General features: G+C 62.5%; 3 protein-coding genes across 3 annotated transcripts; 2 read left to right on the forward strand and 1 right to left on the reverse strand.

Annotated features, from left to right (window-relative positions):
• Positions 1-51465: 51465 nt before the first annotated feature.
• ACKR3 (atypical chemokine receptor 3) lies at positions 51466-59853 on the reverse strand. The gene is made up of 2 exons (XM_028509221.2): positions 59734-59853; positions 51466-53295 (listed from the first exon to the last, which is right to left on the reverse strand). The coding sequence occupies exon 2, from the start codon at positions 53243-53245 to the stop codon at positions 52157-52159; it is 1089 nt and encodes a 362-aa protein (XP_028365022.1). The 5' UTR covers positions 53246-53295; positions 59734-59853; the 3' UTR covers positions 51466-52156.
• Positions 59854-96177: 36324 nt separating this feature from the next.
• IQCA1 (IQ motif containing with AAA domain 1) lies at positions 96178-182144 on the forward strand. Its single transcript, XM_036022671.1, has 19 exons — positions 96178-96486; positions 103730-104054; positions 107674-107793; positions 109218-109409; positions 111724-111795; positions 123669-123874; positions 139626-139710; positions 148078-148200; positions 150700-150775; positions 154452-154558; positions 154733-154834; positions 158641-158705; positions 160391-160473; positions 163858-163965; positions 167489-167688; positions 175735-175821; positions 177869-178046; positions 181220-181458; positions 181802-182144. The coding sequence occupies exons 1-19, from the start codon at positions 96476-96478 to the stop codon at positions 181925-181927; spliced, it is 2505 nt and encodes an 834-aa protein (XP_035878564.1). The 5' UTR covers positions 96178-96475; the 3' UTR covers positions 181928-182144.
• Positions 182145-198316: 16172 nt separating this feature from the next.
• ASB18 (ankyrin repeat and SOCS box containing 18) lies at positions 198317-239441 on the forward strand. The gene is made up of 7 exons (XM_028509005.2): positions 198317-198552; positions 205502-205508; positions 213818-213937; positions 217658-217925; positions 226027-226531; positions 238407-238520; positions 239256-239441. Exons 1-7 carry the CDS (start codon positions 198352-198354, stop codon positions 239439-239441), a joined length of 1401 nt encoding a protein of 466 aa, XP_028364806.1. The 5' UTR covers positions 198317-198351.
• The last annotated feature ends 4352 nt before the right edge of the window (positions 239442-243793 follow it).

Raw genomic sequence — 243793 nt, forward strand, 5'->3', positions numbered from 1 at the left:
AAAAGAAAAGAAAACCTTGGCCCTCTGAATGCGGGAAAGGGACCCTGAGCAGAAAGGCTTCTCTGGCCCCGGAACTCGCGAGACCCAGCGTGTGTGTGAGGAGGGCCACCCAGCCGCACAGGGGCCTGATGAACAAGCGCCCCAGAGTCCCCGGCCCACCCCTGAGCCTTGGCGTGTCCCCGAGCATTATTTCAGGAGTGACCCCATTTTGCCGCCTGAGTCACTCACGATGGAGAAGGGCTCTGCACCCAGCTGTCGTCTGCCCTGGACGAGGCAGGGTGTGTGTGCTGGGGCACGTCAACCGCATGGGTGGCGGGGGCGGGAGAGCCCTGTCGGCGGCACTGGCCACTTTCCAGCCCGTAATTAAATACTTGCCCGTTGGCCAATGTCAAGGTGCCAACGTGACATCATCAAGCAGCCTCGCCTCTGCCCGAGCCTTCGGCACACAGCCGCCACTGCGGCCGGCACGCCCCGGGCCCCCGTCTCCTCCTCCCGCGCCCCGCCACCGCGCTCGCCGCTCCGAAGCACCTTATTTACTCTTGTCTCATAAATGCCGAAGGGCTAAAAACGTTTTTGGCAAGAGAACCAGACAATCTGGCTCTGGAAAAGGCAAAGGGGGAGTTTGGGTAAATTAGAGTTTGCTTTTTTTATCAGAGACGGGGCAGCTACAAAGGCGGGCAGGAGCCTGGAGAGGTCTGGGCGGTGCTCCCCCGGACACACGCTGTGCCCAGCAGCAGACACAGCCAGGCCGGCTGTTCCCAGCAGAGGCCGCGCCGCTGTCTCTCTCCCCCTCCCTGCCCAGCCGGAGAGCGGCCGGCCTCCTAAAAGGAGGTCAATCTTTATTACATGTCAAGAGTGCTGTCACCCACTTATTCTTTATTACGGTTGAATATTGACGGCGTCCCCCCAAACCACTAATTCTGCTTTGCCTCCCTTCACGCTGTGATTCTGTGATTTCAGATTTATCTCTGGTGACAAGAGGAACAAAAACAGAGGGGTTTCATGGCCTGACTTGAAACGTCAGGGTCACCGCTTCCTGATTTAAAAATAAATGGCTCCTTTTGATGACACGAGGGCCCCAGGTGGGGAGGCCCGCCCCACGCGGATCCCCCAGGGCGAGGAGAGAGGCCGGGCGGCTGGGAACCCCAGACCAGCCACCTGGAAGAGACATGGCTTCGCAAACACAAGAGAAACTCAACGGCAACCGAGAAGGGCTGGGCGGTGGCCTCTCATAACCCCCCCCCCCAATAACCGAACGCAGACATCCAAATCATCTGGGGGCCCCCTCCCCACCCACGCTGCTCCTCGCGTCCACTCCGGATGGGAGACCGCTGACAACAGTGAGAAAAGAAGGAGAAAAAAACCACCGCCCACTCAACTTTCGGGATTTCCAAGGAGCCGGCGTGTGTGACGGTTTTATCTGGGTGACCGATCGCACGGGGTTCCTGGGAGCTCCTCCCCCCGAGACGCACCCCAGAGCTCGTGGCCGGGCCCCCTCTGGGGCAGACTCGCAGAGCACTTACAACTTGGAACCGCGCCGGGTCGCCCTGCGATTTGCTGGACGCGTCTGCTATTGTTCCCGCCGGAAGCACGAACGCCGGGCGGGAGCCGACCGGCGGGGCGGTGCCAAGACTCTGTCGCCGCTAATGCGGCGGGAGAGGTCACGGGCCGCGCCGCCGCCAGCCACCCGGCCCGGCGATCACGCGTGTCTGCGGTAACCCGAGGCCTGCCGGGGAAAGCCCGTAAAGCCGTCTAATCTGGCCGTTTAGGAAGGTCAGCCCAAGAGCACCGGTTCCCACCACGGAGCCGACACACGTAATTAGGGCAGAAGGGCTCTCTGAGTGAAACTGAAGACGCAGTCGTACAGAAACAGATGTTTATCCGGCTAATGCAGTTGGGCGGATGCCACGCGGCCGCGGCCGGGACACGCTCGGGTCCGGGACGTCCTTTCGCTCGCTCGCCTGGTCGCAGCTCAGAGGTCCCCGCTCCGTGGAAGACACGGGCTCTGCCCCGGGGCCCGGCCAGGGTGGCAGGAGACCTCGCAGCCGCCCGGCGCCTGGCTCCTCAATCCTCTTTTGCAGCCCCAGACCCGCACGGGGCGGGAGATGGACTGAGGTCTCCCCCGGAAGGGACCTGGCCAGGGTGGCGCTGTCCCGGGGAAAAGAGAGGCGGCAACCTGGCGGTCCCCACGCAGTGCCCACCAAAAGGCCTTGCCCTGCTGGACAGTTAGAGGGGGGTGGGCCTCGGGGGCGGGGCCGTCAGCTGGAGGGACGGGATAAGCCAGAGGAGGCCAAGTTCAAGAGCCTGAGTCCCTGGGCCCCTTATCTTCTCACACCGAGAGGGCAAAGGAAGGGAGGGGCTGGTGACAATCAAGGTAGACCCCAGAGGGCGACAGCTGCCCGCCCCCGCCCCCATGGGCTTTTCCTTCCAGGTCACAGGTGAGAGAATTCCCAGCAGAGCTCTGCAGAGAGAAAGCCCCGTCTCTCACCAAGGGGTCCTGCCGGGAACCGGAGCAACTCGGCCGTGAGCACTGGTCCCTGGCGTGGGGGGTGCCGGGCACCTGTCCCTGGGTCCAGCTCCCTTCCCGGTCTGAGGGAGTGTCTTCCCCTCCCTGCGGTTTCCCCGGTAACAGCAGTCTGCTGTGCTGGGGTGAAGCAGGGGCTCCCCCCACTCCCTCCGGCACTCCCTTCCCTCCTTCCCACCCGGCATCCACGGCCCATCTCCGTGGACCCCCCCACAGCCACAGCAGCACTGGGTCTTGTCCGTGGCCTCCGCTGCCACCCGGCTCCTGAACTTTGCCGGAACCCCCCCCCCCCGCCGGGTCTCACCGCCCAGTCTTGCTCCTCCTGTTCCTGCCCCACCCCACTCCGTTCCACGTGTGACAGCCAGAACACCCTGCTTAAACTCTTCGTCAGTCAAGTCGCTCCCTGCCAAAGCCCTCTGACCGGCTCCTGCCGTCCTTTGGATACAATCCAAGGCCCCTCGCACGCCCCAAAGGCCCTGCGTGATGAACACGATGCAAAGGAGCGTGATCGTGAACAGGGTCCGCCTTGAAGACGCAGAGAAGCGGACGCGGCACCTCCCGACCGGAGCGCGGCATCACACGCCAGTGCGGGACTTCCCTGGAGCCAGCCAACAGTGGCACTTTGCTGTGTGATTGGTTTTTATTTTTATTTCTTTACCCTTACCCAAAGACATGTTTCACTGCTTTCTCGGGGGGGAGAGAGCAACGTCGACCTGAGAGAGGAGCGCCAGTTGCCTCCCTCCCTTGCGCACCCGGAGCCAGAACGCACACGCCTGGGCCACGGCGAACCCACGACCCGGGCATGTGCCCTGACCGGGGATTGAACCTGCAACCTGTCAGTGATGGGACAATGCTGCAACCAACTGAGCCGCACCGACCAGGGTGCGCGACTGTCTTTCAGACAGAGGTTCCCGTGCAGATGCGTCCAGAGAGAGAGCTGCGGGCCCTGCACCCGCGGCCTCGGCTCGGCCCTTGTCCGAGGGAGGAAAGCCCACCCGCCGGACTGGCGTGGGGGTGACCCTCTGTCTGCGAGTCCGGGGCACGCCTTGGACCGCTGTGGGGCTCCCGCAAGGCGCTGTTGCCCGGGAAATGCTTTGTGCACCGTAAAGGGCTCGCGCCGACTGGGCAACCTCACCTGGACGGTGCGTTCATATCCACGCTGTTCTGGTAACTGAATGGAAAGGTTTCTGGGGGGTTGGGGGGGGGCCCGGAACTGGGGTCACGTGGTCGAGGTATTTTGCTTCCTGATGACCGGAACGTGTTCGGCCAGCGTGCGCATTCTGAAAGGAAGCACAGGCGAGATTTCCTCTGTCCGATGGCCTTTCTCCTGAGCAGAGCTCGGGCTGCTGTGGGGCAGCCGGCGGGGGTCCAGCTGCCGGGGGTCCAGCCGTCGGGGGTCCAGCCACCGGGGGGTCCAGCCACCAGTCGAAGGAGCAAGAGTGCAGGTTTCAGACGACAGCTGGGATGAGGGGGCAGCACCATTCCTTGTGACGTTCAAATGGCGCTTTGGAGCTCCCCGGGTCCGGCTCTTCGGGAGGGACCAACACTCATCCTTCCTCGGTTGGGAAGGAGCGCCAGGCGAGGACAGGGCGGCTGGTGGCTGCTCTCGGCATGAACGCAAGGTGAGAGCCGTGTCAGGGGTGAACGGTCACCCACGGGATGGACCCAAGGAAGGGGCCCCGTTTGAACACTGCCGGGAAGCGGGGGGCGCACCCTGCCCCCACAGCAGCAGAGCGGGCTGAACCTGCCTCACTCTTCACCTCCCGACCCTCCCCCACCCCAGCCCCTGGCCACACCCCCTGAGTGCGTCCCTGGAGGGGGCCCAGGAGGGCCGCCCCCCCGTGCCTGCCCAAGGCAGGTGCCCCGTGTTGATGGTGAAGTCGCTGAGGGACGTGGGGGGCCCTGCACAGGGTCCCCCACATCCCTCCCCATGGGGGCGCTGACATCCACGGCGAAGCCGGAACCGGCGACCCGTGGCCGTTGTCCCGTGGCCGTTGTCCCGTGGCCGTTGTCCCCGTTCAGAACTGTTTCATCAGACCGAGGTGTGCTCAGTTCACCTGATAACGAGGTAATTCGCCTTTTCACGGACGAAAGTACACTCTGAGCTCCCAACACGGCCAGCTGTGAGGCAGCTCTCACGACGTCCTCGCCTCGGCAAGGCGCGGCCTGGGCTTCCTCTCCGTGACGACGGAGACGACACCCCGGTGCGTCGGGAGTGGGGACAGGACGCGGGCGGGGAGAGCCACTGCCCAACAAACTGCGGGTAGAAACCCTGTCCCGAGAACACGGTTCTCCCGGCTGCCAGGTGAGCGTTTGCACAATCACTGAACTGTAGCCACAAAGTCAAACAAGAGGAAGTTCAACGGCACTTTACAGGAGGGACAAAGGTGTGCCGGTTCTGGACCGCAGAAGATGCGGGCAAGTGGCAACGACAGAAATACCAGGTGCCACCTAGCAATCAAATAAGATGCAAATGATTTAATAACACGGTCACATTCGCATGGTGTGTGTTTATAGAATGCTGTCCTAAAAGTTGTTCTTTCAGTCTTCATTTGAGATGTTGTGTAATTACTTGAGTAGGAGCAGTAAAAACCAAAACAGAAAAATTTCAGAATTATTCCAGAAGAAAGACAAAATAAAATGTCTGCTGTCTTTTTGCATGATTTTAGTCGACTTGTTAACAATCGAGATACTGTAATTGCACTATCTACAAAAAAAAAAATAGAACGGACTCTGTGAATTTATGAGTCTCATTTAACTAATCTACGATTATAAAACTTTATCTAAGAATAATAAAATCCTATCAAGGTTCCACTGGAGCCAACAAAAACGAACAGCAAGTGAAAGGCAAAACGTCAACCTTATTTCAGCGGAGAGAAATCTGGGCTGCCGCAGCTCTGGGTCCGCAGAGGGGGGCGAGGGCACTCAGAGGTGACGCCCTGCAGCCCGGGCAGTGTGGACCGCCCCCCACCCCGCCACCCCTCCCCCGCCCCAGCTGGGTGTAGACATGCCTCTCTGCACCTTTGGGGGGCGGGGGTGCTGGGCCGTTCCTTCCTCCCGTTCGGGAACCTGGGAAGGGTGGAGCCCTTTCCCACAGCTGTCCCTGTAAATCCCGGAACCTTCCCCCCAGGGGACCAGGGGATGAGGTGAGGATGCAGCTCTGGAGGTCAAAGGGAAAACCGGTCCCTCCCTCCCAGGCTCCGGGAGGGGCTGCCTCCTGGGGCGGAGCTGAGCCGGCTGGAGCTCTTTCCCCCAAACCCTGGGCCCCGAAGCCCCACCCCACACAGCCTGACGCTCCTGCTTCCTCGGGGTCTGGTCATCCCGCGGGCGTCTGCCCAATGCCCCACGTGCCGTGGCAGGGACACAGGATTCTCTGGAAACCTTGGAAGTTCTTCCTCCATCTTTTTGGTCTCCGATAAGCTGTCTGGTTTCTCCAGCTGAGCGGGTGTCTCAGCCAAAAGAGCACTCAGCTCGTTCCTGTGAGCTGCCCTGGATGGCGGCCCGCGCTTCTTTGGAGCTTTTCTGGAAGCGCTCAGCTTGCGTTTTATAGGTGTCCTGAGTGTCAGGCCTCCACGCGTGGGACCCACCCCACCCTGTGCTGCAGGAGAGTCCTCCGGGCGGGGACAGGGCCGGCTCTCTCTGTGGGACTTGTGGGGGCCGCACCCGGTCCCCCTGGTGCAGGTGGGGGGGGGGGAGGGGGAGGGGGGCCACTTCCCCAGCGGCCGGGGCTGAGGCGAAGCCTCCAAGGTCAAGGCTTCCCGTGTGGTCTTCGGGCGACGTCGTCCCGTCTGCTGCAGCTGATCCGTGCACGTTCAGAGTCTTTCCTCATCTGGAGGTTTTTGGTTTTTTTTTAATTCTTCTTAATCCTCACCAGAGGATATGTTTATTGATTTTAGAGAGAGGGAGGGGGAGAGAGAGAGAGAGAAACATAAAAACATCAACGTGAGCGAGGAACGCCGGTCAGTTGCCTCTCGTGGGCACCACGACCAGGGGTCAAACTGGCAGCCTAGGCACGCGCCCTGACTGGGAACAGAACCCGCAGCTCTTTGGTGCCTGGGACAACGCTCCAGCCCACTGAGCCGCCGGCCCGGGGCGTGGCGTCTGCATGCAGGCAAGTGACTCAGCTGCAGCCTCCGCGTCTCTGAGCCCAGGCGAGTCCCCGCCCACATGACCTGTTCCCGTCCAGTCCCGCGTTAACGGCTCGAAGAAGAACCCCCTCCTCGAGCTCCACCGCCTTCCCCCTTCAGGCCCAGAGCGGGTGCTGGGACAGCGTGGGCACCTCGGAAACACTCCTGTGGCCTCTGTCCGGCAAAGCGTCTGCAGACAGGACCGTGTGCGGGCCGTCCGTGGAGGACAAACCAGTGCGGCTGGACACCACCGAACTCCAGAACGTGTGCCCGGCAGCGGACACGCGCAGGCCAGCCACCTGCTGCGAGAGAACACTTTCACAGCGCGTAACCGACAAGGAGCTTAAGGGTCTATAAACAGCTCTCGGAGATCAGCAGAAAACAAAACCCAGTTTTTTTTTAAAAAAAAAGAACAACATGGGAGTGGACTCTTCACCAGAGAAGATCCACAGAGGGCAAAGAAGCACCTGAAAAGACAGATGCTCAGACGTTCCTTCAGGAAACACAGCTCAGACCCGCCGCAAGAGGCACGCGCTTGCTGGAACGGTGTAGCGAGTCTCACCGGCCAGGCCGCGGGCTCGCACGGGGGCTGAGGACCGGGACCCCCCTACACACGCGCTGGCAGGGCTGCAGCAGAGGGCCGCACTCAAAGGCAGTCCGGTTGATTCTGACAGCGAGCACACAACCGGCACCTGTGCTTACCTACACGCCTGTGCACGAGTGTCGAGGGCGACTTTATTTCTGCTTGCTGAAACTGGGAACAATCGCAGCGTCCCTCGGGGGTGGGGGGGAGGTGGGCACGGATTCACAGCCGTGCTGCCCGCACCGCAGGGGCACGGCTCATCGGTGGGGGGAACCGACCGCGGAAACACGGAGCACGGGCGTCTCAGATGCCTTGCGTCAGGGGAAGAGGCGGTGCTCAGAGAGCTGCCTGCGAACTCCTCCGTGCATCTAGCCTCCGGGCCGGGGCCCGCTCCAGGGGCGGAGGACAGAACGGCGTGGCTGCCGGGGACAGCCGGAGGGGGGTCAGCGTGGGCTGCATGCAATGGCAGTCACGTGACTAGGCCTTTGCCAAACTCACAGAACCGTGCAGGGAAAAGAGGACATGTTACGTGTGTAAATGACAGAGTAACCATAAGATGGGGAAAGGGGTCACCTGTGCGGTGACAGGTGGGGGCCAGACTTTGGGGGCGACCCCAATGTGGCCCATATACACAGAGGTTGAATTCCAATATGGCACACCTGAGACGTAGTTAACGTCATGGACCAGTGTTACCCCCACAGACTCATTCCACTCCAGCAACAGCAGCCCGAAAGGGTCCACATCACGTGTGAGCACCCATCCACTCATCTCGGCACTCAGCCGTGTTTGCCGGTGATTCCTTTGTGATCCCAGCGCCCCTGGATCCGGGAAGCTGCAGGTTGGCACACTGCAGCCCGAGGGCCAGTCCAGCCCACCGATTATTCTCATCAATAAAGTTTTATTGGAACTGCCAGGCCCACCCATCTACACGTGACCCACGGCGAGAGTTCAGGGACCACAGAGACGGACGGCCCATGGCACCTAAAACGTATTTACTATCCAGCCCTTCACGGAAAATGTTCGCCAACCCCTGAGGGGCTGGGTGTCTGACTTTATTTTGCCTCAGCATCTTTCTCGGAGCCTGTGGGACTCAAATCCTACCCAGAGAATTTTTCCAGCTGAGCGGGTCGGGAGCAAGCCCAACAGTGTGCAGGGTTCTGGACGGCGCTGAAGCTGGCAGCCGCGGCCCACGCCGGGGAAGCGCTGCTTAAGGAATCCAGCCGTTCGGCAAAGAACTGCAACCAAGCGACTCGTGTTCGCAGGGTTCAACTGCAACTCATGAGTTCAAGGCAAGTTCGACAGCCCGGCCCTTTCAGAAGTCGCCGCAAGCATTTGAAGGTGGCATCCTCTGGGTAAAACAATATTTTGAGAACAGATGTTTCAGAAGAATTATGGGCAAGGGGTTACTGTATCCACCTTATCTCCCATTATAAATACATATAAAACTGCTCAAGAATGTGGTAATAAAACCACACATTATTTTAGCTTTCAGGCCCAGGGCAGCCCAGCCAGGGTTCACGAGTGAGGTCAGTCGCCCTCCCCTGCTGGGAGCGTAATAGCCGTGCCCACGTGCAGCCCTGAGAGTGGGGGGCAGGGGGGCACGTGGGGGGACCTGGGGGCAGTGGGAGGGGGCCTGGCCAGCAAGGCTCGCTTGCAGAGCTACCTCCCAGCGCGAGCCGGGGCTTTGTGCGGCTCCGCCCGAGCTTGCCCTGCTCCCCCCACTCCTTCCGGGCGGGGAGGCCGAGCCCTCCCTGTGCCCCGGTGCCCCCCCCCCCCACGCTTGCAGCGTGAAATGCAGAATGAGATCAGAGCAGAAGCAGGACCACCTTCTGGGAGCAGAGGACGTTGATGTGAGATCATCACTAAAGTTAGCTCAGCATTTCCCGAAAGCTGGAGGGAAAAATCAGAGACACAAATCACTGACTACCCATATTAGCAAAACGCCCTGGCCATGGGCGGGCGGGGGTGAGAGAGAGAACAGGGCGGGGTGGGGGAGGCCCGTGTCCCCCCGCCGTCTGCCCGACGGCCACCGGGCTCTGCCACCCGGGCTGATGTTCACTGCCCTCACAGGCAACCTTGGCCATCAATTGCAGGACTCTGTGGTCAGCCCCAAGCAACCCGGTGGGGCCCTTCGGCTTTAGGGTTCTAAGTATAGCCCGTCTTAGGCATGGGATGGCATAACATCACAGGATGAGAACATAATCGCTTTAATTAGCAATTCCATGACATCACCACCGGGGAGATTTTATTCTGAGAGCGAAGCCGCCCAGATGCGAAGCGGAATTATTTTTGGTCTCTTCCAGCATCCCCCAAAGCTGACGCTGCTGAAACCTCACCGAACAGACGAGCCGCGTCTACCACCTAAACGTAAGCCTAGTTCAAATCCCACTCGGTTTCCGAACGGACGGAGCTGGAACTCGCCACGGGATGCCCCGCCGGCCCCGCTCTGGAGCGAGGAAGGAGTCGCTGCCCGTCTTCTCCCCGTCGTTTCCTTTCCGGTTATTACCTGACAACAGACGTTGGTCCGACAGGTGTGCCGCCCGAGCCGTCCCCTCGGAGCCCCCGGCTGGAGCGCCCACCACGGGGGTGGGGAAGAGGCGAAGGGCGTGGCTCACGGGCCAGGGAATTGGAAGACAGACTTTTGGCTGGAAGCGGGACAATTCCCTCCGCTCCGTGGACGGTGGCGGCAGGGGGGAGCATGGTGAGGCTAACACTGATTTATCGGGCCGAAGACAAACTTCACGCACTGTTACAAAAAGGCCAAAGAGTGGGAACGCCAGGGCCCTCCTCTCCTTGGTGGGTGTGGCAGGGGTCAAGATGAAGACAGGGAAGGGGCGGTCTGGGTCTCCGACCCCGGAGACCCAGACCCAGCCAGAGTAAAGAGAGCATCACGCTGTCCCGGTCAAGAGGAAAATAGTGGCAGAGCGTAGTAGGGCCAGGTCCCCTCCAGACGCCCTGTCTGTGGTCTGGATCACGCCAGGAGCCACAGTGAAGGGCACACGGAACAAAGTTACCATTTTACCCTCAGGAAAATGCTCCTAACCTATCACTAGCAGGATTCATGTGCCGGACACCTCTGTGTGGCGCCAGCCCACGCCGTGAAATAACCAACATCTCACCATCGACACGCTGGAAAGGAGGAAGGGAAAAAAATCGTGAGGACTCTCTTCGTAAAAATCCAGACTGGCTCAGATCACCATAGGATCCGAATGGCAGCAAAAGGAGTCACGGGACGCGTTTCAAGGAGGAGACACTGGGGGTGTCGGTCCTGGCCGCATGCGGGCTGACTGTTGGGGGGTGACGATGGGGAGAGACAGATGGAGGGCCAGACAGATGGACAGCCCAGCAGCTTCCAGGGGTGACGTGCCCTGGAGTGATGAGAGGGCGGCCCACATGCCCATGGTCAGAGGGGTGGACTGCGGGCACAGCCCTGCAGCAGCGGGGTCTGCGGGCACCCTGGGGGCCGGGGCTGAAGGGGGCACCTCTGCGGGGCAGACTCGGGGCCTGGGCGGAAGTGAGGTCCGGGACCGCAGGGAGGTGGGTCCCAGTGTCCACGTGTGGCTGACCGTTCGCTGCCCCCCAGCTGTGCCCCTGCACCCCAGTCAGGAGTCCCGCCTCGTGCCAGCAGCGCCCACTGGGCCCTGTGAGTGTGTGTCTGCCTGTGGGTGTGCATTCATCTCCTGTGGCGGCCATACTGCCAAACCACGAGCGGGGCAGCCTCAGGCAGAAGCCCTTGCAGATCTGGGGGTCGGGAGCCCGAGATCCAGGGGTCGGATCGAGGGGACGGCCCTTCCTGCTCTCCAGCTTGCAGTGGCTCCAGGTGTCCCCTGGCTTGTGGCCACAGCACACCAGTCCCCTCCTCGGGGCCGTGCACGTGGGCTGCAGGGGCACCTGTCGGGGGGCCTGAGTCTCAGAGGGCGAGTGAGGGGAGAGATGGGCCTGAGGCGGGGGTATCGCTCCAGAGACCAGGGGGGCCAGAAATGTGCCTCTCAGGGCCGTGCGGGCTGGCAGTGGCCAGCAGGCCTTGCGGGCATCAGGACACGGGACCCTGGCTGGGCAAGTGGTAAGTCCCCACGGTGGACCCTCAGTGCCCTTACCTGGGTTCCTCAGGGAGGGGCCCCGGAGGGGAAGATGCTCAGGATGCCTGGCCGGGGACTGGCGGGGACTGAGTGAGTGTGCTCTGGGGCAGCGAACTGTTTGCACTACAGAATCTCACAGTGATTAAACTGTAGAGGAAACGGGATCCCAGCTCCAAGGAATTCTCAGGAAAACCAGCCCGAGACCTCCAAGGCAGTCCCCTCTCCCGTTCCGAACGGTACCCGTCCCATGTCTGACAAACGGAGAGCCAGCCGGGCCCGGCGGAGGCACCTTCTTGGAAAGGGCGTGACTCAGGGGAACCCGGAGGCCGCGGGCCAGCGCTGGGGCCGGCAGCCCTGACTCAGCTCCGGAGGCCACGCCGGCCCCGCCCCCGTGAGGAAACAGACCTCTTTGAAATCCGGCCCATTTGTCATCCCACCAGCTGTGTTCCCTTCACTGCCACTCAGGTTCCAACAACCCTTCGGAAGGCCGGGCGCGGCCGGGAACGTGCTGACATTCCTTCCCCCGGGGGCAGGGCGGCTGCCTCCAGGAACTCTCCAGGGGTGGGCGGAGCAGGGCAGCTCTGGCAGGGCTCGGCCTGGCTTGGGGGAAACCGGGCTGGACCCCAGCACTGAGTCAGCCCCTCCAGCGTTGTTCTTCGGAACCTCGGACGTGCCCAGCAGCCACTGACCTGCCCAGAAGCCGCTGACCTGCCCAGCAGCCACTGACCTGCCCGCCCTCTGGAAGCAGCCCCCTGGGACCGCGTTCCGGTCTGCGGGGTCTCCCCCGACACTGGCACGAGCCGGCGGCAAAGACTGTGAACCTGCACAAAAGTGTGTGTGTGCAGGGCCCCCCCAGACCTGCGGAAGAAGGGGCGCCCGGGAGTGGGGCCCGGGGTGCCTCTGGGTGTTTTCATCCTTACTCTGCTCTAACGTCGTAGCACAAGGTTGCTCAGTGGGTGCCACTTGCTGGGAAGCACTGAGTCCCTGCCCTGGGGCCACCGGCCAGGACACGGGGCCCGGGGGAGTCGGGGGCTTCGCCGCAGGTCTCAGGAGGAGCCCGCTGAGCCAGGCCCTCCCGCCCAGGTGGACCCTCTGCGGCTCCTGGCCCAGCCCCACCGAGAGGGCGAAGGAAGGGTGCTGCTCAGTGCGGAAAGATAAAGACGGGGGTGTACCAGCCCCCACGGCTTAGAAAAAGCAGCGGAACCTCCTTCCACAGACTCCAGCGATCCGAGGGCACGAGCCCCGGGCACCGTGGAACAGGGAGGAGGTGTCCCGCCCACAGGGGCCAGGCTGCCCCCAAAGCGGCAGGATGTCAACGGAGGCGCGGCTGGAAAAGGCGGCTGTTTGCAGGCTCCGGCCAGCCTGGACGGGCCCTCCTCACTGGTCAATGGGGCCCCCCAGCCCCATGGCTGAAGGATGGAGCCACAGGACTCGGGCACGGTGGGGCCTCAGCCCCGAAGACGGTCCCCAGGCGACGGCACCCGAGGACAGACGTGAGCGTGAGCCCCCTCCACGCTGCCTCTGCCGCCCCCACTCGGGGTCCTCGCGGGCCTTCTCAGACCCCGCCCTGCTTTTTGCCCCGGAGGGACCCAGTGCGGCTTCTTTCACCGCGTTCCTCTGTTTTCACCGTTTGTTACTTCTCTCCAGTTGAGAGCCGCCCCAGACCCTCCGCCACCCTTGGGTCGGCCCGTGCGGGCTGCGTGGTGTGGGGCAGACGCGGGCTACTCGTCCCTCGCACCGCCTGGCGTCCCGGCTGTCCTCCCGGGGGAGAACGCCAGGAAGGTGAATCTGTGTGCAGCACACCATTACTCTTTCCCACAGCTGAGCCCGGCCTCCCGTGAGCACTCCCACGGGCTCGGGGATGGATGGGACGTGTGGGGTGTGGGCTGTGGCGCCCCTGCGGGCCTCAGGCAAACTGTGCCAGTTCCATCGGTGGGAGATAGCACTTGGACACCAAGTTTGGGTGCCAGATGTGCACCCAGCTGTCACCGGGATGCCTTGGCGTCTTGTCACCCTCGGGGACAGGGAGCGAGCAAACACATGCCGTGCCGAGGTTCCGAGTCAAACCCGCCTGCACGGTTCTTCCTCACGCCCGATGCGTGTGTGTGTGTCTCCCGCAGGGAGAGCCCTGGGCCCCAGCAATGCCATCGACCTGTTTGTTTGATCCCGCCCGGGACGTTTGCAAAGCGATTAAAACGGAATTGCAGCAGCCGGGACCCATCGGGAGCCTCCCCAGCAAGGCTCCAAACGACTTGCATTAGTTCTTTCCTCCTGTGCGGCGAGGGTGACCAGTTTCACATACACCCAAACTCATTTGCTTACATTTTTTTCAATGCCGGAGTTTGATTTTTTTTTACTATTTTGTATTTAAAGCCTCATTTTTTAATGTTAAAATACAGATTTGCAAAAATCACAATCACATTCGAAATTATACTCAAACAACCCTCCATCCCTACCCTGTACCCCATTCTTACCCAGCCCCTAACGGTCCCTGGTTTTGTTAAATTCTTTGTTATCACCCTGGCTGGCGTAGCTCAGTGGATTGAGCGTGGGCTGCGAACCACAGTGTCCCATGTTTGATTCCCAGCCAGGGTACATGCCTGGGTTGCAGGCCATAACCCCCAGCAACCGCACATTGATGCTTCTCTCTCTCTCTCTCCCTCCCTTCCCTCTCTAAAAATAAATAAATAAAATCTAAAAAAATTTAAAAAATTCTTTGTTATCTTTTCGGGGTCCCTTTTTGCCCAAATATGCAAATATAATTACATATTCCTCCCTCCTAATGATCTTCGGGCCCTGAGCAACACATTCCCACTTGACCGATGCATTCTGGGAGTCGCACCAGTCCTTAGAGACCTCCCCCGCTGTTTGTGGTACGAAGCACATCATTTCCTTGAGCATCCCTCTGCCTGGTCAGTCACCCGCCCCCGGAGGAGTCCCCACCCAAACGTGGGCTGGGACGGAAACGCAGAGGTTGACGGGCGTGCAGAGCAGAAGGCAGAGGAAGACGAGAACTGTGACGGATGGGGGCGGGGCCGGTCCGGAGCGGCCACTTGTGCCCGCACGGGACGCAGTGTCCAGGGCAGCGCGTCCCCCCTGGGAGAGGAGCGGCTTCAACAGGACACAGAGGACAAGGGGCCCCTCACGCCCAAGCAGCGGGGTCTCCGCAGGCTCAGAAGCCGTCCCGAGAGCCGGGAGAAGTGGTGGAGGGTCCCCTGGGCCGCGCCGGACACGGCCCCACTCAGCGGGCACGTCTGCCCGTGGGACGCGGCGGGGAGTGGACACATCCAGTCGGTTTGGCCGCTGAGAGTTCTGGAGCACCGGTGCAGGGTCGCACACACACCCGGCCCAGGGACTGGTGAAATGACAGTGGTCAGAGCAGCCCCATCCTCCAGGGAGCCGGGGGGCAGGGAAGGCCGCTCGCTCGGTCCTCAGGCCACCCGGGTGCAGGGCAGGGCACTACGGCTCCTCCTGTGGCCAAGTCACCACCATCAGCCACCCCTGGACACGGGGTCCCCACGTGGCCTTGGAACTAGCCTCTTCTCAGTCCTTGGCCCCGTGTCCTCGATGCCCTCCCGGATGCGGTCCCGCCCGCTGGCTCACTCCCAGGGGCCTCGGCTGTCTGCCGGCCAACCCGACACCCACCGGGGGCCACAGCCCTGCAGTTGTACCCGCTCCCTCTCCTGCACGACCCCTGCCAGACGCCCCGCCCTCTGGACAGGGCATGTTTCTTCTTCCAGACGGAGCTCCTCCCGGAACCCGCACTGAGTCTGCGGGCTCCGTGGCTCCTGGGGTCTGGTCTCAGCACGGAAAGTCCTTAGGGGCCATGAGGGCGCCCTTCGTCCACAGCGCGTCCCGTTAGCAACCAGCCAGTGAGGGCCAAGAGCTACACCGGAGTTCGTTACTTGTTAACGTTTATTCTAAAGGGCTTCTGTGATGTGCTCGCTCCACCCTGCAGAGGAGACATGGGGGCTGCCAGTCGGGGACTGCCCAGCAGGTCCACGGTTCCTCATGAATATTCATGTACTATGCAAATAAGCACCACTCTCACCCAGGTGCCTGATAGGGATACAACTAATGACAAAAGCAAAGCATCCACTCGTTTGAAATTATTGCAGCAGGACTTTGCAGTTCCACTTTCATTTGACTGTGTTTCCTTGAAATCAGTTGTCTTCTGTAGCCTCTCTCTGGAGGCCAGTTAGCAGAATTTTCCAGTACTTAATAAGGACTCAGCCCTTTCTTAAGAACATCCTGGTTTGGGAATCCGGTGCCCCGCCTCCCCCGAGCAGATGGGGTTTTCCACTAGACCATGTTGGGGACAACACGGATCCTGCGTGTCCTGAAACCCGGGCTCCCCACCAGCACGGCTGTGCCGTTCGCTCATTGGCAAACCCGTTGGTGGCACGTCCGGGGTGCCAGGTGTGGCTCTAACCACGGCAAACACGAGCTCGGTGGCAGTGGCGGTGGCGTGTGTCTTCACCAGACGCCTGAGGCCCCAGAAGTGTGGCCCGGCCACAGACAGCCCTGGGAGGCGGTGGCGGTGCGGGGGAGGGGGCGTCGTTTACTACAAGTAAATTTACTAGAAGTAAAAGGGAATGTAAGATGGTGTGCTGACTCCAGCCAGGAGAAAGAGAGACGTGTACAACCCCGAGTGACTGGACGTTAAAGGGGGCTGGGGGGACGCCTGCCGGAGACGGAGGACGTGGGGCCGCAAGAAGGGAGGGCGGGCGAGGGCGGTCGTGGGGAAACGGGCCTCCGGGGGGCGCTGCAGGCGTGACCGCAGAGGGGCCCTTCTGAAATGACCGCCGTGCCGGTGTGGAGACCACGGCGCCTCGTGGGCCCCCAGGAGAAAGGCTGCCACCCTCCTGGAGGAAGCACAGCCTGCACGACCCCCAACGGAGAAGGATGAGGCCCAGCAGACCCCCCCACACACACACACACACCCACACACACACCCCCACACACACACCGGCGTCCAGCACTGAACCCGGGAACCCAGGCCGGGCGGGTCCCAGCACCCCAACACGCTTCCTCCCTCCAACCTGCTCAGCTCCCGAGAACGTCGGCCTGGGCCGGGGGCGCTGCTGCGGCGGGCGGGGAGGAGCCCGGGGGACCGGACGGCCGGGCCAGCAGACCCGTGGCCTGCTGACTGCATTTCAAGGAAACGCAGTCAAATGAAAGTGGAATTGTAAAGTTTTGCTGCAATAATTTCAAACAAGTGGGTGCTTTGCATTTGTCATTAATTGTATTCCTATGGGCGCCTCGGTGAGAGTGGTGCTTATTTACATAGGGCATGAATATTCATGAGGAACTGTGGACCCGCCGGGCAGTCCCCGCGGCTGAGGGTCTGCTCCCAGGGCCTAGGAGAAGCTTCCTGGAGGCCGTTTTTAGTGCAAGGTTTCCTGGGGCTACAACGGGATCTGTGGGGAAAGAATGAGAACTGTGTGGTTACAGGATATGGATCACATAGCCATCACACACACACACACACACACACACACACATACATGCAAGTGCAAACCATCCCCACCCCACCCTCCCAAAAAACACAGTATTTTACAGTGCAATGGTACAATAGTCAAAAACTGGAAACAGTTGTGCCCTCCCTGGCTCGGAGGGTCCGCTGGCTGCCTGGTAGACCTCGCGGAGAGCCTGGGTGGGCAGGACGCCCCAGGACGTGCCGGACAGGGGCCCCCCCGCCCCCGTCTCCTGGGGCTCCTCTCCACAAAGCCCGGGCAGGGGGCAGAGCGCATATTCGGCAGCAGAGGGGAAGGGGCATCAAGGGTAATAACACCAGGACGGCCCAGGTCCCCAGCCGGCCCCGTGGGGACAGGACGGTGTGGCTGCTGTAGCCAACCAAGTGCCATGAACGCTGGGTCCAAGTTTGTGATTTTTTTCCCTCTCACAGTTCCGGAGGCCAGAAGTCCAAAATCGAGGCGTTGGCCAGGTCACGGTCTCCTGAAGATGCCAGAGAGAGTCCTGCATGTGTCTCCCTGGCTTCCGGAAGATGGAAGCGCTCCATGGCGGGTAGCTGTGTCACGCCAGCCCCTGCCTCCTTGCTCTGGCCTTCCCCCCCACCCCCATGTCCCCTCCCCTTTTATAAGGGACACCAGTCATCGGGTTTAGGGCCCACCCTAATCCAAGGTCACCTCTTCTCAAGATCCTTAACTAATGGTGTCTACAAAGACCCAACTTCCCAGTAGGGCCCCACGCTCAGTCCCCGGGGCTGGGGGGTGGGCGTAGTTGTCAGGGTAACTATTCAGACTCCCGTTTTAGAGGTGAGGATACAGGGAGATGGTTCAACAACCGGGACAGACACACAGCGGGCAGACAGAGAGCGCCTAGCTGTGGTGTGTGTGAAAGTGCGAGAGAGAGCGAGAGAGAGAGAGAGAGAGCGAGAGAGAGAGAGAGAGTGCGAGTGTGTATGTGTGTCCTAGAGAGAGGCGGACGCCCCGGAGCAAAGCCAAGCGCCCCGAAATGGCATTGGCTCCAACCCTTCTAGAACCAGAGTCTGGAGTGGAGTCTGCCTCTCCACAGCCCACAGCACCCCCACCCACGGTGTGACCCCAGCAGGAAACCACCCACCCAGCCGGGGTCAGGGACCCACTCGCTGGCTCTCACCCCTGAATAAGCGAGCACAACCTCCCGGGCAGGCGAAGGAAGGCCCGCCGGCGAGGGCCCGGCCCGGAGCTCCCAGGGCTGCCGTCATTCACGAGGACTGATCATCAATCCTCATGGAGCGGGGACCACCGCTCGGCGGGCGGGGAGTACGCCAGCTGCCACCGCGCCCGGGGCTTCCCTCCGCTGCCACCGCTGAGCCGAGCCTGATGCCTGGAGCAGAGGCATGTGGACCGGCCCCTGGAACAATCCCAGAGACCCGGGCGCAGACGCCCGAGGCCTGCAGACCACCGAGCCACAGCTGGGGGGACAGCGGCAGCAGGACATGTGAGGACCGCCGGACAGGTGCATCGCGGGGCACATGCCGCGCGCCCAGAGGAGGGGAGGGGAGGAGATGCAGAGAGTTCATTAACCTGCCAACTGGGCCACCCTTCACCTGCGCTCCGGAGCCGCACAGAGAGTGATGCGGGAGCAAAGCAGCCGTCTCTCCAGCACAGAGGGCCCTGAGCAGCCGGCCCGCCCACCCTGATACGCGTCAGAAGTGTGAGGGGGGACAGGAGGCCGGAGGGATTCGGGGCGGGCGGAGAGTCGCCCTGCCCCCCAGTCCGGGCTGTTGTTGGACGCTGGTGCTGCTGACTCAGCTCACCCAGCTACCCCGAAAACTGGGCTTCCCACTGGGAGAGCCCCCAAGTTCCCTCCTGACTTGAGTCCACACCCGCTGGGGACTCCGCGTCCTCCCCAGCCAGCAGCCGGTCACCGGTGTGTTGGTGCAGACTTAGGGGGTGTCCGGTTAGAGGCCGTGGCTGTGTGATGTCCCACAGACCTGAGGGTTCCATTAAAGGGGTGCAGCTGCTTCTGCCAAGATGCCCCAGTGTGAGAAGGCAAAGAACCCAGAGAACATTGGGGTCTACCTCCCACGTTCGAGTCCTGGTGGTGCAGCCCTGTTTATCCAGAACACCCTCCCCGTGCCGGGCGCCCTCACCTTTGTAGAGCTCATCAGTTCGCCAGCTCTGCCGCCCGTGGTCCCGGCCACTCCCGATGCTCACGCTGCGGGATCTGGTCCCCAGGTCTGTCACCCCCCCCCACCACGTAGGGTTGTGACCCAAGGGTCCCATCCCGCTCCCAGCCCCAGACACACAGGCCCAGCTCCCTCCGTGGCCCAGACCGCAGGCTCCCTCCCGCTCCCTCCCTGGGACCCTGCTCCTTGCCTACAGGTCGTTGTGGGGACGTGGCTTGGACATCTGTCCACCTGGAGGGAGAGCGTCCCCTCAACCCCGTCTCCACCCCCCAGTTGTCTTCTCCTCCTGATCTCCCCGCTCCGCTGCTCCAGGTGCTCCCCACTCCCCTGTGGGGACATCCCCTGGGAGCCCCGAACTGCTCTCCACCCCCCCCTCCACCACCTCCCCCCGCCCCCGCCAGCTTTCCCGTCTAATCCCCTCTCCCGGCGCCCTCCGCCTGACCTGAACTCCTCCCCCAGCCCCATCCCGGGCTTCGTCCCGTCCCAGAGGCACAAAACCGCCCCGGCTCCCCCCCCCACCACCACCACTTGGGGACACAGCATGCACCTCTGACGGGACTCGAGGAGAAGGGCACTGCCGCTGGGCGGGCTCCCCCTGAACCCCGAGGCCCCCGCCTCCCCGTGAGGACAGCGGAAACCCCGGCCGAGGAACAAGCTGCAAACACGCGACCGGGCCCCTGCAGGGCCCTCCAAACGCACAGCGTGTGTGAATGCGTCTCACGGCCACGGCCACGGCCGGAGCTCTGCGCTGCCCGCGGGCCTGCTGAGGACAGACACTCTGGCCCCAGCTGCAGGGGAAGTGCAGTCACCGGCTGCCCTCCCTCGGCCCCGCCATGGTCCTGCTCCCCCCCCATCCCCTCTCCGACACCCAAACCCTGCCACTGCTGCCTGCCCCTCCTCCGCACCCCCCCCCACAGGCCCTGCTCCTTCTGACCAATCGCACCCCCTGCTCAGAGCGGCTGCCTGCCACCTGGGGAAGCAGGGCTCCGTCACAGCCCTGGCCACCTCCCCACAGCCTGCAACCCCACGAGAGTAAGGTCGCACACGCGGTGTGCACTTCCTGTAACCCCACGAGAGCAAGGTCACACGCGCCATGTGCACTTCTGAAGGCCCGGGCCCGCGGCTCACTGGCGTGCACTGAGCCCTGAGCGGAGGAAGGAGCGCCGTGAGCAGACGCGGGAACCAGAGGGAAGAGGCTCCGGAGCAGGACTCGGAGAAAGTGCCAGATGTCCAGGCCAGGGCCCCCCTCCCTGGAAACTGCCGATAGGGGGCCCGGATCAGCAGGCCACGAGATGAACCCCAAGAGCGGGTCTGAAGTGCAGAGCGCGGCGTCTGGCATGGAGCAGGCCCTCCCTACATGCCCCCCGCCCCCCATTTTTTAAAGATACGGCGAAGCCTGAAGTTGACCCTGTAAGCTCCTTAAACCCGCTCCCGGCCCCCCCCAACCCCCTACCGCCCCACTGTCACTCCCGGGCCACACTCCAGGCCAGCCTGCTTTGTCTCTGCCGCGCCCCACGGGACCGACTGCTCCAGAACCTCCCCTTTCCACCTTTCCCACGTGGCTCAAGTTCCACAAAGATCATGATAACGTGTTTGGAAGCAAACATGCCCTCTTCGGGGGTGGAGAGTAGAAGGTGCCTTTTGAAACCGTGCTCGCAGGCGAAGGGCGGGGAATCCAGGGGTGGGGCGGGCGGTGGCCTGTGTGAGCGTCACCCACAGCAGCAAAATGTCCTCGGGTAACAGGGAGCCGAAGGGCGGGAAATCGGGCCGTGGCACCGGGCCCTCCGTCCTGGCCTCGCTGGTCCCCTGCCCCGGTCACATCGTTGGGAAGAGAATAAACCCTTTTCTCGGTGCCGTTCACAGCGCCTGCCCACAAAGGTGCGGAACAGTGGGGAGAATGTGATTGATTGTCGGGAAGATGAATGTCCGTCAGGGAAACAACACCCGGAAAGGGACGGGGACAAAGGCCCCAAACAATGGGGTGTGTCGGGGCTTGAATAGGGCACAGCCGGCCCAGGAGGGGAGGGGAGTCACGTAGCTGTTCACCCCCCAGAAGGACACTGAGCCGAGGGGAGAAGGCGGCCCTGGTGAGGGGAGGGCTGTGTCACAGCTCTCAGTGGGCGTGCTGGGGAGCCCTGACGGATGGATGGCCGCCCTGGCAGGGCCTCTGTGCGCGGGGCAGAAAGACATCTGGTCGACCCCCTGAGCCCCGGGACACACAGCCGGGCTCCTGCCCACCCCGGGCCCGCCGTGCAGAGCCGGCTCGCCGCCCCGACTGGCTGCTGTCCGTGGAAGGCCTGAGCCGTGTTGCCTGAGCGCAGTTGGGGTGCTGACTCAGGGAGCCAAAGACACATTGGGGTGCTGGCTCCTGCCCCTTGGGGCTGCAGGTGAGGCCCGGGGGCACCCAAGCGAGCCTGGAGAACCCCTCGCTGCCTGGCTTCTGAGCTCGCAGGGTCGGAGACTCCCAGCTGGGCCCGGCCCAGTGCCGCCTGCTAGGAAAGTACCTAAGATAGTGGCGGCTCCATGCTGCCGGCCCCAGGCCTGGGCAGGACAGCCTCTCTGGGTCCAGCTCTGAGTCACCAGGAGACACACCACCGCCTGGCTGCGGGCCACTGGGGGACGGGCACTTCAGCAGGCTGGACTCTGGGGCCGCAGGCAGGTCAGCCCTGGGCCTGGGGGCGCAGCCACTCCCCCGGGCGCCTAGAGCAGGCTGTGACCTGGGCAGGCTCCACAGAGCAGAGTGAGGCTCCCAGCCCCAAACGCCCCAACTTCCATGTTAGGCTGTGTTGCGGGGCGACTGGTGGCTCCCCCAAAAGGGAAGCCCACACCCTGGCCCCTATGCATGGGACCTCTCTTGGCAAAAAAAAAGTGTTGGCCGACGCAGTCACGTTCAGCAGACTGCCTTATCTGGGCGGCCCTGCAGGCCACATCCAGTGTCCTCGTCAGAGACAGCGGGAGACACTGTCTCCCAGGAAGGAGGTGACGGCCGTGTGAAGACAGAGGGGGGGACGGGAGGGATGTGGCCGCCAGCGAAGGCGCACCTGCACCCACCAGGCGCTGGAGGTGGCGAGGAGCCGCATGCCCCAGGGCCCGGCAGGGACCCCTGGACTTCGGGCGCAGAGCCCGCAGGCGTGCCAGGGGACACGCGTCGGAGGTTTCCTGCCACCGGGCTCGTGGGGATTATCACGGCAGCCCCAGACACTGACGCTTCCGTTTCCTTAAGTCGAACCAAACTCACAAGTGTATCATTGCTGGGAGCTGAGGCAAGAAACACCCGGCATCCCAGCCCCTCCCACGGCTGGGACCCTCTCCAGTAGCCGAGCGAGCTTGCTCACGGCCCCAGGAGGTCCGGGGGGAGGAAGCAGAGGCAGGTGAGGCAGGCATCCAGGGCCCCCTGTCCCCGCCCGGCCCACCCCAGCCTGTCAGCATCCGCTGCCCCAAACAGAGGGCGGGGAAGGAGGGGGACGCAGGAGGAGGGCCACGGGGGGGGGGGGTCTTATCTGGAAATGGGCCTTTGCAGGTGTCGCTGTTAAATTAAAATGCAGTCGTATCAGGCTACGGTGTGGACAGACACAGAGGGAGAGGCCACGTGACCACGGAGGCAGGGACTGGGGTTATGTGGCCCAAAGCCGGGACCACCTGCGGCCCCAGGCACTAAGGGAGGCGGAAGGACCCTCCCCTAGAGCCTCCGGAGGAAGCGGGGACCTGCCCCCCCCCCCCCCCGCTGATTTCACGTAAGTTTCTGTTGTTTGAAGCCCCCAACTACCTTGTTCCTGCGACCTTAACACCAAGGCGGGTCGTCTGCCCACCCGCCTGGGCGGGGACAGCTTTGCTCGGACACCTCCAGTCTCCAGCTCCCCCAGTGTGCTTTGGGGTGCGCAGCACAGGGACTCTACTGTTCTGCCTCTACTCTTGGGTCTTGGAAAAGTCCCCTGCCCGCCTCAGTTTCCCCCTCTGCCTGCTGACACAGGAACCCCACTCACAGGCACTGTGTCACACTTGGGGCAGCGCAGGGCATACCCATGCCGGACACTCTGTCACTGCACAGACCCGGAGTCCTGGGGAGTCCCCAGGGTGCGAGAGCCACAGCCAGGGTCTGGCCGCCACGTCCCGAGGCCCCTTCTGATGTGGGGGCTGTGGCTGACCTCTGCCTGGGCCGTCCACACCCTGCCCCCGCCCCCGCGCATCCCGGCTCTGGCCCTGAGCTCTGACGGCGACCCTGCCTGCCCCACACAGGTCAGATTCCGGTGCACAGGCAGCCCACGTTCCTGCTGGCAGCGCCTCCCCTCCCGGCCCCCCACCGAGACCCTGGAGCTGGGTCCAGAAGCTTCCCCCTCCAGCAGGGGCCCGCCACCCGCTCTGCCTTAGACGTTGGGTGGGGGGGGCCTCCTGGGACGTAGGACTTCCAGTGCGGAGCCCGCACAGTGGCAGCCCAGCCGGGGTGAGCTCTCCGCCCTGCCCTCTGCCCCCCCCAGAGGCCTGGGGCCCCCAGAGTCAGGAGGAAGCCTGCCCTGAACCTCGGGGTCCCGGGGGAGCTGGCGGACCCTGCCTCACAGTCCACAGAGCCTCCCCCTGTGGGGGCGACCTTTCCCCGTCCCCCTGGGGACCCACCAGGAGCATCACCGAGGGTCTCAGACCCGTTGTAAGCAGCAGGTCACCTTTCTCAGCCCCCCAAAAGCCCACGTCAGATTGCAATGAGCGAAGCTGATCTGGGGCAGCCGGTGGGGGAGGGGCTCTCTGGTGGAGACGGAGGAGGGGAGGCCCTCGCAGCAGCAGCCCCAGCCCCGGAGGCCCACCGTGAAACACGGGGGACCCATGGACCCCAGAGGGAAGTCAGTCTGCTGGCCGGGACGCTGGTCCCGAGGACACCCACATGCTGGCCTAGATGGTACGTCACGCTGCGGCCCCCCACCCCGGCCTGGCACCGTGTGCCCGCCGAGAGCCCCGCCAGGCGGCGCCGGGAAGCTGGCAGGGCCCAAGACCACGACCACGCAGGCCCCGCCTTTGGGAGCCGGCCTGGTTTTCTGAGTGACACGGGGGCCTGCACCCCCGTTTCCGCCCACTCTGAGGTGCTTTCACATGGAGGGGCAGGCGCTGAGGGCCCGGCACCTCTGCCAGGGAGGGGCCCCCTCGAGTGCGCTTCCCTGGGAGCCGGTGACAGAGACAGATGGCCCTGTGTTCTGAAAGGCCCCGCCGCCATCCCCAGCGGACAGCACCCAGGCCACGGCACATTAGTGGGGTCCTGAGAAACGGGGGGCTGTGCGGGCCCGTCTCCTCTGGGCCTTTATTCCCCCATCCACGCTCTGTCCCCAGTGGAGATGGATTCGGTCCAGGGCCAGCGAGAAGGCGGGCTTGGCTGCTGGGCGGGGGGCGGGGGGGGGGGGGGAATGGGGCTCCCCCAGGGCTTGAGAGACGTCTTTCACGCTGTGTGCGCTGTAACCGAGCGTGGGCGGGGCACTGAAGTGAGGGGGTGAGCTGGGGGCACCCCAGAGCTCACAGGTCTGCCCCAGAGCTGCTGCCACCGAGAGGGGTCCCCCATCTCCGAGGCCCCCCAGCAGCTCTGTGCCCGCGTGGGTGTGGTGGCACCTCTAATCCTGGGCCTGGCTTCTCCACTCAGTTGACTGTTACTGCTGCCCCTGTCCTGCCCGGGTCCAGGAGCTCGCTCCAGGGCGGCCGGGCAACGGGATTATTAACAAGCTAGAAACTGTTAACGGGAAACCAGCCTTGGGGAGCTGCTCCCCTTGCCGCCGGCTCCCCGACTACGAACAAGGGGGCAGGGTGCCGCCGGGCCGCCCAGAGTCACAGACACAAGGCGACAGAGGAGAGGAGCACAGGCCTGGCAGCCTCGGGCCCCGCCCGGGGGACACAGGTGTCCCCTTCCCTCTGTGACAACAGCTCCACACTCCCGGCCCCTCGTCTAGACGCCCAGCTCTTGGTGCTGCTCACCCCTGACCCTGGCCGCTGGGACCCTGGGCTCCACGTGGCACAACTTGGGGCCCCCTTCACATCCTGGGGTGAGTGGCCCCCCATGTGGCACCTGCGGTTCCCTGGGTATGCGTTTGCGACCCACCATGCCCCCACCCCTCCCCCCTGGACTCCTGAAGCGTGGGATTGCCTACCTGTGTTGGCACCCGAGGCCTCTAGGCGGGGCTTGTCTGGGACCCCCCCCCCAGCACGGACCTCCACCTCCTTGTGACCGCCTCCACCCCAAGGCGCCTCCCCTGGGGCTCTGCCCACGACAGGAGCCGGGTTGTGGAGTGTCAGGATGGCACCCCGGGGCGTGTCTCCACGCTCCCTCCCGCCTCCTGAGCACAGGAGCTGAAACCAAGGACCAGGAGCTGGAACAGGCCAGACCACTGTTAAAGTGGGCACCTTCCAGAGCCCCAGACCGTCCAGAAGGCTCCGGGGTGCAGCTGGGGGCACGCCCAGGCTCCTCTTTCCAGCAGACTCGCCACCCCGGGTCGGGTTGGGTCGGGAAGGGCTCAGCGTGAGAAACCACCAGTCTCCGAATGCCGCCTCCTCCCCCAGACATCCGGGGGGGCTTCCGAGTCCTGGATGTCCCGTGCGTCCCCCAGAGCCTGCACCCACCTCCCCCGAGCGGAGGAGCAGAGGGCTGTGAAGCCAGATGGTGATCCCGAAAAGTGTGCAGAGCAGGGCCGTGCTCAGAGGCTGGAAGGCCCTCACCAACCACCGAGCGGGCATCTTGGAGTTCTTGGGCTGGTCGGCTGCTTCCCTGGTCAGTTGGTCAGTGGGATGTGGAGCCACTGACGCTCCGCTGGATGCTCAACCCCAGTCTATGTGTAAAGCTCCCCCGCTCTATCTAAGATAAGTGAGTGTATGCCTCCTCTTGGATGCCCCTGTTGACGGGGACCTCATCACCGCTGGTTCACATTAGGTGCTCATGACCTAGGAAATCTCTGCACAGGGCCCACCCCTGGCTCCTCGCCCTGGCCCCCTCCTCTGGGAGCCATGGGACCGGCCTGACCCGCATCCACATGTGCCACCCCCATCCATCCTTCTCTGCCCCCCCCCCCAACGCACCTGTCGGCGGGAACATGCCTGGCCTGTCCCCACAGCCTGGGACCCAGGGCCACGCCACCAATGTGCTCTGACCCGGGCTCAGCTCAGAGGAGCCAGAGCCCCCTCTGGCCGTGACGCAGTGGCAATCCCGGTCTCAGAGCCCAGGCGTCAGGGCAGCATGCCGTCGCCCTGACACCCTCTGCTCTCACAGCCCACAGACTCCCTCGGTCGTTTTCAGACGAACTGTTGCTAAGCCAGCACTTCCCCAGCTGTCCTTCGGGACTTTACTGCAAGACTTTAAAATGACCCCCATCTCCTAACTATAAAGATATCTGAGTATCTTATAATAAGCACTCACACGAAACCCTGCACAAGACGGGCAGGATGGAGAAGCCGCGAGTGTGTCAGAGCTCAGCAGAGCCAGTTCCTCCTCCGAGTCCTGGAGATGTGATGGTGGTTACAGTGGCTTGAGCTATTGCACAGAGCTTCCTGGCAGACAATGCAAAAAGGGAAACAAGACAGGTCTCCCCTGCCAGGTGTCAGGAAGCACAGGAAGCCTGAGTCAAGACCCGTGTTGTCCAGGTGGGAATTCAGAAAGGGGTAGGCGCCAGTGTTTTCTTATGTGAGTGCCGTTAGGTATCACAGCAGGGAAAACTGGCCACCGGTTGGGGGGTTTCTCCGGGGTGTCAGGACCCGGGCGTGGCAAGAAGCCACAGAGGCAGCCCCGTGGCGACCACGCGTCAACACCTTCCATGCACAGCACGATCCAGCCGGCAGAGTACAGGCCACGCGCAGCCCTGGGTCACGGGAAGTGTGACACAGGGTCGTCCAGGTTTGCACCCAGTGACGCTGCGCCAGGGCTGAGCAGACAGGCAGTGGGCGGCGCAGAAGGCATCGGAACAGAAGGTGCGGGCTCTGCGTCCTGCCGGGGCAGGCTCCTGCTGACCAGCTGGTCCACAGCCGAGAATAAAGCCAGCCCAGGGGGAGGCCAAGCCACCAGCAAGAAAGGGGGACCACCAGGGACCAAGAGAGAGACCAAAGGCAGGTGACCCCCCCCACGAAGGGCGCAGGGCAGTGGCTGAGTGGCAGCTGGCTGTGTCCCCCATTCCGGGGCCTGGGCACTAGCGGCCAGCACCCCACCACCCCTGGCCCCGGGCTGAGAGGGCCCGACACCAAGGCCGCCCTGGGTCCCTCTCAGATCCCCGAAGGCTCCCCTGACCCACCCCGACTCCCCGGCTTTCCCTCGGCCTCGATCGTGGCTTTTCTTCTGTCTCATTTGCCTTTTTGTTGTTCTGAGTATGATGTCGAACTCATGTTCATTGTCTCGATTTCTCATTTTGAAATAAGGAGAGCAGGTGCGGGGTGGGGAGGCCCTTGCTAAACACTTCTTTTGTCCGGGGGCGGGGGGGGGCCTGGACACCCCCTCCTCCTGGACACGGAGCCGCTCATCCTCCGTGAAGCTGCCGCCGCCACCCCAGCAGTCTCCCTGTCTTCTGCGCACCCGAGGGTGGTGTGCGGACCCCATCAGTTTCACGGAGCCCGCAGGGGGCTCCGTGCGGGCTCATCACCCAGCACCTCCAGCCCACAGAGCCTGGCCCTTCGCATCTCGGAAGCCCCGATGCCTGTCACGTGGTGGTGGCAGCCGCAGGTCCTGGGCACAGGCGTGAGTGGCCCATCCAGGGAGCGCACCCTCGGCCTGGGGTCTCCTCCACACAAAGTACACGGGGCCTCACAGAAAGCTCACATCACACTGCCTTGCAGGCTCTGAAAAATAAACAACGTGCTCAGGAGTCTAAGAAATCCGATCTCCGAGTGCTTCGCAGGAGGCTGCCGTGGGCATGCGCCCCACTGGGCAGAGGAGGGTGAGGGGCTGGAGCCCCCAGCCTCCGAGGGAGGGTCCATGCGCCCCTCAAAGCCTGCACCCCCTGCGGGGACACAGCATCCTTGTTGTCCCGGCCCCGCCCCAGCCCGGCCCTGTTCTGCAAACAAACACAGTGACGCGTGCAGGGCCGGGCAGCTCCCGGGAATGCACAGCAAGGAAAAGCCGGCCCGTCTGCTGGCTGGGGCGGCAGGAAAGACCGGTAGGAGCGGTCAGTCTCCGGGCTGGCCCTGAGCCCGGGGTCATGGCTGGAGGGCAGGGCTGCGGGCTCCCTCTCGGCTACACCACCAGCGATTGGGGAAAGTTTTCCGAATAATGAGCTTTGCTTGCCGGCCTGGATTCCGTTCCTCGGCGGACAGAAACCACTGCTCAGTGCTTTCCCGGTCTCCCGTCTGCTTGCTCCGTCAGGGAGTGGGGCGCCACCCAGGCCCTCAAACCTCGCTGTGCTCTCTCCCGTCCGCCTGCTGAACCCCGCCAGTGAGCTGGCCCGCCTCCCCCGACCTTTTCTCTGGGTTCCGGGCCTCCCTACACAGAGCTCCCATCTGACCGCGGCCCCAGCCTCTGACACGGGGCAGGGGGCAGGGCCGGCCTGGAGGGGCCCTGCCCAGCCTGTGTCTCGGCTTCCCACGGGGGTTCCCGGAGCCAGGCCTCGGGAGGATGCCGACCCAGGACTCCCAGCTCAGCCCTTTCTCCAGTCGGGAGCCACACCCTCATTCGCTTACTTGTCCATTCGTTCATGCATTCACTCAACAAACCCTAACTGAGCACCCGCCACTTGCCAGGCACAGCTCTAGGCACCGAGGACTCTGCAGGGAAAAAGTCAGGCCACCTCCTTCTCCTTCCAGCCTCCTCCCTCTCCCGGGCTGCTGGTCAGCAGGTGGTCACAGATGCCCCTGAACCCGGTGGCTTCTTTCTTCTCCCTCTTTCTCCACCTCCACCCTCACGGGGCCCTTTCCCAGACTCGGAGGTGCCCCCAGTGGAGTGCGCCACCGGAGCCCTGAGAACGTGTCCTCACCTGGCAGCAGGGACCTTACAGATGGCATTAAGATGCAAAGGCCAGCCCTGGCCAGCATAGCTCAGTGGACTGAGCATGGGCTGCGAACCAAAGCATCGCAGGTTCGATTCCCAGTCAGGGTACATGCCTGGGTTGCAGGCCATGACCCCCAGCAACCGCACATTGATGATTCTCTCTCTTTCTTTCTCCCTCCCTTCCCTCTCTAAAAAATAAATAAATAAAATCTTAAAAAAAAAAAAAAGATGCGGAGGCCGTTCTCAAGATGGAGAGAGTATCCAGGATGCCTGGGGGGGCCCCAAGTGCAATCACAGATATTCTTCGGAGCAGGAGGCAGAGCGGGAGGTGAGCGGAGGAGAGAGGCGGCCGCGTGAGGATGGAGGCGGAGGCGGGAGGAGGCGCCCACAAGCCAGGGGATGTGGCACCTCTAGCGGCTGAAAAGGCCGGGAAACGGTCGATCTCCTACAGCTTCCGGAAGGAACCAGCTCTGCCCACACCTGGACGGCAGCCCAGGGAAACAGTTTCACCCCCAGGACTTGGAGAGAATAAGTGGGCATGGTTTTAATCCCCTAAATTTGTGGGAACTGACACGTGCCTCTGCCCTCAAGCGGGATTCCGTGGCGCTGCAGTGTCTGGGCCGGGTGGGGACGTCCCAGACCGCCTGGTACTGCTCCAGGCGTGTAACGTTGGTCAGTCGGCTAACTGCGGCCCATGTCAGGTCGGGCACGGCGCCCCTGCTGGGAACGGAGAGGACAGGGACGGCCCTGGGGCCTGGCCTCACGGAGCGGCCTCCCTGCGTGAGTCTGCTTGCACACCTCCAGTGACAGGGAGCTCAGTCTCATCCAGGAAGCCCACTCTGTCCCGGGACAGCCCTCTCAGCTAGAAAGTTCTTTCTTTGCACAGAAGACGGTGCCTTGGCAACCGCTTCTTCCCAACAGTCCCGGGGCGGGGCTGCCCGCAGACGAGCACAATGACCAGGTCTGTGTATGAGTCCACACTCTTGCGGGTGCAGCCCGAAGCTGCATGGCTCACCTGACACCCACTGCGTCACCCTCCAGGGCAGCTGGCCTCCCACCGGCACCTTCTTCCCTGTGCCTCCGCGGTGGGTGTTTCTGGGGCCATGCCAATTTTGCTTAGGGAGCTCCACCTCCTAGACATCATCCAGCACACCCTTCCAAACATTTCCTCTGCTGTCTCTTCTGGTTTGTCTTGGGGGTAAAACCTGCAAAGATACCTCTGTGCAGAGCACCGCGCACCCACGTGTGCCGCGGCCCCGCCTGCCCTGCTGCGGGCCACGGGACGCACATTCGAACGCCCGGCAACCGAACGCCTGCCGCCCCCTCATCGCCCGTGTCCTCCAGGCAGCGCCAGCTTCTTGCCCAGCAGCAGCGGCCAGCGCATGCCCTTGCCGGGTCTGTCTGCAGACCCAGACCTCAGCCCTCTGCCATGGACGAGCGATCCAGTACCAGGCAAAGCCCTCCCAGGGTCCACGGGAGATGCATGCGGGCAAACAGCGTGCCACCCAGGCTACCCTGCAGCACAGACCAGTGAGACGCCCCTCGTCGGCCTGGGAACGGCAGCCGCCGCCGTCACCCACCCTGGCCCAGCGCCGGGGAACAGACGTCGGTAATTAGGGGCCCGCCATGTACTAGATATCAAGGACGGGGGACTGGAGAGCCCCGTGTGGCAGGACTGATGGAGGACCCTCAAAACGCAGGCACCGGTCCCAGCAAGCGCCCGGCGAGGCTCGCGCTCCGCTCAGGGGTGTGCAGCACTTTGCTCGCTCCCGGGCCCCGCACGGGGACAGACACGAACCCAGACTCCGTGCGAAAAACCGGGTGAGCTCCCAGCCACCCCCGCCACAATCCCCCGGCCGCTCGGAACAGCCGTCAGTAACAGTTTGTGGTTTGTCCTCCAGCTCTCTGGCTGAGCTGCACGCACGCACAGCTATCGACACCCGGAGGTGCGTCCGACGTCTGCATTTGGGGCGTCCTTCCTCTGCATTTGGGGCGTCCTTCCTCTGCAAACTCGAGCGAACCTGCCGGCTCATGGGCGGGGCCGGGTTTCCCGCCGTCTCCGCACCAGTGAGCTGACCTCCCTCTTTTCCGCGGCAGCGGGCACTTGGCTGCAGAGACGCACCTGTCTGTGCCAGGGGTCCTTCCGTGGTGAGCGCCATCGCTGCCCCCACCCCCGAAGTCCCAGTAAACCAGCCGCCTCTGTCATCACTGGGTGAGGTCGCTCTCCCGCTCCTTTCCCTGACCCAGCTCCCCACGTTCACCCGTGAGCAGCTCGGGGACCCACATTCCGTTCCCTGGGCAGGTGCTGAGGCTCCCCCACCCTGACGCGGCCCACCCGGTGGCCTCGCAGGGCGCCCTCTGCAAGCAGGGCGTCTCAGTCACGCCCCAGGCCCGCCCCATCCCCCACGATGGGTCCAAGGACCCCTCGGAGCACATCTTCCCAGGAGGAGGGCACAGCGCCTGCCCCAGGGGTCCTTCCCAGAGGGTCACCCCCATCCTGAGTCCCAGCCCCTGGCTCGCTGCCGGAACAGAGTGCAAACTCAACAAGCATCTGTTGATTGCAGCAAGAACAGAGGACATTCATGCAAAACATGGCAGGCGTGGAAACCTCCGGCAGTTCACGCCCACCCACAGGACACGCCCAGCTCACTGCTACAGACCTCGGGGGCCCGTGTGTCTGAGTTTCCTGGGTCGTTACCAGCCGCGCTCGGTGCCTCGGTTCTCTGACAGACACCCGTCTCCCCACGTCCGCCCAGCGGAAGCTGTTGGTGGTGCGGGCAGGAAGAAGGGGGGTCCCCGAGACTGCCCTGCTCCCAGCGCGGAGGCGAGCCCCCACGGCATTTTCTCCCTCGCCGCCATCAGAAATCGCCAACGGTCCTGAACTGCCGGCTCCCTGGCCCTTGGCTGAGGGGCGTCCCTCCAACACTCTTGTCCACGTGGAGCCTGCGGCTGTGACCTTACTTGGAAACAGTCTTTGCGGATGTGATCAAGTTCAAGTTCAAGTCCTACTGGACCAGGGTGGCTCCGAGATCCAGTATGACCAGTGTCATGAACTGAACGGCTGTAAATCCGGTGTGGGGCCGCTGGGACGTAACCAGGTCCCGAGGGTGGAGCCCTGGTGAGCGGGGTTGGTGCCCCCGTAAGAGGGGGCCGGAGAGATGAGAGCCCCCCGTCTGCCCCACACGAGGAGGGCACGCTGCAGCCCGAGCGCCGGTGCCCACCTGGCCCTGGCCCCCATCTCAGATCTTTGGGCTCCAGAACTTCCAGGAACCCACGTCCGCTGGGGACAAGCCACCCCCTGCCCACCCACCCACCCACGGCGCTTCGTCTCAGCGGCACCCACGAAGACAGATGCCGTCCTTCCTGGAAGAGACCCAGGGACACGCGGGGGGAAGGCCGCGTCGGCTGTGAGCCCGGCCGGGAACCTCGTGTCCCGTTTCCATCGGGTGCCGGAAAGGGCAACGGGGTGACCCTTCCTCGTGCTGCTGAGGAAGCTGAGGCTCACGGGGGGAAGCCAGGCGAGCCCACCCGGACTCCGGGGCGCTGTCTCTGGGACCCTGCCCTGCCGCCCCACTCGGCCGAAGGAGAAGAGAGAGGCCTGTTGCCAGAAGGTTCGGGGCCTTCTCACAAAGAGAGCGGCAATAAATCCCAGCGCTGCCGAAGCGTGAACGAAAACACGAGAGTCAAAGAGTACGGTGGCGGCGGGGGGGTGAATGTTTTTCCTGGAAACACCGGGCTGAACCAGATGGCCCCCTGCCCCCCGACCCTCGCTCCCCGCTCCCGGCGGCTGCAACAGAGGATAGGGTGACCGCACGGCCCCGGGGCTCCAATAACCGGGGCGAGGGGGGACCCTGGTTCCTGTAGGACAGAGCTGCAGGGAAGAGGTGCTGCTGAGGGTCCGAGGGGTGGGGGGGGGTGCTGCACAGCGTGGCGGGCTTCCAGAATCAGTTTGACAAAACCACGCAGACGCTCAGAACGTGGCCGTGTCACAAAACGCTGTTTTGAGTGAGAACCGCGGGTCTCATCTGCAGGTGACGGGGGTGCAGAGGAAGAGGGGTCCAAGGATCCGGGCCAGGGGCTCACATCTGAAGTCCCGGGGATCTAGGGGGGCTTCGGGGAGGGAGTCGCCACCCCCCCATGTTCCTGGGGGTCACTGGAAAGGACAGCCCCGCCCCCCCGCAGGAGCATGCTGACCAAGGCGGTCGCTGAGGGCCCCCCCCACCCCGATCCTGGAGAGACCCCCTCGCACACCGCCCCCCACACAACGGTCCTCCAGTGAAACCGATGGCTCTGACGCAGTCCAAGGAACATGCTCTTCTTCAGAAGGACGGCGTCTGGGTCCCAGCGGCGATAACAGTGTGTTCCGGCGGCACGGCGTTCCGCCGTGTACCACGTGGCCGTGTGCCACGTGGCCATGTCCAAGGCCGGCCTGGAGAGGCTCCCGGAGAGGGAACAGCTGGGCGGATGGTTCTGGAAGGCGCTCGGGTCTGGCGGTCCGGCCTGGAGCAGCGACGGGCAGCCTTGGCCGGGGACTGGGGACGCGGTGGGTGCCAATGCGGCCTCTCTGCCTGGCGTGAAGTCCAGCTCCCGTGAGCTCCGGGGCGAGTGGGGGAGGCGGCACCTGCAGCCAGGCCTTTGGGCCCCACAGCCCTCAGGGGTCAGGTGGGCGACCATCAAACAAAGGTGAGAAGGGCTCGAACGCCGACAAGCAGCCGGGTCCAGTGTCCTGTGCCCGCCCTGTGCCGGCCGCGGAGCCAAGCAGAGCCCGGCCCTTCAGAGAGCGGACACAGACCACGAGGCAGCGCCGGCTGCCGCCTCCGGGGCAGCAGGAGTGGAGGGTTGGGGTCGGAGCCGGGTGCTGGGAGCTGAGAACGTCCTGTGAGAAGACCAAGGAGGCGGCCCAGGCCCCCAGGCCCCCAGGCCCCCAGGCCCCCTCCCGTGAGCCACAGTGGGGCCCAGCACTGAGCCCCCCTCGGGGGGACGTGGAGGCTCACACGGCCGCAGTGCGGGGCTCTCGCTATCCATGTGACAGACCCCGGAGCCCCGGGGGCCTCAAGGATGCCAACGAGATCTGGATGGTTCCGGAACCCACGCAGAGCTCCGCTCCGACTTTCCCCGAGCCGGGTCAGCCCCGGGCAGGGCGGCAGCTTTGGAAAGGTGGCAGGTGAGCGGTCCCTTAGCGTCTGCACGTAAGGCCACTCCCAGCACGAACCAAGCCTCTTACCCAGACTGTCCCTCCAGAGGCTGGAAACGCTAAACGTCAGTAAATAGACACCAGCCATCTGGTTCTCCATTTTACCTTGTTTTTCTCTTCTGCGTTCTGTGGAGTAGACTGCGCACCACGTCTCTTCTGGGCGACCTGCGCCAGGTGCCTCGCCACGCACGCCCTGGGAGCCCTGCACCATCGTAGGTGCAGCGGGAGGCAGAGGTGCGTGACACAGAGCCCGGCCCTTGGGGGATGTGCGGCCCCCGAAACAGACCAGTGGCCACGGCAGACGGTCGGCGTGGTCAGGAGCAACGGGCTTTAACCCCGTGATTCTGAGACCAGACTCCAACACGCTCTGCCGGCGACGTCCGCCTCTCCTGGTCCCCAGCCCCCACCCACACCCACATCTGACCCCACGCGAGAACCCCGATTTCCAGCCTCAGGTCCCTAGCATTTCTGCTGGGCTCATTCTGTTCCGCCGGCCTGACCCAGCGGAGTGACCCACCTTCTCACCAGCTCCTCCTGCTGCTTTGTGTCGCCCCGTTGCTGTGCAGCCTCTGCCCCGCCCCCACCCCCTGCAGTCTGCGTGGGGGTGGGGCGGGAAGGGGCAGGCCTGCCCCGGGGCACAGCTCGCCTGGGACGGCCAGCAAAGTAAATTTGGACCTCATTAGTTCACTCAGGCCATGCGGCGGAAAGCAAACTAGGAGGTTGGGGCTGACTAATCACGGCGACTGAGGCCAGAGGTAATTAGTTATATAATTGTGAGCACTTGACCTGCAATTCCATGGAGCTTGCATCACACGGCCGAGCATTAGCGTGGATCACTTTCAAAGGGCCCAGAAGTATGACTAAACTTTCCCATGCTCCCCATGGCCTCCGGGCCGAGCCGGGGGCCGCAGGCTCCCTGTGAACTTGACATTGTTTTAATGAGTGTTTGCGGAGCCGAAACACGCGAGGGTTTCTTTACCGACACCCCAACGCCCACTCTGGGTGTGCGGTGAGCCCCGGCCGGTCTGCCCCCCCCCCCCGCCCCAGCGCCCCCTCCCCAGGGAGCTGCTCTGGCCGCAGTGGCCCCTGCCCCTCTCTGCCCGAAGCGTGGTGGCGTCCTCCTCCTCCTCCTCCTCTCGGCACTGTCGCCGCCGACATACCACGGAGCTGTGTTCTCCGAGGGCTCCTGCGGTGGCCGGCGGCCCTCGTCACCGTGACCTGGAGAGGGGCCCTTGACCCGCATCCCTAATCCTACCCACAGGCGGTCAGTGGGTGCCCTGGGCACCCTGGGGTGCGTTTTGTCTGCAGGCATGCCAAACCCGGCCCGGGCACTGGTCTCTAAATAAGCGTGTGCGGGTCAGGTTAAGCCCCAGATCCCTGGGCAGCCCTCGGTGGGCAGCCCTCGCCCCTTCTCTAAACCAGGCCGCGTGGGTGCGTGGGGCCTCATCTCGGGGCGGGAGCGGCTCCTGGGCCTTGCGTGGTGTCACACCTGTCGGTGCACCCAGCGCACAGAAGGGCGCCCAGCACGAGTGAGCGCTCTGCCCGTCCGGGCCTCGGCCGACACCCACGGCCCCTCTGCTCCTGGGACTCCGCCCCAGGCCCCCCCTCACAGGGGAAGCGCTAAAGGAGGGGCCGTGGCGTCCAGCTGACCCACACTCCAGTGCCAGCCGCGGCACCCAGGCTCGGTGGCAGGGGAGGTCAGGGGGATGCGCTCTGGATGGTGACCTCTAGCAGGAGAGGGGCGCGTGACAAGCCCTCCTCACCTTGAGGACCTGGTGAGCCAGGGCTCTTGACGTGGGGACCTGGGGGCATGAAGGAGCAGCCCCTCCCCTCCCCCGCACCTCACAGGTCCAGCCCTGGGGTCCCAGCCCCGGGCCTCGGGGCACAGGTCTTCCCCACCTGCGAGGGGGCTCCTCTCCTGTCCAGTGACACCTCATGAAGGAGCTGACCCCCCAAAAATTCATTTCATTTTGAAAACCTAGCCGTGCACTAGCCAGTGGAGGGAGGGCAACGTTGATGCAGTCCCTTATCATTTTGTCGGTCCACCTGTCTGCACAGTGAATCCAAAGTTCATTACACGTACACACAGTAACCTTCTTTTTTAAATACCAAGGCTGGACATGCAGAGGGAGGGGCTGTTGACCCAGAGACGGCGCTCGGGGCCCACCTATGACAACCTGTCGCAGGTGAATCGTGCCCCTCCCACCAAATGCATAGGTAGGCATCCCGACCCCTGGCGCCTCAGGGTGGACCCATTGGGAGACAGCGTCTTTAAAGAGGTGACTACATTAAAACAAGGCCATCTGGGGGAACCCAGCCTGTGGGTGTGCTGATGAGAAGGGGAGTGTGGCCGCCCAGAGGGACCCCAGGACTGCAGGCACAGAAAAGAGGCCAGGCGAGGATGCAGTGGGTGGTCAAGGCGAGAGGCCTTGGCAGAAGCCAGCCCTGCAGGCACCTTGGTCTTGACCTCGCAGCCTCCAGGCCTGGGGGGAGGTAACGTCTCTTGTTTGAGGCCCCAGTCTGTCGTACACTTTTACAGTGGACCAGGCAGGGTCACACGTGTCACCTGAGGATGGCCCAGGAATTCCGCTGGATAACGGGATGAGGTGGAGTGGACAGGGGTGCTCATCGTGGTGACAGAAGGACAGGAGAGCCCCGGGAGCCGAAGGCCACTGCAGGGACACTGTGTCACAGGGAGGCCGCAGGACAGAGCGGGCTGTGGGCCGGGCGGAGCCAGTGGGAGGTGGCGCGTGGACACAGCGTGAGGAAACAGCCCTCCTGGGCGGGGGTGAGGCAGACACGGGGGGGCAGCCCCCCTGCCTTGCAGAGGGGTTGCATGTCCAGCGAAGAGTTTAAATTCCATCCTGTTTTGTGGAGCAGGGGGTGCAGCACACAGCTGACGTGGGGGACACCCCGCAAGGTCCCCCAGAAGCCATGTGCAGTCAGGGGGCCATGCCGTGGAGGGTGTCCGGTGAGGTCTTTACCGGCCGGGCCGCAGGCGGCCGGCCAGAAGGGAGCTGGAAGGGAGGCTGGGGCTCCCAAGGACAAAATCGTTAACATTCCAGACCAGAGTGGAGGAGAGAACTAGACGGAGATGCCCACATCACGCGGGAACGGGACCCGCGGGAGGGAAGGCGCCCCACAGGGGTCGTGCCAGAGGGGGGCCCCCCCGGCTCTGCCGGAAGGTGGCACTGCGGGTGGGACGGGAAGAAAGGCCTGAGAGCCCCCTCCTGAGCTTGTTGGATTTTCTGTCATTTAAATTGCACTCACCGCAGGCGGCTCTCGGCTGCCGCATTGCATCCGGGGTGCATTAGAAATGGTGAGGGGCCGTAAGGCCCACTGGAGCCCAGGGGTGCGCTTGGGGAGCCGGGACCACAGGCCGGAAGGCAAGCGGGAGACCCCTCTGGGCAGAAGGAACCATCTGGAATCACCAGATTCGCTCTTCATTAAAGTGCAACTGCTCAGGGGGGAAGGGGCCTCGGCCGGAAGTGGGTGGGTAACGACCCGGGCCTTCCGAGAGGCGGAGGTTACGACCCCTGGGAAGCGTGACTGTCCCCGAACACTGCCATTCTTCCCTACGCTGACGGGGGCTGCTGTGCCCTCCCAGCATCTCGTGTTCCTCTCGGGGGCCAGCAGCCTCCCCAAGGTGGCTGTGCCGGAGACCCGTGCCAGAGGGGCTGCAGGCGCGGCACCTCCACGGCGCGATGGCGTCTCGCTGGGCCCTCCCTCCGGCGTTCGAAAGAAACCCCTCCAGGAGGATTCGAGGCCTGCTGACGAATCGAACTCGGGTACCAGCCGTCCGCCCTCCCCCGGGCCTCGTTCGGCCACAGATGCCCCACAGAGGAGCCGCCACAGCAACTGGCGTGTCCAGAGACAAACACTGAGTCACCCTGGCTCCGTCCGCAGAGTCCTCGCTGGCTGTCTCGATGACAGAATGCATCTTTGGACACCTGGCCATTCCCCCCCACACACACCCGTGCTCACTCCCAGTGCATTCCTCAGGTCCTTAGATGGGGTAGCTGCACGCCCCCCCCCCCCCAACACACACACATCACAGAAAACCAAGCTGGGGTGTGGTTTCCAGGAGGACAGGGCCCTCCCCCACAACCAGGACTCTGGACTCTCGGCCCAGTCCTTGTCCATGACGCGGCATTGCCTCCTGGACACCACTGGCCCTCGCAGAGTGAAGGGACCTGAAACCCACCCCTCTCCTCAAAGCTCTGCCACACTGCCCCCACGGCACACGTTTAGATGCAAGGAGGAGAGAGGAGTTTCTTGGAAAGAGCCCTGGAAACAGTTCTAAGTACAGAAGGAAACCAGTGTTGGAAGCTCGTGGAAAGATGCCCGAGTTCAGCCGCTGACCGATGCGAGGTCTCTGTGAGCCCGCGGGAGGCTCGGCCAGGGCCCCGGGCGGCATGGCAAATGCACGCGAGGGCCTGCCTCCCAGATGCCGCGGGCCCAGTGCCATCCCCCCAGAGATAAGGAGGCCGGGGGCGCCCGCCGGGGACCCCCGCAGGCTCAAGTTCAGAGGACTGGTGAAAACCCGCCGCACACAGATGTTTCCTGGACTGATAGAGAACGGTGCTGACCCTTCGGTGCAGCCGGCGGCGGCGGTCCCTGCCGGCGCCAGCTCCGGGCTGCCCTCCCCTGGCCCTCTCCATCTCCAGCCCTGCCCCCTGCCCCCCTCACCCCCCGCCACGGTGGTGCGGGCAGAAAAGGGTCTTTGTGGTGTGTGAACTTTTAATACATAACCCTGAGTGCTCCCCGGGGGTTCCGTTTATGCCAACCTAATTGGGGGAAAAGTCGCTTGCAGGGAGCCCTTATCAAATGCTGTCGTTTCAGAAGTGAGGGTTTCCATTAAGGGAATGGGTACGCCGTGTCACTGGGGGATTTTGAAAAACAACCTTTTTTTCCCCCCCAAAATCTGTGAAGTTGGCCTTCCCTCCCGAAGTGCGGGTGTTGTGTTAGTAAAACGAGTGTCCCCAGGTGACGTTTTTGGGGGGAGAACAGGCTGGCTGTGGAGCCCAGGTGACGGAAACAGCAATATTTCTCTCCAGCCAAACAGCCCGCGCGGCTCCCCTTTCTAAAGCAACACCCCGAGCCCGCCTGCAGCTCCCACTGGCGAAAATCAGGTCTCGCCCCAGCGTGTGGGCCAGGCCCGGTGATTAATGGGCTCGTTCCCGACGGCGTGGTTGGTAGCGCGGCTCGTGCGTTCCTCGGGCGGCAGGGCTGCCGAGATGTCAGCCACTCTGGGCTGCGGGTCCCGCTCCAGCAGGAAGAGAAACCTTTCAAAATGAGGCTTCGTGCTGCCTGTGAGCTCCGTGCCGGGCCGGGAGTGGGGCCCAGGGCAGGGAGGCCAGGCCGAGGCTGGTGTGGAAGCTGCAGCCGGGTCCCCGTGGCTGGAGGCCCCCAGGATGTGGGCAGGCCCGGCCCTGACAACCGGTGTTCACTGGCCGATGGAGTTAGTGACAGGCCTGTCGGGCGCTGGGCCCCCGCCTACCCCCCCCCCCCCCCACCCTCCGCAGCGGCTGCTCCCCTACACACACAGGGCAGGTCATTCCAAAGGGGCCGGCTCCCCGGGCTGTCGCTGGTGAGTCTTGGCTCCATGCCCCTTGTTTGGTTTTCATTAAAGGACCCGCAGATAGCTGTTCTGCAGACCCAGCCTGCCCGGAGGGGCAGTGTGGTGAGTCCCGGCCAGATTTATGAGCCTCGAGCCAGCGCGTCCACCCGCCAGCTGGGTCTGCGCGAGTGAAGTTTCTGTCCCCTCCGAGGGCCCGGGCCTCGCTCATCCCCTGCGCAACCGAGCCGGGAGCGGCGGGTCCCACCGTGCGCTGGGCGCTGGGTGAGGACCCGAAGACCCCAGGATGGGGCGGCCTCCCGGGCAGTGTCTCCACCGCCCTCCTCCTCCTTCTTATGGGTGACAAATGCAGTCTGGCTCGCAGAACTCATGGGTGAAGCCACCCTACCGCCCCCATTCTCTTCTGTGACAGGCGCTCCCAGGTGGGCGTGGCCCCTAATCCTCGCTGCCCCTTCTCCGTGGCGCCCAAGACGGAGAACAGGCCACCGGGCACCGGGTACCTGGCTGCTCGGGGACCGTGTGGGCAGCCGCCCGGATGGAGCTTGGTAAGTAAGTTCTGATTCAGGTCCCCCCAAGAATTCCACCTCCTGCAGGAAGTCCTCATGGGGGGGCTGTAAGGAAACTGGAGCCCCCATCCCTTTGCTGTGGTGATGTTCCACAAATTAACTGACTTTTGGGGGTGCTGCCCCATCATCACTCGCTCAGGCCCTGGCTAAGTCCGAGGGTTATGGAACTGAGTCATCATCATAGGTGGGGCCAAAAATGTGAAGCATTGTTTTTTGTCTGTTTTCCCCAGCATTACCAAGTTTTAGAAATATGTAAATTCCTCAAATATGCATGCAACCACAGGGCCGGGCTTTAGAGACTAATCACAGAGGGCCATTAAAACGGAAAGGAAGTTTGGGCTGGACGTGTAAGAACAAACGACCTCCAGCAAATCTGTATGAAAGGAGGGAGGAGAACTCATTTTTTTTAACAGCGCCACAAAGACTGCAGTGCCATTGGCTGCGTCCAAGTCAAGTTGAATCCGCTGAGCTCACCGGTGGGGACACTGAGTCAATCTGTCGATTCCCCTGAAACCATCCTCAGTGCATCGCCCCCACCCCCGTGGGCGGGGTCCCCTGTGGGCCCGCACCTGCGGTGGCAGGCTTGCTCACACATCCGCTCGAGGACTCTTTCCCGGTGACATCACACAGGGAGCGAGGCTGGAACAGAAGGCAGCCCGGCGAAGGGACAGGAGCCAGCGTGGAGGGGACGGGCGCCGTGTCCCCCTGTGATGTGAGTGTTGCGATGCACGCTCACCACACACCTGGGGATGGGTGCGCGCACCCAGTCCACGTTCTAGAGGAGACGGTCAAGGCTGAGGGGCCGGGTCGCCTGTGCAGAGTGAGAATTTGGACGTGGGTACGTCCGCTGGCTGAGCCCGTCGCCGTGTCTGAAGCGGAAGGTGCCGGAGAAAGGGAGCGGCAGCCCTCGGCAGGCAGAGGGAGCCAGCTTTGGGGGACTGGCAGCACCTGCCTCCAGGGCCGGGCCGTGAGCTTGGGCCCCCCCCTCCCCGCCCCCAGGGAAATTCAGAACAAGAACCTGACTCCCCGAGGCCCTGGCTTCCTGCTGCAAGTCCTGGTGGCGTGCGGCCCGCCCTGCGGCCAAGGACCTTTGGGGTGACACCCCAAGGTGAGTGGGGCACACGGCCTCTGGCCCAAGGCCAGACCGACCCCAGTGGGCTGTTGTGTCTCAGCCTGGGCCGATTTCTTGGAGCTGAACTGAAATAAAAATGGGCCCGCTCTGTGTGACCGAGGGAAGCGTTCCAGAAAGAGCAGCCACCCGCTGGGCTCATTCCTTCGCTTATCGCGCCAGCGGCCCTCCCTCAGGCGGAGGGGGCTGCCAGGCACCGCTGGAGACCCGGGAGCCACGGAGGTGCGGGGGCCTCCCTCCAGGAGTGGGACTGAGTGAGACGCTGACCACAGAGAGGCGGGGAAAACACACGCTCTGTTTGCCCGGCGTCCGCCTCTGTGGGCGTTTTCCGGAGCGAGTCACCGAAGCTGGGCCCTGCCCCTCGGTCGGTGCTCGGCCATCGGAGAAATGGCCGTTGGGCAAGGCGACACCGCGCTTCATAATTAAAATGCTGCAGACAGCTTGGGCCCCTCTCAGTAAAAGCACTTCCCGGCGTGGCGCTGTCTCCGATCGGCCTCCCCTGGAAACGGTACCCAGTGTCAGACACGTCCGGCTTTTCCACTCGGAACAAGCCATGGGGCTGTGGGGGGGCCGGCCTCCCGGGGTGCCCTCGCTCTGCGGCTGGGACCTGGCCTCCGAGAACCGGCTTTCTCCCCCCAACCCCACCCCACCCCCCGCACAGTGACCGGGAGAGCGCCGCCAGGAGGAAGAGTGCGTTGTCAGTTCGACGACCTCCGGTTCACCCTGGAAGGCCACGCACGTGCAGCCGACGGAAAGGAAGGAGGGGAGTGAACCTCGCAGTAGAAGTCAGGGTCCTGTGCTCAGCTTCACCTGCTCTCCCCTTCACATGGGACCCCAGAGGCCCGACTGCCTGTTCCCAGGGGCCACCCCCTGCCCGCCGTCTCACTGGGCCTGCGGTGACCGCCAGCTCCCGTCAGCTCTGCAGAATGAGCCACACTCCATCAGGTGGGTCTGTTCTTGCAACCAGAGACCTGAGGTCTCCTGCTCAAACCCACAGCTCTGAAAAGAGGGCAGAAAGGACAAAAAGGCTTTTCCAAAGGGGGTGTGGAGTTTGGGCGGGGCCTGGTTTGCCCCTCGCAGCCGGGCTGACGGTCCCAGAATGCCCACTGGGCCCCGGCTGGTCTCAGGTTCAAGTTCAGGCCTCGTCCCCTCACACTCCATGGGCCGGTTCTTTCTCACTATTTATTTATTTATTTACTTACTTACTTACTTACTTTTAGAGCGAGGGGAAGGGAGGGGGAAAGAGAGGGAGAAACGCATCCATAGGTGGCCTCTCCTACACCCAACCGACCAGGACCAAACCCACAACCCAGGCAAGTGCCCTGACCGGGAGTCGTACCGGCGGCCTTCTGATTTGCAGGACGCCGCCCAGCCCCCTGAACCACACTGCCAGGTCCCCACATGCAGGCTCTTCTAGGCACGACACAGGACTAAGGAAAACACCCCCTCCCAGGCCTGGGGCAGGACCAAACGGGGCAGCGCTGGTGACCGGCCCAGCCCGGCCCTGAGCACCCAGCTGGCATTCACCTTTTGGGCTCAGACCTCAGACGGCCGTGGGCTGTGCTTGGGCCCCTGGTGGCCGCCCACGCCACGGCCTCTGCGGCCTGTGTGTGTGGCATTCCCCGCTGGAGCAGCCAAAACACCCCAGCTTGAGCAAGCCAGCCAGGACCCCCTGCTCTGCATCCCAAGGACACGGAGTGTCCTCGGTTATATCTGTCCCTTGTGGGGCCGGCCACAACGTTAGAAGTTAAAGCCCATGGGGCTATTTCTCTTTGCTTCACACAGAGGAAAGGGAGTCTTCCCACCGTTTGACATAGAGGGAAGGCCAAGTCCAAGGGCACCTCCTGCCAGATGAGCCCCCGCGGCCCCAGCGCCCGGCCGTGACCGTCCCTGAACGCACCCACAGTCCTTCTAAACGCAACACGGCAGAGTGGGGTGAGCTCGGGCTGAGCGGGGAGGGCTCTAGCCCTTGTCCATTCGCTCATTCAACGGCCTCACGCAGAGCCGGGCCGGTGCTGGGCGCCGAGGGGGCAGAGACGGTGTGTGTGGTCCCGGGTTCGGGCGCTCACCTCCAGCCGGGGAGACAGGAGGGGAACGGAGTCGGGGCAAAGCACTCGAAAGCCCAGAGGGCGTGTGGCAGCCTCTGCTGCCTACGCCCACCCCGTCCAGCGTGCGCCCACCGGTCAGGCACTTCGCCCTGCGGTCTTCGCCCGTTCTCCGGCTCAGTCCTGCAGACAGGCCCACAAGGATGGTGGCAGCAGTGTCCCCGCGGTATGGTCCTGGGAACTGGGAACCGGGGTTCTGAGATGCTGTGTCACTTCCCAGAGGCACGAAGAGCGCGGTGCAGAGGAACACCCAGGTCGGCTACCTGGAACCTGGAGTCTGGGTTTCAGATATTGTTTCCCGTGCTCTGTGTCCCCTGCGACCTCGGGGAGTCACCGCCACAGCCCTGAATACCGGCCGTCTGGTATGCAAACCCCTGGGGCCCCTTGACAGTACAGCGGGCAGGTGAAACTAATTTATGCCTGCAAAGCATTTTTACTAAACCCCGAGTCTTCGGTACGAGGAAGTGCTCGGTGAGCTCAGCAGGATTCCGATGCATGTTAACAGCCCTGAAACTCACTTTGGAGAGGAGATAAGGTCAGCTATGCGACGGGTTCATCTGACTTCCCCATTCTTCTGTGCAGCCACGTGAGGCCACCCGAGGGTGGTGGGAGTCCCAGGAGCCCCGCCCAGGGTTCTTGTTCCGGAACCTTCTCCCAGGAACTCTGGTCCTGCTGGAATGCATGAGAGCAGACGGCCCTGCTTTCTCAGGGTCCCTCTGCCCCGCACTAGGGCCCCCTCACCCATCAGGCCCGCCTTCCAGGAAGCCCCGAGCACGTCTAACAGGCCCCCGGCCACCAAGAGCTACTTTGTGACTGATCCGTGACCCGGGCCTTTCAGACAGGCCGTGCCCGCCCATCTCTGATGTCTGCCTGGACGAGGTCTCTCTGTGCTGGGCGGCCATCCCAGGACGGGTGGGAGAGCCCTCTCGTGTTTGTCTGGACACCCTGTGGGCCAGGAGGGTGGGGGGAATACACATTCATGGGGGGACCTCTCCCCCCCCTCCCTGCCTCCCAGGGCAGGAGGCTGAGTGAGCCGCTGGGGAAGCGTTTCCCCACCTCTTAGAGCCTCAGGGAGAGGCCCCAGGGGGAGCCGCCTCCCTGCCGCCATCTCCCCAGCCCCTGCAAGGGGGCTCCCGAGACACTGGTGCACAGGGAGGGCTCATGTCCGGCTGTCCCCCTCTTCCGTTCATCTCAGGGGGGGCTCAGACACCCAGCAAACGCCGACCAGGGGGCTCTCTGGCCGCTGGGTGCTTTCACGGGCTGGTCAGTCCGAACTCAGACCCAGGTGATAATGAAGATCACCTGGGACGTTTTTAAGAGCGTGCCTCGTGGGGCCCACCTTGGGCTCCGGAACGAAAACGTGCATGGGTGGACCCCGGGAGTGGCCAACAAGCCCCTCCTGGTGGCCAGGCTCCGCAGCCCACCCTGCTCCCCGCTGGCCCTGCAGGCCGAACCAGCTCAGCAGGCTGGACTGGGGCGTCCGGAAGAAAAGGACCCTGAGGACAAGGCGGCTGAAGGGTTTCTTTGCCCCAGAGCTCTTCGTCCCGGTCTTCCGGTGCCGGTCCCAGGACGGAGCTGCGACAGAGCAGTGCTGGGGTGCTCGCCGGGCTGGGCGGGGACAGGCGGCTGGGACACAGCAGGGCGGGCGTCCCTCCACCCTCTGTCCTCGGGGATTGTATCCAGGTCCCTGCGGCCTGCGCCCCCCGGAACTCAGCTCTGCCCGGAGCTCAGCTCTTCAGAGACCCGATTCCCCAAGGGCAGGTCCAGCCCCCTCGCTGACCGCTGGCCGGCCTCGGCCAGGACACTTGTCCTCACTGTGCCTCTTTCTTCCCCGCAGAGCACGCACAGTGCCCGAAGCCCGGAGTCGCACACCTCACGACCCCACCCACAGAGGAACTCCGGACGCTGCAAGAGGACAGCCGGGCTTCCAGGTCTGGTCCTCAAGGAGGGCGAGGGCGAGGATGAGGGGAGTGATTCACCCGACACGGACACGCACCAGGGCAGCAGACGTGCAGGGCCCGCACGGGAAGCTGTGCGCAGCGTCCCCAGTGACGCCTTGCTTGCGTCATCCCCAAGGCGGGTGGCCGGGGGCCACACCTCATTACTCACTGACCACAGCAGCCTGACTCCTCAAGTGCCTCCGCCCGACGTCCCCCGCCCGCCTCAGGCGGCTGGGTGCGTCCCGTCTCCAGTGGGCTGGTCAGAGGGCTGCTCCGGAGAGCGGGGTGCCTTCTGCCTGCCCGGTGCCCTTGGTCACCGTGGAGCAGGACGCTGACCCGGAGAGCTAAGGAAAGGACTCCATGGGTCCCGGGTGCCCGCATGGCGGCACGGGGACTACAGCGGACTTTAACCCACACCAGCGACAGGCCTTGGAATTCACTAAAAAGAAGAAAAGTGGCCTGGCAGGTGTAGCTCAGTGGATTGAGTGCGGGCTGCAAACCAAAGCATCGCAGGTTCGATTCCCAGTCAGGGCACATGCCTGGGTTGCAGGCCATGACCCCTAGCAACCGCACATTGCTGTTTCTCTCTCTCTCTCTCTTTCTCAAATAAAATCTTAAAAAAGAAGAAGAAAAAGAAAAGTGTCAAGTGCAAAGTAGTGAGGGCGACGGGCGAGAGTCGAGAATGTCCCGAGGAGAGCAGAGACTTGGCCAAGTTCAGGGAAAGGGCTCAGAGTCCCGCCGGGATCCAGGAGCCCACGAGCCCACCAGGTGTTAGTTAGAGAGGACATGGCGAGGGGCCTTGGTGAGAGGGGCTAGGCCACCACCTGGGGGCAATGAGGCGGCCCAGGGGTCAGCACCAGGGAGGGCGCGGCCGCCCACACAGCCCACGGGGCTTGGGAGAAGGCAGCTCACCTGGCCCAGGAGGCCAAGGCGCCTTCTAGGAGAGGCTCCGCCAGTGGGGAAGAGGGTCTCGGACCCTGTGGCCCACCCCCATTCCCATCCAGGGGCCACCTTCTTTCGCTGGACAGACGCTGAGTGTGACCCGTGGGGACATGGGACCAGAGGGACACGGGCGCTGGCTGCCTCTGCACCCCCTGCAGGGTCTGGGTTGACTTGACGTGTCGTCCACCGTGAAGGCCCCTGTGTGTGGTTGGGGGTGTGGGGGGACGAAGTGGAGACAGGGGTCTCGGCAGGCTGGCTGGGGCCAGGGGAGCCCAGCCTTTCGAAAGTGCTCACTCCTGCTGCCGAGCAGGACCCACCGTCCACCTGGGGCTGCGGGGCCACACTCCGGACGCCGAGAGCACCGGACACTGAGAGCGGCAGTGGGGAAATGTGGGCCACTGTGTCGTGAAGGCGCCACCCCGGAGAACGGAGGCTGATTCTCCAGAGCCCTAGCTCCCCGGTGGCGTGTGGATGACGGATGCCACAGGGCAGGTCCCAGGGCACTGGGGCTCGGGGCTCAGGGTGGCGCCGGGAGCTGATTGGCCGGAGGTGAGGCCAGGGTGACGAATCACCCCCCAGGTGTTGAGGACAGCTCTGAGGTCTGCCCCCGGGTCCCTCTGTCTGCTCTCATGGGAGAGTAGCCGGGGGGTCGCTCCACCTCAGGGCTCAGGAGCTGAGACTGAACTCAGGTCAAGACGTGCCCTTTAACCCGCAGAGGGCATGACCTGTGACTGTCGGTCAGGCCCCGGCTACTGTCTTCTGCGGCCGCCCGGGTTGGTGACTAGCCAGGTCTCTGAGGGGTGTGTGTGTGTGTGTGTTCTATATCTGTGTCTATACACACATCTAGACAGAGAGAGGGATGACGATGATGATGATGATGATGACGACGATGAGAGAGAACTAGGATTTTAAGGCTAAATTCCATCAGAGTCCTAAGGTCCCTCAGCCTCTCTCCGCTCCTCCGTGACCCACCGCGCACTCCGCCAGGCCAGCCTGCAGGGGCGCCCCACACAGGACAAGGGGAGGCAGTCAGGAGACCTGCCCCGTCCTTTGGGGAGCAGGAGCAGGGGCCCAGCGGACACTCTGCAGGCTGAGAGAGCCGACAGCCTCCCTCTGCCCCCCGACTTCTCGTCCTGAGCCCCATCTCCTTCCTTGGCGGTGGGGAGGGTCACCATCACGACCTCCGAGTCCCACCTAGGAGTCCACTCCGTCTCACAGTGCTCAACGACGCCAGCGTTCATCAGCTTCCGGACGCCTCTCAGCTGCCTTCGTGTTTCCTTACCGCGCTCACTCGGGACAGTGAGGGCCCCCCCGGACGCCGCTGTCCCGGGGTGTCCACCCACACCACGTGCCCTGGCCAGCTGCCCCCGAGTCCCGGCTGTCTGCAGCCCAGGACGGAAGGCCCCTCTCTGTAGGCCTCCCCCGGCCCCCACTCCGAAGGATCACACCACCTCTCTGCTCTGGGCGATTCCGGAAAGAGCCACCGGGATGCTCCCAGCCGTGCGGCCCGGGAAGGATTTCTCTGTGTCCCAATGTCAGGCTGGGGGCCATCTGTGACATTCCAGCGAGGCCAACACGGTGCCCGGCACACGGGGGCGCTGGGTGCAGCCCGTCCAGCCTGTGGCTGAATGAACAGAGGCCCGGATGGGCGCATACATTAACGGGAACCCGTGTGGGGAGCAACCACAGAGGAAGACATTCATGGGCTGCGCCGCAGGGCAGCTGCCGGCTCGGGCTCTGCACGGAACACAGGCGCGCGCTGTGACCAGGACCCTGAGAAACGCCGGGCGCTCCGGTCCAGCGCGGCGGCTCCGCACAAAGGCCCGAGCGCTCGGCCTCCAGCGCCTGCGTGTGAAAGGCTCAGAGGGCCCCGGGCCCTTTCCCACAGACCGCGGCCGCTGACACCAGTGTCTGCCGCGCGCCCCAGGACACGTTGCCGTGACAACCCGCATTCGGGGCCACCCGAGCGGACGTAATGCCCTCGCCACCGTGACTCTGCCTTTGCCTCCAGAACAGGGCGAGGACAGGAGGATCCCGACCTGCCTAGGAAATGATTTTAATCGGTTTAGTTCCAGAAGTAACGGTGCAAATTCAGATTTTTTTCCATTCTGCTGCTTCTGAGCGTTATGCTGGGACAGGCGGCGGAGGAAGCCGCCGCGCCGCCCCCCCTCCCCCGCCGCCCCGCCCCCAGCCGGCCGCGAGAAACGACGTGATTGGCAGCCGCTCGGAATCCCACAAGCGAGGGTCCGAGGGCATAAGCATATGAAAAGCCAACAACAACAAAAAAATGAAGCTTCTGAAAATGGGAAAAACACCAAAATTACCCATCATTCTCTGCACACCACAGAGATAGCCGTGCCTCTTTCACTAGGCCGGTCCCCCCCCCAGGGCCAGGGGCGGGTCTCGGCCCCCGGGAAGCACAACCCGGAGCATCAGGACGGGGACCGTGCACTCGGCGACCCCAGCCAGCAGGGCGCCGGGGAACGCACCCCATTCCCAGGCTGCGGACAGGCCTGGGAGCACGAGGGGGCGGGGGGGCGGGGTGCCGATGCGGCTCGCCCAGGAAGCGCGTTCGCCGAGCTCTGGGCGGCACCAGACGGGACGAGCAAAAACGCTTGGGAAACGCCGAGGGGCCGCTGTGTGGCCCGCGGCCGGCTGCTGAGTACTCACTCAGCCGTGTCTTCGTTCATTCACCGGCCTTATTGGCGAACACGCCCCCCTTGACCTCTGCCAGGGGCCTTCCATGGAGGGGGGGGGTCACCGTCAGGGCGAGCCAGCTGAGGGTCACGGGGAAATGTTGCCGGTGTCGCTGAGCGATTGGGAAGCAGAATTAACTCTGTCACCCCGGGCTTCTGACACAGCCCTGCCAGGACCCACGCTCTTTCTGGGGACGTTTAAAGGATCGCCAGTGTTCCATCGAAGGTCAAAACCGCCCCAGCCCACTTCAGATTGGACTGGTGCCGTGTGTGCACGCGCCTCCTCCGTGAGCACGTCCTCTGCGTAAGCAGCTGGGGACCCAGCTCTGAGTGATTGAGACATTCGGGCGCTCCGAGAACACTGGCGTGGACGTCGTGCCCACACTGGTGGTGCGGCTGGCCCTATGTCTGGCATCTTCATGGCGTGTTTCCCTCCTTCGCATGGGGAGCCCTGGGTGCTGCGAGGACCTTGAACCAAATGGGAGGCCTGTCCCTGTGACTCAGGACGACAGGCCGCCGTTGGAGACCCTGGTGGCGGCCTGCTGTCGCTGGGGCCCCGTCGGAGGGAGGGAGGGAGGGAGAGGGCGGGAGGAGGAGCGCTCCCCTCCCTTCGGTGGGGAGGGGGCAGCAGGTGGGGCCTCGTGGGCGGGTGGCTACTTCCCCACGGACACCAGACGGGTGTTGAGTCTGGACGGGAGCGAGTGTCCAAGCCCCGGGCTGGGCAGAGAAGGGGCTTCCCGAAGGGTCTGAGAGAGCCCGCACCCTGGGGGCCCCACAGAGGTTGGGGACACCGAGTCCAGGGCCCTCGAGGAGACAGGGCGTCTCCCACAAAGCCATCGTGGATGTGGGGGTGGGGGGTCTGGACTGGGTTCCGCATTCACCCCACCCCCTTCCCTTCGCACCCTGACGCAGGAGGAGCCGCTGGGGGTTTCTCTGGGCACGAGCGGTGAGACCGCAGGGGAGGGCCTGGGAGCCCACCGAACCCCACACGGTGCGGAGAGCCTGGATGCAGGGGGATGGGGGGGGGGTGGACACTGCCTGTGCACCGGGCAGGCAGCGGGCATCTCAGCAGCTGCCTTAGCCACAGACAGAGATCAGGGACCACCTCCTGCTCCCACAGAGCACGCCCAGCATTCCAGGGGAACGGGGGGCTGGGAGGGGAGCCCCTCTGAATAGGCTGAGAGGAGACCAGATTCTCTTTTTTTCCCTCGTCTTGCGCAGCCGAGCTGCGGGGGTCGCTCACACCCCCACCTGAGTGTCCTACCGGCGAGTGTGTTTCTGTCTGGGCTCCGACCGCTGGAATGCCCCGAAGAGTGTCCAGCCCTCTCCACTGGCAGGAGGACCTGTCAGGGTCCTTGGTTTCTTCCCTCCTCACTCCGCCACTCTGCTCTGATCTGTCCTTGACCTTGGCACCGTGGCCGGCACTCCTGCCGTCACGCCCCCATGTTCCCTGTCAGTGTCCGACCTAAATCCCAGGTGGGAGCGGGCAAGGTGCGCACGCCCCTGGGAACACCTGCGTGCCGAGCAGGTATTTAGAATGATGTGAGACCCTGGTGTCGATGCCTCAGCCACAAAGCCCTCTGCAGAGGGCCGGGAGGCTTCCCACTGCAGGCCGGGTCCCCGGGTCCCGCCGGGGCCGTCCGCTGTGCGCCCGTGGGTGAGCTCACACGTGTGGGGTGCTTCCTGTGCAGAGCAGCCCCCTGACTGCCAGGTGAGACCAGAGTTCCAGGGCCCCCTCCACCTTCCCGTCGGCAAACACGTCTCCGGGCAGACGGGGTGGTGGAGGCGGCCAGGGCAGCGCCGGGAAGGCAGGCCTCCTCTGGGCTCGGGCCCCTACACACTGGCCAGCCGGCATCTCCGTGGTTCCCGTGGCCCCGTGCAGGCGGCCAGGGCCCCAGTCGGCCCTCTGCCAGCGCTCCTTCAAACTGGCGGAGGTTTATCTGGCCGTCCACCCTCCTCGTGGCCCCAAGGAGAGGGTCCCTGATGGGCTGTTCTTTCAGTGGGGGCTTTCCTGTAAGGAGGGGGTCAGTGGGGCTTCAAATCCCAGAACCTCAGCCATGGAGGGTCCAGGAGCTGTGACCTGTATCCCTGGGGACACGTGAGTCCTGGGCCCTGGACCTTCGGGCCGAGAGCCGGTGGGAAGTTTCAGGTACTGACTGGCCAGCAGCACCTCTTGGACATCCCCCTCCCGCGGACGCATGACGGGAAAACGTTTCTTTAAATAAACGAAACGCTCAATGTGCCTCAGTGATTTCCTTTGAGGTAAGTTCATCCAAGTGAACCCCCTGGGTTTTGCCTTAATAATAGAACTCTACTAAAAATACGTGCGTTGTATGTGGGCCTGTGTACGCTGTGTGTGTTTGCACGTTACTATCACACACACCACCTGGATACCAGACATGCTTTGAAAACTGAGACTCCAATGCCTTTTTAGGAAAAACAAAAACAACCTTTATTTTTAAAAAAATAACTTACAGACGGAGAGAACTCTCGGACCCGTGACGGCATGTGACCGAGGCACGGCGCCGCAGCCCGGGCCAGGCGTGGTCTTGCGTGTCCGTCCCCTCGCTGCGCCCGCAGACACCGTCGCCCTGGGAAATGGGCCACGGGCCAGGGCGAGGCAGACACGCAGCAGTGCCGTGCACGGGACGTGTCCGCCGAGGCCGGGGCGTGTCTACACGTTTATGGGTGCCCATCATCCCCCAGCAGCCAACGGTCCCCATCGCCCTCCGCCCACCCCGACGGCCACCTCGCCTTCACACTACCACACGGAGTACACGTCAGCATTAGCGTTTCCGTACAACAGGTAAAATAGATTTAAACTGTCGAATACATTTGTAACGCCGAAAGTGAGAAAATAAAGTCTGAGCATTTAAATACAAATCGCGGTAGAAAACGTTCAGGAAGACACAGAGAGCGCTATAGTACAGAGGTGCAGGCGAGCCCCGTCGGTGTCACGGCCGCGCGACAGCCGGGCTGGCCTCAAAGACAGATGGAGGAAGCGCAGCGAGACACCGTCCACCTTCATGCCGCTTGGGTCTCCAGCCCCGAAGCCCTTCGCTTCGCTCCCGGGCACGAGGGGGCCGGGAGCCCGGCCGAAAGCAAGCACGCGCGCCCCCGGACCCGGCCTCACTTGGCGCCCTGCTCCAGCGCGGAGTACTCGGCCTCCGACACCCGGGAGGCGTCGATGAGCTTGGTGAGGCCCGTCTTGGCCGAGTACTTGAAGATGAAGGCCTTCATGAGCTCGTACCGGTAGTTGCGGTTGATGAAGCTGTAGAGCACGGGGTTGACGCAGCAGTGCACCAGGGACAGGCACTGCGTGACGTGCAGGGCGGTGAAGAGGAAGCCCTCTAGCTGGCAGGTGAAGGGGATGTAGTGCAGGACGGAGACCACGTCCAGCAGCACGGCCACGTGGTAGGGCAGCCAGCACACCAGGAAGACCACCACGTAGGAGAAGATGATCTTCCGGCTGCTGTGCTTCTCCGGGTCGCCGGACGCCGCGAGGGCACGGGCCAGCAGGAAGTAGAAGACGGCGATGACACAGAACGGGATGATGAAGCCCAGGACCACGGACACCAGCTCCATGCCGACCAGCCACTCCTTGGCGCTGTGCTCGGGGTAGAAGGACCGGCAGTAGGTCTCGTTGTTGGGCGCGGTTGTGACGGTCTTCAGGTAGTAGGTGTCGGGCAGGGACACGCAGAAGGCCAGCAGCCACACCAGGACGCAGACGACGCGGCGGACCGTCTTCTTCCTGTGGCTCGAGGTGTTGGTGAAGTAGGCAATGGACAGGTAGCGGTCCACGCTCATGCACGTGAGGAAGAAGATGCTGCCGAAGAGGTTGATGGAGAAGATGAGGTGGGTGACCTTGCACGTGAGCTCGCCCATGGGCCACTGGTTGTGCTGCACCAGGCTGACCACCCACACCGGGATGGTGACCACCACCCACAGGTCGGCGATGGCCAGGTTCAGGATGTAGCAGTGCGTGTCATAGCCGGTGGTCTTGGCCTGGATGTTCACCCAGACCACCACGGAGTTGGCGATCATGCCGATGACGAAGATGAAGATGTAGATGAAGGACAGCGTGTAGAGCAGGACGCTCTTGTGGGCCAGGCCGGGGCACGTCACCGTGTCGACCACGATGCAGTCGCTGCTGTTGCAGGGCCAGCTGATGTCGGAGAAGTTCCCCGGTTCCGCGTAGTCGAAGACATGCAGATCCATGGTGCCGGGGCCGCGGTCGGGGCGCCTGCGCAGGGAGTCGGACCACAAAGCTGCAAGAGAAAGGCCGCTTCGTTAGGAAACTCGTGCATTTCGGTCAAAAGGCTTTTCCCGTGCCCCGTGTGCCCCATAGCGTCACGTCAGCTCGGCAGAATCTTTGCAGAGCAGACGAAAACCGAATCCAACACGCCCGGAACCTAAGACCACGCGGCGCTCAGAGGAACCTGCACCAGCACCCAGCTCCCCTCCAGCCTCAGCAGGGGGACCCCTCGGCAGGGCACAGAGCTGAGGGTGCTCTGTGCACGCACGTGTGAGCTCCCCTGCAGCAGCTGGTGAGGGCTGGGGACACGCCCTCACCCCCCTGGGGCCCGTCACCTGCTGCTGGAACCAACCAGTCATGCTCGGGCCGGGGCTTAGCGGCGCCTCGGTGGTGCCGGTCAAACCAGCCCTCGGCCAGAGCCCGCAGCCTGCAGGGCGGGCCGCAGACCCTGAGGCTGTCTGTCGCGCCTGCACAAAGGCTCCCTGACCGGAGGGCAGGGGGGCCTCGGAGTAAAGGACTGTCCAGTTTTGTGACCCCACAGTTCCCAGGCCCTTCCTCGCGCAAGAGCTGCGGTTCCCAAGTGCACAGGCAAGGACGCCGGCCGGAGCACAGAGTACGTGCGAGCAAACACCCTGAAGACGAGCACACCCCTCGGTGGACAAGTGGCTGGGCGTCTGCGACGTAACTCAGCTGTGGAAACAGAGAGACCGGCGCTCACGCACGCGACTCGGGGCGCTTTAGCACGGCCCCTCGAAGCGGCGTGCGGAGGCACACGCGCACACAGGCACAGAGCAGTCTCCCCCGTGTCAGAGAGGGCAGGCGCGAGGTGCGTTTTCACCTGGGACTGTGTGTGCGTGTCAAGGCGCAGAGAAAGCTCGCCGCGTGTCTGCGGCTCCGGGCCAGGAGGCTGGGCTGAGGGGACGCAGCAGGGATTGCAGTTCTGACTCTACAAACTTTTGTGCGGTTGGAAAACGACATCCAGGATCATGTAAGTGTTCATTAAGAATATGCACTGGCGGTGACACAGCAGGCCTGGGGACGGGGAGTGCAGCACAGGGAATAGAGTCAATAACACTGCAGCAACCACGTGGGGTGCCAGGTGCTTGCGAGGCTTCTGGGGGATCACTTCGAACGTTACGTGAATGGCTCGCCAGGAGGCTGTGCACCTGGAACTAATATAACATCGCGTGTCAACTGTAATTGAAAAATAAAATAACTACGTAAATTGCAGCACAGACAGGAATGTCCCAGAACCCCGTGCAGGTTCACGGCCTGAGTTCCTGGGCCACAGAGACCTGCGTGAGAGCACAAGGCCGGGAAGCCACCACCCGTCCCCTCTCTGCTGACACTGCCCGGTTCCATCTCACCGGCCGCCTGGAATCTGCAGAGTCTTTGCCTGATGCCTGCCCACAGACGGTGCCACCTGTCCACCACGAGGGGCAGCAGCGGCCTGACCCCGGCCTGTGGGGGAGGACCAGCACCCACCCACCCACCTACCCACCCGCCTGCCGCCCTCCTCCCTGGGGTCTGCAGAGGACCCCGTCCCCTCCCAGGAGTCCCACGTGGCAGAAGGGCCCCACTCTGTCCTCAAGGACTCTCCCGGGCAACATGCCTCCCCTTTATCAGGCTCCTTACTCAGCCACCAAGTAGCCTTGAGGGCGAGAGAGCAGCCGAGAGCCCGCCCCCACCCCCAACCCCGTGTTTAGCCACAACCCAAGGCTCTGCCCGGGGGCAGCAGGCAGGCTGGGGGGCAGGCTGGGGGTGGAGGCCTCCGAGCTCAGCGTCCCCACGGGGCGGCGGGGTGTCTCGCAGGAAACTTCTCTCCCCCTAGACAGACCGCCCAGTGCTCAGGTACCTGGCCAGCGCTCACCCAAACCGCCTTCCAGACGTCGGCCATTCCCCACCACACACCTGGAAGGCCCCTCCCGACAAACCCCTCAGCCCCTCTGGCCCCGAGTAACAGACGTGTGTGTCCGCTGTCTCTCCCTCCTCCTCCTCCCGCCCTACCGGGAATCCGCATGCCGCGCCAAGTCCCGGCCTGGTTTACGCGTCTCCGGCTCCTCGAGCCCCGCCCCCGACGGCTCCTGGGTCTACGTGCAGACACGCACGCCGGCACAGTCCTCCGCTTTGGTGCAGGTGCCCAGCGAGCCCAGAGCCCGTGCATCCTGAGGAGTCAGTGAGGCCGGAGCTGACCAGGCCCCTCTGAGGCCACAGATCTGGGGCCACTGTCCCTGGAGGTGAAGCCCCCGCTGAGTGGAGATGCCGCCATCACGCCTTTCCATGCTCCCCTAAATGTTTGGGGCGGCTGTTCTGTGACAGACTCTGCTCTGGGGTGCAGTGAGCCAGCAGGACCACGGCCCTCCCCCCTCCGTGAGTGCCCCCAGAGCTCTGCGGCTAACTGAGGAGGCCAGGAAGCAGAGGAGGGGGGGGCCCTGGAGCCCATGGGGGCTTTTGAGGAGGAAGCAGGGAGAGCTGAGGTGACCGGGGACATGCTTTAAAGAGGGTCACCGAACCTGGCCAGGGCCAAGCCCCCCCCACAAAGGAGAGCTGGAGGCAAGAGTTGGGGCTGGGCGGGGCTGAGGGCCAGGCTGGGACTGTCCCTGCTGGGGCCACAAGGGTCTTGAGCAAGTGGTGGCTTCGGTGCTGAAAAGGCTCCTGAGGATGGAAGTGACACACACCCAGTAGGTGTGCGGGGGTGCGAGGAGGCAGGGTGCAGAGCCGGCTGGAGGCAGGCCGCTCGGGTTGGAAGGCGCCCCCAGGGCACGCGGGCCAGGCAGGGCCCCCAGGCACCCGCAGGCACAGAGGTGCCTGGACTGCTCAGGACCTCCACCGCCTACAGGGGCCCTTCCTGATGGGCTTTCGGCACTGTCCTCCCCCCCCACCCCCGGCGGAAGCTCCGGGAGCCACTGCGTGCTGTCCCCAGACAAGATGGCCTGCTCGGCTTCTCTCACTGCGGTGCACCTGGGAACGGAGGCCGGCCGGCCCCCCGGGGTTGGCAGCTCCTGTCTGCTCCAGGGACCTCGTCCAGCGGGAACCGCACTCCAGTCTCCTGGGAGAGCCCCACCCCTTCTACCTGGCTGGCCTGCCCTCTGGTTCGAGGGAGAATCCGCAGGCCCTACAGAGGCTTGAGGTAGTTGCACGTGACCGAGGTTTGGTGTTTCTGTGTTTGCCCCGTGAAGGTTTGTTACCGATCCCGCAATAAATCCACAGGCAGCCCAGGGACCCTGGAGCCCCGGCAGGTGCCTGAGGCCAGAGTGGAGAGGACAGCAGGGTGTCTGCCGGTTCCACGGAACCAGAAAGCACGGAACCTGACCTCACGCCCAGGAGTAGCCCCGGGGGATCCTGGTTTACGCAAGTAAAGAATGTTCTGCGTCGACTGAGAACTCAAAAAAATGGAAGGAAGAGGAAGGAAGGAAGGAAGGCAAGGAGGGAGGGAGGAAGGAAAAGGGCAGGCCTTACTCTAATTCAGATCTAGGCCACCTGTCCCCGGGGTCCTCAGACCTAAGTCGTTCGTTAACACTGGGGACCCCGTCTACTGAAGTTTCGGGGGACAGAATGAACCCCACACCGACACCCGATCCAGCCCGTGTGCTCAGCCGTCTGACAGGGAAGCCGCGTGGCACCCAGCAGGGCAGAGAGCCAGAGTCCCACGTCACCCCGGCCGCCGCCTGGGCTGGCCGAGCGTAACCAGAGCTGGAGCTCCCACCCCGCCGAGGACCGGGACCGGCCGTGGGCGGTCAGCCGGGCTGGGAGCCAGCCGCTGCCGCTCTCCCTCGGCGCACACAGTGGGGCTCCCGGAGAACAGAAGGCACTTGGCCTCTGCTGTGCAAACGGAGCGAAGACCCTCGCAGAGGTGTCTGGTGCCAGAAGACACCCAGGGGTGCCAGCTCTCTGGCGGGCAAGCCCTGCCCGAGCTGCCCCTGCTCCCATACCTGCCCCGGGCCAGCCTCGGTCCCGAGCCGCCACCTGAGGCCGTCGCAGCCTCTCTACCCTTGGGGCACTTGGAAGAGAACACGGCTCAGCCTCCAGCTGACTCAGGGCTCAGGAGAATGCTCACTGCAGGATTGCACAATGCCCCCACCACTGTGACAGCGAAGCAATAACGGGGCTCCCCCCAGTCCTAAATGGGCAGGTTCTTATGTAACAAAAACCACCCACTGCCCCTGAGGAGCGCCTCCAGGTAGCCCAGGACAGGGAGCCAGCCCTGTCGCTTTCTCTTTTTTTTTTTTTTGGCTTGCCTTTATTTAATAGCAAATACGTGCCCTGGAGCTATAATTTCCTGGACCTTAAAAACACTTGACCGCTTCTAAATGGGGCCGCTCCCTTGGAAGGCACTCCAGTGCCATTTTTGCTCCCGACAGTAAAAACTAAGTCCCTCACTTGCCTGGGCTTTAAAGCGCAAATATTTCCCAGCCCCCAATTCCACTCACGGCCTGCAAACCCTCTGGGGGGGAAAAAACCGCGCACGTCCTCAGATCTTTAAGGTTGTTTTCTTCCCATCGGTCGCTCTTGGGGTTCACAGACTGACCCTCACCCTCAGGCCCGGGTAACTGCCACCAACTTCCCGCGTGTCCCCTGGAAAACGAGAGTCTGTCTGCCTGGAGCGTCACACAAAAAGCCACTGTTCCTGAGTAAATAGGTTTTTTTGTTTGTTTCTTTGTGTGTGTGTGCGGATTTTTTTTCCATCCAGAAAGCCTATACTTGGCCTGTTCGGGGCCTGACTGGAAACCCTAATACCTTCTCAAGTCTCTGAGGGCTTGCCGGAGCCGAGCCGGGGGGGACCCGCCCCTCCCAGGTCCTGCCTCCCTTTGAAGCTCCGGCAGCGGCTTTCTCTGCGCTTCCCCGAAGTTCCCTTACACTCGGACTGCCATGCACGCCCCTTTTTGAAAAAAAAAAAAAAAATCTGATGGGCAGCAAAAGGCAGGCGCGTTCCCGTTTTCTTTTGCCTTCCCACCTGCACGTCTGTTTTTCTTTTGTTTTTCCACCCCCGCGGCCCCTCCCCCACCCCAGAGGCTGTGGCATCAAGCTCCGCAGTTGTGCACAGTCAAGTGTTTATGGCAGAGCCGGAGAAAAAAGAGCAAATTGTTTCCAAGCTCGAGCCCCCACGTGCAAGCAACGGTGCCTCTGAGAGGGCCCTGCATCGGGGAGGGAGCCGGTGCTGCAGGGAGGCGGCCGGCAGCGCCGCCCTTTAAAATCTATGCAAAGCGGGGCCAGGCCCCCCGGTCCCGGCTCTCTTCCCTGGGCAGGACTATTTGATCTCGGCTTTTTCCTGGCATCAATAAAGGCACACCCAGGCAGCATCTGCGGCTGAGAAGGGAACAAGAAGTTATCGCACGGAGACTTTGCAGAATGAACTTTGAAAGGGCTGTAAACCATTTCAGTGGGGAGGGGGCGGTGGCATTCCACTTCTGGGAAAACGTAATTATTCTGTTGTGGGCTAATGAATTGTGAGGAAGGGAGCGAGTGAGGAAGAAAAAGGAAAGAAAGAAAAGAGACAGCCAGTCTGACTTTTACAACTTCTCATTCTGTCTGGAAATTACAAGTCACGCTCACCCACCCATCTGACCTCACTCCAAAGCCGGCCTCGGAGACACCTCCTGAGTATTGGAGCGTGCTCACAAAGTCGAGCAGAATTTACGTTTTACCTGGAGAGTATATTTAATTTACAAAATCTTAGACTTGCACATTTCCACCCCCCCCCCCCGATGAAGTTGGACTTAACACCTTCTCAGAGAACAAGAAATTAGATGAGAAGGGATGCGCTGCATGGAGACAGAGCCAGCTGTATTTAACCCTCGGCTTTGGAGCTCTCTGGCTTCCAGAACCCGGCGACCCCCCACCCCGCCCCACCCGCCCCGCAAAGCCCTGAATTCAAACACACTCGGCTCCGCAGACGCTCAGCCCGGCTTTCTGCTTCCCCTAACGCAGCGCACATCTTTCTGGAACTGCCTGGGAACAGCGGACTCCATCCCCCAGGGAGGTGCCGGGAGCGAACCCGGTGAGCGGGGTGCCCCGCAGCCCCCCGCCCCCCCATGAAAACTCTCAGGGGCAGAACAAACAGTCCACCTTCTGGCGGAGCCCTGTGCTCCCTGGAGCTTCCATGCCCGTAGCTGCCAATAAACACCGGATTCCCAAATCCAGCAGACGCCCGGAGAGGTCGCTCCAGGAGCGGCAGCAGGAAACTGCCCTCTTCGCGCTCTGCAGGGAAAGGTGCCCCCTCCCCTCCCCGGGGCAGCGGCCGCGCTTCGCCGTGCAGCCAGGCGACCCGCCGCCCGGCTCTCAGGACGCTGACCTGCACCTTCCCTAGCGCGCCCCCCCACCCCGCCCACCGCCCCCGGCGATTTGAAAGAAGCCTCCGACAAAGACCCCTCAGCTTAAGAGCAGGAGCGCCGCTCGCCGGCTCCCGGCCGCCCCCTTCCCACCGGGGCCGCAGACGGAACGGTCCCCTTACCTCCCGGCGGGCTCTGGCTCGTGCGCTCCCCGCCTTAGGGCTGAGCAGTTCCGAGCGACTGAGAGCTCCGGGGCCGCGGACTCGCAATATATACACTGCGGCGAGGCGCCTCTAGGTGGCAGCTCTGCAGCCCTCGTCTCCGCACCGCCCCCCCCCACACAAATGCAGACACGCATGCACGCATGCACGCATGCACGCACACACAGGCACACCCCCCCTTTGTGAACCCCTGTCTGTCTGCCGCTTCCAGCGACGCTCCTCCGCACCCGCGCGCCCTTGGAAAACCCCCAGCTTCCTCCCCTTGCAAAGCCCGATGAAGCCACAAGGTCCCTAGCTCGGCTGGGGGGGGGGGGGGGGGGAACCGCGTCCGCAGAAGTAAAACTGCGAAGGGACCCCAGGGCTTTGCGAAACTGTCAAATATTTATCTGGTCTCCGGTGTATCTTTAACAATCCCATTAGCGCCCCGAGCAACCTCTGAACGCCTCTCGGCGGGGGGTGGGGGGGAGACTTTGCTCCCCAGAGGAAGGCTCTGAACTCCTGAACCTGGGTGTTGGTTTACCCCGCCTGGGTTTTCTTTGTGAATTCCTCCAACACGGGAGTCGCAGTTTGAGTGGGAGAAATCCATCGGTAGCACATTGTAGGACCCCCAGAGCGGGGGAAAGACCCCCTGTAGTACATTGTATTTGGATTCTTTGATGTGCGAAGGACTTCAGGCCACAGCCCGTGAAAGGCTAAACAGCATGGTTTTCTGAAACTGCCTCCCAGTGCCAGGCACACATGAAATGTATCAAAAAATGTCTTTTGACGGTATCTTTCCCCAAGGTGAGTTCAGCCAACATTTTATTACGACTGTTTTTATTTTTTATTTTTTTATTTTTTATTATTAACATCGACATTCTTATCCAGAAGTGGGTGGCCGAAGTTTCATGGGGGGCCGGGGGGGAGCCTTCACCCCCCCTCCCGTACCCTGTTTAGAAAAAACCACAAAGCAACGACCTCAACTTTTCCTTTTCAAACCTCGCCGCCTCCTCCCCCAGAGTCAAGCGCGGTGTGCTTGTGGGTTCGCAGAGGGCAGCCGGCGACGCTCGCCCAGTTTTTCCTTTCTCCCTCCCGAGCTGAACGCTTTTGAGACTCTTTTTATACTTCCACTAAAAATAAGGGCGGGCAGCCAAAGGCAGGGCTGCAGGGCCGGGAGGTCGGCTCTCCTGCGGCGGAGGCCGCAGGGTGGAGAGAGCCCTTTAACAAAAACAACGTTTTGTTTAGATAAATCTTCAGGCGGGGCAGGGGGTGGGGGGCGGCTGGGAGCGCACCTGCTCCGCGGAGGCCCCGGGCGGGGGTCTGCTCGCAGCCGCCCACCCTGGCCCTGCCCGGTCCAGTGCCTGTCCGAGGCTGCCTGGCACCGGGGCGCCACCAGAGCCGCCTCCCAGCCCCCCCCCCGCCCCCAGGAAGCTGCTGTCCAGGAAACTGCAGGCGGCTCCGTCCGCGCACCCCAGGGTGTAGGGTGTAGGGGGGCTGTAAAGAAAGCTCATTCGCCGCTTTTGGGGTCCCGTTTTCTTCTCGCGGGTGCCCCTGCACCGGAGCCGGATGGGAATTCGCGCCCACGCGCTGCCAGGCAGCGGATTTCTCCCTGACACTGACCGCAGGCTCGACCGTCTATGTCTGTGAACTTGGCGAGCCGCGCCTTCGACAACTCTCTCCGGGGCCGCGTTCGGGGGCCCCACCGAAACCCAGGACGGGTCAGAATCCTCTCCAGGCGAAAAGAAAGCGGCACTGAAGAGAAACCTGCGACAGGATGCGGTTGCTAACGTGGAGGAAGGAAAATGCAAAGTAGTTGTAAAAAAAAAAAAAAAACTCCGTGCCGTTCCTCCGCAGCAGGGGCCCTCCCCCCTGGGGCGGGGCCGCGGGGGCGGGGCACCCGACCGGCTGGGCCCCGCGCTCTGGGAGCCGGTCCGCGGCCCTCCCAGGGCGCCACAGCCCCAGTGTCCACACCCCCAGCGCCCCGAACCTGGTCCTGGGGGAACGGAGAGGGGAAGCAAGCAGTGATTTCCAAGGGGGCAAGACTCCATCCCCCCGGGACCTGAAATGTCCTGGGACCCTTAGGAAGTCCACCTTCAGCTGCTAGAAGGATCCCACCGGTGGGGGCCGGGGCCCACTCCTGGTTAGCTCGGGAGGAGTGAGTTTGGTTGCCCCAGTAGGAGACGGAGGAGGAGGGAGGGCCCCTGGCCCAGCTCAGGGCTGGGAGCCTGCTGTGGTTTGGTTTGCTCGGGGGAGTGCCCGCGGCAGGGTGTTCAGCCAGCCTCCGAGTGAGTGCCCGGGTCTGTAACCTGCCCCCGGGACTCCACAGGAGCCGGCCTCGCCCCGCCCCCAGCGCCCCCTCCCCCAATCAGGTTTGCCTGCAGGTGTGGCAGCCGGAATCACCCTCCTGCCTGAAGCCTCGGCCTCACTCTGAAAGCTCTGGAGATTTCAGGACCGGGCAGAGGCAAGCGCAGGCAGGGTCCCCATCTGCGTGAGTAGTCAGAGCAGGGTGCACGCCTGGAGGCTGGGGCCCAAGATGTGACCCAGAGACAGGCGGAGGCCCAGCGGGCCTGGGGACCGAAGACCGACTCTGCCCAGAAGCAACCTCAAGAATATGGCACTCGGCCCTGCGGACCCCGGGGCCTGCCCTGGGCGGGAGCGTCAGCATCCGGGCGCTTGGCCTGGTGGCACCGGCCTTCTCCCCTGAACGACGGGCAGACACGTGCCTTCTTCTACCAGGAAGGACCCGGGAGCTAAGACCGAGCCCTGCCCTCCCCGGGAGCCTGGGCCCTGCCCACACAGCTCCACTTTGGAGCCCTCAGTCCCATGCCCTGTGTCCCGGCAGCTGGGCCCTGCTGAGCACGAGGTTCTTGTCTGTGGAACAATTATAATAGAACCTTCTATTCTGGCCAGGGGCCTCCCGGGATGGAGTGAAGGGTTCCCTGGAGGCACCCCGCAGGTCCCGGAAAGGCCCCACCCCGGCCCCAGCTGAGCCCAGCGACTGCTGCGGACTGCGGAGTGGCTCCCCAGCACCCGGAGGGAGAGGTGGCTCGGGCTGGCAGCGCCCCAGGGGCTCTCCGATGCAGTTTGACCGGGTTCCTCGGGGCAGCTGAACCCCAGCCTCCACTCCGCGCCACTCTCTTTGCTTGTCCCCCATCTATAGCTGAGGAACTAAGGCCCAGAGAGAGTGGGCCCCCTGCCCGAAGGCCGGCAGCGTGGGAGAAGACGGGTGGCATTCCCTCCCCCGGGGCCGCCCCACGTCACAGCGCGGGCTGTTACCTGGTGCCGCAGGGAGACGCGTTCGAAGAAGGAAAAGGAGCGGAAATTGGCAGGTGCAGCCACTGCCAGGCTGCCGGGATGAGGTTCCCTGAGAGCCCACCCTTGGATGAGAATCGGGGGGCAGCCGGTTGACGGGGGAGGGGCTCCCAGAAGAAGCGCACTGCACAGAAAAGTCTTGGCTGCGGCCTGACCCCTCCTGCCCCCCTGGAGCCCAAATGAGCCCTGAGTTTGCCTGGACTCCAGGCACGGGTGTGGGGTCCTTCTGCCACTGGACCAGGGCTGCTGGGAAGATGGGGGAGCGGGGGGAAGGGGGGGTGTTACCCCCAGATGATTCCTGCTCCCAACTGGGGTGGGCGAAGCTGCTCCGGGCTCCTAGCTCGGGCTCACGGAGACTCACTGCAGTCACAGGTCTGGACAGAAAACCCACGTGAAATGGGGGGGGGGGCCACAGAAGTAGGGGGTGTCAGAGGGCCTGGGAGCAGCAAGGCCCCGAGGTGGGCCTCTGTGGCATCTCCTACAGCAGTCTTGACCCAAATAAGAGAACACGTTTTCTCTGATTAACACACACACCAGCTCGCTCCTACCTCAGGACCTTTGCACCTGACGCTTCCTTTTCCGGAATGCTCTTCCCAGTGACGGTCACAGGGCCGCCTCCTTCTCTCGTTCTGCTGCAAGCTCAAACGTCGTTTCTTTAGAAAGACCGGTCTTTACCAGTCTAGCCACAGAGTCCCCCTTCTCCCAGTTATTCTCGGGTCATCTGGTGTTTCTCACAGCCCGGGGTCACCATCCAAAGCCAGCCAGCCGTGTGTCGCTCCCCTCCTCCCCATGGGGGCAGAACCCCCCTGAGGGTGAGAGAATGGCGTTCCCTTGCTCAGCGTGGCACCCCCACTGCAACGTGCAGCGCTCGGCACGCGGTGGAGTCTCGGCAACACCAATCGGATGGATGCGCTCAGACGAGCCTCGTTTCTGAATCGGGTGTTGGCCCCCCTTATATTTCACTCCCCTGCTGCCTCACAGAAGTGGGGGGTGGAGAGGAGTTAGGGAAAGGCCCAGGTTCCACGTTCTAGGAAAACAGGAAACCGCACACCTTAAAAACAGGCAGAAGACTTGCACCAGCTGTCCGCACGAAGGGACGCCCGGACAGCCGAGGAACACGAAACGTGGACGGCTTCCTCAGCCGTCGGGGAAGTGAAACAGGAGTCGCGGGGCCTGACCACCAGACACCCGCCACAGGGGCTGAGAAGACCGCTGGGCGTTGACAAGGACGCTCAGGCACCGCCCCCACCCCCCTCCCCCCCACGGTGCTGCTCTGGCACTCGAGCGGCGCAGGGCCCAGATCCTCGTCCTGAACGCCGGCGCCCTGCAGACCCCGACGGGGCGGGGGGGGGGGTCCCCCGAGCAGGACAAGGGCAGAGCTCCTGCCGGGCGTGCCTCAGCACACGCGAGGGGGACATCGGAGCTGCCTGCACCCTGCCGGACAAGGCTGCGACCCCTGTGCAAGGCCACCGCGGTGTCGCATTTCCACAGAAGTTTCTGCGTGCTCACTCTCACTGTCCGGACTCGCCGCCGCGCTGCAGACGGGGCGCAAGGGGCCCGCAGCCAACGCCCCGAGCGATGCCGCCGTGCCCGGGGGGGGGGGGGGGGGGGGGGGGGGGGGGGGGGGGGGGGGGGGGGGGGGGAGTGAGGACGCCGCACGCTGCTTTGGCCGCATTCGCCGGGGCTGGCCACGCACACGCGCTGTGACCCGGAAATCTCATCACAAGGTGTTTGCCGCACGAAAAGGTGCAGTGTTGGCCACACAAAAAGTGGGCAAGAATGTCTATGACACGACCGTTTGTGAGAACCCCGAACTGGAAGTGACCCAACGTCAGCAGGAAAAAATATCACAGACCAATATCGCTCAGGAGCGTGGACATAAAACCCTTTAAAACAGCAGATCAGATGCAACGCTGCAACCGTGACCAAGTCAGGGCCGCGCCTGAGAGGCGGGGCGGGCTGGACACGCGCATATCGGTACCGTTTACCTTGCTGGTAAAATGGAGCATCAGAAACAATTCAAAATCAATTCAGGGTAACAAAGGTCAACCTAAAAACAGAACGGTTTCTCATTGATTTAATTCCTCAATTTGATGCGGGGCATGTATGAACCCGATACAGGGCATGGATGAATTTGATATAGGACATGTATGGACTGGATACAGGGCATGGATGGACTGGATACAGGACATGTATGAACCCGATACAGGGCACGGATGAGCACGTAGAGGTGACCTCCCACCTACTGGTGAGACTGGAACACTCCCGACACTGAGGACCAGGCGGGGACCCCCGCTCTTACCACGTCCGTCCCACGCGGCACCACAGGCCCCGACGAGGGCCAGGGACGCAGGAGAAAAGAAGTGATGCCGTACGGGCCGGAAAGGAAGACGCAAGGCCACTTGTCTTAGCAGGCGGTGGCTGTTTCACAGCATGCAGAGTCAGCACACAAAAGCCGATTGTATTTCTACCAGCAACAAACAATTGGAAAATAAAACTCCAAACTCCCATTGTAGGAACATCAAAAGCCCTAACATGCATGGGAATACATTCAGCAAACGTCACGGGAGGCCTCTACGGAAACAGCCCGGAGGAAAGTGGGAGAGGGCCAGGATCAATGGGCGGGCACCCCACACTCACGGACCGGGAGACGCAATCTTGTTCGTGCGTCAGTTTTCCCCGAACCGATACATAGATTCAACGTAGTCCTAGTCAAAGTCCCAGGGGGCTCTTGTGTAACGCTGGCAAGTTGATTCTGAAATTTTTATGGCAACTCGAGAGACCTAAAGACAGCAGAAACGACTTTGATATGAAGGGATCCTGGGGGACTCTCCCTGTGGGCCCCCGGGACTGACCGTGCCGCTGGGGCGATCAGGGTAGTGGGGTGTTGGCGGGATAAACGGGTGGGGCGAGGGGGCACGCTCCATCCGAACACAGACTCCCAGGGGCCAGCATGACGGGCACTGAAGGCACCACCGCCATCGGCAACAGTCGAGACCAACCGGTCGCCGAGTCATGGTGGCCGCCAAACCGCCGCTGCCTCTTCAGCGGGGTCGGCCAGGAGGGGGTTCTGGGGCGGGGACGGGGCTCTAGTCTTGACCGCGCTCGTGCCGACCTGGGTGCCTGTGTTTATCCGGCCTCATCACACCGCACGCTGAGGGGTGCGCTTTGACCAAACTTCCCTCAAAGAAGCCGTAGAGGAGATGCACGAAATGGTATCCCGCATTTCAAATCTCGAAGCACCTCGACAGAAGTTCGCACTGCCTGCGGCGAGGCACGAACAGCCCACGTCGATGTCAGGAGGGCTCCCCAGCCGCCTGGAGACGGGTGGGGGGCCCTGGAGACGACAGAGGGGGGCCCACGGAGCGTCTGCACCGTCTCCGGCATGTTTTCATTTCTTCAGGCAAAACGTTCCCCCTTGTTAGGTCTTCCCGGCGGCGCACGGGTGTGCCTTCCACGCTTGCGGTTCTCCGTGTTTGAAATGGTTCGTGTCCGCCTCTACGGTGTCAGAAAGGGAAAAGGAGTCTGAATAGAAAGTTCTGGGTGAAGCGCTGCCTTCCCCACTTTCACTCTATTGCCGAGTCTGACACGGAAAACGGTGTCGTCTGATCTCTGCGGGAGCCCGGAAACTTCTCTCTTGGGGGCACACCAAAGCGCGGCCGCCTGACGGGGTGCCGGGGCAGCAGGTCACAGCCGAGCCCCGGTTCCCTGAAACGCTGGTGACACTCTACAGCATTGTCATCGCAGGCTGCCCCAGCCTCAGCGTGGAGAGCTGGGCCTCAGAGCCTAACGGCGGTTCAGCTCCAAAGTATCTAAACCTGAAGGCAAAGATGAAATACCTGAGCATAGCTTATGAAATCCTTTCAGTGGATGAGGTTTTTACGATGACAAATTTTATATGTGCTGATGCAGTTATATATTTTAATTTCCATTTATGTTTCAAAAGACCTCTAACGAGCTTCAAAATACCATGTTGGTTCAAATTAGTAAGGGGGACGCCTCCTTCCTTCCTTCTTTCTTCTTCCTTCTTCCTTTCTCCCTCCCTCCTTCCTTCCTTCCTCCCTTCTTCCTCCCTCCCTCCTTCCTCCCTTCCTTCCTTCCCTCCTTCCTCCCTCCCTCATTCCTTGCTTCCTTCCTTCCCTCCTTCCTTCCCTTTTTCCTTTCATAAAGAAAAAGGAAAACATGGGACAGATCAGGATCTCACTTTCAAAGGACACTTTTCTTAAAAATCATTAACAAGAAATGCCCAGAATTTCTACTTAAAGTACCATTAGCTCCCACTGAAACCGTGTCCCAAAGAAGCCAGCCATTGGTGTTCTTGCTCTATTTTTTTTTAAGTTGGGAAGGCCACACGGCCAGCGGTCTTTGCTGGTGATTGCCAGAAACCGGACCTGAGCTGGCTGAAGCAGAAAGGAGGGGTTTAATGGCCCCAACAGCCGAACCAGGGCGAAGAGGGCCCGGAGCTGGCCTGGGGGTCGGCGGGACCCAGAGACTCTGGGGGCATCGGGACTTCCTCTCCGTTTCCCCTCTCTGCCTTTCTCTGTCCTGGATGCATTCTCTCAGGCTGGAATCGGGGTGCCAGGCAGCTCCTGGGGTTCGCGTGCCTCCGATTCACCGCCCGGGGCAAAAAGAGACTTCTTTTCCCCCATTTCCGACATGGGTCAGGAGTCACTCCTGACCGCCAGTCACGGTGGCCAACAAGTCAGGGCAGGCGGGGGTGACCAGGCACCGCGCGCACTCGGAACAGGCCTGGGGCAGACGCCGCCGGCTCCGGGAGAGAGCCCCGGACGGGCGGCGGCGCACGCGCAGCAGACTCGGCGGAGGGAAAGGCTCCGTCTGGGTTGCCAGGGAGCCGCGGGGAAGTGCGGTGTGCAAGGGGCGGGAGAGGCGGGGAAGCGGCAAAGCAGACAGGCCCAGTTCAGTAGCTGGACAAGTGTCAGGCGGGCGACGTCGATAATCATCTCCAGAGCCAGAGCCGGTGGCAGCGGCTGCCGCCGTGGGTGGCGGGGCCTTCTCAGGTGTCACTGCAGGCAGTCGGCTACATGTGAACGAGGGGAAGAGAGCCAAGGGAATGAGATGCCCGGTTCAACGGACTGGGGAGCGGGAGCCCGTCGGCCTCACCAGGGCGCTGCAGCTTCGCACCCGGGGGGACCACAGCGCCGCGCGGCCACGGGCAGCGCCTCCCCTCCCCCACCCGGCACCACGCTGTTGGAGGGGGCAGCGCGGGGGGAGGAGCCAAACCACCGAGGCCTGTCGGTCTGACCGGGCAGAATCTATCCAAAGACCCTAGAAGCTTAGGAAGTTGATGGTCCTTTTGAAACAGCACCTGGTCCATCTCAAGCCTCAGCTGATGTAATCGCACGGGAACAAAGCAGCGCGCGCTCTCTCTCTCTCCCTCCCTCCCCCTCTCTCCCTCCCTCTCTCTCTCCCTCTCCACCTCTCACTGGGGAACCCGCACCCGCCCGTCTGTCCGTGCGCTCTCTCACCCAGGAGCACGTGGCCCTGCGAGTCTAGCAGTTGCTGGGGCCCCGGCAGACTGCGTGGGCCCCAAAGGACTAGCATTTCTCAGAAAGCAGAAACTCCGGACTCTGGCTTTTGTCTGGGCCTTGCTGAGGGCACGGTTGGACTTTTTCCATGACAGTGCAGAGGGAGATGACACACTGGAAGCCCAGGGGGCAGCTCCCAGCTCCACCGGGGTGAGTCACCGGGCTGCGCCACGGTTTCCGTGCACGGGTCCCTGGAAGGCTGCCCTCGTGATCCCGAGGAGGGGCCCGAGTCCACCAGCAGCGCAGACAGAAGCCCGTGGCTGCCTTCCCCCGCCGTCTCAGAGCCGGCCACCGCTCACCGGGGCTGCCCAGGCCCTTGGGAGTCCCTCCCAGACCCGACACGCAGTCAGACCCTGCTGTGATGGCCACACACGTGTCGTCTCCCAGCCACCAGCTCGAGCTCTCTGCCTGCTCTGTGAAAATGCACATGAGCCCTGGAAATGGGTTTGCGTTGCCAGCTGGCTCGATCCGAGGCTGTGTCCGCGGAGGGGGTGGAGAGGCAGGGGAGTGCCCGGTCCCCTCAGCTCCGGCACCCGGAGGCAGCCAGGCACATCCCGCGGCACCCCTGGGCGGGATTTCTGTACAGAGCCCGGGTGCCCTCTGTTGGGAGATTTCCCCGTGGACAGCTCTCCCAGGGCCCCAAAGACAGTTTTGCAAGGCTTGATGGTGTGTCACCGTGGCCACATCCCTGCCACCCGGCAGCCCTGGCTGTGCCTGTCTCAGCAAGGCCCCGGCCTCGGCCCCGGGGTCGTGGCTGCCCTGATGGCTGCCAGTCCTGTCTGCTCTCTCTGCTCCTCAGTTGCTGTCCTCCGTCCCCAACTCCCTGTCACTGTTAGCCATTTAGCCCTCCCTGCTCAAGTTCAAGTCACTGTGCAGTTTCTCTCTCCGGTCTGGGCCCTGACCGATTTTCCCCCACCTTGGTCCTCAGGAAGTTCCCGCTCCCTCCCACTGGGAATTCGACACCCCTCATGGGTGCGGAGACGCTGCAGGATCTGGGGCACCAGCCTCCGGGAGGCTCCCTGTTCCTTGTGCAAAACACGGAAGGATCGAGAAGCCCTGGGGGGGGGGGGGGGGCGTGTGTCTGAATCACCTGTGTTCCCGGAATGGAGGAGCGGATAAGGGCAGGTACAGAGTCACCTGGGTGCTTTTTCTGTCTTGAGACTTCCATCTGGAGATTAAGTGCCACATGAGGATTGAGTCTCCCTAGGGCTGCCAGCCGGGGGTCACCGCCGCTCCTTAGGGCACCGCGCCCAGCCCCTCAGGGAGCCTCTGCCCCGCCCCCACCCCGGCAGGGGTACAGACAGAAGGGGGACACAGCCCCAAACAAGACACATTTCCCAAAACGACTGGAATGAGTCGAGGTGACATCATTAAACACCACCAAAGAAAACTCTTTCTTTTGCTGAAGCTTGAGTTATTTTGAGGCACTGCCCTGCCCCGTAGCAGATGCTTGTGAGCCGAACTGCCACATCGTACGAACCCAGCAGCCCGTCCGGTGGAAGCCGCTCTCAACACAGCCTCCTGGGCACCCTGCCCCCACCCCCGCCCACTGTGTCTCCGCCCTGGCCACAGAGGGACTCTGGGCCACATGCAGAGGCGGCCGGCCGGCTTGCCTTCCCCTCTCAGGTGCCCGCCGGACGCCCCGTGGCTGAGCCCGCATCGGCTGCACCTGTGATCCGGCTCCAACGGCAGGTCCTTTCCCGGCCCAGCCCGTCCCCCGGACTGTGACCCTCAGGGATCTGTTTGGCCCTTTGGTCGTTGGCTTCTGTGTGCCGGGGTCCTTGCTGCCTCCCTTAAAGGACCGCAGACCCAAACATGCCCAGCGTCACCAGGGCCATCTTCAGGTGGGGGACGTGCTGGCGCTGAGACCTGTGGTTCTCTCCTTCAGATCCTTGTCCCGCCCCTCCCCCCGTCCTGGAGGCCCAACCCTGGACCAGTCCCCGGGCTCCCGGGCGCTCCGGCTTCCGTGGGAGTGGGCAGCAGGCCGGACAGAAATGTTACCGCCGACCCACCCTCATCGGGTGCCACGCAGAGCCACCAACGCCAGGCAGCTCTGGCTCCTTCTGCACAAAGGTGGGTCCAGGTGTCCTGGGGCGGGGACGGGACCCGGTTAGTTAGGTGGGTCCCCTTGAAGAGGAGAACACGCAGTCACAAAGAGAAAACACCGGTGGCGCGTGAAGGCGCCGGCATGGGGGATGTGCCCGGGGGGACCTGAAGTCTGAACTTCCTCCAACGGCTCCCACGGTGTCACACCCGCCCCACGGCTGCTCGGGGGCTGCGGACCTGTCCGTGTCACCCCCTCTGGGGGCCCCCCCTCGGGCCTGGTGCCATGCCCCCTGGGACAAGCGCCTCTCTATTCCGATGGTGCCGGACACTGTGCGTCTCTGGTTCTTCTGCAATGGCAGCGTCGCCATGTTTTCCAAATAAAACTGCCCCCTCGCCTCCCCAAAAAAGAAGTTGTCTGGGGTCACTGCAGCCTTGCACGGGGGTGGGGGGGGCAGGGTGCCCAGACGGGGAGCACAGGCCGGAGGGGACAGCAGCCCCTGACGGGTGTCTTCCCTGGGGGGCGGGGCTGTGGCCCCTGAAAGTGGGGGTTCTGACGAAGGCTCTCACTTCGCCTCCCTTCCCGTGTGAGCCAGAAACTGGCGGAATGAGCTGTGCCGTCCAAGGTCCGCCCGCCCTCCCCTCGTCTGTCCGCTCCTGTCCCCTCAGTCACCCTGAGGACACCGTTACAAGTCCTGGTCCAGGGCGGCTCACCAGGAAGGTGGCCTCCCTCGTCACACCTCCTCCCGCGGCTTCACAACACACATTTGCATCTTCAAAGATCATCACGGCTGTGCTCCGGAAAGTCCCGTGGGTCTCCCCGGGAAGATGCAAATCACTGGGAGCCTGTGAGTCAGGGCAACGTGGGAAGCAGGGGGGGTGCTCAGGTAAGGAGCAAGGCCAGAGTTCAACCACCGGCACCTGAGTCCAAGGTCGGGTGGGGGAGCGGGGCCTGGGTCCCCACTCAGCTGGGACAGGAGCAGGGGGTGGGTCCCAGCGGCAGGAGCAGAGCGCCACGGCCCCCGATCCAGGCAGATGGAGGGCTGGGAGGGCGGGGCTGAAGGATAAATCAAGCCGCCCGGGACGCTGACCACGGGAGGACTGTTATTTCAGCCAGCCCAGGACACTGCTGTTGTTTGCAAACTCTCCAGCTGCCCTTTCCAAGCCATCACTCCGTGGATTAACGGGGGGCCCCCTGGGGACAGGAGACAGGCCCCACGTGACCTGTTTTAACAGTGGCATCAGCAGACACCTGGATCCCGTTCTCCCGCAGTGACAGTGGACTCTGGGAGGCGGCCAGCAGGACAGTCCCCTGGTGCGGGGCCTGCTGTGCCTCACAGGTTTGGGGCACCTACTTTCTGCACCCCGCCACCCGGGGCCAGGAGTACACTTCCTCCTTGTGGCCGCAGGGCTCAGAGTCACAGGTGTGGTTTCTGGGTGGGTGAGCAAGGACTTCAGCTGGCTGGTGGGAGGGACCTCGGGCTCTGCCGCACCTGGGGGGGCCTGAGAGGGTGAGGGAGAAGTGGGGAGCCAGGCATGCAGCCCCTCCTCAGTGGACCCAGGCCCCTGGGGGCCCAGCCCTGGGGGGGACAGGAGAGGCAGAGGCGGGGGCAGGCACCCTGTGACTGTGTGGGTGCAGGACGGAGAGCTGGTGGGGAGTCGGGGGGCCACCGTGGTCCCTCGGGAAAGCAGGCCTGTCTCCAAAACCAGGAGGTGAGTACGAGGCAGAGGCTCAGCCACCAGATGTCAGGAGCAGGGCCCCAGGGGGTCCAGCCAGCTGGTGAGCAGGCTGTGTCACTGCTGCCGCCCGGGGGGCCGCCAGGTACCGTGTCCATGACAATGACTGCGATGACAAGTAAATAAACACTCACTGAGTGTCTAGTCTTACTTCAGGGGAGACACCGCACGCATCTCTTTGAACCCTGGGAACAGCCCTGCGGAGGGGATTAAAATGTCTATCAATGTCCCTATTTTGCAGGGGGTGGACCTGAGGCTGCGAGAGGTCCCTGGCCCAGCCACGAGGGGACCTGGGTCACAGGGCTTCGGAGAGGCCGCCGCGCCCGGGGCTAGTCTGGGCTGCACCGCGGGGAAACAAGGCAGATCCTTGCCCGGGCTTGAGTTTCCTTGAGAGTTGATGCCATCAGTCAACACGCCCTTGATGGCCGGGTGACAGGAGGAATGTTGACACACCAGCCCTAACTGTGCGGCTGGAACCCGAGACTGCGTCTTTCACCCGGCCCTGCGGGTCGGCACGCCGCGGGCCCAGCAGCTGTGCGGGCGGTGGGGTGTCCGCCCAACCCCCAGTGTCTCCTGCTGGGACATCACCTGGCAAAGCAGCCGGCGCTCTGGCATTCCGGACCCCCTGGAGCCCAGGCGTGGGCCCGAGGAAGGACAGCCCTAACTTCTCCCGGCCGCCCCTCAGACCGCACGGAGTGGCCCGATCAAGGGTGTGGGAGAAGACAGGGCATGACCCAAAAACCCCTCTGTTGGAGGGCTGGCGCCCTGGTGCCCAATCTCAAGGCGCGCGCGTCCGGGGGCCGGTGGGCATGCCTGGTGGCCGGTCCCCACCGGCAGAGTCACAGCACACACAGCCACGTCGGGACTGCCGGAGAGGCGGGGCCTCTCTCGGCTGCACCAGGGAGAGGGACCGTCTGCGGACGCTGCGAACCCCCAGCCCTCTGGGGGCCAGTGGACTGACCCGTGGTCACCGCCGCTCGTCTTCCTCCAAACCCGAGACTTAGGGTGCGTGTCCCCAACGCGCTCTCTGGGTGGCCCCACCCCCGTTGTACCGTGCACCTATCACCTGGGGGTGACAGGTGAAAACTCAGAAGGGCAGGGGGACCCCCTGAGATCCGCCTCGTGGGGCCTGCAGGAGAGACACACGGGAGTGGGGATGCCATCGTCCCTGGGGGAGTGGTCAGAACTTTCCAGAACTGATGAAAGACACAGATCCTCAGATGCACGAAGCGCAGTGACTCTCAAGCAGAACACGCGCATGTACAAAGAGCTCCACACGCAGACACGTTACAAAGAGATTTCAAAGCACTGAGGTCAAGAGCAACGATCTTAAAAGCAGACCGGGAAAAGGCAGGCACCAGGGAGCAGCCACTAGCCGCGACGGCAGAGCCCAGAGCCAGGCATCGCGCCTTTCTCGGGACGAAGGAGAGCGGCCGCCCGCCTGGAGTTGCGGGCCCGGAGGAGTTGCGTATTCAGAGTGAGCACAGAACAGAGCCTTCCCCGACCGCACACCGCGGAGCTCGCCTGCCCACGCGCACGGCTCCGCGGTCCCTGGTGGGCTGCAGGGTTCTGCAACCGGCACCGGAATCCAGTTTCAGAGCACCGTCGTCAGCCCAAGGACACGCTGAACTTTTAAAATTATTATCATTCCCCAATGAGCATTTGGACAGCCAGAAATACATCTTTTAGACTATCAGAAATTGAGTTTTGGGGTTTGTTTTTTAGCAACCAAGCTTCCTTAAAGTAATTTCTTTAAAGGTTCTACTTCAGAAAGAAACTTTTCAAGAAAGAAAAAAGAATGAACGAAGAAAAGAGCAAACTTGCGCACAAGCCTAAACAACCCTGACTGTGTGTCTGCGGGGCTCATCCTCACCGGCCTCCCACGGACCCGCGGGGACACATTGTGTCTCTTCGGGGTTTCCTTTATCTGGGGCCCAAACTTCAGTCACGGTGCTGACACTCCCAGAGTGCAGGATTTGATTTACGCTAGAAAGAAAAAACTGAGTGTCATGTTTTGCACATTCACTGTGTGTGTGGAGAGGCTCTGGACAATTTTTATATTCTCCTTTATGCTTTAGTCTGTCTTCTGCATTTTCTAGAATCCTCATGGCTGAGGTCTGAAATATGAAAAGACACGTCCGCCTTCACTGGGGGGCGGGGGGCGGGGCACGCTGGCAGGCCTGAGCCCCCCTGGCCCCCGCCCCCCACACGCACAAAGCCAACAGGCGTCTCCTCCTTGCATTTTATAACATCTCAGAGGACACTCTTCCTCCCTCAAATCCAATTTCTCACTGTAACCCCCGGAGCCGACAACACGTTTCATTAAATTCTCAGAGAAAAAGTAGCTGCGAATCACACCAGCAGGGAGAGCCGCGCCCTGGCTCGGAGAGGGCCCCGGAGAGGCCGGGAGGAGGCTGCGCTGGCCGGTGAGGCCCCGCGGCTGCGTGGGTGGGCCCGGGGAGGCCAGCCTGCCAGAAGGGGGCCGGGAGGAGGCCAGTTCCCCTTGTGGGCATGCCGGTCACCAAAGTGACCGTGTCACCGCTCACCACATAAGAAGCGATCCTCACATCGGAAACTCGAGACACTCAGCCCAGGCCTCTCGTTTCCCGAGGGACCAGAAAGCATTCACGGGCGACACGCGAACCTGGCTGCCGTTCCGCGCTTCACGGCGCGCAGAGCCGCATGGCGGGTCTCCCCCAGCCACACATGGAACGAATCTCCGAAAAGGAAGCAAAACTCTTGTGGTCAGAATGTGGCTCCCTCCTTTGTAGTCGGGCTGCGCTGGGAGCCAGCTGCTCCCTAATAGCTTCGTTTCCTTTCTCACGTCCTGGAGACTCGAGGTTTCTCGGTTCTCATCGCGCTGCGCGTTTCAGGCATGCGGGGCTCGGGGAGGAGGATGCACGAAACCATGCACATAATTTAATAAATAAACACGGCGTCTCTTTCTAGCAACGGAAGAGTGTCTGGCTCGGAAGAGCCAGTGGACTCCGCCGTCAGAGCTGTAAAGCATTCCCGGGGGTCTTATCTCACCTCCCCCCAAGAGAAGGGGCCGTGTTACATGCCGTGAAATCCCCCGTTTTATAACCCAGTTGTAAAGCGGAGCATTGAAAAGCCGTTGCGTGGGGACTGCGGTCCAGGCCGACCCCCCAACCCCCGACCCCCGACCCCACTCACTGCTGAAGACCAGAGTCTCCGTGGGGGAGGGGAGCAGACCCCCCAGGCCCCACTGAACTTCTGGCCTTTGTTGGCCTGAACTAACTCGAAAGAGAACTGGACTGCGTCGGCTGGCCAGCTTTCTCTCTCCGACGGTCTGTCCACATCCATCCCTCCCCGGCGCCCCGGCACGGCCTCCGTCCTTGCTGCCGCGTCTCGGGCGCCATTCCTGGAACAGTTATCACACCCCACTGGCCCCCTGGCTCCCCGGGGTGCTAAGCAGCCGCGTCTCCTCTTCAAACTCGGCACCGAGGGAGGGGCCCAGGGCCCGGCGGAGGGGTCTCAGGCAGGTGGCGAGAGGAGGGCCCTGAGTACCCAGCAGCCGAGTGGGCGTGCCAGCGCCGTGAGTGACAGCCGCGGCCACCAGTTCCCACTGTCCCGGGACAGAGCCCCCGAAGGCCAGGGCGCCTGTCTCCCATCCTTCAGTCGCTGAGACGGAAGCGTCCTCACCCTCGCTTAGGCTTCTAGAGCAGATGGAGGAATAGCAAGGGCGAAGGGTGCCCCGTGAAACCCAAGGGAAGCCGAGACTGGCACCCCGAGGGACCGTGGCGAGTGGGGAGTGTCAGCCTCCGGGAGGCCAGGTGTCTTGGGGCCGTGTCCCCGCCCCACCCCACCCTGCTCCACTCTGCCTGTCCCCCGCTGACTGTGGACCGGATCTCTCTTCTTCGGGGTGAAGAACAGTGGCCTTGTCCCCCTGTAAAGATATCCAAATGTCTTCAGTTAAAAAAAAAAATTCCAGCCCCGGCCAGTGTGGCGCAGTGGGTGGGGGCGACACCCCGCAGACCGAAAGGTCGCAGGCTCCGCCCCGGCCAGGGCGCAGGCCTGGGGTGCGGGTTCGATCCCCGCGCAGTGTGCTGACAAAGCAGCAACCAACCACCGCTTCCCTCTCTCCAAAAGCAATGAGAAAACGTCCCTGGGTGGAGGGTAAAAATAAACACATATACACGTAAATAAATTCCACACTCCGCCTTCTAGGTTTCTGCCCCGCTGTCTAAGACTCTCAAAGTCACTGCCTGCATTTCCCTCCCCCAAACCCAGCCCAGACCTCTTTCCCGAGCCTCAGGTCTGCCTCTCTCCTTCCTCCAGGCACCTCACCTCCAATTCATCAGCCCTCCACCCTTGCATCGGCTCCCCTCCCCCTCCCCCAGCTCAGACACAGCCTGCGACTCCCGCTGCTCCCTCCGGAGGGAGGAGACCCGTCTTTACTCCTCTGTCTCCCTCAGAGCCAGCGCCTGCACCCTCCCTGCTCCCACCGACCCATCTTCTTCCGGAAATTTCTAGAATGTGCCCTCAGCTCTGCCTTCCCAGTTCCAAGCTCTCACCATGACAGAGCGCCCTCGCTCGTCTCCCTGCCTCCAGACCGGGGGCCACCCCCTCGGCTGGCCACCCCGACACCGGAGGAAGCCCTGGAAACCACCACGCGGCAGTTCAGACCCCCCCCCAAACCCCTCTCTGTGTCCACGCCAAGCTCCGTTCCCTTTTGGGGGGGTGGGGGAGACACGCAGATCTGTAACCACCGCCCGGAGGAAGCGGGATTCACGGATTTGACACGTTAGTTTTACTTTGGGTTCCACTGTCTCTTCGGTTGCTGTGGGAGGCTGGTTCTCCCCCTCCCCTGGGTGTAATGTTCATCTTGTCCCGTCACTGCTCTGGTCGCTTTCGACCGGTGCGCGTGCCCCAGCCAGCCTGCTGTTAAAACGTTAGTGTAAGCCCTGACTGGCGTAGCTCAGTGGATTGAGCGAGGGCTGTGAACCAAAGCATCGCAGGTTCGGTTCCCAGTCAGGGCACATGCCTGGGTTGCAGGCCATGGCCCCCAGCAACCGCACATTGATGTTTCTCTCTCTCTCTCTCTCTCTCTCTCCCTCCCTTCCCTCTCTAATAAAAAAAAAAAAGGGTTAGTGTACGCGTAATGGCTTTATCAGAACACGTGATTCTTGCTCCCCTCGGCAGCTCTGCCTCCGCAGGCTGGGGGCCCACCGGGGAGGGTCGGGGCCACCTCTGTCCCCTCCCCCAGTGTTCACGCAGCCACCCCCCACCCCCGGGGTGGGACTGGGACACACGAGGGTCCACCACCCTTCTCTAGTCATGTGCAGCCCCTCTCTTGTAACCTTGGCCCCCCAACGCGGGGCCGAGGTGAGAGCCATGCAACAGCGCTGTCTTCCCACCTTCGGCTCGGAGGCCTCGAACGCCTCTCTGGACAATGACATCCGTTTCTTGGGGTCTCGGCTGAAACTGAAAAGAAGTGATTCCTCTTGTCCACCCCTTTGCATTCCATTCCCAGGGTCCCCAGAGCACGAGCCCTGACCTTGGAGCCTGCCCCCCTGCTCCCACTCTGCCCCCGTGAGACCCCCCCCCCCAAGGTCCCGAGACTCTTCCCGGGTGCTCTCTCTTCCCTCCATCTCCTATCCGCTAGAGGAGTTCCCACGCATAGTTTTACACTCCAAACAGCACCTCCTCCAGAAGGCCGCCCTGATTTCTCTTTGGGTTGAGTGGCGCATGCATCGCCCTGTACCGACTTGTTTCTTTTCTCTGTTCCCCACAACCCACACGTAGCCCTGCAGGGCAAGGACCGCGTTCTCTGCTGTGTCGGCGTGGAGGGCCTGCAGAGTGGGTGCAGGACAGACAGTCCCTAATGGGTGAGTAGATGGAGCCCGAGGGGACAGAAAGCAGGACGGGGAGCCCTAGTACACTTGGGTGCGCCCCAAGTGTGCGCGAGACGCCTTCAAAACACTGGGGGGATCCCTGGCGGCGTGCACGTGTGGGCAGGGTGTCCCGAGCGACGCTGCGGGTTTACGCTGCGGACCAGAAACGTCACGCGCTTTCTCATTTACACGGAAACCCAGCTCCAGCTGAAACGCGGCTCTCCTGGCAGCACCACCCTGCCGCCCGGAACACGATCTGCATCGCTCCTCCCTAACCCGAAACACATGTAAGTGGGATTATGGGCTTCTTGCTGCCAATTTGCTTTGATGGCATAAAAGACCCCCGAGATAGGCCAAGTGCTCCAGGGTGATTGCTGCGCTACAGCTGGTTGGGAAGGCTTCCAACACTCCCAGGCAGCGTGCCCCGGCGTAAATAGGTGTAGCGATTTTGGAAAGGGGACCTTTGTGTTTGGCGACGGCTGGAGCGAGGGAGCGGCGTGCAGGCAGGCACACGGGGGGATGCACAGCCCCCGAGTGGCCCACCCCTGGCCGTGCCCACTCGCTGGCGGCCTCTCTGGACAAGGGCCCCAAGGCTGTGCGGGGCTCGGTCTGCCGTGGCCTGTCCGGGACCCCTCCACCCTGGGCTAGGGGTGCCAGGTCCACAGGACAAAACTCCAGGACATTTGGTTAAGTTTTAGTTTCAGTAATAAACCACCAGTAATTTTTTCGCATTCCATACAGTATCTGGGGCACACGTGGCCCGTACCTGCGTGGGACCTACTTATGCCAAAAGGCATCCACTGTTCATTTAAAATTCAAATGTAACGAAGCGCCCTGTGTTTCGCCTGGCAGCGCCCCGGCTTCCTGTCCCCTTTCCGAGGGCAGGACGCCTACCGACCAAGAGGCCGACCAGGCCTGGTCCCGAAACCCACAGCCGATCTCCCAGAAGAGAGAAGATGAAGATGGTCCCCCCCAGAGCTGTGTCCCCTCTCTGCCGGGTGGCGGGTCTTCCCTTGATCCCTCAAAGGGGGGAGGGGCACAAGTCTTGCTGCCCCTCTACGTTGGGGAGCGCCCCCCCCCCCAGGGAGAGCTCTCTGGTTCAAATAGACCCTCCTGACCACACTGCCATCATTTCAAACTGGGAAAGTGTGTCACCAGTGAGCGGCTGTCTCATTCTGGCTGGTCTGCTTTCCCGTTGCGGGCCATGGCCGTGCGGAGCACCCTGGGTCCCAGCCGCCGGGTCAGGGACCGCGGCCCCTCCCCTCGGGCTGTGGCGGTTCCGGGACTCAGACTCCAGGTGTGCGGCCCCTGACCGGCAGGGAGGGGGGGCGGGCGGCTCGTGTTGCTTTTCGCACTAGGAACAAAAAGAGCCTTTTAATCAAGACCTGTTAAGAGTTGTTTGGGGAATTATTTTTAAAAGGAGCACTTTTTTTTTTAGAATACCTACTTTGAACATAAACACTTTCTTAATGGGTTTTTCTTTCTAGCCTGACAACTGAAGAGCTATAATTTGCAAGTGCTGATTCCCTAAAAGAAGCACATTCCTTTGCTTGAAAGAGCATGAATATGAGTCAGTGAGAGAAAGAGAGAAAATGCGATAAGGAAATTATACCTTTTGGGGAAAGAGCAAAAAGCAGTGTGGCGCTGGCGGGGGCGAGCGAGCCCGTAAAATTACAATGCATTTCCCACCCAGGCGTTCTCCACAGAAAATCACGCCGTCTGGCTCATGACTACTAGTAGCAGAAAGACAAAAACGTGAAATTAAAAGCAGACTGCACTAAAAAAAAAAAAAAAAAAACCTAAACTGGAGGAATTCAAGCCATTCCGAAGGACGGGTTAGACAGGTCTCACAGTGCGCCGGAGCGCGGGGACCGCACCCCGAGAGGCTGGGGACATCTGGGTCACGGGTCGCTGAGACGCTGAGACGAATTACGAGCCTGCCCCCTGGAAAAGTGCGCACAAGGCTGCAGCCCGTCTGAAGAGGGTCCCACCTGCTCCCCACCTCCACTTCGTTTCACAGAGCCCGGGTTCAGAGCTCTTGTGCGAACCAGAGCCACAGTCTAACAACCTGCTTCCTCGCGGCTGGCCTGCACGCGGCCTCTCGCACCCGGAACTCTCCCGTCTCCCGATGGGCAGGCGGGGATCCCACCTCTGTGCTTCTGGAATCGGACCCCGAGTCCGCTGGCCAGGCGACAGCGGGCTTCACCCAGGCCGCAGTGGGCGTTTGGGGGCAGGGCCGCTGGCATCTGCGCTGACAGCCAGGGGGCGGCAGTGAGGGGTCCCCGCTGCACCACGTCCCTCGGGGCCCGGGGAAGGAAGGGCCCTTGGTCCCTGAGTTGCTGTGTCCTCATCTGTACACGGGGCTGGTGAGAGGTGCCCCCTCGGGGCTGCAGGCAGGGCCACACGACGTCACGCGTACAAAAGCACCCGACCCGCGGCAGGCATCCCCGAGAGCCGTGTCTTCTCGGTCTTGCTCCCACCCCTCAGCACTGCTCTCTGGGTCGCTTCTCAGACACCCTCCTGGCACAGATTCCTTGTCTGGGGACCCACTCCGGGAGCTCAGCCTGGGACGGAGCACCACGACAACGTTTACTGTGGTGGGCAGTTCTCCAAGGGCAGAGGCGGAGCTGGAAGCCTGGCCACGGGGGCTCCGGTGGCTGGAGCCTCGTCCCGTCCACCGAAGGCTCGGGGGGGGGGGGGGAAGACACCCAGGTTTTGGGTTGGGTCCCCAGTCAGGACGCATGCAGGAGGCACCTGATCGGGGTTTCTCTCTCTCTCTTCCTCTCTCTCTAAAAATAAATAAACATGTCCTCGGGAGAGGACTAGAAAAAAAAAAGATGGGAGCGATACAATAAGACACTCCAGTCGGGGACCACCCGGGCGCCAGCAGTGGAAGACGGGCTGGTGGGCTGACGGGGAAAAGACGCCGGGCACTGGCGAGGAACGGCGGGCCGCACACATGGATGGACCCTCGTCCCCCGAGTGCGACCCCTTCCCCGGGAGTCGCCTCACGGCGGGGTCGGCCTCTGTGCAGCCGGATCTGCGGACTTGGGTGTGGCCACCTGCTCGCCCGGAATGCAGCGCCTGGGGCCCTCCCCTGGGCAGGAGCTGGGCCCCGACGGCCAGAGAGAAACCCGTGGCCACGGCCTCGGGACGGGGGGGGGGCTCCAGGGGACCCAGGCGGTGTCTGCCTCGGAGCCTCCTCTCCTTTCATCTTCGGGACCTCAGCTCCTCCTGCGGTCGGACGAACAGAGCGGCAGCTGCCACCGTCCTGTCTCTGGGCCTCTGGACGGGGCCTTGGAGGGTTTAGGGAGGGGAGGGGGAGGTGGGGAGAAGACCTCTCCGACTTCAAAGAAGGGCGACCGTGACGGGACATGTGGGCCTGGTGCGCTCTGGGAGTGCTGATGGGTGACCCCTGACCCCAGCCTGGGCAGCAGCTGGCCCTGTCTCCCGGTTAACCCTCCCCACACAGCCAGCGCTGGGACACAGGTCAGAGAGGCACGTGTCCGATGGGGCGAGGAGGCCTCTCTCCTGGTTCTGTCGGATGAGAAGATGGGCCAGCCTCGGCAGAGACCGCACGTGAGGGGACACAAAGGGTCCAGGTGTGCGCCCGGAAGCCTGCAGGTGTGCGGCCCGGCCTCACCCCGTGTCCACAAGCTGGTCGGGCGCCGACCGCGTGATGGCTGCATCCGGGCCGGCAGCGCGGCTTTCCTGGCTGCTGTCCAAACACGGGGCGTCGCTTCGTGACTGAAAATAATGGGTGGTCAGATTCCCTCCTCTTAAGAAATCCTCAAGGGCGAGTCAACAAATGAGAGCATCCTAGACCACTTCCTGCCGGGGACGGAGGCTCTGGGCGTGTCCCCTGACGGCTCGTGGGAGCGAGCAGGGCTCTGCCTCACTTACGAGTGGCATTCACAGCTCTGCCCGGGTGCTCACCCGCTATCTGTCGGGGGTGTTTCTCGTCCATCCGTGCGGCTGCCGGCGTCTGTGGTGGATACTTGTGCTGTTTGGTGTGTCGTCCTGTCCCTGGCGCTGGCTGTGCTGGCGAGGCCTGCGGGACCTTCGCCTGGAGGCTGCGTGTCCCTGCCATGCACTGCGGGCGAGCGTCCCGGGAAGGCCGGGAGCCGGCTGGATGTGCCGTCTCCAGATCGGGCTCGGATGTCTGTACCCACAGAACGGAGAGAAGTCTGGGGGTGAAGGCTGCCCAAGTTGCCACCTTCCCTCTTCTCAGATGCCCGTTCGGGTGTTTTCTCAGTAACGTTGTTACTCTTCCGCGGCCTACTTGTCATTCCCTACTTACGAGTTCCTTCCAAACCCCGCCCCCATCGGCCCGCCCATTTTTGATGGGCGGGTTAGGTTTAACTGTCGACGCTGAGGATCAGTAACTACTCTGTACAAAACCCCTATCCTGGGCAGAGTCTATTGGAAAAACGAAGGAGCTGAGAATTTTTTGGTAAGACCCATGGCCCCGTGTCTCTGAAATTCAGTGTGAAACGCCGAGTGAAAAGTGCCGTGTTGAAATGTCACCTTGTTAAAAACGATCGGCCGTCGCAACCTGGCGTAAAATAATCTCCCTCCCGTGCAGCCTCGCGCGTGTTCTCCAGCAAATGGTGCGGCAGCACGTGCCCTGGTTTCGTCTGCCGCGCGCTTGCTGTCTGGGGGAAGCAGCGCTGGTGAGGCCGAGTTGGAGGGCTGAAGTCTGACTGGGGGACGCGGGGGGAGGACAGAGCAGGCCTGGGGCAGAGACCGCCGGGCGGGGGTGAGGAGGGCGGCGTGTTCCCGGTGTTTTCCCGGAACTCTGGCTCTCGCGGGGTCTCCCACGCCGGCACTCTAGGTGTGTCCTGGGGTCTGCGGAAGGAATGCGCTTTGGGGTGGATTAGTCGACATGCAGTTCTTCCCCTCTTGCCCCGCAGTGCCAGCGGGAAGTTCCAGTGGCGTTTTCTCAGATTCTCTCTCGTCCTGTGAAAGTCTCGGGGTCAGCCCCGGCTCACCGCTCAGGAGCCACATGACCTTGAGGAAGCCCTATGACCTTCACTTCCAGATGTACACAGTGATACTAATAAAGCTCACCTCATTGGCATGGGGACTGTATGAGGTAGGTAATAGAAATGAGTATCAAGTATAAAATGCTGTATATAACCATTGGATATCATTTTGTCCTGAAAAGGCCCCTGAGCATTTTGTAAGGAAAATAGCCCCCTGGCTGTTTTCCAGGTGAGGACTCGGGGGGCACACAGTGGGGGTGCCAGCCCCAAGCTGGGCCTGCTGCGCGGTGGCAGGGTCGGAGCCACCACCCAGACCGGCCGGGCCCGGGCTATGTACACAGGCCCACGCTGCTGGGGTCGGGGGGCGATGCAGACCGGGAGTGTGGCTGCGGGAGTCTGGGGCTTTCTTTCGGGAGAAAACACAAGTCTAAACAGTCAGTAGCAGGCAGGGCCCCAGAGCCCCCCATCGGACCCTTTTGGGGGACGGCCCAGGGCACTTTGAGGGCTCAGACTGTTTGCACTGGCGCAGTTATCCACACGGGGGCCTGGCCCGCCGTCTTGCTCCTTGCCCACGGCCCCCTCTCCCTCCTCCCTGCGGCCCTTCACCCTCTTCTTGGAGGGGCCGAAGGCCGGGAGCGGGCAGGCCCGCCGTGGGGGTGCAGGAGGCCCGATGAAGACGGGGCGGCTCGAGGGGCGCGCGCACCCTCGGACTGTCCCTTCCCCGGGCGCCCGCGGTGCAGGCTGCGTCACTGTGGTAGAAGGAGTGGCTTCAGTCTCGGGAATTCTGGCTGTCCCTTCCATTTTCCTGGTTGCGTGGAAAGTGTTATTTGGGCACACGCTTTGCACTTATCTCATCAAACTCAATATTCTAGAAATTCGGCAAATGAAGTCTTTCCTCCTTGGAAACCGGAAAGAGCCCGGTGGCCATCGCACAGAGCACGTGCTGTCGGGAACACACCCCACGTATCAGGTTCGGGCGAAGCCGGCGCCAAGGGTTTCAGCGCCGCAGCCCCGGCTGGTGTGTGCGTGCAAGGTGCCTGCACCTTCCGCGGCCTCCGGCACAGCCGGGGGTGTACACAGCCGGGGGGGGGGGGGGGGGGGGGGTGCGGGGCCAGGGCGGGATGAGTCATGGGTGAGGGGGCGGGGCCAACGCTCCTCCCTCCAGGGGTGAGTCAGTTCGACCAGAGATCAGAGCCTTCTCACCAAATGCAACAGCTTAGAAGTGAAGCAGGTCCGTTTGCCATAAGTCCTAAAAGGTAAAAAGTGCTCGTTACCTACCCACCAGCTACTATCACTTTCAGTCATTCATAACAGAAGTCGCCCGTGCGATTCCCAGCGCCTGGACCTTCCGATCACACGTGGGCAAGACCAGCGTGCTCGCAGGCAGACGGCACGGACAAGTGGGGCGGCGACCCAGGGGAGAATGCTGCGGGTCCCGTAACCTGTCCACTCTCCGAGTCTGGCCGGGACACGGCCTCCCCGAGCAGAGCTGGGAGAACACTCTGCCCCGAGCCACCAGGCAGGGGTGACACCGGTCCCAGGGGACGGACGGAGCCCAGAGTGTGCCGACCAGACAGCGAGGCCGACTGAGCTCCGCAGGTACACCGCGTTAACCCCTGGGCTCGCCGCCAGGGTCAGAGGCCAATAAACATCCCCTTTCCTTAAGCCAATTTGGGGTGGCTTCTCGGCCGTTTACAGCCTGAAAAAATAAACAGCAGCCCTGCCGGAGTTTCGATGAGGGGGAGAGGGGTCTGGGGGTGGGGTCAGCTAGGAGAGGCTGGGGGCGGGCGGAGGTGGGCTCCCCCGGTCTCTGGAGGTCACAGAAGGGCGAGCTGCCTGAACACAGGGGCACGCAGCAGAGGACGGAGCTTTCTGGGCTGCAGAACCGGAAGGGGCCGGGCAGGGTCCCGTCGGGAACGGGTCCCTCTGGGAGAGGTCTGGGCCGGGAGAAGCAGAAACGGGGCTCCGTCCCGGCTCTCTGGGAAGGAGGCTTCGAGACGCAGAAGGAAAAGGTGGCGATTCTGGTTTTGTGCCTTGTATGCTTCCCCGGGGCGGGGAGGTAAGAGCCGGCCCCGCTCCGGCAGACAGGCAACCTGCGGTACCACGCACGTGGCACTCTCGGGACTCACGGTGCCCACTGACCCCGGGGCAGGGCCCCGACCTCTCGGGACTCCCCGGCTCAGCCCGGGGGGCTGACGGAGTTGTGGCAGGCAGGCCCCGTGTGCACGCGTCTCCGCACCAGGCGGCCCTCCCTGCGCCCCGAGAGGGGGAACAATGTCAGTAACGCCTCTAACCTTGTTCCGGGCCCAGACCAGGTCTCTGGGTCCCCAATAATTCCCTCGTCTGAACGACTTATGGTGCCCGCCGAGGCTATGGATTTTATCTCAGAGTGATAAGCCTTCTGGCAGCCTTTGCTCTGCTGATGGTGCCCTCAGCCCACGCCCCTCCACGCGGTGGGAAGACCAGGCACCGCTAGGCCTGCCTGCCCCCCAGCCTCGCCCCACCTGGGAAGCCGGCAGCTCCCGGCTAGTGCAGCCGCCCTGGAGGCCACTGGCCGCCACTGCACGCTTGGAAAGTGCGTCTGTGCCCAGCTGTTTCTTCTTCGTGAGGCCGGAGGAGCTCGGAGGGGCGCTCTGAGCGTGGCAGCACCTCACGCACGGCTGTTGGGAGGGTGCCGTGCTAACACGGAAGCAGCTCTAAGAAGGCAGAGACCTCGGAGAGGGGCCCGCGGGGAGACCCATTTCCTGGCCGGCTGCGGGCACTCGGCACGCTCTGGGTGAGGGGTCGGGCGGCATCTGCTCGGGAGGACCCTCCACACTGCGTGGTGGCCACGCTCAGCTCTACACTGCGATGCACTGATGGTGGAATTATTTTCACTTTATTTTTGATGACACGGAAGTGGTCACAAATGCGACTGAGATGCAAATTCTAACTTGAGGGGAAATAGATGCAAAATACGAGAGAAGCTCCGGATCGGGGGTGTGTTAGGTTCCTGAAGGCAGCAAAGGTGCCTGGGGAGCGGGAAAGGGGGGGGCCTCCCCTGTGGAGGGGAAGAGGGCTCAGGTGATGTTAGTGTGTTCCACTGTGCATGTGGGCGTGCAATGCACACACAGACACACGCACCCAGACGCACACAGACTCGGTCTCTCATGTTCTTGTACTGAGGAGCAGGGTTCATTCTGCAGAAGCTGTTCACGTGCATGGTCCCAGCCGGTCTCACAGCCGCCCACGGAGGACAAGGTTTGGTTTGGTTCTCCACCCGAGAGGGACTGGACACGGGGACCTTTCTCCCAGACAATGTCTATCTGTCATTTTCTTTATTAGCCAAAGTGGTTTTTTTTTAACCACCTGATTTTATAGCCTGTGGCAGGAAGATTTCTAAGAAGGCCCCTGAGACTCCCACCCCTAGCGGGGGGCCCCTATCGCCCCCTCCCCTGGAGCGGGGGCAGGCAGCCGGTGCCTGGGGAGGGTCAGTGGTTCCTTTGATCAGGTTACAAAGACCCCCAAGACTGTGTCTCGTGCTCACAAGAGAGAGTCGCTCCAGCTGGCTGTGCAGAAGTGAGCTTGAGCCAGGGCATGCTGTGACAGGGCCACAGGCTGGGACCTCGGGGCAAGTTCCGGGAGCTGAGTCCCGGGGTGCCGCACACTGCAGGACGCCGCATGCTGTCCACAGCCTGCATGGGCCGGCCAGAGATCGCAGGCCCCCCACCGCCACCCGTGTCAGCCTCTCGGGGCCGTGAGCGGGGAGCCCGCAGGAGCCATGCTCGGGCGTCTGACCGCAGAGCTGGAAGATGCGGACCCGGTGGTGCTTGAGCTGCCAAGTGTGTGCTCACTGGGCGCACACGAAAGTGAGCACACAGGGTGTCATCTCCGGTCTTTACCCACGTCCCCGTTTTCTTCACATCTGACCCTTTCTTTTCTCCATTTGCCTCTGCCCCAGTTCCGCACCCACTTCACTGTGTGGCAGTGATACAGCCTCCGAGTTGCACACAGACACAATGGGAGGTGAGCCCGGCCCATGAGCCCCGGCCTTGGGATGTGCAGACGTGGAGGCCAGCTGCTCTGACCTCCGCTTCGGTGGGACGCCCCGCTTTGGCCACCATGGGTCAGGGCTCCGGGCGGGGGTGCGGCCTCTGCGCTGGGCGCCGACTGGGAGGAAGCCGGAGCTTGTTTCGGAGTTTGAAGGCGCCGAGGCAGCGCCCCGGCAGCAGCGGGGGAAGCGCAGCCTCTCGGTTTGTGTCAGCAGCGCGCAGACAGCAGCCACGGATGCCCCAGACTCCTGCTCCGCGAGCCACCTGCAGGCCTCAGGCACTCTCGTTCTCTCTCATCCCCCACCCCCACCCCCACCCTCACCCGAGGAGAGGCGCTGAGCCCTCCTGAACCCCGAGCTTCTGCAGGAGGGGACTGAGCAGGGGCCGGAGTTGCAGGGGACGTCTGGATCGGACGGAGATACTGAGGCGCGTGTTGGTGAACAGCGCAGCAGGGAGCAGAGGCGGCGTGAGGGAGTGCAGTGAAGGAGCCCGAAATCACTTCGATGACACCCATCGCCTGTTTAAATCCCGGAGGATGCCGCCGACTTCAGAGCCGGTGCTGCTGCCCGAGTGACTTCCAAGCTCCACCGGCAGCAGTCCCCAGAAGGCTCTCAGCACTATGGATGGGGAGCTGCGCTTTCTCCTGACGCCGTGTTACAATTCTCGCCTGTGTCGTTGGATCTGCATGTTGCTACGGTGTTAAAGACAGAGGTTACAAGCCCCGACGCAGAAAGCAGAAAGACAGACCATTCGGCAAGGCACCATCGGTCAGCACTGGGAAACGAGGGGCCTGAGAGCTGCGGGCCGCTTATTTAGTAAAATAGAAGTACTTTGAGGCACCCCTGGTGAACTAACTGGTCCCGGGCCTGGCCAGTCTGCTGTGAACAACGGTTCAGGTGGGCACAGCTGTGCGCCCACCAGGGTCGGGCGACAGGAACCCGGGAGAAGAGACAGGCAAGTGTGACGGGTACCCCGTCCTCGATGCAGGGAGGGAAGACCCTGGCTCCGGCCTCGCTCGCCCGCCCCTCCTGCTCGCTCTCTCTGACAGCATCCAGCTCTCGGCTCATTAGCCGCCCAGGGGAAAGGCCCGTGTGGACGGGAGCCGAGGGAGGCCTCTGGCCAGCAGACAGCTCGGAACTGGGTTCCGTGGTCTGGCAGCTCCTGATGCACCAGGTCCTGCCAGCAACCTCCGGAGCGAGCCAGGCGCCAGCTCTCGCTCAGGTGGGCCTTCCGGCGAGACCACAGCTCTGTGGACACCTCGGTGGCAGCCCAGCTGTGAGAAGGCGGGGGAGGCCCCACAGATCTGGCTGAGGTTTCTGAACCACAGAGGCCAGAGAGAGGAAATGTAGGTTGTTACCAGCCACTCCATCTGGATGGTTTTCTGCGCAATAAAATTAATGAAACCAAGGTTTCCTCTCTGAATATATTAATACTAACCAATTAATACTAATCAAGGAAAAAAGAAAAGACACAAGTTGCATGCACAAGGAATGACAGATGGGATACCCCCATGAAACCTAGAGATCTTAAAAGGAGTATTAGAGAAATGTTAGAAACTATGTAATATGATGAATTCACAACTTACACGAAACGGCCAGGCGGACTGAAATGCACAACTCACCAAAACGAGGAAGGAACGGGAAGCCCAAACAGTGTTCCATCTACTCAAGACGGTCGAGTCTTAATTTGAAAAAGACCTCCGTGCAAAGAAAACTTCAGGCTTCTAGCAAATAGGTCCTAGCACACATGTCAGGGAGAAATAGTAGTGATCTTACCTAAAGTCCTAGCAAACCCAGGAAAAAGGCAGACTTCTCACTGTATTTCAGGAGGTCCCACAACTCTGAAAGGAAACCTGCCACAGACGTCCAAGGTAAGTTACAGACGGACATCCTTCGTGGATGGAGATGCAACATCGCTCCAGAGTGTCTCCCACGGAAAAGTCAGAGTGTGTGTGTGTGTGTGTGTGTGTGTGTAGTGAGGATCACCCGTCCAGTGGGGTTGACCCCAGACAAGCGTTCAAAAGTCAATGCCCTCCGCCACGGCTACAGGACACAAGGAGAAAAATTCCATGATCATACCAAAGACGCAGGAAAGCATTCAACCAACTTCGACGGCGCTCAGAGAGAAGTCCCCACCCACGCGGGGACAGGGGACCTGCGAGAGAGGAGCCCCGCGGAGCGGCGGGCCAGGGCGGCCCTTGCACAGCGCCGCTGGTTGATTTCCACCAGCCTATGGCTTTCACCCTGCTTCCCACTCTCTGGAAAACTCACCTCCCGATAGATTCTAGACCTGAATGTGAAAGGGATGCACAGAAAGCACTAATCATAAAGAGATGGATGGATGTGTTCGATCTCATTACAAGTAGGAGATTCTGTTCACGAGAAGACACCATTATGAGGGAGAAAAAGGCAAACCCCGGCGGTGGGGCGGGGGGATATTTTCACTGAACACAGACTTGCCTCTGAACGCAGGCGTATCTGTCACCAGTGAATAGGGACGAGACAGACGGTCTAACAAAAGTTGGTCCAGAGTGCATGAAGACACTTCACACACACACAGGAGGCCATGGAGGCACGTGAAAGGTTCTCAGTGCTGTCATTACTCGTCAGGGAAATAAAAAGTAAAATGCCAAGGACACGATAGTGCCACAACCTCACAGAAAAAGTAAAAGGCAGAAAATACCAAGCGTCAGGAAGCATGTGGGGCTACCCAGTCACTTATTGGTAACATTGAAGAAAATATGGGCAGGGTCACTGCAGGAGACTTTTTGGCGTATCTGCTGGCGGTGAACACCGGTTCCCAGCCTCTGGCGCACCCTCTGGCCCAGCGGGGTGGTGCGTGCGGGCGTACAGGAGCCCGCACGAGAGGGGCCGCAGCAGCGCTGCTCATGAGCACCCCCCAGCCTCGGAGCGGATCCGCTCAACGGTACACAGGGCAAACAAACCGTGGTCCGTTCGCGCAACGGAATCCTGCCCAGCAACGAAAACCAACGTCGTCTGTGTGCAACGGCAGGATGAGTCCCGCCCCCCGCGTCAGCGGGCCCCACCCAGCGCCAAAGGAGCGCACGCCTTGTGGTTCTTTTCACACAAAGCCTACCCAGTCTCGTCATGCTTCCTTTACAACGGGAAAATTACCTTTGGGGTCAGCAGGCGTGCTCGCCGTGGGGAAGGAGACCGGGGTGAGCTTGGACGGGCCCAGGGGAGCCGCTGGGACTCTTCTGTGTCTCTATCCACGCGCCGATCACACGCGTGTCTGCAAACTGGAAAAAGGCCCTGAGCTGGATGCTTGAGAGCCACGCACTTCCTGAACTTATATTTTAATAAAAAGTATTTTAAATGTTATAGCTATCATTGTGTGTGTCTGTATTTTATGTGTTAGGACAACTAAAAAGCGTGACACGATTTTCTCAGCATAAAAGGCCCGAGCAAGCAGCTGCGTGGGGATGCCTTAGGCAGGCGCATGCGCGTGAGGACTCAATACCTAAGCCCTGCGCAGCACCAGCGGAGCGCCTCCCGTGCGCAGCCCCCTGCGGGGCCCCGCGCTTCTCCGAGGCCCTGAGCTGCTAGGCAGAAGGGTAAAGAGGGAAGGAGGCGCAGAAATTCAGCTGGAAGGCGGGGGGAGGAAACACGTGCACATGAAAATCCTGACCAGCCTTCGGCCTGTTTCCTTAAAACCAAGGTGATGTTTCTGTTACGTCTGGCCATGAACTATGGTAAATTAATAGGCTAAGTGGATCTTTCCTCTGCTGTTAAAACTGCATTTCCCTGATCGAATCAGGGCCGTGGACAATCCAAGTCTCCAAGTGGCATTAACGCGCCACTTTTGTCTTACGCACAATGCAGCTGTTATTAGCATTCTGTCCCCGCGCCCGGACGGAGCTATTGTTTTATTGGGAGCGACGTGAAAACAGCCAAAAGGGGAGGGAAGTGGCTTGAGAAAACAAAACAAAACAGAAATTGGGCAGAAGGTGCTAGTTACTCAGACGCATTATCAAAATATTAGGAGACGGTCATTCTTGAGGTGGGGTTAAGACGGACTCCATCAATGGCCGGTGGAAACCGTGTTCATTTTGAAAGACAGCAGGTGTTAAAACAATGAGAAGTGACCTCCTTTGCACCTGGGTTACAAAAGCTGCCTCTGCGTTTGTGGGAAAAAACACAGGATAATCACCAAAATAAAAAACATCCTGCCTGTGGCTGGTTCCTTTTCGTTTTTTTCTCACACTGGGCAGTTTTATTTATAGAGGATAAGGCAGCCTAGCAGAGACACACACACACACACACACACACACACACACTCATTTCCCAGTGGAAGTGATGTTTATCGGATGGAGAACAGCCCTGCTCTTTGTATCATCTGTTCTCTCTGGAATTCCACCCAGCACCCGATGGACGGATGGCTCACACCCCTTTCGAACCACTTCACTAGCATATTTTCAAGAAAACCTGTCAAGTAGGACTCATTTCCCGGACAAAATCTCCTTTGCGGTGTTACCGTCAGGGCCTGGACGGCAGCCAGGCCGCATGGCCACACTCCGAGCAGGAGGCTCGTCGCTCTCAGCTGCCGGCAGCCACCGCTGTCAGGCGGACGGCTGCATTACGAGCCTCAGCTGCACACCCTGGGAGGAGCAGGTCTTTGACAGCTGGGACGCCCCCCGAGGCTCCTCTGGACCCCCAAACTGGGAACGTTGTTCACTGAGATGTGGACTTTGAGCAGACCCCCGGGGTGGCCCCCGCAGCCGAGGGGACCAGCTGCCGCACGGTGGAGTGCAGCCTCTGACTCGTGCCCAGGGCTCTGCGTACCAGGCATCTAGTCCTCGTGACAGTCCCCGGAGGCCAGCGGCACTGTCCCCGTTCCAAGTCACAACGTGTCCTGGACTTTGGGGGGTGGCTACAAGGAGTCGTCAGTGTGGAAGCGTGTCTCCGAACACCAGAGGCCTACCCACTTCCCTTCAATAGTCACGAATGAACAAAACAGGTGTTTTATTTATTCCCAGCTGCGTGGGACAATGCAAGAAGCAGCACCTCATCAAGCTGCTTCTGTGCAGACAGACGTCAAAGCTCCCAGGTGGCCTGTTCCAGCAGGAAGTTCAATGCCGGGCATTTTCAAGCACACCTCTCACGGAGAATGACGCTTCATACTCAGAAGCACAGACAACGCCCCCCTCCCCCGCTCCACCCCGCATCTGAGCTGACAGGAGGCAGCCTTCCGACTCCATTCAAACTTTGCCCATTTGACGGGGCCAGGGCCGCCTTCGCCGGCTGCTGGGCCGCCCGCCGGCCCGGCAGTCTGGAGGAGCCTCACCGGAGCCCATGCCCATCCTTGGCAGTGCACCTTCGAGTCCCCTGACACCGCGCCGGGGCCGCAGCAGTCACTTCTCCGAGTGCAGTCCCCACGGTCGTGGGCGAGCTCCGCCATAGCCTCGTGACGGGGGGGGGGCGGGGGGGAGTGGGAGGAAACCACTGGCAACGCTTGGGCACCCAGTTTTCAGAAAAACATTTCAGGAAGGAATCGCCCTTCTTCTAAGCACCGAGGGTCACACCGCCCGGGGTTCTAGCACGCCCCACACTGGGAGCGAGACAAGGGGGTGTTCTGCACGTGTAGAGATGGCCCCGGGTGCAGGAACGTCACGGGAGTCGCTTCAAGCCACACTGTTCAGAAATGGAAGGGTTGGGACCGGGAGCCTTACAGCTCCAATTGTCCCCAAGCCCATCCGTATCCTAATAAAGCGCCCACTCGTTTTCAGATGAACTATGGGGCTTCTCATCCGCCCCATACATAACCTGTTTTCAAGTGTCAGCCAGTGGAGTCCTCCAGCACCCCACGGGAGACGGCTCCAGAAGACGGAGGGACCACGGGAGACTGATGCTGTCACCGAGCCACGGCCGTAAGTGGCTGTGAGACGGCCTCACCGCCATCCCTGCTCTTCAGGGAGGTTGTCGAACTTCCTGTTCTTTAAGTGCTTGGACACTGGGTTTTCTGTTACTTGCATTTGAAAATGTGCCAATGTGTAGTGACTGCTCCATTTCCTGAGGGCGTTTGCACTTGGAAACATTCACTTCAGTGAGTAGGAATAGCTTGGGTCACATTGTCCCCAAGAACTTTGTAAACACCACTACTTCTTCATCTGACATGGATGGGGACACCCATGCCACTGTGGGGACTGCTTGCTATTTCTCCTGGAAGTTGATCGACATGCCCTGGGCATCATTGTCCCCTGTCAGCGTTTCCCGGACCAGCATGAGAATGTATGATCTGCAGATACAGTTCTTTTATTTCGGAAAGGTGCCCTTACACCTTCGAAAAAATGGACATTACAAGTCTCGCTTTCAGGAATGTCAGCGAACCTTTTTCTCATGGCTGCAACGCCTCGGTCTTGTTCTGCAGGCGGTAGGGTGGGCCAGGCTCTCCCTCTGGGGTCAGCGGCTGAGACGGTGCCCGGCCTCCCTCTCGGCTGTCCTGCTCTGGCTTCCGTGTCATACTACTTCCAATTTTCACCTGGTTTCCATTGTGATAGAGCCTTCTGCCACTCCTCACTGTGTTGTTTTGTGCTCTCTCCTGGCTCTCATTCTATTGTTTTTATTACCTCACCTACACAAAATCACCGACACAAAACACATATATAAAGTTTTCTTCTGCTGGGTCACGTTTTCCCCCGGACCAGGCTCCTCACCCGTCTCAGCCACGCTGCTGGCCTCATTTCCCCCCTTGTACTGAAGTCTCAGGTTTGAATGCTAAATGTGCTGCTATTCACTTAGTAACGTTTAACATGGGTTGGTCTTCGCAAATTTTCTACGTGAGAAATGTAATGTGAGCGAGTTCGCCATGTATCTGAATGGTGTTGCCAGCTGGGTGAGTGCATTTTTATCTGCTTGTTGGCAGCCTTGCCCCCTGTGAGGGTGAGAACGGACCCGCTGGGTCTGTGCCAGGTCCGGGCTCTGCCTTCTCTTCTGGAAGTCCAGTAAACCCGCCAAGGGCAAGTCCACCGTGCCCTTGCCCTCGCTAAGCACGCATCCTGTGCCTCTGACAAAACGCCCTGCAACTTGGACACTTTGCCTCCATTCCCTGCAAGGCCCTAAAAACGATCAGGGCCTGCGGGCGGCAGGACCGGTCCCTGCTGACGATGGTTCTGTCTCCCTGGGTTCGCCCAGGTGGCTTGTTTATTCTACTTCACACTTGCTTACTCCACCCTGTCAGCTCACTTCGTACACTGGGGTCCTCTTCGCAGTAGAACTAGGAGTGAGAATTCTGGTATGCTGCCCGCCTGCTTTCCTTCCCCGCAGGGATTCGCCGGAGGGGGCGGGGTGATACGTGGATACCGCTCTGCGGTGCAGTGCAGAGTGTCCAGGCTCCGGCATGAGGTTGGACTTGGCCTTTCGTTCGGTCGCTCCTTTATCTTTGGCTGGTTTCTACTCTTCTGTTGGTTGCACCACTCACGGTGGGACAGAGGCTCTGCCACCCCAACTGGGCCACTCCTACATGGTGGTCCTTGCTCCTCTGACTGCGTTCCTTCCGACTCTGCTCCTGTAGGAATTGCAGGGTATAACACTGGCAAATAAGTCTCAACAGTTCTACACATGTGTCACAAGCGTATGCATGTTCGTGACACCATCCGTCCTGTCAGGCGGCCCGGCTCGCCGCCCACTGAGCGGCCGGCGCCAAGGAGGAGACCAGAGCCACACACAGTAACTGCCAGGCACTCAGCGTTTATTGAATGCAGGCAGGCTCACTCAGAGTAGACCATCAACGTACATTACTGTCCTACTCACACTCTGCCCATCTGTAAGAGGAATATCACACACCCAGACATATCCGTGGGGGATAAGGAACCCGAGTCCCAGAGTCTTGGTCTGCAGGTCCAGGAGACAGAATGGTGGGAAGGGAGTCATCAGCGTCTTGCAAGGAAGATCGCGGAAGCCAGGTGGGCGGCGCGGCAGGCGAAGTGCTCCGCCCAGCAGGGCATTGGCTCCCTCCGCGGCGGATGTCGGGGGAGACCAGCGTGCCAGCAGCGGCCCTCCGGGGCGTGGAGCTCGGCTGTCTCAGCGGTGCTCCGGAACCTGCCTCAGTTATACCTTGGAAGTGATGTCCTCCACCCTGCGGGGTGTCTTGGTAAGTGTCTTGGCACCCCGCTGCCAAGTGTGGACCTTGCCCAGGCCCCTGTGGGTGGCACAAGGCCGTTCTGCGGGACACCCCGGCTCTGACCACGTGTGCAGGTATCTTAAGTGTCTCCTTGCCAGCGTGTCTGCTCTGACTTAACACATTGGTTCCGTCTTGGACCCAAGTGGCAGGGCGCACCGGCAGCCATTTTAGCTGACATGAATGATTCCACTTTGTTTTACAGGCTTCGTACTATCTTAACCGGACCAATGCCATTTTATTGGTCCTGGCTCCGCAATGCGAAGGGACAAGGACGAAGAGAACAATGGGAGTGACTCGCTCGTTCACAAGGCACTGGCAGCTCCCCTTTCATTCTGCCCCCCCAGAAGGGCATCGCCAGCGCCTGCGTCTGTCCTGCACCCCCAGCCTGAGTCGGCTCCTGGCCCGGAGCCGCGGGCCGGGGACTCTGAACGAAGGAACGACTGTACCTCGCTTTACAGATGGGGAGACCGAGGCCACCGCACTCGAGGCCTCGTCCAGGACTACATTTCGGAAGATGGTGAAAACGGGGCAAACGGGCCCCAGCGGAGGACGGGACCTGGGGCCTCCCGAGCGAGCGCGCCCACGGGGCGGGTCCTGCGGGAGATCGGCCCCTCCCTCCGGCTCCCGGGCGGTTGCGGCTCCAACTGCTAACCGCCAGCTCCGGGAGCGGCTGCCCCGGCTTCCGGCGTCAGGTGCGGTTGCCACGGAAACGGCAGGCAGGGGGCGCAGGCGCGCAGGGAGCAGCGGGGGCAGGGCGCGCAGCCTGCCCGAGGCCGAGAGGAGGGGCACTGCGCAGGCGTAGCGCCTCCGTTGCTAGGTTCCGGCTCGCAGTCCAGTTCCAGAGCCTCGGGGTAGCGCTGAGATCCATCTCATCCCACTCTCTGTGCTTGCGCATCCCTGGCTGGCACCTTTCCTTCCCACAGTGCGAGGACCCCCCAGACACCTGCTGCTCCTTCCGGAAGGACCACTTCCTGAGCGCCTGTGGTGGGGTCCTGAGACCTGCAACCCTGCAGGCCTTTTGGAGGGCGACAGAAGAGGTTCCCGGCAGGCGAGGGAAAGAGGGATAGTAGCCAGCCATGTCGAACATGTAAGTGATGCGCTGCTGGGCCACAGCCTTAGGGTGGTCTTCTCCAAACCAAAAGCTTTGCTTTTTTCTTCTCTTTTCTTCTCCCACCTCCTCCCTTTCTTTCTTTATCCATTGTAACGAATAAAGATACTTCATAGGCTAGAGTATCAGCTTCCTGTGGACAAGGAATGTCAGACACTCAGATCTTCCTCCTTCCTCTCGCACTGCCTCCTCCAGGCCCCCTGCTGGGTCCCCTAAGCCCTGCTCATGTACTTTCAAGGAAGCAGAACCTTCAGAACTTCATAGCACATTGCCTGCTTTTATGTTAGCATTTCACAGTAACATATGCTTGCTTTGTGAAAGCACCCAGGTTCCAGTATTACATCAAGAAAGGTCCTGAAGAAGCCTTATTATACCCCCTGCTTTGCACCAAGTGACGCCAGGCAGGTGGCAGTGAGAAGGGCCTTGACCTCGCCCTGCCCCCCGCCCTTGCACCGCAGCCTTGAAATAGAATGACTTTCAATCTCACGGCACCCCTTCAATGCAGAGCTGCGATATTGTGTCCATTTTACAGATGAGGAAACTTGGGCACCAAGAGGCCAAGCAGCTCGTCGGTGGCAACGCAGGCACGGTAGCTCAGCCCGCACCGTTAACTCACCCCGTTGGCTCGGCAGGAAGTGGGAGTGGGGAGGCCAGGGGCCTGCCGGGGGTGGCAGGCGGGGGAGATGAGGCGTCCAGCGTCGGGGGCGTTGGGTCGGAAGCGCCAGTTGGCCGTCAGACGGAGAGCAGGGAGGCAGCCGAAGGTTCCGGTCTCGAGTTCGAGAGAGAGGGAGGCCCGCGTACGAAATGGAAACTGAGAGCCGTGGGTGTGTGGGTGGGCTTCGTGAGGCACGGAATGAGGGCGGACGGGGGTGCAGAGGTCCAAGGGCTTGGCCTTGGCTCCTCGGACAGTCAGAGGCTGGGGGCAAGGGCAGAAATCAACAAAGAGGTCACAGGCGTGACCGGTGGGGAGGAAGCAACATCGCGGTGTCCTGGAAGCCAGGTTAAAAAAAAACATTTCTCGGAGGAGGGAGCGACAGACTCTGTGAGATGCCGCTGAGGCAAGCCCGAGGGGAACTGGGCACTGACCGTCGGTGTGGCTGTGTGGCGTCCGGCGGTGACCCTGACCCTCAGTGGGGCGATGGAGCGGAAAGACTGAGTCGGACTGTGAGGGCAGGAGAGAGCGGGAGAGAAGCCGCAGACAGGGAGTGCAGCTAACTGTTTGAAGGGGTTTCGCTGTAGTTGGTGGCGGGGAAACGGGACCCGGAGACAGACTTTTTTTTTTTAAAGACAAGGAACAATGGCCCATTTGTTATTTGGGGGGAATGGCCCCTGGTCAAGGAAACGGGATGCTCTGGCCGGAGGGGGGGACGCCGGTGACGTCCGCGCCGGAGAGGGCACGGGGCCCAGCTCCAGGCCTTGGCCGCAGAGAGAGGAGCGGCGGCCGCAGGCCCGCGAGGGCAGAGTGGGGGCCCTGCAGAAGCGTGCGGTTCTGAGCGTGGGTGTGGGGGGCGGGGCGGGAAAGATGGCGTAGACGGTGGACGAAGGCCACATTGAGGGATGCGGGCAGCACCTCCTGGTGCAGTGAGGTTCCCAGCCGGGGAGCGTTGGGGGCAGGGCGGGAGAATGGTCTATCTAGAAGGGGCAACAGGAGCTAGGCGGGCCCTGGACCCCGCCCCCCACCCTTGGGAGAAAGGGAGCCTCCCCGTGAGGACTGCGGTGTCCTCAGGAGACAGCCAGGCCTCCCTCCACACAAACAGGCTGAGGGAGCATTCCAGAAAGAGAGCGAACAACCAGATAATATTGGGAGAATGGAGGGCTCGGCGTGGATAACGTGAGGTGGCGAGAGCCCCCACTTTGCAGCACTCCGGTTTTCCGTGGAAGTCCACGGCGTGTCTGAGCACTGGCGCCCCCCGCCCCCACTGCAGCCTGGGAAAGCAGCCAGGCCGCGCACGTGGGAATCTGGTCTTTCTCAGCTGTCATATTCCATCTCCTCCACCCGCAGTTGTCCTGACTTCAGTCTCTGCAACATTTCTAGGTCATCTGCTCAAGTCTGAAACCAATCAAGTACTTAGAAAATGCTAAGTAGCCTCATGGATAAAACAGCACCTTCTCCTTACGAGGCGCATGTAAAGTCTCCAGAGCACTCCCACATCTGTTATCCCCCGCCGCGGTAATCCGGTGGGTGTCCGGGGCGGGCGCCAGCATCCCGCCGGAGGGAGGCGAGGCACGGGGGTGAGCGAACTGCCCGGGCCCGGCTACCTCAGGAGGCAGGTTCTGACGTTGCGCTAGGAGCGTTTTGCCTTAAAAGACCACCTTGCCACACCCAAGAGAAATAAAAACACATGTCCACACGAAAGCCATACGGAAATGCTTGTGGCAGTGTCATTCACAACACCCAAGAGGCAGGACACCCCACGCGTCTGGGCACGGAGGCACGGGCACCCACAATGCAGCGTCCGCGTGCAGCAGCACGGTAGTCGCCAGCAAAAGGGAGCAAAGCGCAGACGCGAGCTGCCCCACGGGCCAGCCCCGAGCACACGAGGGCGAGGGGTGGGCACAAGGACCACCTGTCGCATGGTTGTGCGTAGGTGCCGTGCCCGGAGCAGACAGAGACAGATCGGCCAGTGGTTGCCTGGGGTTGGGGGTGGGGGGCGTGCCCAGGGGCTCACAGGGCGAGACTGGAGGCGAGGGTGGAGTTTCTTTCTGGGGTGGAGAAAACATTAAAAACCACCAAATGCGCCCACTTTAAAAGGGCACATTAACGATTTGGGGGTTCACTTGCCACATCCCTCATCCCGGGTACCCTGTGCAGGTCTCCAGGATGCTGCGACCTCAGGGCAGCAAGGCGGGGCGGGGCTCCAGCGGGGTGGGGCTTCGAGGGAGGCGGCGGCTCCACAGGCTGGCCTGGCCTGGCCAAGGCCCAGCGTCCAGGCGCCTGGCAGCCCGGGGGATGGAGGGGTGGTGATCAGTGGGCGCACGTGGAAAGCACCAAAGACAAAGTCAGTCCCCAGGGTAAGGGGTATGATGCAGGGGTCAGCGTGCTCAGATAGCCCCTAGTATTAGTATTTTCCCGTCAGCCAACCAGCGTTGCCCGGTCTCTCCAAGGAGGGTCCCCAGAGAGACAGCAGGTGGGGGAGCACCGGCCGCGGCCCGAATGGCAGGGCCTGGAAGACTCAAGCCACCAGAAAGGCCTCTGGCCAGGAGTTCCAGTAGGGGGCCAGCTCTGCCAGGGCCTGAAGGGGCTTCTGCACCCCAGCTCCGAGCGCGGGTGGGAGCTGCGCAGGCCCTGAGCTGGGGTGGCCAGGCCCTGCCTGGGTCTGCTCCAAGCAGAGTCCGGGCAGCCGTGGCTCTGGGTGTGCTCCCCTCCACTCCCCCCTGGCCCTCATCCCCCTGCGGAAGCCTCCTCTCCCCCCAGGCCCCGTGCTGTCAATGGGTCTACAGCTCTGCGGGGTTCAGGTCACCCCGCCAGCGGCTGCACAACCTCGAGGCCGATGAGTGTGTGAGGTGCTGTGATGTCTGATAAGATGCCCTTTATCTGTTAGTGTCGGCTCCACCCCCACGTGGGGAGCTGGGACTGGAATTATTTATAGAGTCTGCACTGCATTAGTGCCGAATTCCTGGTAATATTAAATCTGCACGTCGGTCTCGGGGGCCTGCTCTCTTTGTATCTCGTCTCGGCAGGCAGGAGCGGATATTGCCTTCTGCCTGCGCTGAACTTCTGCCACTAACATTCTGGAATTTTCTCCGGCTTAGCTGTGGGTTTGATCTGCATCTTTCTACTTTGCTGTGCTTGTCAGCTTCTATTTTGTTGCCGATTTCCTTGGGTTTTGCCGTGGAGTCGTTCATTGGCAGTTTTTAAATTTCTTTCGTATCGATCCCTTATCCCTTTCTACTTCCAGTTTTCTTTCTTTTTTTGTGTATTTATTTATTTTTAGGGAAGGGAGGGAGATAGAGAGAGAGAGAGAAACATCAATGTGTGCAGTTGCTGGGGGTCATGGCCTGCAACCCAGGCATGTACCCTGACTGGGAATCGAACCTGCGACGCTTTGGTTCGCAGCCCGAGCTCAATCCACTGAGCTACACCAGCCAGGGAATCTGCTTCCATTTTTCTGGGGGCGTTTCTGGTGTCTCCCTAGTGGAATTATCCTTGGCGTCTGGACTCCAGCGTTCTGAAGCGCCGTCGCCCTCTGTCCTTTGGAGTGTGTAGATAACGCTCTTCATCAGGCGTGTGCCGTAAATTAAAATTTATTGGGCAGCATCTTGGTATCTGCGGAAACAATCTCCAGTTTTGACCGCCCCGTTGCCGTGTGTACTTCGGCGATGGGCTGCCCTCTCCCGGATTCCAGAGACGACCCCCCACCCCGCGGTCGCAGGGAATGGTCCTTTTGATCTGGCGCCGTGTTCTGTTTGCTGAGTGGAATTTCAGAGCCAAGTTTAAACAAAACGAGCCTGTAATTTTCTTCTGTAATGTTGTCCTGACAGGTTTAGTCCCTAAACCCGGTGGAGGCCACAGGGCGAGCGCCGGTTCTTCTGTTTTATGGGAACATTCGTCGAGCCCGTTGGAATGCGAGGCTGGCAGCCCGGCGAGTCAGCAGGCGCCTCGGGCCGCTGCCCCCTCCCCGGCGCTGGACGCCGGGGCCCCTCTGGACCCTACAGGATTTTACGTTCTCCAGGCGGCGTGGGCCAAGCCTCCGGGCCTCCTGCTCCGGAGCGCATCCATCCGGCCCCTGCCCCTCGCTGCTGCCTCCCCTCCTCCCCCGTTTGCGTGTCTGTGTGAGCCGGGACACTCGGAATTGCCGAAATGCCCCCGGTACTTCCACCAGGGGGTGACTTTGTTGCTCTTCTCTGGGGCCGTTCCTGGTAAAGAGCCCTGGTTTCCAGGAGGCGTTAGCGGGTGCCCTGGACTAAACGACAGTCTAGCTTTCTGACAACCACCTTCTCTCTTCTGATGGGCGTGGCTAGCAGAGCGCTGCCGTCTAGCACTCCTGTTAAAAGTGCAGCGAAGTTTGGAGAAACCCGGTTCTTGAACCCAGCAGGCGGGCGGGCGGGGCGCCGGGGGTAGGAGGCAGTACCCAGACTCCTGGGCCGTGGGGGCAGGTAGGGGAGGACAAGGGGGGAATGGGGGGGGGATACAGATCGTTGTGCCTTTTTGGTGTCCGACACACCCAGGCCACGCGGTGCATTTTCTCCCCGTCACCTTGGCAAGAACTTCGGCTGTGTATTTGGTGGTGCCGGGGTTCTTCTAGTTCCGGTACAGGCAGGGGTGGCTCGGTGTCGAATGGTGGCCCGGGCTTAAGTCACACACACCTGGGCTCAAGCGCTGCCCCCCGCCCGCCCACTCAGGTACAAGCCATCTCCTCCCCCCGACGTGGGGGTGGGTGATAGGAGCCCCTTTTCGTGGACCGTCACCAGGATCCCTGTAGGACGAAGGTGACGTGTGGTCAGCGGCTCAGCGAGGCTCACGACTTCTCGCTCCCGGGAAAGGGTGGCACGTGGTGAGGAAGGGCCCCGGGGCTAGAGCAGAGCATGGAGAGGGGATGCCTGGGAATGACCTGGGGGAGGGGAGGGGTGCCCCGTGGCAACAGGTGGATCGAACGAGCATGTCTGCCGCCACCTCCTCCCCAACCCCCTCCCGCAGGCCAGTCAAGGGTTTAAAGGGCTGTAAACACCCGAGGGCCAAGAGGACACTGGGGCACTTGACGAGGGGTGTCACAGAACTGTAGGAGGAGGGCAAGGAGACCCGAGGAGGAGGAGGAGGCAGGTCAGAGACCATGGTGCCGGGGCCGGGGGTGTGGGGGGGCGGGGAAGGGAAGGCACAGCCCTGGGAAGGGAAGAGGGCGGGGAGGTCTGGTCCTTCTGGGCTGGGCTGGCAGGGTGAGGACTGGCTGGACATCTGTAAGGGGGACCCGTCCACCCCAGGATCCTGGCAAGGAGGCGAGCACAGGTGGCCCGGGGACTCCAGGCACAGGGGAGGGGAACAAGGAGAGGCTGCCTGTGACGAGGAAGTGAGAGCCCTCGGCCCTTTGCTGGCAGGAGGTTGGAGCTGCCCACACAGCCCCAAGGACATGCAGCAGATGGGGGCCGACATTCTCGGGTGGCCCCGGTCCCCGGTGGTGGCTGGGGTCCTGCCCACCCCCTCACACCCCGGCGATGCCCACTGGCTGAGAAGCCCCTCCCCAGACACGGTGAACTGCAGTTAGCTTTTTCCCAGTGAGTCTTGGTTCTTACGTAGTGCGAAAGAGCCAAAAATCACCCGGTATCTTTATAAAAAGTCTCCGCCACGTGTGGGAGAGTCCGGACAAGAGAAGAGTGGCACACCCAGTGGTAGGGACTGATGGAGGGACGGAGTGACACAGCTGTGAGCTGAGCGCAAGGGACCCGCCCGGTTTTGGGGGGGGGGGTGTCGGGGTTGGCAAGGCCGGGCCATCGCCAGCCTGAGCCTCTGGTAGAAGGAGGCAGCCAACCGCGTGCCCGTGCACCGGGGGTCGGGGAAAGGGCAGACCCCCACCCCAGCCCAGCGCCCTCTGCTACTTCCCATGGGCCCCTGACTGGAGCACCGAGCGCCGCCGAGGGAGTCCTCGGAGGACAGCTTCTCACCACCCGCCGCACCGGGCTCACCACCCTCCATACCGTCTGTGAGGTCCGTGCTGGGCGCTCAGCGCTGTGGTCCCCCGCGGTCACCGCTGGGCGGCGCCGGCGACCACACCGCACTCTGCTTGCTCCTCCTCCTCCTCCTGCGGAAGGACACCCAGGTCACCGCCAGTCCTCGCTGTCATGACAACGCATTTCTGCGGCTGTTCTCGGTGCAGGTTTACGAGCGTTTCTCTGGGGAAGACCCGCTCCTCGGGAGGGACGCACGCACATGCGCGCACGTGTGCGACCTCACGAGCTCGCCCTGAACCGCTCTCCAGAGTGGCTGACCCAGCGTGGCCGCCCCACCTCTCCCTGTGGACGGATCCGCGGACGAGTCTGCTTGTCAGCCTCCGTGCGGGCTGCGCCGGTACGGCCAGGATCCCCTTTGCACCGTTCAGGCCAAAGGCTTCCTAATCTCTTCCTGCAGTGGCAGCCGCGCACAGAGGTCACACGCCCCGGGACAGCGGGCAGCGTCCTGGGTTCCCCGTTGATGACGAGCAGTCACAGCGGGCCGCCCCGGACCCCAGCCCGCATGCCTCCCGCAGCATGGTCCGTGCTCACCGCGCTGCCCGCACTCCGTCTTTTCCAGAACGTACAACCAGATGTGGCGCCAGACCCAGGAGGCCCTCAATTCCCTGCTGGACAAAGAGTCTCAGAAGAGGGCGGAGCCTCCCAGGAGCGAAGTGTTCATCTTCCAGATGCTGGCCACCTTCTACATCAAGTACGTGCAGATCTTCCGCAACCTGGAGGACGCCTACGACCAGATGGTGCACCCGCAGAAGCGGATCCTGATCCGGAAGGTCCTGGACGGGGTGATGGGGCGCATCCTGGAGCTGAAGAACGAGATGGTGGAGCTGGAGTTGGCCGAGTTCCACTACTTTGACAATATCCTGCAGGACCTGAAGTTGACTCCCGTAAGTACCCGGTTTTCTCGCGAGAGTCTTTTCGTGGTCGGTGAGACGGGCAGTCCCGTGGCCGCTGCTCCGCAGGCGTGTTGACCAGTTGTTTGCCTGTAGAGGTTGAAGCGCGGCCCTCCAGCAGACGGCCCTGCTGGGGACACGGCTCGGGGGGCCCTCATTTTGGGCACAAATGAGTCTTTACAGCCTTTGGGTCTGCTGGACACTGAGGTTACCATGGTTTTGCTGGTCACCGTGGCGTGTGTCCGGGCGGGTTGGAAAGGAGATCCGCTGACCCCTTCCCGAAGATCCGGTGGCACAAACCCTCCCGGTTCCCGTGAGCAGTGCCCCTACTTCTGTTTCCCAAGGAAATCTCTCTGGCCTCTCCCTCCGCCCCCCCCCCCCCACTCCCCTCTGCCTGAGCAGCCTTCGGTGGTTGCTGCTTCCCTGCTCCCAGGCGGATGTGCCTCCTCCATTGTTCACGGTGGGGTCCACGGTGACCCTGAGGGTGTGTGACAGTGGCCTCTGAGCCTCAGACCCCACGACGGCCCCCTCTCCCTCTCCAAGGCCCTGGAGCTCCCCCACCGCCACCTGTGGCCACCGCGCCTTCAGGGGACTTCTGCCCCGCGCTGCCCTCCGACCCCGCCCACCACCCTCCCAGGATCTCCTCCGACGCCCTGTAGCTGCCTGCCTGGCAGGTCTCCCAGGGGCCATGGGCGCCGCACTCGGGGGCACGGTCCCCGGAGCCCAGGCTTCCTTCGGAAGGAGTGTTTCCTCACAGTCAGGTTAGAAGGGGAAAATGTTTGGCTTTCTACATGGGGGTCCATGTTTCTTCCTTTTGAAAATACGTGGGCGTCCTTGAAGGTTACGTTTCCTGCTGGGACAGAGTTTCCCAGCCTAGGCCGTCCCCATATCAGAACGGACCAACAAGAATAACTGGAATGGACGAAGGTGGTGAGGCTCATTGGAAAACTTGTGTGTTTTTCACGTTACAGTTTTTAGTTTGTGCACTTGACTCACCTGCATTGAAGTAGCGTGAACAACTTAGGGTACGTGTGAAAGGAATGGTCATTCAATCAGAGTCCTAAACTTAATTACTTACTTAATATTGAATTGTTTTCGACCCGGCCTGGTGGCTCGTTTGGCCGCATTGTTGTCCTGTGCCCCGGAACGTCATGGGTTCGATTCCCGGTCAGGGCGTGTGTCCAGGGTGTGGGCCCGCCTGCCAGTCAGGGTGTGCACGGGAGACAGCCAGCCAGTCTGTGTTTCTCTCCCAGGTCTCCCTCCCTCCCTCCCTCCCCCCTCCCTCCTTCTCTCCTTTCCTCTCTCTCTGAAATCAGTAAACATGTCCCCAGGTCTAGATTACATTTAGCAGTTTGATTTTAAGAATATTAAATAATATTCCCAAGCCTAAGGCATGAGTTTATGCGGTTTGTGGGGCAGGTGTGTTCGGTTCATCCCCCACGTTTCTTACTGCTCCAGCTGGTCTGTCTGCTTGGAGACCCTGGCGTCGGGAGGGGCCGAGGAGCCGCTGGCTGGGCGCCGGGAGGGACGGAGAATGGGTGACACCCTCCGGGAAGCCTGCGCCGCTGCAGGACGCCCCGGCGGCATTGGAAGTTGCTGGAAGGTGCGGACCGAGCCAGGCGGCGGCTCTGAGGGCCAGCTGGTCCGGGGGTGCCTCCGGCGGCAGCAGTGTGGGCTCCACGGACAGCGTCCCGGCCAGGGAGACACGCCGACTTTGGGAAATGTCCGTGCGGGCCAGGCCCGCGTTTCAGGGTGGAGCCCCGCCCGACCAGCCCGCTCCGTGTCTGGGCTCCAGGAGCCCCATCTCTGGAACAGCCCTCGGCTCCCTGGGGCCGGCACTTGGCTCCTTGTACCACGTGACCAGCACCCCTGACCGCAGCCCACTGGTTCGGGGACAGGCCCCCGGGCAGCTGGGGCACCGGTGCCTCCCTGAAGGTCTGACCCGGGGCGGAGGGAGAGACTAGCTTCTCTCTCGGGTCCGGGTTCTCATCCCCCGGGCCCCCGTCAGCGGGTGGAGACGGTTCGGCAGATTCTTGGGACAACAGAGAAGGCTGCTCCTCAGACAGAAGGAGGGAGAGGAAACAGAGCAGACTCCGGAGGAGCAGACATAAGCATCAGGGCCCTGAAGGCATCTGCGTCCCGGACATGTCCCTGCTGCGGACGGACACTCGGCTGCGTCCCTGCCCTGGTTCCACGAGGTCCCCAGCCCCGCCATCGGGGTTCTCGGTGGCTAAACTAGCCAGAGGACCGCTCCTGGAAGCTGCCGCATCGGGAGCCCTCCCTGCCAGGTCCTCTAACGCGGGAAAGCATGTAGGGGGAAAGTTGCTCCGCCCCCAGAAGTCTCCTCAGGTCCACCCGTGGAGACCGGAACCCCCGGTGTCTGTGGTGGGCGTGACACGGGCTGTGGATGGAGGCCCCCAGGCGAGCCCGGACTGCCCAGTGCCTGTCCTCCCTCCCTCCCGCGCTCAGTCGGCCCGACTGCCCCGGACCCTGCCTGCCTGCAGTGTCATGGGCCCAGTGGACCCGATGGAGCCCCGTCAGAAGCCTCGTCTTCAAGTTCGGGCAGCAATGACCCTGCATGTACACAAGGGGGATCACAGCGCGAACTGCAAGTGCGGCTGTCTGTCCCCCGGCTGCCCTTGGTCCCCGGCCACGCCCACCGTGGAGCCTCGAGCCCAGCCCGCCCCAGCACTCCGTCAGCCTGAGAACGGCTTGGTTTCCAAACTGTCACCACCCCCCAGAAGTCCTGGGGGTACCACCCTGCCAAGTCCCCACAAACACACCCCTCTGTGCTTTTATGTTTATGCAGGGAAATAATTTCCCCTGGAAATTCCTGGTCGGGGAGGAGGGTGTGGGGAGTCACATTGGAGTGGGGAAGAGGACAGCTGACCCTGGACACCGGTCCGCGGGTCTACCGGCAGGCCGCCGGGAGGGCCCGAGAGCACCAGGGCGGCGTGTCCTGGTGGGCTGCCCAGGGGCCGCCTCTGACCCTTCCTAGCCCGTGTGCACTCCCCGTTATTGAACCCGGACTGGCAAGTAGTCATTGGACATCCACGACTTTGAACTGTTCGGTAACATGTACAATGAAGAATAGAAGTTTAGATGCATTGTATAAAAAACAAGTTTCCTAATAAAGCAAACTCATTGTGTAAATAATTTTTGTAATGGGGTAATTCAGGTAAAAACAAACCAGTTATTAGAGAAAATATGAGCACTGTAAACAAAACTGGACGGCGCCAACGCTGAAGGACGAGGTTTAATTCAACAGCAACCCCTGCAGCGCACTCTTCGCTGTCCACGTTGGCGTTGTCATTCTGGGCAGACCGAGGTGATGTTACGTTGCTTGGAAGAAATGCATTGAGTTACCACTGGTTAGCGGAAGCCTAAGTGACGTGAATTATTACAGTGTTGCTGTAGCCATGACAACCGAGGACGTGGCCACAGTTCTCCTTCCGACCCTGTCTGTGTGACGGGTCTCCTCCCCCTGCGGCCCCGCGTGCGCACACGGGGAGTCAGGTCTGCCGCGTGCTCGTTGCGTGCTTTAATCGGGTCTCAGTCCTGGGCTTGTGACAAACGTGCTCTTCACGTGTTTTTTTCTTCTCTCTTTCTCCAGCAACAACTGGATATTCCCATACCCAAGTATTTCTTGAAGGAGAAGGTGGAAGTCATAAAGGAGCGAGAGAAAATCCTGGCCCAGATACTGGCCGACTCCGGCGTAGGCCTGCCCATGGTAGTGTGTATATCCTCTTAGCAGACGCGACGCCCCAGCCCACAGAACCCTCTCCCCTGCCCCCGAACGGGATTCCTTTCGGTGGGAGAGGGTGGCACCTTCCCCCTTGTTACTCGGGACCGAAGCCTTTGGTGACTCACGTCCACGGTTTGTCAAGGGCTCAGCGATCGAGGCCAGACCACGGTTCTCTGCCTCTGCCGGGCGGGCAGCACCTCCAGGGCCGGGTGGGTTGTCGGGTCCTTGCAGTGTCGTGTCCCAGATGCCCCGCGCCCGCCCGAGAAGCAGCCCGGCGCTGCTCCTGTGGGACAGTCGAGGGCGTGCTCAGAGCTGCCCAGATGACGACACTTTCTTAGAAGGCCGGCTGACGTTTCATGACGTCAGTTTGAGTGACACGTGAATCACCCACCTCAAGCGGACTGTCTTGAGTGAGGACAGAGAAGTCCTCAAAGACCCCTCGGGAAAGCAGGGAACGTCCGGCCCTCCGGCCCCGTGTAGCTGCCGGGCGGCCACCGGGGCTCCCGGTCAGCGAGACCCATGTCTTCCAGGAGGCAGCCCCGTGCGTCCGGGTGACTTCTCTGTGCTCTTTGGGGTCTCGCTGCACCGCACTGTCACCCAAGCTGCTTATTTCTTGAACACACGTGCCATGCACAGCCCCGTCTCTGCCCCTACACGGGTGATGCCTGCCTTTTCCTCGGGGGGGCCTGCACCAGCACCTGGAAACCTCCAGGTCCCTCGGAGGGGGCAGGAGGGAGTGCAGGTGTTTCAGAGCGACGGTGCAGAATGGCCAGGAAATACATACAGGGACGGCTCCCGCTCGCTGGCCGCCTGCTCCCTGCCCCAGTGCCCTTGCACACGTCCGCCAACCCGACCCCCAAATGGCATCCATCCTGATGTGCGACGCGTGTCATGGAAATGTGTGCGTGCTGCACACAGGAGGGGCGAAGGCTCCCCAAAAACTCTGACTGTGGCGTCAGCCGTGTCTCCCAGGCCATCCTGTCAGTGGTATGGAAGTCGGCACCGTCCCTCACGTGTGTTTCACGTTCAGATTCTCACGTTAGGGAGGCGCGTTTGATTTCGGCGCTCCTGTTGCATTAATGAAACATGGATAGCCACTTCGAGTGTCACCGCATCCATCCCGTTGGCAGTCCCGTCGTTTGCTGCCCGCCCACAGGGCGGAGCTAGTCAGTGCACAGTTTGGACCGGTAGCAGGCGCTGCAGGGATCCTTAGAGGGGGCACCGCAGCGCAAGCGCGCGCCCTACCGAAACGCGCACGGCTCACGGGGAAACGGCAGGCGCCGAGCAGCCAGCACCCTCTTCATCGGCATCCGGGGACTGCGAGGTTGGGTTGGAGGGAAGCGCGTGACGTTCCTGGGGTCCGCTGGTGGAGGTGAGCGTGCAAACGTTGATTCCTCTCGACTTCCCCACAGAAATCCCCTTCCAGGACCATGCCCCTAGAAGACGCGGTGAAAGCGATCCAGACGGCGGAGCGGGCACGGCAAGGCCGCCTGAGGGCGCTGTTCATGAAGCACATCTTCCTTCAAGAGTTCAAAGCCAGGCACTCCCGGATCATTGGCGAGAGAATAGCGGATGTGGGGTCCGCCGCCCTGCGTATCCAGAAGGTGAGCCGGGCAGGGGGCTCCTGGCTGGCGTGGGGGCCCAGGCGTCTGACGCAGCCGGGGGTGCGTGTCCCAGGGTGTGGTCAGCTCGCAGCTCGGAACCCCGGAGCCCTGCCTCCGGGGGGACAGGACCGATTTTCTCACCCCGGGGAGCCATCCGCTCAGCTCGGCCGCGTCGTCTAACCTTTACTGTAAAGAGGTTTGAAGCAGAAGGTATTTTCTTCACATGTTTTTTAAATCGTTGGTAACTATTGGGAAGAATGCTAGCCCTGGCTGGCGTAGCTCAGTGGATTGAGCGCAAGGCTGCGAACCAAAGTGTCGCAGGTTCGATTCCCAGCCAGGGCACACGCCTGGGTTGCAGGCCATGACCCCCAGCAACTGCACACTGATGTTTCTCTCTCTCTCTTCCTCCCTCCCTTCCCTTTTATTATTTCTAAAAATAAATAAATAAAATCTTTTAAAAAAGAGTGAATGAACAAATTTAGAAGGGTGAATTAAAAAAAAAAAAAAACGCTGCTAACAACTGAGAGAGGCTCTACACCCTCAATGAAATTTTTAAAATCCATTTGCACACGGGCATGCAGTTCCAGGAGGCTTAGCGCCTGCTGGCTCGCCGACGTGTGCACACCCACGCGAAACCCCGCCACCACCGCCACCCCTTTTAAAAGCTTTGCCGTTTCCCGCATCAGAGAGCACCGTTGGTTTGCCCCCCACCTTTCTCACGTAAAAACTACGTCGCTCCCAGCGAAGTGCGGAGCGTGGCGCGTGCTGAACTAGAATTAGGCTGGAGCGGAAGCACAAGGATGTGAAGCGCGGCAGATAGGTCCGGACGCCTGTCCGTCACTGTGGTTGAGTGGCAGCGCGGGGCGGGGGGCGGGGCAGACAGCGGGGGGCGGAGCTGGGCTGGGGGCGGGGCAGACCGGAGAGTGGTCTCTGCGCAGACGCAAGCGCTGGAGGTCCCAGCTGAGCGCTCCAGTCCGATGTGTTCTGTTGCCCCACACGACGGCAGGAATTTTTCCTTTAAAATCGTGAATTGACACCCTGACATCTGCCACCATGCTCCTGGCAGTCTGGAAGTTTCTCTCGAAGAGACCCAGGCGGGGGCATCTCACTGAGAATTAGAGGTCACTCCTTTTTTTCTCCCTCCAGCTTTACTGAGACTTTTTCGGTGAATGACAGCCTGTAAGTTTTGAGGTGTGTCCTGACGTGACACACGAGTACATTGTGAAACAAGTATCGCAGCAAGATAAGCGTCACCCCCATCGCCTTACACGGTTACCATTTCCCTCGTAGATCAACTCGCCTAGCAGTGTTTAAGGACCCGACCCAACGGCGTGAACTGTAGTTGCCCTGTCGCATGTCAGACCCCCAGCACTCCCCCGTCTCGCCCTGGAAGTCGGTCCCCTTGCCCGTCTGCGCCCGCTACCCTCCCCCCCAGCCCCTGGCCGCTGCCCGCCCACGCTGTCTCTGAAGGCCCGGTCTCTGTAGAGCCCACGTCTGGCGGGACCACACTGTCCGTCCGTCTGCCCCGACGCGCTCCCCTGAGCACGGCGCCCCCGGGGTGCGTCCGTGCTGCCTCCATGGTGGGATGTCCCCCCTGTTCACGGCTGAGCGGCAGTTCCTGCTTCCTCCTCTCGTCCGCCCACAGCACTCAGGGTGTCCCCATGTCTGGCTGAGCACTGCGGCGAACGTGGGGGTGCAGCTCTCTCTTTGAGAGACAGATTTTATTTCCTTTCAATAAATACCCAAAAGTCGGATTGCTGGACCCCGTGGTGGTTCTGCTTGTTAAAAAACAAAAGCTTTTAGTGGCCTCCGTGCTGTTTCCCATAGAGGCCGCACCCGTTTCCATGCCCACCGGCAGTGACAAGGGTCCCCTTTCTCTGCGTCCTCGCCAGCCCCTGTCACCTCCTGTCTTTTTGACAACAGCCCTTCTGGCTTGGGTGAGGCCGTCTCGGGGTCAGCGGTGGGGTTCAGGTCAGCAGGTTTGCTCCGGGGTCTCGGGCCAGTGTGGGTCCTGTGTGGTCCCTGGGTGGGGGGGCTGCTTCAGGACTCCCGGTTCACTGGGGGCGGGGGCGCTGGGACAAGGGTCCGCTTCAGCGTCCCAGGTGAGTCCTCAGACGGCGGGGCAGGCTGCTGCTGGGACTCATTCTTGCTGCAGAGATGTTGCCTCTGACCCCAGAAGGAAGACGGCTCCGTCAGCCTCGCCCACACGGGTGGTGCCCCAAGCGGCCCGCACAGCTCAGGTGGCAGGAACACTGCGGTCGTGTTTGCGTCACGGCCTCCTGTGCGAAACCAGTGACCGCTTCTGTGTTCGTAGGTGTGGCGAGGCTTCCACCAGGGCCGGAAAACCAAGCTGGAGAGAGAAGAGGAGATGGTGTTCCTGGGCATGGTGAGTTCCCTGCTGCGCACGGGGCGTCGGCTGCTCTCCCACGGGGGACCCCGGAAGGCCTGAGTCTTCCTCAGACAGGCCCTGAGGGGAGAAGGGGAGAAAAACGCGTGGCCGGTGGCTCAGGGAGACACCAGCTGCACCCCCCGAAGGTGGGGATGGCCGGAGCTGCTCACGCCACGCTGCCCCGTCGCCCGTCAGCGGTGGTCACGGGAACAGGCCGCCCTGGCAGGGCTGCCGTGGGGGGCGGTGACCCATCAGAGTCGGAGGGTGTGCTGGTTTACACGCTGCTGCGGAACAGATCCCTGCTGACTGGGCCGCTGGCACCTGCGACCTCCGTCGCCGAGCTCGGGGGCTGTGCTGGGCTGGGACCTCTGCCCGGCGTCTGACAGACAAGGGTGGGCCGGCGCGGGGTCCCCTCCATGGCCCAGCAGGGGAAGGGCCTGCTCCCAGGCTTGTGTGGTCATTGGCAGGGTTCCGCTCCCAGGGGCTGTCAGACGGAGGCCTCGGGGTTGCCCGTTGTTAGCACGGGGGCCTCTCTGAGTGCGAATTTGCCCCCGCAAGCCAGCCGGGGAGCCATGCTGCCAGGTCCCTCCAGGGCCACAGGAGCGGCGCACCTCACCTCTGCCCTCTTCGGCTGCTTAGACACCGGTCATGGGGTCACCCACACCAGGCAGTGGGGGGCGTGAGCCCCAGGAGGTGGCAGTAACTGGGGGGCTGCCTTAGAGCCTCTGTCTCTGCTGGGGCGTGTCCTCTGTCCCCTCTCCTGCGTCCCTCCTGAGCCGCGGGGAGACCCCTGCTTCCCAGGGCAGCCTACGCCGTACACTGTGGACGCTTCTTCCTGGCATTCAGCCGCAGTCACCTCCCTGCAGTGTCCACAGATGGGCTGGGCTTCCGTCCCCGAGGGAGCTCCCACGGGGTGGGAGTGTCTGGTCCCCCTTTCTCGCGACAGCCCCGCAGGCACTGGAAGGCAGCTCCTGGGTCTTCGCCTCCAGCTCTCCAATGCTCGTTACTGTCGGAGAGGGCAGCCCCCTTGGGGGGCCTGTCGGGAGAGCTGCTGGGCTCTCGTTAAAGGGACACGGCAGTTTAGGAAGGAGAGGAAAGGAAGCCTAGGACCCCGTTACAGCCCCCGCAGAGGTGCATGGGCACGAGCCAGGCCTGCCTCCGTTTTCCAGTTCAGGCCTGCGGGTGAGTGGCCCCTGCCCGTCGTCACGGGTTTTTAGGATTAAATATATGTATATTCAATGGATGGGGTGGAATATTATTCAGTCATGAAAAAGGAGGCAGTCCTGACACAGGCTACGGCATGGGTGAACTTGGAGGATGTTCTACCAGGCAGAATAAGCCAGTCACAAAAAGGTAAAGGCTGTGCGACTCTAAAGGGGTCAAACGCACAGGAACAGAGGGTGGCATGGTGGGTGCCGGGGGCTGGAGGGAGGGACGAGCGGCTGTGGCCCCCAGCACTGTTTCAGTTCTGCGCGGTGGGGAGCACTGCAGCCTGCTGCACAGCGCTGCAGATACACTCAGCACGACGGAGCCGCAGACTTACAAGCGGCTAATAAATTTCATTACGTGTTTTTTAACACAATCTGCATTTTTTAATTCACTGGGACCCTGACCTGTGTACTGAGATGGTCCCTGTACAAATCATGGCTGTTCACGAATGGCCCCAAAATACAAATGAACAATTAAATGAATAATACACTGTTTCGTGGGATCTGAGATGTTGTCAGTTGTGAGGTACAATTGCCTTTCAAGAAAGGCAATATTTGGTCGATTTTTATTTGAGTTTAAAGAAAGAAAATATTTGTTTTTTTATTTGCCTTTAAAGAAAGAAAATATTTGGTTGAAGAAACCGAAACCCATCCTTGATTGTAATAAGCACCCACCCCTAATTTCAAACACATTAAACCAAAGAGGGTGCATCTTAGGACCAGCGGCCAAGGGCGAGCTGCGCCTGTTCCCAGCTGTAACTATGGACAAGCGTGTGATGCACACCCACTCTCGCACACGATGCGTTGGGTGGGTCCGGCCGTTCCGAGCAAGGGTTAGCCAGCTGCCACGTGGCCATTACGGTCTTTGCGGCCGTCGCCCCTGATTCTGTCGTCAGAAATAGAGATCCGCATGATGCACACAGAAGTCTCCTCACGTTCTTTTTAACACTGAAATTGGAAATGAGCAAACCAAGCCCTGGCTGGCGTAGCTCAGTGGATTGAGCGCGGGCTGGGAACCAAAGTGTCCCAGGTTCGATTCCCAGTCAGGGCACATGCCTGGGTTGCAGGCCATGACCCCCAGCAACCGCACATTGATGTTTTTCTCTCTCTCTCTTTCTCCCTCCCTTCCTTCTCTAAAAATAAATAAATAAAATCTTAAAAAAAAAAGAAAGAAAGAAACGAGCAAACCCAGTGTTCAGAGTAGTGACGCAGTGAGCTGACTCACGGTGGGGCCTCCGTCCCCGTGGCAACGTGCAGCCACCAGGAGCACGTGTTTGTGACTCATGTTTGATGGCATGACAACACGCAACGTGCAACTGCAATTTAGAGTCATACGTACAATGTGGTTTCAGCCAAACACACGCAAACCCCCATTCACTTGCAGACAAAGGAAAGGAAACACACCCAGGTCAGCAGTCGTTTTTGAATGTGGGGCCTTGGGAACATTTTTTTCTTGTCCACAGTTGTCTGTATTTTCCAAAGTGTTTGACTTTTGCTGCATTAGCTGGAAAAACAGTACACATTCAAAGATAAAAATAAGTGGCCCTAGGACATGGTGGGTGTCTTCTCCTGAGACCCCCACACGGAGCGGGGTCCCTGCAGAGGCAGCTGGGGAGCCACGCCCCGCTGCTCCTCCTCTGAGCCGCCCTTGCGGGGTGCACAGGTGTGGGATGTGATGATGCAAACAGTGGCCGTCTCCAAGTCTCGGCTTTAAAAACTGAACTCGGAGTCCAAAGGCTCACTTTGAGATGACCTGAGTGGAACGAGGAACCTGGTGTAATCAGCTGCTTTAATTCAACAGCCCCCGTGTCCTTGACCCCCACCCGCATTCCCTGGCTGCCTGCTGTGTTCACACTCCGGGAACCTAGGGGACGGACGGCCACCTGGTATTTTTTTCGTCAGGTCTTAATATCTTCCACTGATACCGCATAGAGATAGAATTACACATTTTTTGTTTTGATTTTTTCTGTTTTGCTTTGTCATTTCTCTCTGCTCGGCTCCAATAAAAAAAAAATGCCTACTCATTTTTCAGCAATGCTGAGTTTGGATAGTATAGAATGACTTGTCTGCTTTCTATTAAATGTGACTTTCTCTCAGCGTTCACGGCCTGTTGAAAGTTTACACCACTGTGAAATGCACAGAGTCAGTTTATAGAGAACAGTGTCTTCTGTCCGCTGGCTGATCACCGTAAAAACCCATGACCCCCGTCCACGCAATGTGATCAGTTGAGTGTCTCGTCCCCTCTGTCACTAATGCGGGGGTATTGTCCGCTCGTTTCGAATGCCGTTCCCCGTGCTCTCCTCTGGTGCGCCGTGCCGTCGGGGAAGCCGTTGACCGGAGCGGTCTCCGAATCTGCATGAGGACCTGGCGCATTTCCGGGGGCAACTGCTTAGTGACTGAAAGCAGAACTGGGGCAAGAGACATTGCATTGGAGCAAGAGTCACATATTTTTTAAAGGTTTTATTTATTTATTTTTTAGAGAGGGAAGGGAGGGAGATAGAGAGAGAGAGAGAGAGAAACATCAATGTGCGGTTGCTGGGGGTCATGGCCTGCAACCCAGGCATGTGCCCTGACTGGGAATCGAACCTGCGACACTTTGGTGTGCAGCCCGTGCTCAATCCACTGAGCTACGCCAGCCAGGGCTACATATTTTTTTTTGATGTGGCCACCTTCAGTGCTGACGGTCTGACACCGGCCGAGGAAAATGCACAGCGCTCTGCAAACCCACGTGCGGCTGCTTTAATGGGCAGCACCGGCGGGGTGGGCCCAGCAGAAGGACCCCTAAGGGACGCGATACATTTCCTCCTGTGGGTCCCCCTGAAGTCAGCTGTCCCGAGGTCCCCACTGCTGCGTATTCCGTGTCACCCTGAAGCCATCGGCGTTGCACTGGAATGGCCACCGGGAACGCTCACTACAGAAAAAGCTGCCCCCCTAGAACGCACCCACGGAACCCTGGAAGCACCGCACCACCCTGCTCACGCCCAGACCCGAGCGGGAAGCAGGCTGCACGCCGGGCTAGTTTTGGTCAATGGATTACACTCTTTCCTTATTGACAAACAGCCCCCCTAGGAGCCTGCGCACCCCGGAGCGCTCCCCCTAGGGCGGCTTCCCGCCTCGGAAAGGGCTGCCAGGGCCAAGGCCGGTGAGGAGCCACAACCGAGCACCTTTGCATGGTCACACTTGAAGGTCCGCCACAGCCGTGCCGTCCAGCCCGGCCACAGGTGTGAGCTGTTACATTCGGCTCCTGATAACGTCATTTGCTGGTTTCCAGAAATAAAGGTATTCTCAGTAAAAGGACTGCCATAATGTGGGGGGTTTTGTTTTGCGTTGTTTTAGATTTGTTTTAGATTTTAAAGGCAAAAGAGCTGCTCCCCAGTTGTCCCAGAGAGAGGCAGTGTCCCAGAAGTGAAGGGTGCATGTGCACCCCCAGCGCTGACGTGTTTGCTCGCCGTGTCCATGAAGAACCAGGATTGAGGGGGCCGGCTGGGGGCGTGTGCCCGGCTCTGCCGCGGGGGCCACTGCGGGGACTGGAGTGACACGCCCTGCCACCCTCCGAGTCTCAGCCCCTCCTGTCACAGGCAGGCCGGTGCTGCCCATTCTGAAGAGCATTACAAGCAGGAGGGGATGCCATGCCTTCAAGGGCCCATCACCTTGGAAGAGTGCAGCATGTTGTCATGACAACTGAGTGATTTCCTACACTGGCAAGCTGCCGAGAAGTGTGCTAACTTTTCTGTGGAACAAAACACGAAATCCTTCACAGCAGGCCACCGGTTTCAAACTAGAAAATATCTTGGCCTTTGTCATTCGGATCCATCAGCAGCGCGGTCGGAGCAGCCTACTGCCTTTGTCGCAGGTGCAGCTGCCGGGGGAGATCCGGCGAGTCCCTGCGGGAGCGGGTGCTGGCCATGGACCTTGAGCACCGTGTGCCGCGGCAGGAACCAGCGCAGACGGTGCCAGGAGGTGGGCCGGCCAGGTGTGCCAGCCTCGGACCGGCCTTGGACAGGGGCCGAGCTCCAGGGAGGACCGAGCCCTCTTTGCAACTCCAGAAGTTCCCCTCAGCAGGTTTTGGGGAAAAAGGAAACATCACAGGATGGTTTTGGTTTTGGTTTTGGGTTTTTTTTTCTGTTACTCGGAATTTTACAATCTGGGGATGTAGAAACTTGTGTTTGATAACTCAAGTTTTAACTTAACTCTCTTTATCATTACTGTTATTTGGCCTCATTCCTGTGCCAGCGTCCAGGTCATCAGAAAGTAAATGATGAGAAGTGTTCCCTCCCTCTTGTCTCCGGATCCCGGGACCCCCAGACCTGCCTCCTCACGCAGGACACCTGCCCCGGTTTATCTCGGATGACGGCCCAGCCCAGAGCCTTTGAACACGGCGTGCAGAGTGGTGGGGGCCGGGAACTGGGGTGGCCCTGCCCCGGCCCCGCCTCAGCTGGGTGAGGTGGGGCGGTGCCTAACCCCACACAGCAAACTGGACGCGGCCCAGCCCCGGCTCACGGGTTTGTGCTGCCTGTGGGAGAAACCTCTGCAGAGCGTTCGGAACCGTCTGGCACACTGCACACAGTAGGCGCTGCATAAGTGCTCACTGGTAGCTTTCTTCCGACGGCTTACAATCACGGGTGCAGATGTTTACACCATCCGTGATGCAAAGAGGCTTGTTTAAAACTTGCCGTGTTTGACCTGCTGAAGTTAACCAAGGTCAGAAAGGTCACCGTCACAGCGCTGGCAAGTCTGGGAAACGGGCCCCAGGGGAACTGTGTTGGGGATGGGGGATGGGGGCCGGGGAGGGACTCGCCAGCCTCTGCGCGCAGCGAACCGGCGACACCTGCTGACGTCGCAGGCGCACGTGTCTAAAGTGCGACCCACGTGCCCGAGGAGTGACATTCCCGACAAAGTGCTTTCAGCTGCGAGGCACCTGTCACTGCGGAGGCCCAGCGGAGGTGAGAGGGCGGGAGCAGAGGCCCTGGAAGCCGACGCCCCCAGGCGCAGCCCTGGCCTGCCGCTTCCTGGGGTGTGGCCCTGGGCCCGGTCCATTCCGTTCCTTGGTCTCTCCGTGCACCAGTGTCTGATGCTGCCTGCGCGGAAGGCTGTTACGAGAACCAAATTCGTTAGTATCCCTGAACCACCTAAAATAGCGCCTTGCAAACTGTCAGCACCAGCAAAGTGTGTCTTTAAGAATGTTTTCAAAGGAAGCAGGACACACAAGTATCGGGTTCAGTCCCTACCACCAATTAATTATAAATTAATTATAAGCTCGACCAGACTCCCTTCCAGCCGAGCTCCTAATGACGTGAATTTTAAAACGACTCAAGATTTTTTTAGAAATTAGGCTTCATGGACTAGAAAATTTTTCGTCTTAAATCGTCTGGCACCCCTGAAAATTGTGGCCTCTTCCAATAAGGAGGTAACCTCACTGTTCCGTGAGCACAGGGCTGAGGAGCCCCGGCCCTGGAGCCCGGAACCCCGAACAGTCCTGTCTCCACGTCCACTGGCGGCGGCGCTGTGGGGAGGCGTGCGGGTGTAAACACGCGTGTGTAAGCACCGAGGCGTTCCAGTGAAATGATGGAACAAAAGCATTGCCGCCGTAAAGGAAGGAACACACGCGAGACGTTGAAACGGACCCACACGTGAGACGTTGAAACGGACCAACCGGAGAGCGGTTTGCTCTGTAGCACACGACGTGCCTTCCTCGGGCAAGGTCAGGGCCGGGAGCCGCGGGCCCTGGGGGCGTCCCAGCGGGCACTGACGCCCGTGGTTCCCGGAGGCGCCTCGCTCGCTCATCTCTGCGTGGACCACAGCGAGAGATTCCACGAGACGGTCGTCCGCCTCACTCGACGCCGCCCTGCCCCTCCCCAGGGTCTGCGCCCCCAGGGACGACACGGCGTCACGAAGGTGCTGGACGATGGGCCTCCCGAGAAAGCCGCCCCCATCAGGTCGCTCGCTGGCGAGTGTGTGTGCGACTGATGGCCCGAGCAGACCTTCACTGGACAAATGCCTGATTTACGCAGCCCCCTCGGACGTGGGAGTGCAAAGACGGGGCCCGTGAAACGTTAGCTGAGCATCTGAAGGCAATGGGCCGTGGAGCCCTATTTCCCCGCGAGCCCAGGAGGCGTCCCCCCCGTGTCCTGCGTTTCGGCAACATCAATTATTGAAATGTATGTTTTTGCTGACGGAGGGCCTTGCCTTCCACATAGGGTGCGCTGTCCCCGGCCCCGGGCCATTAACTGCGGAAAGGCTGGTAAATATGTAACGGTTTATTCCCGTGGGAAGCCTTCATCGAGACGCGTGGTTCCGCGGCTAACGTGCTGCGATACGCCGTAGGTCACCGCGCTCCCGACGTCCCTTTAACATCCGTCATTCACTTCGGAACGAGTTGCTGTTTACGTGACAACGCCTTCCCAAACTCAGACTCCGGGGGATCCAAGTCACCAGGGAGGAAAAGAGGATGTTTTAGCCCCAGGGAAAAGCTGCCCATTAACGCGGGACCCGGGCCGACGATGGCCTTGACATCCAAAAGCAACGAGACAGAGTCTATACGAAGAAACACGCGTGAACACACACACACACAAGCACGTGGACAGCGCAGCGTGAGGCAGCAGGGACTCGGAGCCCAGGGAGTCGGGAAGCTGCCCGCCGGCCCCTTCCTGCAGGCGGAGTGACTCGGGCATCGCTGAGTTACGCCCTCCCTCCGCGGCCTCGTCTGTCCAAGGGGACGGTCGCGGCCTCACTTCTCCCTCCAGGGTGGCGTGGACGAGAGTAAGGGACCCCAGTGAAAGAGCGCGGGGGCCGCGGGGTTGTGACGGGAGTCCGAGGGCAGCCGGGGGCCCCCTGTCGCACACATGGACCTCGGAAGCAGCGGAGAACCAGCGGATCCCTCCACGGAGAGCAACCCGCAGGGCACACGCCCGTCACCGATGTGTCACTTTGGTTTTGGGGATGAACGAGGGGAAGAAAGCCCAGCAGAAACATGCTCTGTGTGTGTGTGCATCTGTGCAAGAAATCTGCTGTGAATCACCATCAGAAATGATGTAATTGTGGGGCGGAAGCAGTTCATGCGATTCCTTGAGAGGGAATCCTAACGAGACTTCAGACCCAGTTTACGCTTTCATCGGAGACGAAGGGATCCGGGTCGTTGGTAGCAGAGGCCCCTTGTAACACATTCACCAAAACCGATGAGTTTTGGACGGTCCTTGGGGAAATCAGGGAGAGATCTCCAGGAGAATTAGAGACGTCCGTTTCACTCGTTCAGGGCACCGACACACGGAATGGGAGACATCCCGGGGGACAGGAGAGCGGGGTGCCTCCGTGGACGGTGCAGTACAGAAATCCCCGTCCCCTCGTGTCCACACAAGACGCACGAGATGATTGTGCAGGCCCTGGGGCCCCTCTGCAGTGAGGCGGTGCGGTTCGGTTAGGATTGTTCCTCAAATGACTGTGTGGCCCCCGCTCCAGGTCCACTTCTGAAGCCGGGGGAGGGCTCCCCCCCCCCCCGCCCCCAGGACGCCACGCCCCCGCAGTGCCCCACCCCGAAACCGTCACTGGCCGGCTTCCCTCACCCTCCTCGGGCGTGTTTTGATAAACGGCCTTACGTGCGCTCTTCTTTTCATCTTCTTAACTCGATTTCGTGTCACCGAGCGGATGCCGCATTCCAGCCGCATCTGGACCGCGGTTTCACGCTGAGAAATTACCCCCGGGGGCTGCCGGTGGTTTCTCGGAGACTGCGTGTGTGTGTGTGTGTGTGTGCTTGCGCACGCTTGTTACGTGTGACTGTGCCGCCCATTTGGAACTGATTTCAGTGTGTGACACGAATCGAGCCTTTGAGATTACCTCGGTTTCCCCGCGTAATTGGTTTACGTGTGTAGTTGTGTCCCTGGGAACGCAGCCTTGACTCGGGCCGTGCGCTCGCCGGTGCTGCAGCCTGGGAAACGGCCGTGGCTGTTTTGCTCTCACCCGGGACTGTATTTACCGGGCAGCTTCCTGGCTTCCCTGGGCTCTGTCCGCGTCGGCGCTGGTGCCGCTGGGCCGTGACAGCTGTCGCCCTGTCCCCACGCCAATGTGTACTGCCCACCCCACCCCGGGCCAGGCCCAGGCCAGGGCTTTCCAGGGAGGCCCCCCCCCCCCCCGCCCTGTTTCCAAGGCCTGGTGCCGCCCCCTCCGACCGAGCAGGAAGCCGAGGCCCTCAGAGAGTCGGGACCTCGTTCGAGGTCACACAGCGGGTGTGGGGCACAGCCAAGACCGACACCCAGGCGTGCTGCCCCGAGAACCCAGAGCCTGGCTCTGGACCGGATGAGCTGCCTCCGCCAGGGGTCAGCTGTGTGCCCTTGGGAAAGTGGCTTAGCCTTTCTGGTGCCGTTTCCTTACCTGGTGGCCACACTGCCTGGTGGGAGCGTGCAGGACAGTGGGAGGAGCTAGGGGATTGTTTCTGTAGGGGGGCGGGCACCGGGGGGGGGGGCAGGCAGGGGTCCCTGCACCGATGTCTTTGATCCCTTTCTCCAACTCTTCCTCCTCCCCTCCCCTGCCCCCTCCTCCTCCTCCTCCTCTTCCTTCTTTTCCTCATCGTCACTCTGGACTTCGCAGGCCACACAGTCTCTGGCACAACTATTCAACTGGGACCATCTAAACAGCAAAATAATAAAGCGCTAGTGGATTATAACCCGAAGTACGAAGGAAACATCCATGAGTCCCCACCAATACGCATAAATCACTGAGTCAGTTCATAAATGTGGGAGAAGGGACACATCTTTGATGAAGGAGAATCCCAGACACTGTCGGGCTCCCCACCCCCACGGAAGCAGGGGGCGCCTGGTGACCTCCTTCCGAAGGGGACAGTGGGAGGTGGGGAGGGCGAGGTTAGAACGGGGAACCCGGTGGACACTCCGTAGGCCAGGTGACAGAGGTCAGCAGGCTGGCCTCTCGCTAGGACGGGGTGAGAGTGACGCCTCCCCCACCACCCACCACCCGTCCCACCATGCTCTCCCTCTCCGTGAGCCAGGCCCCCGTCCAGTCCTCACCAGACAGAGCTGCGTCCGGTCTCCGGGGCCCCAAGACTCAGAGCTGCCGGTGGGAACCAAGGCTGAGGGAGCCGCCGATTCTTCCGCCTGGCCCGGACCACCTCCTGGCCGCGCACCGCCCGCCCGGCTCCCCTGCCAGTCGGGGCCCTGGCTGTCTGCTCCCTGCTCTGGGATGAGAAGGCCCTTGGGTTCCCTCCGATCCAACGGACACCCTCCGGGGCCAGCTTTGCCCTGGCTTCTGCGGGCTCTGGGAAGGGAGGCTCGCAGAAGGTGGGCAGTGGGTAGGATGCAGAGGGCCAAGGAGTGACAGGGGAACCTTCCGGAACAGCGAGGTGCAGCCCTCAGGGTGCCCAGCGCTGTGCTGGCGACGCGCAACCGTGGCTCTCTGGGAAACCGTGTCACTGAGGTGGAGACGGTCAGAACAGGACACGGAGCCCTGGCGTGTGGCGTGGGCTGAGCCCGTGGTGCGGTGGGCACGGTGGGAAGACACGCGTGTCACACAGAGAACACGGGGCCCGGGCGACATGAGGAGCCTAGTTAGCGGTCAGTCCAGTGAAAACGCCCGGGCAGCGATGAGTCGTCACTGCTGATGACTTTCATTTTTCAAATAATCCCACGTTTATGTCATTTCGCATTCAGAAATGGCTGTTTTATTATAAAACAACTGGCTTGGGGAATTCCTGACGACATACCCGCTGGACGGCCGGCAGGAGCCCCGGTGGGCCGGCTCCATCTCGCCCCTGAGTCGGCCCCTCCTTGCTGATGGGCCCGGGCTGAATCTCCGCGCTGCCTGCAGCTCCCGGTCCCCACCTGCGGGGGGCCACTGCCTCCCCGCCCTCGACCTCCAGCTGTGACTCCTGGCACCGCGAGCCCCGAGCCCATTTTCCCTCCCCCGCCCCTTCTCGCCCTGCCCGTCCGCGCCCACGGCGTGGCGCTGTCCTGGAGCACCTGCCGGCCGTGCCCCGCGGCACTCCCCTCCCGCCGGCCGCGTTCCCCGGGGACTCCCAGCCACAGAGCTCCCTCCCAGCGACCCTCTGCGCTCGCCCTCGCTGCAGCCGCCGGGGGCTGGACGCGTGCTGGGGGCTTGGTGGGCGCTCAGCAGCCAGGCGTTGGTGGACTCTCGGATCAGCAGATTCGGGGGGAGCGCGAACAAAGAGATGTAACATCTCCGTGAAGGGCTGCAGTCAGCAGGGAATTCTCGTCTTTGGAGGTCTTAGCAACAGAATAGATGTTTCCACAGCCGACCCGGTTTCGTTTTTCTTGAAATCGGAGCCCCCAGGCCCCTCTCCCGCAGTTCCTGGCTCGCTTCAGACGCTGCCTGTTCTGCAGTCTTGGCCCTCCCGGCGGCCAAGGGCGTTTGGAAAAGGCTCGTTGCGTGCGCCCGAGCACGCCTCTGTCGTGCTGACTGGCACCCCCACTCCCCCGCATTCTGGGACACGGAGTGGAGCGCGCCCCGGGCCCCTCACCCAGGCGGTGACGCGCATCTCCCAGCGTCCCCGCCCGGTCCGGCCTCCGGGTTCCGGGCGTGCTGCTCCGGGCCTGCGCCAGGGCACCCCCCTGAGGGCGTGGACGGGATTGGCGCGTGTCCCGCGCTTCCCGCCGGCCCTGCAGCCGTCGCGGTCTCACACCTCTCCGCTCGCGCTTCCAGAACCCTCCGCGCCTGTTCGGCGACCTCAGCGAGGCGGTGGTGCGCGCCCAGAAGGTGGCCTGCCTGCGGAGCTCCGTGCAGAGCAAGCACGAGGACGACTACCGCGAGGCGCTGGTGGCCATCAAGGCCGACCTGAAGCTGACCGAGGGCCCGGACATCAAGGAGAACCTCCAGGACCAGATCCGGCGCTGGTTCATCGAGTGCAGGTGAGCGGGCGGGAGCAGCGGGCGGGGCCCGGCCCGGCGGTCTCCGCCCGAGGGGCCCGAGGGTGTCTCCGGCGCACAAGCCTGTCGATTTGTATCCCCGGGGTTTCCGGCTTCATTTTATTTTATTTTGTTATTTTTAGATTTTATTTGTTTATTTTTTTAAAGATTTTATTTATTTATTTTTAGAGAGGGAAGGGAGGGAGAGAGAGAGAGAGAGAGAAACATCAATGTGTGGTTGCTGGGGGTTATGGCCTGCAACCCAGGCATGTACCCTGACTGGGAATCGAACCTGGGACACTTTGGTTCCCAGCCCACGCTCAATCCACTGAGCTACGCCAGCCAGGGCTATTTGTTTATTTTTAGACAGAGGGGAAAGGTGGAAGAAAGAGAGGGAGAGAAACATCCATGTGCGGTTGCCTCTCGTGCGCCCCCTACTGGGGACCTGGCCCGAAACCCAGGCGTGTGCCCTGACTGGGAATCAAACAGGCGACCTTTTGGTTCCCAGGCTGGTGCGCAATGCACTGAGCTGCACCGGCCAGGGCTCGGGCTTCACTTTAGCAGAGGGAGACGGCAAGGCTGAGAGTTCGGGAACTAACTCTTGGTTATGAAGTCGCTGGTGCCTTTGTCTCTAACGTGGGCCATGCGATGCTTCTGTGACCCCGTGGGCCGGAGCCCCGCCCCCCCACACCGCCTCCAGGCAGGGCGCACCACGCCAAAGCACACAGACCCGCAGACCGGAGCCGTGGTGCTTCGGGTGAGGTCACTGCGTCACTGCGTGGTCGCATGTGTTTCCGTGGTCAGTTTCCTCCTCTGGGGCGTGAGGACGAGACCGTCCCACATCATGAGGGAGCTGGGGCGTGCAGGGCAGGGAGCCCTCTGTGTGGGGCGGCTGTCACTCTGCTACGGCGTGACAGGTGCTCATTCCTGCGGCCTCCCCGCACCTAAACGACAGGTGCTGGAGGGCGGGCCCAGCGTGTGTGGAGAACACACGTGTGCCGGCAAGCGCGCGGGCCGGGGCGCTGCGGGCCGTCCCTGTCACCCAGGCACACCCAGGCGTGTCCGGAGGAAGTGGGCTCGGGGTGGCCGCATGCCAGCGGGGACACTCGGGTAGAAAGGCGTGTTTCCGGCGGACCGAGTCTTCTCGTTAACTGTCGGGGGGTCAGAATGAAAACCTTCGTGTCACAGTTAGTGGGGACGGCACGCCCCGTGTTCTCGAACTTCCCGTGTCCGGAGCTCTGCTCCCTGCTCCGGGGACTTCAGAGGGTGGGCGTCCACGGGAACATGCTCCAAGTGACGTGAGTCTTTACTTTTATGTGGACGTTTTACAGTCCGATTCGTTTGTAGGTGGTGAAACCAAGTTGAAAGCACCGTGTGCAATTATAGCCCCAGATAAGCTAACATCCATAAAACACACACACACACACACGTGCACACACACACACACGTGCATATGTGTGCATATACACATTTACCTTAGTGATCGCACGTTTGCCGGTGCACGGACACTAGGCACTGTCCACATGGCTACTCCTGGACACGAGAGCAGTGAAGTGACCCTCTGTTTCACATTCTTCTGTGCCTCATAAGTCTTTCCCAGTAAGTATTATTTCTATAATAAAAAGCCTAGTTAAAAACATATTGGAAGAAAGACAAAGCAGTGAATTGGAGATCATCCCAGATAAGCATGTAAAATTTAAAAACACCCTAACGTTTCAAAAGGTTAACGCACTGCAGGCACGACACGGTGGGAAGGCGTCTCCAATCAGAGACCAGGGGGACGGCGTTGTGCCCTCCCCGAGGGTCTGGGGGCGGGGATCGTGGGGGTGCAGTTGCCGCAGATCCTGGTGCAGCGGGGAGCTGGGGGCTCCCTTGGAAGAACCCTGGGGGCCCAGCCCCGCGGGAACGCGCACTGCGGTGTCCCCGAGCCGCCGCTGGAGCCCCGCGGAGGGCCGCGCCCGCCTGCCCGCGGGTGTCTGGGAGCCCTTCACGCAGACGCAGCGACCCCTCTGCTGAGGCGCTGTGCCCCGGGGGCGAGTTTACCCTCCCAGCGGGACTCCGTGTATCCGGCCGACTTTGATCCCACCCTTCTCCTTGCTTTTGTGGGCCCGAGACAAATAAAAAGCAAATATTGTCTTTTGACACATGAAACGAGACCCGCCCTGGGGCCGCACGCCAGCAGGGCGCACGGTGACGGCCCAAGACCTGACCAGAAGGGACGGGTCTCACGCACACACGCCCACACGCCGTCCGTCTGGAAGGCCTGGCCGCGGCTCCTTCAGTTAATGCTCACAGTTGCCAGAAAGGGCTATGCTAAGATTTGCTTTATTTAAGTCAGCGTTCGAACTACTTTAAAGGGGGACTCTTTTCCCAGGGCTACAAGTAACGCACGCACCCTGTGGAGCGTGCACCGGCCGGAGGAGTTCCGAGAAGGAGGTTAAAACATCTCTGAGCGCCCTGTGCGAAGGGGGCCCCGGGGGGTTGCTGGGGAATTTCCTTCATTCAGGTCTTTTTCTCTCCCGAGGGCGTTTTCATGACTATGGAGTCCTTTTCTAGTTGTTGTTTTTTTAAAATTTAATATCGAGTTTCCCTGCGTCCTCAGAATATTTCCCAAGAGAAGTTTTTAATGGTTGGTTAACACCCTGGTGCATGGATCTTAGTGAATGGTCGTCTGTTTCATCTTTGGTTGATTGACAAGAGAAAGTGCCATCTCGGTACAAGTAGTTTGCATTTATTTTGTGAATGGGAGAGGACCAGAGGATCGCTTTGTGTTTGGGGCTTTTTTTCAACAGCGTTTCTTCTTCTGTGAATGTCCCTGTCCTTCACCTGCTTGCTTTTCTGTTAAGTGACCTCTAAAGCGGATCCGGCGTTTGTACCCGACACCAAAGCCTGACTGACACATTGTTGCAGCGACGGCCTCCCAGTCCTCCTCGCCTGTTACTGTGTAACCGGCTGGCAGGGAAGCCGGAAAGAGGGAGAAAGGAACGGAAGGAGGAAGATCGGCGGTCACGAAGATCCCATGGCCCAGTCTCTCCGACCGCCCGCGCCCAGGCCGGCCTGTGCCCCGGGCGTCCCCGCTCTGAGCCACAGCCACAGCCCCCACAGCCATGGCCCCCACGGCCACGTTGATTCGGGGGCTGAAGGAGACGGTGCGGATAGAGACGTTGGCCTGTGAGCTTCCCGGTGAGGCCACGTGGTGTAGGCGTTTCTCCTAGTTTAAGTGAGGTTCTTCTCCAAATACTGTTTTCTATTGTTAATTCTGTGTTTCTACGTAGTTTGCACTGCAGCCTAACCCGGCTCTCGGGTCGGTTCCAGCGGTTTTCCAGTGGATTCCCCGGGACGTGCCTGGAGTCTCAGTCCCGGGGACCTGGGGCCAACATGCTCCCCTGTCCCAGGCAGGGGGCGCACTCTGGAGTCTCCTCCCCGCCCGGCCGTGGAGCGGGGTGGGGGACAGCAGGCGGCCAGGCAGGGTCACCGTCCGCCCCACCCTTTGCTGCGTCTCCCTGGGCTTCGCCCCCGTGCCCCGGGGCCTGGCACCTTGGGGCAGCGTGCGCCCGCTGGGTCTGCTGGCCTGCCACGGGCCCATCCGTTTTCTGGCCTGCCACGGGCCCGTCTGTTTGGAGCAGCCCTTTCCGTCGGCTCCTGGAGACCTGGTTTCAGCCTCGGTGCCTCCGCGCGTCAGGTGGACGCCCGCTTCCTGCCTCTAGCCCTCGGCGCCTCCTCGTCCACCCGCCCGGAGTCCCAGCGCAAATGTGGGGCCCGGCTGCCCATGACCCGCCCCCGGCCTGCCTGGTAACCAACCCACGGCGGCGATGGGGCACGTTGGGTGTGCGCTGATGTGAAGTCACAACAGCCAACGTGTATCGAGCACTTGTCCTGTACCAGGAGTTCTGGGTGCCCGCACACCCCTTGCACCCCTGCATGGATGTGCCGTTGCCGCGGCAACGAAGACCACAGACCTGGCGGCTGGAACCCGGGGAAGCTGACTTCCTCCCCCTCCTGAGGTCGGAAGACTGCAGTGGGGGGGTGTCTGTCAGTGGGACTGGGCGCCCCCCAGAATCCCCAGAGGACAGCACGTTCCTCACCCCTTCCAGCTCCGGGTGGCTGCCCACCTCCTTGGCTCATGCCCACATCCCCCCAGCCTCTGGGGTCACGTGGCCCCCTCCTCCCCGCGTCTCAGTCCCCCTCTGCCCATCTCGCTTGAGGACACTTCCAGGCGCACTCGGGGCCCACCCAGATGACCCAGGACCCCTCTCCCTGGCACACGTTGATTTAACTGCACTGGCAAAGACCCCTCTGCACTGGAGAGAACGGTGCCAGCCTCCAGGGGCTGGGACCCAACGTTCGGGGACAGTCACGCCGCCCACCTCCTCCCCCGACAGGCCCGTGATAGGAGCCCTGCCCCCAATGCCCCTTCTCGGGGGAGTCCGCAGTGAAGGACTGCACACGCACGGGGCTACATCGCCCCAGGCCGGCGCTGCTGGGCGGGGCTCTCTGGAGTCTCACTTCCCCGTGGTGTTGAACTTGAACACTGCAAAGTGCTCAGGGACCCTGAACTGTCCTTGTGGTGTCCCTGTACTTGCACTGAAGTGCAGAGAGCCACGTGTCGTGAGTGGTGACCCCAGTGGGCAGCTCAGTCAGGGGGACACTCGGTTTTCAGAGATGTCTTGTCCTGCTCCTGTTGCGGTTCCTCTTGGCTTGGGACCTGTCATAAACTGCCCTTTAAGTTCCAAGACCCATCCACAAGCTTCGCTTTCAAGCATCCTCACAGACGGCGGAAGGGGGGGAGGCGAGGGGGCGGGGCTGGAGAGCCGGTCCCTGTGGGGGCGGCGGGTCCAGGCGGGGGCCGTGCGTGCCCAGCAGGCCCGGGGGAGTGGTGTGTGTGGATCAAGGGACAGCGTCAGGGTTTCCTGCCGTTCCGGACAGGTGCCAGCCTCCTGTGCACGTGGGGGAGGGGGCTGTGCTGGTCTCTCCTGGACCCCGGGCCTGCCCGGCCCCCGTCGCTGTCTGCTCCTTCAGACACGGCCTGTCTTCTGCCGCCGCGCCCCCCCCCCACTGCTGCCACGGGAGACGCTGTGCCGGGCGCCTCCCACGGGTGCCCTGCTGGGGCGCCGCGGCTTAGAAAGGCTGAGTGAGGTTCCCTCGGGCTCGTGGCTCCCGAGAGGCAGGGCTGGGAAGCAGACTTGGGCCTCGGCTCCCAAAGCTGGGATGCTTGCAGATCGCGCCTCGTTCTGAGCGTGGCGGCCGCAGAAACCCTGTCCCGCGGGCCCCCGGCCCTGGGGTGCAGTGAGTGCGCCCGGCCATCCCGTGGGGACAGGGGGCGGTGGCCGAGGCCACAAGGCTCCTCCCCTGTGACCTGGGAGCCCGGGGCGCTCCGTGTCCCCGACTCCCCCTGTCCTCCGGCGTCCAAGCCCGGCATGCGGAGCTGGGGGACGGTTCCGTGCAGATGAAAGGGAGGGAGAGAGGGGGAGGGTGGGAGTCCAGAGCGGGGCTTTCCCAGTTATTTCACAGGCGGCAGGGTGGACCGAGGGAAGTCAGGTAACTCGGCTACAAACTTGGGCAGTTACCGGCAGAAACAGACCCGCGCGGGGGACCGGAGAGGGTCTGAGACGTGAGCGTCCTGTGCAGCTGGAACCGGGTCTCGGGGGAAGGCTCAGAACTGCTCTCTCGGAGGGCTGCTGAGGACACCAAAAGGAGCCACCGGAAGGCTCACAGCAGACGTCTCTGGGCAGTGGGATCGGGGCTCCGTCTGTTCTTTTCTTTCATGTTCCGAGTTTTCCGCGAGGCTCTCTGTGCGGCGTGCGCCCGACTTGCAGAATGAAGAAAGTTTCGTAGGGCAGAGGGAGGGGGCGGGCACACCTGGGTGGTGCACGAGGGGCTCGTTACTTCGAATCCCTCGGGGCACGGTATTTCCTGCCCGTTCTCAGGAGCCACCGTGGTCTGCGGCGGACACACGAACGCAGGCAGGTCGCTCAGCCGCGGGGGCGAGTGACTTTCTTCTGCCCGTCGCTCTGGTGGGGAGTGAGTGGGGGGCATGAGGCAGGGGGTGAGAACCCAAGGCCCCGGCGTGTCCACCGCAGCCCCGGGGACAGGTGTGCCCCCCCCCCCGTGAAATCGCGTGGTCTGATGTCAGTCGTCACGGTTGATCGCATTAAGAACGGCCAGCAGCTACGGGCTCTGGCGGTTTATCCAGGCGCCAGGTCCTGTTGACGGACAGGCCCAGCGGCCCCTTTGCAGACACGGTGGGCACACACCCCTCCTGTGGGCCGTGAACACTCCCGGCGACTCCGGCCTCTGCCGGCCCCTGCCCCAGGCCCCTGTCCTTCCCCCCTGCAGTGGCCAGCCTGTGGGGGCTGGGCAGGGACTGTCCCTCTGGTCCCCTCCAAACCCCACACTGGGCGGGGCCCCGAGGTGCGGCAGGCGGGGAACAGCCGGAGGGCCCGGCCTTGAGCGCCTCAGCCTGGAGTGCAAACAGGAGCTGCCGCGTACCAGCCCCGGCCCCCCAAGTAGAGTTCAGGGGCCTCGGGGACCTGAGAGGCTGCGTCTGCTTAATCACCGGCTGCTCCCTGTGCAGCTACTGTTCTGTGTGCTGCAGGGCTCGCTCCACGGGGCCGCCGGCTCAGCACTCTTTCCACTCGCACCATGGCGCTCTTGCCCGTGGGCCAGCCCGGTCACTGTGAGTCCGGGGCCCTTAGGTCCCTCACGTGAGGTGTCACATGGGTCACATGGCGTCTGTCCTTCCAGGCCCGGCTGCTTTCTGTCCACATGATGTCCTCCGGGCTCATCCATGTTGTAGCAGAGGCGGCAGCTCCTTCTGTTGGCTGAACGGTATTCCGTCGTGTGTGTGTGTGTGTGTGTGTGTACCACATGCTCCACGTCTGTGTCTCTGTCCGCCGCGGGTGTCAGGGGCTTTCCGAGTCTCGCTGTTGTGACTCCGGTGTCCGTGAACGAGGGGTGTGTCACAGAAGACACTCCCTCTCGCCTGCCGCTCCTTGACCCACACACGCTACTCCCCCGCTCACACATCAGGCCAGTCCGCGACGCCAGCCGGGTGCCCGTATGTCACTGGGGTTCCCAGGCTCCTTGGGGATGGCTTCAGGGCCCCGAGGGTAGGGGCTCGGTCCCAGGAGACGGCCCCCGCTTCAGATGCCGGTCTCGGAGTCTGGCGTCTCCTGCATGCGGATGGGTGGGCCGTCGGTCAGGGTCTCTCCAGCCCCCTTGGGTCTGATAATTTTCTAGAACGGCTCTCAGAACCGGGGAGCCGCGTCCACTGGTCTGTCGTAAAAGGGGGTGGGAGAGGGTGTGGGTGAGCAGGCAGACGGAGGAGACGTGGAGGGCAGGGCCGGGGAGGGGCCGGAGCTGGCACGCCTGCTCGGGCGCGCCCCCCTGCCAGTCACCCCCGAGTGCTCGCCCACCCACAACCTCTCTGCGCCCGTGCTTTGGGGACCTTGTACAGAGGCTTCCTCGTGGAGTCGTGGTCGATGGTTACCTCCGTTTCCCTCCCTCCCCGCCTTTCTGGAGAGCGGAGGGTGAGGAGGCCGGAACTGCCGAGCTTCTAACGCTGGCCGGGCCTCCCTGAGTCCAGCGCCCACGTGGGAGCCCACCAGGACAGACAACCCCCGGGTCACCAGGAAGTTCCGGGGCGTCCAGGGGCCCCGTGCCGGGAGCCAGGGCCAGAGACCACTGGGCGCTCCCTGTGCTCCTGCACTCGGGGGTGGGGGGGTTGGGGGGGCACGCCGGGGCTGCGGGAGCTCCGGCCCCGGAGCAGGCGCAGCGGCCACCGGGAGCTCTTGTCTGTGATTTGCGGTGAGCATGCAACGCTCCACGGCCCCATTGTATCCCCTGTAGGCAGAGGCCCGGCGGGGGGGCGGCTGGACCAGGTAGGAGTAGCTCAGTGTTACTCTTACGAGGCGCCTTCTTCCTCTCTCCATGGTAACCGCGCCCGTCCAAGGCCCCAGCGGCACGGCCCGAGGCCCCTCCCCACACCCGCGAGGCCGGGCCAGCAGCGGGAGACGGTGTCCCGCGGCGGTTCCAGTTCGGTGCGCGAGTCCCTGACGGTGAGTGACGGGGAGCACCGTGGGCCTGCGGGCCACGCGGGCGTCTTCTCCGGAGAAGCGTCCATCCGGTTGCTTTGCCCGAGTTGTCAGTCAGGTCACGACGTGGTTCTGGCCGCCCAGGTGCGGGACCGCCCTCTGTGCCGTGGAGGGGAGCCCCTTGTCCTGCGTCTGGTTTGCAGGCATCTGCTCCCGTCCTGGGGTCGCCTCTGTGTCCCATTGTTTCCCTGGCGACCGAGGAGCTCTCTGGTGGGCCGAGTCCCGCGTGTCCGGGCTGGCTCTCGTTGCCGGCGTGTGCGCCGTGGGCCGTGGGGTCTGAGGAGCTCGGGGCAGGTGCGGGAGCCGGGGCCTGGGATCGTAGCTGGAGCGGCCTCAGGCCGGAGGCCGCCGTCCCGAGCACGCCCCCCAGGGCGCGGCAGGTGCAGGGAGTCACCCTCCGGAGTGGCGGTCGCCGCGGAAGGGTCAACACCCCTGCCGTCCTGCTGACTCGGCCTCGGCCGCCGGACCCGGCGAGTTGGAGACCTTGGCAGCTGTGGCCTCTGCGGCACTGGCTGGGCTGCGACAAGGATGGATGCTTCTTCGTAGGTGACGCCTTTCGGCCTATTTTAGGACACACTTAGTTTCTGTGCCACATGGAGACACGTGTCAACATGCCTGTGTCGCGTCCGACAGAAACCGTGGGGTCTGTGTGTCTCACAGATGTGTGTTTGCCGCTGGGGCAGACGAGGCCGAGGGCCTGCGGGAGTCAGCTCCGTGCCCGGTAACTGCCCTTCGCTGTGCTTCGCCGTGTTGCTGGTTGTACAAGATGGTTTAGTTTTCAAAGGGGCACCTCTCGGAACATGTTGCCGCCTCACGGGTTTCCTCCTCATTCCTAAGCTCCCTGGATTCCTGGGTCCGGAGCGCGGGTGGCCGTGCCCCCTGGACCGGGAAGGCTGGCGGGTGAGCGATCCCTGGAGCTTTGAAATGAGTATTCTTGGAGAAGCAGACGGCAGCCGTTTGGATGGGAAGATCTTCCCGTTCCTCCCCAAAGCGATGCTCTGGCCTGGGTCTTCATGTTCCTATTCGAATGTGGATGTAAGACAGAAAGGCGAAAAACAAGGAAGGCATGCCACTTTCTCAACAGAAGGGCACCCGAAATCAGAACAGTCCACGGTGTCCTCCGTAACCTACTGTCCCTTTTCATCAGACAGAGGCGGGGGGAGGGGGGGAGGGAGGTTCCCGAGGACTCGGGCAGGAGGAGAGACACGCCGTCAGATCAAGGAGGAGGCTTCCGTCCGGAGCGCTAACTGCCCATCAGGCCCCGCCGCCAAGCAGAGACGCCCACGGCTCCGTCAGACTCTGTGACGGGGCCCGAGGAGGCGGCCCCCCGCCGCACGCCCCGGCTCCCGTCTTCTCCGTGGAGCGCGGGCCCTGGTAACGAGGGCCATGTGCAGCCAATTGCCGTCACGGGGTGTCGGTGAATTTATAGGCAGCAAGTGACGCTTCTGGCGGCTTCTGTGCATGGCACGCGCTGCTGGCTGGCTTTAGAACTCGGGGGAGATTTATGGGCCCGCCGACATGAGCGGAGGTGACTGGGTGACTCGGGGGGCACCGGCCGGAAACCCCTCGACCCTGTATTTCTCACACTTGATGAAACGCAGATAAATCTCCGTCCCGCGCGTCTGGAACGGTGGGACCTGCCGAGGCTCCGTGTCAGACCTCGGGGGGGAAATGGATTATGTTGGCAGTTCCGCCTCCTAAATCACGGCAGACCGGGGCTGCTCCCGCTCACGCTCGCGTGAGGGTTTGGGGCAGTGCGCGTCCGTTTTTAACAGGCCTCAGCGTGGTCAAAGGTGCTCTGTCTCCGGTTTGCTCACCCCCAGCTTCCTCCGGGAGAGGGCCGAGAGGCAGGCCGCCGCGCCGCGTGCCCGTGGGTAAGAAGGTGCAGGAACACGCATCGTGGAAGGGATTCGGGGACACGGGCATCGCCGCTCCCCGCCCCAGCCTTTGGCACCTGAAATCCTGGCGTTTGTGGAGCTGAAAGGCACTCTGGGAATGGGTCGACAGGCTCACAATATTTGTGTTTTAGTAACTGGGCGAATCGGCCTCGTTCCCCTGCACCAGGAGGAGGCGGAGGGGGCCCGGCCAGGTCCCCGCTTGCAGGGACGGTTTCCTGAGTCGCACCGCTGGTCAGCGGTGGGAGCCCCGGGCTGCCTCGTCTCCAGCAGAACACGGTTTCCGTTCCCCAGGCGGCCTCCCCAGTGCTCCCATGCCGCACCCACGCCTCATCGGAGCACTTCATTGCCGGACCCCCAGTGGACAGTGTGCTGGCCGGGCCGTGAGCGTGGCCATGCCGAGTCCCGGGTGGGCTGGGCTGCGGGTGGTGGAGCTGGCCTGGAGGCCGCCGGCTGCCCAGAGCTCCGGTCCGCTTGGACGCGTCTCTCCCGCCTCCCAGGCCTCGCCTCGCCGGTCCCTGCCCCTCCTCTGTCGCCATGGTAACCTCACTGGGGCGCACACTGTCTGTGCCATCACACCGTCGACCCCCCAAGGTGAACCCCGGTGCAGACTGCCGGAGCCCCAGCCGTGCAGTCAGTGCCCCTCTCGGGGGCCGGGGCACGTCTCGGGGTCCCGGGTCCGGGACTCAGCTGGCATCTCAGCCCTTCCCACTGCCCACACACACTCCTCCCTCCCCTGGGGACGGTGAGCCCGCCCTCCCGGTCTCGGCCCCACCCCCGGTCCCTGAGAAAATGCCGTTGGCTCTACCTTCAACACACACCCCACGGCCACCCACTGTTCCTGAGGCGTCTTCCCCCGCATCTGGCTCTGAGCCTCCGCAGCCCTGGCCTGGGCCCGGTGGCCACCAACTCCTCGCCCTGCCCACCCTGCTCCCCGAGTCTGCTCTCAGGGTGACAGCAGAGCATTCACTACTCATTGCTGAGTGACAGCATCACCACCGAGACAGTGGCTTCAGACAACACCCCCTGGTGAGCGCAGGGTTTCCGTGGGCAGGAGGGGAGCACCTCTCAGCGGGTCCTCCGCTCAGGGTCCCCTGGCCGCACAGGAGTCGGCCAGGCCTGGGTCTCCTCTGCTCCCACACTCCTGGGCTGGTGGCTGCGTGCAGTCCCTGAGACCTCGGCGCCTTGCTGGCATTGGCCGGAGGTCCCCCGCCCCACCAGGTAGGTCTCCCGCTGTGGCAGCCAGCGTCCTCCAGGCCAGCCGGGGGACCCAGGAGCAGGTGCAAGTCACAGCCGCACAAGACAGCACCAGAGAAGCGGCAGCCCCTTGTCCTGCTGTGTTCTGTGGGTGACAGACAAGTCACGGGTCCTGCCCCACTCCAGGGAGAGGAGGTCCAGGCCGCCGTGGGCACCGGGGGCGGAGAACCAGCTGCCTCCCAGCCCGAACCACGGGGAGCGGGAGCCTCCCTGGAGACGCCTGCGGCGGGTCGGGGGGCGAGTCTGGGCCCGCTGTCCCGTGGCCGCCAGCTGGGCCCTGGGTTCCCGGGTGCCCCGATCGCCGGGACACCTCCCCTGCCAGAGCAGGCTCGGGGCCCCTCACTGGGCGCGTCCTCCACAAGAAGCCCAGCCCTCGGGAGCCCCGCCTCCGGAGCCTCCCTCCCAGAACTATCCCCCCCCCCCAGGGACCTGGGAGAAGGGAGGCCTGGGGCTCGCACTCGCCCTCCGGCTCTGCCCCCGAGACTCGGGGAACGGACACTTCGGAGTGGCGCCACGTGAGGCCTCGGGGTCCATCCCCGGACACACGGACGGTCAGACAACAGGGACAGTCCACGCTGGGTGCCCTCGTCAGAAGCCACGTGACCCTTCGGGTCCATGTAGAAAAACCACGTGACGACATCAGACCCCGCCTCTTACGTGTAAAACTTCGAACCAGAAAGACAAGGTGAATCCGTCGCGCAACGCACCGAAAGCCGAAGAAAGACAGATGTTTACGCCTTCCGTGTCCTGCTTCCCCCAGGCCCCAGCAGTGCCTGCGCTTAGTGGGGCCTCCGTAAGTGCGCTTTAGACGAGTGAGCGCATGAACGAGGGAGGAGACGCCGAGTGTTTCTCAAACCCAGGGAGAGCTGGGCACTCGGCGGGGAACTCCTGCCGCCCCCCCCCCGGCCCCCCGCCCCCCGTGAAGGGGAAGAACCAGGGGAACGGCCTTCGCCCCTCGCAACAGTTCCTGCCACAGCGTGAACCACCGTTCATACGACGACCTCAGAGCCAGGAGCAGGAGTACGTGTTTTTTAAAAGGAGTAAAATCCGTGTTTTCAGCCGGAGACGGGGTGACCGTGGAGGAGAAGGACACGGAGCCGTGCGGCCGCAGCGTTAAAGGGAGGAGATGAGGAAGCGCCGAGAGCACAGGAGAACACGTGTGTGTGTGTGTGTGCGTGTGTGTGTGTCCACGCTCCAGACAAAGAGCGGTCGGGTGACACTCTCACTTCCTGGACATGGACTGTAAAGTGTATCTTTTAAGTGTGCGCCCCACCACGGCCTCTGCACTCTGTAAGGGTGAGGCTGACTCGGTTTCGGGCTAGTGATTGTTTGAACTGTCGTGGCTAAGGAGAACCACGTATCTCCACTTATCTGTGAAAGGTAAATGTATTTACTACCACTTTCGCAAAAAGTACTGTGGCCGGCGTATGTTATTAAATCTTACTATGACGAGTGATGCGGGACATAATCAAGAACTCCACTGCCTAAGTGGAGTGTGTAAACCCTTTTAGTGTGTAGTTTCTATCCACTGCCAACTTTGCTCTGGGTCCTCAGAACCATCCCGGCTTCCTGGCGTTGCTGTGGGGGGCGCCTCGAAGGGAGGGGACGCCCGGGCCTGAGGCAGAGAAAGCCTGGGCCTGGCATCTTCACCCAGGAGCTGGCTGGGCCGGGTTTGCGACAGATGCAACTTTGTGGACAAGCAGCATCTGGGGCCAAGTGTCCGTGTCAGCCGGGTCTCATGCAGCGCGACTGTGGGACGTGAGCTCCCCAAGGGCAAGGTCAGCATCCTTTGATGTCCAGACCACTGCCTCCCGTCACTGCATCCAGGCCCGAGGTGGTACTAAGCAGGGGTTTGTTGATTGACTGTATGAACAAGTGGATGGAGAGATAGATTAATGAAAACCATGAATGGGTGGGTGGATAAATGAATGGATGCATGGATGGATGCGTGTGTAAAGCCACCAAAGTAGCTGTGATGGTGGTAGCTCCGCAGACAGAATGACACACACACACCATGTGTGCTCACCCGCCACCCTCGCCGTTAGCACACTTATCCACACCCCCCACCCAGGCGCACACACCCACGCACTGCACTGTGCTCGGCTCCTCCCAGAGCAGCGCTGGGGGTGAGTCACGTTCCGGAAGAGCGAGCCCACAGGCGAGACCAGAGAGACCGGCACCCTCCCCTCCAGACGGTGACCTAACTGCCTGGAAATGTCTGCAGGGCAGTCACGTGGAGCAGAAGGAACCAGGATCACGTTCCCCCTTGGTCCCCGGGAGGGGAAACGAGAACCCGGGGTCAGGCTGCAGCTGGGCCGGTGCTGGAAAGGACCCCGCGCCAGCAGAGGGTCTGGAAGCAGAGCGACTGCCCGGGGCAGGGCGAGCTGCCTGTCCCAGGGCATCTGAGTGGTGCTTCTCAAAGTGTGTCCGTGACCTTGGGGGTCTCCAAGACCCTTTTGGATCCAAAAGTCAAGCTCTTTCCCTGTGACCACTAAGCCACGATTCGCCATGGTGCCTGCCATTTGCGCCCAGACACCGTGGGGGGTTAGAGGGGGGAGCGGCAGGGAGCAAGGCAGAGCCCCGTTTGGAGTCACTGTGGCCCTCGCCATCACGCCCCCGCCGGAGAAAAGGTTTCATTTAACGAGGCCCTGGGGGGCGCAGTGGGAGACCCTTAGTGCAGAGAGCCTGGCCCCTGGGACGCACAGCCTTTCCGTGTTCTGCGAGGCAGAACCGCGAGAGCCAGAATCTCCTTCCTTCCACGGCACCCCACGCGCGGCTGCCATCTGAGGAAAGGGGCGGGGCTCGGGGGGACTGTCCAGTGTCCAGCGGAACTATCCACCTTGTACGGAACGCCACTTTTATTTGGAAAAAAAAAAAACAAGTGACCACCTCTGGCTGTTCAGAGTTGGGTCTTAGGGAGACACTTTCTCAAACGTGAACCCAGTGAGCCAGAAGGAAAAGAACCCAGAGTGTGTGTTGCCGGCAGTAGAATCCAACCTTTCTGGGGGAAATTAAAATGCTGGGACCCTTGTGGCGCGTCTGTGAGTCTGAGAGCTTCCCACGCCTTCGGGGAGAAGGGGGGCGGAGTTAAGGCGCGTGGTTCTGGCGTGAGGTGACGTGTCCACGTCAGGGACACCCACACAGCTCAGAGAGCCGCACGCCCAGGGCCTGGAGTGACAGAGCCAAGTGCGGTGGACGACCTGCCCCTGGAGCAGGGCGGGCCGGTGGGTTCCCAGCTGCCGCGGAAGGACAGGGTCACGACGTGGTTTCAGATTCCACGCCACGGCCAGCCTTTACCCGCCCCGGCGGAGCTGCGGGTGGAGTCAAAGCAGAAAATATCCTCAGTCACCCAGAAGGCTGTTGAAGGTGCCCTCCCTTCCCCACGCACGCACCTGCGTGAGGCCGGATGTCCTCCCAGCGCTTCCCGCACAGCCGCCCAGGGCCACGGGTCCCGCCCAGGGCCACGGGTCCCTCCCAGAAGAGCGGCCCGCTCACGTCTGCTGAGCCAGACCCTCACGTGACGACTTCCAAGGGGCCACACAGGGACTCCTCACCGGTTGTTTCCGATTGGGGGAACATGTTGTTCATTCAAAGTGATATTTACATTAACATATAGTGGGTTTATTATTGTGGTTTTTAACGAATTAGAAATGCAAATTGTAGAAGTGTCTCAGTGTCACCCTCTGACTCAGTACCTATCCATGGCAACAACACAGAGCTTTCCAACCGCTCTCTGGGGTGGCCGAGCAACTGTTAGGAGTGTAAAGGGCTCCTGACGCCGGAAGTTTGAGAACCGATGTTGCAGGGGAGTCATTTTGAGCACGGCCTCTCCTTGGACCCCGAGGTTCGGGGCATCAGCGCAGCCACCACGGTTCTCACCCTCTCTCCCCGTGGGTGGGGGGGGGCGGGGGTGAGCACCGCCCTTGTGTCAGAGCCAGTTCCTTCCGGAAATAGTGGCTACAGACGCCTTCTGAAACCTAAACACGACACTGTAAAGCCTGCCTTTTAAGATGTGGACATTACACGGTTGTGGGGAAGGCACGTCACTACTCGGGAGTCGCGAGACACAGGCCTCAGCCCTACCAACACCCGGGGCACGTGTGCATGTTGCACGCCCCGTGCTGCGTGTGCAGCCGTGACGCCGCCGCCCTTCTGTTCGGGGTGGAGGGCCCGTGTTTATCCTCGACTTTAAACAGGAAGAGGTGATTTGTGCTTCTCCTGCCTTCATCCTTCACCCGGGGTGTCTCCGTGATTTGGAGAAAAAGAGGGTGAGACGTTCAGTCTGTTTGAGAGGGAGAGAGAAACGGTTCCCACTGGCGTCCAGCCGGCAGTGGGGGGGAGCCCCCCCCCGCCCCGAGGAGCCCCCTGGAGCCCTGCCCAGTAGCGGCCACTCAGGGAGACGGACGGGAGCAGAGCCGGCCGGGGGCGGGGGGGGGGGGGGGGGGACTGTGGCGGCAGAGAGGACCACGATCGATCGTCTCTGTCTAACCCGCCTCTTTTCCCCCTCAGGAACCTGACCGGCAGCTTTCCCGAGTACCCGGCCGTGGAGGATGGGGGCTCCGCCATCATTTTCTCCAACAAGACCCCCCAGCAGGTACGAACGCGGCTGGAAAAGTAAAATGTAAACACGTCAGGGTTGCATTCCCTTGGAGTTGGGAGTTGGTAGGTCACGGCTGTTTTTCCGCAAGCTATTTGCACGAAGACGCTTTTGATGTGCAGCAGTGCGTGGCCTCGCGGATTTGTTTCAGGAGGAACATCGCCCCCCGCCCCCCCCCACCCCCGTCTCGCCTTCGGTCTCCAGGCAGGAACACGTGGTGCCCATCTTCCCGGTGCACGCCCAGCTGCACGCCCAGCCGCTCGCCCCCGGGAGCCCTGGCACTCCCGCCCCTGCTCGTTTCCCGTCCCGCCATCACCCCGGTGACTACCAAAGCCTCTGGGCCTCCTCCCCTCTCCTGCTGCTGCCCCGTTCCCACCCTGGACCAGTCCGTTCCCGGGACCCGCCCCCTTGGTGCTCCCTCTGCTTGGCCCTTGCACCCACCAGGACTCCGCTCTTGGCCGTGTGAGCATCTGGGTGGATGTCCCCGGCATGGGGCGAAGTGGGCCTTGAAAGCCAGTTTTGGGGGTGTCCTAATAAACTGGGAATGGGAAACTCTCCTTGACCTCAGAGAGGTGTGTTTGCCGGAGAAACCGAGAGCAGGCTGGCTCCGTTGTCAGCGGCGACGCGTTAGAGGCGGGCCCTCAGCGGTGGAGCTCCAGACAAAGGAGTTGCCCCCAGGACTACTGGCTAGAATGTTCCTGTGACTTCCTACTCCCTGTCAAATGCGAAAAGAAAAGGAGTTACACACATTTTAAAGTGATCACTTGGTCATTGTTTGTACATTGTGTGATTATCTTCCCCCCAAACCCAGTAAACAACAACAATCACGCTGGCCTGCTGTACAGAATCCTACAGCAGTGCATGGACGAAGCCACACTGCAGAGTGTGAAGGGAGACTTGACCCAACGGACCGACGGGTCATTTCCCTGGAAGGACTCGGCCAAGCGCCCACGCACGTTACCTTGTCATTTCCCCGCACACTCCGCGCACTTCCAGGCGAGTCGGAACAGCTGCGTGGACAACAGCACTCCCCAGTTTACGTGGAGCGACAAGCGCATGAGAATATGCCAGCAGGTGTCGGGAAAGCCTTCTGCTCACGGGGAACCCGCCCCGCTCTCCGTGCACCAAAGCGAAGGGTGGGGCGGTCGGGCGTCCCGGTGCTGGGGGGAGCAGACGGGCGCCCGTGTGACGACGGGCGTCTCCCGCGTGCGGACTTCTCCGGAAGCGACAGGGAGACTCTGGAGAAGAATGACGGACAGCGAACGCACACAGAAGTCTAACCGGAGAAACTGCACAAGCCACGAACGAAGAAATTTAAACGTAGAACCGTGTTACTGTGCCTCTGCTCACGGGCAGGGTTGGTGAAAGTCTGGGCTCGTGACAATGGCCGGAGCCTCTGACCCGTGGGGAGAGCACTCGTACCCACTGCTGCCGGGCGCGTGAGGCCCCGAGACGTCGTTGGGGGGAAACGGTCTGAGTGAAAACCAGAAGCTCCGCCCGCACGCCCTCTGACCCGCACGCGCCGGTGAAGGGACTCACGCCGAGGAAGCGGTAAGACAAGCTGCCGCGGGCTGGGGCCAGCACGTTTTCTGCAGACGGCCCAACAGTCAGCAGCGTGGGAGCCTGGGGAGCACGTGCCCACTGCCCCGACTGCTCAGCGGTGTCGCCGTTGCGGAGTGAAAGCAGCAACAGGTGCTGAGTGAATGCCGGGGCGTGCGTCCAATAAAACTTTATCCGTCACCACGGGCGTCGGGCTGGATGTGGCCCGTGCACGGCCAGCCACCGACCCCTGCTGCAGACGCTGAAAACGCCCCTCGCGCCTGCGTCGTTCGTGCACTGACAGAGCAGAGCAGAGGCTGCCGCATTTTGGGAGGGGACAAGCAGTGCCACCGGAAGGCCCAGGCGACGGCCAGACCTGTGCCGTGCGTCCCCGGCACCCTGGCTGCCCCCAAGCGCTGCTGCAGGGACGCACGGCGTCCAGCACCCCGAGTGCTCCTGTCAACAGTCCTGCCACTGCCTCCCTGTCAGAGCCTTCCCGCTTCCAGAGCCTCCCCTCCACCCCCAGGGGCTCCTGTCTTTCTCCCCGGCACTCGGAGGGCATGTACTATCCACCCCCTTGCGCGGCAGGTCCCCGAGCCCTGGCCGGGTGACCGTCGGGCGGACTCGGTGTCGCTCCACTTCTGAAGTTTCGGTCTTGTCCCTCCAGCCGCAGCATCTGCCACGCGTCCTGGCTCGAACGCCCGTGGCCAGCAGCCAGACATGTTTCATGTTAGCGCAGAAAGGTAACAATTACAGGATTAAGAACGTCAGCGGGATGTCTAAATTCCTGATGAGAAACCACTGCAAGCAGAGCTGACATCTTGTTGAACTAAACAAAAGTGAGGCCAGGGGGTCTGGTTAGTCACAGAAGTGCTGTGAAGGGGCCCCAAGGTGGGTGATGGAGGGGTCCCAGCGCTGGAGGCCTGCAGCCCGGGGCCGGCTGGGCCCCTGCCCCCCTGACTCCGTCCGCACCTGGATGCCCAAGCCACGCCCAGCTCCCGGGTCTCAGGTCCTAACTGGAGAGGACTCGTGCGTGGAAACAGAGCTTCCAGAGAGCTGTAGCAGCGGTTACACGTGTTGGTCGCCGTGGGATGAGGAGGCAGGCCACGCCTCACCGTTATGATGATGCACGTGAAGAGTCAGGTTCATATCCGCAAACAACAAAATTAGTGCAGGTGATTCTTGGATGGGCTGGGCACCGTCGCGTCACACTGACACTGAACGATGGACTACGAGTGGAGCCACGGGCCGGCTTGGCTACGAGGGTTAACGCCGGCCTTGACACGCAGCATCTGCCCGCTGCAAACCCGCGGCGTGTCACCTGAGCAGACGCCGCAGGGAGGCACCGGTCACTCCAGAACGGAGGGGTGTGGCAAGCCCAGGGCATGTGTGAATGCTCCGCACCACACAGAGAGATCCACACGCAAAAACCACACGAGCTCGTCGCCGTGGACGCCGGACGGGCGTCTGACAAACTCAGCACCCATTCTTGGTATTAAAAAACAGAACAATTGGGATCAGTGGATACTTCTCTAAGGTGACAGCATAGCTCCACCTTAGATCAAAGGCCAGTGTGACGCTTAATGACGTTCACCAGGGACATTGTCACTGGTGCCAGGAGACACACAGGGGCGGCCGTCGTCACCCTTGTCCTGCCTGCCTGCAGAGGACCGTCGGAAGGACGGACGTAGCGAGGTAGCGACAGGAGGGGAGGAGGCACCAGGGTCACTGTGTGAGCGTGACGTGCCGGAGGGTTCTGTACTTGGACAAGCAAAGACGATACACTGAGTAGCCCCTTCGAACCCCGGAGAAGCAGCTGCGGGGGTTGGCGAGTTCATTCACAGGGAGCGAGGGCAGCAGCGGGCGCACACGGCAGGGAGACGGACAGCACGGCGGAAGGGCCCGTCCACAGCGGCGCGGCGGCAAGGGTGAAATCCCCGGGGACAGACCCAGGAACGCGTGCGTGTTTGGGGGAGGGAACCTCTACAGCCGTCCGAGGGGTGCAAACAGGAAGACGAAAACCCGCGTGGTGCCCTCATGCAGGAGTGCGCAGCATCACAAACGCCTCGCTCTCCCCACCCAGCCTCCTCGACAGAGGTCCCGGGGCCCGGCGAACATGCCGACAGCGTTGTGTCGGAGCATGGCGGGGGGCGGGCCCAGGAAGGGGGGCCGACCCAGTCCTGGACGTCAGTTACAAACTACGCAACCAAGAATAACCAGTAGGATTCTGGAAACAACATGTGACGAAGCGTGATTAGGCCTGCCGGGCGTGAAAACCCGTCATCGGGGCCCATCGGTACAAACGAACGACTAGAAAGACCCATTAGCGGGGAAGAATGGGAAACCAAGAATCTGCCCAAATACGTATAGAAGTGTAGGACGTCCTGCCGTGTTCTGCTGTGTATAATGTGCACTTTTTGCCCCACTTTTTGAGGAAAAAATGAGGATGCGCATTGTACGTGGGTATGATGAATACACACAAGTGTAATAATGGGTCTAATACACCCGTGTATAACATGCACAAAAACGGGTGTGCGTTACACGTGGCAAAATACGGTAAATGTGGCATCTCACGTGTCTTGTGTAAGAAGGGAAAAAAGGCTACTATTTACTATACGGTGCTAGAATAGCCAGGTTGTCACCTGAAAAGAAAGTTGCATCTCTGCCTCTTCGTGCCAGAACGGTCTCAGCTGGACCAACGATCTCAGCGCCCGACAAAACACAGGCAGGAGGACCCAGAGACGCCGGGGAAGGAATAAGTCACGACCTCATGGTGGGCGAGGCCTCCTCCCTCTGCGGCACCCCCCAGGGTCCCACCAGAACAAACGATAAATTAAGCTGCGCACGAAAAATATTTTTAACCTGCACGGCAAAACCAGCCCCCCGGAAAGTCAGATGTCAGGGGACACGCGGGGAGAATCATCTGGAGCGAGCGTTGCACGTGAGAGACCATTTCTCTAATGATACAAAGAGCTAGCTCCTACCGCTCTAGGAGAGAAAGATCAATAACCCAATATATATATAAAAAAACAGGCAAGGGGCATGAACAGACAGTTCCCGGCAAAGAAAACCGGAAGGCGTGTGGAACATCACAGAAGATGCTGAACGTGCGAGGAGACGACCAGGCTCCCACGTGCAGGGAGACGCAGAGCAGAGCGGCAGCTGCGGACGAAGCTGATAAACCGAGGCTCATCAGCATTCAGAGCTGCTGCACTTCAAAGACATTGAGAACATGCAAAGGCAGGAGCGAGAACAGGCGAGGGGGAGACGTTTCACAACACACACCTGGTGAAGGGCTCGCGTCCCGAAGAGACAAAGAACGCCGGCATCTCAATGACGGGATGAATGAGCCGATCAGGAATTTGGCAAAAGGCTTGAATAGACAATGCACCCCAAAAAAAGACACATGAATAGCTAATAAACATGTGAAAATGTGCTCAGCATCCTTCGTCATTAGGGAAATGGGAATTCAAACCGCAGAGAGAAACCATTCTGTACCCGCGGGGATGGCTGTTATGAGAAAAATTCTCGCAGGCTGGAGCCGTTGCCGCCCCTGGCAAATGCTGGGGAGGCGGAGAAAAGGAGGCCCCCCCTCCCCGCCGCACACGGCCGGCGGGAATGTGGGATGCCGCAGAAAGTCTGTCACCTTCTTAACCGTTACCCAGAGATGCACCACAGGGCCCGCCAGACCCGCCCCTATGACTCTGTGCAACAGAAATGAAAACACATGTCCACACGGGAAAAAAATTGTGCTCGAGTATTCACAGTGGCGTTGCTCATAATGCCAGCAGTCTGAGACCACCTAAGTGCCCCCCACCCCAGTGGATGGAGAGGGGAGGCCACCCAGCGGAGAGTTCTTCAGCAGAAACGATGGCACCAGCCTCTGGCACAGGCTGCAACACGGTGAACCTCGGGGTGCTGCGTGGGGGCAGCTAGACACGGAAGACCGTGACTCTGCCTATGTGAACTCTCCGGGAAAAGTCGATCCTCAGAGGCAGAAGGTGGATTGGCCCTCACCCGGGAAGGAGGGGAGGGGAGGGAGGGGGATGAACGACTCACACGCATGAGGGGGGTCTTCATGCACCGTGGCAATGTTCCAGAGTCCGTTTCTGGTGGTGGCGGCACCACTTGGTAAATTCGCTAAAAACTGAATGGCACGCGGGAACGGTAAATGTGTGGCATGTAAAACAGGCCTCAGTGAAATTAAATCTATTTCTAAAAAGCACACAAAACAGGTGGCAGGCCAGATCTGGCCGTCAGGCCCCATAATTTACCAAAAATTACAATGGCTGGTATAATAGGCAATGAAGCGCCCTTCTCACTTTGGGAGGTTTTGCTATATTTGAAGAGAAGAAGCAAAAATGTCAGTATAGCATGAAACACACACACACACACACACACACACACACACCCAGGACAACCACAGTGCCATGCTGTTTTCCAGCCACAGCGGCACGAGTGGGGGCAGACAAGCAGGCCCGCCCCCCGCCCGGAGGAAGCCCATTTGACGACGGTGGGCGTGCACGTGAGCCAGAGCGTCTCCTGTTAGGAATCGACCCTCAGACGGGCTCGGGCACCTGCACAGCGAAGTCTCCCCGGCTGTGTGCCGCCGACAGCAGGAGCCCGGAAGCAGCCTGCCTTCGCGCCCGCCGGCGGGAACACTGGCTGACGCACAAGTTCCGCTGCCTCCGTCTTCAGTGGGCGAGGGGGCCGTTTCTGTGCCGCCGAGGAGGCGTGGCCGGGGCGTATTGTCAGGAGAAAAACGCGGAGCAAGAACAGGGTGTACAAGGGGCCCCCATTCTACAAGACAGCAGAGGGGCTTATAAAACCCACGCGTGTGCACGCGCGTGCACAGAAGTGAGCGCTCGGGAGGACGTTGCTGTGTGGACGAAGAGCAGGGGAGAGAAGTGCAGGGGGTTGGTTGAGAGAACGGCCAGCCACAGTCTCGGGCCGTTGTCCACAGACGTGATGGGCGAATGACGTCCGTGTGCTGTGTGTGTGCAGCTGTGTGCACGCGCACACGCACTTGGGCACGCATCCACATCCACTGGCTCTGGGGGCGTGTCCGGGGAGCCTGCGCTGGCGTCGGAGCGGGGTTGCCCGTGGCCGGCTCACAGCCCGGGCGGGAGGTGTTTCCGTGCACGCTCTTCCGTCGTCCCTGAACGGTGCACCGTGTGACTCTGTGAGCCGCTCAGAAAACTGAATTAATAGAGAGGGGAATGAACGACATGATCGGTGAGGTTCTAAAAGATACGCTGGATTGTGTGCTCCCCAAATGACGGTTGCATCCGTTTTTCAACTGCTCGTTGTTACGTATGTTTTTAAATGTGTTGGCATTTCTGCCCTGGCAGGTGTGGCTCAGTGGGTAGAGTGCCAGCTGGTGAACCACAGGGTCGCCGGTTCAATTCCCAGTCAGGGCACGTGCCTGGGTTGTGGGCCATGTCCCCAGTAGGGGGTGTGTGAGAGGCAACCACACATTGATGTTTCTCTTTCTCCCTCACTTTCTCTCTCTCTAAAAATAAATAAAAGGTTTTTTAAAGGTTTTTTTGTAAAAACTCTTGGTATTTCTGAAAGTTTCTAAACCTTTGAGAACCAGAAAACACCCGTGCCTCCTAAGGACTCTGGGACGTGACACCCCTGGGCAGCCGCGATTGGCTTCCAGGGGCCAAGGTGACCTGGTCCCTGAAGAAACATCGCTCATGTGGCTCGTGTGACTGCCAATCCCGCCCAAAGACGCCGCTTTATGACCGAAACCCGTGCACAGCACACACGGCCGTGTCTCACCTGACCCCCCGCTCCCCCGCCGTCAAACTCGCCCTGCAGCGGAGCCCGGCTTTGGAGGGCAGCTCGGCCACTCCCAGCCGAGCGTCCTCGGCCGGGTCCCGGGGTCCTCGGCCCCCTGGTCAGTAAAGCAGCCGAGGAGGGTGGCTCCGCCCTCGGGCTGAGTGTGGGAGTGAAGGGCTTAGTCTCTGGGAGGCTTGGAGCCACGCAGCGCTGTGGACGGACGGATGGACAAACAGACAGACGTGGGGACTTCGTTTTAGACCCAAGGACACCGAGCCTCGGGTCGGTTATGTCACTCGTCTCCTCGGCCCCACGGCTGGCGATGAGCAGGGAGCCCGAGGCCAGACGAGGTGTGTGCCCGTCCCCGGCACCTCCGCGCCCCCAGAGCTCTCCGTCACGGCGCGTGAGACGCCCGTCGTGCTGACCTGGACTGCGGGACTTGCCACAGACCTGTCCTGACTCCTCGGCGGTGCTGGTCCCGTGTGGACCGAGTGCCCCTTAACAAACACCTTAAACTTGGGAGGAGTGAGTGCGTTTGGGCCACTGTGTGCGGTGGGAAACCTGCCTGAGATCACCGGGGAAAGAAACAACTCCGAGAAGAGACGCGTGGTCCTCCACGGGAGGGCGAGGTGGCGACAGGAGCGCCTGTCCCCCCCGGAGTCCAGTGGGAGACCAAGGCCTCCCCAGCTGGGATTTGGGGAGGACATGCAGACAGGACAGTACAGAGGGGCCTCGGGCCCCCTCCTGTCCATGGGGCCCCTGGGGGTCCAGGCAGCCCTGCCTCAGCGAGGAGCTGGGCCTGAAGTGCCACCCCACCCCATCTGTCCCCAGGGACCCGCCCGCTGCCTCCCACAATGAACCCGCCCGGGGGCAGGGGCAGGCGGGGGCAGGTGGGCGACCCCGGCAGGGGTCAGCGTCCGGGGCCCAGAGGCAGGCAGAGATGGGGCCCAACCGGCACCAGTCCGCCCCTCAGACCAGGAACAGCCCCCGCCTCCAGGGGACTCCACCGAAAGGCTGTCGACGTTTTGGTTTTTTCAACAGGTTATTGAAGATATCATTGCGAGCCAAGAAGAGGAAGAAAAAAACAAAAAGAAGAAAAAGAAGGCACAGGAAAAGAAAGCCAAAAAAAAGGAGGAAAAGAAAGGAAAGAAAGAAAAAGATAAGGTAAGGAACTTGGAATTTTAGGAATTTGAGGCGTCTTGCTCCCCGGCCGTGGACCAGGGGGAGAACGTGGGATCTGCTGGGACGGTGGGCCCGCGTTGCCTGGGAAACCGCGCCGCCGACCACCAAACCAGGTCCAGGTGGTTTTGTGTCGACCCCCAGTCAGTTGCCATCTTTCCCCCCATCCGTAAATACCTATTAGGATGACAAGTGGTTTCAACAGCTCAGACGCCTTCCGTGCGGAGCCGCAGGTGGGACCGCTTTGCGCTCTCATTCCTGGGAACGAACGGTCCCCCGCGGCTCCCCTCGGGGTGCAGATAAGGAAAACCGTTCAGTAGACCATGTGACCGCCGCGAGGTCAAATAACTGTGTCTGTTTCGACCGAAGCGAGGGCCCTCGCGTTCATCACGGAACACGGACGGGCCGGGCGTGTTTCCACGGAAGTCTTTGCTTCTCGCCGTCCAGGGCGAGTCAGGGCTCAGACGGCGGCTTTGGGCCGGGTCTGGCCTTGTGTGGGGCGGGGGGAGGAGGGTGGAGGGGAGACAGGACTCCTCACTGCTCATGTGGGGCACCCCCCGCGGCAGTGGGGTGCCCAGGTGGGCACCCCGGCGCCCAGTCCCCGACCACCCAGAAGGGTGGTCTGACCTCCGGGTCCTAGAGCGCTGACCCCGTGAGGTTGCCCCACACCCCCGGGGCAGCTGCCCCCGAGGAGGTGTTAGGAGACAGAGGCTCGGCCCCTCACGGGGGGCTCCCCCAGCTCCTGGGCTCCCCCGTGACTGTGACAGTCAGCTGCTCCCTCCCCCCACCCGTGGGTGCTGCGCCCAGTACGGCCGCTCAGCGTCCCCAGGGCAGCCGGCCCGGGAGGCCACCTGCTGCCCCGCTAACCTGCCCACGCCCCAGCCATTCTGAGTTGTCCCCTCGCCCTCCCTACAAAGACAGCTCTCCGGATCAAGTGGATTTCTGTGACCCTCCCCTCACAGGGCGAGATGGCTTTTGAGCAGCGCCCCTGAATAAGGATTTCTGTTTCATTCCAAGCCTCGCTTCCTTTGCAGAGGCACAAGGGTGTTTACACTTGCAAAGTAAAAACTCACTGTGGGCGAGGCTTGTCCCTCGAACCCAGGAAAGGCTGGCCGCGCAGTCCGGGCTGTGTCGAGAGAAGGCACTGTGCCCCCCGGCCGTGCAGGGGCGCCCCGAGGACGATGAGCGGTTTGGGGGAAACGCAGAGCCTGAGCGGGCCCGAGTCTCTGAGGCCGCTGCCGGGCGGGTGAGATCCCGAGACCTGCCTGGAGACGGTGGGCGGTTCCCGAGGAGCTCGGGGCTGCCGAGGGCGGGGCGGCGTGGCCACTGGACGCATAAATGGTGCCCAGTGGTGGGTGTTGGCGTATTTAAGTTACAGGGGTACGCTGCTTCGAGACCACGCTGTCTTTTCCATCCAGCCCAGAGGAGTCTAGAAGCATCCCTGAGATGGGCCGGCCAAGCCCGCATGTGGGAACGGGTGTTTCAGGACAGCAGGCACCCGTGACTCCCCCTGGGTGCCGGGTCGGGCCGGGAGAGGGGGTCTGGCAGGGTCCGAGGTGGTGCAGGCGCCACCTCGCCTGGTCGGTCCTGATCCCAGGTGGCGGAGCGGCAACCGCTCTGCGGGTGTTTGTGACCCAATTGCTGATCAAGCACCCGCCCCGCACGGAGGGTCGGGGAACTGAGGACAGACCTCGTGTTTGAAAATAGCAGCAGGGCTATCGGAACCTTCCCCCGCGCTCCGTGCCCCGCAGGTGTGTGGTGTGCGGGCACTCGGACCGGGCAGGGTGCACGGGGAGCCGGGTGGGGTGGCTGTGAGCGGAGGGAGTCAGAGGCGGGCGAGGGGTGCCCTGGGGGTGGGGGGTGCGGGGCAGCCTCCCAGCCAGAGCAGCGAGGACCCCTCGGAGAGGGAGGCTGTGTGGTGGGGGGCCCGGGCGAGGGGCGGGGCTATGGGGTTCGGGCGGGGCCTGGGGCGTCCAGAGAGAAGTGTCGCCTCTGGGCGGTGGCCTGAGCCGATCTGCCATCGTGGGCAGTGGCCTTAGCTCTGTGCTGGGCAGCAGGTTACGGGACGGGTGGCAGGGTGCGGGGGGCAGACATTGAGACCAGGGGCAGGGGCAGGGTGGGGTGTGGTCCGACCCAGGGACAAGTGCGGGCCGGGGCCTGCCACTCAGGACTCTGCTCCTGTACAATGCACAAGACAGAGAGGCGGCACCGGGGCCCCTCAGGGGCCAGCAGACAGAGCTGCGTCTGCAGAGCCGGGCGCGCCTGGGGTCGGACTGGCCCTCGGGCGCTGTCAGGGCGGGGCGGGGGGGGGGGCGGGAGGAGGGCACAGGGGCAGGCAGGTCCGGCAACGCTCCCCGCCCAGGGAAGGGCCCCCGAGCTTGGCCCTTGGCCGCAGTGACAGCAGCCACAGCGGAGGCACCTGCCGCTGTCCAGCCCTGACAGACCCCCATGCCCGAGACTCCCAGAGCCCTTCTGCTCCGACAGGAAGAAGACGAGGAGTGGAAGATGTCCCCGAGCCTGTTCCTCCCGGCGATCGAGGAAGGGAACAGCATATACAAAGGTCAGTCCGGGGGAATGAGAGCCACAGGGGCGGGGTCCCTCCGTCGGGAAACTCGGTGCCCGGGCGGGGGAGGGGAGGCTGCGGACAGGCCCCCCGGGGCCCAGGCCTCGGCCCGCCTCTCTGTTAAAATCCCCCCGGGGGCCTTCCGGGCGCCGCAGGGCTGAGAGAGCAACACACCAGTGAGGGGAGAACGTAATAATCTAAACCTCGGTTCAGTTTTGAACCCTCCCGCTCCACACCCCCCTGCTGGGGGGCGGGGGGGGGGCCACGCCCTGGAAGACGAGGCGGGGCCCAGAGACACGCCTGGACGCCCTGGGTCACACCTGCACCTGAGGGGGGACGCCGTCCTTTGTCTCTCTCTGGGCCCAGCCCCGTCCAGCGGGGGGTGGCCCGTGAGTGAACCGGCCTTTCGGATATTTCAGTGACAACCTATAAGAACAACTACCCGGTTCCTCCGGGTCCGCTCCACCCTCGGGACAAACCCCAGCACAGAGGGGCCTGCGTTCTGGCTGGGGATTCCGGAAACGCGGCAGGACGCGAGGCCCAGCATCCGGGGCTCGGGAGGGCCCACACCTCCCCCCAACCCCCACCGACTGGTCCTGCCCCCCTCCCCCCCCGCCCCCGCACACACTCTCGTTTCTGTGACAGCGAGCTTTCCGTCGGCTCCCAGTTGTACCTGACACACCGAGTCTCAGCCACGACCTCAGTGCCCTCTCGGGGTCCACGGGCCGTTTCTCAAAGGAAGGGCGTCTGCCCCTGGGACCCCGACCCTCAGGAGAAGCTCGGAGGAGAGGACACCGTGGGCCGTGGGCGGTCGTGCAGCAGCCTGCACGGGGAGGAAGGCGGGGGGAGGGGCGGGTCCCTGCTCACTCGGTGCCTGCGACAGGCAAAGCCTTGTTCCCCACGCCCGTCCAGTCCGTCACAGCCACCAGCACAGGCACGTGTCACTGTCCCCTGGCTGGCGGGCACTGACGGGAGGCCTGCCGTGGTTCAGGTGGGAGGGTCCGTCCACTCTTTATCCGACGCCGGGCCAGCTGTCACTGCCGACGACACTCGTTCCCTCGAGGTGCATTCACTCAGCCACCACCGGCTGTCTCCGGTGTGCCGGGGCCACACCAATGTAGACACTGGAGACACAGGGATGGCACGTGCCCTGTGCACGCCCATGGGTGTGGTGGGGGTGCCGTGGCTCAAGAGGTGGCTTTCGCAAGCTGGGCCTGGGGCAGCAACGCCCTGCGGGCACAGCTGGGGATTGCACCTGTGGGGGACCGGGCTGGGCGGGGAGGGGTGGGGGATGTGTGTCCGCCCAGACAGTGTTTTTGAGGTGACCTCTCTACGCGACGCTCTCTTCCTCCCGCCCTTCACACAGCCCTCGCTTGTCCCGCCTTCTGTCCGACCTCCGAGCGCTCTCCCCATCACGCTGCAGACGCCTCTGCACCTCGCCTTCCCGGCGGCCCTCCCTCTCAGTGCCCAGGCCTTCCTGTGCCTGCCCGCCTGTCACCCCCTGTCTACTTGTCACCCCGAGTTGTCGTGGAGCCTGTCCTCCGGGACGTCCTGGGCCGGGGAGCGCGGGCGCCGTGTCCATCTAGACACTGCCCTGCACTCTCACTCGGCAACCGGCTCCCGGGGTGGGGAAGGCCTGGCTCCCCCCTCCTCTGATGGGCCCCCCCCCGTTGGAGAAAACCAGGGAGATAGACAGAGAGTGGTCGGGAGCCAGGTCCTCGTGCACCGACCGTCCTGGGAGGTGGGGGCTCAGGGCTGAAATTGCTGGGACAGCAGGGGGCAGTGCAGGCACACACTGAGACCCAGGAGAGGACCGGAGAAACACCTGGAGCTCGCATGAGAGCACAGCACAGCACCTGCGCCAGGGGTACGACTCCTCCTCCCACGGGCCAGCCTCGTTACCACCTCCAGGCACCCTCCCCTTCTGTTCCCCTTGCCCGGACTGCTTGTCCCTGCAGCCTGTGCCCCACCCTGACCCACCTGGACTTGCCTCCCTCTGACCCGGGTGTGCATGTCCACTGTCCTCCTGCAGGGGGACCCTGGGTCCCCAGGGGCAGGGCGTGCTGCTCTCGGCCCCTCCCAGAGCGGCGCCCGGCTGGCCGGTGGGCTCCGAGACGTCACGAATGCAGCTGCTTGTGAGTTGCTCGTGACTTAGATAAGACATGACCGCGTCGGGTTCATGGCTGCACCGGAGCGTCCAGGGCACCTTCTGAGGAGCGAGGGCCAAGGGGACGGGCGCCCCCAGGCGGAGCTGGACCACTGTCCATCAGGAGATTGCTTTAACGCCCCCTCGCGTCGTGGGATGCCGCGTGCACGCAGCGATCTGACAGAAGCAGATGCCAATTTGGGGAAGCCTCCTGTTTCCGGGGGAAGCCACGTCCTTTAACTGCACCGGCCCGTCCGGGAGAGCTCTGGAGACCGTGCACGCCTCTTGTGGAAGATCTGTTTCCATGGAGGCAACAAACTTAAACCAAAACCCCCCACTCGGCCTCCTTCGGAGCCGACAGCAGTACCGCCCCGGCAGGACGCTGGGGCACCACGTGGGTGACCTGCCGGGTCGTCGGCGCCGTAGAGAAACGAAGTGTCTTCTCAGACCTCTTTCCTGAGAAATCAAAGGTTTCCCTTCTCAAATAAACACGAGCCTCTTCATCGCTGCGTGCTCACGGGGGAGACTGAGGCAGGGAACCCCCCCGTCCCATTCACTCACCTGCCGTCGAGGCCGCAGGGCCCTGGGCCTCCCAAGCTGCAGCCGTTGTCAGAAGTGGGGAAACCTCTGCCGGCCCCCAGGGCCTCTGTTGCCCCCCAAGTTGGGAGGAACCGCTGCCTAACAATGAATTCGGGGGGGGGGGTGGCCACGCTGGCTGGCAGTTGCAGGTTTGGGTTCTGCACATCCCAAATTCAGGATATGAATTTCCGTCATACTCTGAGCACAGATGGCAGGGGGGAGATCTTTCCCCAAACTGGCCCTCTTGTCCCCCGGGGGGACCCCCCAGTCCCGCCGCCCTGCACTTCACACATCTCCTGAGGCATGAACTTGGTTCCCCCTGACTTGGTGGTACGAAGTTCCCCCCGTTTTCTGCGGGGTCCCCTTCCTCCCCCGCCCTCCTGGTGCCGGGGCGGGGCGGGAAGGCTGTGCACGCTGCGTGTGACTTCGTGCGGCTGCCGAACCGGGGCGGGGGCGGGGGTGCCCACCTGCTCGGTGGTGCCTTCCAGTGGGGGGCCGGGGACACGTGCCGGTGGGTTGAACCGGCAGCAGGCTCCTCCCTGTTTCAGTGAATCATTCGAATGATGAAAGTGATACCACACGTTTCACAAAAAGTCGCCCCACAATTGTGTCAGCCCAGGACGCGCACGTTTCTGCGTGGCTGCGATTGTGCAGGAAAGAGCCCTCGTGCCCCTCTCTCTGGTCGCCGTCTCCACACCCGCCGTTCGCACCCGCCGTTCGCACCCTCCTCAGGCGTTACACACACGCGTGTCTCCTGTGTGGGCGGTGGGGGGCGGGGGGGAGAGGGTGTGAGTCCCGTCACCTCCTGGTGGCTCCGTCGGTGTCCGACGCGGGTGCCGTCCCCGCAGCGGGAGGCGGACACGTCACCGGGGGACAACTGCTCCCGTTGGTCCTCGGGTGCAAGGAAGGTCGTTCTCCTTGTTCTTGTCCTGTCCTGCCGCCACACAGACTTCTGGAAGAACAAGGACGAGTCGTGGAATTTCGCCCAGGACTACGACCCGGAGCTGATCAAAGAGGAGAAGCGGAAGGAGCTGGAGTCGGAGATCCGGGTGCAGGTAGGGCTGCACCAGGGCGCCAGCACCCCACCCCCCGCTCTGGGCCATCGCTGCGCCTCCTGTGTGTCCCCCCCTCCATGACCGACCCAGAGGTGAGGCCGTGTTCGCACCTCGCATGGAACACGCACAAGGCACGCCGGCACTGAAACACGGGTGTGTTCTGTGCCCCCCTAGGTGGATGAGCTCATGAGGCAGGAACTGAAAAACCTAAAGCTGGCTGTGAACAGAGAGAAGGAGCTCCCGGCCAGAGGGAAGAAGAAGAAAGGAGGTAAAAATGTGAGTAGCAAGTGAGCGACGGGAGGGAGGAGGCGGAGTGCGGATTTGGACCCGCGCCCGCGCTCCAGCCGCGTGGCCAGCAGGGCTGCCCGGCTGACCCCCACCGTCCCCAGGCCGCGTCGTGTGGGGACGCACCTTCCCTTCCTCAGGGTCCCCGTTTCACCATGTGGCCCCGGGGCGGGGGGGGTCACAGCCAGGACAAAGTGAACCCCTCGCCCTGCAGATCCCCGGGCCCTAAGGGGGGAGGGGAGCTGTCAGAGGGGCCAGGGCACGTGCCCCAAGTGCCCACGCCTCTGCCCCCGCAGGGAGACCCAAGGGGGTGCGGGGCCCATGGCGATGAGCAGGGGCCTCGGGGGATGACTTGGGTGTTATGCATGTCTCAGAGCTTTGGAGCAGCCGGCGGGATCCTGGTCCCCGCCCCCAGGCCCCTGAGACCGTGGGAAACACGGAAACGCCCCCTGCACCTGGTGCGGAGGGCGCGGAGCTGCTGAAACCCTGGTAGGTGCCGCAGTGGCAAGAGCACCGGGAGCCCCAGCGGTCCCGAGGAGGCACCTCTGGGTGGCTCCAGACAGGAGGTGTCCCCGGAAGACCAGGCCGAGGTGCGAAGCGAGAGACTTCCAGCCCCACCCCCTGCCCCCCACTCTCCGGCCGAGGAAGGCTGGCTGGGGCGGGGCTCCCCACTGCGCTGGGACAGGGGGGCAACCTCCGGAGAAGGCCCCCAGGACGGGCTCCAGAGCGTTTTCGGGGTGGCGCGCATGCACCCACCTACCAGGAGGGTGACTGACGTACCCCAACTTTATGGGGACAGAAGCTCCTGCGCTGGGGACCTTCCCAGACCCCGCCCCGTCTTGCTCCCTCCGGCTGTCTGTCTGTGCCCTTCACAACGTCCTTGAGTAAACCAGCCAACTCGCTCCGCTGAGGGCCCTGAGCCGTTCCAGCACGGGAGTGGGGCCCTCCACTCAGTGGGTGGTGGGTGCGAGGCACCCGTCCTGTGCACGGGACGGCATCGGTAGCGGTCCACGGCACCCAGCCGCTCCTGTGCCAACCGCAGGAACAGGTTACCGTGGCTCCGTGCTGACCTTCCTGCAGGGGGACGTCTGTGGGGTCCGTTTCTCCCGACAGTCACGCCCCCTCCATAAATTACCCCACGTGCATGCGCCAGCCGGCGTCCTCACAGTGGCAGCGCTGGCCCTGCCTCTCGGGGGCCACCTTCCCCTCCCCCCTCCCCCGAGATGTGATCACAGAGCCTTCTGGTCCCCGGCGTTCCGGGGACCAGGACGCCCCGTGAGAGCCAGACTCTCCCCGAGTGCTGGCGTGTATCGGTGGAAGAATCGCCCCATTTATACAGACACTTAGAGTCTAAAGAAACAAACGAACACCGTGGTGGGAAGCACAGCGTCAGCAATGCACGCAGCCGGAGGCCGGGGGCCTCACAGACGGGTCAGTGGGAGCTGCAGGCGGCGCAGGGGAGGGACCGGGAACACGAAGGACGACGTGAGGAGCGGTGACGCGCCGGCTGACCAGCGCCGAGGCCCCCCCCCCCCCCGTGCCCCACGCCGGGGGAGGCCACATGCGGCCCCCTCGTGGGCTGCACCCACAGCCGCAGGAGGACGGGGGAGGAAGTCTCGGATCCAGCATCTAAACTGCCCCCTGAGGACCTGGAAAAACAAGAGCAGAAAGGAACACAGTGAGCAGAGAGAAGAAAACGATACAAATAAAGCAAACCGTAGTGACGCAGGAAACAAAAAGTGACAGAGAAAAACCGAGGACATGGAGCCGCTCTCGGAAAACAGTCCATGAAATGGACGAACCCGTAGTGAGCCGGACAGGGGAAAGGAGAGAAGACGCAATGACCGACGTCAGCAATGAACAGGGGAAGTCACCACTCACCACAGGTGTCAGCAGGGTGACAGGTCACACTCGTGTCCACTCCTCTCGACCTGCAAGCCGCCACAAGCTGCCCATCGGGGGACGGGCCATCCCCACAGCCCTGGAGCGGTCCAGGAGCCCGACTCTGTCCTTGGACGACCGCCCCGCCCAGAGTCCCCGGGCCCAGACGGTTCCGCTGGGGGGCGCACCGCGTGTTTGAGGGGGGGTCAGCGCCGCGGCTGCCCAGCTGCCTCCGGAGGACGGAAGAGGAAGAGGCCCTCCCAGCACGCTCCGTGGGCCCGCGTTGCCCTGGTTCCAGAACCGAAGGCGGCACCGAGAAAGGAACGGGGAGCCGCCATCCTCCATGAAGGCAGGTGCCGGTGCCCCTCACAAAATCGTGCCAAGTGGAATCCAGCCACGCACGTGAAGAATTATATGACCCGTGGCCGCGTGGGCCTGTCCCAGGAAGGCGCGGTGAGCTCCACGTTTGACGACGAACCACCCCCCGGCTCTGCTCTCAGGCTACGGGAGAGAAGCACAGGAGTGTGTCACCGACACAGACGGACACGCCTGCTGTGACTCAGTGCCGGCTCACAGCGGTCTCTCGGGGCCCCGGGACAGGGACCGAGCACCGTGAAGAGCACCCACGAGGTGCCGGCAGCTAACCATCCGCCTCGCAGGGGAAGAGGCCGCCCGCCCCCGGGTCCGGAGCAAGGCAGCTGTGCCGGGAGGTTCAGCCAGCGCGCTGGGGCAGGACGGGGTGCGCAGGGGTCAGGGGTGGGCTGGTTGTGGCGGGGAGGTGCATGTGACCGTGGAAGGCCCCCGGGGGGACGGGGCCGGTGCTGCTGCACGTGTCCAGGCAGCGACCTTGGGGGGCGGGGCCGCCAGGTGTCAGCACTGCGACAGCCGGGCACAGGCATCTGGGGCCACCCCGCACCGCCGCAGGAACCCTGCAGTCAGAGCACCGACAAAAAGAGGCCAGACGTGAGGGGGTGCCCGGGGTGGGACTCCGTGCACAAGAGCGGGTAGGCCCAGGCTCCGGGGGCTGGGGCGGCGGTCACTTGCCCACGGGAAGGAGGCAGCGGAGGGAGTTTGGGGCGATGACACCCCACCTGTCTCCCTGGGCGTGGGCGTGTGGTCGTGCGTAACAGTCAGTGCGGTCCTGCACGGGCCTTAACGCGTGTGTGGACACACGCTACTGTTCATGAATGATACTGCAGAAAAACGAGTGACTGCGTGAACGAGGAACTAGGAGACACGGAGGAGAGACAGGGGCAGCGGTGGGGAAGGGCCCGCCGGCCCGTCCTGGGCCAGGCTGCCCTCGGAGGTCCGACACAGAAGACGAACCGGGAAAGGGAGACAGGGCCAGGCTGGGGGGCCCCGTGCCCGTGCCAAGGGACCCCCTGGACCTGTGGGCCGTGCGCGGTGCGGTCAGAGTGGGGAGGCAGCCTGCACAGAGCAAAGGCCGCACACTCAGCCCTTCCCCCGCTGCCCCCAGTCTCGGAGGGCAGACCCCTTAGGGAAGCAGAGGTGGGCCTCGGCCCGGCCCTGCGGGCTCCTGGTTTCAGGCCGGATGCTCCCGAGGGGGCACGGGCAGCAGGGACCAGCGTGGCTGACCACCACACACAGGACACTCACCTTCCGTCCTGCCCAGCGCCAGGGCCAGAGGAGGAAGGTAGCCACACTCGGGCCCACCGGGGATGCAGCTCATGCGGCTCCCACGGGGGTCACTCACCCGCTGCCCACCCGGGGACACGGCCCTGCGTTCGTGAACCCACGGCTCCCGTCCACTCCACGTCCACGCACCACAGCCGGCCTCCCCCTCTTGCACTCCGCGCCACGGAGACCGGACACCAGCGCCCTCAGCTGGTCTGTGTCTGCACTTCATTTGCCTCCTCATGTTTCCCAAGCTGTTGGATGTTCCCATTTTCTTGCAGAAAAAGAAGGGGAAGAAAGGCAGGAAAGGGAAAAGGGACAAGGATGGAGACCTGACCGCCGACAGGTGAGGAGTGAGCTTGTACCGTTGTGAAGTCTGGGGGGCGGCTCCCCGAGGGGAGAGGGCACGCGGCCTGAGTCCCCAGCCTCGCTCCAGTGGGGGCCCTGTGGGTGCTCCACCCCCACTGTCCTCCGAGGGTGCCGTGGGGACAGTGCTGGGCCTCGGTGGCACAGGCCCGCTCCAAGGGTGGCACCCTCCTGGGCAGGTGCGCCCGGAGGAGGGGCCCGGGGGCAAATCGGGGCCCACGGCTCCTGAGTGCGTGTGACCTTTTCTAGGTTTCAGAACCCACGAGGTTTTTCAGAAATTGTCTAAAATACAGCATTCCTGAGCCAACTTTGGAGGAAATGCTGAGATGCTCTAAGACAACATCTGTTTCATCAAATTAATAGAAACCCGAAACCAGCATTTCTCTACCAGTTCAAGGTAGTTTGAAAGATGAAAATGTGTCCCATACAAAAGTGCATTTCGCTGGAAAGGTTCCAGATAGAGGTTTGTGTGTGGGGGGGCTTCTTAATACATTGTTTTGATTATGTTAGAGAAGACTCAACTGTATGCTAATGCCTTGTGCATGCTGCGTGTTTATGTTAAAGAAATGATTCACGTTGAACCACCAAAGTTCCCTGATGAAGGTCAGACGCTGCTACCCCGAACTCCACTGCAATCAAGGCTCCTAATTCTCAGCAGAGAGCACACTGCTGTAGCTGTCTCTGGTGGAACAGAACCCCAGCCCCTCGGAGACTGGGGTCACTGAATTAGCATTCATCCCAGTGGTATTTGGCTCCGATCTGATATTCCGGAGTCTTTTAATCATGCTAACACAGATCCGGGCGCAGCCCAAGAGCTGTTTAAACGTAGTCATAGTTGCAATTCTTCAATCTAAAGAAAGACTGGGGCAGGACCAAAGAATAAGGCCCCTAGGGAAAAAAAAACGGGGGGAAGACAAAACATGTCACAGGATTGTGCCAAACAGCCCGTGGACTCGGCCCGCCTGAGTTCCTGCAAGCCGAGCCCCAGCCAGCTGCACCGGGGGTCTCACTGTGCCCCCCTCCGAGGGCAGGGTCTCCATCCGTTACCTCGGCCGCCGTAAGTGACCCGCGGGCTGGCTCCGTGCCCGACGGCCTCTCACAGAAGGGGGTGCGGATGTCTGTACGCACAGTGGGGGGGCCAGCACCCCCCGGAAGAGCCTCGCGCCAGGAGCCCCAGATGCTGTCTCCTTCACCCTGGAATCATTCCCCCGAACGTCTGTGTTCTCTGTAGACGGTTCTCTGAAGCTCTTGTGCCAGTGGCTCCAGAGGAAACATCTGCCTCATTCGTGGGGGATTAACGGTCGGCCGCGGCTCGCAGGCGCCCAGTGTGTCTGCACCCGTGGGCTCCTCGTGCCGCTGTTAGTGGGGGATGCTGATTCGCGCCCACGCCCCCGCGAGGGCCGGTGGGAGGGCGGGCTGCAGGGTGACCGCCGCCCCCTGCCGCCCGATGACATCACTCATTAACGGACACGTCAGCCGGACACGTGCATGCGTGAAAGCACCATCTCTAAAAAGCCTCCTTTACCCCCACGTGGTGGAGACGCCCAGCAGCCCACCCCCTCGCCGGTGCACGGGGGCGCTCTGCAGCAACAGGGCTGGTTCCGGGGCCCTGCAGGCGTGGGGGCTGCCGGCGGGGGCACCACTGACGGTCCGCTCCCTCCCCAGGACCATCGAGTCCCTGTACAAGGAGCTGGTGGAAGAGGGGCTGCTGGTCCAGGCCCTGAAGGTCAACCTCTCGGACTACATCGGTAAGGCGCACGGGGAGCCGCGCACGAGGGTGGCCTCCCCAGGGCTCTGAGTTCCCGTTTCGGCCGTCACGGGGGCACTGGCAGGGCCAGCTGTGCCGTGAGGTGACCCAGAGCGTCACGTGGGGTGCAGCGTGGGGTCCGTGTGTCCCGGGGGCTGACTCCCTCCCGCACGGAGGAGGGAGGTGCAGGTGAGGCACGAAGCGCGGTGACGGGACCCTGACCCCTGAGCCAGTGCGTCCTACACACCTGTCAGCACACCCCGCCCGCCTGCGTGGTGACAGGTCCCCCCCCCCCCGAGTCCCCGCCCTGGAGGGTGGCGGCACCACTGCCCTCAGTGCCCCCAGCCACGCTGTTGTCTGTCCGGGGCCGGGGCCCCGTGGGTCTGCACGAGGTCACCCCCGCAGCGTCCCTGTTCGTGGCTGTCGGAGCGGCAGCCGGCCGTCCCCCGAGCGGCATCTCGGCAGGGGTGACGCGCCAGAGCCAGCCTGCAGGCGGCTCTCTGCTGACTCTCTCCGGAAGCTGGGCGGCCTGTGTTGGGCACGAGTTTTGCAGCCTGGGCCGCGGGGCCCAGTGGGTGGGAGCGCCCTCCTGGGACCGAAAGCTAGCAAGTTCGATTCCCGGTCAGGGCGCGGACCTAGGTTTGGGGTTCCACCCCCGGTCAGGGCACGTACGGGAGTTTTCTCACATGGCTGTTTCTCTTTCCCCCTTCCTCTCTCTCTCAAAGCAATTCTTTAAAAATGTCCTCGGGTGAAGAAGAAGTCAGAGGTCAAATCATAGCTCATCATCGATCACTGGGCAGCCAGTCTCAAGGGCAAACAACATTTTGTTTAATGTCAAAAAAATTTATATAAGCAAGTCAGTGCCCCTGGATTTTAACCGTCTCTCACGAGTCACATGGTGCTTTGTGCAGTCCTTGCAGCTTTTGGGGTGGGGCGGGTGTCCTTGCGGGGGTGCGGGCAGGGACAGGGGCCACAGGCCAGCAGGCATCGTCTGTCCTCCCGGGGCCTCCCACGCTCTCTCGCCCCCTGTTCTCTGGGTGACTTGTTCCAGTGAGGCCTGTGTGTGTGTGTGTTTGTAAATCCTCCAGCCTGCGCCCTTTCCAGCGCCGTGTGGGGCGGACTGCAGTGTTAGGGCGGGCTCCAGCTTTCTTCCTCAGGTATCTCTGTCACTTCTCGTTCTTCCGTGACTGTGTCTCTCTGTCTCTGCTCTCTTCGGTTCCTGGACTCCGTCCTGGGTAGCTGGCCAGGGCTGCCGTGACAGTCACACACTGAGGGGCTCGCACGGCCGGCATTTATGGCCCCACAGTCTGGGGGCCCGAAGTCCAAGGCCAAGGTGTCGGCAGGGCTGTTCCTTCCTCAGATGCCGAGGCAGAAGAGGCTCCTTTGCTGCACCCCCCTGGCCCCCGCTGCCCGGACCCCCGGTGCCCCCCCAGACTGCACACCCAGCTGCCCTCGGGCTCCGAGGCCGGAGCTGACCCTACACGACACCCCTCCTCTGGTCCCCGGTGGTCTGCGGGCAGCCCCGGTGTCCCTTGGCTTCTGCCGCGTCACCGGGTCCCTGTGCCCCTCCTCCCGGGGCCCCCTCTCGGCGTGCGTGCCTGCATGTGTCTGTGTGTCTGCGTCCTTCCCTGAAAGGGAAGGCCCCCGTCAGACTGGACTAGGGCCCGCCTCGCCGACCCCGTCTTCGCTAGCTGCCACGGCAGCGTCTCTGTTCCCCAGCCAGGTGACACTCTGAGGTGCTGGGGGCGAAGACTGAGGCAGAGGAAGGGTGAGGGGACACGGCCCGACCCGCAGCCCGCTCCCGGGTTCCCTTCCGGCCCCGTCTCAGCACCCTGTCGCCCCGCTCCGTGTCCCCCTCCCTCCCTGTGGGACGGCTGGTCTCGTGCAGGGAGGAGCCCTGGGCTGAGGCCGAACATGCAGGGTCCGTTCTGGGTGACTGCAGACGCAGTCCTGGGGGTCAGGATGTGGGGCCACTCAGCTGACACCCCGGCCAGTGCGTCCTCCACTCCGTCTGGACACCCCCCCACTCTTCGGCCCCCCATAGTCTGTCCCAGTAAAGCCTGTGTGGGGCTAGAAGACGGGGTGCATCAGTACAAGTGTGGGTGTAGTTAATTAAGCAGGGCGATGGGGTCCCCAGCCCCGCCTCTGCTGCCGTGTGTACAGCAGCCAGCCGGGGGGGGGGGGGGGGGTTTAACCCCGGCTCGGGACCGCTCCTGGTTTGGTGACGGCGAACTGAGCCGCCGTCCTGTTCGGCAGAACACACGGGACCGGCAGCCACGGCAGACGCTACGTGGTCACTCACGCCGCCAGTGGCGCCGCCCTCGCCGTGGTCTCCACTCGGTCACGTGGCGGCGCTGAAAGGCTGCCCCTCCCCCCCCCCCCCCCCCCCCCCCCGCAGCCCAACCGCAGGCTCGCGGCTGCGCCCTGGCGGCCTCTACCTGCAGTCCTCTGGGGACCTGCACGCGCTTTAAAGCGCGGGGTGCTTGCAGTGTTTCACACGCGCACGGTGTGTTTCCAGTGTTGTTACATGCACACGTAAGTCTGTCCGTCGTGCGTGCGCACCGTCAGAAGCTCGGCCGGAACCGTACTCGTCCCAGAGTCGGGAGAAGCGATCACTCAGGACTGTTCCTTCGGCTTCCCGTGCGAATCGGGGTGGGCTGGCGGGGCAGGGCGGGGTCCCCCGTCGTGAGGGACGAAGACAGCCGGGCTCGTTTTCGTGGCGACCTTACCTGAAGCCCTTCGGAGATGGAGCTTCCGATTTATGACCGGTTACCATTAAGCCCTTTGATGCCTTCTAATTAAGTCTGTGGAGATTTATGTCTGTCTCGTCCCTTCCGTGAGCCTGTAAAAATGTAAATGGCTGTTACCCTCAAAGGGAGATGCTTCTGTTTGTCCTGGGCTAGGCCCGTGTCCTTCCTCTCCCACGATGGCGTTCTAGTTAGACTCGGGCTCCCCTGCCCCCGTGCAGGGTCCCCGTGGGGACCTGGAGTAACTCGGTTCTGAGGTTGGCGCAGATGCCAGACACAGTCTCTCGGGATGTGAGTGAGACGGCGCGGCCCGCCAGACCTCCGTTGTCTGCGTGCGCCCCTCCGTCTAGAACTTGGTTCTGTGTCACAAGCCCCATGCTCGAAGGGTGTTTTCTGGAAGTGGCAGAGGTCAGCGTGCAGCCTGGCGCCCACGCCGGCGTGTCCCCCCGCCCGGGAAGTCCTTGCCGAAGCCTTCCCCCAGGACACCCGTGCCCTCCACGCCGGCCGGCTGGCCCTCTGCCCCATGGTGGTCTTTGCTCGCAGGGCTGAGTCCGTGCCCCGCGTCAGCTTTGCAGGGGCCCACGCGGGCAGCCCGGCCCGGGGTGCGCGCTCACCTGTGCCCCGTTTCTCCTCCCCAGGGGAGTACAGCTACCTGGGGACCACGCTCCGCCAGGTGTCGGTGGAGCCCATGCCCTCCCTCCTGGACGTCCGGCAGCTCATCACCCTGTACGGGATCCTGCCGCTCGGTAAGGACCCCGCGCCCTGCCGGCCCCTTCTGGAAGCTGGTGCCCCACGTGCCGGCTTCAACCATGTCGTCCTGGGTGTTGTCGCTGGCATGGTGGTGGCTTCCCTGCCCCCCGAGTTTTGAGTGGGGGCAGCTCTATCATGATGCTGCCTTCCGAGCACCCCGAGAGGCGCCCCGGGACACATCTGCATTCACAGGGCAGACGGACGGTCCCGTGGGCTGCCGTCCGGAGGGAGCGCAGCCGCAGCAAGCACCCGAGGTGAAGACGCGTCACCGTGGGCCAAGGGCGGAGGCTACGGTGCACCCTCACACCCAGGCCTCCGTCTCTCGGTCCCTCGGTCCCTCCTGGGTCACTGACAGGGTGTGTCCTGGCTCTCAGGGAGCCCGGCTCTGCGGGCTTCCCTGAGGTCCACTCTCACCCCGGAGGGGGCGGCACAGTCCCCATGGACGAAAGCTCCACAGAGTGCCCAGAGGGCCGGGGCGCAGGCTCCCCGGGACAGAGCGCCGCTGCCGGGTTCGTGCTGCTTCAGGACTTCAGTCCGCCCGCGGCCGGAGTCGGGTGGGCGGGGGTGCGGGGGAGCGCCCAGCCAGCCCGGGGGAGCGCCCAGCCAGCCCGGTGCAGCTGCAACGACCGACCGTTCTGCTCTGGGAGCCGCCTTTCGTTTGCTCCGTTCGCTCTAAAACGAGGTGGGAACAGTGTTTGGGCTCTTGGGCTTAAACAGGAACTGCAGCCCGTGGGCGAGAAATAGTTCGCTCCTCTTGCACCTACATGTCGGCGGCAGCGCCTGGAGTCCGGGGGTGGCACTGACAGAACACACACACCGGGAGCACGCAGGCGGCCCTGGAGGGCCCCGTGACGTGGGGTGGGTGCAGTGACGTGGGGTCGGCGCAGTGACGTGTGAACAAGATGGAGACCTCAGTGCCCCCTCACTGGGGGCCGTCTCCCTGGGACGGAAGATTCTGGAACCCTGGGACTGAGAGCTGGCGAGATCATAGGACGCCCCTCACCAGCGGGGCCGGCGTGCGCCTGCACCTTCCGCCCCCGGGAGCAGGGACGGTGTCGTCTCTGAGCCGCCGTCAGGAGGAGGAGGAGGCCCAGGGAGCGTCCTGCCCGGACCCTCCTGTGTCAGCGAGGAACCTGAAGTCGCCTCCGGCTGCTGGCCCCCCAGGCTGCAGGCCGCAGGCCCTCGCCCGCCCTCGGGACCACCATGTGTGCCCTGCCCGACCCGGACACACGGAGAAGCGCGTCCACGCCTGCCTTTCACGTGCTCGGTTTAAATGTCAGCCGTGGAAACGGGCGTCCAGTTACAAAAAGGAATGTGTTCCTTGGCCCCGGTGGTTTGGGTCACCGCTGCCAGGACGGAGCCACAGTCCAGGGCCCAAGCCGCTGCTCCTGCCCGGCCCCACTGCGGGCTCTGCTGGCCGCCGCCCCGCCCCCGGGATGGGGTCCGAGCTCGCTCTCCGAGCCCCTGGGCGGATAACGGAGTGCCTGGACGCCTCTGCCCACAGCGACCCCCTCCCTCCCGGAAGTGCTGCTGCCCCCCCCCACCCCCGTGCAGAGGGAGGGAGAGGGGAGGGGGGGCCCACGGAGCAGGGGGCCACTGCTCGGCCCAGGAGAGCCCGTGCAGGTGGGCGCTGGCCCTGCTTTTCCAGACGAGGGGGCCACGCGGAGCCCAGCACCGGGGAGCCGCAGAGCCAGCTCCGGACACGCACACACCCTCGTGACGCGGACCCTCCGGACACGGAGGGCCTGGGGATTTAGTCCGTCTCTCAGCAATGCTGTGTCGTTTTTCTGCCACTGGAAGTTGAGATGGGCAGGGAGAGCCGTGGACGGGGTGGCAGGTGTGTCCCCTTCAACCGCCTACACCTGTCCCTGCCCATCGGCGGTTCAGAGGTCAGCGAGGCCCCGGGTGCAGAGGCCTTCCCAGCCCCGCCTTTACCTGCCCCAGTGACCTTGGCGACCACCCCCTTCCTTCTGGGAAGTCACTTCTCTGGGGCAAATGCACACCTTCTCCTGAGTCCCCCCGCCCCGACCCTCGACCCTCCCTCCAATTGTTCCCCTCCTCCCCCGGATTCTGTCCCCAGCACTCGACTCCACGCTGGCCTCAGCCAGCACCTTGGCCAGTCCGCAGCCCTGACCGCCCTCCAGGGACCCCGAGGCCGGCGGCACTGTCTCCCCCACCCCCCCCCCCGATGCCCCTGCCACACCACCCATCAGACATCTGCCCCCCCCCGCACCACCGGACTCCCCAGGCCAGGCCTGCACCCCTCCCTTGGAATCCCCCCACAGGACCCCTCCCCTGCAGGCTCCACTTCTGCCTGTGCTTCCAAGCTGGCCCAGGTGCCACCTCCTCCTGGAAGTCCACCTGAGACCCCCCCACTCAGGCCCCCCCACCACCCCATTCACTGTAGCAGCTTCTCTGACCTCTCGCGGGCTCTCTCGGATCTCAGCACCGTTCCCCTTCCATCCTGGCCACGCCCACTCAGGTGTAGTAAGTTCTTTCCAGCACTTCCTGGCTGCCTTCTCGTGGGAACCCAAAAGCCACCGGCTGGACCAGGAACGGAGCGGCCCTCGGCGCCCAGGTGCCAAGGAGGCCCCACGAACAGGTGTCTCTCTCCTGCGCGGAGAACGGTCTCCCTGATCCGCCACTCGCCACGGATAAAACGTGCCCGTTTAATGTCACTTTACGGAGGACTTGCTCCAGACCGTCTCCAGGTGCACGAGGGGCACGCCGGGGAGCCACAGACACTGTTCCCAAGTGCATGGCGAACGCACGATGCCTTCTCAAGTGCACGAGGAGAGGAAACAGAGAAAAGCACCGTGATGGTTACACTGTGGACACAGGCACGGCTGCATGGGCAGTGCCCAGCGGCTGAGCAGGAGGGGCACACCGGGGGGACGGCTGTCTCCACGCCGGCCGGGCCGGGGCCGGGGCGCGTCCCCACCAGGGACGGACCGCGTGGTCGAGCACACAGGCGCGGACCCTCGGTGACGACACAGTGACTCCGGTCACTCTCCCGTTGAGGGTCGGGTGGCCTCCCCGGCTGACCGGCTGGAAAGGGCGGGAGAGCAAGTCTGGCTCCGGTCGCCAGATCTTGGGGTCCCCTTCGTCCCCTAAGAGTCACTGACGGACACGTGTCAGCCCCTGCCTGGCCACCTCCAGGACCCCTTCCCGCGCTCTCAAAGGACGAGATGCTGCTGACAGGCGGAGAACCCCCCCTCTGTGCCCCCAAAGCTGTCAGAGGCTTTAAACCACGAGTGTGGGGAAAATGGGGGGGGGGGGAACAATGGGTCAGTCAGTTACCCAAGGAGACCCCCGGGCCCCGCCTCCAGCCCCCGCCACAAATCAGCGCCAGCCGAGCGGGAAGGCGCGCCTCTGGTCTGCGGTGCTTCAGACCACGCACTCGTCACGGTGGCAGAAACGGGCCCCGCCGTGGAGTTGTGGAGTCCGGGCCTGGAGTCCAGGAGCAGCCACCGACTCGCTGGTGGGCGGGACTTACAGCCCGGGCCCCGCCCCTTCCAGGCTCGGCGGAGGTGCACGCGAAGGCGCCGCTGGTGAAGTCCCTGCTGCTGGCCGGACCCTCGGGCGTCGGGAAGAAGATGCTGGTGCACGCCATCTGCAGCGAGACGGGGGCCAACCTCTTCAACCTGTCCGCGGACAACATCGCGGGCAAGTACCCCGGCAAGAGCGGCCTGCAGATGATGGTGCACCTGGTGCTCAAGGTACGTGCGCGCGTCCGGCTTCCCGTGTACGCGTCAGACCCCGCGGTGGTCTCCTCGGGCCGAGTGGAGCGGGCCCTGCCGGTCAGCAACTCAGGCCGGCGCGAGCCTCCTTCCGCGAGGTCTCCCCGCGTCTCCCTGCAGATTCCGTGGGTGCTGCGTGGGGCTGGGCACCCAGCGGTGAGAGGCGGCTCCGTCCTTTGCAGCATCACTCCGCGCTGCCCCGCAGAGCGGCCTCCTTGGGCCACGGGCGCGCTCTCTGAATCGCTCCTGCCTCTCGTCGGAAATTGAATCCGGTTTCTCCGGCAGCCCACCTCCCCCCAGGAGCGGCCTCCGCACCCACATACTCTGCGGTCCCTTCTCCCATCACACGGCCGGAGCTGTCACGGGCAGGCACCGTCTGCATGACGGGCCTCACCTGGGGAGCAAGGGGGCGCCCGCAGGCAGCCGGGCCGGCTACAATGATGCAAATGCTCGGTTGTGTCGCAGGCCGGTGGACGGAGTGTCCTGAGAGGTTCATGTGCCACCAACTCTGCGGTCTTGGATAAGCTTCACCCTCCCCAGCCCCCCAGTTACAGCCCCCTCAGTGCATGGGCCAGGCCGGGTGGTGGGGGCGCACTGTCCACCCGAGAGCGGTGGTTCCCTGACACAGTCTGTGGATGATGATGGTGATGGACAGACAGATGGATAGACAGACGATAGGTGACTGACAGATGGGCAGACAGGACGCGTATGTGCACACTGGGATTATTCCGCTTTAAGGCGTTTTGGTGCAGAGTATTTATGTACAACACTAAAACTTCTCGGGACTCCGTTTTTATGTGGTTGAATCCCTTCCGGGCAGACCATGGGCTGCTCAGCTGCACCCAACGTTGTTTTGAGTGCGTTTCAGTTCAGACGGTGGGCCGTGCACTGTGGCACCGCCTGGTTCTTGTGTTTCCTGGCTGCTCTGCGGGCTGCAGGGGCCGTCTCTAACTCACCACAGTCCCCGTGGGGTTAGCGTGGTGCTGTCTCACATACCACGTGAGGACCTACGGCAGCACAGTCTTTCATGTTTTTGTCATACAGTTTACATCTGGAAATGTGGTAAACACCACAAGAGCGTGTTGTGGGTTTTGGGTGAGTCCTTTGCCTTTTAAAGAAAAGAACAGGGGAAGTCCGTGTTTTGCCCTTGGTTGAGTATTTCCCATCCCCAGTGCTTTCTATTCCGTGCCGCCGGTCCACTTCCCGCCCCGTGCGACTTCCCTTCCGGCCACAGGCCTTCCCTTCGTGCTCGCCTTCGGTCTACAGGCAGCGGGTTCCTTCCCGCAGCTTTCGTTTCACTCATTTCACAGTGTCTTCACGTCAGCTCCATTTCCGAAGGATAGCTTTGCTGGGCATAGAATTCTGGGCTGACACTTGTTTCTTTCAGCCCTTCAAAGTCGTTATTCCATGGTCTGAGGCGCAGGGCGTTTAAGTGACTTCCCTAGGTGGCAGTGTTGCCACGTGAGCGGTTACAGTGTGGCCACGTGAGCGGTTACAGTGTTGCCACATGAACAGTCACAATGTTGCCGTGTGATCAGTTACAGTGTTGCCATGTGAGTGGTTACAGTGTTGCCACGTGAGCGGTTACAGTGTTGCCACATGAACAGTTACAATGTTGCCACATGAGCAGTCACAATGTTGCCGGGTGATCAGTTACAGTGTTGCCATGTGAGTGGTTACAATGTTGCCACATGAGTTGTTACATGAGTGTTTATAATGTTGCCGCGTGGACGGTTGCAATGTTGCCATGTGAGCAGTTACAATGTTGCCATGTGAGCCCGTCCCCGTCTGCATGGGAGCCCCCAGGTCTGAGTGCATTACCGGCCTCTTGCTGAAGTCGGGCTGACTTCAGCCTGTCAGCTCCCACGTACCTGATGTCTCGGTGCTCCTGTGGGATTCTGGGACACGGCCCCTGGCACGACCATGCTGTCCTGACACTCAGGAAATTTTTCTGCGACTGAGAGGTAGTTTTCTTGGTATCAGATAAGCTACGCTGGCATTTTTTTTAGAATCATTGCAACCCGACATCACATGACCCACAAAATGCCATGTGTCAAATTGTCAGAAGGTGGACCGGCGCCCTTGTCCACCGTGGCCGCTCCGTGGGACAGCGCAGACACACGCCTCGGGAAGCCCCGCCCCCACTGTGTGTGTAACCGATCTGTGGAGGACCCGGAGGCCCAGGGTGGGAGTCCTTCAATTAAAAGGCTCATGCCGGGAGGATGCCAAGTCCCGGCATGCGTGACAGGCCAGCTGTCTGCGCTGCAGACAGTGGGGGTGTTTGCTTTTCATTAAGCGAAAGAAAGCAGGTGAGACGCGGGCAGGGAGGCGCCCTGCGTGCGCCCTGTGCTCGGTGGGCCGCAGCTCGGGGGCCGCAGCGGGGGGCGGGCGGCGGAGGAGGGCCCATGGTGTTCGCTGGGGAGGCGCAGCGACAGAAGGCCCGGTGACTCCTCCTGTCTTCTGCAAAAGGGTCCCCGCTCCCCAGTTAGTCCCCGGAGGGCAAAGGCCGCAGCAGCCGGGAACCCGCCACAAGGTCAGGGCCGGCCGGGCCTTGCTCCAGCCCCAGCGCCCTGCACGTGTGACAACACGGCGGGAAGACGAGTCTCTGATTGTTCCACGGCCAGGCGTTCGAGTCCACGCGTTCCCAGCGTTCCCGGAGGGTTCCTTTCCTCTGCTCGCTCACAGGAACTGCAACGGAAGAGCAACTCGGAGTCCTCGAAGAAGTGTGTTTACTGCCACTTAGAACGCTCTCTGCAGCCGAGCAGCTCACGCAAGGCTCTTCCTTCGGCCGGAGCCGCGCACACGAGTGGGAGAGAAACCCACCTCTACAGTGGGGGCAGGACACGCGCAGTCCCCGGCCGACCGGGGAGCGGCACAGACGACGGGCACGTCACCCGTGTCCCCTGGACAAAGGAAGTCAGCGAGGCGAGGCCGCCACTCAGCGAGCCCCGGCCCCCTGGGGCTTGTGTGCAGGACAGGACGTGGGGTGGGCGCGCAGGAAGGATTGCCCGCGGCCTCGGCCGGGAGCGCTGCCCACACGGAGGAGTTTTGCGGGCACCCTCCCTCTCCCCTCGCACGCCGGAACTGACGCCCCCACTCACACACAGAAACCCGTGGCCCACAGTGCCCCATCCAGCCAAACACAGAGAAACGCAGGGCCCGGCCTCTACGTTCAAGGTCTGTCCCCACAGCCCCTCCCGGCCCCAGCCGGCCTCCGGGGCACAGGCGGCTCCCTGGCACCCTGCCCCGGGGACCCGTGTCCTCGGGGTGGCCCGGGAGCAAGGCCACGCCTCGGTCCGTGTCAGAGGGGAGAGCAGGCTGAGGGCCCGCCCCGCCAGGGTCGGGTCGGGGCCACAGGGCCACGGGGGCCAGAGAGTCTGGACCAAGGGAGGCCGTGGTGCTGCCCCCGCCTTGGTGCCACCCCGGAGCCTCGCTGGGCTGGCAGCGGGCAGCCAGGGCAGCGCGCCGAGGGGCCTGTCCAGATGGGCCGGAGTCGGCAGCTGGGCCGGAGTGGGGCGTGGGGGCTGCTGCTCCGGGCTGGTAACCCAAACAACGGCCGTGTTGCCACTCGGGGGTGATTTGAAAGAACACAGACACAGATGTGCAATAAATGTAATAAATGCGTTAGTCCCACCTTCACACGGTGAAACTCAATACGGAGAGAGCGGAGACCTGTGCCTGACCCAGCACACAGAGCTGCCCCAGCCAGCCAGAGCGGGAGGGGGACACAGGGGGGGCCGCCTCAGGTGTGAAAATAAAGGGGCCGCCGTCAGAGGGCCGGTCCCCTGCACCGCGCCGGGCGGAGGCGGCGAGCGCACGTCGGACGCGTTCCCACTTCTGCTTGTTTTCTTTAAACCCAGCCGTCGTATTTCAGGGCGGTTTCAGGTTCCCGGGAAAGCCGAACCAGCAGTGCAGGTGCGCTCCGCGGGGAGCGGGGCGCCGGGCAGGGGCCAGGGTCCCAGGGACGAGCCGGGGCCGGAGTCGACGCCGCAGGCACCACGGGGCTTTTCACCAGCGCGAAGACACTCGAGAGCGGGGCGCCTGCAGTGAGGCTGAAATGGGCCGGCAGGAGGCGCTGAGCGTGGCCTTGCACACGGGCGTGCAGGCCCGTGCCTCTCGCAGTTGGCGCCAGGAGCAGGAGCGGCTGGGAAGGAGAAGGGGGTTCAAAGGGAACCCCCCCCACCCCCCGCGCTTTGCAAGCCTGCCGCCCTCCAGGCCCCGCCCCTCTAGGTCCCGCCCCCTCGAGGCCCCGCCCCTGCGAGCGCAGCGGGGTCCTCAGCAGTGGCACTAACGCGTTCCTGTCACCAGGCTGCTCCGCCCACTGTGTCACCTGTCACAGTCTGTCCATGGCACCTGCATCCCCAGCCTTCTCCTCCTCGCTGCCTCAGTTTACCTTCCTTTCCACGCAGGGTCAGCCCAGCCGCGCTCCTGACTCGGTCACTCGCAGTTTATCCCAGCCGACACCCAGCCGGGGCTGGACTCCGCAGTGTTGTAGAAGGCAACGCAAGGGCAGAGAAATCCAAAATACTTTAGAACAGTAGAAATACAACACGTCCCACATATCAGTATTTGAACAGAATCTCCGTGACCACAGTGCAGGAAAGTGTGCCCCGCCGTCCCATCGCAGCCCCCCCACCCTCCCCAGCACGGCAGCACCGCCCTGGTGGTGCCCTGCGCCCAGCGACCCCCGTGCATACATAGGGGGCTCCGCTCTCTGCAGGCAGCGCCCCCTCTCTCTGTTCCCAGATGCCCCCTGCCTCCCACCCCAGAGCCTGACCCCTCGCTGATGCCCAGCCAACGTGTGTGGGGTGGGTGGGTGGGCGAGTGGGTGGGTGGTCCTTTTCGGTTTGGTGAACCGATACGCAACTCCTGAAAAAAGGAGGCACCTTCTCCTGGGTTTTGTGTGGCGAGAAAAGTAGGACCCTCCCAAGAAGAATCTCCGGGGCGTCCCGGGGTGGTCTGGGCAGACCCGGCCGGCCAGACACACGGGTTTTCCCTGTGCCGCCACCTCACCCCAACCTGGGAGCCCAGTTCTGGCCCCGAGAGTTCCGTAGTGTTTCTTTGGGGAACCCCAAAGCTCAAACTCATAACACTGACGTGGGTGGAGAGTCTTTAGTCTTTGACAGAACTTTCCGGAATCTGAAAAGGCACACGTTGGTGGCAATCGGTCTTCATTCCAGGACTTACACAAAACGGAAACCCGCAGTGACATTTGGTGGGACTGAAGCGCCCCCTGGTGGCCGTCGCAGGAAACGCTCCCATGGAACCTGTGAAGTCCAATCACGCATTAATTACATGTAATTGTCCATGACCTCCAGCTGCCTGTGGGTAATTTCAGCGAGGCCTTGTCACTGCTACACGGAAATGAAAAGAGCAAAGGATGCCATTTTTCATTAACAAACTGGCAAAGAGTTTTTTACCGTTAACACTCACTGAGAAGAGCGGAGAAACCGACCTTGGGGCTGGGGAGGGAAAGGGAACCCCCCCGGCCGGCACGTGGGCCACATGTGTCAGAGCGTGAAGGACACCCCGGCCCTGCCCCCGGTGGCATTATGTCAGCCATCGCTCCGGGGGACCCGCCACGCGTGCCGAAGGGCTCCCCCCGCCCCCCCGCACTGTTTGGGTGAGTGAGAGGGCGTCAGCCGCCCGGATGCCCAGAAACCCAGGGCCAGGTCAGCAGGTCACGGGCACCGCGGCACAGGGATGCTGGGTGAGTGTGTGTGACACCAGCGCTGGAGGGGCCGTCTCGTTTTTGCAAAGCCAGGGTCAGGAAGGGTCCACCTGTTGCCTCCAGCCTCGCCTTGCGCCCTCTGTGCACGCTTGCTCTCGATTTCCCGGCGCCCGGGGCACCGCCACCCGCTACCACGTGCTTCGCACACGCAGCCAGCGTCCACGGGCTCCATTGTTAAGTCCCTGACCGATGATGCCCCACCGCTGCCCGGGTCAGAGCAAACTTGGTGGGCTGGCCGAGGCCTTTGTGACCACCCCCCAAGTGACCGAGCAGCCCCCCCCGCCAGAGGGTAGGCCTGGCCCTCTCCAGCACTCTGACGCCCCTCCCTCCCTGGGCCCCCTCATGGCCTCAGGTCTGCCCACCTGCCATTGGCAGGCTCCTAGAGGGCGCGGCCCCGCCCAGTGCGTCCCAGCCCCTCCGGGACAGTTTCATGAGTGGGAGAGGAGGCTGGCCCTCTGCGTGCGTGCCGGGTCCCACGTGGTACACCCACCCGGGCTCCCTCCCTCAGCAGTCTCGTTGGAAACAGCCGACTCCTCCCCAAGACTCCTTTTCTCCAAGGAAGGAGCTTCCACCCCTTAGACCCTCCTGGTGGGAGAAAGCCCCTCCTTGAGGCCCTCCTGTCTGCCCAGGACGGAGCACGCTCATCACGCACCCTGGCCAGCCCACTGGGGAGGACAGTCGGGGAGATCAGAGACCCAGTCTCGGGGGACCGGGCAGTGGTGGTCTGGGAGCTCGGCCGCTGGAAGGAGAGGTGACCGAGGAGGACGCAGCCCCAGGGTGACGAAGGGTCCGGAACAGGCACCTGTCCACCACGGTGGCCCACAGGCTGCTGCCTGGCTGTGCGGGGCGCCGGCCCAGGTGCCAAGCAAAGGCAGGTCCGCCCCCGGCTCCACCGCTCCTGCAGCGCTGGTGGGTGCACTGCTGACCCTCCTCTCTGCCTCAGTGGCCTCCTCTGTAAGAGGGGACACAGTGTGGGCGCGCCCGGCGCAGCACGTGGCCCTTGGCGAGTGAGGGGAGTCCTGGGCATCGAGGCGGTAGGCGCAGGGTCGTTCCCTGTGTTGTTATGTCGTTAACGCTGAAGGACTCGCTCGTTTCACTCAACAACAACGGCGCCTTTCCAAACTGCCGTCCTCCGCACGGCACACCGGCGCCCCGAGCAGGCGACCGACCGCCCTGGGGAAGGAGTCCCGGCACGGGTGCAGCCAGGGCACGGGCAGAGTGGAACTCCCCCGCCAGCGCGGAAGGAGCGGGCCGTCCAGGGACTAACTGGCCACGTTCAAGTTCCACAGTGCAGCATGGCCGGCAGGGCACAGCCACGTCGGGTCAGGGGCAAGAAGCAAGACCGGTGGTTTTGAGGCCACCCTGAGCCAGCGAGGCGCCTGTTTCCAGCCCGCCCGTGGGGCTGGGTCCGTGAGGAGCAGGAGGAGGAGCCGCACCGGCGTCCCCGGAACGCCCGCCCGCTGTCCCGTCACCACCGGGGGGAGCTGGACCGAGCGAGCAGGAGCCCACAGGTGGGGGCTCGGAAGACCCCTCACCCCAAGTGGACGGCAGAGGAGGGGCCTGCTGCCGGTACGGGAGCGCACCCACGGCCAGGACAGCGGGTCACCTGAACATTGTTTGTCCGGGGGTTTCGGTGCCAAAACCGAGATTTTTAAGAGGAACTGAAAAGAATAAGATCTTACCTCTGTTATAATAAAGTGTCTTTTTTTCCCTAAGAAGCCGAAGACCTTTCCCCCACAAACCTCATTTTCTTATTTCCCTTCGGGGCAGGAAGGAGGGAAGCTTTGGATTTAAACTCAAAATAGCTTCTGGGGAACAATGAGTCCGAGAAGCTGCGCCCCTGGGCACCGAGCCGGTCCCTCGGTGGCAGGGAGCAGGCCGCACTGGGAAAATGGGGGGCGTTGTGCTGAACCCACTTTTCTCTGGGTGAGCCCACCTACCGGCACCCGGGCGCACCGGGCCGGCTGTCCTTCCAGCGGGAGGCCCAGGTCCCCATTCGCCCGTCGGCTGCAGAAAGTTGTTGACTGGCTGACTGGAAGCCAAACGGGGTCGAGGCCTGGGGACCCGGCTCAGGACCCACAGGCGCCCCGTGGGCCCTGCCCCGGCGGTGGGAGCGGCGGGTGGCAGAGAAGGAGCACTCGGTCACCCGCACGCAGCAGCGCCCACCAGCCCCGCCACCTCCCCAAAGGCCAACACAGGGAGCCCTGGCATCCTGCTGTCCCCTGGGGCCCCGCCGTGTGGCCCGGACGGACGGATGCACATGCCTGACTCAAGGACCCTCCCTGTCCCTGCAGGTGGCCCGGCAGCTGCAGCCGTCCGTGGTGTGGATCGGAGACACGGAGAAAACCTTCTACAAGAAAGTCCCCAACACCGAGAGGATGGTGAGGCCCCTCCGCCACGTCTCGGTCCGGGCCTTCCCACCCTCCGAGGGGGCCCCGTGCCAGGGCTGCCTCTGCTTTTGGAGAAGGTCTCACTGTCCCGCGGGAAGAAGGGACCCAGGGGCAGGGGGCAGCCCCTCCCTCTGCCTCAGGGCTTGCCCGTGTGTGAAGGGCCCGGTGGCCGCTTTTCTGGGGCACAACTTAGGGGAAAATGAAGGAGCGTGTAGGGGAGGGGGGAGGGAGCTCCAAGAAGCCCAGGCACCTGGTTCAGAGGTGAGAAGCATTCAGAGAACTCTGCTCCGTTTAAAAAAAACGGCCCACTCGGGAGTCATTGTTAGGACTTCCTATTGTTCGCAAGGAGGAGTGGCAGAGGGCCTGAGGCTCACGCACACAGAGCGTCAGTCAGAGGGGGCCGGAGGCCCTCCTGCGATTGCTTCCTTCCTCCGTTTCTCTCCCCGCGTGCCCCTCCCCCGCACTCCCCCCCCCCCCGCAGAGCACTGGCAGATTTCCCACGAATTAAAAAAAAAAACTCGGACACCCACGATTCTTGTTCCACGTCAATGGGCACCAAAGCCAATAGTGGTGGTCCACCGTGGATTTCTGATCACATCCGCGAGGACTTTAATCACTTTGGGTCCTAGGCATTAGACATCACCGTGAGCAGGTGGAGAGGGTTTGGATGAAGAACGGAAGCTCAGTCTTTCCTCCCCCCACGGGCCTCCAGTGCCCCGTGGCTTTAGACGCTTAGAGGACTCCTTTATTATTGCATCTGCGGGCCGGGCAGCTAGCGCCCTCTGCTGGTGAAGACGCAGACCTGAAGGCTGGAGTTAGTGACCCGCCCCCACCCCAGGTCACAGAGCTAGGAGAGGAGCAGGGCGGTGCTTAATCCACCCCGATGCAGTCAGAAGCTTCCTCTCACTCCTGGGCCAGGGCTCCTCCGTGGCCGCTGGACGGCAGCGTGGGCAGGAGGGAGACCGTGGGCCGTGGGGACTCGGGACATCGCGGTTCCTGGCCTGCTCTGCTGCTCACCTCAGCTGGCTGTGTGTCCTTGGCGAAGTAACTTAACCTCTCTGAGCACAGAGGGTTCCAGCGAGAACAGCCCCGAAGGTCGTGCAGCGCCCCCCCCCCACGAGGGGCGTGAGCGGTCAGCAGCTGCAGCCCTGGTGGGCCTTGGTTCCATCCGCTTCCGCGGCAGAAGCGTCTGCCGATGGACGCATCGGGGGAGCCCGCAGCACTGAGGACCCCTGGGTGAACCCAGACCGCCTGACGAACACAGGTCCCCGTCACCCACAGGGCCGCCGGGGACCTGAGCGACCCCAGGCACACCTGGGCTGCAAGACCCCAAGCACACCGCACCCCGGGGTGTGGGCCCAGCCCCCCGCCCCGGCAGGCGAGAGCACCGTGGGGAGGGAGCCGCTGTGTGCGTGTCCTCCAGCTGCACTCGGGAACGGGGTCCCGCTCACCCCCACGTCCTGGGCCCGCCCCTCGGAGAGCGGGGTTCCTGCTGCCTGCCCAGGCACACAGCTCGAGCTGGAGCTCGAGGTCCCTGTGTCGTGCTGCTGTCCCTCGTGCATGGGCAGATCAGACTCAGCGAGCAGGTTCGCCGTGTTGCCGGCGGCCTCAGGGAAGGCAGCCCCCACCCCCCCCCCCCCCATGACTGGGCATCTCTCAGACGTGAGCCCGGGCGCCTGGGCCCCCGCCCGCCGCAGCAGTTGGCTGGGGCCCTTGGGCTCACGCCCGGAACAGCCCGGAGGGACGCGGGGCCCCACACGCTGACCCCACCCCAGCCAGCCAGCTCCCTGCGCTTGGAGACCCGCCACTCTCCCCGCCACTGCTCTCAGGGCCCAGGTGCTAGAACGTTCTGCAGGGGCTTCCTCCCTCCCCTTCCAGATCCGAATCCCAGAGGGTGAGGGCAGGAAGCGCCCGCCACCACTCGCCCGACCAACACGAACGAGCCGGCAGCCCCTCCCCTGGAGCCAGGGCCGCGGAGCCTTCTCCCCTTACCTGTTCTCTCCCCGGGGGCTCACTCGTCCCCCCCTCCTCCCCCCAGATCGAACCCAAGCGCCTGAAGAAGCAGCTCCCCCGGATCCTGAAGCTCCTGAAACCCAACGACAGGATCCTGATCGTGGGGACCACCTGCCGCCCCTTCGACGCAGAGCTGCAGTCCTTCTGCCGGGTCTACCAGAAGATCATCCTGGTCCCCAGGCCGGACTACGCGTCCAGATACGGCAAGTCCCCCGGGCCCGAAGCGGGGCTGTGGGCGGGCGCTGCGGGGTCTGCTGGGAGGGGGGGGGCTCGTCACCCAGTCGGCGCCGGGGGGTGTCCCTGTGGCCCCGGTGGCGTGCGTGCCCAGACAGCAGCCGAGCCCGGCCCCGCAGCTGCGACTGCCAGGTCGTAAGGGCGGGACGCGCCCCTCCGTTCCGTTGTGCACGCTCTGCTTTCCCCCCACGAGAGCGGAGGAGTTCAGACGGGGGTGATGATTCCGAGCCCCCTCCTGTGCGTAGGGGAGGAGGGCTCATCCTCGGGCCTGCTGTGAGCCCACACACAGCCCACACCCACCCTCTGCCCGTGGCTCTGCCCGGCACCTGGTCCCGAGGGGAGCCCCCCAAGAGCAGACATCCCAGGGGTTCGGGCAGAAGCTGGAAGGAGTCTTGGGACCCGGCGTCAGGGGCCAGAGACCCACCGTCGCCACACGTGGCCAGTCCCACGGCCAGCCCAGACCCACAGGCAGTGGGCTCCCCGGGGCGTGAGCACCAGCGGTGAGGCTGGTTTCGGGGCCACGGTGGCGACGGGGGCGGCAGCGCGGCTGTAACGGAGGGGAGGGGACCACGGTGGCCGCAGCGGGGACGCAGTAGTGGGTTTGGCGTTAACGACGATTGTGAGAATGACGTGACTTCTGCTCATCCGCCGCCGGTCACAGCGGCACCACTGAAATTGAGGGGCTGTGCAGTCTTTTCGGGGGGGCCTTCGACCCCCGGTCAGCTCAGAGGACAGCGTTCCCCCCGCGTTCTGTGGGCTCCCCGCTCAGCCGCCCCGTTTGTAGTGCTCAAGCCTTACCGTCTCGATGAAGTGCGGCCCCGGTGTCATGAACCCTGCTGCACCCCAAGTTCGGGCTGGCTGCGGTCCCGGGTCCTTCTCCATCCACCTGGCAGCCTCTCCCCGCCGCCCTCTAGGGCCCCACTGGGCCCTGGCCCCCAGCCAGCATCTGAGCGCAGGGGACAGGGGCAGTGCGGAGGGCCTCACAGGAGACTTGAGGGACCGGACACGGAGGGGCTGACTGGTCTTCACCCGGGTTGCATTGGCCGCACCCGGGTTGCAAGGCGCGGGCTGCGCGTCCCGGCAGGCAGCAGAGCGGGAGGGGCAGGGAGTGCGCACCCACCCACCCCCCACACCGCCAGGTTCCCCCAGGCGGCCCTGGGCAGGCCGGTCCAGGAGGAGAAGGGAGGGTCCGCCCGGGACACGCAGTCCCTGAGGTCGGCCAAACACACCCCAGCAGCTACTTCTGCCCCCACATCCAGCCGTCGCCTTCAAAACGTCTCCGAGAAGAAATCCCGCGCCCGAGGGTGATGGATGCCTGTCTGATCCCCAGACACCCCTTTGTGCGTCCTCCTCTCCTCTCCGCCGTCCCGCCGCCGCCTGCTCTGGCCTCTCTCCCCCGGGGCCGGTTCCGCTAAAACCCCATCCATCACGCCCCCACGGCCCCCACCCGGGACCCCGTGCGCGCTCGGGCGGGCCCAGCCGAGTCTCCTGGTTTTTCTGGAACTCCAGGCTTCGGGGGCCAGAAGCTCCTCCATGTCACAGCCACCCCTCCCTGCTTCTGCAAAACCCCAAACGAAACCCAGCTTGAAGATGCCGTGTCACCGCGAGCACACGCCCGGGTGGAGTCGGTTTGGGGCGCCAGAGCGGGGAGGGCGGCCCGGAGTGTGGGTCCCTGCAGTCCAAAGGAGGGGAGGTCATTAGAGTCGTCTGCAGAACTGGGGTGCCCTTCTAACCCCAGAGAGGAAAGTGGAGTACGTCACTTGGTCGGGAACACACCTCCGCTGCCTGCAGCACCCCCCTCCCCCCAGCTCGATTCCCTGGCTCCCCGGCCTCACGGCCGCAGCGCTGCCCGCCTGAGCCCGTTCTGGGCAAGTGTCGTTCGTGGGCGCAGCTGGGCTGAGGCCCGGCAGCCTGCCGGTGGCCCCTGTGCCTCCATGAGCCCCCAGCCGATGACTCCCGCGGCCCCTGACGCCCTCCCAGCCCCACGGCGGCTGTGAGCGGTGGCTCTGTCCGAGCGGCCCAGGCCACTCTCCTGCAGGCTGCTGGCGGCGGAGCGCAGTGCACCTGGGTGGACGGGGGGCAAGTCCGGCTGCCTCTCCCGTTCTCCGGAGCTGGGGGTGACTCTGGGCCCGTGGGCCAGTCCCCCGGTGGCCGTGACGTTCTGTGGTGGCCATGACGTCCTGTGGTGGCCGTGACGTCCTGTGGTGGTCGTGGTCCCTCGCAGGTGCTTCTGTCCCTCGGCAGCAATCACACCTCCTCTGAGCAGCTCCGAAGCTGTGTGCTTGGATGAGGTGGTCGCTTAAGGAGCCCGGCTGTGCTCAGTTCCGGTGGTCATGGTCACGGTTTAAGAAAACGTTCTGGATGCTCCCCACGGAAGGTCAGAAAGCTCTAGGGACGGCTGGCTGACCAGGCCTTGTCGTCTGGGTACGGCCACCACCCGCTCTCCGTGCAGCGCCGGCCGGCTTCAGCGGGGTGCTGTCCCGGGCGCCATGCACCGTCCGCTGTGTCTCCAAGGTTGCGTGACCCTCAGGGATCGTGCCATCGTTCCTGTCCCCGAGTCCCTGCATCCCGAGCGCCTCGGCTGCCCCACGCCCCGCCCGCCCAGCGAGCGGCCCAGCGCCCCCTCTGGGGACAGACCAGTCAGGCAATGGGCCCACCGCTGCTGGGGGCGGGGGAGAAGAGGGGCGGGCTGCTTCATCTGCTACGGGGTCTCCCCCAGGGCCTCGAGCCCAAGGGGGGGCTGAGCCCGGTGGTGGCGCCGAGGAACAGTAGAACCTGCACATAAAAGTACTCGCTTTTAAAAACTCACGCTCCCCCTCGTCCACGCTCTGGAAGACAGAACATCCCGAGGAGCAGAGACCCGCTTCCTCCTGGGAGCATTTCCCGTTCGGGAAGAATCCGAACGTCCTTAAAGGCCCCACACGAGACCGCACTGACCGCCGTCTCACTTCTCCCCGCCCATTCGCAACGCGGGCATCCGCAGACCTCACCCCGCGGCGAGTCATCGGGCTGAGGAAAAACGTCAGCGCGGACAGCGTGGCGGGGCATGGCAGGGCGTGGCGTCCTGGGTTACAGCAGGGTCAGGCTGCCTTCGCCGTGTGACCCCGTCCCCCTGTCTCCCCCGCCCTCTCGGACCCCACAGTCCTGTGGAGACAGATCATCCAGCGCTTCGGCGGGGTCGTCACCAACACCCTGAACATCAGCTGCCTGGCCAAGGTCAGCGACGGCTTCACGCAGGGCCACGTGGTGCAGGCGGTGCGCAGCGTGCTCACGGACCGCAGGGTGCGGCAGCAGCTGCGCAAGCCGCTCGTGGCCGTGGAGTTCGTGGCGGCCCTGAGCAGCCAGAGCCCCGTCTACCAGGAGGAGGAGGACAGCTTTAAGGTGAGGGGGGCGGGCGGAGTCTCCACAGCCAGCCCGTCCCCGGGGTGCCCGAGCTCCGGGGGTTGGGGCTCTGCCGTTTACCATGAAATCTGGCAGACTTGAAATTTTTGGATTATAAAATCTTTCCAGACTGGGAAGCGCCGTGGGTCAGCTCGGGCCCGTGGCCCCCCAGATGGTGCCGTGGCACAGGTGGGCGAGCGCTTCCGTGGGACACACGGGGGGTGCCCACAGTTCAGTGGCCGCCTGCCCCTTCCGCCTCGACAGGGTCTCCCTTGTTTCTGCGAGCAGCCCGGTGAGTTCCCGGCCTTCTGACCTCTGTTCCTAAACATCTGCTTCCTTTCAGAGCTGGTATGCCAAAACGCCCCTGGGGAAAAGGCACGCCCTGGCCTTGCAGGGCGGGACCCCGAGCAAGGCCAAGGACAAAGGAAAGAAGGGAAAGAAAGGGAGGAAGGAGAAGAAGAAAAAGTAGCGCCTTTCCGAGTAGCCGTCCTGGGCCCCGCCCCGCGACGGCGGCCCCCGCTCCAGTCTGAAGAAGACCCCGCGTCCACACGGCTGGCCCCACCGCCGCAGCCACCGAATCCTCGCAGCCAGACCTTCGCTGGGCCGCCCACTGCGGCCGCGGCGCCCCGTGCTCGTCCTAGAGTGTGTGACTGTCCCTCAGCCTCCGGAAGTTTGTGTGAAACCAGCACTCACTCCCGGTCTTCGAGATCGGACACCGTCTCGTCGGTGCCGGTTGCCAGATTTTACGCGTGACCGGAAACACTCTCCTCCGACAGCCGGCGCCTTGCCGCGGTCTGTTTTCAGCGCCCTGGCCGTGTACCAGTCCGTTTGCATCGTGTGTTCCCTTGCACGGGTTTTAGCGAATTGATTCTTTGCACTAATCATAGACTTCATATAATGGAATAAAATTCTCTTGTCTTTGAACTGACTCAGTAATTTGGCTGCTTGAGCTAAAAAAAAAAAAGCAAACTTTAAAATGAATCAAACCCTAACCCTAACCCTAACCCACGGCCCTGCATCCCCGCCCCGCAGGCCTCACCTGGGGACGGGGGACCAGAGCCAAGAACGGAGAAGGTGCCTGGCAGGTGCTCCTGGGCCTGGGGGTGGCGGTGATGTTTACCGTCTGCACGAAGGGGGGGAGGGGGGTGCCACAAAAACATCCGCTTCCTGCCCCCTGGGAGCCCGGGAGGAAAGGCTGACGCAGGCCCCGCGGCCCCAGCTGCACGGGGCTGGTGGGGGCAGGAAGGGCTGCTGCCTCTGCCCCAGGGCGCACTGCGCAGGGCCCCACACCGAAGGGCGTCTCCCCCAGAAACCGAACCCGCTGTCCCCGCCCACAAGCGGGGCTCCGAGAGGGCAGCGGCACACGTCCCGGAGGAGCAAGGAGTCCAAGCGAACAGTGATGTGGGGCCTGCCCTGCGGTCCCCAGGCACCACAGGGGCATTTCCTCGTCCAGAGAAGCCCTGGGTCACCCCCACCAAGACCCTCCAGCTCCAAGGTCCCGCTGCCCCGAGGTCAGAGGCTTCCCAGAGAGGAGGGGCCACGTTAGCCACGCCCCCAAACAGCTGGGCTCCTGTACATCCTAGAGCAGGCTCCCAAGTGCCACCGGGCAAAGTCCTGTGCGTGCCACCAAAGCGTCAGCCGGCACAGGGCGAGGGGCACCAGAGTGCTGAGAGTTTTGTCCTGAAAGACACAGACCCTGTGCTTCTGGGGGAGGTCGACAGCAGGCGCTCAGAGGGGGCGGGCTCTCTCCTTATTTCATGTTCCAGAGTGGCAGCCCCGGCGCTGGGGCCCTGTCAGGGCAGAGGTCACGTCCCCTTGGAGGGCAGGGCCGTGCGTGTCCAGGACGCCCCTGGCCAGGCAGAGCCCCCCGGGGACCCTGGGTGGGGGGCTGCCTCCAGTCTTGCTGGAGCCACGTCGACGGTTAGAATAAAATGCTTTTTTTAAGCTCTGACGAGCGCGTGCAAATTAAAGCAAAGGAAACCGCCTGCGGAAAGCGGGGGCCTGGGCCGCGAGACGCTGCCCTGGGTGAGCGGCCGCTCGCGAGGAAACCGCTCGGAATGTCCCGTGAACTTGAAGGCTGGAGCAAAGCAGACGCTGTGGCGTCTCTGATCTGCTGCCAGTTTTAACCGTCATTCGCACTGAAACCTCAATCTCACCGCGTCCTTGGAGCGCTCACCTGGAACCCCACGGTGAGTGTTTAGAAGGTGGGTGGTGACGTGGGAAACCACGGAAACCGAGACCTTTAGGGAGTCGACTGAGGATGAGAAGTCCTGCAGGGGGGCCAGCTAAGCAGAGGCCCTGAAGGGGACTTGGTCGCCCTGAAATTTCCCCACAGCAGACGCTGGGAGGAGGCGCGGGAGGAGGGGCCACGCTGTTTAACCACTGGATGTGCCCACGCCGTCCCCGTCGACAGCCCCGTCCCCTACCCGCTGGGACCGTGCCACACCCCACGCCCATGCCTGGGTGTCCAGGTGTGAGCTCACCTCCTGGAAGAGACCCAGTGAGCCAAAGGGGGTCCCCAGGACCCTCACGTTCCTACCCAGGGGCCAACCCCACAGGCCGCTGGGCCCACTTCCGCGTGCTCTGGGCGGTGACCCTGCACCCAGGATCCTCCTGTCTGCTCACCTGGGACCCTCTTCTCCCGCCATAGCGGCCCTCCGGCCTCCACGGAAGCGGGAAGGCAGCGTGCAGAGCGGGGCCGGCCGGAGGAAAGTGCTGACCGGAAGGACGTGACGATGGAGGGCCAGCCAGGGGATGGGGGCGCCAGGCAAGGCCCTGCCCTGAGGCCTGGGACCTGGGACCGGGATGCGGCGGTGGACCCAGACTCCAGGCAGCCTCAGCACCACCCGAAGTGACCTGGCAGGACTTGCCTCTGGGTGTCCAGCGGCCCGGCCACTCCTGGTGCCGTCCACCCAGGGCCGTGTGACGCTTCACCTGCGTTTCTCAGTGAGCGGGGACCCCTCGGTGCGTGGCCCCCCAGCAGGACTAGACCTGAGCCCAAAGGCTGGTAGCCACCGGACCCCCGGATCCCCGCGGCTCCCGGCGGGGCTGTGCTCAGAGGCCCTGGCCCCTGGGGGGCCCTGGAGCGCCCCAGCTCCCCCCAACCCACACAGCGTCCCCGAGGGGGCCGACTCCAGCAGCCAAGGCGGAAGGATGTCCCCCCTCTTCAAAGGCAGATTGTGCTCCAAGTGGAAATTAATTGATTCTGCTTCAGCCACTTTCCCAATTTTCGAGAACTCTGCGACTGACAGCCAGCTGGTGCGGCGCGCTGCCGTTGTGCCTGACGGCCAGGCACCGACCTCACAGGCGTCGCGGGGCCGCCCGGCCCCCACTCCGCTTCCGTGCGGGCATTTACAAGCAGCAGCACACTGCCCACGTCCTGCGACGGCAGCGGCGCTCCTCGCATCGCGGGAGCGGGAGTCTGCGGGGCCGGTGGGAGGAAGTGCGAATGCAGCCGCCGGGAACTTCCGTTGCGTGGCCCTTCAAAGGGGGTGCCTGCCCGGCCCCCGGACAGCCACGGAACCCCTGGGGCTCCTCTGAGAATCCTCCGCCCCAAGTCAGTCTTGCAAATTGTCTCTGCCCTTCAGACGGCCTCTTTACTCTCCTCGGGACGCGGAGTGACTTTGAATCCTGCAAACGCGTCCTTACGCACACGCAGGGCGCGGGTTTTGGTGCCGCCTGATGGAAGGGGCCGGGACGACTGCGCCGGAGCCTGGTGGCAGTGCCGAACCTGAGCGCGGCCAGGGCTCAGTGTGCGCACCGGCACGCCAAGAGTGGCTGTGCCACCCTGCGAGCGCGCTCCGTCTGCACCGGGCTGCCGTGGGCCGCGGCGTCGCCCGCCCCTGCCTTTCCTCCCGGGGTGGGGGAAGGGGAAGCGTGGCAAGGACTGCGGGGGCCAACTCATGCTCTCTGGCAACCAGACCGCACAGGGTCTCCGCCGCCCCCTGTGGGCTGGGCGGTGCGCCACCTGCTGGCCAGACTGTGCACAGGCCCGCGCCCAGGGGAGTTCCAGACCCCCGGGCTCTCCCACCCTCACCACGCCTACAGAGCCCTGCCCCGCCTCTCCGCACTCGAGGCCAAGCTGTCCCACCCCCCGTCTGCTGGTCACTTGGCTCGCGGCCTCCCTCACTGCTGAGCGCAGAGAGGACTCTGGTTCCTCAAGGACATCCTAAGGGTGTGAGCAAGAGGTGGCCCGGGGCACCTGTCCGGGTGCTGGCTGAAAGGCGGGCCGGCAAGTACACCGCTGGGGTCACAGTGCCCTCCAGTGGACGTCGGCAAGCACTGCTCCTCGTCAACCCCCGACGAGGAGCGTGGAGGGCCCTCCGCTGGGTCTGCAGAGGCGGAACCTCTCACTCAGTGTAAAGAGGGCGGCGTGTCCTTTGTGAGTACGTGTATCTGTTATTAGGAGTGAGCCATTCAGCGGCTCTAATAAGTCAGCAGCGTGCAGACGCCCACGGAATGTCTGTGTCCTGCCTGCAGGGGGCGCCCCCGGCTCAGCCTGTCCCTGCCTTCCCGCCCTCTCGCTCTGCACGTGCCCACAGGGCGCCCCCTCCCTGGCCCTGTGGCCGGTGGACAAGCCCAGGCAGACGAGCGAGGGGAGGGCGAGGAGAGTGACGAGAGACTGTCAGTAGCTCGCGGTTCCTTCGCACCGTTTTGCGCACGGCACAGGTGTCCAGCCGCCTCCGGAGGACGTGGGAGCGGAGAACGGCCGGACCTCGGCCGGGGCACGGCCACGGGGGGACTGTGGAGCGCACGGTCTCGACCAGCTGCCCAGCCGCCACCGTCCCGGCCCAGCCCCTCCCCGTCTGAGAGGGACAGGAGTCCCCCTGCGGGTTTCACGTGGCCGCGCACCCCGGACACCGTCGGCTGGGGGGCCGTCCCTGGCCAGTGGCTGCCCAGGGAGAGCGTGGCCTTGGCCTGAGCGAGGCACCGCGGACGCACCAGCAGCTGGAGGCTTCTGCTGGCTCTGCCTCGGCGGCTGGAGGGCAGGCTCCCTCCTGGCGGGAGGTTCAGGTGGTCGTCCCCAAGGCCGCGGCGTTCTCCATCTCACCTCGCCGTCAGCGCCCGCGGACCCGCCGGCCAGCTGGGCCGTGGCCAGTGTCACCACCTCTCACGCAGAGCTGTGCTCACTGCCTCTTCTGTCTCTGCTCAGCAGGTCCCCGGTGGGGCCGGGCGGGGTCAAAGTTTCGTGTGCTCGTGACGCAGAGTGGGGGGTGAGAGTCAGACACTGGCCGGCCCTGGCCACGGGGGGTGGGGTCGCCTGGGTCGGGAGCACCCCCAGCAGAGGGCGCCTGTCAGTCATGTCTGCCGTCACAGAAGCAGGAGCGCGAGACCCCGTGGGAGGCACGCTGGGAGGCCCGGAAGCCTGCGGGGGCGTTGCACCTGCGGCCCACGGGACTGTGACGTCCCCTCAGAGATGGGTGAGGGGGTCAATCTCAGGGTACGTGTTCGTGCAACAATAAAATCACTTTTTAATGACATGATGAGGAGAGACCATTTCAACCTTGAGAGCTGGGGAGTCACCAGTTCACTGTGAGGTGCTCTAGAAAGAGCATTTTAAAGGGGGCCCCTCAGCCCTGGCTGGCGTAGCTCAGTGGATTGAGCACGGGCTGTGAACCAAAGTGTCGCAGGTTCGATTCCCAGTCAGGGCACATGCCTGGGTTGCAGACCATAACCCCCCAGCAACCGCACACTGATGTTTCTCTCTCTCTCTCCCTCCCTTCCCTCTCTAAAAATAAATAAATAATCTTTAAACCAAAAAAAGGGGGGCCCCTCAAACAGAACTGGGGAGCACAACGCAGAGGAACTAGCACGAGGGGCAGAGGCCCACAGGGCCTGGCCCCCGCCTGGGCCCCCGCCACCCCCCGACGGGGTTTGTGCCGTCTCTGACCTGCCAGGCCCTCACCGCTGAGCACCCAGGACAGGGAGATGCTCGGTGGGGGCCCTCCTCATGCTAGAAGCCGGAGAGGCAAACCCTTAGCACCAAGAATCCAGGAGCAGATGAATCTGTTTAAATGTCTCCTCCCGAGTCCTGAGCACCCTGAGCACCCTGAGGGCCCGGACGGCAGGGACACCGTGGGAGGGCAACAAGACCCGACTCTGAGGACACGCACTTCTGACAGCCGAGGGCAGACTGATGCGTGCTCGCCCCCCCCCGGCTCTCCTAAAATGGCCCCACTGCGTTCCAGGGGTGCGGCTGGGAGCGGGCCGTGCAGTGAGGAGAAGCGTGTGACCGGTTATAACCTCTGTGACCACTCACACTCGGGAACCTCAGTGAGTCAAGGCTGCAAAGGCCGATGTTTTGAGAGGCGAGATGCCAACCAGACAGGCTGAACACAAGACGCTAACCAGACGGTTCGGAGGAAGTGAGGAAGGGCAGGGAACGTGACCCCTGCCCCTTCACTCCGACCAGAGGCAGGGACCCCACATGCCTGCTGCAGAGCTAAACTGACCTGTGACGGCCCGTGATTCCCTTTCTGTCGTGGCCAATCTCGGTACCAGTGACCGCTGCGCCCCCCTTACCACACCGCCCTCCTGCACACCCAGGCCCACGTGGGCGCATGTCCGTGCACCGCAGCTGACAGGTAATTTGGAGACCTGACATCCTAACGACTTCCGTCCGCTGGGGAAGGGAGAGCAGGGCCCCCCTGAACAGCGTGCATGTTCCAAAGCCGTCCTCCCGGTCGCCTCGGTGAGTCCCACGGAATGAGGCCCTCTCAGCGACCAGGGCTGTCAACCAGGAGAGCGGAGGAGACGGGCGATAAATCTCCTGGAGCGTGGGCGTCTCGGAGACTGGCCGGCAGCCCCTCCGCCCCGGCATCCTGCTGGCATTATGAGGTCAGTGAGAGCCCTGCTCCGCTTCTATGGGCCAGATGGCCTCTCTCCGAGCACATTGCCCCGGAGCCCGGGGCCCGGCTTCCGCGAGGGGGAGGGGCGCTGGCCGGTGGAACAGATGCGGTGCCCCGAGGCCGCCCCCAGACGCCTTAGGGCAGCCGGAGGTCAGTAAAATGCCCTCAGACGCTGCCCCTCATCTCTGCCGGGGGGGGGGGGGGTCCCTGGGATTTGGGAGAGGACAGAGATCGTGAGTCAGGTGGGGGAGAAGGCCCAGCACATGGAACAAATCCTTTTTACTGGGGAAGAGCTGAGTGTGGCCCACAGCAAAGGGATGGGGGGCGCGTTTATGCAGCCAGGAAACAGGCCACCGGGCAGGGGAGGGGAGGGGGGGAAGGGAGGGGAGGGGAGGGGAGGGGCGCGGGGGGCGAGTGTTTCCCAGGGACAGAGTGTCCGTCAGTCTGGGGAGGGGATGCTGGTGGCGGCTGCACCGCAAGGGGCCGAGTTTAGAGCCCCTGGGCTGTGCACCGCAGGTGGTTGAAGCGGCCGATCCCATGGGGCGTGTGCTCTCACTCACCTGTGACGGGCTCTGTGCGCTCAGGCACGCTCTGAGCTGGTCCCCGGGTGCCTGCTCTGAAGCAGCCTCGTCTTCCTTCCCCAGAGCCCCAGCAAGGAGCCGACCTGGCCAAGGGTCCGCGTCACCGCAAGCAGAGACTGGCCTCCTGTGCACCAGCAGGTGGTCTGGCTCCACGAGCCCCACCCCCCTGCCCCCAAGACGCTGCCCGGGCCCCGGCGGCAGCGGGAAGCACTGGCTTCGGGTCAGGCGAGCGGCGAGATCCGGTCGTGTCGGCCGAGGAGACGCTCACCGGTGTTTTACCGCCACCAGTCTCGGTGGGCCCGGCCGGGGGTTCCGAGCAGTCGTGCCGTCTGGGTGTCCTGGGCCTCGGAGCTAGCCTGCACCCCCGCTGGGACCCCAGAACCCCAGCCCACCGGGGAATCGGACGGCACAGCACAGCAGGGAGGGACGGACTCAGGTCCCTGCCCCCCAGGCTACGCCCAGCCTTCGGCTTCTGCGCTTCCTGGAGCTCGGACCCCCGTCCCCGGGTACAAACGCCCCCCCCCCACCTGCGGCCACCCCGGGACAAGCACCTGTCGTGCACGGGAGCGTCAGCCATGCAGACCCATCGTCCTCTGCAGGGAAGGGGGCGGCTGACGGTCAGCAGGCCCGGAGAGGCCAGCGGCACGCCCAGGGCACCCGCTGACGCTTCCCCGAGCAGCACCCACGTGATCGGGAAAGGGGGTGTTTCTGGATCCCCGGCCCCGGGCCCACACTGTCCCTGTATCGGGGACAAGAAAGCCCCACACCCTTCCCGTGGCACGGACGAGACGCCTGAGTCGCACAGAAACCAGCTCGCTCCCCAAGGCACAGGGCCGGGATCGGGGGCACTGCCCCAGCCTCAAGTTCACCACAGCGGAACCCCAGGTCCTGTGGGTCCAGCTCTTCCTGCTGACCCCTCCTGCACGGGCAGCCACACGGATGCTGAGGGTTCTGGCCTGTCACCCTCCCAGGAGCCTCTGCTCCCAGGCCTCGGTTTCCAGTGTCCTCAGCTGGGTGTGAGCTGGGGGCCGAGTGGCCCCTGTGGGTTCGCAGGGCTCACAACCGGCTGCTGCTGCTGCCCCCTGCTGGCCGGCCTGGGCTCAGCAGCCCTGTCTTGGGGGGCCTGCCAGGGAGAAAAAGCCCCCGTGGGCAGTCCCGTGAGTGGCCAGCGGTGGGAGTTCGTCCCCACCAGCCCTGTCCCCACAGCTGGCCCTGACCCAACAGGGACTGGGTGGGGGAGCTGTGCGTGGACCTCTCGGCGCCCCGAGACGGCCCCGGCCCTGCCCTGGTGTGCCCTGCCGGGCCAGGGAGCCCTGGACTGAGGCCTGGCCCTCAGCCCGGGGGGTTCCGTCCCCCGGATTGCGTGGGCTGGGGGAGGCCAGGCCAGCGTGAAATGTGGCTGAGAACCTGCGGCCCCCGCTGCCCCACCTCCCTCTAACCGCGTTGCTCTCACATGTGCCGAGGCCTGAGGGGGACCCACGTGTCCACTCACAGCAGGTGCCACCCCCTGTGTGCGGGCACCGAGGGGGCCGGACCTGGGGAGCAGGGGGCGCTGTGAGCTGCGACAAGGACGCTCGCCCTGCCTGGGTGCATGCGGGGGGTCTGTGTGCGCCTGTGCTCAGGCCTCCGTCCACAGTGGGGTTCAGGTTCGGGGCCCCAAAACCCACACCGCCCAAGGTGCCCGAGAATCGCAGAAGGAGGGTCCACGGCAGACGGCCTGAGGTCTGTGCCCACGGCGTCCCCGTGGCAGTGGGGTCCCGCAGCTGGGTGCCCGTGTCAAAACCGAACACGTAAAAGGAAGGAATTTCATTGGCTGTGAGTCACGCCCCAGTGAAGCTGCTGTGTGTGGGTTTCAGACACCCACTCCAGGGCCATCTCTCCCGTGGTTTCTCCTTCAGCGGGAGGCGGCATGGTTTACCCCCTCTGGTCACCCGGGCGTCTGCGTGCGGAGACCTGCCCCATCCCGACCTTCTGGGGGGGGGGCGCACTGGGGAGCTTCCAGGCAGGAGGTGTTCCGAAGACTCCGAGGCCCCTGGACCCGGGGACCCCCCAGCCCCGCCCTCTGTCTCCCCCCACCCCCCGGCTCCCAGCGTGGCTTCCTGGCAGTCACCCCCCGGCCTCCGTTTCTGCACCCCCCGATTTCTTGTCCGGACCCCCCCCCCATCCTCGACGACTTCTCTATCAGCACTCGCTCCCTGGACCGTGCGCTCCCACCGGAGGGTCTCGCACGTCACCCGGTGCTGACGACTCCCAAGTTCCCACACCGGGACCTCCCACCCCGACGGAGGGCTGTCCGGGCACAACCAGGGAGGCACTTCGGAACTTCCGCGACAATCCAGGTGAGAGCAGGTGGCTGGGCCAGACGCCAACTCGACGCCTTCCTTGGATGTACAGCGAGCCCCTCACAGTCAGCAGTCCCAATCCCACGCTGCTCTCCCGTGTTTGCGTGAAACCGGCGCCCCTCCTGTCCATGTCCCCGCTTCAGGTTCCCCCCAGCTCCCCCAGGGGCAGTCTGAACCCCCATGGGGGGGTGGGGGCCTGCCCTCCTTTCCTCTAAGGGGACTTGGTTTGGTGACTCAGAACTTCAGGTGTACGCAGTGCCCCACAGGGACCCTGCTGCTCCCCGCCAGCTGTCCCTGGCGGGCTGAAGACAGGCCACGTCCACGGTGACAGCCTCTCCACGGAGGCGGGAGCCAGCCCAGAGGGCGAAGGTCGAGCACAGCGTGGAGGACAGGCGGCCGGGGGGGACTCTGGGCGGAAACCGAGGGGAAGACTGATTGTGGCTCGGAGGCGGCTCCCCCCTCCCCCGCCCTCCTCCCCGCTTGCCCCCGGCGGAGACGAGGCTTCCAGCCAGAATTCATTTGAATGGCAAAATAATTTATGCTTAATTAGGGTGCCGGGTTTAAAATCAGGCGTTTAGCTGCATAATCACGTAGACGTCCGATCCCATTGTTGGGCCACCGTGGCTCGCGTCCATAACGCCGGAGCCTTCTCTTTTCTCCCGGGCACCCCGGCCTCGCCGTCTCTACCAGCGGTGCCAAACCAGCCTTTCTGAAGCCCCCCCCCCACCCGGACCCTTCCCAGGCGTCTCTGAAACTCCGGACAGCGCTCACAACTCCCCATTCCCAGCGTTCAGGGCCCACGCCCACGGCTTCCCGTCCCGCCGGCCTGGCCACGCGGTCCCGCCACACCCTCTGGCTCACCCTGTGCCCTCCGTCCGAGAGGAGACCTGTCCACCTACCCAAGTGCCACCCAGCCCCCAAGGCTCAGTTCAAACAGCACCTGCCCACGAGCTCTCGGGGGCGACCACAGGAGTCACGTCCCCTCGCCTCCAGCACTCACCGTCCTGGCTGGTCAAGTTCTCCTCCTGCGTCTGCAGCTGGGCGGCCCTGGAGCCAGACACCTCGCCCCACCGGCCTCTGTGGCCACCCTGGGGCCCCCGAGGACAATCCAGTGTGCGGGGGACCCAAGGCAGGCCGTGTCTCCCATCGGCCCCTCGGGACAGACTCGGGGAGGACGGCCGAGCTCGGGCAGGAGCCTCCTCTGCCTGGGTGCCCAGCGCGCAGGGCGGCAGCTGCCCCCTCCCGTTCCCCGCTGCCCCTGACCGGCCCCCCTGCCCGTCAGCCCCTCGGGTGTTTGCGGCGCTCACTTCTGGGTTCTGTCTCTCCACCTGCTCGTCTCTCCCTCTCCCGAGGCACAGGGCTCGGACCGTCCTGCCGCCCAAAGAGGAGGCTCCCTCAGACCCCCTCCCCGCTGCTCTGGACCCCGGACAGACCCTCCTCCCCCCACCCTGCAGGTGCTGCCCCTTCTCTGCCCCGCCCCTCCAGCTCCAGGTCCGTCCCTCATCACCGGCCCTCTGCTCCGTCGGGTGTTTCCCCTTCCCGTGCTCTGTCCAGGACGCCCTCTGAGCTGCAGGTCCCCTCTTACAGTGGGGGCCCACTCAGCTGTCTGCGGTCTCACGCGGCCACAGCTGCACCCGGCTGGGCCACCGGGTCCCCAGTAGCTGGATAATCCTGACTCCCGGGCCCTCCCGCCACAGGAGCTGCGTTCACAGGACGGTGGGGGGCCCTCTGCGGAGGAAGGTCAAGGTCAGGGCAGTCTTGTTTCTCACACGCGCTCACACTGTTTGGTCTCAGGGCTGTTTGATACTTGGAAGTTGGAAGTTGCTTGTTGGGGCACATCTGTCCTCTTCTAGATTCTTCTGGAATGCATTAGCTCCATTACGTGTTATGCGGTCTGCCAGGGCGGGTTTTGTCGGAAGGTTCTTCCTGTGTTGGATTCCTGGACAGCGGCGTGACTCCATGTTCCGGGACTCTCCCTGACACACCTTGCCCCGCTTTCTGACTCCGCCGGCACCCAGGGGAGCTCTCGGTTTTGCTCACTCGGGAGGGCGGTGGGCTCGCTTGCCGAACACCAACCGTTGTAAGTTCTCACCCGTCTCTCCCCAGGGGCTCCCTGGCGGTTCGCAGCTGAGTCACCTGCCGATGACGGTCGGTCGTTTTTATTTTTTAAAGCTACGTATTGTTCTTACTTCTGTTCCTGGCTTCGTACTGACTTAAACTTCTGAAACGTGTGGAGTACCGCCCCGACTGCTGTGGCTCCATGGGTGGGTAATCCTTTTGCAAACTGGAACTTCACCAGTTTGATTCCCGGTCAGGGCCCGTTCCTGGGTGTTGGGCCAGGTCCCCAGTCAGGGCGATTATGAGAGACAACTGATCGATGTTTTTCTCCCTCTCTCTCTCCTCCCTTCCCCTCTCTCTAAGAATAAATCATAAATAAAAATCTTTTTTAAAAAAAGTGTAGAATAAGCTCTGGCTGGCATAGCTCAGTGGATTGAGTGCGGGCTGTGAACCAAAGTGTCGCAGGTTCGATTCCCAGTCAGGGCACATGCCTGGGTTGCAGGCCATGACCCCCAGCAACCGCACATTGATGTCTCTCTCTCTCTCTCTTTCTCCCTCCCTTCCCTCTCTAAAAATAAATAAATAAAATCTTTTAAAAAGAGGGAAGTTAATATTTTTTTAAAAAGTGTAGAATGCTGTGCGTGGTCCCCTTGGCCTCGCTTCCACGCACAAAATCTCGTGCGTGTGTGATGCCCCTGGTGGCCCCCAAACTCCGCATCTGTCTCCTTGGGAGCACTTGCCCGCTGTCTCAGGGACAGAGAATTCTCCTGCCTGGCATAGCCCCTCCTGGGCTCTCTGGGGTCTGCCACTCCGAGGAGAGGGCAGCCTTTGGCCGCTCTGCCCCCCGGGAAGGGCCGGCCCCGGGGGTGCGGGTGGGAAGCAGAAGCCCGGGCCGTGGCGGTGGGTGGTCGCCCGATGCTGGAACTGCTCACGAGCCCCTCTGGCGTCAGACCTGATGACACCTCGTTCAGGGCCTTTGTCGGTAACGACACTGGCCCTCAGGGCCCATCTGCCTGAGGCCGCCTCTCATCGATCCCCGACAGAAGCAGAGAGAAGAGGTCGCAGTCAGCTTTCCTGCCGTGTTCCTGACCGGGTGCACGTGTTCATTTCAGCATCAGATATGAGACCGGTCGCTACTCTCACACGGATAACCTGGATCGTGTAAGAAAGCATCCCTTTGTTCCAGCTTGCTGGAAGTTTTAATGAGAAATAAATGATATATGCTATAAAATACTATTTTAGCTCCTGTCGAGATGGAGATCCTGTTTTCTTCTTTGACGTATTAAGAGATAAGACACAGGAGTAGAGTTTTTTAAGCTAAACACAATTTGCCATCTCACAGTAAATTCTAGTTGGCCACACTTACTGTTCTTCCAACATGTTGCTGGATTTGACTGGTCGGTATTGTCAATAGGGCGTTTGCAATTAGACAGTAACTGGTGTTGGTCAGTTAACGTGGGGCCCAAGACAGCTCTCCTTCCAGTGTGGCCCAGAGACGCTGGAAGTCCGGACGCCCGGCCAGTGAGCTCAGAGTGGACAGAGCCCCATCGTCCCGGCACCTGGAGGAGGGCCTGGCTCAGACCGGGGCCACCGGGCATTCTCGGGGGGAACCCACTCTGCTCGCCATTTCACCCGTGATGGCCACACCAGTGGAAACCGCCCACATCTCCCAGCACACGGCCCGCCCCTCTGCCTTCACACATCACGTCCCCGTGGGAAAACCAGAACACGAGAGCATAGACGGCTTCCGTCGTGCCCGGCCCGTGCCCACACCCCGTCGCGCTGCCTCAAGCCTTCGGAAACACATGGGGAACCCCAAAAGGGCCCCCGAATTCTCGGTGTCCAGGGAGCTACCCCTAAAGACTGCGGAACGAGGCCGTGTTGCTAAGTGGCCTCCCGCAGCCGCAGGTTGGCACAGGCTGGCGAGCCCGTCCCCCTGCGGAGGAAGGGCAGACACGTCCATGCACCTGTCTCGCCGCAACGGTCAGGCCCAAAACGATGCATCCGAGGGAACACAGAGGAACCTTCAGGCCAATTGAAAAGCAGCTCCTGACACAGGGAGACGCACCTGATTCCGGGGCTGGGGGGCCCCAAGCTGGACTGTGGGGAGGAGCGGGGTGATGCGAGAGGCTGGAGCCCCAGCCTGGGAGGAAGCCGCGGCGTGGCCCACGCGGTAGGAGCGCCGCCGCCGGGTGTGGCAGCGAGACGAGAGCCGGGAGAGCCCCCGGGCCGACGGACGAGGAGCCGAGGGTTGAAGGAGCAGCTCCCCAAAAGCCCCTGAGACCGGGTGGGTCCGTGTCCTAGAACTGGGCCAAGGCTGCCTAGAGTTCATCCGATATGCACAGGGCTGGTCCCTCACCTCGGGGCCACCGTGGGGTCAGAGTCCCTGGGGCTGACCGCTCCCCGAGACCCTGACCGTCCGTGGGCAGCTGACGCTCGCCGATGGTCAGTCCCATCCTGGCCTGAGACTGGATTAGACCCCCGCCATGCCCCCCCAGGCACTGTTATTCTGCTACAAAGTAGTTCAAAACCCAGAGGATGGGCGGAGAAAAAGCCCCGAGGCTGGCGTTCTGTGACGGCACGCCGGTGGGCTCCTCACACCACGCCGCACGGCCGCACCAGCCTGCCCTCCTCACGGGACACGGAAAACTCTAGAAAACATTTATGCTTCTCGATGGGGATCGTCTGTGTTATTAGTCCTCTAACTAAACACACGTGTAAACACTACTTGACGTAAGTCACAGGCAACATTTATCCCTGAAATACGTGAACCACGGTGCCTCCAAGGATGACTTAAAAACTGAAGCAGAACAGTAAAGCGACTTCTGTCTGGTTCAGAGAAAGCCGGGGTCCGCCTGCCGCTGCTCGCTTGCATGTACTCTGCCCCTTCCTAGGGCGTTTGCAGGGGGAGAGAGTCGAACGTGCGGCTTCCGAGAAGGTAAGGGGGAACATCGTGCAGGTTCCCTCCCCTCGCGTGGTGGTGAGCCCCGGGGGGGGGGGCAGGGGGGCTGCAGGGCGGGTGGTGGGGGGTCCCATGAGCTAATCAGAAAAGAAGAGCTGAAGAAATAGAGACCAGGAGAGCTCACCCCGAAATAAAGCGATTCCTGTTGCCTTAAATATAATTTGTGTTAGTTACATTTCAATTCCTAATTTATACATAGCAGGGTTGATCAAGAACCGCATTATAACAAAATTAGCCGGGATGATTAGCATAGCACGTGAGCCGCTGATTGCACACCCAGCCCATCGCCGGGTAATTAGGGCCCGCGTGCAGCGCGCTTGGGGGCTCTGTCACCTTATTACCCGCCGCCTCGCAAGGGCTCCTCCTCGCCTCCCCTCTGATCTGCAGCGGACGGCCATCGCTCCTCGTCCTCCCTTCGCTCTCAAGTCGCTGCGTCCCCAGCGCTTTCCCGCGGCCGCCGCTCTCCCCCCTGTGTGTGCTGTGCTCCCCGCGTGCTGGGATCGGGCGGCCTTCCACCGGGAGGCGTTCGGGGCTGCAAAGCATGTGTGCTTGGCAATTCGGGTTCAAACATTTCTGTCCCCACCTGTGATTCTCTGGCCGAAGAAAGAACCAAGGGCCAACCTCACTCTCTGCCAAGCTGGCCCGACGCCCGGGCCGGAGGCCGAGCCAACGGGCTCCCGTCTCCTCTGTGGGCAGGGCCCGCGGCCAGCGGTGTCGCAAGTGTCTGCATGGGGGTTGCTTCAGTCCCGGCGCCCCTGGGGGCTGTCCCTCAGGGGGCCCCGGCTGCCCACTGGCGGCTGACCTTCCACTGCGGTGCCTCTGCTCCCCACCCGGGGACTCTTTTCGGATTTTTTAAAGATTTTACTTATTTACTTTTAGAGAGAGAGAAAGGGAAGGAGAAAGAGAGGGAGAGAAGCATCATTGTGTGGTTGCCTCTCATGCAACCCTGAATGGGGACCTGGCCCACAACCCAGGCACGTGCCCTGACTGGGAATCGAACCAGCGACCCTTTGGTTTGCAGGGCCGGCGCTCAGTCCGCTGAGCCACACCAGCCAGGGCCCTGCATGGGGACTCTTGCCGGGAGATGGATCATGATTGTTCCCACCGCAACAGGGAAACGATGGCCACGTGCGGTGACGGAGGAGCCGGCTGACGCTACGTGGCCATCACAGCGCAGCGTACACAGGTGTCATTCCACGTCATGCGCACCTTCGTCTTACACGGTGTTACATGGCAAAGACACGTTTCAGTTCAAAAAGAATCCACAACTGTGTTCATCCCTGAGAAGCAACATGATGTGGCCCAGGCCCCTCGGGTCACCTCAAGGTACAGGGAGCCGCCGGGGCGGCCGTGCTCTGGGCCAGGCTGACGTGGGAGTCCCGGACCCCCAGGCACACCAGCCCTGAGGAAAAGGCCCCCGTGACCCCCGGGACGCACAGACGTCAACAAGAGGGGCTCTGCCCTCCTGTTAAGCCGAGTGGCCGGCCCCGGTGGGCGGAGGCAGCTGCTCACGCGTGGGGAGCCTGCTCCGTCCACTCCCGGGGTGCCCGAGTCTTCTTCGTGCCGGCCGGCCTGTCTCTGAATTTGGGAACCAAAGATTTCACTCCACTCCCTCCAGTTCCAGACGCGTCCAGTGTACAGCCCAGTGGACTCGGCTGCTAGAGGGGGCGAAGGAGCCGGCGTGCAGGGCACCGTGAAGTCTCTCCCCACGGACACAGGACATAGGTCCCAAGCCCTGGCCGGGAGGCGGCTCTGCAGTCCCCGGAGGGGACTCACTCCGGACAAGAGGCCACAGCGCTCAGCAGCACCTGTGAGAATCGTCCTTCCAAACACTGCCCCTCTCCCTCCCCACCCCTCACCCTCACGTCTACGGCCCATCCCTAGAGCCGTCCTAGCTGGGCCGGTGGGGAGCCTGGTGTCCGTCTGCCAGCGAGGGGGGCAGGGAGGGCCGGTGCCAGGCGCCCCCCCCCCGCTCCCCCACTGCGGTAACTCTAGCCTGTTTCTTCTATTTATAGCCTCCCACTCGGCGCTCAGGGCAGCTGCTGACTCGGGACTGGGTGGCGAGCACAGGAGAGGTTTGGCCACCACACTCGGGCTTCGCCATGTCCGGCTCGGACCGCCTTCCCGACTACCCGCTCGGCTCCGGCGTGGCAAGGAGGCTGCGGTCTGCGCTGGAGACCGGGGACGACGAGGCGCTGCGGGACGTGGTCTGCACGCAGGTCCGGCCCGTGGACGCCGTGATCGAGCTGGCCAACGACGACTGGATGAAAGACCCCTGGGCCCCGCTGCCCCCCGGGGTGCTCGTAGGTAACCGCGGCGAGTCTCCTGTGTGCGACTCTGAGTGACCTGTCCCGTGTGTGGGTGACGGGGGGGCCAGTGCTGGAGGTGGGGAGTGGGGCGGGGGGGGACAGGTGGACGATGCACGCTCAGCTGTCCACCCCCTCTGTGTCTGCGTGCACACAGGCCGAGCAGCACCAAACCAACCTTTAGACAGAGGGAGGTGCATCCGGGGCACCTGGGCTCATTCTCCACTCTGTCCCTGGCCGGGCCCTCTGCGTGTCCCTCCCCTCCCCTCCCCTCCCCTCCCCAGAACATGTCCTTGTCCTCGATCTCGGTGTGACTTGGGGTTCTCCTTCCTGACTTACTGCAGCCGCACTGGCTGCCGTGCTGCTTCTCAGCCGTCTGGGTTTCAGTCGCCTGTTGAGCTGATCAGCCACAAATGCTGGAAGCGAACGCCGACCAGAGGGGAATCTGCTTCCCGTGTTGCCACTATCCATGACGGTGTAATTAGCGTCTTTATCAGCATGCACAGGGCTCCGTCTTCTTCAGGCTGTATCCTCAGGGTGACTTCCTGAGAGCTGCGTGTGTGGCAGGAACAGGGCTGGGAGAATTTTCCAGATGTTCTCTGAGAGGATTCCTGGGTCTCGGCCGCCCTGGCGTGGGGGGTGGCGAGTGTGAGCTTGGCGTTTCAGCCTGCAGGGCGGTGCGCACCCTGGTCACCCTCCACAGCCTGCCCCTCTGTCCCACCCTCAGCGCCCCGGGGCAGGCCCCGCCCCCCGCAGGTCCTGTCCTCCTTGTCAGGCCTCTTCTCACGTGGCCTGTCTGGTGGGGTCCGTGCGCAGGATCTCCCGTGTCTCCGTATCTGTCTGTCATTTCTGTGTGACTTCTTCACATACCACCTGCATAAGATCGCTGTGTCGTGTTTGCTGCAAATGCTCTCCCGCCCTGAGATCTGCTCGTACTTGTTTCGTGCTGTTCCCTGGCTGGTCAAAGGCGCCCTCCGCCATGCGGTCTTGACCCCTGAGTGCTGCTCAGGGCTCCTCTCCACCACTGGACAGGCTCCCTCCGCACACACATGTGTATGCACACACATGCACATATGTGCGTGTGGCACATGGATGTACATGTGTGCATGTGCCCCACCCATGGGCACATACATGCACATAGCCGTGTGGGTGTGTGCATGCAAATGAACACATGTGTGTACACACACGCAGGAAGTGCATGGAAAGGGAGCGCACCTGGGGCATCGATGCTCATGCCTGAGCTCCAGGTGGTGAGGAGGGAGAGCAGAGGGCAGAGCCCCCGGCTGCCTCCCCCTGAGGCTGGGCAGCCGCTCGAGTCTCCGGGGAGAGCCTGTCCCCTGCGTCTCCCTTTTCCTGGTTGTCCTGACAGCGGGGCGCGCCCAGGAGCCGGGCGCCCGGACAAAGAGTGGCACGCCTTGATGCCGACCGGAGCTCTGCCCACACAGGCCCGAGCCCCGCTGAGCCCCTGGGGACTGCCCCTGACTCCGGGACCAGAGATGCTTGGGTCTGGGCACATAGGTGGGGTCTCTAGAAGGGCCAAAGTGCGGCCAGAACTTGGGGCCACACCTTGGAAGGCAGCCCACAGTGGGAACGCACACAGTAAAGAAAGTAGGTGGTTGGCGGGTGGCACAGGATGACAGAGGGACGTGGCGGCCGGCGAGGGGCCAGAGCGGGGGGGCACCCACCTGGGCCAGCGGAGGGGACGAAAACCAAGTGTCCCACTGCCAAAAGCATTCTGGGAAGCGGGGAAGGAAACGTGTTCCCTCCCGAGGACGACCTGGTTGGCAGAATTCTGGGTATTTTTCAGAAGAGGACAGTTTGCAAAAATAAGCGAAGAAACATAAAAGTCTTCTCTGCTTGTCAACATGAACACGCGGGGACCAAGGGCCTCTGGACTGGTCTCCCCCACCCCACCCCAAACAGAACAGGAAATGATGACGCTTCAGTCCAGCCCGCCCCCATCGGCGTCACAGAAAAAAGCATAGGGAAAAAGAGGTGCCAGGTGAGAAAGCGGTGGGAGCAGCTTTTTCCGGAGAACTCCCTCAGGTGTACACGTGCAGCTGAACCATGCAGCCCCCACTGTGGACGAGACAAAGCGCTGAGCACACCCTCCCTCCCCGGCCGGCGGCAGGCATGTGGCAGGAGAAGGGTCCTCAGTCAGGAGCCCCCCGAAGGCTCCACTCACCTGCGCCCCAGCAAAGCAACCTGCTCTCCCGCAGGTTGGACTTGGGATGCCCTGAGGGATGCTGGGAAGGACCCGGAAGCCTCTCCAGGGCACTCAGCCCCCCAGGCGTGTGAGCACCCCCTCCCCCCACCTGTGCTCACCGAGGCCACCCTGCCCCTCCCGACCCCGCACCCGGGGCCGCCTCCCTGGAAGCCTGGCCCCGCTGACCTGGCCCGCTGACCCCTCCTCCCACCAGTGTCCGCGAGCCACGGAAGCACACGGCCAGGCCGGGCCGGGTTCTGCTCCCACCGAACCTCCCACACCCAAATACAGCCCCCTCACGGGCAGGGGGCCCACCCTGCCCTGCCCACCTCCTGGCACCAGCTCCTGGTCCTGAGAAGGAGCTCAGACACCGGGTGCCCTGCTCCGCGGGGGGGGGGGGGGGGGTGCCCAGCTCCTTGGCCGTCCCTCAGCCGGGTTGGCACCGCCTGCCCGCCCACAGCCGCCGCTGGGGCTGGTCTTTCTGCAAAGAGCCTCTGACTCCCCTTTCTGCTAAAGCCAGCTCTCTGCCGCGTAATGCTCGTGACAGTTGTGCTATTTGTCCTTGCCTCTTCCCGACGCCTGTCGCCCCAGCCGCCCCTGAGAGCACGGGGAGGCAGAAGGACATCCGGGGGAGGGGCCGCGAGACCCATCTTGCCCCCAGATGCATCGACAGTACAATTTGGTAACTGGTGTAATCACACTACTTAAGGAACAACTGATTACTAATTGCTATTATTAAGGATGTCAGCACCCCGTGAGTTTGCTGCTGATATATTGCACCCAAGTCAAGATGCTACCTGAATTCCTGAGTGGGGTGGGAGACCGGGGGCGTTCCGCTGTGTGTGGGGCGGCGGCGTGCACGCATCTGGGGGCAAGCGAGAGAACTGCTAACTGGGTTTTCACTAAGAGGTCTCACCCAGCAGCGTGGAGCGGGGAGGTGGGGCTGCGTGGGGAGGTGGGCACGAGCGTGGGTGAACATGTGGCAGGCACGTGTCCACACACCAAGATGCAGTTGTTTGCAGAATCGAACTTTTCTCATTCAACCGGTATTGCCCAACGCGCCCTGGCATGGGGGCCACAGCCGCCGCCCCTGGCCGCCCCTGGGGAGGATCTCCCCCCAGGGCAGACCGAACCCTTAGCTGTCAGGCAGGTGGGCATAGCCCTGGCCTTAGGGGGCTCCCTGGAAGCCATGATGAGAGCGTGGGCACTGCCGGCAACTCAGAGACGGGAAGTGTAACGGGGGCAGCTGCAGAAGGGCAGTGGGATGGCCACATTCTCGCCTTGGGTCCGCCACTGCCTGGGCAGTCTGGAACCTGCCGGTCCATCTCTCTGAACCTGAACTTCCTCACTGAAGGAAATGGGCCGTCTCTTGGGGTCGTTGCGAAGCAGACGAACCAGGGTTCTGGGACTGAGGGCGTGAGTATAGACCAGAGTCACCGCCCCGCCGCGCCCTCTTGGCGCCCGCGCGGACCATCCGCCTTCCAGGGGAGGCCTGCGGGGCAGGGAGGGCGTTGCCTGGAGGCTGATGGGAGGCTGGTGTAGGAGCCGGAAGGTGCCACCTAAGCAGCAGGGTGGCTGGGGCCAGCCCTGTCCTGATTGTCAGGGAGAAAGAGTCCCCGGCCCAGAGCATGTGAGAACGGGAACCAGCCCGAGGTAGAGGCAGAGGGAGGAATCCGGTGCAGCGAGGACCTGTGGCTGGCACGGTTCCCGCGGGCCTGAATGAGGCCCCACAGCCGGGGCAGAGGGGCGGGGGGGAGGCTGGACTCCAGTGCTCTCCCTGGTATCCCGTGATGCCCATGTTTCGTCCCGTGGCTGTGCCTCACGGGTGGGACAGCGAGGCCCGCATCCGTTCCCGTCCCGCCCAACAGCCAGTGTGGAGCAGCGCGTTCTGCCGGTTCATTCCTGGCCTGAAGTCAGGGCCCTCGGTGCCTGCCCACCCAGAGGCATGTGTCAGGGGGATCCGTGAAAAAAAAAAAGCCCCCACCGAAGCTGTGCACAACCCTTTGGCTCTGCATCACACACACACACACACACACACGCCCAGGCATGCACAGGCACACACGCAGCATAACAACATGGTCCCCGACCTCAAATGAGAGTATCAGGAACAGCACGGACCAGCCAGTGGGGGGCTCGGCCGCGGGGGGAAAGCCAGCCACGGGATGCAGGGGGTCACGGTGACAGGGAAGGATGGCAGTCAACGCTCTCTGTCATCTCGGCCACAGGCCCCGAGCGAAGGGCGTGGGGGCAGGGAGCCCCTGCTCGGAGCAAAATGAAATTAAACCTTTCTAAGTACTTATAAATCAGCATCTAATGACAGTATCCCGCCACCAGCCAGAGCGTCGCTCTTATTACTCTGATTCACAAGCCAGGAAAAGATCTGGAATTATGCACAAATTATTGTCCCATCTTCTTAATTAACGCTGATTGCAAAATTCTTGCTGAAGTCCTTGCTAACAGACTCAATTATGCGCTGCCTGAATTGATTCACCCAGATCAAGTGGAATTTATTAGAAATACACTTTCCTACAATAACATCAGATTATCTTTGAATATAGTTAAATTATTTAGGGGCAAAATGGTTCCAGTAGCAGCCCTGGCTTGAGACACAGAAAAACATCTCCCGCCACCTAGAAAGCAGAAGACACTGCTGTCTGTTCTGCCGAGCACCCGGGCTCTCCCCTGCCCCGGAAGCAGGCTGTGTCGTGGTGCTCGGAGCAGACGCCTGCCTTGGAGCTAATGGTCCAGCTTCAAAGCCCGTGAGCAGGAAGATGACTCCTGTGGGGCGGAGTCTCAGCTCCCCCAAGTCCAAACCCTCGCTGCCTGCGGAACACAGGGCCCTTGCGATTAGACGAAGTCGGGGTACTTTCAGAATCAAAACGGAGAAACAAGCTAATAAAGAAATAATGTGTGCTGACGATACGCTTCTGTTAGCATCACTCCCACGCCTGCCGGAGAGCTCCGAAAGGACCCAGAGAGAGACGAGGGTGCGGAGGGGAGGCTCTCCACCTGCCCAGGGGGGCGGTGTCTCCCATGATGGCGAGCTCTGCTTGGGATAAACACCGCATGGGAACCACCCGGAAATGGCGAACACGTTTCCCACAGCCGGGTTCGCCCTCCCCCTGCCACTACCCCTCGCCTTCCCATACCAAATGCAGCCACTGGCTGTTGGGCAGGGAACGGGCTTGTCCTGTTCACCCTGTCCCAGCGCACAGTAGGGACATAATACATATGAACAGGCCAAGGAGCGTCTGGGATGCTCAACATCTCCTGGGTTGGCCCTGCAAAGGTGAGCATGTTCTTACCAGGCTGCAGTGGGAAGGAACGGATCCAAGTGAAGGCAGCGGAGGGAGCGAGCGTGGGGCACACTCGCCTTGCACACGGACGTGGGCGTGGCTGGCCAGGCAGCGTGCGGATCGGAGGAGGGGAGCCCAGGCAGGTCAGCGGGGCCTGTGTTGCATGAGGCCACAGGTTCTAGACGTAGGAGTTCACTATTGGTGAGCAGCCATGCAGCAATAAAATTAGATCATGTACTTGGGAAAAAACAGAAATGTTCGCATACATGGGAAGGACAGAGGTGGACAGACTGGTGCCAGAAAACGCGGCTGGCTGTCTCTGCCCCTAGTCCCAGTGTCGCTACAGTGGCATCCACCGCCCTGAAGCCGGGGCGGGCCTGTTCTGGTCGACAACGGGCTTGACCGCAGATCGAAGGCAGCAGAAGAAAGGGTCGGCGAATCTGAAACCAGAGCCACAGATGGGACACAACCTGGAGAACGGAAAGGAAGATGGTTAACAACACAATGAACAGGGACTGCGGGCCAGAGAGAAGGCCTGGCGTGCTCCATTTGAGCTCGAGAAAGGAGATGGAGCAGGAAAAATTCTAGGGAAATAATCACCAAATGTCTCCCAAACGGGATGGAAGATACAAGTTCGCAGATTCCAGAAGTCTAGCCACACTGGGAGCAGGAGAGGCGTGAGAGGAAGGGGCCGAGTGTACACCTGAGCACCTGGCTGCTTCATTGGCTGTCGCTGAGGAGCCAGCTTCACGCGGGGAGGGAAAGGTGCACATCAGGAGGGATGCGACAGCAGCCTCGTACCTGCAGGTGCAGGTAACTCTCCTTCCCACAAACCTGCACTGGGGCCCGGGGCCTACAGAGAAGGCCGGCCAACAGAGGCCCGAGGGCCAGCTGTCTGTTTTTATAAATAAAGCTTTATTGGAACACAGCCTATGCTGGTTCATTTGCATATCTTCCGAGGCTGCTTTTATGCTACAATGACAGAGAGGAGTCATTGCCACCAAGACCGTTCGGCCAACAAACCGAAAACAGTTCCTGTCTGGCACTCCACAGAGAGAGTCTGGTGGCCACTGGTGACTAGTGCACACTTCAACTTTTAAAGCTCACCACTCCGCCCCTGTCTCTCCCGGCATTCCTTTAGCACCCCCACCCCCCACGCCGGTGGCTCCGGGGCAGCGGCAGCAGGAGGGGGGGGGACGGGGCAGGTGCTGCTCTGACAGGTGTGCGCCGGGGAGAGCGACAGGGAGGGTGTGGGAACTCGGGCAGCGATGTTCTGGCTAACACAACATCCATGTGCGTGGTTTCTGGACTTGTAACCAGGTGTCTTTTTTCCATTTTACTTTACTTGTAATTCATCGCTATTGTATTTTGCAAAAGAATCAGCCTGTGGTGACGTGGGACCTGGAAAGAAATCCCCGGCCCTTCACCTCGGGCAGCTGAGCAGCTGGGGGGTCCAAGCCCCTGCTCAGCGGCGCCATCCTGCTCTTCTTCCCTGCCCTTGGCCTTCGGGCCGGCTGTCTCGCTGCTCTCCTGTCCTCACGGGCTCTGTCCCCTCCGGCACAACAGCTCTTTTTTTCTTTTGTAATCCTCACCCGAGGATACAGTCGCTGGGTTTGGAGAGAGAGGAGGGGAGAGAGGCGGAAACATCGATGTGAGAGAGGAACGCAGACTGGCTGCCTCCCGCGCGTGCCCCGGCTGGGAATCAAACTGGCTACCCAGGTGTGTGCCAGGGCCAGGGACGGACCCCGCAGCCCTCTGGGGTGCGGGACGACACTCCTACCAGCGGAGCCGCCCGGCCAGGGCCAGCGCTTCTCAAGGCCAGGGCTTCTGCCCCGCCCACTCCTGCCCCGCCTACTCCTGCCCCGCCCACTCCTGCCCCGCCCACCCTGGCTTCCTCACAGGAGACCAGCGCTGCGCGTGCGCACTCTTGAGGGAACGTTTCCGCCCGGCACGCAAGCTCACCCTGCCACCTGCAAACCAGGCGACCTGTGGGTCGCCCGCTCTTCCACAACTAGATAAAAAAAAAGTCTTTCACGATCTTAGGCAAAGATCGCTTGTCATTTTAATTTGCATTTTCAATTAGTAAAATCGGAGATTGTGCATGTTTAGCAGTCGTTTATGCTTCGTATAATGCCTCTTTCCTATCTTTCTGCTGGAAGTTCAAACTTTTCGTATTTTTGCCAACTGAAAAATAAAGAGTGAACTCGGAATCACCAGATGACACCAGCCTCACTCTGCTCCACGCAGAGCCACAGAGCCGCCAGGAGGCCCCCCCAGGAACCACCCCCCCCCCCGCCCCGCCCTTAGCTGCAGGATCAGTAACCCTCACCTTTCCAGAAGGGGCAGAGCGGGCGGGCCAATCCCACCCACCTCGAGAGAGTGTCGGGCTCCCGGCGTGAGATCCGTGAAAAACAATCAGTCTGAACGTGCAATTTGTCTCAAGAGGCGGGAGCTGCAATTTTATCATGTAATTAAATCCCCATGACAGTTGCACAGAAACTCCGTCATCTTTATCCAGGAGAGAGCCAATGACATGCCTTCCAGCCGGGTCCCCAGAGCCGGTAAATGGGCTACCTGCTGGCGGCCCAGCTGGGGTCAGCTGGCGGGGCAGGGGCGGGGCTCCGGCCGGCTGTCACCCTGGGCCTCGGCGCATCTGCAGGCTCAGGGCACCTTAGTCTCTGGGCTTCCAGCACAGCCCTCCCAGGGCCCCCCGGGGCCCCCGGGGCAGAAGCAGCACTTGACCTTTGGAGACGACGCTGTTCATGATGAGACGTGACTTTGTTGTTGTACAGGAAGATAAGTTCGAGAAAACAAGTTTGTTTTTTCCTCCCCATACCATCTTCTTCCACACAATGGAAATGAGATTTCTTAATAATAGGAAATCACTGCCAACGATTTAAGTCGTCATTAACAGAGGCACTTGATCTGAGGGAGTGAGATGTTCTAATGCCGGGGGAAATGAGGTGTTTCATGCGAACCTTGTTTTCTGGGCAGAAGGTGGAGGCACTTTAACGGCTTTCATATTAGTGCCTGTGTGTGTGTCGCACAAATGCAGGTGATGGGGGGGATGTGTCCTGAGGCTCTTACAAGCAGGGCCTTGCACACCTCCCCAGCTCACTGTTTTCTCTTTAAATTAAAAAAGCTGGAGGGCGCAGGGATGGAGGAGGAGCGGCCATTAGAAATTAAATGGGGAGAGTGAGACTTGAAAACGGGGGGTAAGACTGGGGGCCAGTGTGCCGGGGGCTGGTGGTGGGAGAATTCGAGGGTCCGATGGGACGCAGTGCCTGGCCGTTCGCAGACCCGTGCGCCTGACCGCACAACGACGCGCATCAGCATACCGGAGGAAGTGCGGGGGAGCTCACCATGTCCGCAGGGGAAGGGCTTCCTGCCCTGGCTTGTCCGTCCTCCTGGACGCCTGACCCGGGAAGGAAGCCGCGTGTTTCCCACGTGGCCTGCCTGGGAAAGGGCCCCCACGTTCGCCCTTCCCCAGGAACGCAAGGACAGGGCCAGCGGTCCGCAGCCTGTAGCTCACGGCAGGGACTCGTGGGAAGCGACCCACGTGCAGAAGCGGCCTGGCCCCGCCCCATTTCCGACTGGGCGGGGCTGTTCCACACACACCAGCCGGGCTGGTCCTCAGAGGCCTCTGCGGAAAAGATGATCATTCGCCGGTTCGATGGAAAGATCTTGCTGGCACATGGAAAAGATAATCACCGCTTCGACGCGACCGTTTGTGGGAGGCCGCGAATTTGAGACACAGGTGTTTCCTGGAGAGCAGTGGGGAGCTACTCAGCGACAAAATGAGATCATTCGGAAAATTTCAAGGTGGATTTTACCTCCTTCATCTCATTTGATCCAAAAGCAAAAACTCCCTCTTGTTAGCTACCTGCACTCCTCCAAGGCTTGGTGCGGGGGACCAGTTTTTATATCTTTTTACAGACGAAATGTTATGCTTCTAATTTAAGTCCCAAAAATATTCCTTACAAAATCACATTCAAACGCACTGGACTACCTGGCTACTTATTAGAGAGGGCTAGCTCGTTCACCCGGTCAGCCAGATGAAAGCCGGCTGCCCTGTGTTGCTGGGACCTTTGTCTTCCAAGTTCACTCCCCATCCGCTCTGCAGCGAAAGGCCACAGAAATTACATTTCTTTAGTGCGCTGCATGGCCCACTAAACAAAGGAGGCCCTCCCTCCCATACGCACCATTTGAGAGTGCGTCTAAAGGACTGAAAGCATTGAACACACTGGGTTAGAGAAAATTATATTCGCCAGCATCCCCCTCTTTCAAGACGGGTGCTGTGTTTGCTCAGAAGTCCCTTGCCCAGGTCCCCGGAGTAGAAGCGGAAGCTGGCAGGGCCCGAGAGTGCGTGGAACCACGTGGCCGGGGCAGAGCCACACTGACAGCGAGAGGGGGGAGGTTTCAGTGGTTGTGCCAGAGAGCGAGCGGGGATGGTGAAGGTGGAGCAGGGCCGTGCAGACTATGGGAGACCCCCCTCACGTCTTCAGCAGAGTTGCCACACTCACTCAGGGGTGTTGTTAGTGGGCTGGAAAGCAGACAAGCTGACCAAGAAAAATCGAACGAGCTAAGTGTGCCCCACATGGGGTAGGCCAGAGCGTGCACCATTGGAGTAGGTACAGGGGTCAAGGGGGACTCGAGGAAGCAAAGCGTGGGGTTCCCCAAAGCCGAGGGTCCTAGAGAGTAAGGGGGCTTAACCCAACACCAGTACGTACACAGGCGTGCTTTGAACGTTTTAAAATGAAGTCAAATAATTTGCTGCATTTCTGCCACCTAAACACACCCAGAGCCCAGCTAACCTCTCTGGGCTGAGAAACAAGACAAAGAAGCCTCAGGTGCCAGAAACAGGGCAGCTCCCAGGTGCGGGCGGCAGCTCCGGCCCCGTGATGCCCAAGGGCCACAGGCTCCCACGTGCCTGGGGTTTCTCACTGGCCTGGGGCGCTGCTGGAATCAGACCCTCGCTCGGGCCTCTTGAGAACTTTTGGGATCTTGACCGTGTCCTGCTCCACGTCACCCACCAGCGGGGTCCCCACCCTCCCACCCATCCTGTCGGATCATCGAGAACATGCAGTGTACCACATCGGCCTGGGACGGAGTCTGCACAACCCGGGCGGTGTGCCGCAGTCCCCGGGGGGTTCGGACCGCGCTGAGGCTCAGGCTGCACCCTGGACCCCCGCCACCAGGTTCTCTCGGGGCAGGGCGGGGGGAGCCAGCACTTTGGGAGTCCCCCCAGGTGATCCCATGTTACAGCCAAGGTCTGAAACACCGCTCTCCAGGTCCCGTGGGTATTAGTTCTCCAGTGTGAGTGTTTTTAGCAAGCATTTCCTGAAGAAGGACCCACGCTTTTTTCCATCTTCTCTAAAAGGTTTTCACGAGACCTTCCGTCGCAGGTTAAAATACGCCTGCGGATGCCTCCATCCTGTCTGCCTATTCATGAAGGAACCTCGCCACGGAAGAAGGTTCTTCCAGTCCCCCCGGGCTTGTTCCTAGGGACCCCCAGAGCCCCGAGTGTCCACTCCCTTCTCTAAACACTCTTCATGATCCACTTTTTCTGTATTTTTCATAACCCATTCAGGGAAGCTTGCCCAGGACTGATATTCAGTTAACCTTTGGGGAGCCCAGCTCTCCTCCTAGCTGACAATGAACCCTCCAGACTTCTGGTCCTCCTTCTGTTTCATCACAATTTCTCAAAGACTTTAACGATTGCTCAGCAACTGCACACAGAAATCCGCTCTCGGAAGAAGTGGCGTTGTCACGCGGACTGAGGTAGGCAGAGAAAACGAGATGTGAGTCGCTTCTTGAAGGCTGCGCTTTAGCTCTACCTGGGCTCGGAAGGATGCGGGGGATGAAAACGGGGGACCACTGGCTCGAGCTACGTGAGGTGTGGGGGGCAGGATGGGGGTGCGGCAGGTGAGGAGCCCAGCCAGGAGCCCCAGGGAGGGGCTGGTGCAGCCCACCCACCCAAAACGGGAGGACCCCATTCGGCTGGTGGGAAGGAGGACGAAAGAGCCCTGTGTTTGGGGGTCCGATGGTCAGTGTGTCTCCCTGTGCAGTCCTCCAGGGCAGGAGTGTGGCACGTCTGGTCTCGGAATCCTAAAACCACACCTTACAACGTAGTGGTCCATAAACATTTATTGAACAAATAGGTGAACGAACGGATTGGTTTTCAGGTATTGGTGGGGCAGGGTTGTTGTTTGGTTTTTAGTTTGTTTTGTTTTTTAACACAATAGTCATGCACACAGCTTCGCTTGTTCTTAAAAAAAAAAAAAAAAAAGACACCTCCCTGGCCAGCGTGGCTCAGTTGGTCGGAGCATTGCTCCATACAGAAGCCAGAAGGTCACAGGTTCGATTCCCAGTCAAGGCACAGAGGTTCAATCCCAGGTTGGGACGTGTGCGAGAGGCAACCGATCGATGTTTCTCACATCGGTGTTTCTCTCCTTCTCTCTCCCCCGCCCTCCCCCTTCCTCTGAAATCAATAAGCATGTCCTCGGGTGAGGCTTCAAAAAAGATGCCTTTACCTGGCTCCGGAAGTGACCCACGTGTCCCACGTGTGGGACCAATGCTGTCTGCCCTGCGCTGTCTTTACAGCTTTCACGAAGAACCGAGTCTCTCCGACGTCCACGCCCCGCCACCGGAGTCACGCTCGGACACTCGGCGCTGCTGACAGATGCGATGCTTGGAGAGCTAAATTTAGCAACGAACGCGGGTGGAGTGGCTCTCGTTTCTGGACCGTCCCCTGTGTCCCACCCCTTTTAAAAATAGCCCAGGACAAAGACACTGAGTACAAAAGACGCCTGCGGTTTGCAGGGAAGCAGGAGGGTCAGACCGGGGCAGGCGCAGCTGCGTGCGGACGGTCCTTCAGGGACGCGCCCACTGACCTTGGGACAGACCCCGCGGCAGAAGGGCGAGGCCCAGAAACCCGGCAGCACTCCGAGGACCGAGCCCTGCTCCCACAGTGGGCAGAGCACGAGCGGAGTTGTCCGCGGAGGGAGGAGCAGGGGACCTCACCGCAGGGGACATGGACTACGAGCGGCCTCCCGTGGTGTTTCTGCCCCTCACTCTCCGCCCGCGCCTGCCTCTCACGCGCCATGAAGGCCGTCCGCTCCCCGAGGGCATGGCCTGTATGCTCTTCCCCGCCCTGCGGCCCACCACGCCCCGCCGTGTGCCAGGCGCGGAGCGGGCCTTTGGAAGACGCCCGGCCGTTCCCGTTGATGTCGTCGATCCTGCCCTCGCGGTGGCGGCGGCGAAGATGAGGGAGGTGAACCTGAAAACCCATGAAATGAGGTTTTGGGGAGCGCCTGTGGAGCAAGGAGTAGGCGAGGCCTCCTCAAGAAAGTCGGTGAGGCCTCTTCCCACGTGGGGAGAGTGGGCCGTGCTGGGAGACCAGGACCTCAGGCGAAACCCCACCCCTGACCTCGGAGCCCCTGCCCTTGGCTGAACCGCGGGCTGTTCCCTTGGGGAGGAGGAAGGTAGCAGGTGACAAAGAGTCAGAGGCAGGACCACCGAGGAAGTGACAAGCAGGCGAGCCCACATCACAGAGGCGGGCCCAGTTGGTCTCCCAGCCGTCCGCGTGAGGACTTCCCTGCTGCGTGTGGGACGCGATGCTGGGCACCTGGGACCCCCACGGCGCTGGGGAAGCCGAGGCCCATGGTCAAGTGGAGGCACGGATGGGTGACCGGCAGGAGCCAGCCGGCTCTGGGCGCCACGGACAGGGCGCGAGGTGTGGGGACGGACATCGGGACAAGCCTGGAGAGGAGGCTGAGCTAAGTGTGGACAGAGAGTGAGTGGCCCCCCCCGGTGGCCAGGGCAGGACGAGGCCAGGTGGGGAGGACAGCATTTGTGGACCAAGGCACCAGCGGGGGGTCTCCGACCCCTGTGTAAGGTGCCCCACGCTCAGAATCATTGCTCCCTGCGAGTCCGGCCTGCAGCCCAGAAAGCACATCTTCAGTGAGTTATCCACGCACTCAAGTCCCCTTCGCCCTTTCCCCCCTGTCAGGAAGGTCAAGGGCGCTCTGCGGGGCGCCCGATTTGCTGCCAGAAGTCCCAGTGGAAGAGGCCGGTTACCATCCCCGACAGAGCAGGGCTGTTGGACTCACGTTCACCGAGGGGCCACATCAGCCTCGTGGTGGCCCTCAAAGAGCCGAAATAATTTCAGGACTGTGTGCATGTAACTACTCCTTAACCAGGGACAAGGGGCTCAGCGCTGCCACCGGGTAGAAACAGGGTGCCGGGCGGGATGAAACAAGGTGGAGGACTGGATGCGGCCCGCGGGCCTGGTGTCTGCCTCCTGCGCGACAGAGGGCCCGACGCAGGGCACCTGCTCCGGCCGCGGGGCCTCAGAGAGAAGAGGGGCGAGTCGCCGGCGGCTTTGGGCGTGGAGGGGCTCGGGAGAGGGGTCACGGAAAATGAGGGAGCTGGAGAAGCTCAGCTGTGATGCAGAAGGTGCCTCCCACGAGCCCTGTTCCCGGACTTGGAGCCTTTTCCCTGCGTCTCCCCATCTCGTTGGACTTCAACAGCACGTGGCCACAGGGTCCCAAGGGCCCCGCGTCGGAGGCTGGCGCTGGTGGGCGGCGGCCACTGTCCCTCGCACCTCCACCGGAGTCCCTGCCACTCGCCTGGGCCCGGGCCCCACGCCGGCTTCTGGTCACGTGCTTTTTCATCGTCACGCACTTGGACCCGGCAAAGGACCGCGGAGCCCGGCTGTTTTGGCCCCTTCCTGCCCCCCAGCAGGAGAAAAACCAAGAATCGAGAAAAGGGCAGAAGAATCGTGTGTTATCTGTATTATAAGAAAAGTGACCTTACCAATTTTTAGACACAAAGTAAAGCCCTGTGCTGAACTGGAGCACAGGATTTACTAGAGCGCAATGAATTACTAACGCAGGGCTCTCGCCATTGTTTTCCTATGGCGTTTCTCACCGTCGGCCGGGCATGTGCACGTGGGGATCAATTCTCAGTGACTGGAATCCACAGACCACCACGAGCCCCAGAGGATGCCCTTGCGAGCCCCTAGCCTGCCCTGTGGGACCTCTGTCCCCCCGGGACCCTCGTACGGCGTGTCACCCGTGGCCTCCAGCGGGGCCTCGCTCACACGTCCTCGGAGCTGACGCAGCCCCCAGGGCGCACGCCCGCTCACCCTGAAGGGGCAGAAGCAAGAAGACACCCCACCAAGCAGGAGAGGGGAGGGCCGCCCGCTGCAGGGCGTCTGCCCGTGTGCAGAGAACCGTCCCGGGGACACACGGGCACGTGCGTCCATCCGTGGAGTTCGCGTCTGCACAGCCCCGGGCGGAAGTGGGTTCCCAGGCGTGAGCAGGCGACACCGTTGGTGCCTGTGCGATTTGTTCCTTGTTGTGTCAGTTGTGTTACTTGTCTCCATACAGCGGTGGCCGCCCTTGCGACCCTGGCACGGTCACGAGGGGGTGGCCGAGCAGCCTGGCGTCTCAGCAGTCACGTGACACGGGTCCTAGCCAGCGACCATTATCACCCCGGAGCCCGCAGCGGTTATAAATACACCGGCCCCGAGCCCCAGCTGGAGGACAATGGAGTAATGACAATGGAAATAGCTCGCCCTCCGCGAGACACCTGTCCCCTCCCGCAGAACCCTGCCGGGGCAGCGGCACGGCCATGGAGAGGTGGCCAGGGCCGGTCGGAGGGAAGCTGCGGCTCTTGGGGAGGATGGACAAAGGGCCTCCTCGTGCGGCCGACGCGGCCCTGGTGAGCGAGCTCCACGCCGCACTGCTCACGGGAGACCTGTGCCGCCTGGCCCCCCTCACCGACCGGCTCATCCAGGGCGCCAACGCGGTGCTGGAGCTCAGGAAGGAGGAGACGGAGTGGCGGGGGGGCGCCCCGGCCACCTTTGGCCTGTCAGGTAGCCCCGCCCCGTGAAAGCCGCATGACCGGCGCTGCTCGGAGCTGCTAACACCCCTGTGAACGCAGAGCCCCGGGTGGGTGGGCCGCCGTTGCGGGGGGGCATCTAACACGCACAAGAGAAGGGGCCACAACGGGCAACGGTGGGCAGGAGTGTTAAGGCGCGGGTGTTGGGTGACGGGATGCGAGGGGCCCAGTGCAAAAGGCCGAGGTGTTGGTGAGCAGCACCCTCCCCACAGACGCTGGCGGGGCCTCTCAGCCAGTGCTGGGAGGGGGGGAGGAGCACCCCTCCTCCGAGGGCGTGTGAATCCGTGAACAGCAGGGCGCTGGGCCGCAGCCAGGTCAACGGAGGGTGAGCTCCCAGCACCTGCTCCCGGAAGGGAGAGGAGCCCAGGATGGGGAGCAGGAGCGAAGGAACCAGGGGGCCCCTGGAGTGCACCTCAGTGCCCTCTTGCCGCCTGGAGACCCCCGTGGGGGAGCTGCCCCCTCCCCGGGCGGGGAGCAGCAGGCTTGCTGGCCCCCAGGCCGCAGCGGCTTTCTTGGCCGGCACCCCGTCCTGGGCACACTTCTCCGCCCTTGCCCGGGTGCACCCCACTCACGGGGGCGGGGGGGGGGGGGTCATGTGTCGGGACCGCGGCGGCTCTGCCAGACCAGGAGGATCTGAGACTCTGGGGTCAGTGGGCCAGCGGTCGGTGTCCCGTGTCCCCGACTCATGAGCTCTGGCAAAGGACGAGGAAGGCCGGCTTCCGGAGCGCTGACACAGTCCTGCCAGCACCTCCCGGGGGAGGAAACCACAACATTGTCACAGCAGCGCCCGGGGCGTGACGGACAGGGGCTGCGGGAGGCAGGGGCGCTCCCGTCCGGCTGGGCCACCTCCTGGCCGAGGGCGTCCCGGAGCCGCCCCGGGCCCCCCCTCCTCCCCCCGGGTCCAGACAGGGCGCCCATACTCCCCCGGGGCTCGGTGGCAGGTCGATCAAGGATGCCCACTGTTGGAACGCTTGATGAATGTTTATTTTTTTTTAGATTTTATTTATTTATTTTTAGAGAGGGAAGGGAGGGAGAGAGAGAGAGAGAGAGAAACATCAATGTGCGGTTGCTGGGGACCGTGGCCTACAACCCAGGCCTGTGCCCTGACTGGGAATCGAACCTGCGAAGCAAGCTTTGGTTCGCAGCCTGCGCCCAATCCACCGAGCTATGCCAGCCAGGGCTTAATGTTTGTTTTTTTAAGTCACCCCACCCAGCCCTGAACACTTGCATGCTCAAACGTTGCAACTGCAAATCCGTATTAATGTCCCCGGGCCCTGAGCCGGCCCCTCCTCCCTTGCCCCTCCTTCATCTTTCCACCCCGGGGAGCTGCTGTTTTACTATGGTGAGCCAGGGTGGCAGGAGGCTGGGGCACCCACCGCGGGAGAATGAGCTGTCCCAGGGGAGGGGCAGCAGAGAGCTGGCACCGCCCCGCAGCCGCGTGCAGGCTGGGAAGACCGGGCAGGCCACACGGCCGTGCTCGGGGCTGCTGGGTTCCCACCCTCCCCGCCCAGCACCGGTCTTCCCCTGAGGCGGGCCCAGCAGTACCCGTGACCACAGGTGATGACTTCCTGGTGGCCAGCTCCAGGGGCACAGGGGGCCACCCGCAAGGTCGCAGGGGCTGTGATGCAACACTGGCCCCACCCAGCTCGAGCCCAAGGAGAGCACTGGCGTGGACGTGCCGCGTGGGAGAAGCCCACATTCGTGTTCCCCCTGGTGGCACCAGAGTCCCTCGTCACCCCCATATTTAGCAAAGCCCTCCTGCCTTGCGGGGCTGGGAATTACAGGAGGCTGATTCAGGCTTTCTGATCCCGAGATCTGTCTCAGAACCCGGGTTCTCCGAGGGGCTGGAGGCTCGGCGCCATCTCCTTGACCAGGGGCATCAGACTCGTGTTCCCCGGGGGCCACGTCAGCCTCACGGTCGCCTTCAGGGGGCCGGATGTAATTCTAGGACCCTTTGTATAAATGGAACTGCTCCTTAAGTAGGGGCAAGGAGCTCGGTGCTGCTGCCGGATAAAACAAGCTGGAGGGCCCAGGATTTGTGTCTGCCTCCTGTGTCCTAGGGCCCGGACAAACGAGCTGCCCCTAATCGAGGTCTGAGCTCCCTGCCCACCAGGGCTCCGACCCGTCAGCGCACGGGAAGGCTTGGGAACCAGGGCAGGGCACCAGCTGCCAGGGCTGCGAGTCGGGCTAGGGCCTCGGCATGCCCTAGAGAATGGGGCGCCCCCTCTCCTCGCCCCCCAGCGTGTGGGCTTCTGTCCCAGGAAAACGAGCAGAACCGAGAACCAGGCGCTGGCCCTGCGGGAATGTAAGTCCTTATTATCGTCAGGAACCGGCTCTGGGCTCCCGGCTCCCAATCAGGCACCGTCCTCCCTGGGAATGCAGGCCGAACCCGTGCAGGCCCCCCTGTCCCCCAGGCCTCTGGCCACCACCGCCCACACTGCCCCGTGGAGCCCGCGCCCGCCCCCAGCCTGGGCCCCGGGGACATGGGCGGGCGGGCCGGTGTCTGCAGGCAGGTGATAATGAGTGGTCTTTCAGAACCGCTCAGCGTGGGTCCCGGGGAGGAGGCGGCCTGTGGAAAGGGTCTCCTCGGCAGCTCATTACAGACACCGTATCGATTCTTCCGTCGTTACCAGAAGGCGGCTCTGCCGTGTGAATCCCCGTCCCTTGAAGTGTATTCGCCAGGGACCGCGTCCCCCCCCCGTTTCCACGAGCGCGCCGGTCCGCTAACAACCTTCCACGGGCCTTTTGAAAGCCCCAAGTTTTCAGAGAAGTGAGATGCACGGCACCTGCTCCCTTCATCCTGCAAGAACAAGCAATCTATACACACACGCGTGCACGCACACACAGGAAAAAAAAAAAGAAAAAAACCTAAAAAGCGCAGAGAAACAAACCAGCGCGGGGCTGCACGGGGCCCGCCGCATCAAAGCCCGCTTCTGACGCCCGGCCCCTTCCAAGGGGGCTCAACTTTCCGGAGCTCTTCTTGAGCGGTGCCGGCGCCGTGGGTCCGTCTGTTTGGTCTGTTGCCTTCTCCTCTTAATGATAAAGGGTCTGTTTGGGGCGAGATGAGAGGGAGAGCTGGATTCCAGAAAAATCCGCGGCCGACAGCGGACGCTCCTCCCTGGAGCTGCCCCCCGTTCAGAGCCCGGAGAATGTGAACCCCTCCACACTGAGGTTCGCCCCTGCCCACCCTGCTGGGCCAGCTTGTGATGCCTCCAAGGGCCCTGAGGTCCCAGGCTCCCCCACATTTGGCAAAGCCCTCTGCTTCTCGATAACCGCCCCCCCTTCTCTCTGGCTCCGTTCTGGCCTCTCCAGTCTCTTTATGTCCTTGCCGCCCGCTCTGTGTCCCCCTCTGCCTCCTCTCCGGTGCCCCTGAGCTCTGCTCCTGGTGCGGGCACCCTGTGTCCCCTCTCCCTACACTTGGGTCTGCCCTTGGTACAGCTCTCTGCCCCTCTCTGCGGTTGTCTGTCCCCCTCCATCTCCCAGCTGCCCCCCCCGAACCCCACTCCCTCCTCCGTGTGTCCCCCAGATCTCTCTGCTTTCTCTGTCCTGGCCCTTGCTCGGGGTCTTTGAGTACCTCCCTCCGTGCCCATCGAGTAACTGCTTCTAAGAGGTGGTTTTGCCCTATTTCAGCCCTCATGGACATGGCCCCACGGCAGTGCCCCCTGCTCACCTTGCCTCCCCACCCCCACCCCAGGTCTCTGGACGCTGGAGTACAAGCGTGAGCTCACCACGCCGCTGTGCATCGCGGCAGCCCGAGGCCACGAGGACTGCGTGGGCCACCTGCTCCGTCGGGGCGCTGACCCAGACTCCAGCCCCGGCGGGCGTGGGCCCCTGCACGAGGCCTGCCTGGGGGGCCACACGGCCTGCGCAGAGCTGCTGCTGCGGCACCGCGCGGACCCCGACCTGCTCAGCGCCGAGGGCCTGGCGCCCCTGCACCTCTGCCGCACGGCCGCCTCGCTCGGGTGAGTGACGTTGTCCCCGCCACGCCCCTCCGCCCCAGGGACCCTGGGGCCTGTCCGGGACGGACCCCTGACACCACCCAGACCCCGGACCAACCATCCACCGGACCCTGCCAAGGCCGGAGCTCCGCAGCTGGCCACGCCCCTCCGCCCCCGTCCCCGCCCCCACGACCAGTGGTCCCCGCCCCCCGCCCGGACTCGCTCGGCCCTTCCCGGGGGTGTAATTAGCCTTGATTGCGAGCACCGGGGGCGGCGCCACACCGAGCTAATGAGCGGGCTGATCAGGCCCGCAGACGCGCGCAGAGGAGTGCTGAAAGGCCACTGGCGGGGTTGGAGGCTGAAAAATTAGAGTTTTTAATGATAATTTTATGCAGAATAATTGTCACAGTGTGACACAAATGGCTAGCTCCTCGGGCGGGGCTTCGGAGCCCCACCAGGAAGCTGCGCTGGGCCGGGCCTTTTTCGGAGTTTTGGGGGCGCCACAGCCCCAGCCCAACACCCGCGCGGGTGCTGCGGTCCGGGAGGTGGCGCTGCCGCCCCATCCAGCCGGCGCTCGTCCTTGCGGAGTGGCCGTGCCCGCGGGGTCCAGCGGGCCGGGGAGAGGCTGTGGGGCCACGTGTCAACGCGGAGGATTTATGTCCTGCGTCTGGGCCTGCAGTGTGTCATCTTGACATGTCTCTTACTCAAAACGTTCTGGCCCCTGCCCCCGGGGTGTCATTTCTCGGCCGACTATCTCTGGACTGCGAATTGAATAAAGTCTCCGTGTGACGTGCAGGCAGGCGGGCGGTGGGGCTCCCCGAGACGGAGGGGAGGCCCCACCTACGGATGTCACCTGAGTTCAGGGTGGCATCCGAGAGGCAGGCAGGCCCTGGGGAGCCTGAGAGTGACGGGCCCTGGGGAGCCTGCGAGTGACGGGCAGAAGCAGTGCGGTACCGGGTACTTCTTCAGGGACAGCGTTACTGGGGTGTGACCAGGTGCAGCAGGCTGCCCGTGTCTGCGGCGTGCGATCCGATGAATTCGGGCAGACATCGGTGCACTCTGGGAACCGTCTCCGCCACCGAGAGAGTGACCTCACCATCGGCATCCGAAGGGGCCCTGGCCCCGTGGTTGCCCCCCCCCCGCCCCCTCCTCCATGACGGCACCAATCTCTGCTTCTGGCGCTGCAGTGGAGGCTGGACTGGCTAGAACCCAACATACTCGGAACGTGCTCTTCCCATCCGGCATCATCCGCTCCCCATGTCACCGCGAGGGCCGTCCTGTTGTTGTGTGTGTCCAGAACTCACTGCCGGCCGTCGCTGCTCGGGGTTCCGGGTACAGGTGTTCCCCGGCGTGGCCGTCCCTCCCCTCCTGCGCGGAAAGGCCGCGGCTTGTCCCAGCTCCCGGCTGGGACCATCCGGCCGTGGTGAACACCGTGCTCCGGGCTTTGTGCGGGTGCCCACTTTCCCTTCTCCTGGGCAAGCACGCGGGTCTGGAGGGCTGGGCCATAGGGCGTGATGGAAAGACACCCTTTTAAGAAACTGCCACGCTGGCATCCCCAGTGGCTGTGCCGCTGTGCGGGCGCCCTGGCGATGCAGGAGGTCCAGTTGCGTCGCATCCTTGTAACCGAATGCAGGTCCCGCCGCCCGCCGCTGAGAGCGCCAGTGCTCAAGAGACAGGTGCTGCGTGAAGGAAAGAGGTTTATTCTCAGGTGCTGCCCACCTGGGAGATGGGGACTCGGGGCTCAGAGCCCGTCCCCCCCTCAGAGGAGGCAGAGGTGTTTGTTCGTAAGGAGGGAGGGGCTGCCCAGTTCTCCACGTGCAGACGGGCACGGTCCGTTCCGGTAGGACAGGGCCAGTCCGGTGCGCGTCACCCGGGCTCATCGTCCCGGCTTCATCGCATCCTCGCTCCGTGGCCCAGGGTCAGCAAGTTTCCAGGAGCCGGGATGTGTGAAGGTCAGGGTCTGCGTCTTCTGAAGCTCGTTCCCAGGATTCGTCGACGAGCTCCACGTTAGCCAGAGTCCGCATGGGCAGAAGCAGCGTCGGAAGAACAGGGGGTGGGCTCCACCCTGCCCTCCCCCACCCTCCCCCCGCCTCCCGTGACCATGTCCATCCTCAGCAGCGCCTGGTCTGGCCACTCCTCAACCCCAGACCACACTCTGTAGGTGTGCAGGTCCCATCTGCATTTCCCTAGCAACTCACAATGCTGAGCTGCTTTGCTCGGATTTATCTGCCACCCCCACATCTTTTTTGGTGCTGGGCCTGTTCAAATCCTGTGCCCATTTAAAAACAGGGCTGTTTGCTTTGCTCTTACATTTTGAGATTTCTTCCATAACTTTGGATACAAGTCCCCCCCCCCCACATGCGATTTGGGAACGTGGTCTCCCGGCCTCTGCATCCATTACAGTTTCTTCTCTCACTGGGGTCTTTGAAGCATAGGAGTTCCTCATGGTGGTAGCCCCCAGACTATCAACTCTTTTCTTTCAGGGATTATGCTGGGCTCCTGTAGCTAGAAAAACCATTGCCTAAAGCCCTGGCTGGCGTAGCTCAGTGGATTGAGTGCGGGCTGGGAACCAAAGTGTCCCAGGTTCGATTCCCAGCCAGGGTACATGCCTGGGTTGCAGGCCATGAGCCCCAGCAACCACACATTGATGTTTCTCTCTCTCTCTCTCTCCCCCTCCCTTCCCTCTCTAAAAATAAATAAATAAAATCTTTAAAAAAAAAAAAAAGAAAGAAAAACCATTGCCTAACCCAGGCCACAGAGAGCTTCTCCTACGCTTTCCTCTATACACTTAATAATTTTATATTCACATTTATGTCTGTGAGCCGTTATGAGTTAATTTCTGAACAGGGTGTGAAGTATGGGTTGAAGCTTTTTTTTTTTTTTTTTGCACGTGGATATTCCGTTGGCCCTGCGCCGTTCGTCAAACAGCCTGTCCTGTCCCCACCGCGTGGACTTGGTGCCCGGGGCGGAGATCGGCCGACCGCGCGCGAGTGTGGGCTCGTTTCTGGGCCTCGCCAGGTGCACGCGTGGGAAGTCCAGGGTTTGCTCCAGACCGGCCGTCCCTCCCACAAACGGTGAAGAGAGGACGCGCCGAAGGTGCCGGCGCCTCGCCGGCCCTGTCCCACACACCACAAAGGACGGCCCTAAACAAAGGGAGCGAGCCGGAGGTGACGATACGAGCTGTGCAGGCCCGTTGCTAAGCAGCCCAATCTCGGCCTCAGCGCAGCGGGTTTATAGGTTTTATAGTCCGCAGCTGTGCTCCGAGGGGGCCAGGCAGGAAGTCTGCAACCTCGGGGGGCCCAGCAGGCGATGACAAAGTGTCTCCAGAGAGCCTTCGGGGAGGCAAGTGGGCTGCGGCCTCTGAGCGGTCCCTTACATGCCTCCCCTCCGGGGGGGGGGGGGGGTCACAGGGCATTCCACCCAGACCTGGATCAGCAGTGGGTCAGGCTCTGTCCCGTGGCCTCTGGGGACACATGCAAAGTCACCAGGGCCCACGGTGGAGCCATCCCTCCCTGGTTCCGCCTCGCTGACAAATGTGTCTGTTTTGCCACCAGCACCGCATCGTGCGGACGGCCGAGGCCCATGAGCGGTCCCGGCCCCGCTCAGCTCACGGGACCGGGCCGACGGTCAGCCCCGAGCTCAGACAGATGTGCGGGAACTTTGTCAGGGGTTAACTCAGGGGAAGCGGGGTAAAGGGCGTTCGGGAACCAGCCACATTATCTTTGTGACTCCTCGGTACAGCTAACCTAACTGAAAAAAAAAACACAAAGTCTTTAAAAGCAAGTTTGCTTCGTGCCTTGAGCTCCAACCGTGGCAGAAAAAGATGTCTGTTTGCTGGGGAGTGAGGGCGCAAGGCCCGCTGCCGCCGCCGCGGCACGGACACTGCCAATCCCGGCAACGGCCCCAGCGCAGGCCCCCGAGCCCGCACGGGGCGGCATTGCCGCGCAGGGCTGCGGTCCACACAGACCGTCGGCGCTGCGGCACGGAAGAGGCTGAGTCCTCGCCTCGGCCGGTTCTGCAAGAATCACGCAGGCCCAGGGGATGGTTTCACAAGGACTTCAGAAAGGTCTCTGTGGGCGGCTAGGCTCTGAAGCGGCCCTCTCCTCCTCCCCCTCCTCCCCCTCCTCTTCTTTTTCTCGTCACTTTCTCTCCTGTGTCCACGGTCTCTCCGTGTGAATCTTCCTGCCCGTCAGTTTAATTTGACAGTCCGGACTCATTTGAAGCCCGGTTACTGGGGGAAAGTTTCCGATGTGACGGACACATCAGCAGTTCAGGCAGGGCGGTGCCGGTGTGGCAGCGCGTTCAGACTCCCTCCGAGGCACTCCGGGACCCCTGGGGAGGCGCCCCCCACGCGGCAGCCGAGGGCCTCGGAGATGGAAGAGCTAACGGATGTCAGGATGGGCGGGAGGTTCCAGCTGGCATCTCGGCTTCAAGAGTCCCCTGAAGTCGGTCTCCGAGGGGGCCCGGGGTCCCGTCGCAGGGGCACCGCCGCTTTGACAGGAAAGAGCCGCTTCCTCTGGAACCTTTTCATACCCAGATTTTAGGTCATCCTTAATTTTTTTTCGCCTTTCCGCGGAGAGAGGGTCCTTGACCTCCACGCAGAGCCATTTCATTTTCTTACGCTTGATGACAGCGGGGCCCGCTCCTCGGGCCCGGCGCCGCCACGGCCCTTTCAGTCCGCGAATCTCCGCGGGCGCAGGACTTGCAAACCTTTGAGTCTCGGAGTTCCTGGGATTAAAAAAAAAAAAAAAAAAAAAACTGTCTGTGCTTCCTTCCAACCCGCAAGCTTCAGAATTCAGAATCCGAGCCATAAAAAGGAACACCGCGCTTTAATCTGGGAGCCTTTTGAAGACATTTTTCCCCCCGAAAGAAAAGTTCAGGGAAAGTTACTCTCCCCGCGTCAGTAGCCTGCCTGCCGGCCTCGCCCTGCGCATTACCGGCGCGCTCCCCTCCCCGACCCTGTCTCAGATTCTGAGATGATTAAAATGAGAAAAGAATTAGCGGCGTGCCGGCGCTTCTTCCTCCCGGCTGACGCTGACTTGATTGACGCAGGAGCGAGGAAGGCCCGCTGCCCCTGTGGACGCGGCAGCACGAAGCCCGTGCGTTGACGCTTCTGCCCCAGCCGCGTGCATTCCAGCGGGCGGAAGATACGGCCCCCCCGGCCAGCGCGGGGCCCGCGCAGGCAGCGAAGGAAGCATCTCGGGGGAGAAGGTCCCGGGGGAGACAGGCACTGGGCGGTTCTTGCCCAGTTCAGACCTGCCGGGTGGACGCCTGGGCGGGGAGACAGCGAGGGCTGCTTTCCTGAGCAAGAGGGTAGGTCCAGGGGAGGCTGGGCGAGTGGGGATCACTGCTAAGCGCCCTCCCGCCCCGGGAGGTGTCCCCTGGAATGGGGGAGCTCACGGGCCCGAGGAGACAGGCGCACGGCGCTGGTAGGCACCGCGACACGCCCGCCGCCCTCTGCTCTCCCGCCTCCCAGGCGAGGGGGCGGCTCGCTGTTGCCGCAGATGGGAGAAGGCGGGGCCGGGCGCAGCGGGAGCCGGAGGCCTCGCCGGGCGCAGAAGAGCGGGGTGCGAGGGAGGGGCCGTGCCTGGGGGCCTGGACGGCCACGTTCTGCCATGTGCGCTGCACACCCACGTGTCGGCCCAAACTTTCAGGAGAAAAATCTCCCACTCAAAATTTTCCAGTGTAGCTTTTTGTCCATTGGTGTTTATAGACAACACCGATGGCCGTATTCCAGGGTCTATTTTGCACAGGGATAGCGTTACAGCTTTCCAGAGTTCTGCTCTTCACCCACAAGCACAACTAAAAGAGTTTAAAACGTGTGCACGGATACAGAATGAGCACTACCCACGTGTAACGCGCACCCTATTTTCCCCTCGAAAATCTGGGCGAACAAGCGCGCATTCCACACGGCAAATGCGGGACTCGGCCTCGCACGTCCCTGAACACCTGCCTGCGAGGGTCTCACTTGCCGAGCTGCTCCCGGCAGGCCTGTACTGTGTGTGTGTGTGTGTGTGTGTGTGTGCGAGCACCCAGTCTGCAGATGAGGAAACTGAGGCTCAAGGGGGGACCCTGTTTTGTCAGCAAGGTGGGACCCGGAGGACCCAGAGGAAGCTGGAGGGCGGGGAGAGCACGTGCAGGAAAAAGCTCAAATGACAGCGATCCACTGGCCTCGATGGGCTGCCCGCCACGAAGTCCTGCCCGCGGCTCATGCTCCTCCTCCTGCGCAGTGTCACCCTGGGCCCCGTCGCCGCGGTCGCTGTCAGAGATGAGGGTCAGGAGTTGTTCTGACACCCTCAGACCGGGGTCTACCCTTGGTCCCTCGCAGCGACCGTAGTACCGCGGCTCCAGGCCCCCCTGGCTGACCCATCCCCCGGGGCGGCGGAAGCCGGACGGAATCTGCCCTGGGAGGAGAGGCCTGGGCCCAGCGGGGTCACCCGGCCTGGGTGAGACCTTCCCCTCGGGGCCCGGTTCTTCTTCCGCTGGAGACAGTGACACACAGGAGGGCGGGCACACGGGGCAGGAGGGCAGGAGAAAGACGAAGGACGAGAAATTCACAGAGCGAGACCCCCAGGAAGTGGAGAGGACCGAGTCTGGGGCAAGGTGACCCAGAGGGCTCCCTTCCCCAGGAGGTGGCGAGGGCGGTCACCGTGGAAACACGCTGGGACGGCAGCTGGAGCAGGTGCGTCTGGAAGCTGCTGGGGGGGCCGCGTGCTCCGGAACGGGGGTGGGGGAGAGACGGCGCCTCGGGGCGGGGTGATGACGTCCGCAGTTGCTGCCGCCGGCAGGGGCCGAGGAGCCGGCCTTCGACCCCGGGAAACGTGAACCGCAGGCCCCCGAGGCCCACCTGAGACCGGGGGCCCATCCACACGTGGGGTTTCCTCCGGCGGCCAGGAGGGGAAGAGGGGGGATGATGAACAAGCAGATTGTCGCTCTGGCCACCTGGCATGGGGGGGTGGCCATGTCCCCTCTGTTCAGGGGGACAAAGGGTGCCAAGGAGGCAGCCACTGGAGCGCTGCCCAGGGACGGAGTGGAGGCAGGAGGGGCCGAGGGAACGGGGGTCCATGACTCGTGTCTCCATGGAGCAGAGACGGGGGGCCACAGGCCCAGAGGCTGTGGTTCGGAGGTGCCGCGCTGAGGTGTCAGGCCCCAGAGGTGGCGCAACCACACGGATGACGACGGCCGGGAGGGGGCCGAGGAGTGGGCAACTGACGTGGGGCTGGTGTCTTAGCAGTGCCCACAGAGGACGGGGGCCGGCACAACGGAGAAGGTCCTGGGTGACTGTCCCCCGCCCCCCGCTTTCAAGCCGGGCCGACGGAGGTCCCCACCAGGGTCTGAGGCCCTGGGGCCCAGCAGCCTGGTCAGCAGGCTGCCGCCTGAGCTCAGGTGGAGGGTCTGGAGTCCTCCTGGGGGCTCACCTGGGGACCAGTGTGTTTGCCCAGAGTCCAGCTGACACACAGGTCACCCCGCAGGCAGGCGGGGTTGTGTGTCCACCACGTGTCCAGCCCCGAGGACAGCCCAGGGCCAGTCCGAGTCAGTTCCTTGAGGGCCGCGTAGGTTTCTTCCTCGGGAGCAGAGAGAGCCTGCCTCACGCTGTCCGCTGGCCACCAGTGCTCAGCGGTTAACAGAAGAGGCACTGCTGGCTGAGGAAGAGTCTGGCAGCCTAAGGGGCCCTCCTCAAAACCGCAACTGCCAGGCCCTCGATGGCCGCAGGTGACAAAGAGCCCAGGGGACAGTCCTTCAGCCCTGGCGCCGGAGCCACGTCGCCTCCCGAAGCAGCACGGGCAGGTACAGATTACTCACAGGGTCCACCGCCCTGCACCGGGCAGAGGCCTCGGCATCTGCCTCGCTATGCCCACCGTTTCTAGCCGGGGAGCCCCGCACCCTCTGCGGTTCCCGCCGTACCCTTTCTTCTGTCCCTTCCAGCTCAGTGTCACCTCCCCACCCTGGGGCGCAGGATGTTTGAGGTTATGTCCTTTCTCTCAGGCTACCCCCGCTCTTCAGGGGGCTCGCTCTGCGCTCCGTGGGTTGTGTGAAGCCCCGTCAACGGCAGCCGGCGGGGGGGGGGGGGGGGGGCCGTCAGGCCCTGCCCACCGGGTGGTGACAAGTCTCGGCCTCCCCGCAGGTGCGCACAGGCGCTGCTGGAGCACGGCGCCTCAGTGCACTGTGCCGGCGGCAGCAGCCAGGACACGCCGCTGCACGTGGCGGCGCAGCACGGCCTGGACGAGCACGCGCGACTCTACCTAGACCGCGGGGCGCGCGTGGACGCGAGGAACGGCCGTGGCGAGACGGCCCTGAGCACCGCGTGCGGGGCGGCGCTGCAGCCCGACGAGCAGGAGCGCGGCGTGCGCCTGTGCGCGCTGCTGCTGCAGCGCGGGGCAGCGCCAGACGCGCGCGACGAGGACGAGCGCAGCCCGCTACACAAGGCCTGCAGCCAAGCGCGCCCGGACCTGGCGCACCTCCTGCTGCGCCACGGCGCCGACGCTACCGCGCTGGACTACGGTGGCGCCTCGCCTCTGGGCCGCGTGCTGCAGACGGCCGCCTGCGCACCCCAGGCTGCGCCGGAGCGCATCGTGCAGGCGCTGCTCAACCACGGCGCCCCCACCGTGTGGCCCGATGCCTTTCCCAAGGTAAGAGGTGGCCGGGACCCCCCACCCCGAGCTTTGTCATGCAGGGCCCAGCCTGCACGGGGTGGATGCAGCGTTTCTCAAACTTCCAGGAACCTGGAAACCCCCTGGGGAGGTGGGAAATCGCAGGTGCTCATTCCGTGGGTCTGGATGGCAAAGTCTGTGTTTCTGACAGCTCCTAGGTGAGGCCCGGGTTGCTGGTCTAGGGACCACACTTTGAGGAGATGGGGCCCAGAAGCTTCTAGCCACTAGGAAATTAAGAGGCCAAGGTGGCAAAGAGCTGGCTTGCAGGGGTCCTTTCAAAGCCGGCACCCGGAGAGGCCACACACTTACCTCGACGACGCTGTCCAGGCTTACATCCTTTTTCTGGCAGCTCATCTTTTGTTGAAATTTTCAGAACAGGGAAAATCGATTTCTTATCGCATCTGGCATTTGTTCCGAAATGAAATACCCAACCTGGTTCATGAGATTAATTACACATTTGCAAATTTGCAAATTCCCCTCATTCCCCTCAGGGCATTTCCTGTGAAATACCAGGCAGGCGATGCCCTTCCCCCAGGGTCCGAGGGGGGGGGGGAGCGGCTCGTCCAGAGTTGGCTGTCGTCCCCGGGCCTCGCCCCGCTCTGCAGACTGGGCTCGGAGCAGCTCACCCCGGCTCCGGGTGTCCGGTCTAGCCTGGAATAATAAAGGGGGAAGAATAACACTTTCTCGCCAGAGAAAACACTCAAAAGACAAAAAATATTTCCAAAAGGAAAGTTCTAAAATATTGGTTAGCATGAGAGATTGTCTCCTCAGAAGGCTTCCCTGAAGGGAAGGCATTGAGAAGTAAGACTGGGTGTGCTGAGTTTAAAAACTACCCCCTCCCCCACACTCACCAATCAGAGGAGGGGGACGGGCTTTAGCCTGACGAGTTTTGGACAAGGAGCCTGTTCCCCCGAAAGGACGGAGTTCCAGAGGGCCCGAACTAGTGCGACCCCCCCTTCTCTCCAAGGTGAACGGTGCATTGTAGATGCATGCTGAGTTGAGGTTTGCGTCTGTAAAAGCAGGTGGGTGAAAAGTGGGAAACCCACCCAAACGACGCCCTGAGCATGTGCTTGACCATCGTGACCAGCGCCTCGCACCAGCTCCCACGCTGTCTCCTGGTGCCCGCCTAAGGCGGTGACTCCAACATGGAGGGAGGGGGGAAATGCCGGCCCATCCCATACCCTTGGCACTTCCCTTTTCCGGTCCTCCTTTATATGTTAACACGCCCCAGTGTTAGCAGGCTTCGTTCATCGACCCGTAACCTGGAAACAAGACCCCTCCCCCCGCCCCACTGTCCCTGCCGGGCACACGGTGTTTGCCTTAAACCAGGATGCGGGAGACCACCCTCTGGATGGGATGGTGCATCAAGAAACGTGTCAGCATAAGAAACGTCCAAACCCGTCAGAACTTTTATGAGTTTGTCTGAGCCAAACTGGCAACGGTTGCCGTGAGGCAAAATCTCAATGGACTGAGAAAATGCCCCCCGGGGGGTGGCGGTGTTGCGCCTCGTTTTCTAGGGTACAGTCCAAGGAGGAAGCGCAAGGGGGGTACGTGACATCCGTCGGCCGCGAGCTAGGGAGGCAGGGAAGCAACGCGGGAAATCGCAGACCCTGGATGAAAAGTAAACGGAATAGACTGTTGACAGTGAACAAGGCAACAGCAGCAGGGGCCCTGGGGTCTCCTCTGACGGGAGACTGTGCCCCGAGGGGTCTGCAAAAAGGAAGCCACCCTGACCTTCCAAGGGTGTGCTCTGTCCATGCGAAAGGACAACAGGCAGGCCCCGTCAAGGTAAAGGCCGACCTCCGTCGAAAGACCCCCGCCCAGGACGGGACTGCCTATGGCGAGCAGGCAGGTTTGTGTCTGGCTATCCGAGGCGCTTCCCTTCCGACTCTGAGTTCGTAAGGCCGCCACACAGCCCCGCCCCCCCCCCCCCCCCCCCGAGCTCGGCAGGTGTGGTGCCTGGCCCCTTTCTCGTCCGCAGATGAAAGAGAGACACCCTACACGACGGGCCGCCCATGACGAGTATCTGGGGCAAACCACCCTGGAGAACAGCGGGGTTGGCACGTGCGCCCGGTGACGGGAAATAGGCCTCGTCGGCCCTGACGTCACGCTGTCTGAGTGATTTTGCCCACCCAGGTGCCCCAGTCCGCGGTGCAGCCCCACTGGCCTCTGCCCTGGGGACTCCAGGAACGCCATCTCCAAGGCCGTGGGAGTTACCCTACCTTGACCTTGACGTGCAGGGCAAGGCACGGGGCCTCCCGCTCTGGGCCTCCAGGGGCCCTTTACCGTGACGGCCGCACCAGAACAGCAGGCGGGCAGCGGGTGCAAGTTGGATTTAGGTTTGGGGGGCCCTTTCCTATACCGGGGGTCCAAAGGCTGTGAAAAGTGACAATGAGCCTCCCAGCAATTGTTGAGGGAATTGGAGTTTCCCCGAGAAATCTTAATACTTTGAGGCTTTCACCAGAAAGCATTGCCTGCCTTTTCCTCCCCTGCACATGCGCAGAGCCAGCACTGCGCACCCGGTCACGGTGGAGCGAGTGAGGATCCCAGCAACTCCAGAACTCCCCTGCACATGCGCAGAGCCAGCACTGCGCACCCCGTCTCTACTGAGCGAGGGGAGGGGATTCCAGCAACTCCAGGCCGCTCTGCCACGATTCACTCCCTGGAAATGGGGGTCTGGTTTGTTCTTTGCGCTGCGGCCAACCGCACCTCCGGGGGCGCCCGCGGCCCTCCTGGCCGGGAGCTCGGTGCAGCTGGAGCGCCTGTACCGTCCCCTGCGCGTCCTCTGGGCTGAGACACGCGTGGCCCGGACGCCGCCCCAGCCTGGGCCCAGGACTAGCGGGGCAGACACTCTGGAAATCCGGCCGCAGCATCTCCCCCACCCAGGCCACCTGCGCGTTCCCCGGGGAAGGGGTCTAATCACCACACCGGACATCAAAGCCGCAGACCAGCTCTGCTCGGCGGCCCCGCGGAGCGCACGGCGAGCACACTGAGCCCGGCCACAAAGAGCCACCGCGGGCGAGACTCCGCGCCGCGGCGAGGGTGCACAGAGGCCCGGGAGTGTCGCCGCGCACGCGGTCCGTGGGCAGCAGCCGCACTTGAAATAGATGTAAAGAGACACCCACGGAGCTCAGAATTACCGAGGCAAAAGGTTTCACAGCGAGCTCATGACATAAATCACAGCTCCCTCATGCCCAGACAAAGGCGCCGCCGCCGCGGCCGGCGGACTCCGAGCATCCGCCCGCGCCGCGGACAGTGCTCGGCGGCGAGAATCAAAGCGGCGTCGCTGCTTGGGAAGCGAGCGTGTTGACAATGCCAGGCCTGTGTGCCTGGCTGACCTCTAGTTAACACCGGAGTCAGGGGCGGGCCGCCAGGGCAGGGGCAGGCCCAGGTGGCGGGCGGCAGCCAGGTCTGAATCCTGGAAGTGGTCAGGGCACGGGGGCGGCCTGGAGGAGGGCGCTGGCTCGGCCACCGCGCTGGCCGCCGTGGAGGGGCGGAGGCTGGGTCTGGAGGGAGGAAGGGCTGGGCCGCCTTCTCTCTCCTGCCCCTGCCCTGCGTGGGACTCATGAGACAGGCCTGAAGTCCCGTGCTTTCTTTTCACAACGAAGTACCGCTTGCCCCACCCCACGCCTCTGGAGGGCAGAGCCCTGAGCAGGGTGCCCAAGCTCACGGTGCACGTGTGTGGGGTGGGGGCACCGCGGCCCCTCGCTGAGGTGGGACCCGCCCTCCCAAAGTCAGAGCTGCAAGGCCGACCCAGCTGCCTGGGGCCTCTCTGTCCTGCCTGGTCCTCCTCCGTGGGCGGCGTTTGGGAGCCACCCTGGCTCACGGTGCAGAGCCCATGCCAACTTTATCTGTCCCCTGACACATAAAGGGACCCCCTTCCATGAGCACTTTCTGTCTGCAGTCAGCTCCTGGGCTGAAAGCGTGCCGGTTCCCCCGACCCCGTCCCTTACTTGACGCTGTCCCCCAGGGAGCCCCCCCCCGCCCCCCGGGCCCGCTGGGCGGAAGCCAACAGTAGCCAGCAGACATTCAAACTGCTGCCTGCTCGTGAGCGGGGTCGGGCAGGGACCGCACCAGCGCTGGGCCGGCTCCCCTAAACCACTCGGCCGTGCCCCCGCCACGGGCATCTCTGAAGCACTCCCTCACTCAGACGGCATTCCTGCTCGGGAGGGTGGAACGGCCCCACACACCCATGTGACGCTGCCGGGGGGAGGTCAGGTGCAGAGCAGAGACCGTCCACACCTTGGAAGTGCCACATAGGGGGGCTTCACCTAACCTGGGGGAGTGGTCACGGGCTCCCCCCAGCACGGGTGAGTGCGCCCCGATAGGAAGGCCGGAGCCTTGGCTGGGTGAAGAGGGGAGGAGAGGCCCTCCCAGGCCAAAAGGAGCGTCTGGGCAAATGTCCTGGGGCAGAAAGAGCGCCCCCTACATGCAGTGAGAGATGATGCGGTAGCTGGAGAGGAACCGGCAAGAGGGAGCCCGCTGGGTCAGGGACCCTCGGCGGGGCCCTTGTTAGGGTTTGAGCCTCTGTCTGGAGAGCAGTGGCAATCTGTGACAGCCTTCTCAACGGAGAGGTGACATAATGAAATGAGCATCTGGGGGTGATTTCTGTGCTAAGTGCAGAGGGCACACCGGGGTGGGGGCAGGTGGGGGCCACAGACTGGGGTGTCAGTCCAGGGCAGGACGGCAGAGAGAGAGGGTGACAGAGGCCTCGGGCGAGAGAGACAGACCCCAGGCACATCTGCAGAGCTCCGGCCTCGCCCCACCCCCTGGGCGCTGGCCCCGCTGGACACTCGGACGTAGGGTTCCCGTGGTCTCCCTTTCCCTACCGACAGGACGAGGCCCGGTGGCTTCCCTCGGCTCCCACGACACCGGCTTCGTAGGGGGCGCACGCTGGGGGAGCACTAGTCAAAACCCGGGCCCCCGTCTCCTGTCCGCGGGAGCCGAGCGGGCACCCTGCCCCCGGGGGGAGGCGGGGGAGCCATGGTGGAGAGCGTGCCCTGTTTTTCTTGCTCGTTTTATTTCCCCGTCTACACACAGAGCAGTGTGCCTGTGTGATTTTTCCCCTTAATTTTCTTTCTGCCGCCTCATTAGCCGGCGAGAGAGCGCGCGGACGCTAATGACATCAGCATGTCAGAGTAATGTGGCAGCCGCTCCTCCGCAGACAGCGAGGAGGCAGCGGAGATTTTTAAACTGTGTTGGCGTAAAAATAATGAAGGCCGCCAGCTGCCTGGCAGACATGAGGGGGCACAGTGCGGAGGGCATGGGGAGGGCCCGCGGGCCCCAGAGAGGTGGAACTGAAGAGAGACAGGAAATGAATTCCCAGAGACAGGCAATAAGGCTTTGTCACAGTCTGTGACCCCAGGGGGGGGAGGGGCCCTGGGGGAGGGGCGCCGCAGCTCGGGGAGGGCAGCTGGCGGTGGGGGCTGTGTGTGTGTGGGGGGGGGGACCGGGAGCCCCTCCCGTCGCAGGCAGCCACTGGGAGGCCTTCACCGCCCGGCAGAGCAGCGAGCCGGCCAATGGGAGGGCGGCGGGACTCGGGGAGTAGCCTGAGGAAGGCCGAGGAGGAGGCGTGGGCTACCTGGGACACCATCTGTCCGTCCCCAGCCCGGACTCGGGTCCAGGGTGAACCCTGTCTTACTGGCGTGCTTTCTCCCGAAACCGAAACAGGATGACCGGCCTCAGAGAGGAGATGGCGTGTCGGTGTGGCTGGCACTGGCTGGAGGTACCAGCACGGCCAGAGCACCCTGGGTGACGGGGGTCGGGGCAGCTGGGTGGGGAGGCACACAGCTGCCGGGCCCCCGCTCCGCTCCGCCCCCCGTGTCCATGCTGCCTCTCCCCCCTGAAGCCCAAGGAAGCCTGGCGTGGGGGCAGTCACGGAGCTGATGCTTTCCAGCCTCCGAGATAGCAGCCCCTCCCTGCGTTACAAGACGGCTTCCAGCGACAGCGGGGCCAACCCCTTGCTCTGCCCCAGAAGCCTTCCCTGAGGGAGTCCTGCGCTGAGTCTCCCGGCCCCGTCCGCGCAGACCCGCCTGCCCCAAACCCGTGTATGACAAAAAGGGTGGGATTACCGGGCCTGGGCTGCTCTGACCATGTGGCGTGCTGGGAAGTCAACGCCAACACTCACGACAAAGGACGAAGGTTGAAAGCTCTTCTTGCCTCGACCGGCGTGGCTCGGCTGGTTGGAGCGTCGTCCCATAACCAACAGGTTGTGGGTTCGGTTCCCGGACAGGGCACGTACCTTTGACCCTCCATCTGGATGCTGATGGGAGGCAACCGACTGATCCACGCTTCTCTCTCGCATCGATGTTTCTCTCCCTTCCTCTCTCTCTAAAAGCAATTTAAACGTCCTTGGCTGCGGATTAAAAAAAAAAAATTTTAAACCTCTTCTTAAGTGAAAAGGGGGGAAAAAAGCCAAGAAACTAAAAGAGAAAGTGATGGTCGCACGGACGGAGAGCAGACAGGCGATGGGAGTTACCGGAGGAGCAGCGGATGGAGGGCCACAAACGTCATCAGAGACGTCACCGGAGCAAACCCGGCGGCACCGGAAGTTTCAGGTTTCAGACGTCCAAGGGACGTTCTCCCCGGCCGGCGGTGCTGGGCACCCGCCTACGACACCCCCGCAGAAGCGCTCTCGGACGGCCTGGCGCTTCGGGAGGCGGGCCGGTGTCGAAGCGCTGTGCCGTGCACCGGAAACTCGTGTCATCCTGCGTGCCGACTGGAATTCAAAGTAAAAACAAATGAATCAGTGAAACGTTTAAAAATAACGAGGCATGGGGAAATCTCGCAAAGTGTCCGAGCAGAGAACAGGTCATTCGCGCAGGAGTGAGAATCGGGCTGGACTCGGGCTTGTCTGCTGCGACAGCGTCCTGAGACGACGCACTCCCCGCTGCCCGGCTCACATCCGCAGGGTTTTAAGGGAACAATTCGGACCCTAGAACTGCAGGCTCCGCCGGGGCGGCTTTCACTCTGACGGCGAGAGGAAGGCACGTTCAGATATCAAGAGTCTGTAAGACGAGGCTTCCTAGTGCATTACAGAGGGGCGACATACTTTTCTTTACCTGACGGATTTACTCAGCAAATGCCTGTAGAGTTATGATGAGCCGTGTGAGTGGGGCTTCCATGCCAGTGGGAACGGCAGGCAGTGAACAGCGACTGCAGTCAACGGGCCGATGCAGTGATGGGGACCCAGAGGGAAGAGCAGGTGGGAGGCCGCAGTGGGAGGCGGGGGAGGGGCACCGAGGATGCGGGACCCTGCGAAATGTCACTGTGACTTGGGACCCGACCCGGCCGGCATCGGTAAGGACCCTCCGGTTTCAGGCAGAGCAAACACGCAGCAGGAGGAGACAGGGGAGGTGGCCTGCCCCGGTCTGGTCTGCGTGAGGATGGAGGGAGGTGGCCAGGTCCGAGGCGGGTGCAGCCAACAGGACTCCTGGCGGGCAGGGAGGTGGGCGGTGAGACGGTGAGGGACAGCTCAGGTGGGCATGGTGCCCTCTGAGGTGGCGGCCAGGGCTGTGGGCAGAGACAGTCCCGGGCCTGGGGGAGACTCAGGAGGCTGCAGCTGGGTGTGTTCAGCGGGAGACACGGCTGAGTGTGGACACCCAGTCAGCCGTGGGCCGGGGCTGGCTCTGCCCCACCTAGAGACGCCCTGTGCGGGCGTGGGGCTGGTGGTCAAGCCAGGAGCCTGGGAGTGGGAGCGGGCAACCAGGGCGGGGGGGCAAATAAACAAGCCCGAGCACTGGCCTTCGCCGGGCGGCTCAGCTGTTGGAGCACCGTCCCAAACACCCGAAGGTTGTGGGTTCGAACCCCGACTGGGGCACGTACCTAGGTTGCAGGTTTGATCCCTGGTCGGAGCGCCTACGAGAGTCCGCCAGTCAATGTTTCTCCCTCCTCTCTCTCACTAATCAACAAAACACGCCCCCAGGAGAGGATGTAGAAAAGGGAAAGAATGAGGACTGAATGCGGGGGTGTCCGGCATCAAGAAGACGAGAGTCGAGAAAGCCACCCAGGAGACGGGGAGACGGCAGGGGTGAGAGTGTGGCTCGTGGGAGCCAGGTGCCACCTGTGTCCCCGTGGAGGGCACGCAGCCGTGTCCGGTGGGGCCGCTCCTGCACCAGGCGGGGCAGACTTGAGCACCGGGCACAGCCAGGGCCTGGGGGCCGTGGGCACAGCAGCGTGGGCAGAGTGGCGGGGGCCTACGGGCCACGCTGTGGGCGGTGGCTGGGTGCCGTCTGACAATGCGGTGGTAGGAAAGACCATGTCAGGAGTGGGGAATCCACCGGCAGCTTCCCTCCCTCTGCCTCCTAAATTCAGTGGCTGTCAGAACCGTCCCCCTCTCCACGGCCGCCCCTCCCTCGAGGGCAGGAGCATTCTCCCACCTGGGCGCCCTGCCTCCAGCAGCATCCCCCCAGAGCTCTTCCCAACAAGGCGGCCACGGTGACACGTCTCCACTAAAGTCTGGTCCTGTCACTCCTCCTCTCATAACCCTTCGGGGTCTCCCCGGGGCCTCGAGATGCCATCCTGCCCCTTCTCACGGCAGCGCTGCCCTGCCTGACCAGCCGCCTGTCTGCTCCAGGCTGGCTGTGAGTCCCCCACCAAGGACCATGCACCGGTGGGACAGCCCACCCCATCTTCTGTCCCAGGAACGGAAACTCTTGCTGCCGGCTCCACTCTGGGCTCTGTCCCTGGGGGTCCCCCCGCCCTCACACCGGGCTGGGCAGCCCCTGTATCCACAGACGTTCCTGAACCCTCCCCCCATGTCAGACCGGCCGTCTGCGTCCTGCCGGACCCCCCCCCCCCCGGTGCGTGTGCGAGGCTGACTTCCCGCGAAGGGAGGGCTGCTTCCCAGGAAACGAGGGCTGAGCAGCACCCACCCAGGGAGGGGAGAAGGGCGAGCAGGCCGGCAGCCGGGGCAGGAGCCCTCATGTTATGGCCCGCAGCTACGGGACAGGCTCAGACGGCGTCCGGCACGGTCCGTCCTGCCTTCCTACCTCAGTGGCTGTCCACGTCCCAAAAACCCGTCCGAGTGTGAGAGACACGGACGTCGTCTCAGGTCCACCGGGTTAACACGCAGCGATATTACGACCCCACAAGGTAGCCCCCAAAACTAAAACTACTGGTCAGATTTAGTTATTAAAAGAAATGCAAAAACCTTAGTAAATTAAACCTGCCATTTTACCTAGAAGGGCAGCCAAATAAAGTCTGTTTGATGAAGGCAAAAGTGAGTCAGTAATGGGAAATCTCTTTGTGTCAACCTGGTTAAAAGAGGCAAAAAATAAAATTAAATCCCCAAATTTAGAGTAAGCTAGGAATGGAAAGATGTGTCCTTAACTTAGAACGGAGTACCTATCTGAAACTAATACCCGAGATTATATTTAGGGTGAATCATGAGAGACAACCCTATTAAAATTAAGAAAAAGATGATGATGCCTGCTACCAATATAGTTTAACATCGAACTCTGAAGCTCTAGCCAATGTAATAAGACAAGAAAAATAAACAAGCAGCACTAATATTAAGGAGGAGAAAATACCATTGCTTGCAAAAATAATTGTCTATCTGAAAAAATAGCCTTTGCAAATAATGTATACTTACAAATCAATGAGAAAAAAAACACACTATGGAAAAAATGAGCAAAAGACATACTGTAGCAATTTAGAAAAGAAAAAGAACAAATGGCCAGCTAAAACAAGTGTAACTATTCCATATTGTATCTGTCACATTTATTTTTTAATTAATTGTTTTTTATTTTAAAGAGAGGGGAAGGGAGGGAGAAAGAGAAGGAGAGAAACATCGATTGTCTGCCTTCCACAGGCACGCCAGCTGGTGACACAACCCTCAACCCAGGCACGTGCCCTGACTGGGAATCGAACTGGCGACCTTTTGGTTTGTGGGATGATGCCCAACCAACTGAGCCACACGGGCTGGGGCTCAAATGTAAATAATTAATGAGATGGTTTGGGTAGGGAGGAAGAAGCATCCTCATACTCAGTTCTCCAAGAAATGCAGCAATGTACACACTCGTAATTTGATCATATATTTTAACAGCTTTAAAATGCACCTTACCCTGTGCCCCTGCATTTTTACCTCCAGGAATTCAGTGCAGGAAGGGGACAGAATCATGACCTAAGAATGGCTGGGGGCAGAGAGAGGTAGAATTATGTCCAACAACGTTCATTGTTTACAATGTCAACTTACAGTGGTTAACTCCCTGACCACAAGATGACGCATTCATAAAATAAAATATTATATGGCCACTAAAACGATACCCACTTATAATTTTTGTTCACAGTCTATTTGGAGTATAGGAAAACCAAGTTTCAAAATAACATGCAGAGTACTAGCCCATTTCTTGTGGCATACGTTAATGTTTTGTCTAAGTGCATAAAGCCCTAGTGTGCACAAAACATCAATAGGGTCTCGCTCTGAATGAAGAACGTGAACTTTCCGTTTTGTTTTTCTGCATCCTAAAGGGGTTTTAGGTGTGAAGGAACCCGGACAGGCCATAAAGGGGTGGTGGTATAAATCCCCTTTTCTGTGTGACCGTCTGCTCAGGGAGGCGGGCAAGCCTGGTGCGGCTGGATGCAGCTGCTGGCTCTGGCCGTGCCCTCTGCGGCAGGGGCTGGCTGCCTGGTCTCGGGAACACTGCTTCCACTCGGTTCTCTCAGCCCCCAGTACAAACAGCCATTGCACGACACTCGGTAAACCTCAGGCCTCCAAAACAGAACCGGAAGTCTTCCTCGCCCCTCCCCCAGACCAACTCGGAAGCCGACAGAGCTTCCACGGCCCACTGGTCAGGCACAGGGAGCAGCGGGCGGGGCGGGGGGGGGGGGGGCGGCCTGGCCCACACCCCCAGGGACACGGTGCACCAATGCTCCCATGGTGAGAACACCCCGGGCAGGAATCCTGGTTTCTCCAACAGATATGTCACAAAGCAAATCTGGAACTTCATCACGTCACCTGGTCCCCCCGGTCCCACGTGTGTTCATGTTCTTAGTCAAACAGACAAACGACTTTCCATACAATGGCCTTTGAGAGAAACCCGTGGATTTCAGCCCTGACTAGTGCTGGCCCTAAGAAACGTGCTGACTTCTCAGAGCCACAGGGGTGCCGTGTTGGCGTTTCCTCTGAGGGCCCTTGAGGAGACACTGAGGACTGGACGGGTGCAATGGCAGCGTCGCAAGTGCTTTAAAACCGTATCGGGTGGAGGGCCTGAGGGCATGGGAGGGGCGGGGTTCTCCCTGCGTTAAACGTGGGGGTTTGTCCAGTTCAGTGTCCGCTCACGTTTCTCCATATCAAAAAGGTTTATTTTTAAGGAGCACGGTGTTCCCATCTTTGTGACGCTGCTGGGTTTTAAATGTGCAAACAACGAAGCAGGAGCCCTTGGCAGGGAGGACCGTGGAAATAAACGCCAGGTCGAGAGGGAACTCCACAGCAAGGCAATTTTCTCCCCCAGTGTCTCGACAGACTAGAAGATGGAGGTCAGGAGCTGGGGACACGGCCCCTGGGCCCGACGCGCTCCCCGTGGCGCCTCATCGCTGCCCCAGCAGCGTCCCGGGGCACCAGCAGGGTCCTGGACCCCGCAGGCAGAGCGTCCCGCCCACCAGGCTTGCACGGTGGTCGGACACACCGGTCCTCTGGCCGCACGGCCTTGTGCTTCCCTGGGAGCACGCAGAGCACCAGGCCCCGCCCCCGCCCTGCTGTGTGTTACTGCCATCGCCACCGCTCCCGGCGGGACGGAGGATAGTGGGGTCACACGGACAGTAGTGGGGTGCCAACACACATCCGTGTCCCCACCCTTTCCACACTCGGGAAGGTGTCCGCCTGACCGCGGTCCCCCCATGTCCCCCCGAGCAGGTGCTGAAGTCGTGTGCGGCAGCCCCCGCGGTCATCGAGGTGCTGTTCAACTCCTACCCGCAGCTCCGCGTGCCCGAGTCCTGGAGGGAGGCCATCCCGGAGGAGGCGTTCCAGGTGAGGGGCCGCCCTTCCTCCCGCTCCAATGTGGCATTGTCCTCTGTGTCTGCTCACCGGTGGGGAGGTCTGCGCTGCTTCCCAGGCGGGTACAGAGCCCCTGGAGGAGGAGGAGGAGGAGGGCCTAGGAGGGTGGAGGGGGCCTTGGGGACGCCCGTGAGTACCGCTGTTTCCCTTCGGGAGGCTCAGCCGGCCCCCCACCGAGCGCCCGTGGCAGAGCTGGGGGGCTGTCGGCTGCACGGAGTGCAGACAGACCCACGCTGTTTGGGGACCCAGGCCTCTGCCAGGGGTGGGCATCCGAGCCCCTGCGCCCACAGGCTCCGGCTCCTGTGTGTCGGCCTCATCTCTGCCCGGGCCAGCTGCGGGCCCTGCAGCCCTGCCGACTTGACTAAGAAGGACAGAGCGTTTCTTTCCAGAAATCTCTAGAAAATGTCCCCTCGTCAACTGAGCCCCGTGCTCACTACGGATCAGCAGACGTCGCCGTGTGCCAGGGGGCGGGCAGCGCGGACTCCGAGCGGGCGGCCTGTGTTACGGGAAATCTCCCGCGCGCTCCCGGGGCCGGGGCAGGGGCTGCCCCTGAGAGAGGGCGGACCCCCGGCGGAGGGGGCGGCAGGCCGGGCAGGGCGGCTCCCTTTCTGGGCAGCCGTGCGTGGGGAGGACCTCGGTCCGTCCGGCAGGGCGGGGCGTGGCTGAGGCTCCGGGGGACAAGGACTGACGCCCCCCCTTCCCCCCCAGGTGCACCGGCCCTTCTACCAGACCCTCTTCGCCGCGGCGCGCGGCCCGCGCCGCCTGCAGCACCTGTGCCGCTGCGCCGTCCGCAGGCGGCTCGGCGGGCGGTGCTCTCGCCTGGTGCCCCGGCTGCCCGTGCCCGCGGCCCTGAGGAGCTACCTGCTCCTGGAGCCGGAGGGCGTGCTGCGCTGAAGCCCGGGGCGTCTGGACTCGCCCCAGCCCGCCCTTCCGCGGGGGGTGGGGGGGGCGCCCAAAGGGACGATGGGACAGCGGACCTGCCGGGGCCTTCGGGTTCCCCGGGGGATGCGGGGGTCCTGAGCACCCTGCTGGCTCTCGGGGCCGCTTCCGAGGGGGACGCGTGGGCCCTTCCAAGCGCCGTGTCGGAGAGGGCCCTCCGCGGAAGGGGAACCGGAAGGTTCGGCTGTGTCTCCGAGGTCTGCCCCCCCCCCCCCACGCCTCAGACCCTCCGCCTCCAGGAACACGCCCACCCCTCCTGGGAGGCGGGCGCCTGGAAAGACTGCCCCCAAGCGTGACAGACGTGCCCACGGATGGGGGACACTGGCTTCCAGGATAAAGCACCTTCCCAGGAGCCCACGGGGGCCCCAGCCCAGGGTCCAGGGCTCCCCAGACGGACGCGGGCGGGGTTGGGAGGCGGCGGGCATGTGGGCCCCACGGGAGTCTTCTGTCTGGCGTTCTCAGCAGAGCCCGGCCGCCCCGCCCCGGTGGGTGGCGCAGGGAGCCTCCGGTTGACCCGCTGTGTCCGCTGGGCCCCTCGTCCCCAACGAGGGACGGGTCCTCACGGCCCAGAACGGCGTCAGCCCAGTGTCTCATGTCCGGGGTCCTGGTGCTCGGGCATCGGAGGCCTTGATGACTCCGGAGAGACTGCCCCCCCAGCCGGGGTCACCGGTTCCTAGGGAGAGTGGACAGCTTGCCAGCCAGCACTCGCGCCCCAGCCCCCCCCCCCTTTGTGTGGGTGCTCCTGCCCAGGACGCCAGCCCCCACGACCGGGGACCAGCGACAGCCAGTTCAGCCGCTCGGCCCCAGGCCTGAGCGCTTCGGAGCGGCCAGGCCTGTGTGCCCCGCCTCCCGAGGTCCTTCCACGGAAACCTCGGTCGGTCTCCGGCCCACACCCCCTCCTCTGGCCAGCCCCGGTGCTCCCCCGAGTGGCCCCCATGGGGAGACGTGTCCCCCTCCTGGGACCCACGAGTAACTAACCGTCTTTCCAACGGCAGCCAGCCCCGCCCCGCTGGCCCTCCGGGACCTCAAGTTTCCCACTCCGCACTAGACTTTAAAACGAGGACTCCTTGCAGTCATTCCCGAGGACAGTGGTGGCTCTGCTTTTGTCCGGTTTGAACCAGTGCGAGGTGCTTCCAGGACACCCGCAGAGGGGCCGGGCGCGCCCTCCCCTTGTCCCAGTCTGGGAGGGGACGTCCCACGGGTGGGGCGTTGTGCCTGCCGGGAGTGAAGCCCACCGCAGGGCAAGGTCACCCCAGTGAGCTGACGGGGGTGGTCTGGCTGAGCCCTGGTGGACGGTCAGATTTCAACCCGGGGGGTCTGCACGGCAGTGAGTGACAGGGCAGCGCCCCCAGAACCTTCAGCTGACCGCCCACATCTGCCCACCGAGACGGCTGACTCTCCCGACCTCCAGCTGCTACTCAGACAGAGGCCAGGGTGCAGGACAGCACAGGGCCGAAGGGGGGACAGTGACCCGTCCTCTGGAGGGGGGGTCCGCTGCTTGGGCTGCTGGAAGGAGGCAGGGCTGGGGGCGGGGGCCGCAGACCGGGAGAGCCCTGGGTTCCAGACCAAGAGCCTGGACGTCTTGGACAGGCTGTGAGGACCGCAGAGCAGGTGAGCGGGCACGGCCACCGTGGGATTCTGGGAGGAGGACTCTGTCCCGGAAAGGGATGCAGCACCCGGGGGCAGGTGGGAGCCCAGGATGAGCCCTAGAGCCGGGTTTCAGAGCCGGGCTGCTCTGCAGAGCAGGGAGAAGAGTCACGGAACCAAAGTTGGTGGGGGGAGGCGCCCACCCAGGAAAGGGCAGTGGCTGTGTCTTCGGACCCAGCTTGGGTGACGCCCCTCCCCCACCCCGTCGGCCCCACCCAGCCCGCCCAGAGCAAGCAGTGCCTTCTAGTATTATGATCGTTTTACAATTATTAGAAGAAAATCGCCTAATATCCGGATAAAGGCTATAATGCAGGGCACAGCAAAGCAGGGTTGTTCATGGGAGTGAATCAAAGGGCAGGGACGGTAAGAAATGCAGCCAGAGCCCTGAGCCACCCAGTCCTCATGGGGTGGGCTGGCCTGACCCCCACCCCCCTTTCAGCCACCCCTTTCCCCCCATCCCACCTTAGGAAGCAGTCTGGCTGCTTTTCTGAAGCACATCACAGTTAAATGAGTTTGGAGTCCCGGAGGAAAGCAAAGCGCTTTGAAAACATGTTAGCTTTATACTTCTAAAAGTCTGGCGAATAATGACCCATTTTTAGTTTTTCAGAATTTAATCACTGCGAGCAATTTGCTTTATTAATCAAAAAATAAAATAACTGCCACAAAGGTGTTGTTTTGGTGACTGACCCTGCTCTGTGCGGCCTGCAGCAGGGAGTTCCGAAGTCAAGGGGGCTTGCGTCTTGCCCCACGAAGAAGAAAAAGAAAAAGGAGGCGGTGCCTGGGGCTGCAGGGAGGGAGCCAGGGCAGGAGGAGAGGCGGAAAGTGGGAGGGCGGGAGGGAGGGAGGGAGAGAAGCGCAGCAGTTGAGAGAACCCTCCGGAAGACGTGCCCCAGGGAACAAACACACCTGGTACGTCTGTTAGCAAAGGGTCTAAAAATGTTTCCTGTCCTTTCGCAGTTCCTACCGGACATGTTACTTTTCTCTTTGGGCGTACTGCACAACCTCAATTCCATTAGGCCTACGTTGCTTACCTGAATTTCAAATGTAGCTTTGGAAGATACATTCACATGACTCAAAATTCAGAAGGTAACAAAAGGGTAAATGTTTCTAGTAAAAAAGAGGATAGCAGAGAATATCGTCCCCTCCAACTTTTATTGAATATCCTTGGCAATACCGGCTGTCAGCTGACCGCAGGGAACTCCCAGACACACGAATGAGGCCACCGACCGCGGCCCGGCCCCTTTGCATCCTGCCCGTGCCCTGGACGGGTGCCCTGTCCCCGCTCAGCAGGACGGCCAGCAGGCAGTCAGCGCAGGGACACGGCACCCTGGGGCCTGTGGTGTTCAAGGTTCTGAACACTGCCTTGGGCCTCTCTTCTCAGCATATTTGTGTCCATTTAATGTTTAGTTACATGGCAATCATCAATTCAGCATGTTTTGAAGTAAATCGAAACCAGTGACTTTCTGAAGCATTTGCTAATCTCACTCACTATATAGAATCGTCACGCTTCCCATCTCTAAAATCACCTTTGAAAAAAAAATATTTTATTTACCTATTCTTAGAGAGGGGCAGGGAGGGAGGGAGAGAGGAAGGGAAACATCAATGTGTGGTTGCCTCTCGAGCGCCCCCTACTGGGGACCTGGCCTGCAACCCAGGCATGTGCCCTGACCGGGAACCCAACCTGCGACCCTTTGGTTTGCAGGCCGACACTCCACCCCTTGAGCCACACCAGCCGGGGCTGAGATCACCTTGTGACGACTCGCACGGTTGGGGAAGGCTGTTGAACTCTGGCAGAGAACACTCCACCCTCCGCCGAAACGGTGTGAAATACAGGCCCCGAGAACCAGCCGCGCACTCCGGTGACCCGCCCCGCCAACCCCCCTCCCGCCCCCGCGGAGGGGAAGCTTAATCACTGCAACCGTGGGCGTCGTTGGCGTGCCGAGTGCTTCTCCGCGCTTAAGGGCTGCCCCAGGAGCCGGCGATAACGCAGGAGCGCGGCCTCTGCTCCGCTGCGTGGGGAATCAATTAGTCCTCGGACAAACGTTCCCTGTGCGCGTGGGCTCGCCAGAAGCCCCGCAGTCTCAGCTGTGACCAATACGGCATCTTACTTGGGCATGTAAGAATACTTTTCAAGATCCAGGATTTTTCTTGAAATTGCTCACACCTATTTGAAAGCACACATTATTAATGTCATTACACTGCAAACAGGAGCCTGAGGTTCAAAGTCCAGAGCCCAGCGGAGGAGCGCGGTATTGACGCCTATTCTCCCAGAGCCCTGCAGGTGGCGCCATAAGCAAACGGTCTCGGCCTCGTGCACCAGCCTGCGCACCCCGAGTTCCACGCAAGATTTTACCTCCCGGGGGGGAGGGGGAGGAAGGTATAAAAGAAACCACAGAATCGTGACCTATCGTCCAGACTTGTGCTGCCCTAACGGAAATTGAGTAATTAAAATATTGATTACGGGGCGGCCTGCTTCCTTTGTATTAAATATGCACGTTTGATAGGCAACATGTTTACAAGGTAACGTTGTTTTTAAGGTGACTCTTTGATGGTGCCGTCACGGCAGCCAGGTCCTCATCGGCGTGCGAAGCGTGTTCTTTGACCCGATCGCACATGCTCACCGTGGCAACGCGGCTCGCCGGGTTTCCCGCCTCCATCCA

This window comes from Phyllostomus discolor, chromosome 4, assembly GCF_004126475.2.
Source record: "Phyllostomus discolor isolate MPI-MPIP mPhyDis1 chromosome 4, mPhyDis1.pri.v3, whole genome shotgun sequence".
NCBI lineage: Eukaryota > Metazoa > Chordata > Mammalia > Chiroptera > Phyllostomidae > Phyllostomus > Phyllostomus discolor.

Coding starts and splice junctions, on each gene's coding strand:
- ACKR3 (XM_028509221.2), bottom strand. CDS start 53,245: ATGGATCTGCATGTCTTCGACTACGCGGAACCGGGGAACTTCTCCGAC.
- ASB18 (XM_028509005.2), top strand. CDS start 198,352: ATGTCCGGCTCGGACCGCCTTCCCGACTACCCGCTCGGCTCCGGCGTG. Junction 213,938..217,657: donor GGCCACCTTTGGCCTGTCAG/GTAGCCCCGCCC, acceptor CCCCCACCCCAG/GTCTCTGGACGCTGGAGTAC. Junction 238,521..239,255: donor TCCCGGAGGAGGCGTTCCAG/GTGAGGGGCCGC, acceptor CTTCCCCCCCAG/GTGCACCGGCCCTTCTACCA.
- IQCA1 (XM_036022671.1), top strand. Junction 148,201..150,699: donor GAAAGAAAGAAAAAGATAAG/GTAAGGAACTTG, acceptor CTGCTCCGACAG/GAAGAAGACGAGGAGTGGAA. Junction 175,822..177,868: donor TCCCCAACACCGAGAGGATG/GTGAGGCCCCTC, acceptor TCCTCCCCCCAG/ATCGAACCCAAGCGCCTGAA.